Source organism: Scyliorhinus canicula, chromosome 19 (genome assembly GCF_902713615.1).
Source record: "Scyliorhinus canicula chromosome 19, sScyCan1.1, whole genome shotgun sequence".
Taxonomy (NCBI): domain Eukaryota; kingdom Metazoa; phylum Chordata; class Chondrichthyes; order Carcharhiniformes; family Scyliorhinidae; genus Scyliorhinus; species Scyliorhinus canicula.
Genome location: NC_052164.1, coordinates 3995981 through 4284338, shown reverse-complemented (window position 1 = coordinate 4284338; position 288358 = coordinate 3995981). Strand labels below are relative to the sequence as shown.

At 47.9% G+C, this 288358-nt stretch overlaps 4 protein-coding genes across 7 annotated transcripts; 2 read left to right on the top strand and 2 right to left on the bottom strand.

The window, feature by feature from the left end:
- Positions 1-67969: 67969 nt before the first annotated feature.
- Positions 67970-197226, bottom strand: LOC119954333 (sorting nexin-11-like). 2 transcript variants are annotated; one of them, XM_038779472.1, is made up of 9 exons: positions 197181-197226; positions 187971-188093; positions 176691-176883; positions 174803-174857; positions 167982-168068; positions 164695-164795; positions 163588-163686; positions 73828-74028; positions 67970-69646 (listed from the first exon to the last, which is right to left on the bottom strand). In XM_038779472.1, the coding sequence occupies exons 4-9, from the start codon at positions 174824-174826 to the stop codon at positions 69556-69558; spliced, it is 603 nt and encodes a 200-aa protein (XP_038635400.1). In that variant the 5' UTR covers positions 174827-174857; positions 176691-176883; positions 187971-188093; positions 197181-197226; the 3' UTR covers positions 67970-69555. The 2 variants fall into 2 exon arrangements, with proteins under 2 accessions (XP_038635400.1, XP_038635402.1); XM_038779474.1 differs by lacking the exons at positions 67970-69646; positions 73828-74028 and adding exons at positions 149342-149447; positions 149609-149701.
- On the top strand, positions 87830-134250 carry LOC119954332. Its single transcript, XM_038779471.1, has 9 exons — positions 87830-87889; positions 99974-100437; positions 116257-116427; positions 118400-118606; positions 124695-124826; positions 126296-126463; positions 127588-127773; positions 128821-129000; positions 132217-134250. Exons 2-9 carry the CDS (start codon positions 99981-99983, stop codon positions 134019-134021), a joined length of 3306 nt encoding a protein of 1101 aa, XP_038635399.1. The 5' UTR covers positions 87830-87889; positions 99974-99980; the 3' UTR covers positions 134022-134250.
- cbx1b (chromobox homolog 1b (HP1 beta homolog Drosophila)) lies at positions 197225-217053 on the top strand. Of its 2 annotated transcripts, none has more exons than XM_038779476.1 (5): positions 197225-197343; positions 212254-212428; positions 213147-213321; positions 214019-214110; positions 214621-217053. In XM_038779476.1, exons 1-5 carry the CDS (start codon positions 197340-197342, stop codon positions 214760-214762), a joined length of 588 nt encoding a protein of 195 aa, XP_038635404.1. In that variant the 5' UTR covers positions 197225-197339; the 3' UTR covers positions 214763-217053. The 2 variants fall into 2 exon arrangements, with proteins under 2 accessions (XP_038635404.1, XP_038635403.1); XM_038779475.1 differs by having other exon boundaries at positions 214016-214110.
- Positions 217054-219737: 2684 nt separating this feature from the next.
- On the bottom strand, positions 219738-272137 carry nfe2l1b (nuclear factor, erythroid 2-like 1b). 2 transcript variants are annotated; one of them, XM_038779663.1, is made up of 5 exons: positions 271574-272137; positions 238073-238282; positions 228283-228372; positions 226774-226950; positions 219738-225960 (listed from the first exon to the last, which is right to left on the bottom strand). In XM_038779663.1, exons 1-5 carry the CDS (start codon positions 272090-272092, stop codon positions 224635-224637), a joined length of 2322 nt encoding a protein of 773 aa, XP_038635591.1. In that variant the 5' UTR covers positions 272093-272137; the 3' UTR covers positions 219738-224634. The 2 variants fall into 2 exon arrangements, with proteins under 2 accessions (XP_038635591.1, XP_038635592.1); XM_038779664.1 differs by lacking the exon at positions 226774-226950.
- Between the last annotated feature and the right edge of the window lie 16221 nt (positions 272138-288358).

The following is a 288358-nucleotide window of genomic DNA, read 5'->3' as shown; positions in this document are numbered from 1 at the left end:
CTGGAGCTGTGAGGCAGCAGTGCTATCTACTGTGCCGCCTTGCCACGCATCTGTGGATGAATTCTCACCTGCATTATTGTGATAAATAAGCACTTGTTGTATCTATCTCTGGTTCTCTCTCTTTCTGTATCTTGCATTCTCACAGGCTGTCTATGAGGTTTGGGGGTATTTTAAGAAAACAACATGCAACCCGATCCTACAATGCCTCCCCCTCTCAAAGCCCATCTCCATGGCAACACGAATCACGTAGGATTTGTATTCAGGTAGAAATTCTAATTAGCTGTCCGTTAATCTCCCAATTTCAGTCCACCTTTAAAGGAAATAGCCTGTTTAAAGTATAACCATTTATAAAACTTGAAAGTGACCTTGCTGAGAGTTTGGAGACTAACAGAGTGGGATTCTCCACAACGCAGTGCCGAAATCGTGATCGGCGATCGGGCAGCGAATGGGTTCCGACGTCGGTATCTGGGCAGGCGCGGTTTGATGCCGGTCCGCCATGCTCAGCCCCCTCCAAACCGTTGCAATGCCATTGACGCGTCATTGGCGAGCCCACCTGTGGTGCTCCGCCCCCATAGGGCCGGGTTCCCGACGGCAAGGTCCACGTGTGGTCCCAGAGGTCGGGAACCCAGCGTTCCGGCTGCGGACAGTGTCCAGCGCCGCCCCACTGGTCCGGGATCCGTGCTGCTGGCCAGGGGGAGGGGGCTTCTGCTAGGGCTGGGGGGAATGGTGGGGGCTGGCCAGGGGGTGGGGGCTTCTGCTAGGGCTGGGGGGAATGGTGGGGGCTGGCCAGGGGGTGGGGGCTTCTGCTAGGGCTGGGGGGACTGGTGGGGGCTGGCCAGGGGGTGGGGGCTTCTGCTAGGGCTGGGGGGAATGGTGGGGGCTGGCCAGGGGGTGGGATGTGGGTCACGGTTGGTAGGTCAGGGTTCCAGTATGGCCGCTGCCATGTTTTCCGGTGCAACTGTTCAAAAATGGTGCTTCTGACGTGTCTGCTTTTTTCCTTCACTGAGGTCCCCCCCCCTTCCCCCCCCCCCCCCCCCCCCCCCCCCCCCCCAGCCTGTGGTTAACTGGACATTCAACCCATTTCCCTAATATCTGGCCTCACCCCAACCCCTCCCTCCCAGAACCAAGTTAGGGTCTTCCATCCCCTCCTCCCCCCCCCCCCCCCCTCCCCCCTCTGACATTTCAACTTACCCCAGCACCACGCTTCCATGAAACACATCTTCCCCTCATCCCCATCAGCGTTCTGCTGGGAGTGCTGGGAATCTAATCGAGGGGTTCGGGGTGGCTTATATATAAAATAACAAATACCCGGGATTGAGTTACAGACTGGAATCTAATCGAGGGGTTCGGGGTGGTTTATATATAGAATAACAGATACCCAGGAGTGAGATACAGACTGGAATCTAATCGAAGGGTTCAGGATGGTTTATATATAGAATAACAGATACCCGGGAGTGAGTTACAGACTGGAATCTAATCGAGGGGTTCGGGGTGGTTTATATATAGAATAACAGATACCCCGGAGTGAGTTACAGACTGGAATCTAATCGAAGGGTTCGGGGATGGTTTATATATAGAATAACAGATACCCGGGAGTGAGTTACAGACTGGAATCTAATCGAGGGGTTCGGGGTGGTTTATATATAGAATAACAGATACCCGGGAGTGAGTTACAGACTGGAATCTAATCGAGGGGTTCGGGGTGGTTTATATATAGAATAACAGATACCCGGGAGTGAGTTACAGACTGGAATCTAATCGAGGGGTTCGGGGTGGTTTATATATAGAATTACAGATACCCGGGAGTGAGTTACAGACTGGAATCTAATCGAGGGGTTCGGGGTGGTTTATATATAGAATAACAGATACCCGGGAGTGAGTTACAGACTGGAATCTAATCGAAGGGTTCGGGGATGGTTTATATATAGAATAACAGATACCCGGGAGTGAGTTACAGACTGGAATCTAATCGGGGGGTTCGGGGTGGTTTATATATAGAATAACAGATACCCGGGAGTGAGTTACAGACTGGAATCTAATCGAAGGGTTCGGGGATGGTTTATATATAGAATAACAGATACCCGGGAGTGAGTTACAGACTGGAATCTAATCGAGGGGTTCGGGGTGGTTTATATATAGAATAACAGATACCCGGGAGTGAGTTACAGACTGGAATCTAATCGAGGGGTTCGGGGTGGTTTATATATAGAGTAACAGATACCCCGGAGTGAGTTACACACTGGAATCTAATCGAGGGGTTTGGGGTGGTTTATATATAGAATAACAGATACCCGGGAGTGAGTTACAGACTGGAATCTAATCGAGGGGTTCGGGGTGGTTTATATATAGAATAACAGATACCCGGGAGTGAGTTACAGACTGGAATCTAATCGAGGGGTTCGGGGTGGTTTATATATAGAATAACAGATACCCGGGAGTGAGTTACAGACTGGAATCTAATCGAGGGGTTCGGGGTGGTTTATATATAGAATAACAGATACCCGGGAGTGAGTTACAGACTGGAATCTAATCGAGAGGTTCAGGGTGGTTTATATATAGAATAACAGATACCCGGGAGTGAGTTACAGACTGGAATCTAATCGAGGGGTTCGGGGTGGTTTATATATAGAATAACAGATACACGGGAGTGGGTTACAGACTGGAATCTAATCGAGGGGCTCGGGGTGGTTTATATATAGAATAACAGATACCCGGGTGTGAGTTACAGACTGGAATCTAATCGGGGGGTTCGGGGTGGTTTATATATAGAATAACAGATACCCGGGAGTGAGTTACAGACTGGAATCTAATCGAGGGGTTCGGGGTGGTTTATATATAGAATAGTAAGAAGTCTATTCAGGCTGCCGCCGTGCGCATGCGCAGACTCCCGACCAGAAGTGCAGGACCCTGAATCCGCAGCCAGAGCTACAAGGAGCACTCCAGGGCCCTGCCAGCCCCCTGCAGATGGGAGAATCACTCAGGACTTCCTTAAGGAAAGTCCAGAGCGAAAGAACATAGCCCCATTATTGGAGAATCCAGCTCCGCATCTCTGAGAATCGTTTCCAACAATTTCAGTCACTGACGTCAAGCTCACTCACCTATAATTACCTGGATTATCCTTACAACCCTTGTTAAATAATGGTACAACATTGGCTATCCTCCAATCCTCTGGGATTTCACCTGTGGCCAACGAGGAAACAAAGATTTCTGTCAGAGGCCCAGAAGTTTCATCTCTTGTCTCCCTCAGTAATCTGGGATAGATGCCAGCTAGCCCTGGGGATTTGTCTACCTTAATGCTTTTTAACACACCTAACAGTTCCTTCCTCATAATAACGACCTGTTCCAAAATGTTTACACATCCCTCTGAGGCACCACCAATCAACGTATCCATCTCCTTTGTGAATACCGATGCAAAATACTCATTAAGGACACCACCTACTTCCTCTGGTTCTGCACATAATTTCCCTCCTTTGTCTTTAAGTGGACCAACTCTTTCTTGAACTCCCCTCTTGTTCCTAATATACGTATAAAATGCCTTGGGATTCTCCTTAATCCTGTCTGCTGGGGAAGCACGGTGGCACAGTGGTTAGCATTGCTGCCTACGGCGCTGAGGTCCCAGGTTTGAATCCTGGCCCTGGGTCACTGTCCATGTGGAGTTTGCATCTTCTCCCCGTGTCTGCGTGGGTTTTGCCCCCCACAACCCAAAGATGTGCAGGTTAGGTGGATTGGCCATGCTACATTGCCCCTTAATTGGAAGAAATAATTGGGTACTCTGAATTTATTATTTTTAAAAATCCTGTCTGCCAAGGATATTCCGTGACCCCTTTTTGCCTTCCTAACTCCCTGCTTGAGCTCTTGTCTACTTTCCTTGTATTCCTCAAGTGCTTCATCTGTTTCTAGTTACCTGTACCTCACGTATGCATCTTTTTTCTTTTTGACAAGATTCTCAATTTCCCTGGTCATCCATGGTTCCAAAATCTTACCTTTTCTGTCCTTCCTGTTTACCGGCACATGCCCTGCACTCCCATCAACTGCTCCTTCAAAGACTCCCACATGCCAAATGTGGATTTACCCTCAAACAACCTCTCCCAAACAACAGTCTCCAAATCCTGCCTAATCTGGTTGTAGTTAGCTTTCCCCCAATTTAGCACCTTAACCCCAGGACAACACTCGTCCTTTTCCATGAGTGTTCGAAAGCTTATGGAATCATTAATAGTATTTTCCTCAATCTTTACTTGTGACAGTGAATACCACATTGTAACCGCTCTCTAATTAAAGGTGTTTGTCCTGAATTGTCTGTTGGGTTTATTAGTGACAATCTTTTATTCATGACCCTGGTTTTGGATTCTATTTTTTATTCTCCAATGAAGGAGCAATTTAGCGTGGCCAATCCACCTACCCTGCACATCTTTGGGTCGCGGGGGTGAAACCCACGCAGACATGGGGAGAATGTGCAAACTCCACACGGACAGTGACTCAGGGCCGGGATTCGAACCCGGGTCCTCAGCACAGCAGTCCCAGTGCTAACCACTGTGCCACATTCCGCCCTCCAATCAAACCTTTTAAAGATCTCCATCAGGCCCACCTCAGACTTCTGTCTTCTAGTGAAATGGATGGAGGTGGTCAAAGGAACAGGTTTCATAAATTTGTTGGCCCTTCAGACAGTTCTTGTGAACATTAATATTCACTTGTTACCATTTTAAGGTTTTATTATCCCTGATACCGCACAACAAGGGCTTAGAAGACCTAGGAGGGGGCATGAGAAATCCTTGGCGGGTAGGATCAAGGAAAACCCCAAGGCTTTTTACACTTACGTGAGGAATAAAAGAATGACCAAGGTGAAGTTAGGGCCGGTCAAGGACAGTAGTGGAAACGTCTGCATGGAGTCTGAAGATATAGGAGAGGCCTGAAATTAATACTTTTCTTCAGTGTTCACAAAGGAGAGGGGCCATGTTGTTGAGGAGGAGAGTGCGATACAGGCTGGTAGGCTGGAGGAGGTAGATATTCGGAAGGAAGATGTTTTAGAAATTTTGAGAAGCTTGAGCATAGATAAGTCCCCTGGGCCTGATGGGATATATCCTAGGATTATTTGGGAGGTGAGGGATGAGATTGCAGAGCCTTTGGCTTTGATCTTTATGTCCTCACTGTCTACAGGAATAGTGCCAGAAGACTGAGAGAGGCGAATGTTGCCCCCTTGTTCAAGAAAGGGAATAGATATAACCCTGGGAATTATAGGCCGGTTAGTCTCACTTTGGTCATCGGTAAATTATTGGAAAGGGTCCTGAGGGATAGGATTTATGATCATCTGGAAAGATACAGCTTAATCCAGGACAATCAGCACGGATTTGTGAGGGGTAAGTCATGCCTCACAAGTTTGATTGTATTCTTTGAGGAGGAAACTAAGTACATAGATGAAGGTAGAGCAGTTGATGTCGTATACATGGATTTTAGTAAGGCGTTTGATAAGGTTCCCTATGGTCGGCTCATGCAGAAAGTAAGGAGGCACGGCATAGCGGGAAATTTGGCCGATTGAATCAGTAACTGGCTATCACATAGAAGACAGAGGGTGGTGGTAGATGGTAAATTTTCATCCTGGAGCCTAGTCACCAGCGGTGTACCATAGGGATCAGTGCTGGGTCCTCTGCTATTTGTGATTTTTATCAATGACTTGGATGATGGAGTTGAAGGTTGGGTCAGTAAATTTGCTGATGACACCAAGATTGGTGGAATAGTGGATGAGGTGGAGGGCTGTTGTAGGCTGCAAAGAGACATTGATAGGATGCAGAGCTGGGCTGAAAAGTGGCAGATGGAGTTTAACCCTGATAAGTGTGAGGTGATTCATTTTGGTAGGACAAATTTGAATGTGGATTACAGGGTTAACGGCAGGGTTCTGAAGAATGTGGAGGAGCACAGAGATCTCGAAGTTCATGTCCATAGATCTCTGAAAGTTGCCACCCAAGTGGATAGAGCCGTGAAGAAAGCCTATCATGTGTTAGCATTTATTAACAGGGGGATTGAGTTTGAGAGCCGTGAAGTTATACTGCAACTGTACAAGACCTTGGTTAGACCACATTTGGGGTATTGTGTGCAGTTCTGGTCACCTCATTATAGGAATGATGTGGAAGCATTGGAAAGGGTGCAAAGGAGATTTACCAGGATGCTGCCTGGATTGGAGGGTAGGTCTTATGAGGAAAGGTTGAGGGAGCTAGGGCTTTTCTCATTGGAGTGAAGGAGGATGAGAGGTGACTTAATTGAGGTGTATAAGATGATGAGAGGGATAGATAGAGTGGACGTTCAGCGACTTTTTCCTCAGGTGGATGTAGCTGTTACAAGGGGGCATAACTATAAGGTTCATGGTGGAAGATATAGGAGGGATGTCAGAGGTAGGTTCTTTACTCAGAGAGTGGTTGGGGCGTGGAACGCACTCCCAACTATGGTAGTGGAGTCGGACACTTTAGGAACTTTCAAGCGGTTATTGGATAGGCATATGGAGTGCACTAGAATGATTGGGAGTAGGTTGATTTGATCTTAGTTTCAGACTAGTTCGGCACAACATCGTGGGCCGAAGGACCTGTACTGTGCTGTACAGTTCTATGTTCTATGTTTTAACACCTGGGGTATTTTAATTTTATCGTGGTCGATCTTATTTCAAAGTGAATATATGATACATCTGTGACAAAAATGTTGTAATTAAACTTTTAACAATCCAGGTTTATTTTTTCCGTTTTCAGACATTAACAGGCATCTGGGTGGATACTTTTTACACGATTCATTTAATAAATAAGGACCACTGGGGACTAAAACAAAGCACCACATCTGGAACCCGGGAGTGTGGAAAGGCAGGGGAAGGGAATGGTGGACTGGCAGAGGGTTGGGGGAGGGGAGCAGAGGGGAGGGGGAGGATAATAGGGGTGGAGAAGTGAGGAGGCAGAGAGAGAAGGAAATTGGTAGGAAGGAAAGAGGGGAGGATTTTGGAGAGGGAAAGTTGGAGGAGAGAAGTGGGAGAGTTGGGAAAAGAGGGGAGGGGAAGTGGGGAAGGGAAGAGGAGGGGAGGTGGATGAGGGGTGTGAGAGGAGCAGAGGGGAAGGAGAGGGGAAGGATGGGAGATTGAAGGTGTCTGGAGGGAGGGATGGAGACAGGTTTTGGATGGGAAGGGGGGGAGTCAATCTGTGTGAAGCAATAAGCAATTTCCTCTTTCATTCTGGTCATGTTTCCTGGACAATGGGTAGCTGGAGAATTTAGAGGTCTCTCTCCCTCTCTCTCTCTCGCTTCTATCCCACTCATGGATAACTGTCCAAAGATCACGGGATTTAAACCCCACCCATAAGATTTGTGCACCTAACCTAGACTGATGCTCCCAGTGCAGGACTGAGCGAGTGTCACACTGTCATAGGTGCTGATTTCACATTAGATGTAAAATTCAGGCCCTTGTCAGGTCGGAGATTCCTGAGTAATATTTGAAGGAGAGTTATCCCTGGTGTCAGGGGCAAATATTTATCCTTCAACCAATGTTAATAAAATCAATAACTTAGCCCATTATCAGATTGCTGCTTGTGAGAGCTTGCCTCACACAAATGGGCTACCTCTATGCTGCAGTTCGAAAGGTGCTTTCTTGGCTGCAAAAGGATTTGGGATGAGGTTGTGAAAGGCACTAGAGAAATGCAGATCTCTGTTGTCTTCCATTCTTTTACTACTCTCAAGTTGCTATTGAGTCTGTTTCCGTTGCCATTTCAGCCCGTACGTCTGGTACAGACACATTGGGCCAAATGGCCACCTCTATTGTGACATTCTGGGCACGATCTAATGGTCGTCACGTCCTACTCGGTGACGTGATGAGGCCGTTAAATCTCACAAGAGGACTCTCGCGGGATTTGCGACGCTAAGAGCGCCTCGCGAGATCTGACGATTAAATCCCCTTATGCTCTCTGACGAGAACAACAGCACAGTAGCACAGTGGTTAGCTCTGTGGCTTCAGAGCGCCGGGGACCAGGGTTCGATTCCCGCTCGGGTCACTGTGTGTGTGGAGTCTGCACGTTCTCCCCGAGTCTGCGTGGGTTTCCTCCGGGTGCTCCGGTTTCCTCCCACAAGTCCCGAATGACGTGCTGTTAGTTGAATTGAACATTCTGAATTCCCCCTCCGTGTACCCGAACAGGCGCCGGAATGTGGCGACTAGGGGGTTTTCACAGTAACTTCACTGCAGTGTTAATGTAAGCCTACTTGTGACAGTAATAAAAGATTAAAGATTATCCAGTCTCGTCACATAACTGCAATGCCAAATCACCGGGATCAAGTTGGTAAATCTTCCCTTTGCCCTCTGCCCTCTCCAACGCCTCGAACATCTTCTGAAAGTGTGGAGGACACCACGCTCACAGCTGCGGCATAGACCGTGATTTATAACTTCCCTGCTTTTGGACTCCATGCTTCTATTTATAAAGTCCAGGATCATGTATGTTTTTTCTTTAAATAACCAAATTTTTATTCTGCCACCTTCAAGGATTTATGTACATACACACGCAGGTCCCTCTGTTCCTGCATTAACAGATTGACCCTTCAAAATGTACAGTTATGAAGAGAACACATAGAAATGAGGGGTCTTCATGCAGCTTGATGGATGTTTGACTCTGAGTTCCAAGCTTTCTCGGTGAACTCTTTGAGAACTGGCTCCTAAATCTGCATCTCTGTCTGTTCTCATGGTTACACCTCCTAGAGCCTCTGACACTCCCTGAGCTGAACTCATGTCCAAAGTATATTTATGAGTGAGAGAGAGAGATCAAGCTCGTCTTTACAAGAACTCTCTCCTTTTATTCTGCTCCTCACCCCCCACCATTCTCCATATGTCCTGTGAAAATACAACTAACCCCAAGTTGAACTGTGACTGCCGAGTGTCTGAGCCCGAGGGTGTTACTGCGAGGTCACAATTTTAACTCCTTCCAGATCAGCAGCATAATTTCCCCATCTCAGATGTCTCTCTGAGTCAGGCGCAACATGAACGTCCAACGGACTTTTATCCAGGGACCCGTGAGATGTGGAATTTTTGATGATTCCACAAGTATTGTGTCAGCGTGTGCGGAACGTTCCAAAGTGCGAGTCAGTGGGCTGGATTCTCGGATTTGGAGACTGTCCTGACGCCGGAGTGGGAAGAGTGGCGTTTTCTGACCGAAAAATCGGTGCTCCGTCTGGTGGGGAGGTAGCAGGCACTCAGCATTGAGCAGCCGGCTCTAGCTGCCGATATGCCTGGAGAACTGCCGAGTCCATGGCCACGCGTGCACACGGCAGCGGCAGCACGCGGACCAGGCCTCCCAAATACCGCCCCCTTTGGCTAGGCACGCAACGCCTGGACCACAGCCCACCAGTGCTCCCAGCCCACGTCAAAGGCCCCCTGCCCGCGAATCCACTTCCCACAGCCCCCCCCCCCCACCCCCCCCACCCCCCCCCCCCCCCACCCCCCCCCCCCCCCCCCCCCCCCCCCCCCCCGATTGTGGCGGCGCTGGATTCAGTCTGCAGACGCCACTCCGAGTTCCCAGAACAACATAGTATGAGTGACCCGCTCCGTCGGCAACTCGGCCAGTCGGGGGCGGAGCAGCCGTGGTGGGGGGGTGGGGGGGTGGGTCAGGGAATATCCTGAGGCCATCCATATGGCGTGCAGTGTACTCCGAGAGCTCGCCGTTTTAGAGGGGGTGGAGGATCGCAAAAGCGACGCCGCCCCCGATTTTGCCGCCTACGTGGATTCTCCAGCTGATCGGCAAACACGGTTTTGGCGACGGAGACCAGAGAATTCTGGCCAGTGTGTGTGGAACTGTATCCCAGTGAGAGTCAGTGTGTGTGGAACTGTATCCCAGTGAGAGTCAGTGTGTGTGGAACTGTATCCCAGTGAGAGTCAGTGTGTGTGGGACCCGTACCCCAGTGAGAGTCAGTGTGTGTGGAACTGTACCCCAGTGAGAGTCAGTGTGTGTGGAACTGTAACCCAGTGAGAGTCAGTGTGTGGAACTGTATCTCAGTGAGAGTCAGTGTGTGTGGAACTGTATCCCAGTGAGAGTCAGTGTGTGTGGAACTGTATCCCAGTGAGAGTCAGTGTGTGTGGAACTGTATCCCAGTGAGAGTCAGTGTGTGTGGAACTGTATCCCAGTGAGAGTCAGTGTGTGTGGAACTGTATCCCAGTGAGAGTCAGTGTGTGTGGAACTGTATCCCAGTGAGAGTCAGTGTGTGTGGAACTGTATCCCAGTGAGAGTCAGTGTGTGTGGAACTGTACCCCAGTGAGAGTCAGTGTGTGTGGAACTGTACCCCAGTGAGAGTCAGTGTGTGTGGAACTGTATCCCAGTGAGAGTCAGTGTGTGTGGAACTGTATCCCAGTGAGAGTCAGTGTGTGTGGAACTGTATCCCAGTGAGAGTCAGTGTGTGTGGAACTGTATCCCAGTGAGAGTCAGTGTGTGTGGAACTGTATCCCAGTGAGAGTCAGTGTGTGTGGAACTGTATCCCAGTGAGAGTCAGTGTGTGTGGAACTGTATCCCAGTGAGAGTCAGTGTGTGTGGAACTGTATCCCAGTGAGAGTCAGTGGGTGTGGGACCCGTACCCCAGTGAGAGTCAGTGTGTGTGGAACTGTACCCCAGTGAGAGTCAGTGTGTGTGGAACTGTATCCCAGTGAGAGTCAGTGTGTGGAACTGTATCTCAGTGAGAGTCAGTGTGTGTGGAACTGTATCCCAGTGAGAGTCAGTGTGTGTGGAACTGTATCCCAGTGAGAGTCAGTGTGTGTGGAACTGTATCCCAGTGAGAGTCAGTGTGTGTGGAACTGTACCCCAGTGAGAGTCAATGTGTGTGGAACTGTACCCCAGTGAGAGTCAGTGTGTGTGGAACTGTATCCCAGTGAGAGTCAGTGTGTGTGGAACTGTATCCCAGTGAGAGTCAGTGTGTGTGGAACTGTATCCCAGTGAGAGTCAGTGTGTGTGGAACTGTATCCCAGTGAGAGTCAGTGTGTGTGGAACTGTATCCCAGTGAGAGTCAGTGTGTGTGGAACTGTATCCCAGTGAGAGTCAGTGTGTGTGGAACTGTATCCCAGTGAGAGTCAGTGTGTGTGGAACTGTATCCCAGTGAGAGTCAGTGTGTGTGGAACTGTATCCCAGTGAGAGTCAGTGTGTGTGGAACTGTATCCCAGTGAGAGTCAGTGTGTGTGGAACTGTATCCCAGTGAGAGTCAGTGTGTGTGGAACTGTATCCCAGTGAGAGTCAGTGTGTGTGGAACTGTATCCCAGTGAGAGTCAGTGTGTGTGGGACCCGTACCCCAGTGAGAGTCAGTGTGTGTGGAACTGTACCCCAGTGAGAGTCAGTGTGTGTGGAACTGTATCCCAGTGAGAGTCAGTGTGTGGAACTGTATCTCAGTGAGAGTCAGTGTGTGTGGAACTGTATCCCAGTGAGAGTCAGTGTGTGTGGAACTGTATCCCAGTGAGAGTCAGTGTGTGTGGAACTGTATCCCAGTGAGAGTCAGTGTGTGTGGAACTGTATCCCAGTGAGAGTCAGTGTGTGTGGAACTGTATCCCAGAGAGAGTCAGTGTGTGTGGAACTGTATCCCAGTGAGAGTCAGTGTGTATGGAACTGTATCCCAGTGAGAGTCAGTGTGTGTGGAACTGTATCCCAGTGAGAGTCAGTGTGTGTGGAACTGTATCCCAGTGAGAGTCAGTGTGTGTGGAACTGTACCCCAGTGAGAGTCAGTGTGTGTGGAACTGTACCCCAGTGAGAGTCAGTGTGTGTGGAACTGTATCCCAGTGAGAGTCAGTGTGTGTGGAACTGTATCCCAGTGAGAGTCAGTGTGTGTGGAACTGTATCCCAGTGAGAGTCAGTGTGTGTGGAACTGTATCCCAGTGAGAGTCAGTGTGTGTGGAACTGTATCCCAGTGAGAGTCAGTGTGTGTGGAACTGTATCCCAGTGAGAGTCAGTGTGTGTGGGACTGTATCCCAGTGAGAGTCAGTGTGTGTGGAACTGTATCCCAGTGAGAGTCAGTGTGTGTGGAACTGTACCCCAGTGAGAGTCAATGTGTGTGGAACTGTACCCCAGTGAGAGTCAGTGTGTGTGGAACTGTATCCCAGTGAGAGTCAATGTGTGTGGAACTGTATCCCAGTGAGAGTCAGTGTGTGTGGAACTGTATCCCAGTGAGAGTCAGTGTGTGTGGAACTGTATCCCAGTGAGAGTCAGTGTGTGTGGAACTGTATCCCAGTGAGAGTCAGTGTGTGTGGAACTGTATCCCAGTGAGAGTCAGTGTGTGTGGAACTGTATCCCAGTGAGAGTCAGTGTGTGTGGAACTGTATCCCAGTGAGAGTCAGTGTGTGTGGAACTGTATCCCAGTGAGAGTCAGTGTGTGTGGAACTGTATCCCTGTGAGAGTCAGTGTGTGTGGAACTGTATCCCAGTGAGAGTCAGTGTGTGTGGAACTGTATCCCAGTGAGAGTCAGTGTGTGTGGGACCCGTACCCCAGTGAGAGTCAGTGTGTGTGGAACTGTACCCCAGTGAGAGTCAGTGTGTGTGGAACTGTATCCCAGTGAGAGTCAGTGTGTGGAACTGTATCTCAGTGAGAGTCAGTGTGTGTGGAACTGTATCCCAGTGAGAGTCAGTGTGTGTGGAACTGTATCCCAGTGAGAGTCAGTGTGTGTGGAACTGTATCCCAGTGAGAGTCAGTGTGTGTGGAACTGTATCCCAGTGAGAGTCAGTGTGTGTGGAACTGTATCCCAGTGAGAGTCAGTGTGTGTGGAACTGTATCCCAGTGAGAGTCAGTGTGTGTGGAACTGTATCCCAGTGAGAGTCAGTGTGTGTGGAACTGTATCCCAGTGAGAGTCAGTGTGTGTGGAACTGTATCCCAGTGAGAGTCAGTGTGTGTGGAACTGTATCCCCAGTGAGAGTCAGTGTGTGTGGAACTGTACCCCAGTGAGAGTCAGTGTGTGTGGAACTGTATCCCAGTGAGAGTCAGTGTGTGTGGAACTGTATCCCAGTGAGAGTCAGTGTGTGTGGAACTGTATCCCAGTGAGAGTCAGTGTGTGTGGAACTGTATCCCAGTGAGAGTCAGTGTGTGTGGAACTGTATCCCAGTGAGAGTCAGTGTGTGTGGAACTGTATCCCAGTGAGAGTCAGTGTGTGTGGAACTGTATCCCAGTGAGAGTCAGTGTGTGTGGAACTGTATCCCAGTGAGAGTCAGTGTGTGTGGAACTGTATCCCAGTGAGAGTCAGTGTGTGTGGAACTGTATCCCAGTGAGAGTCAGTGTGTGTGGAACTGTATCCCAGTGAGAGTCAGTGTGTGTGGAACTGTATCTCAGTGAGAGTCAGTGTGTGTGGAACTGTATCCCAGTGAGAGTCAGTGTGTGTGGAACTGTATTCCAGTGAGAGTCAGTGTGTGTGGAACTGTATCCCAGTGAGAGTCAGTGTGTGTGGAACTGTATCCCAGTGAGAGTCAGTGTGTGTGGAACTGTATCCCAGTGAGAGTCAGTGTGTGTGGAACTGTATCCCAGTGAGAGTCAGTGTGTATGGAACTGTATCCCAGTGAGAGTCAGTGTGTGTGGAACTGTATCCCAGTGAGAGTCAGTGTGTGTGGAACTGTATCACAGTGAGAGTCAGTGTGTGTGGAACTGTACCCCAGTGAGAGTCAGTGTGTGTGGAACTGTACCCCAGTGAGAGTCAGTGTGTGTGGAACTGTATCCCAGTGAGAGTCAGTGTGTGTGGAACTGTATCCCAGTGAGAGTCAGTGTGTGTGGAACTGTATCCCAGTGAGAGTCAGTGTGTGTGGAACTGTATCCCAGTGAGAGTCAGTGTGTGTGGAACTGTATCCCAGTGAGAGTCAGTGTGTGTGGAACTGTATCCCAGTGAGAGTCAGTGTGTGTGGAACTGTATCCCAGTGAGAGTCAGTGTGTGTGGAACTGTATCCCAGTGAGAGTCAGTGTGTGTGGAACTGTACCCCAGTGAGAGTCAGTGTGTGTGGAACTGTACCCCAGTGAGAGTCAGTGTGTGTGGAACTGTATCCCAGTGAGAGTCAGTGTGTGTGGAACTGTATCCCAGTGAGAGTCAGTGTGTGTGGAACTGTATCCCAGTGAGAGTCAGTGTGTGTGGAACTGTATCCCAGTGAGAGTCAGTGTGTGTGGAACTGTATCCCAGTGAGAGTCAGTGTGTGTGGAACTGTATCCCAGTGAGAGTCAGTGTGTGTGGAACTGTATCCCAGTGAGAGTCAGTGTGTGGAACTGTATCCCAGTGAGAGTCAGTGTGTGTGGAACTGTATCCCAGTGAGAGTCAGTGTGTGTGGAACTGTACCCCAGTGAGAGTCAGTGTGTGTGGAACTGTACCCCAGTGAGAGTCAGTGTGTGTGGAACTGTATCCCAGTGAGAGTCAGTGTGCGTGGAACTGTATCCCAGTGAGAGTCAGTGTTTGTGGAACTGTATCCCAGTGAGAGTCAGTGTGTGTGGAACTGTATCTCAGTGAGAGTCAGTGTGTGTGGGACTGTATCCCAGTGAGAGTCAGTGTGTGTGGGACTGTATCCCAGTGAGAGTCAGTGTGTGTGGGACTGTATCCCAGTGAGAGTCAGTGTGTGTGGAACTGTATCCCAGTGAGAGTCAGTGTGTGTGGAACTGTATCCCAGTGAGAGTCAGTGTGTGTGGAACTGTATCTCAGTGAGAGTCAGTGTGTGTGGGACTGTATCCCAGTGAGAGTCAGTGTGTGTGGGACTGTATCCCAGTGAGAGTCAGTGTGTGTGGGACTGTATCCCAGTGAGAGTCAGTGTGTGTGGAACTGTATCCCAGTGAGAGTCAGTGTGTGTGGAACTGTATCCCAGTGAGAGTCAGTGTGTGTGGAACTGTATCCCAGTGAGAGTCAGTGTGTGTGGAACTGTACCCCAGTGAGAGTCAGTGTGTGTGGAATGTATCCCAGTGAGAGTCAGTGTGTGTGGAACTGTATCCCAGTGAGAGTCAGTGTGTGTGGAATGTATCCCAGTGAGAGTCAGTGTGTGTGGAACTGTATCCCAGTGAGAGTCAGTGTGTGTGGAACTGTATCCCAGTGAGAGTCAGTGTGTGTGGAACTGTATCCCAGTGAGAGTCAGTGTGTGTGGAATGTATCCCAGTGAGAGTCAGTGTGTTGCACTTTCTCCTCTCAGTCAGAAGCCAGAGACATGCGTTTTCACGAGAACGGATTACGTAGTGATTGCAGTTATCACATTGTGGTTTGTGTCGATCTTGCTTTGCAGAAATTGACTGCCACATTTCCAGTACTACAACATTGTCTATACTTCACAATTCACTTCATCAGCGGTAAAACACTTTGGGACACGCTGAGGTTGTGAAGTTTGCTGTCAAGTGTGTCAGTTAAATATTGGCCATGACACCAGAGAGAATTTCCTTGTTCCTCTGGGCAGCTCGTAGCACAAGTGGGTAGCACTCTGGCTTCACAGTGCCAGGGTCCCAGGTTCAATTCCACGCTGGGTCACTGTCTGTGCGGAGTCTGCATGGTCTCTGCGTGGGTTTGCTCTGGTTTCCTCCCACGGTCCAAAGACGTGCAGGTTAGGTGGATTGGCCGTGACAAATTGCCCTTAGTGACCAAAAAGGGTGGGAGGGGTTATGGGGATAGGGTGGAATTGAGGGCTTAATTGGGTTGGTGCAGACTCGATGGGCCGAATGGCCTCCTTCTGCACTGTAGGTTTTATGTTCTCTGCCTGAGAGTGGAAACGGGTTTAACGCCTTGTCTGAAAGAAGACACCTCTGATAGTGCAGCACTCCTTCACTGCCTGTGTTTAGCCAGTGATAGTGCAGAGAAGGCAAGTCAGGGAAATACCACTGAGATGTGCAAGAATGCCAGCGTGTGAGAGTGAGATCAGACACTAAGAAACACGGGCGAGATTCTCCGTTCCCCGACGCCGATTTCGGAATCGGTGATGGGGCGGTGAAACCCCTTCAAAACGGCATCATCGAGGAGCACACGACACGGCGTTGGGACAGCCTCAGCACGTTACCCAAACACCCCCAATGCTCCGCCCCTGATGGGCCGAGTTCCCGACTGTGCGGGTAACGTGTGGTCTCAGCGCTCGGGAATCCACCTGGACTGTGTCCAACGCCACCAACGTTCGGGCGGGAGCCGTGCTGCTGGCCGGGGGGTGGGGGGGGGACTGGCGGGGGGGTGGCCAGGGGTGTTCAGGGTGGGCACCATCTGGCAGGTCAGGTCCGCGAACGGCCGGCGTCATGTTGTAAGGCGGCTGGATTCTCTGCTCTGCAACGCTGGCAACCAGATTACAATCAGGCAGAGAATTGGGTGTCACCCCAAAGAAGCCACAGCGCAGTCCAGATAGGGGAAGTGAAAAAAACTACTGTGGCAACATTCACCTGGGCAACACAGCTGTTGGCTCAGACAGAGGAATCACCAAGTGTCCATTCCTGGAAAAAGAAAAGGAGTTACCTGTGTTTAAACCCCTCACATCATTTAGCTGCAAGCCATTCATTCATTAGTCGGCTGTCAATTAGATTGGCATCTTCCACAAACGTGTTAACCTTATTTCGTTCATCTTCCTTCATGGATGAGTTAGTCTAAGTGCTGTAACCACAACGTTTACAAACATCAACCACATCAAAGAGAGCTAAGTGCATTCTAATCAACCCACTTCACGGTTCAATGATTTTGAAGTGCTGAGCTAGAAATTGACAGCTATTGGCCTTATTCAGGTGGTCTCTGTGGGGGGGGGGGGGGGGTTCCTTTAGTTAGGCGTCTCTGGGGGAGTCCCAATTTTAGGGGGCCTCTGAGGGGTTCCCCTATTCAGGGGACCTTGGGGATCCCCTTTTTTAGGGGGTTTCTAGGAGCAGGTTGGTCTGGTCACCCCCATACTTGGCAGAAGGGGGAGACCCAGAAAATCTGGGGGTGGGGGGTGAACTTTGATGCGAGGAGGGGTGGTGGGGGCTGCTTTGCGATGCAGAGGGTGTCCAGTCACGGGACCTCGCTTTCGGGCTTCCCATTCAAAATGGCGGCCCTACAGTGGGATCCCCTTGGGAATCACTCGTATTCCTCGCCATCCATAAATTTCCACGGCAAGGGATACGGAATTGTTCCTCTGGGAGCGCAAATTAGTTCCAATTCACCTCTGGCAGGAAAACAGTCTGCCAAATGGAGAATCCCGGTCAGGGTCTTCTTGAATGTGTCACATGCCTGCTGGCTCCCATCTGTCCCACACATGCCATTCATTGGTCGATATGTTCATCCTCTTCCCGACAACCAATCAGACAACGAAGAGCTCTTCATTTCCCAGTTGGGTGCTTTTTAACTGTCAGTCAATCATCCTTTTATTTTGCCACCTCCAATTTTGATGTATAGATGCCGGTGTTGGACTGGGGTGAGCACAGTAAGAAGTCTTACTTACAACACCAGGTTAAAGTTCAACAGGTTTGTTTCAAATCACTAGCTTTGGGAGCACTGCTCCTTCCTCAGGTGAATGAACCTGGGGCAAGACCAAAACATGTGCGTGTGACTCACCTGCCGCCCTACAGCACCACTCACACCAATCCCCCCCTACCCCCCAGAAGAGCCCAATCATACACGCCCTGCTCAGGTGGGCCCTGCGCACCACCTTGAACTGGATCAGGCTGAACCTCGCACATGAGGAGGTGAAGTTACCCCTGTGAAGAGCCTCACTCCACACTCCCCCGCCCTCAAAGACCAAACTCAGCTCATCCTCCCACTTCCTCTTTACCTCCTCCAACAATGCGTGCTCCGTCGCCTCACATCTGTCCATAGACACCCAAATTCTTACCCTGCCCAAACTCGGCCATGGACAGGACCCTGTCCAAGAGCGAAGACGACGGTACCAGGGGAAATGAAGGAAGCTCCTTATGTAGAAAATCACACATCTAAAACCACCTGAATATGTTCCCTCTCAGGAGCTGGAACTTCTCCAACAACTTGTCTAGGCCGGCGACCCTACCCTCCAGAAGCATGTCCCTAAACCTCCCCAACCCCTCCCTCTCCCACGCCCTGAACAATGAATCTAAACCAGACGCCACAAACCTACGGTTCCTGCAGATTGGAGCCAGCAGTGACATGGAGCCCAGATTAAAATCCTGCCTAAACTGATTCCAAATCCTCAAAGTGGCTATCACCACCAGGCTCGAGGAGAATCTAGCAGGGGAAACCAGGAGTGGTGCAGTAACCCGGGCCCTCAGACTCAGCCCTATGCCCAAACCTCCTCCATTCCCCCCCCCCCCATATAGAGTCTTGGTCCTCGAAACACACCCGCACCTCATCAATATTTGCCGAGTAGAAGTAACATAATAGATTAGGTAGCACCAACACCCCCCAACTGCCTATCCCTTTGCAAAAATTTCCTGTGAACCCGAGGATCCTTACCAGCCCAAACAAAAGTAGATACCAATTTATTAACCCTGCAAAAAAAATCCTTGGGAAGACAGACTGGGAGACACTGGAACAAAACCAAAAACCTCGGGACAATATTCATCTTCACCGTCTGTACCCTTCCCCGTAAGGTCAAGAGAAAGGGCTTTCAAATCTGCCCTCACCCCATCCACCAGACTAGAAAAGAAGTTTACAGAGCGAGACCGAGTCATGGGCCTCCCAGATTCCCAGATACCGGGCGTTAGTCTTGGCCGGAGGAAACGGCAGGCTCCCCAGATCAACACCTCTTCCCGGGGGATTCACCAGGACACATTCGCTCTTGCCCAGATTCAGCTTGTACCCCAAAAAGGAGCCAAACTTCCTGAGTAACTCCATTATCCTCCCCACATTGGAGACTGGGTCCATGATATATCGTAACAAATTGTCCGCGTATAAGGAATATACCCTCCCCGCACGCTCTCTCCCCCTCCCTCTGTTAGACGACCTCAACGCAGTTGGCCAGCGGCTCGATTGCTAAGGCAAACAAAAGGGGAGACAACGGATACCCCTACCTTGTGCCCCTGTTCAGTTGGAAATAAGCCGAGCTCAGGGAATTAGAACGCACACTCGCTCTTCCTGAAGAGACGCAGCGGAGGCATCATTAGCCACACACGTGGTTCACAGTGGGGGGGGGGGAAGGGGGTGTGGAGGGAGGGTTGGGGTGGGGGGGGGGGGGGTTGGTGTCTGCTCACTCGTGCTGCCCGGTGTAGGTCATTGACCTTTTTCCCGGCCTGGAGACCAGTCCTCCTGGTCAGGCTCCTCGAGCTGACTGCTGCGGCCACCTCACCCAGGCACTGACTGCCCGATAGCTCACCCTCCGGGACCCTCAGAGGAACAGGACATTCCGCCTGATCTCCACATCGTTCAGGAGTCCCTCCAGGTCAGCGACACGGAATCTTGGGGCCTATTTCCTGGGAGCCATTGCTGTGAGCAGGGTGGGGTTGGCTGGGCAAGTACAGCTTCAGCACTGCTCGGCCTTGTTAGCGAGGGGCTGGTGACCGCGGTGACGGCGAATCAGCTGCTAAGCCGTCATTAACTGGACCAGTTAACATTGAATTGCATTGCTGGTTTCGCTGAGGCGAGCACCGAGAAGGTCGTGGCAATTCCCGCTCGCTACCACACTGAGAATTGTTTCTGAGAATCGCGTCCACAAATTCATGTTACAAAATACCGTGGGCTGGATTCACCGTTTTATGAGACTAAGTGTTGACGCCAGCGGGGTAATTGTGGCATTTTCCGGCAGAAAAATCGGCACCTTCCCCTCACCGATCCTGCGACCAGGGAGGAGCTCGGAGCTGAGCAACATTCCCGGCTCCGATATAAACGCCTGGAGAATGGCCAGATCCGTGGCCGCATATTTGCACGGTGACAACCTGCAGTGGTCGCGCAGTAAAACATGGTGCCGGCCACGTGAAGACCCGGCCTGGCAGATAGTGCCCCCCCCGGGGCCATCACCTGGGCAACCCTTACCAGTCCCCCCAGCACTCGCGGAAGCCCCCCTGGCCAGCAGCACGGCTCACACCTGACTGTGGCGGCTCTGACCGCTGAGACCACACATCCCCGCACAGCCGGGAACCCGGCCCATCGGGGGCGGAGCATTGGGGAGGGCCGTCAGATGATGCGCTCACGCTGTTGCATCGGGGTGTGGTATGCGCCGCGATGACGCCATTTCGAAGGGGGCAGAAGATACAAAACCTGCATTAAACAGGGGCTGTCCACGATTTCGGCATCAGGAGGGATTCTCTGCCTGATCGCCAATTACAAACTCGGTGCCAGGGAACGGTGAACCCAGCCCCACGTGTTGCTGTCAGGCTTCTGGCTGCTCACACTGCTGAATGCTACCTGTGCCTTTTAAATGCTCAGACAGCCTCTGGTCAGCGAGGAGCCCACCCAGGCCACCCCTCTGGACACTCTCAAAACCCAGCTGTTTTATCAAGGGGATGGGTGTGGCCAAACTCAATCAGGGGCCCACCAGGTGTTGGCGCTCCTCAGAAGCGCTGCCCCACTGCAGAGGAGGCTGGGGATCAGCAGAGCTCACCCCAACCTGAGGACGCCTGCACCCAGGGCCTGTGGAACAACCCCCCCCCCCCTCCCTCCGGCACTCTGCTCCTCTCAGGGCAGAGGAACCATCAGTGACCCCCACCCTTCAGGATCACCAACCGTCTCCTCCTGGTGAGGTTGGCAGCACTGACTGCCTCTGCCACTTCCTCCCAGGCAGTGTTCGGGAGGGTGGGATTGAGTCTACGACCTACCCTGGGGAAGAGGGTGTCCCTCCTCTCCTCACTGGAATGGAGCTGTGGGTCCATCGCAGACACCCGGCCTCGGGGGATCTATAAGCAATCTCCGTGGCTGCAGTGAGTGTGGTGAGTGGAGTGCCTAAAAACAGCTCCAGGTGCCAGGCTCTTCGACCTAACTCGGGCCCAATGGTTCCAATGCCCACTGGGCCAGGAATTCTTCAGAATTCGCGCCTGCAGAGGGCTGGTCCTGACCCGCTTACCAAATAACCCCCCAATGGGAACGCGAACCACACGCTATTCAGTCCCGGCGGGAATACTCTCCCAAATGGAGAATTCCGACCATCGTCATGGGCTCTGGCTCCAGCACTGACACTGGCAGTGAAAGCAGCACTACCTCCAGCCCAGCACTGGCACTGGCAGTGAAAGCAGCACTACCTCCAGCCCAGCACTGACACTGGAACTGTTCAGCCTGGTTCTGATCCCCTGAACAAGGAAATAGTATCAGAAATAGAAAGAGAAACAGACAAAAGGATGACAGCACGGTAGCATTGTGGATAGCACAATCGCTTCACAGCTCCAGGGTCCCAGGTTCAATTCCGGATTGGGTCACTGTCTGTGCGGAGTCTGCACATCCTCCCCGTGTGTGCGTGGGTTTCCTCCGGGTGCTCCGGTTTCCTCCCACAGTCCAAAGATGTGCAGGTTAGGTGGATTGGCCATGATAAATTGCCCTTAGTGTCCTAAATTGCCCTTAGTGTTGGGTGGGGTTACTAGGTTATGGGGATAGGGTTAACCTTGGGTAGGGTGCTCTTTCCAAGAGCCGGTGCAGACTCGATGGGCCAAATGGCCTCCTTCTGCACTGTAAATGCTATGTAAATTCTATGACATAACCGAGGCAGAGAGAGAGGTTGTGGGGAAGATCATTGAATTTCAGTGCCTCTGAGTAAGAGAAGCAAATAAACCTGGGGAAGGTTCCAATACTTTTTGGCCTATCTTTGCTCATTACCAGTTTTAAGATTCATTGTTTCACAGTCTCACACAATCCCCGGCCTGACCGTTGATTCTACACAGGAGTGATGTTACAGCAGATAAATTTATAATGCATGTGTATTTGGATCCTGCAGCCTGTAATACAGAAGCTTAAAGATCAGCTAGGGACACTGTGTACAAATGACAGCTGTAGCATAAACACAAGATACTGGCCATTTCATTAACATTCAGATGAAAGGCACCTCGGATGGTTTGCTGTTCCTCCCTGCCTGGGGACTGATGGCCAGGGTTTTACTTTAACGTTGTTCAATATTTATTTACAAGAGGCACGAGAATCTGCGGCAAGTGAGCATACTTTTTTGAAAGCGAATGGGTTAGCCACTCTGCGGCCTTGCAATGAAAATGCTGCTAATAGCGAGCTAAAAAAAATGAGATTAAAACAATGATTTCATTGTCCCTAAAAACAGAATCTATCAAACCATGCCTGTGGGAACATTGCACAGACCAGGGATGATGGACTGTGGAGAGAGTGTTTGAGTTACAGAACTGAGAGAGTGAGGATTCTCGGATCAAACTGAAGTGGTAAATTCTCAACACTGACCTTCCTCCCTCTGCATAGCAGACAGAGCTGTGCTGAGATAATAATGTCACTGGACTAATAACCCCAGAGAATCTGTTCACTCTTTCCTAATAATCACAAACTCTCAATTCTGATATTAGACTGCAGGCTGGGTGGCAGAAAAGAACATTATCGTGTCAGCTCTAACTGGTGATATTTATTGTTTAATTTCATTAACAGATTCATTTTGCCGTTGGGAACAGAGACTTGAGGTATTGCTAATCCTGTTGTGGTTCTGAAACAGGATTCATAAGAGAGTTCAAATCACACCTTTGGAAGTTGCAGTATTTGAATTCAGATTTTTAAACTCTGGAATTAAATCTGATTCAGTAAAAGTGATCATGAAGCTGTCAAATCCTCACGGAAACCCAAATCTGCCGTCCTTACCCGATTGGGCCTACATGTAACTCCAGAGGCACTGCAATGTGGTTGATTCTGGAATGATCCAGCAGTCACTCAGGTGTCAAACCAGCTCAGGTTGCAATGGTTCAAGAAGGAGCCACACCACTACCTTTTCAAGGAAATTTGAGATGGGTAATAAATACCAGCGAATCTCACAGCCCAAAAATAAATATACTAAATTCTTCAGGCTGAAAAAAAACAGCAAAACATCCCACTGGGTAGAGGGTGGGAAACAGTGAGAAGGGTCAACAGAAACTGGGAGACAGAGAGTAAGGAGCAGAGATAATTCAAATCGACCCATTCCTGTCATAGGAGAAGCTTGAAGCTTTTCCCTCTGGCATCAAAAGTCACGCGTCCAGCGTTGGTCCAAAACCGTGTTGAGGACCAGCGAGCAGATGACCAATGCCGGAAGAGAGGGAGAGACAGAGGTGGACAAAGAGAGAGAGAACGAGAAATAGAGACAGAGAGGCATAGAGAAAGACAGACAGAGAGAATGACAGAAAGACAGACAGAGAGAGAGAGGGCAAGTCTGATGCAGATCAAGAGAGACAGGCAGAAAGAGAAAGAGACAGCAAGAGAGAGAGAGCGCGAGTGAGTGAGAAAGAGACGGAGAGAACAAGAGCGTTTTGACACCAGCAGACATGACAGGGGCACAGCTGCTTTCTCAGTCAAATTGGAACCGAGGGAGTTGTGACTCACTTGAGGGTGTGAACTCCCTCTGCTGATTGTGGAACAATCAGTAACACAAGGTTTTAATCAACTCCACCAGATGGTAGACCTGCTACTGAAATCTTTCACTGGGTCCATAAACAGGCAGAGACCAGAACCTGCCTCCTGTGCTGTTTGTGAGGGTTTTAAAATTCCCATCCTGGTTTTCATATCCCTCCATTGTCCCTCGTTCTCTCTGTAACTTCCTTCACCCCACCAAGCTCCTTACTCCTCCAGTTCTGGCCTTTTGCACATTCCCAATTTTATTGCTCCACCGTGGGTGACCTTTAGCTGCCTGTCCCCCTGAGCTTCCTAAACCTCTCGCGTTTACCTTCTTCCTGTAACACGCTCCCTAAAGCCCGACTCTCTGACCAAGCTTTTCGCCATCTCACCTAATATCACCTCACGTGACTCAGTGCCAATTTCTGTTTTGATGATGCTCCTGTGAATTAAGCATCGTGGGACATTTTACTGTGTCAAAGGCACTACACAAATGCAAGTTGTTGTTGTTGACGTTGCAGATATTCTTTCTCTGTCCCAGGAGGTACAATTACCAGGGGACTGCACCGAACCAGGGGAGCCCTATGCATTCTGGTACAAACCATGAACAATGTGGAAACCAGAACCCCATTTGGAGTCAGAAAAGAAAAATAATTTCTATTTCTATAGCGTCGTTCACAGCCATAGCTTTTTACAGCCAGTAAGGTGTTTTTTTTTAATGCAGTAACTGTTTGAATGTAGGAAACAGCAGCGGCAAATTTCCACAATCAGCAAATGCTAATGATCAGATTATCTGTTTTAATGATGTTAATCAACAGATAAATATCAGTCCCGCAAACCAGGGGGAACTCCCCTCACTTTCCTGCATGGGATCTTTTACATTTGGCTGAGAGGGCAGACAGCAGGGTCTTTGTTTAACACCTTGTCAAACAGGCCACGTCTGATGGTGAAACACTCCCTCAGACCTGTGCTGACACTCGCGGCTGGAGTTTGTGTTCCCTGAGTAATCTACGCTTCACCTTAGTCAGAGGCTCATCCACTCACAGTCAACGCTAGACCAATGACCAAAGCACTTTCCGGATTTCTTATTGCTCATCTTCTTTTCCCAATTTCAGGAGCAATTCAACTTGGCCAATCCACCTAACCTGCGCATCTTTGGGTTGTGAGGGTGAGACCCACGCAGGCACGGGAAGAATGTGTAAACCCCACGCGGGCAGTGACCCAGAGCCGGGATCGAACCCGGGACATAGAACATACAGTGCAGAAGGAGGCCATTCGGCCCATCGAGTCTGCACCGGCCCACGCTATGGAAGTGAGGCCACGCTATGCGACCTCGGCGCTGTGAGGCTGCAGTGGTAACCACTGTGCCACCCTCCTACATAAACATAAATTCAAAGTCATGGGAGCCTCTGCCTTTGTCACAAACCACACCTAAACATCCTGGCTTTGCAAAATGGAAATGTAGCCAACCTTCCTCGTGGACAACCTTCCTCTGGATAGGAAGGGGCATTAGCCATAGAATTTACAGTGTAGAAGGAGGCCATTTGGCCCATCAAGTACACACCAGACAGACCAACCCACCTAAGCCGCACACCTCTACCCCATCCCCACAATCCAGTAACCCCACCCAACCTTTTTGGACACTAAAGCCAATTTAGCATGGCCAATCCACCTAACCTGCGCATCTTTGGACTGTGAGAGGAAACCGGAGCACCCGGAGGAAACCCACGCAGACACGGGGAGAACATGCAGACTCCGCACAGACAGTGACCCAAGCCAGGAATTGAACCTGGGACCATGGTGCTGTGAAGCAACAGTGCTAACCACTGTGCTACCGTGCTGCCCTGGAGATAATCCCTCTCTTAGGGCTTCTTTAAAAAGTACCTGGTTATCAGACTGCTGCTCTAACTATGATGACGTGGAGATGCCGGTGTTGGACTGGGGTGAGCACAGTAAGAAGTCTTACAACACCAGGTTAAACTCCAACAGGATTTTTTCATACACTAGCTTTCGGAGCACAGCTCCTTCCTCAGGTGAATGAAGAGGTATGTTCCAGAAACATATATATAGACAAAGTCAAAGATGCAAGACGATACTTTGAATGCGCGAATTTGCAGGTAATTAACTCTTTACAGATCCAGAGAGCGGGGTAACCCCAGGTTAAAGAGGTGTGAATTGTCTCAAGCCCGAACAGTTGGTAGGATTTCGCAAGCCCAGGCCAGATGGTGGGGGGGTGAATGTAATGCTACATGAATCCCAGGTCCCGGTTGAGGCCGCACTCATGTGTGCGGAACTTGGCTATAAGTTTCTGCTCGGCGATTCTGCGTTGCCGCGCGCCTTGTAGAATGCTTACCCGGAGATCAGAGGCTGAATGCCCTTGACTGCTGAAGTGTTCCCCGACTGGAAGGGAACATTCCTGCCTGGTGATTGTCATGCAATGTCCGTTCATTCGTTGTCGCAGCATCTGCATGGTCTCGCTAATGTGACACCGCTTCGGGACATCCTGCAGCGTATGAGGTCGACAACGTTGGCCGAGTCGCACGAGTATGTACCGCATACCTGGTGGGTGGTGTTCTCACGTGTAATGGTGGTATCCATATCGACGATCTGGCATGTCTTGCAGAGATTGCCCTGGCAGGGTTGTGTGGTGTCGTGGTCGCTGTTCTGAAGGCTGGGTAGTTTGCTGCAAACAATGGTTTGTTTGAGGTTGCGCGGTTGTTTGAAGGCCAGTAGTGGGGGTGTGGGGATGGCCTTGGCAAGGTGTTCATCTTCATCGATGATGTGTTGAAGGCTGCGAAGAAGATGTTGTAGTTTCTCCGCTCCAGGAAAGTACTGGACTACGAAGGGTACTCTGTCAGTGGTGTCCTGTGTTTGTCTTCTGAAGAGGTCGGTGCGGTTTTTTGCTGTGGCGCGTTGGAACTGTCGATCGATGAGTCGAGCGCCATATCCCGTTCGTACAAGGGCATCTTTCAGCATCTGTAGGTGTCTGTTACGCTCCTCCTCATCTGAGCAGATCCTGTGTATACGGAGGGCTTGTCCATAGTGGATGACTTCTTTAATGTGTTTAGTGTGAAAGCTGGAGAAGTGGAGCATCGTGAGGTTGTCTGTGGGCTTGCGGTAAAGCGAAGTGCTGAGGTGACCGTCCTTGATGGAGATGAGTGTGTCCAAGAATGCAACAGAATTTGGAGAATAGTCCATGGTGAGTCTGATGGTGGGATGGAATTTATTGATGTAATCGTGTAGTCGTTTCAGTGATTCTTCGCCGTGGGTCCAAAGGAAAAAAATGTCATCGATGTATCTGGTGTATAACGTCAGTTGAAGGTCCTGTGCGGTGAGGAAGTCTTGTTCAAACTTGTGCATGAAGATGTTGGCATATTGAGGTGTGAATTTGGTCCCCATGGCTGTTCCGTGCGTCTGGATGAAGAATTTGTTGTCGAAGGTGAAGACATTGTGATCCAGAATGAAGCGGATGAGTTGCAGAATTGCGTCTGGAGATTGGCAGTTGTCAGTGTTGAGGACTGAGGCTGTTGCAGCAATGCCGCTGTCATGGGGGATGCTGGTGTAGAGTACTGAGACTTCCATTGTGACGAGGAATATATGCATATGCATTATACCCCGTGTGCTTGCATATATACATGAGCATTATACCCAGTGTGTCTGCATATATACACGTGCATTATACTCCGTGTGCCTGCAAATATACATGTGCATAGTACCCCATGTCATATATACATGTGCATTGTATACCATGTGCCTGAATATATACATGTGCATTATACCACATGGGCCTGCAATGTACATATGCATTGTACCCCGTGTGTCTGCCTATATACATGTGCATTATACCGCGTGTGCTTGCATATATACATGTGCATTGTAACGCCATGTGCCTGCAGAAATACATATGTATTATACCCCATGTGTCTGCATGTGTACATGTGCATTGTATCCCGTGTGCCTGAATATGTACATGTGTATATGTGTACCTGCTTGGATAGATATGCACACACACTGCAGATGTGTGTGTGTTAATCTACTGTGTGGAGGGGTCCAGAGTTGGAGTAGTTGAAGCTGCGATGTGTTTCTCAGCTGGAACAGTGTCGATCCCCTGACTATCTATTCGAACAGTCAGCCTGATCCTGTTCTGAAATGAGCTGAGGTCTGTGCCGTGGGACTGACTGGTGACAGGAAGAGTGACATCTTTGGCAGGGGGCCAGTGAGGGGGCAGCTGTTGCCCTCCCTAAGGGTCACCTCTAGCGGGACTGCTCAAAGCTGCAACTACCTATAGGCTGCATGAGTCTGGGGTGTTGTGTGTAGCTGGGGGGAGGGTGTGGGGGGGGGGGGGGGGGGGGGGGGGGGTTCAGTGCGAGGAACAATCAATGTCTGATTTCCTCACTGCAATACTCTGATCCCCATAACGCACCACCATGTATCGTGAATCAATCCAGGCATCATAAACAGAACAAAGCAACAATACAGGTTTTAAACCTACCTCCCAGAGGCAGCTTGTTTTACAGAGAAGCCAGAACCACAGTCTTCTTTATCAGACTTTACACGGAGATCTGCAATGTAAATTCATTTTTAATAGAACAGAACAGAATATGATTTCCAGGTCAGAAACAGGCCATTTTCCCCAGCCGGTCTGCGGTGGTATTTATGCTCCGCACCAGCCTGGAGACCACAATCTGGCCCACCACGTCTCTCCATCGGCCCTGCAGACGCAACGTTCAAAATACAGGTGAGTGGAGGTGACAGATCTGTAAAGAGCTGCTCCTCCAATCACAGACTGCGTCTCCCCTGTATTTGCTGCAGGTGCAGGGAAGAGTCTGCGATTGGAGGAGTAGAGAACGGCACCTTTGACTACACTCCCTCTCCCCACAGGTGCTGACTTCCTAAAGGAATACAGGGGTCAAAGTGGCAGACTGGACTGGGAAGGCCATGAAGGGAGGCTGCGGCCTAGTCTGTCTCTCTAGCTCTGCTTCTTTTTTTAAATTTTCTTTTTTTTTTATTTAGAGTACCCAATTCATTTTTTTCCAATTAAGGGGCAATTTAGTGTGGCCAATCCACCTACCCTGCACATCTTTGGGTTGTGGGGGTGAAACCTATGCAGACACGGGGAGAATGTGCAAACTCCACACGGACAGTGGCCCAGAGCCGGGATCGAACCTGGGACCTCAGCGCCATGAGACCGCAGTGTTAACCACTGCGCCACCGTGCTGCCCCTCTAGCTCTGCTCCTTAAGCAATAAGGCAAAAAGTGTTTCATTAGTTAGCCCTGCTGCTTGGCAATTTTTATGGTTATTTTTATTAATTACTTTTCTAAATTATAATTTTATTGCTTTGACATTGTTTCTTTTAAATTTGTGTTCAATGGTGCGCCAAACCAATTTGCTTGTTGGCCTTTTGAGCGAGAAATAAAGAGGAAATGCGGCCCTTAGCGGGAAAAGGCTGGACAACTTTGTTCCTCATGAACCTTATCCCAGTTTCCTTCATCTCATCCTGTCACCAAATCCTTCTATTCCTTTCTCCGCCATGTGTTTATCCAATTTCCCATTGAGGGTATCAATACGATTCACCTCGGTCGCTCCCGGTGAATTCTATTGAACCCTGTGAAAATTTGAAAGTCCTCCATCAGTTCACCCTCAGGATTTCTTTTCTAGATCTGTGAGCTGGCCTGTTCAGTCTTTTATTTTATTCATTGATGGGATGTGGGCATTGCTGCCTGGCCCAGTACCTATGGTCCATCATTAGACTTTTAATTCTGATTTTTAAAAAAAAATATTTTGAATTTCACTGTCTGTCGAGGTCGGATTCGAACCCGAGTCCACAGAGCATGACTCTGAGGTCTGTGGATCACTAGTCCAGTGACTAGACACCACTACCTTCCTAATAGTTAGAACTTCTCAATTCTCAAACTCTCCTTGGAAATCTACTTTGCATCTTCTCCAGTCACTGGAGAAAAAACACATTTCTCTAATCTCTTCCTCCAACCTCAGAACATCTCAAAGCATTTTACAGCCTTTCACACAAATCTGAGTGCAATCACTGTTTTAATGCAAGAAAATGCAGCAGCTAATTGGTAAGTAGAAAATTCCCACAAGTGACAATCCGACAAATGACCGGATTATTTCTTTTTAGTGATGATGATTGTGAGATAACAGTGCAGCATTCCCTCAGTATAGCTTCTCCGACAGTGCGGCATTCCCTCTGTATAGCTTCTACGTCAGTGCAGCACCTCCGACAGTGTGGCATTCCCTCAGTATAGCTTCTCCGACAGTGCGGCATTCCCTCTGTATAGCTTCTCCGACAGTGCAGCACCTCCGACAGTGTGGCATTCCCTCAGTATAGCTTCTACGTCAGTGCGGCATTCCCTCTGTATAGCTTCTACGTCAGTGCAGCACCTCCGACAGTGGCATTCCCTCAGTATAGCTTCTCCGACAGTGCGGCATTCCCTCTGTATAGCTTCTCCGACAGTGCAGCACCTCCGACAGTGCGGCATTCCCTCAGTATAGCTTCTCCGACAGTGCGGCATTCCCTCTGTATAGCTTCTCCGACAGTGCGGTATTCCCTCAGTATAGCATCTCCGACAGTGTGGCATTCCCTCAGTATAGCTTCTCCGACAGTGTGGCATTCCCTCAGTATAGCTTCTCCGACAGTGCGGCATTCCCTCAGTATAGCTTCTCCGACAGTGCGGCATTCCCTCAGTATAGCTTCTCCGACAGTGCAGCATTCCCTCAGTATAGCTTCTCCGACAGTGCGGCATTCCCTCAGTATAGCTTCTCCGACAGTGTGGCATTCCCTCAGTATAGCTTCTCCGACAGTGCAGCATTCCCTCAGTATAGCTTCTCCGACAGTGCGGCATTCCCTCAGTATAGCTTCTCCGACAGTGTGGCATTCCCTCAGTATAGCTTCTCCGACAGTGCGGCATTCCCTCAGTATAGCTTCTCCGACAGTGCGGCATTCCCTCAATATAGCTTCTCCGACAGTGCAGCATTCCCTCAGTATAGCTTCTCCGACAGTGCGGCATTCCCTCAGTATAGCTTCTCCGACAGTGCGGTATTCCCTCAGTATAGCTTCTCCGACAGTGCGGTATTCCCTCAGTACAGCATCTCCGACAGTGCGGCATTCCCTCAGTATAGCTTCTCCGACAGTGTGGCATTCCCTCAGTATAGCTTCTCCGACAGTGTGGCATTCCCTCAGTATAGCATCTCCGACAGTTCGGCATTCCCTCAGTATAGCTTCTCCGACAGTGCGGCATTCCCTCAGTATAGCTTCTCCGACAGTGTGGCATTCCCTCAGTATATCTTCTCCGACAGTGTGGCATTCCCTCAGTATAGCTTCTCCGACAGTGCGGCATTCCCTCTGTATAGCTTCTCCGACAGTGCGGCATTCCCTCAGTATAGCATCTCCGACAGTGCGGCATTCCCTCAGTATAGCTTCTCCGACAGTGCGGCATTCCCTCAGTATAGCATCTCCGACAGTGCGGCATTCCCTCAGTATAGCATCTCCGACAGTGCGGCATTCCCTCAGTATAGCTTCTCCGACAGTGCGGTATTCCCTCAGTATAGCATCTCCGACAGTGCGGCATTCCCTCAGTATAGCTTCTCCTACAGTGCGGCATTCCCTCAGTATAGCTTCTCCGACAGTGCGGCATTCCCTCAGTACCGCATCTCTGACAGTGCGGCATTCCCTCAGTATAGCTTCTCCGACAGTGCGGCATTCCCTCTGTATAGCATCTCTGACAGTGCGGCATTCCCTCAGTATAGGATCTCTGACAGTGCGGCATTCCCTCAGTACAGCATCTCTGACAGTGCGGCATTCCCTCTGTATAGCTTCTCCGACAGTGCGGCATTCCCTCTGTATAGCTTTTCCGACAGTGCAGCTTTCTGTAAATCCCAACAGTTCAGCAGTACAATGTTTCCTCAGTCCTGACCCTCCGGCAGGACAACATTCGCTCAGTGTAGGGAAGACAGTGGTGTCGTGGTACAGTAGTGTCACTGGACTAGTAATCCAGACACCCAGGCTAATGTGGAGGGGACACGGGTTCAATTCCTGCCACGGCAGCTGGGGGAATTTAAATTCAATTAATAATATCTGGAATATAAAAGCAATGACAACAATGATTGTCATAAAAGCCCACCTGGTTTGCTGAATCTGTTGTCCTGCCCTTACCCACAGCAACCCGTGGTTGGCTCTTTACTGCTTTCTGAAAAGGCCAAGCAAGCCACTCAGTTCAAGGGTAGTTAGGGACGGGCAACAAATGTTGGCTTTGCCACATCCCGTGAAATAATAAAATAAAATACAGCCTCTCTGACACTCCCTGATGGGGGAGCTACCCTCTGAGTGACAGCCTGGAGACTCTGCCAAGCAGCCCTGATTCTATTAATCAATGTTCTCTCGTTCAACTCATCACACAGAGAAAAAAAGAGTTTGCCTCATTTGAATGAATGAAGTCTGTGAAGGAAACGTGTCACACTCGCGGATCATGGTGAAGATTAGACATCTTTAAGATTTTGTTGTCCGCTGAATCTTTTAGTAACTCTTATGTTCACTCTCTGTACATCCGAAGGTTTGTCAGAATCTGATTAGAAATTCTGATCATCTGCGGAACAGGGGGAGTATTCCCCGTGCAACTCTGTCCCACTGAGAGGTAATGGGGAAGATCTGACTTTGCTACGTGCTATTTTCAGCAAGGCAGAGGAGCCCGACTGTTTTAATTAAAGCCACCGTTTTATTACTGAGCAACAACACAGGATGTGGAGCACATTTACGCCCACTGTTAATACCAGTTATCTTCCCCAACATCCATCTGGGCTGCCATTCTACTCTTATCTCCCACAATGCATCATCTACTCTTCGAGTGTCAGTGACTTGAGGCTGATTATTCAACATCTTCATTTTAAAATTCACATCCTTGTTTCCAGATTCCCCCATGACCACCCCACCCCCCCTCACTCTATAATCTCCTCCAGCCCCACACCCTCTGTGATCTTCGCCCGCCTCGAATTCTCACCGAATTCTCACCAACCCATCTCGCCTAATATCTTGGTTGATTACGATTCTGAGAAGTGTCTTGGAATGTTTTATAACATTAAAGGTGCTTTAATAACCTTTATTATTGTCACAAGTGGGCTTACCTTAACACTGCAATGAAGTTACTGTGAAAAGCCCCTAGTCGCCACATTCCGGCGCCTGTTCGGGTACACAGAGGGAGAATTCAGAATGTCCAATTCACCTAACAGCACATCTTTAGGGACTTTGTGGGAGGAAACCGGAGCACCCGGAAGAAACCCACGCAGACACGGGGAGAAAGTGCAGACTCTGCACAGATAGTGACCCAAGCTGGGAATCGAACCCGGGTCCCATAAGGGTGGCACAGTGACACAGCGGTTAGCACTGCTGCCTCACAGCTCCAGAGTCCCAGGTTCGATTCCCGGCTTGGGTCACTGTCTGTGTGGAGTCTGCACGTTCTCCCCGTGTCTCCGTGGGTTTCCTCCGGGTGCTTCGGTTTCCTCCCACAAGTCCCGAAAGATGTGCAGGTTTGGTGGATTGACCGTGCTAAATTGCTCCTTTGTGTCCAGGGATGCGCAGGTTTGGATGGGGGAATGGATCTCGGTAGGGTGCTCTTTTGGAGGGTCGGTGCAGACTCAGGGGCTGAATGGCCTCTTGCTGCACTGTCGGGATTCTATGATTCTACCCGCACACATGGGAGGGCAGCAAGGCCTCAGGAACAGGAGCTCTGCTTGATACACATCCTGAGAACTGCATTTCTAACCCAAAATAATGGGGGGGGGGGGGGGGGGGACGGGACTGATTGTGTTTTTATGGGAAGATGGGAATTTTAAATCTAGTTCCTATGCAGAATCCTGAGGAATAAATTCTCCGTTCCGCCAGCTGCGTTTTCCCGGGAAGCAGCCGGACTCTCCCTTCCCAATTTCCCATTGTGGGCCCCGCACACCGTCGGGAAATCCCCGGGCGAGGGTGCGCTGCCGGCACATTGGAAAATCCCGCCAGCGGAGAATCCCGCTGGAAACATCTTTAGAAAACTTCAACTACACCTGAACCAGTTAAACTGAGGAAAACACCTCAAAAAGGTGATGTTAGCTGTAGACCTGAAACACAGCAAGAGACCATTCAGCCCATCATGTGTGTGCCAGCCCTTTAAAAGGAGTATCTAATTCGATGCAGTCCCCCTTGCCCTTTCCCAATAATTTTAACTTTTCACATAATTCGCCAATTCTAATTTTGAAAGTTACTATTGAAACTGCTTCCGCCGCCCATTCAGACAGTGCGTTTGAGATCACAACAACTCGCTGAGTAAAACTATTCTCCTCAGCTCCTGCTGGTTCTGGAGACAATGATGGTGCAGGAAATACTCACCATTTTATTACTACAAAAGAAGTTAATTCCCATTAGACCCACCATTTGTTTACCTGTGTGTGACATGCATTTCTGAGTCGCGGTTTGTGTACATGTGTCTGTGTATTTGTGTGTATGTGTGTGTGCGTGTGTGATTGATTTAAACTCCTCCATGTACGAGACAGAGACAGTGTGGTATAATTGCCTGTTTGAAAAATTAATGACACTTGCAAGAAGGCATCGAGCCTTCAGCTGGAGGGAGTTGATGGTATGAGAGAGCAGTTCCAGCCCAGCATCCAGCTCGGTAGCTAACACAATACGTATTGCTGTCTGTGTGATTATTTACGTATGCGCAAGAGAAGTTGGTTCCAGATAATTATTTCTTTTGATCAAATTTAAATCTTTTCAGGGCAGCACGGTGGCGCAGTGGGTTAGCCCTGCTGCCTCACAGCGTCAAGGTCCCAGGTTCGATCCCGGCTCTGGGTCTGTCCATGTGGAGTTTGCACATTCTCCCCGTGTTTGCGTGGGTTTCGCCCCCACATCCCAAAGATGTGCAGGGTAGGTGGATTGACCACGCTAAATTGCCCCTTAATTGGAAAAATGAATTGGGTACTCTAAATTTATTTTTAAAAATTAAAATCTTTTCTCTCCATTTCTTTATCGCTAATTTTCTCTAGTCTCTTCCTGAGAGCACTATGTTCTAATTGGTGTACAGTTTAAAGGATTATCCTCCATTACCTCATCCACATGACCATTCCACCATCTCTGCACATAGAAAACTGATTGTGCAAATGCAGGGCCGTCATAGTCAGGTCCAGTCTTGTCTTCCCTGACAATCGTACGCCTGCGTTTCCAGCTTGCATTGTTGCAGTCACGTGTGGGACCACCCTCACCTCTGTATTATTGGGCCAGTAGGTTCTAGCCCCCCTCGATGAGACCAGTCCATTATTCAGGCTGATTTACCCAGTGTGGTGCTGAGGGAGTGCTGCACTGTCGGTGGGGCAGTCTTTCAGACGAGATATTCAACTGAGGTCACATCTTCCCTCAGGGTTGGAACGTAAAAAAGAGCCCATTGCATTATCTGAAGGAGAACAGGGACGCTACACCTGATGTCCGGGGCAATCTTTATCCCTCAAACAACTCAACTAAAATAGATTATCTGGTGATTATGATATTGCTGTGTGTGGGATCTTGCTGTGTACAAATTGGCTGCCCTGTTGCCTACATTACAACAGTGACTAGACTTCAAAAAGTACTTTATTGGCTGTCAAGCACCATAAGGATCCTGTGGTTGTGAAAGGCGCTATCGAAATGTACGTCTGCTAACTGGAGGCAACATATTTTCAGCGTTGATGTGGAATATGTACTTTGCCATTTGATGATTATTGCCGATCCGCCTATATTCCTGATATCGCTTCACAACAGGATTACTCCTGTTAATGACAACTCTCACCAGCATTTGTTTCTGATCCATCTTCCCCTCGAACTCCCTGCTTCTCCCCATGAGCCTGTTCCACACGGGGAGCTGGGACTGATAATGAAAAGGAATTGGACTGAGCTGCAATAACAGAGCCAGCTGTTTGGGCTGTGTTTGGATGAGGAGCCAGGTTGCGGCGAGGTAATTAGGGAAGGTCACTGTCCACTGGAGCACACTGCGGTGAGTAATGGGGTGATTAGGCAGCCTGAGGAGGAATGGCTACTGATGACTAGCGTTCTATCATCCGCAGGCACAGTTTATCTTTGGACTGTTTCCCTCAGCCTTGCTTCAGTCTCCAACCTGCCAGCCTGACGGCCTTGCATTAACCGGCTGGACTGCAGGCTGCTCTTTTCTTTTCATTTTGTTGTCCATTTTCTCCTCCCTTCCCTCGAAGGTGCTCACGACCAGAAAACATCCCAAAATCCTTGACAGCCAATGAAATACCCTCAATCTCCAGGTGCTGGAGCACTGAGTGGAATGCGGAAGTCAATTTGTGCGCAGCAAGCTCCCACAGATAGCAAAGCGATAGTGACCAGATCGCCCATTTTACTGATGATGGTTGAGGGATAATGAATATTACCTTCCCTTGCTTTAGTTCAAAATGCTGCAGATGGGACCGTTCATATCCAACTGATTGGACAAATAGAGCCTCATTTTATAATAATAATAATCTTTATTGTCACAAGTCGGCTTAAATTAACACTGCAATGAAGTTACTGTGAAAATCCCCTAGTCGCCACATTCCGGCACCTGTTCGGGTACACAGAGGGAGAATTCAGAATGTCCAATTCACCTAACAGCACGTCTTTCGGGACTTGTGGGAGGAAACCGGAGCACCCGGAGGAAACCCACGCAGACACGGGGAGAACGTGCAGACTCCGCACAGACAGGGACCCAAGCCAGGAATTGAACCCGGGTCCCTGGCGCTCTGGAGCAACAGTGCTAACCACTGTGCTACCGTGCCACCCACAACACCTCCCAAAGACAGCACCTCGACTGAGAGGGCGAACTGTGCGGCACTCTCTCTCTCTCAGTACCGCACTGGAGTGGGAAGTTTGATTTTTCTGCTCAAGTTGAAAATGAAATGAAAATGAAAATGAAAATCGCTTATTGTCACGAGTAGGCTTCAATGAAGTTACTGTGAAAAGCCCCTAGTCGCCACATTCTGGCATCTGTTCGGGGAGGCTGGTACGGGGATTGAACCGTGCTGTTGGCCTGCCTTGGTCTGCTTTAAAAGCCAGCGATTTAGCCCAGTGTGCTAAACCAGCCCCGGTTCTGGATTGGGATATGAAATACTCCCACCCGAGTTGCATAATTTCTAGATTCAAGACCCACTTAAGACGCTTGAGCTCAAAGTTCAGGCTGACTCTCCCAGTGCCGTATGGAGGGAGCATTGCGACGTTGGGACGTGGCCTCTTTAAACTGAGACACCATCCAGCCTCTCCAGATGGGTTTTAAAGTTCCCATTGCAGTATTTTGAAGAAGAGTAGGTGAATTAACCCTGGTGTCCTGGCCAGTATTTTATTTATCCTTCTCCCAACATCACTAAAACACATTATCTGGTCATTATCCCATTGCTGCATTTGGGATCTTGCTATGCACAGATTTGGTGCTGTGTTTTCCAACATTACAACAGTGGCAACACTTCAAAAATACTTCATTGGCCGTAAACTGGGGCATCTTGAGGTTGTGAAGGGTGCTATAGAAATGCAGATGATTTCTTCTTTCTGCCGCCTACAGCATAACACCAGGGATGGTGGCAGGGTGGTAGTTTCACTCCACTAGTAATCCAGAAACTCCAGTTAATCTGGGACACAGGTTCGAATCCCACCATGGCAACTGGTGAAACTTAAATTCAATTAATAATATCGAATCAAAATGCTGGTCTTAGTGGGCAGCACGGTGGCCTAGTGGTTAGCACAACCGCCTCACGGCGCTGAGGTCCCAGGTTCGATCCCGGCTCTGGGTCACTGTCCGTGTGGAGTTTGCACATTCTCCCCGTGGCTGCGTGGGTTTCGCCCCCACAACCCAAAAATGCGCAGAGTAGGTGGATTGGCCACGCTAAACTGTCCCTTAATTGGAAAAAATAATTGGGTAATCTAAATTAAAAAAAAAAAAATGCTGGTCTTAAATGGTGACCATGAAATGATTGTTGTAAAAACCCATCTGGTTCACTAATGTCCTTTAGGGAAGGAAATCTGCCGACCGTACCCGGTCTGACCTACACGTGACTCCAGACCCACAGCAATGTGGCTGACGATAAAACAACCGAACAAGTTATTCAGCTAGACCAGCCCAGCAACCCTCACATCCTGTGAAAGGATCAAATAAAAACTTTAAGCTGCTTGTACTCTTGCTCAACTGTAAATTTACCTGTCAGCTGGCAGCACTAATTAGAGACAAAGCCATGTCTGCCCTAAAAAGTGAAAATCTATTTTCAGCCTCAGTGTCTAATCTAACGACTTGTTAAAAAGTGAGATCATGAGGGAGGCGGAAATCAGCAGGCAAGATCCCTCGCTCGGAATGATTCAGAGGGAGGGATCGGATGGGAGAATTTCTGTTCGTAATACTGGGCTATCATTTACGTTGCAAATACATTTTAAATTGACTACTATCCCCCTGACACCTTTCTCTCTTCACAAGAGGGTGACTGAAGTTGGTCAAGTTCCAAATCAGCTGAGACCCAGTGGGAAGCTCCAAGTCCCAATATCCTGGTCTCAAGCCGCACTTTAAAAAAAATTTAGAGTATCCAATTATTTTTTTCCAATTAAGAGGCAATTTAGCGTGGCCAATCCACCTACCCTGCACATCTTTGGGTTGTGGGGGCCAGACCCACACAGACACGGTGAGAATGTGCAAACTCCACACGGACAGTGACCCGGGGCCGGGATCGAACCCGGGTCCTCGGCGCCATGAGGCAGCAGTGCTAACCCACTGCGCCGCTGTGCCACCCCCGTACACCAGAGACATGAACACATGATTCAGGCTGGAGATGCCGGTGGTCCCAGTGGAGTACTGAGGGAGTGCTGCACTGTCTGGGGTGCAACGTTAAACCAAGGCCCCACTTTCCCTTTCATGGAGGTGAATGTGAAAGACTCCATGGCACTAGAAATGAAAATGAAATGAAAATCGCTTATTGTCACGAGTAGGCTTCAAATGAAGTTACTGTGAAAAGCCCCTAGTCGCCACATTCCGGCGCCTGTTCGGGGAGGCTGGTACGGGAATTTTGAAGAACAGCAGAGTTCCCCTCTGGCCAGAGTTTATCCCTCACCTAACATCACTATAAAGCAGATCATTATCACATCGCTGATCTTTGGAGAGAGCTGTATGCAAATTGCTCTGGATTTCCTGAATTACAAAAGCGATTATGCTTATCAAAGTATTTCATTGTGTGTGAAGCACTTTGGAACATCCTGGAGGTCTGATCGCTGTAAAAACCCTTTATTTATTCTCTCAAGTCTCCTCCACGGCTGGAATACGCACTAAATTAAGTCAATGCTTCGAGGAAGGGAGAAGGTGTGAACCCTCCCCCTACCCCCAAACACAAAAAAAAATCTCACTCCAAGAAAACATTCAGTGTTTACCAGTGGTACATTTTAATTTAAATATTGAGGAGGCTTCGACCATATTTGGTCAGAATTTGAGTCACCCAAGATCCAATTGTTTGCTTTAGAATGCTGTTGGGATTCCTAATTTTCTATAAATATTCCCTGTCTTGCAGGAGCAGTAAGGCCAAAAGTGTGAGCCAGCCATCAATGTGGGGCTCCCTCCCCCCTGCCCACTAATGGAGCTGCCAGAGGCCGCTGTGTAATTTCAAACTGTTACAAGCCATAAGCAGAACAATTCATTGTTGCCAGGGCTAATACCAGAACTGTCAGCACTCAAATGAATGAGTTCAAAAACGAATGTGCACTCCTGCGTGACGATCAGTGTCTACGACTGGCCAATTAATTACACACACAAAAAAATCAATTCATAAGGCATTTCAGACTTGGTGATGTTTTTCATTACAATCTGACAAGAGGTCTCCTCTACATGCCCTCACACTTCATATTGCATAGCCATTTATACTTAGTCTTCCAATTTAGTGGGGCTTTGTATCCGTATCTGTGCAGTTTATTTTGCAGCTGCCCACTGCGTTATTGCTCTCTGTATTTTATTTTTCTCTCTCTCTCTGCATGAACCAGAGGCACAAAGCTGAAGGCAGCTCAATCCACGCTCAAACTCACTGCTGACATTATGTCGAGTGACATGCTTCATCCAACCTCCTCCTGTGTAAACAAATAAGAAAACAACAGGCTCACAGACCACTGCGAAGGAACCTAATGTTCTGGGTTAGAGGTTTTTAAAAAAAATCTCTTTTCTCCCTTTTGCCGCACAGCTCCCTCTCCTCCTCTCTGGATACTGACTCCCAATATCTTGTCCACCTGGGAGGTAACAGTCAACGCCCAGATATTCACCCTCTCCAGCAACATAATGGCTACCCTGATCAAGGAGCAGGAACCCTGGCTAATTCCGCACCCCATCTACTGAGCTCCTGATTTTAATGCCCAACAGATACACCAGGAGGGAAGATTTTTTAAAATATAAATTGAAAGTGCCCAATTTTTTTCCATATAAGGGGCAATTTAGTGTGGCCAATCCACCTACCCTGCACATCTTTTTGGGTTGTCGGGGTGAGACCCATGCAGAGATGGGGAGAATGTGCAAACTCCACACGGACAGTGACCCGGGGCCGGGATCGAGCCCAGGTCCTTGGCGCTGTGAGGCAGCAGTGCCCGCCAAAGGTCTTTATGCGGCCCACCAAGTCTGGTATAGGGTGGATACGTTGACTTGAGTAGGGTGATCATTGCTCGGCACAACGTCGAGGGCCGAAGGGCCTGTTCTGTGCTGTACTGTTCTATGTTCTATATGAGGCGCCCAGAATCATAACCGGGTGAAGTAATTATTTTACTTAATATACTATGCGGCCCTTTAAAATTGTGAATTTCTGAATGTGGCCCTTGCACGGAAAAGTTTGCCCACCCCTGATCTATGGCATTCTCTCGAACATTGTTGTTCAAACCTCTCTTCCAGCGACAAAATGGCCGACACTCATGGCAGGCGAACGTTCACAATGGATTTTCCATGGTTACTTTCCAAAATGTCACATTCATTGTTGGCACTTATGTATTATTTTTTGAAAAATATTTTTTGCACTTATTATTATTAAATGTTAAAATTGTAAATAGAATCCCTACAGTGCAGAAGGAGGCTATGTTGCCCATCGAGTCTGCACTGGCTCTTCAAATGATCAATCCACCCATGTCTACGCACCCTCCCCCACCCTATTCCTGCAACCCCATAACCTAAACTGCACATCCCTGGACACTAAGGGACAATTTTGCCAATCCACCTACGCCGTACATCTTTGGACTGTGGGAGGAAACCGGAGCACCCGGAGGAAACCCACGCAGACACGGGGAGAACGTGCAGACTCCGCACAGACTGTCACCCGAGGTCGGAATTGAACCTGTGACCCTGGAGATGTGAGGCAGCAGTGCTAACCACTGTGCCACCATGCCGCCCATAAAAATAAAAATCTATTTTCTATCTATTGTTATTTGGAGATCTAAATTTTTTTTTTGTTAAAAATCTCTGAACAGATGCATTTCCCCCTGACTGGGGTGGATGAAGTTCCCAAACCCACACCCGTCAACCCAGGGTCGAGTTCAGAACAGGACAAACAGGAATCAGCGTCATAACAATGGACCAATTGAAATGCGGGAGATCCCCACAGGAATTATCTGCTGAATCCTGTATCTGGGTATCTGAACTGGGATACTTATGGAATCATATTCCAGTCAATAGTCATGCCAATATCGTAACCGGCGATCGGGTGGAAAATCCCTTCCGACGCCCAAATCGTGGACGGTGGCGGTTTGACGGGAGCCGTGTTGCTGGCCACGGAGGGGGGAGCTTCTGCTAGGGCTGGGGGGACTGGTGGGCCAGGGGTTCTCCTGTGGGGCAGTATTTGGCAGTTGGGTCCACGCACGGCCGGTGCCATATTGTACGCCACGGCCGCCGCAGGTTTCCGCTATGCACATGCCCAGCCACAGACCCAACCATTCGCTGGCCGTCCTTGGCGCGGGAGCCGCCACTGCTAGCCCCTCACCCGTCCCAGGATCGGTGAGGGTTTGGCGCCGGATTTGGCGTCGTAAAACGCCACAGTTCCCACTCCAGCGTCTGCACTTAGCCGCAAAAATCGGAGTATCTTCAGGAAAGAAATTTAAAGAGAATTGAATTTTCTTTTAAACTCTTCATTTGCAGGTGCAGGTGCTGACTATCCCGGCTGATCGGCTGCAGCAGAAATGGGAGTGGCTGCTGGGGGCTGTGGCGGTGCGGGGGGGCGGGGGGGAGGGGGTGGGGGTGGGGGGTGACTGTAACAGTGACCCAGGGAGGCAGGACGTCCACGGCAACGGCCTCTACAGCAGCCTCATGTGGCCACACACTGTACTGCAGCCAGAATTCCCCCAGGGAGAAAACGGGGAAAATGGTCAGGTGATCATTGGGGAGCATTTCTGGCCACCCATTTTTCACAATCCCGCCACCCACCCATGGGTCGCAACCCCTACTTTGAAAAGCTGAGAGATCTGTGGCTGTTCGGTCAGAGTATATTCAGACTCAGATTGATAGATTTTAGGGAAATTTGGGAGATAATACAGGAACGTGGAGTTGAGGGAGATGTTCCCCCATGATTTGATCGAATGGTTAAGCAGGCTAAATGGGCCGAATGGTCTACACATGTCCTGCTTCTTCTCCATTTTGCAGCTTCTCCTGACGCTGTTCCTTAACCAGCCACTAGAGGGACATAACAGCCGTACAATATCTGACTGCTCCCCTTATGCAGAAGGCATTAGTCCCAACACAGAATCTTCCTCAAATAATTCTCCCCTCCTCCATTCCCCAACGTGGACTGTTTGCATAATTCTGGACACACAGGCAGCATCTCTGCTCCTTCCTCACAGCGGCCAATCTATCGATGCTCAGTTAGCCGTCCTACCATGTTAATTCTTTTTTTGTTTTGTAAAATGGGCGGTAAGGCGGCACAGTGGTTAGCACTGCTGCCTCACAGCACCAAGGACCTGCGTTCAATTGTGACCGTGTGTGGAGTTTGCACGTTCTCCCCGTGTCTGCGTGGGTTTCCTCCGGGTGCACTGGTTTCCCCCCGCAGTCCGAAGATGTGCAATTCGGTGGATTGACCATGCTGGATACCCACAGTGTCCAGGAATGTGCAGGTTAGGTGGGTTACAGGAAAAGGGCAGGGGAGTGGGCATGGATAGGGTGCTCTTTCAGAGGATCGGTACAGACGCGATGGGCTGAATAGCCACCTTCTGCCCTGTAGGGATTCTAGGTTCATGGCTAAATACTGTTGCTGTTCTAACCCAATGTTCAGAGGCACACTCTGCACGAGTGTTTGCCTTCTGCACTAGTGTCTGCTCTCTACACTATGTCTGCTCTCTACACTAGTGTCTGCACTCTATACTAGTGTCTGCACTCTGCACTCGTGTCTGCACTCTATACTAGTGTCTGCCTTCTTCACTAGTGTCTGCACTATGCACTAGTACCTGCACACTGCACTAGTGTATGCACTCTGCACTAGTGTCTGCACTCTACACTAGTGTCTACACTCTACACTAGTGCCTGCACTCTACACTAGTGCCTGCACTCTGCACTGGTGTCTGCCTTCTGCACTAGTGCCTGCACTCTGCACTCGTGTCTGCCTTCTGCACTAGTGTCTGCACTCTACACTAGTGTCTGGACATTCCAAGTGTCTGTACTCTGCACTAGTGTCTGGACTCTGCACCAGTGCTTGCACTCTGCACTAGTGTCTGCACTCTACACTAGTGTCGGCCTTCTGCACTAGTGTATGCACTGTGCACTAGTGCCTGCACTCTATACTAGTGTCTGGACTCTGCACTAGTGCCTGCCTTCTGCACTAGTGTCTGCACTCTGCACTAGTGTCTGCACTGTGCACTAGTGCCTGCACTCTATACTAGTGTCTGCACACTATACTAGTGCCTGCACTCTGCAGACACTTGTAACAGCCTCCCCGAACAGGCGCCGGAATGTGGCAACTAGGGGCTTTTCACAGTAACTTCATTGAAGCCTACTCGTGACAATAAGCAATTTTCATTTTCATTTCATTTCATAGTGTCTGCACTCTACACTAGTGCCTGGACACTCCTATTGTCTGTACTCTGCACTAGTGTCTGCACTCTACACTAGTGTCTGGACACTCCTATTGTCTGTACTCTGCACTAGTGTCTGCACTCTACACTAGTGCTTGCACTCTGCACTAGTGTCTGCACTCTACACTAGTGTCTGGACACTCCTATTGTCTGTACTCTGCACTAGTGTCTGGACTCTGCACTAGTGCTTGCACTCTGCACTAGTGTCTGCACTCTACACTAGTGTCTGGACACTCCTATTGTCGGTACTCTGCACTAGTGTCTGGACACTCCTATTGTCGGTACTCTGCACTAGTGTCTGCACTCTGCACTAGTGCCTGCCTTCTGCACTAGTTTCTGCATTCTGCACTAGTGTCTGCTCTCTACACTAGTGTCTGCCTTCTGCACTAGTGTCTGCACTGTGCACTAGTGCTTGCACTCTATACTAGTGTCTGCACACTATACTAGTGCCTGCACTCTACAGACACTTGTAACAGCCTCCCCGAACAGGCGCCGGAATGTGGCGACTAGGGGCTTTTCACAGTAACTTCATTGAAGCCTACTCGTGACAATAAGCGATTTTCATTTCATTTCATAGTGTCTGCACTAGTGTCTGCACTCTACACTAGTGTCTGCACTCTGCACTAGTGTCTGCACTCTACAATAGTGCCTGCACTCTGCACTCGTGTCTGCCTTCTGCAATAGTGTCTGCACTCTACACTAGTGTCTGGACACTCCTAGTGTCTGTACTCTGCACTAGTGTCTGGACTCTGCACTAGTGCCTGCACTCTATACTAGTGTCTGCACACTATACTAGTGCCTGCACACTGCACTAGTGTATGCACTCTGCACTAATGTCTACACTCTACACTAGTGCCTGCACTCTGTACTGGTGTCTGCTCTCTGACCCGGTGTCCGCTCTCTGTACCGGTGTCTGCTCTCTGTACCGGTGTCTGCTCTCCGTACCGGTGTCTGCACTCTGTACCGGTGTCTGCTCTCTGTCCCGGTGTCTGCTCTCCGTACCGGTGTCTGCTCTCTGTACCGGTGTCTGCTCTCTGTACCGGTGTCTGCTCTCTGTACCGGTGTCTGCACTCTGACCCGGTGTCAGCTCTCCGTACCGATGTCTGCTCTCTGTACCGGTGTCTGCTCTCTGTACCGGTGTCTGCACTCTGTACCGGTGTCTGCACTCTGTACCGGTGTCTGCTCTCCGTACCGGTGTCTGCACTCTGTACCGGTGTCTGCTCTCTGTACCGGTGTCTGCACTCTATATCGGTGTTTGCTCTCCGTACCGCTGTCTGCACTCTGTACCGGTGTCTGCTCTCTGTACCGGTGTCTGCTCTCTGTACCGGTGTCTGCACTCTGACCCGGTGTCTGCACTCTGTACCGGTGTCTGCTCTCCGTACCGGTGTCTGCTCTCTGTACCGGTGTCTGCTCTCTGTACCGGTATCTGCTCTCTGTACCGGTGTTGCTCTCTGCACTAGTGTCTGCTCTCCCTACTGCTGTCTGCTCTCTGTACCGGTGTCTGCTCTCTGTACCGGTGTCTGCTCTCTGTACCGGTGTCTGCTCTCTGTACCGGTGTCTGCACTCTGACCCGGTGTCTGCACTCTGTACCGGTGTCTGCTCTCTGTACCGGTGTCTGCTCTCTGTACCGGTGTCTGCTCTCTGTACCGGTGTCTGCTCTCTGTACCGGTATCTGCACTCTGTACCGGTGTCTGCACTCTGTACCGGTGTCTGCTCTCTGTACCGGTGTCTGCTCTCTGTACCGGTGTCTGCTCTCTGTACCGGTGTCTGCTCTCTGTACCGGTGTCTGCTCTCTGTACCGGTGTCTGCTCTCTGTACCAGTGTCTGCTCTCTGTACCGGTGTCTGCACTCTGTACTGGTGTCTGCACTGTGTACCGGTGTCTGCTCTCTGTACCGGTGTCTGCTCTCTGTACCAGTGTCTGCTCTCTGTACCGGTGTCTGCTCTCTGTACCGGTGTCTGCACTCTGTAACGGTGTCTGCTCTCTGACCCGGTGTCTACTCTCTGTACCGGTGTCTGCTCTCTGTACCGGTGTCTGCTCTCCGTACCGGTGTCTGCACTGTGTACCGGTGTCTGCTCTCTGTACCGATGTCTGCTCTCTGTACCGGTGTCTGCACTCTGACCCGGTGTCTGCTCTCTGTACCGGTGTCTGCTCTCTGTACCAGTGTCTGCTCTCCGTACCAGTGTCTGCTCTCTGTACCGGTGTCTGCTCTCTGTACCGGTATCTGCTCTCTGTACCGGTGTTGCTCTCTGCACTAGTGTCTGCTCTCCCTACTGCTGTCTGCTCTCTGTAACGCTGTCTGCTCTCTGTACCGGTGTCTGCTCTCTGACCCGGTGTCTGCTCTCTGTACCGGTGTCTGCTCTCTGCACCGGTGTCTGCACTCTGTACCGGTGTCTGCTCTCTGTACCGGTGTCTGCTCTCTGACCCGGTGTCTGCTCTCTGTACCGGTGTCTGCTTTCTGTACCGGTGTCTGCTCTCTGCACCGGTGTCTGCTTTCTGTACCGGTGTCTGCTCTCTGTACCGGTGTCTGCTCTCTGTACCGGTGTCTGCACTCTGTACCGGTGTCTGCTCTCTGTACCGGTGTCTGCACTCTGTACCGGTGTCTGCTCTCTGTACCGGTGTCTGCTCTCTGTACCGGTGTCTGCTCTCTGTACCGGTGTCTGCTCTCTGTACCGGTGTCTGCTCTCTGACCCGGTGTCTGCTCTCTGTACCGGTGTCTACTCTCTGTACCGGTGTCTGCTCTCCGTACCGGTGTCTGCTCTCTGTACCGGTGTCTGCTCTCTGTACCGGTGTCTGCTCTCTGTACCAGTGTCTGCTCTCTGTACCGGTGTCTGCTCTCTGTACCGGTGTCTGCTCTCTGTACCGGTGTCTGCTCTCTGTACCGGTGTCTGCTCTCCGTACCGGTGTCTGCTCTCTGTAACGGAGTCTGCTCTCTGTACTGGTGCCTGCTCTCTGTACTGGTGCCTGCTCTCTGTACCGGTGTCTGCTCTCCGTACCGGTGTCTGCTCTCTGTACCGGTTTGTGCTCTCTGCACCGGTGTCTGCTCTCTGTACCGGTGTCTGCACTCTGTACCGGTGTCTGCACTCTGTACCGGTGTTTGCTCTCTGTACTGGTGTCTGCACTCTGCACCGGTGTCTTCACTCTGTACCGGTGTCTGCACTCTGTACCGGTGTCTGCTCTCCGTACCGGTGTCTGCTCTCTGTACCGGTTTGTGCTCTCTGCACCGGTGTCTGCTCTCTGTACCGGTGTCTGCTCTCTGTACTGGTGTCTGCACTCTGCACCGGTGTCTTCACTCTGTACCGGTGTCTGCACTCTGTACCGGTGTCTGCTCTCCGTACCGGTGTCTGCTCTCTGTACCGGTTTGTGCTCTCTGCACCGGTGTCTGCTCTCTGTACCGGTGTCTGCTCTCTGTACTGGTGTCTGCACTCTGCACCGGTGTCTTCACTCTGTACCGGTGTCTGCACTCTGTACCGGTGTCTGCTCTCTGTACCGGTGTCTGCTCTCTGTACCGGTGTCTGCTCTCTGTACCGGTGTCTGCACTCTGTACCGGTGTCTGCTCTCTGTACCGGTGTCTGCTCTCTGTACCGATGTCTGCTCTCTGTACCGGTGTCTGCACTCTGACCCGGTGTCTGCTCTCTGTACCGGTGTCTGCTCTCTGTACCAGTGTCTGCTCTCCGTACCAGTGTCTGCTCTCTGTACCGGTGTCTGCTCTCTGTACCGGTATCTGCTCTCTGTACCGGTGTTGCTCTCTGCACTAGTGTCTGCTCTCCCTACTGCTGTCTGCTCTCTGTAACGCTGTCTGCTCTCTGTACCGGTGTCTGCTCTCTGACCCGGTTTCTGCTCTCTGTACCGGTGTCTGCTCTCTGCACCGGTGTCTGCACTCTGTACCGGTGTCTGCTCTCTGTACCGGTGTCTGCTCTCTGACCCGGTGTCTGCTCTCTGTACCGGTGTCTGCTTTCTGTACCGGTGTCTGCTCTCTGCACCGGTGTCTGCTTTCTGTACCGGTGTCTGCTCTCTGTACCGGTGTCTGCTCTCTGTACCGGTGTCTGCACTCTGTACCGGTGTCTGCTCTCTGTACCGGTGTCTGCACTCTGTACCGGTGTCTGCTCTCTGTACCGGTGTCTGCTCTCTGTACCGGTGTCTGCTCTCTGTACCGGTGTCTGCTCTCTGTACCGGTGTCTGCTCTCTGACCCGGTGTCTGCTCTCTGTACCGGTGTCTACTCTCTGTACCGGTGTCTGCTCTCCATACCGGTGTCTGCTCTCCGTACCGGTGTCTGCTCTCTGTACCGGTGTCTGCTCTCTGTACCAGTGTCTGCTCTCTGTACCGGTGTCTGCTCTCTGTACCGGTGTCTGCTCTCCGTACCGGTGTCTGCTCTCTGTAACGGAGTCTGCTCTCTGTACTGGTGCCTGCTCTCTGTACCGGTGTCTGCTCTCTGTACCGGTGTCTGCTCTCTGTACCGGTTTGTGCTCTCTGCACCGGTGTCTGCTCTCTGTACCGGTGTCTGCTCTCTGTACCGGTGTCTGCTCTCTGTACCGGTGTCTGCACTCTGTACCGGTGTCTGCTCTCTGTACCGGTTTGTGCTCTCTGCACCGGTGTCTGCTCTCTGTACCGGTGTCTGCTCTCTGTACCGGTGTCTGCTCTCTGTACCGGTGTCTGCTCTCTGTACCAGTGTCTGCTCTCTGTACCGGTGTCTGCTCTCTGTACCGGTGTCTGCTCTCTGTACCGGTGTCTGCACTCTGTACCGGTGTCTGCTCTCTGTACCGGTGTCTGCTCTCTGTACCGGTGTCTGCTCTCTGTACCGGTGTCTGCACTCTGTACCGGTGTCTGCTCTCTGTACCGGTGTCTGCTCTCTGTACCGGTGTCTGCACTCTGTAACGGTGTCTGCTCTCTGACCCGGTGTCTGCTCTCTGTACCGGTGTCTGCTCTCCGTACCGGTGTCTGCACTGTGTACCGGTGTCTGCTCTCTGTACCGATGTCTGCTCTCTGTACCGGTGTCTGCTCTCTGTACCAGTGTCTGCTCTTTGTACCAGTGTCTGCTCTCTGTACCGGTGTCTGCTCTCTGTACCGGTGTCTGCTCTCTGTACCAGTGTCTGCTCTCTGTATCGGTGTTTGCTCTCCGTACCGGTGTCTGCACTCTGACCCGGTGTCTGCTCTCTGTACCGGTGTCTGCTCTCTGTACCAGTGTCTGCTCTTTGTACCAGTGTCTGCTCTCTGTACCGGTGTCTGCTCTCTGTACCGGTGTCTGCTCTCTGTACCAGTGTCTGCTCTCTGTACCGGTGTCTGCTTTCTGTACCGGTGCCTGCTCTCTGTACCGGTGTCTGCACTCTGTACCGGTGTCTGCTCTCCGTACTGGTGTCTGCTCTCTGTACCGGTGTTTGCTCTCTCGGTGTCTGCTCTCTGTACCGGTGTCTGCTCTCCGCACCGGTGTCTGCTCTCTGTACCGGTGTCTGCTCTCTGTACCGGTGTCTGCTCTCTGTACCGGTGTCTGCTCTCTGTACCGGTGTCTGCTCTCCGTACTGGTGTCTGCTCTCTGTACCGGTGTCTGCTCTCCGTACTGGTATCTGCTCTCTGTACCGGTGTTGCTCTCTGCACTAGTGTCTGCTCTCTGTACCGGTGTCTGCACTCTGTACCGGTGTCTGCACTCTGACCCGGTGTCTGCTCTCCGCACCGGTGTCTGCTCTCTGTACTGGTGTCTGCTCTCTGTACCGGTGTCTGCTCTCTGTACCGGTGTCTGCTCTCTGTACCGGTGTCTGCTCTCTGTACCGGTGTCTGCTCTCTGTACCGGTGTCTGCTCTCCGTACCGGTGTCTGCTCTCCGTACCGGTGTCTGCACTCTGCCCGGTGTCTGCTCTCCGTACCGGTGTCTGCACTCTGCCCGGTGTCTGCACTCTGTACCGGTGTCTGCTCTCCGTACCGGTGTCTGCTCTCCGTACCGGTGTCTGCACTCTGACCCGGTGTCTGCTCTCCGTACCGGTGTCTGCTCTCTGTACCGGTGTCTGCTCTCTGTACCGGTGTCTGCTCTCTGTACCGGTGTCTGCTCTCTGTACCGGTGTCTGCTCTCTGTACCGGTGTCTGCTCTCTGACCCGGTGTCTGCACTCTGACCCGGTGTCTGCTCTCCGTACCGGTGTCTGCTCTCTGTACCGGTGTCTGCACTCTGTACCGGTGTCTGCTCTCTGTACCGGTGTCTGCTCTCTGTACCGGTGTCTGCACTCTGTACCGGTGTCTGCACTCTGTACCGGTGTTTGCTCTCTGTACCGGTGTCTGCACTCTGTACCGGTGTCTGCACTCTGTACCAGTGTCTGGTCTCTGTACTGGTGTCTGCACTCTGCACCGGTGTCTTCACTCTGTACCGGTGTCTGCACTCTGTACCGGTGTCTGCTCTCTGTACCGGTGTCTGCTCTCTGTACCGGTGTCTGCACTCTGTACCGGTGTCTGCTCTCTGTACCGGTGTCTGCTCTCTGTACCGGTGTCTGCTCTCTGTAACGGTGTCTGCTCTCTGACCCGGTGTCTGCTCTCTGTACCGGTGTCTGCTCTCTGTACCGGTGTCTGCTCTCCGTACCGGTGTCTGCACTGTGTACCGGTGTCTGCTCTCTGTACCGATGTCTGCTCTCTGTACCGGTGTCTGCACTCTGACCCGGTGTCTGCTCTCTGTACCGGTGGGTGCTCTCTGTACCAGTGTCTGCTCTCTGTACCAGTGTCTGCTCTCTGTACCGGTGTCTGCTCTCTGTACCGGTGTCTGCTCTCTGTACCAGTGTCTGCTCTCTGTACCAGTGTCTGCTCTCTGTACCGGTGTCTGCTTTCTGTACCGGTGCCTGCTCTCTGTACCGGTGTCTGCACTCTGTACCGGTGTCTGCTCTCCGTACTAGTGTCTTCTCTCTGACCCGGTATCTGCCCTCTGTACCGGCGTTGCTCTCTGCACTAGTGTCTGCTCTCTGTACTGGTGTCTGCTCTCTGTACCGGTGTCTGCTCTCTGTACCGGTGTCTGCTCTCTGTACCGGTGTCTGCTCTCCGTACTGGTGTCTGCTCTCTGTACCGGTGTCTGCTCTCCGTACTGGTATCTGCTCTCTGTACCGGTGTTGCTCTCTGCACTAGTGTCTGCTCTCTGTACCGGTGTCTGCACTCTGTACCGGTGTCTGCTCTCTGTACCGGTGTCTGCTCTCTGTACCGGTGTCTGCACTCTGTAACGGTGTCTGCTCTCTGACCCGGTGTCTGCTCTCTGTACCGGTGTCTGCTCTCCGTACCGGTGTCTGCACTGTGTACCGGTGTCTGCTCTCTGTACCGATGTCTGCTCTCTGTACCGGTGTCTGCTCTCTGTACCAGTGTCTGCTCTTTGTACCAGTGTCTGCTCTCTGTACCGGTGTCTGCTCTCTGTGCCGGTGTCTGCTCTCTGTACCAGTGTCTGCTCTCTGTATCGGTGTTTGCTCTCCGTACCGGTGTCTGCACTCTGACCCGGTGTCTGCTCTCTGTACCGGTGTCTGCTCTCTGTACCAGTGTCTGCTCTTTGTACCAGTGTCTGCTCTCTGTACCGGTGTCTGCTCTCTGTACCGGTGTCTGCTCTCTGTACCAGTGTCTGCTCTCTGTACCGGTGTCTGCTTTCTGTACCGGTGCCTGCTCTCTGTACCGGTGTCTGCACTCTGTACCGGTGTCTGCTCTCCGTACTGGTGTCTGCTCTCTGTACCGGTGTTTGCTCTCTCGGTGTCTGCTCTCTGTACCGGTGTCTGCTCTCCGCACCGGTGTCTGCTCTCTGTACCGGTGTCTGCTCTCTGTACCGGTGTCTGCTCTCTGTACCGGTGTCTGCTCTCTGTACCGGTGTCTGCTCTCCGTACTGGTGTCTGCTCTCTGTACCGGTGTCTGCTCTCCGTACTGGTATCTGCTCTCTGTACCGGTGTTGCTCTCTGCACTAGTGTCTGCTCTCTGTACCGGTGTCTGCTCTCTGTACCGGTGTCTGCTCTCTGTACCGGTGTCTGCACACTGACCCGGTGTCTGCTCTCCGCACCGGTGTCTGCTCTCTGTACTGGTGTCTGCTCTCTGTACCGGTGTCTGCTCTCTGTACCGGTGTCTGCTCTCTGTACCGGTGTCTGCTCTCTGTACCGGTGTCTGCTCTCTGTACCGGTGTCTGCTCTCCGTACCGGTGTCTGCTCTCCGTACCGGTGTCTGCACTCTGCCCGGTGTCTGCTCTCCGTACCGGTGTCTGCACTCTGCCCGGTGTCTGCACTCTGTACCGGTGTCTGCTCTCCGTACCGGTGTCTGCTCTCCGTACCGGTGTCTGCACTCTGACCCGGTGTCTGCTCTCCGTACCGGTGTCTGCTCTCTGTACCGGTGTCTGCTCTCTGTACCGGTGTCTGCTCTCTGTACCGGTGTCTGCTCTCTGTACCGGTGTCTGCTCTCTGTACCGGTGTCTGCTCTCTGACCCGGTGTCTGCACTCTGACCCGGTGTCTGCTCTCCGTACCGGTGTCTGCTCTCTGTACCGGTGTCTGCACTCTGTACCGGTGTCTGCTCTCTGTACCGGTGTCTGCTCTCTGTACCGGTGTCTGCACTCTGTACCGGTGTCTGCACTCTGTACCGGTGTTTGCTCTCTGTACCGGTGTCTGCACTCTGTACCGGTGTCTGCACTCTGTACCAGTGTCTGGTCTCTGTACTGGTGTCTGCACTCTGCACCGGTGTCTTCACTCTGTACCGGTGTCTGCACTCTGTACCGGTGTCTGCTCTCTGTACCGGTGTCTGCTCTCTGTACCGGTGTCTGCACTCTGTACCGGTGTCTGCTCTCTGTACCGGTGTCTGCTCTCTGTACCGGTGTCTGCTCTCTGTAACGGTGTCTGCTCTCTGACCCGGTGTCTGCTCTCTGTACCGGTGTCTGCTCTCTGTACCGGTGTCTGCTCTCTGTACCGATGTCTGCTCTCTGTACCGGTGTCTGCACTCTGACCCGGTGTCTGCTCTCTGTACCGGTGTCTGCTCTCTGTACCAGTGTCTGCTCTCTGTACCAGTGTCTGCTCTCTGTACCGGTGTCTGCTCTCTGTACCGGTGTCTGCTCTCTGTACCAGTGTCTGCTCTCTGTACCAGTGTCTGCTCTCTGTACCGGTGTCTGCTTTCTGTACCGGTGCCTGCTCTCTGTACCGGTGTCTGCACTCTGTACCGGTGTCTGCTCTCCGTACTAGTGTCTTCTCTCTGACCCGGTATCTGCTCTCTGTACCTGCGTTGCTCTCTGCACTAGTGTCTGCTCTCCGTACTGGTGTCTGCTCTCTGTACCGGTGTTTGCTCTCTGTACCGGTGTCTGCTCTCCGTACTGGTGTCTGCTCTCTGTACCGGTGTCTGCTCTCTGTACCGGTGTCTGCTCTCCGTACTGGTATCTGCTCTCTGTACCGGTGTTGCTCTCTGCACTAGTGTCTGCTCTCTGTACCGGTGTCTGCACTCTGTACCGGTGTCTGCTCTCTGTACCGGTGTCTGCTCTCTGTACCGGTGTCTGCTCTCTGTACCGGTGTCTGCTCTCCGTACCGGTGTCTGCACTCTGCCCGGTGTCTGCTCTCCGTACCGGTGTCTGCTCTCCGTACCGGTGTCTGCACTCTGCCCGGTGTCTGCACTCTGTACCGGTGTCTGCTCTCCGTACCGGTGTCTGCTCTCCGTACCGGTGTCTGCACTCTGACCCGGTGTCTGCTCTCCGTACCGGTGTCTGCTCTCTGTACCGGTGTCTGCTCTCTGTACCGGTGTCTGCTCTCTGTACCGGTGTCTGCTCTCTGTACCGGTGTCTGCTCTCTGACCCGGTGTCTGCACTCTGACCCGGTGTCTGCTCTCCGTACCGGTGTCTGCTCTCTGTACCGGTGTCTGCACTCTGTACCGGTGTCTGCTCTCTGTACCGGTGTCTGCTCTCTGTACCGGTGTCTGCACTCTGTACCGGTGTCTGCACTCTGTACCGGTGTTTGCTCTCTGTACCGGTGTCTGCACTCTGTACCGGTGTCTGCACTCTGTACCAGTGTCTGGTCTCTGTACTGGTGTCTGCACTCTGCACCGGTGTCTTCACTCTGTACCGGTGTCTGCTCTCTGTACCGGTGTCTGCTCTCTGTACCGGTGTCTGCACTCTGTACCGGTGTCTGCTCTCTGTACCGGTGTCTGCTCTCTGTACCGGTGTCTGCACTCTGTACCGGTGTCTGCTCTCTGTACCGGTGTCTGCTCTCTGTACCGGTGTCTGCTCTCTGTAACGGTGTCTGCTCTCTGACCCGGTGTCTGCTCTCTGTACCGGTGTCTGCTCTCTGTACCAGTGTCTGCTCTCTGTACCAGTGTCTGCTCTCTGTACCGGTGTCTGCTTTCTGTACCGGTGTTTGCTCTCTCGGTGTCTGCACTCTGTACCGGTGTCTGCTCTCTGTACCGGTGTCTGCACTCTGTACCGGTGTCTGCTCTCCGCACCGGTGTCTGCTCTCCGCACCGGTGTCTGCTCTCTGTACCGGTGTCTGCTCTCTGTACCGGTGTCTGCACTCTGTACCGGTGTCTGCTCTCCGTACTGGTGTCTGCTCTCTGTACCGGTGTCTGCTCTCCGTACCGGTGTTGCTCTCTGCACTAGTGTCTGCTCTCTGTACCGGTGTCTGCTCTCTCGGTGTCTGCACTCCGCACCGGTGTCTGCTCTCTGTACCGGTGTCTGCTCTCTGTACCGGTGTCTGCTTTCTGTACCTGTGTCTGCTCTCTGTACCGGTGTCTGCTCTCTGTACCGGTGTCTGCTCTCTGTACCGGTGTCTGCTCTCTGTACCGGTGTCTGCTCTCTGTACCGGTGTCTGCTCTCCGTACCGGTGTCTGCACTCTGCCCGGTGTCTGCTCTCTGTACCGGTGTCTGGTCTCCGTACCGGTGTCTGCTCTCCGTACCGGTGTCTGCTCTCTGCACCGGTGTCTGCTCTCCGTACCGGTGTCTGCTCTCTGTAACGCTGTCTGCTCTCCGTACCGGTGTCTGCACTCTGACCCGGTGTCTGCTCTCCGTACCGGTGTCTGCTCTCTGTACCGGTGTCTGCACTCTGCCCGGTGTCTGCACTCTGACCTGGTGTCTGCTCTCCGTACCGGTGTCTGCACTCTGCCCGGTGTCTGCACTCTGTACCGGTGTCTGCTCTCCGTACCGGTGTCTGCTCTCCGTACCGGTGTCTGCACTCTGACCCGGTGTCTGCTCTCCGTACCGGTGTCTGCTCTCTGTACCGGTGTCTGCTCTCTGTACCGGTGTCTGCTCTCTGTACTGGTGTCTGCTCTCTGTACCGGTGTCTGCTCTCTGTACCGGTGTCTGCTCTCTGACCCGGTGTCTGCACTCTGACCCGGTGTCTGCTCTCTGTACCGGTGTCTGCTCTCTGTACCGGTGTCTGCTCTCTGCACCGGTGTCTGCTCTCTGCACCGGTGTCTGCTCTCCGTACCGGTGTCTGCTCTCCGTCCCGGTGTCTGCTCTCTGTACCGGTGTCTGCTCTCTGCACCGGTGTCTGCTCTCCGTACCGGTGTCTGCTCTCCGTACCGGTGTCTGCACTCTGACCCGGTGTCTGCTCTCCGTACCGGTGTCTGCTCTCTGTACCGGTGTCTGCTCTCTGTACCGGTGTTTGCTCTCTCGGTGTCTGCACTCTGTACCGGTGTCTGCTCTCTGTATCGGTGTCTGCTCTCTGTACCGGTGTTTGCTCTCTCGGTGTCTGCACTCTGTACCGGTGTCTGCTCTCTGTATCGGTGTCTGCTCTCTGTACCGGTGTCTGCACTCTGTACCGGTGTCTGCTCTCCGTACCGGTGTCTGCTCTCTGTATCGGTGTCTGCTCTCTGTACCGGTGTTTGCTCTCTCGGTGTCTGCACTCCGCACCGGTGTCTGCTCTCTGTACCGGTGTCTGCTCTCTGTACCGGTGTCTGCTCTCCATACCGGTGTCTGCTCTCTGTACCGGTGTCTGCTCTCCGTACCGGTGTCTGCTCTCTGTACCGGTGTCTGCTCTCTGTACCGGTGTCTGCTCTCTGTACCGGTGTCTGCTCTCTGTAGCGATGTCTTCTCTCCGTACCGGTGTCTGCTCTCCGCACCGGTGTCTTCTCTCTGACCCGGTGTCTGCTCTCTGTACTGGTGTCTGCTCTCTGTACCGGTGTCTGCTCTCTGTACCGGTGTCTGCTCTCTGTACGATTGTCTGCTCTCTGTACCGGTGTCTGCTCTCTGTACCGGTGTCTGCTCTCCGCACCGGTGTCTTCTCTCTGACCCGGTGTCTGCTCTCTGTACTGGTGTCTGCTCTCTGTACCGGTGTCTGCTCTCTGTACCGGTGTCTGCTCTCTGTACTGGTGTCTTCTCTCTGACCCGGTGTCTGCTCTCTGTACTGGTGTCTGCTCTCTGTACCGGTGTCTGCTCTCTGTACCGGTGTCTGCACTCTGTACCGGTGTCTGCTCTCTGTACCGGTGTCTGCTCTCTGTACCGGTGTCTGCTCTCTGTACCGGTGTCTGCACTCTCTACCGGTGTCTGCTCTCTGTACCGGTGTCTGCTCTCTGTACCGGTGTCTGCACTCTGTACCGGTGTCTGCTCTCTGTACCGGTGTCTGCTCTCTGTACCGGTGTCTGCTCTCTGTACCGGTGTCCGCACTAGTGTCTGCACGAGGTCTTTGACTAATTCTTCACTTCATTACTATGTTGCAATCAAGTGAAGGTCCATTAAAATATCCCTCCTCCTGTCCTCAGTGAACCCTTTGCTCACTGACTTCAGTTCCCTCTCTGACAATGCCTCGATTTGGACATTTTCCTTCTTGTTTTTCAGATTCCCCCTCCACATCCTTGCCCCTCCCAATCTCTGTGAGCTCCCTCAGCCCCACAGACGTGCAAAATCTCTGGGTGACTCTCCTCCAATCCTGGCCTCTAGTGAATCCCCAATTTCCATCACTTCACCATTGGTGGCCGTGTATTCAGCTGCCTGAGCCCCGAGCTCTGCAATTCACTCCTGAAACCTCTGCTTCTTTATTCTTCTTTAAGATGCTGCTCTAAGCCTAACTCATCTGTCCAGACGTCCCTTGGTGTCAAGTTTCCTTTGAAGTGTTTGGAACCTTTGATTATATTAAAGGCACTATCTGAATGAAGGTTGCTTTCCACGGGCTGGGATCGGCTAATTGAGCATTGATCAGCGATTAGCATTAGGGTTTCTGATGTAGCTGCCTCCTTCCTCAATTGTGTATCTAACTGAGTTGTACAAGGAAACACTAGACAATCAGTCTGAAACCAGAAATTTGTGGCACATTTAGGGACATGCCAAGTGTTAACTTGATCCCAGGAAGTAAAGAGCAACCTTTAATTACCCTTCCTCTATCTCTGTCCTGTTCACAAACACAGAATTAAGAGGTTTGAAACGTGAAATATACAAAAAGTTAAGTTAAGTTTTGTATTATATGAGATGTTGGCATCACTGGCTGGGACAGAATTTATTGCCCATCCCTCATTGCCCTTGAGAAGGTGGTGGTCAGCTGCTTTCTTGTACAGCTGCAGTCCATGTGGTGTAGGTACACCCACAGTGCTGTTAGAGATGGAGTTCCAGGATTTTGATCCAGGAATGGCAATATATTTCAAAGTCAGGATGTTCTGTAACTTGGAGGGGAACTTGCAGGTAGTGGTGTTCCCATGGGTCTGCTGCCCTGCGTGGTGATCAAGCTTTGTTTACCGGACATATTGAAGGGTTCTGATTTGTTCAAAACTTCCATGTTGCTCCCAGTGCTTTCTTGCAGATTCTGAGATGTGTAGCAGTGCGATGATTTTTCTTTCTTCTTTTCTTCTTGCTTCCTCTTTAGGAACATACTTCCTGGTACCATGTGGTGAGGTGCCTTAGAATTTTAGGGTTTCCACTCCTGGTATCATGTGGTCATCTTTGTGAGATTGACTTCAGGTTGGAAGGTTTAGTGATTACAAAAACACTTGAAGCTCTTTTGATGAACTAAACTAACTTTATTTACACTATTTGATTTAGTGTTCAACACTTATTCCTATGGTAAACAAATAGATTATTAAACTACACTAACAATATCTTGATATTCTAACTGTAACTACATTCTATCTTCTCTCGCTCTACAATGCACTCTACTCCAGTATCTTCTACCTCTGCTCCACTCTCTGCAGCTCTCCCAGAAGCTTAACAATCAGTGCCTTTTATAGTAAAAGGTACCAGCCTCCCCGAACAGGCGCAGGAATGTGGCGACTAGGGGGTTTTCACAGTAACTTCATTTGAAGACGACTTGTGGCAATAAGCGATATTCATTCATTTCATTTGAATACCCCTTAGCTCCATCTAGTGGCTAGTTTTGACATAACATTAACTCTTCACATGCTGTACATTTGTATGATGTCACACCATTGTCCATCTAGCTGGCAGATGTTGAGATTGGAAGGTGCTGTCAAATGAGAATTGGTGAGTTGCTGCAGTGCATCTTGTACACGGTACACACGCTGTCACTACGCTGGGACTGAATATGTTGGTAGATGGGTGGCGATCAACCGGGGCTGCTTTGTTCTGGATGGTGCCGAGCTTCTTGTGTGTTATTGGAGCTGAACTCAACCAGGCAAGTGGAGAATTTTCCATCACTCCTGACTGGAGCCCTGTTGATGGTGGACAGACATTGGGGAATCAGGTGGAGAGTTACTTACCATGGAATTCCCAGCTCTTGTAGCCACAGTATTTACAACAGGTCCAGCAGTTAATTTCAATGGTGACCTTCGATGGACCTTCAATGGTGAACAGTACAGCACAGTCTAAGGTGCGAGGGGCAAGGTTTAGAGGAGATGTACGAGGTAGTTTTTTACACAGAGGGTAGCGGGTGCCTAGAACTCGCTGCCGGAGGAGGTGGAGGAAGCAGGGACGAAAGTGATGTTTAAGGGGCATCTTGACAAATACATGAATAGGATGGGAATAGAGGGATGCGGACCCAGGAAGTGTAGAAGCTTTTAGTTTAGACGGGCAGCATGGTCGGCACGGGCTTGGAGGGCCGAAGGGCCTGTTCCTATGCTGTACTTTTCTTTGTTCTTTGTTTTTTTCCCCCAGTACAGGCCCTTCAGCCCACGATGTTGTGCCGACCATTTATCCTAATCTAAGATGGTTATGAACAGAAATATTGCCAAATGTGATATTAATCCTTGCAGTCCAGAGAGACCAGGTTTAAAACTCAGCTTTAAATATCAGACAATATAAAATTAATTATCTGTACATCAAATAACCACTGCATAATTTTCGTAGAATGCTATCATTTAAGAAAAGTCCTGAGCACCTCTGTAGTTTGTTGTGTTTCCTGCTTCTATTTCTATTGATGGTGTAAGAGCAACTGAACACTTTGATCTGCCAGCCTTATTACCTTGGCTGTAATTGCGACACCATATCCCAGCCAGGGATGATCAAGTAATTTCCCGTCAACCATGCCCAGGGACCACAGTGCTGCAGTGACTGGGATTAATGGTTGGAGCAGATCCTGTGTGTGAAGATCCTTGTTCCATTGCTGGAGAAATCACTCTGCTTTAATCAGGAGAAGTTGCTGTAGTTTTGGTGATGAGTTCAGCTTGCTGTAATCTGTATAAACCCAACTAGACACTGTTTGCTGTAACATAGATGCTTTTTTTCTGTAAAGTGGGTATCGTTTGGTGTAAATACCACCCCACCTCCAACTCATTGTCAATATTCGCTTCATAAAGGGGCAGCACGGTGGCACAGTGGTTAGCACTGCTGCCACACGGCATCGAGGTCCCAGGTTCGATCCCGGCTCTGGGTGGAGTTTGTACATTCTCCCCGTGTTTGCGTAGGTTTCGCCCCCACAACCCAAAGATGTGCAGGTTAGGTGGATTGGCCATGCTAAATTGTCCCTTAATTGGAAAAAATGAATTGGGTACTCTAAATTTATTTTTAAAAAATATTCGCTTTCAAATTTTTTCTACCAAAATGAATCACCTCGCACTTATCAGGGTTAAACTCCATCTGCCATTTTTCGGCCCAGCTCTGCATCCTATCAATGTCTCTTTGCAGCCTACAACAGCCCTCCACCTCATCCACTACTCCACCAATCTTGGTGTCATCAGCAAATTTACTGACCCATCCTTCAGCTCCCATCCTCCAAGTCATTGATAAAAATCACAAACAGCAGAGGGCCCACCCAAGATAGATTTACTCAGGGACATTGGCAGGCTCAACTGCTTTCGTAACTCCGGACGGGTCATACCAGTGTCAAATCATGCCATTTGGTCTCAGAAATGCCACTGCCACCTTTCAAAGGCTGATGAACCAGGAAATGGCAGGCTTATCCAATTGCGTAGTGTGCCGAGATGACCTCCCAGTGTACACTAACACCTGGGAAACTCACTGAGATTACCTGGACATCTTCCAGAAATTACGGTCAGCTGACCTTGTGGTCAATCCTCGGGGATGATATACTTTCCACAGAGGGCGTGCAAATAAGGTTCACCGATCCTGAGGATGGTGGGATTTTCCTATGAGGAGAGATTGTGGAAACTTTTGAATTTAGAAAAACAAGGCGATCTCATAGAAACATAGAAAATTATTACTGGGCTCGACAGGGTAGATGCAGGAAGGATGTTTTCCCTGTCTGGGGGCATCTAGAACCAGGGACACAGTCTCAGAATAAGGGGCAAACCATTTAGGATTGAGATCAGGAATTCTGTCAATCAGAGGCTGGTGAATCTTTGGAATTCTCTACCTCAGAGGTCTGTGGTTTTCAGTATTGAGTATATTCACAGCAGAGATCAATAGATTTTTAGGTATTAAAGATACCAAGGAATTTGGGAGATCATGGAGGAAAATGGAGTTGAGGTAGAAAATCAGCCATGATCTTCTCGAGAAGGCTCGAAGGGTGAAAGGTCGACATCTACTAGTATCCTAAATTCCACAGGATGGCTGTGACATCATTTGGAGATGCACATTGCTGAGATTCAAACTCCATTGTGTCAGTGCTCCTGTCATCAGGGACCTTTTATGTGGACAATTGGAACACTGAGTCACCTGACAGGTATCAGCTTGTATAAAGAAACAATTATTAATACATTTTTAGAGAGCAGCTCAATTGTGAGTCCTTCTGGGATACAAGGAGACCGCAGAGTGAAGAGATCCTGCCCAGCAAAAGGATGAACCCTGCGTACAATTCACTAAGAGGCAAAGTGGGACTAGCCATTTACTTACCGATTTGAAGAACCAAGCCAGATCTTCATTACTCGGGCTTAACTGCACCTCAGATGGAGCAAAGCTAGAAATATGTTGCTACAGGTAGTAAGCCATTGCAAATTCATCATCAGAAACTTCCAACCTCCATTTCTTCAGTGAACAAAAAAAGAATCAGACCTGCAATGTCTCCAGCTTCCATCTTGAAACACTGGAGAAATTGTAATGATTTGGACTTTTAAAGAACACTTAAGTGCACGCTACCACTTTTGTAATCATTTTTTCTTGTGTGTGTGAGTGGGTGCGATTGCGATTACATTCAGATGTTAAGAAATAAACATTTATTCCCTTTCTTAAACTTAAGAGAAAACCTGTCTTGTGTCTGCACTTGAGAGTCACAGCATTCAAGGAGTTAAAGCACCCTCTCCCCTGTCTGCAAAACTTTCAAAAGGGAATTGGATGAAAATTTGAAAAAGATGCAGGCTGTGAGGAAAGAATCGGGAAATTGAGCAAATTGGCTTGCTCTTTTCAAAGAGGTGCAATGGGCTGAATGGCCTTCTTCTGTACTGTATGGTTTTATGATAGAAGTAATTATTGTGATAGCATCAGTACTGAGCAACACTGTGACAAATTTCACAAGGGAGCATAGTATCAGGATTAATGGATACCAGGGAGTGATTGCAACACAGTAACCTAATCTTCAGGATCTTAAAATTAGATTACTGGGTGGAAATCTCTCCCTGCTATCATTTATAACATACTGGAGAACCATTTATTTTGTTTTTTGAGTGTATATCTCATGTTGGCTGTGTCAATCGATGGAAAGTGTCAGTGTGTTTCAATCTTGCTGATGTGCAATAATGTTCACAGTTGATGGATAAATGACTGTGACATTGTCACTCTAGGTCTAATTGGGAAATAATTTGCCGTTACTAGGAAAATTATCCAGCCAATTGATGATGTACAGCTTTATTCTACAGCTGTACATCCCACAGAGCATATATCACAAGCAAATTCACGACTTTCACAAGCAATAATTTCCAGGTTTTATATTTTTTCCCACTTCTAAAATGTCAAAACATTAAAAGGCATATATTATTATATTATTGGAGGAACTGTACTTCATTATAGTAAACTTGAAAGAACAGAGATCTCGTAAGATCTGTAACGAAGGAAGGACCTGAAAAGGTAGTTGTATCAGATTCCATAGAAAGTTTAATGAGCTGTTTGTGTAGTGTTTGCACATTCTCCCCATGCCTGCGTGGGTCTCACCCCCACAATCCAAAGATGTTCAGGGTAGGTGGATTGCTCACGCTAAAATTGCACCTTAATTGGGAAAATTTTAAAAAAAAAGAAAGTTTAATGAGTCAATTGGGTGCACCTGAAAATAACTAATTTAGAGTTTTAGGGAAAAGCCGAAGAGACTAAATTGGAAAACTCTTTCAAAGGGCCGGCACAGACAAGATGGGCTCAATGGTTTAATTCTGTGATGGAAGATTCTATGACTCCCCCATCTCTCTGCTTCTGTTGTCATTGCAGATCCCATGACAATATTTGAAGGGAGGCAGGGAGTTCTCCAGGTGAACATCTGTCTCTGATTCAGAGGCAGATGAAGTTGTCAAACGTATTCCTTTTACCTGACGCCCTGTGAGCTGTTGCTGGGATATGTAATGAGGTTCTGTGTAAATCTACATCTGTCTTTTAGAAAAGTTATTCCACTCGAATAAGAGTATGACATAGGAGGAGGCAGGGCTGAAGGCATCCGGGTCTTAACAGCACCCTGGTTTGTTTATTTCTTTTGCATTTCAGAGATATTCGGAATTCATAGAATCAATTAATCATAGAATCCCTACATTGCAGAAGGAGGCCATTTGGCCCATCAAGTCTGAACCAACACTCCGAACGAGGCCCATTCCCCCGCCCTATCCCTGTAACCCCACCTATCCTTTGGACACTTAGGGGCAATTATCATCGTCAATCCATTTAACCTGCATATCTTTGGACTGTGGGAATAAACCAGAGGAAACCCAAGCAAACACCGGGAGAAAGTGCAAACTCCACAGACAGGTCACCCAAGGCCAGAATTGAACCCGGACCTCTGGCACTGTGAGGTAGCAGTGCTAACCACTGTGCCACCATCATTCTATGGAAGAAAATGGCCGATTAAATCAGGAACATGAAGCTGGCCTCCTGCTGCACGGTAGGGATTCTATTTTAGGGTGTAAGTGCGCACTGTGGGAAAATGAGAACTAGAGTAAAAGAATCTACACATTGTGGGCAGGGAGGGATGCTTGTATTGCTGCTTGTATGAGTAAAAAACACAAAATATCGATTACCATTCTGCATTTTTTCCAGTTCTCTTTTTTTAAAATGACAGTATTGGTTCTCTGGATACGGTGTCACTGGCACGGCCAGCGTTTATTACCCATCTGAGGCAGTGGTGAGCCGTCTTCTTGAACTGCTGCAGATTGTGTAGTATACACACACCATAGGATTTTGACGCAGTAGCAATGAATGAAGGGCCAGTATATTTCCAGGTCAGGATGGTGTGTGATTTGGAGGAGAACTCACAGGTGGTGATGTTGTCCTGTACCTGCTGCCTTTGTCCTTCTCGGTGGTGGAGGTAATCTCGGTGACCAGTTTGGAAGATGCTATTGAAGGAACCGTGACAGGTTGCTGCAGTGTATCTTGTAGGTGGTACACACAGCTGCCACTGTGCGCTGGCGGTGGAGTGAGTGATTGGGCACACAGCTGCCACTGTGCGCTAGCGGTGGAGTGAGTGATTGGGCACACAGCTGCCACTGTGCGCTGGAGGGAGTGATTGGGCACACAGCTGCCACTGTGCGCTGGAGGGAGTGATTGGGCACACAGCTGCCACTGTGCGCTGGCGGTGGAGTGAGTGATTGGGCACACAGCTGCCACTGTGCGCTAGCGGTGGAGTGAGTGATTGGGCACACAGCTGCCACTGTGCGCTGGAGGGAGTGATTGGGCACACAGCTGCCACTGTGCGCTGGCAGTGGAGTGAGTGATTGGGCACACAGCTGCCACTGTGCGCTGGTGGTGGAGGGAGTGATTGGGCACACAGCTGCCACTGTGCGCTGGAGGGAGTGATTGGGCACACAGCTGCCACTGTGCGCTGGCGGTGGAGGGAGTGATTGGGCACACAGCTGCCACTGTGCGCTGGAGGGAGTGATTGGGCACACAGCTGCCACTGTGCGCTAGCGGTGGAGGGAGTGATTGGGCACACAGCTGCCACTGTGCGCTGGAGGGAGTGATTGGGCACACAGCTGCCACTGTGCTCTGGTGGTGGAGGGAGTGATTGGGCACACAGCTGCCACTGTGCGCTGGAGGGAGTGATTGGGCACACAGCTGCCACTGTGCGCTGGAGGGAGTGATTGGGCACACAGCTGCCACTGTGCGCTGGCAGTGGAGGGAGTGATTGGGCACACAGCTGCCACTGTGCGCTGGAGGGAGTGATTGGGCACACAGCTGCCACTGTGCGCTGGAGGGAGTGATTGGGCACACAGCTGCCACTGTGCGCTGGAGGGAGTGATTGGGCACACAGCTGCCACTGTGCGCTGGAGGGAGTGATTGGGCACACAGCTGCCACTGTGGGCTGGCGGTGGAGGGAGTGATTGGGCACACAGCTGCCACTGTGGGCTGGCGGTGGAGGGAGTGATTGGGCACACAGCTGCCACTGTGGGCTGGCGGTGGAGGGAGTGATTGGGCACACAGCTGCCACTGTGCGCTGGCGGCGGAGTGAGTGATTGGGCACACAGCTGCCACTGTGCGCTGGCGGTGGAGTGAGTGATTGGGCACACAGCTGCCACTGTGCGCTGGAGGGAGTGATTGGGCACACAGCTGCCACTGTGCGCTGGGGGGAGTGATTGGGCACACAGCTGCCACTGTGCGCTGGCGGTGGAGGGAGTGATTGGGCACACAGCTGCCACTGTGGGCTGGCGGTGGAGGGAGTGATTGGGCACACAGCTGCCACTGTGCGCTGGAGGGAGTGATTGGGCACACAGCTGCCACTGTGCGCTGGAGGGAGTGATTGGGCACACAGCTGCCACTGTGGGCTGGCGGTGGAGGGAGTGATTGGGCACACAGCTGCCACTGTGGGCTGGCGGTGGAGGGAGTGATTGGGCACACAGCTGCCACTGTGGGCTGGCGGTGGAGGGAGTGATTGGGCACACAGCTGCCACTGTGGGCTGGCGGTGGAGGGAGTGATTGGGCACACAGCTGCCACTGTGCGCTGGCGGCGGAGTGAGTGATTGGGCACACAGCTGCCACTGTGCGCTGGCGGTGGAGTGAGTGATTGGGCACACAGCTGCCACTGTGCGCTGGAGGGAGTGATTGGGCACACAGCTGCCACTGTGCGCTGGGGGGAGTGATTGGGCACACAGCTGCCACTGTGCGCTGGCGGTGGAGGGAGTGATTGGGCACACAGCTGCCACTGTGCGCTGGAGGGAGTGATTGGGCACACAGCTGCCACTGTGCGCTGGAGGGAGTGATTGGGCACACAGCTGCCACTGTGCGCTGGGGGGAGTGATTGGGCACACAGCTGCCACTGTGCGCTGGCGGTGGAGGGAGTGATTGGGCACACAGCTGCCACTGTGCGCTGGGGGGAGTGATTGGGCACACAGCTGCCACTGTGCGCTGGCGGTGGAGGGAGTGATTGGGCACACAGCTGCCACTGTGCGCTGGCGGTGGAGTGAGTGATTGGGCACACAGCTGCCACTGTGGGCTGGCGGTGGAGGGAGTGATTGGGCACACAGCTGCCACTGTGCGCTGGAGGGAGTGATTGGGCACACAGCTGCCACTGTGCGCTGGAGGGAGTGATTGGGCACACAGCTGCCACTGTGCGCTGGCGGTGGAGGGAGTGATTGGGCACACAGCTGCCACTGTGCGCTGGCGGTGGGGGGGAGTGAATGTTTAAGGTGGTAAATGAGACCTCAATCGAGCAGGCAACTTTCTCCTGTATTAAATAATTGTGTTCATACTCTTTATTTAATCAGCAGCCAGGTTATCAATCTCTAAAACAAAATACACAAACAGCATTTACCTAATTTGTTCTTTCTAGAGACCTGGTTGCAGCTGAACTACCCTGGTTACACCCTGCCAGTGAAAGCTGTGCCCTTTCGTGGGGCTTCTGCATAATTTCTCATTTGCTACAGATTGTGTTGCAACCAGCTGGTCATTTCAAACCAAAAATCAGAATTAAAACTGGGTCTCCATTTCTGATCTCTGTCTGTTTACATAATAATAATCTTTATTAGTGTCACAAGTAGGCTGACATTAACACAGCAATGAAGTTACTGTGAAAATCGCCTAGTTGCCACATTCCGGCGCCTGTTCGGGTACACAGAGGGAGAATTCAGAATGTCCAATTCACCTAACAGCACGTCTTTCAGGACTTGGAGGAAACTGGAACACCCGGAGGAAACCCACGCAGACTCAGGGAGAACACAGACTCTGCACATTCTCCAGCTATCTTCACTTTTTTACAAAATCAAAGTGGGGAGGGAAGGCGAATGTAGCTAGCTCTTTCAGAAACCCTACCACAGCCACTTTACAGAACGTCACAATTTACCAGCACTGGTTCGGTGGGTTGCACCCTCACTTCTGATTCAGACGATTGTTGTGGGTCCAAATTCCACTCCATGGGTTTGAGCACAAAATGCAAGCTGACACTCCCAATTGAAGTGTTGGCTAGTGTAGACTTGAGAGATGAACAGACACTTCCAACACTGATGAAGGTTCAACTCAATTTTATTAACTACTTCTAACTAACTAACACACGATGACTGTGGGTCTAAATGATGCTAACTTAAACAAGAGACCTAAACCTTGTCCGAACCAGTTGATTCTCTCAGCATGTGGTGTGAGTCTGTGCTGGGCTGGATAAGTTCTTGTTACACTGAGAGGCAGCACCCAGAATGAGCGGGAACCGTGGTGCCCTCTGCCTTTATAGTGTGTGTATTCTAACTGGTGGTTGGCTGCGGTGTTTGTACATGTTGATTGGTCCCTGTGTGTGTCCATCAGTGTGTGTCTGCACCATGATATACTGGTGTATATTATGACACCAATGTCAGTACTGAGGGAGTGCCGCACTGTCAAGAGGGTCAATACTGAGGGACTGCTGCCCTGTCAGAGGGTCAATACTGAAGGAGTGCCGCACTGTCAAGAGGGTCAATACTGAGGGAGCGCTGTACTGTCAGAGGGTCAGTACTGAGAGAGTGCTGCACTGTCAGAGGGTCAGTACTAAGGGAGTGCCGCACTGTCAGATGGTCAGTACTGAGGGAGTGCCGCACTGTCAGAGGGTCAGTACTGAGGGAGTGCTACCCTGTCAGAGGGTCAATACTGAAGGAGTGCCGCACTGTCAAGAGGGTCAATACTGAGGGAGCGCTGCACTGTCAGATGGTCAGTACTGAGGGAGCGCTGCACTGTCAGAGGGTCAGTACTGAGGGAGTGCCGCACTGTCAGAGGGTCAGTACTGAGGGAGTGCTGCACTGAATTGAACCCGTGCTGCTGGCTCTGTTGTGCATCACAAACCAGGGCCGGGATTCTCCCCTACCCGGCGGGGCGGGGGTCCCGGCCTGTTGGAGAGGCGTGAACCACTTCGGCGTTGGGCCACCCCAAAGGTGCGGACATCTCCGCACCTTTAGGAGCCAAGCCCTCACATTGAGGTCGGCGTAAGTCATGCACCGGAGCGTCAGCGACTGCTGACGTCATACCGGCGCATGCGCAGGGGAGGGGGTCTCTTTCCGCCTCGGTGAAGACCATGGCGTAGGCGGAAGAAAAAGAATGCCCCCCACGGCACAGGCCCGCCCGCCGATCGGTGGGCCCCGATTGCGGGCCAGGCCACCGTGCCCCCTCCCCTCCCCCCTCAGGACCCCGGCGCCCGCCTGCGCCGCCAATCAGGTAGGTGGTTTAATCCACGCCGGCGGGAGAGGCCTGTCAGCGGCGGGTCTTCGGCCCATCGCGAGCTTGAGAATCGCTGCGGGGGGCCCGCCGACCAGCACGGCGCGATTCCCGCCCCCGCTGAATCTCGGGGGGCGGAGAATTCGGGACACGGCGGGGGTGGGATTGACACCGGCCCCGGGCGATTCTCTGACCCGGCGGGGGGGGGGGGTCGGTGAATCCCGCCCCAGCTGTCTAGCCCAGGGACTGGTTTAGCACAGGGCTAAAATAGTTGGCTTTTAAAGCAGACTAAGGCAAGCCAGCAGCACGGTTCAATTCCCGTACCAGCCTCCCGGAACAGGTGCCGGAATGTGGCGACTAGGGGCTTTTTACAGTAACTTCATTTGAAGCCTACTTGTGACAATAAGCGATTATCATTTCATTTAATTTAGCTGAACCAGCCCCTTATTAAAACTGATAATGATCAGGTTGCTGCGTGTGGGATGATGCTGTGCGCAAGTTGGCTCCAGTTTCCTACATTCAAACAGTGAGTACTCTTCATTGGCTTTTTGAGAATAAGTCTTTAATTTTTCATATGCTGGCCTGGTTTCTGGCTGCAGTGTGTGCGTCCACTGTGTGAAGCACATCATCCTTTGATGCCATTTTGTTCTTCTGCAGCACGGTACCCCACAATCTCAGGGCTCTTGCAGTCAGCAGGGCCACTTCTGCGCACAGCCATAATGTGATTTACAAAGCAGAAAAACCACCTCCCCTGGCATCACCCTTCAGCTGTGGAGATTTAATGACACCTGTGGGGATGAGGGTGGGTCGTTTGTTCATAAACTCCCCTCTGTTGTGTCTCCCAATCCACAGTTCCATCAATCCTAATGAGCAAGAACGGAAGCATTAATTGAGCTGAAGGTTACAAAAGCTGATTCATGCATAAATATTGCCTTGCTCCACGCACACCCACACAGAAGGTGACTCAGCCATTTAACAGGATTTAAGCACTCTGCATAGATACATGCACAATGTAGCTTCTCTGTACAGCAACCACTTGCATTTATATCGCACCTTAATGTTGTAAAGCGTCCCAAGGTGCTTCAATGGACTGTCATCAGAATACAGTTTGACAACGAGCCACATATGGAGATATTAGGCCAAGTGACTAAAATCTTGGTGAAAGAGGTAGGTTTAAAAAAAAAATTTAGAATACCCAATTCTTTTTATTTCCAATTAAGGGGCAATTTAGCATGGCCAATCCACCTACCCTGCACATCTTTGGGCTGTGGGGGCGAAACCCACGCAGACACGGGGAGAATGTGCAAACTCCACACAGACAGTGACCCAGAGCCGGGATGGAACCTGGGACCTCGGCGCTGTGAGGCAGCAGTGCTAACCACTGCGCCACCCTGCTGCCCTAGAGAGGTAGGTTTTATGGAGTGTCTCGGAGGAAGAGTGAGAGGTAGAGAGGTGGCAGTGGTTTAGGGAGGGAATTCCAGACGTCAAGGCCCAGGCGGCTGAAGCATGGCTGCCAATAGTGAATTGATGAAAACTGGTGGTTGGATAAGAGGCCAAATTGCAGAGATATTGAAGGTTTGGAGATAGGGAGAGGTGATGCCAAGGAGGGGTTTGAAAACAAGAATTTTAAAATCTAAGTGTAGCTAGACCAGGAGTCAATGCAGGCCATCAAGCACAGAGCGTGACACGTGAACAGTACTTTCTATAAATTAGGACACAGGCAGCAGAGATTTGGAATGAGTTGATGTGAGAGGCGGAAGGTTGGAGATTGACCAGAAATCATTGGAATAGTTGGGTTTGGAGGTAACAGAAGCATAACATCTGACTCATAGGACGATGAGGCATCCAGCTCACATCACAGTCCACAAATGTCCCGTATTAAAAGGCATTATTGAATTTGCTAGGAATTCTTTCACTTGTTTGGCTTTGTTACTCTATTATTGAAATAAGCAGTAAATGTCAATCGATTCAAAGTTGCTTCACCGGGCAGCTGTCCAATATTTGTGTGTCATATAGCCCAGAGTCACAGCTACATATCAGCCTGAGAGTATCTGACAGGAATCATTGCAGGCCAAGGACCTGGGTAATTTCACAATAATGCAGAATATATCATTCCAACTTGGTCCTCATATTCCGTCTGAGGCAGCTGGCTCTTCCTGTGCTGCAGGGACGTTGGCGCTAGTTTCGATGTCACTCGCCAGAATGTGAGAGGGTGAGCTGGTTACAAACAGAAAGTATGCGAGTCAGTTCCTGAGGCATCATTTAGATTTGAATCACAACCTAGCTGCTATCCTGTCAGAATGCACCAATCAGGGGTCACTGGGCATGCATTGTGAAGGAATGTGAATCGGTGCTGTAATCCTTTACCCAAATCGTCCTACTATCCCAAAATGAGAATGGCGCTTCCCTTATGTAGAGATAAATTCAGTCAAGCAGCTGCTCACCTGTGTCAACCTGTGACTGATGTAGCAAGGCTGAGGAGCAGATGCCATCTGCTGCTCACCTGGGCACGATCCTTGGCAGCGCAGTAACTGCAGCACAGTCGTGTAACGATGATATTACCAGATCAGCAGAGACCATGAGCCAATCATCGTGAGGATACAAACTCAAATCTGGGAATTTAAATTCTGTTTTTACAAAAGTGCAAAGTTAAATCCTAGCTCCGGTGTCATAGAAAACTCCGGGTCACTTTCGTGAACCCACCATCCCTTATCCCGATCTGACCTTTATGGGACTCCAGAATCAACTCTTAACTGCCTTCTGAAGTGATCTAACAAGTCATGCCATGACCAGCAAGTCATGCCCGAGAATTAATATTTTTTTTAATTACAAAGAAATGAAAAATTACAGAAGAAAAGAGCCTTGCTGAAGAAGTCTCCTCCATATTTTAGATAGAAAGGTTATTGCTTTAGCATTTCCTTTCATCTAGTCGAGAAGCAGACTGATCATTCTGTGCCAGTGTGAGGCAGCATCACATCACACCACAAATCGCATTCTCATCTGATTTCTTGTCAAATTAATAATTTCCTACAGGACACCTATTTTTCTGTCCAGTTTTTCCTCTCTTTTATCGAGGCCCATTAACGCACGTTCACGTTCTGACTCTGAAGTTTGTGATTTCAAGTCCCTTCTAGAGATATATTTCAGTGCAACTCTGAAATAAAATGAAATGAAATGAAAATCGCTTATTGTCACAAGTAGGCTTCAAATGAAGTTACTGTGAAAAGCCCCTAGTCGCCACATTCTGGCGCCTGTTCGGGGAGGCTGGTACGGGAATTGAACCGTGCTGCTGGCCTGCCTTGGTCTGCTTTCAAAGCCAGCGATTTAGCCCTGTGCTAAACCAGCCCCTAACTCTGAGGGCGCTCTGCACTGTCAGAGGTGCCATCTTTAAGATGAGATACTAAAGAGACCTGTCTGTTCTCTCTGGTGGATGTAAAATATCCCATGCCATTGTTTTGAAGCTGTGCAGTGGAATTCTCCCTGGTGTTCAGGCCTCTATTTAGCCGTCAATCAACACCTCAAAACAGTCGATCTGATTATTATCACATTGCTGTTTCTGGGAGTTTGCTTGGAGCAAATTGGCTGCTTCGTTTCCGACATCACAACAGTGACTACACTTCAAAAGAAATACTACGTTGCCTGTAAGACTTTGTGATGTTGTGAGATTATGTAAGGTGCTTTATAAATGTTTACGTCTGTCCTAATCGGATATCTACACACATGCATTTCCCAACAGCAGAGCCTCTGGTCAGTGAACCCGGGCTGATTTTGCCATTTGGCCGTTAATTGCTGCCCAGGGGAGAACACGCTGCCGGAGAACAGGCCAACCATCATCATGCCTTAGTTCAGCAGTGGCTCTCAGAAAGAGCTTCAGAGAGTCTGCCAAAGACAGGGTTGAGGAAAAGGAATTTGCTAACAGAGACAGACAGAGAAGCAACAAGCTTACTGCTGATGAGAAATCACTGAAAGCTACTGGAGATTGCAACACAACGGTCCCTTTAAGTCACAGAATTGATTGGGCTCTAATTGGACTTTGGCAGGGATGTAAAACAGACTGTCCATCTCACTGACTAGCGTCAGTGGGAGTAAATATCGAGGTGTGGGGTTGGAATGTGGGTCTGAACTGGTCACAGATGTGACACCAGGGGTTTTGCATATTCACAGTCATTCCTTATATCATGAAGTCTTACAGCTTAGGAGGAGGCCATTCAGCCAATCATTCCTGTGCTGCTTCTTTTTTTTAATATAGATTTACAGTACCCTATTCTTTTTCCAATGAAGGGGCAATTTAGCGTGTCCAGTTCACCTACCCTGCACATCTTTGGGTTGTGGGGGTGAGACCCACGCAGACACGGGGAGAATGAGCTAACTCCACACGGACCAATTCCATTTATTAAGAAGTTACTACTGAACCTTGTCTCACTGTTATTTAAGGTGGTGTATTCCAGTAAAAGAAGTCACAGGAAACACAGGAGATAGGAACAGGAGGAGGACATTGATCTCTTCACGCCTGCTCCGCCATTCAACAAGATCATGGCAGGTCTGGCTGTGGTCTCAATACTGCTCTGCAGTCAGTTCTACAGAACCCATGGCTCCCTTGTCTATCAAAAATCTAACTGACTAAACTCAATATCCCAGTCTTCCCTTTCTGGGGAAGAGAATTTCACAGACTAATGACTCTTTGGAAAATTCTCCATATCCCAGTCTCAAATGATTGGCCTCTTATTCTTACACTGTGCCCCTAGTTCTTCGTCTCTTCTGCGGGTAGAGACATCCTCGCAATATTTGCCCTATCAAATTCCTTCGGGATCTGACACACTTCAATAAGATCACTTCTCATTCTTCTGAACTCCAATGGGCATACGCCCAACCTGTTCGACCTTTCTCACCCCAGGAATCAGGCGAGTGAACCTTCTCTGTTTTGCTTTTAAGGCTATTATATCAAATAATTACATCAAAACTGTACACAGTATTTCAGATGTGGTCTCACAGTTGCAGTAAAATTTCTCTACTTTTATATTCCATTCCTCTTGCAATAAATTCCAATATTCCAATTTGCCTTCTTAATCATTTGCTGTACCTGCATACTAACCTTTTTGTGCTTCTTGTAGCAGGATAATCAGATACCTCTGTACCAGGTATCGGCTTCTGCAATCACTCTCTATTTAAACAGCATTTCTATTCTTCCGACCATAGTGGACAGATTCATATTTTCCCTCATTATGCTCCAAATGTTTGCCCAATGGCTTAACTTGGCGCTATCCCTTTACAAACTCTCTGCCTCCTCTTGACAACTTCCTTTCCTACCTACCTTCGTGTCATCAGCAATTTTCCGATACATTCCCAAAGCTCCCATACATTCGATCCCTTCATCCAAATTATTGATGCGGATTGTAAATAGTTGAGGGGTCAGCACCGATGGTATCCCGTTTGTTAGATCTTACCAACCCAAAAAAGATCCATTTATGCCTACTCTCTGCTTCTCCTTAGCTTTTTTTTTAAATTTAGAGTAGCCAATTCTTTTTTTTCTAATTAAGGGGCAATTTAGCGCGACCAATCCATCTAGCCTGCACATTTTTGGATTGTAGGGGCGATACTCATGAAAGCATGGGGAGAATGTGAAAACTCCACATGGACAGTGACCCAGAGCCGGGATTAAACCTGGGACTTGGGCGCCGTGAGACAACAGTGTTAACCACTGCGCCACTGTGCTGCCCCTGCTTCCTCTGAGCTAACCAATCATTTATTCATGCCATTGATACCTCCTACACCATGTAACCTTATCTTGTGGAGTAATCTTTGATGTGGCATGTACCTTCTGCAAACTCAGGTACACTACATGTACAGCTTTCCCTTTATCCACCTTTCTTAATACTTCATTAAGATGCTCTAATAAATTAGTTAAAAACAATTTCCCTTTCACAAACCCATGTTGACTGTGCCTTATCAAATTATGATGTTCTGAGTATCCTGCTATACTCCCTCTTTAATGATGGATTCTGGGGGCAGCACAGTGGCACAGTGGTTAGCCCTGCTGCCTCATGGCGCCAGGGGTCCTGGGTTCGATTCCGGCTCTGGGTCACTGTCCGTGTGGAGTTTGCACATTACAACCGTGTCTGCGTGGGTTTCGCCCCCACAACCCAAAGATGTGTAGGGTAGGTGGATTGGCCACACTAAATTGACCCTTAATTGGAAAAAAATGAATTGGGTACTCTAAATTTTTTTACATTTTAAATAAATAAAAGGATGGATTCTAGCGATTTCCCTATAATTATTTCCCACTGGCTGTTTTGCCAGTTGGTGTTCGGTTTCTTTCACGTCTGCGAGGTGGTGTAAAGTTAACATGCAGTTTGGTAACCACCTTTCCCGCCTCTTAATGCTCACAAGCCACCGATTACCTTTCACACTCGTAGCCGACAGCCCCAGCATCCTCTCTGGGCAGAACGCTCTTCCTGCACATGGCGTGTTCCAGGATGGCTTCATTGACAGAGAAGGGAGTATGGCCCTGAACACAAGACTCAATCTGCGCCGGGGACAGCTGCGTCTGCAGGAAGAGGTGCAGCTGACTGTCAGACAGAAAGACCGTCGTGTGGAGAACCCTAAAAGAGAAATAGGACTGCATTTATATAGTGCCTTTCACAACCTTGGGACATCTCAAAGCGTTTAATTGTTGATACACGTTCAAAGTATAGTCACATTTTTAACAGAGAAACACAGCAGTCAAAAACGTTCCCATGAACAGTAATGGAATACACAGATCAACTTTTTTTTTCAGTGATGTTAAATGTTGGCCTTGAGGACAGGGGAATCGCCCATGTTCTTCTTCAAATAGTGCAATGGGAATGTGAGACACTGGGCCAAACCTCGGCTTTAATGTCTCATCCAAAAGAGAGCTCCTCTAACGAATCAGCATTCCCCCACTGAGGCACCCAGAGGGGCTGGTTTAGCACTGGGCTAAATCGCTGGCTTTTAAAGCAGAACAAGGCAGGCCAGCCGCACGGTTCAATTCCCGTACCAGCCTCCCTGAACAGGCGTCGGAATGTGGTGACTAGGGGCTTTTCACAGTAACTTCATTCGAAGCCTACTTGTGACAATAAGCGATTTTCATTTCTCAGAGTGCTTTTTGAGTTAATCGAGATTTTTGAGTTCGAGTCTCTGGAGGGGGATTTGATTCCACAGCCTTCTGACTGAAAGTTGAGAGTGTGCCTCACTCAGCCACGACTGAAAGACCAAGAAGTGGGAAAGGAAATATCCAGTCACCAATAGGGAATTTAGAAGCAAGGCCTTCACCCAGTGGTAAAAGTGCGGAAGCCACTACTGCAGGGTGTGGTTGAAGCAAATAATAGATGCATTTAGCGGGAAGCTAGACAAGCACATGGGGGAGAAGGGAGTAGAGTAGAGTAGAGAAGGGAGTAGAGTGTTACAATGGTAGATTTAAAGGAGATAAAATGGGTGAAAGCTCGCGTGGCGCATTCGTACCAGCATCACCTGGTTGGGCCGAATGGTCTGGTTCTGTGTTGTATATTCTATGTGGGTAATCCTTTTTTTTAAATTTAGTGTACCCAGTTATTTTTTTCCCAATTAAGGGGCAATTTAGAGTGGCCAATGCACCTACCTTGCACATCTTTGGGTTGTGGGGGAGACCCACGCAGACTCGAGGAGAATGTGTAAACTCCACACAGTCCCGGGGCCCGGATGCTAACCACTGCGCCGCCGTGCTGCCCCATTGTATGTAATCCTGTATATGAAATGTGTAGTACGACAAATGAGGGCAGGTTCCCTCTCTCTCCATTTCTGACTCCAATGTCTGGATGGTAGCCACTCTTTCTGAGGCCGTTCTATGTGCACCAGCTGTGATACCAAGTGACCATCCTCCATATTTCTGAAACGAGTTGTTACAATCCGGAATGCACTGAGTATAGGGCGGTGATAGCAGATTCAATGATAACTTATAAAAGGGGAATTGGATAAATATTCGAAAAGGAACTAGGTGCTGGGCTTTGGGAAGAAGAGTAGGGATGTGGAACTAACTGAATAGCTTTTTCCACGAGACGGAACAATGGGCCCAATGGCCTCCTTTGTGTGGTATGATTCTACCTAATTTCATACACAGATAGTAATGGGAAGTCATCAAAGCTAAGCTCAATCCTGTCCTTACTTGTTATATCTATAAACACACACACACACAGGGGGAAACAGTCACACACCACACACACTGACAGGTACACACACACACCACAGGCATTCACGCACTGCACTTACAGGTACTCGCACACTCACACCATACACACTGACAAATACACACACACTCAGAGGTACACACACAACACACACTCAGAGGTACACACACACTCAGAGGTACACACACAGCACACACTCAGAGGTACACACACACTCAGAGGTACACACACAGCACACACTCAGAGGTACACACACACTCAGAGGTACACACACAGCACACACTCAGAGGTACACACACACTCAGAGGTCACATACACTCAGAGGTACACACACACTCACAGGTACACACACACTCACAGGTACACACACACTCACAGGTACACACACACTCAGAGGTCACACACACTCACAGGTACACACACACTCACAGGTACACACACACTCAGAGGTACACACACACTCACAGGTACACACACACTCACAGGTACACACACACTCAGAGGTCACACACACTCAGGTACACACACACTCACAGGTACACACACACTCAGAGGTACACACACACTCACAGGTACACACACAGCACACACTCACAGGTACACACACACACTCACAGGTACACACACACACTCACAGGTACACACACACTCACAGGTACACACACACTCAGAGGTCACACACACTCACAGGTACACACACACACTCACAGGTACACACACACTCACAGGTACACACACTCACAGGTACACACACACACTTACAGGTACACACACACACTCACAGGTACACACACTTACAGGTACACACACACTCACTCACACACACACAGCAGCAGAGGTCATGGGACAGTTATGAAGAGTAAATAGCCTGACCACAGCTGGCACACTGCACTTGCCTCAGTATCGCGCTGGAATAGCAGAGGTGCCTGAACTGGGCATCTTGTTCCTGATTGTTGTCATATGGGGGATACCTGTGATACCTGATGTAACTATCTGTGTGCAGAACCAAGTGCGAGTGATATATTGTTCATCAGGCCCTCACAGGTTGAAAATCCGGCCGGATTCATCAAAAGCCCAGAGATAAAGAATGGTCAGTCACGGCTCAGTGGTTAGCACTGCTGACTCACAGCGCCAAGGACCTGGGTTCAATTCCATCCCTGCGTGACTGTGTGGAGTTTGCATGTTCTCTCCGTGTCTGCGTGGGTTTCCTCCGGGTGCTCCGGTTTCCTCCCACAATGCAAAAATGTGCATGTTTAGTGGATTAGCCATGATAAATCGCCCTTTGGTGTCCAAAGATGTGCAGGTTAACTGGTCTTGCGGGGATAGGATGAGGTAGTGAGCCTTGATAAAGTGCTCTTTCAGAGGGTTGGTGCAGACTCAATGGGCTGAATGGCCTCCTTTTGCACTGTAGGGATTCTAAGGTGAAAGGGCCCCAAATAGCTTTGCTCCACAATGTGCAGCAGCTTCAGCAGAGAAACAGAAAACACTGAATTTACAACCAGATACACAAACATTTAGATTTTTACGTATAAATGTGATTCACAGGAAAGGACCATCATCAAGCCTTTGTTTCTGATTGTTTTTTCAGAGAGGAACACACGTCAAAAATGCAAACTGTCTTGTCCTTCTGAATAGTGATCTGCAGAGGACTGATTTAATCAGGCTCACAGTACGTCCGTGTCTGCTGATTTCCTGCGTGAGGATTGCTGTGACATTCAAACTGTCTGTGAGTGCTTCTCTGATTTAGAACAGCAGACAGACATTGATAAGATCGTTTCCCATTGGCTCAAATGAACCATAACACACTTAGCAACACTGGAGCACACCGGTAACCAGGAGTGAGGGAGCCTGATCACAGATTTATCCGATTGACATCCTGATTCACACAGCCAGCTTGGCAAACTACAATTGAAGCAACCTGCTTGCTCTGTCAGGGAAATCAGACAAGAATGCTTTGCCAAGATTGTAATTCCCATTTGCTGAACCATTTCAGTACAAGTGGGTTTCCACAGAGTGCAAGAAATGGGTTTAGCTTAATTTCCAGTCTTCTCTATTCTTCTTCCGAAGCTGCTGATTCATTGAGGATGACCATCCAACAAACCATTCCACATGTCTAAGTATTGACAGCAAGATATTCAAACAGGGGGCACTGTATCTTATATTTCCAACTCTGGTTGAGGCATTCCTGGAGGTTTCAGCATAAATCCCACCTGCCCTGCCCAGTCGATCTCCGCCATCTCCAATATGTTTTAGAATTAGTAAAAAGTACTCAAAAAATAAGAAGTCGCCACATTCCGGCGCCTGTTCGGGTGCACAGAGGGAGAATTCAGAATTTCCAATTCAGCACGTCTTTCAGGACTTGTGGGAGGAAACCGGAGCACCCGGAGGAAATCCACGCAGGCGCTGGGAGAACGTGCAGACTCCGCACAGACAGTGACCCAAACCGGGAATCGAACCTGGATTATGATCTGAAACAATCAACATGTACACTCCTCAGCAAAGATCACCAGACATACCTAAACCAGGAACCAGGGCTGATTACCTCCATCTCGTCCAGGGTGGCAACATCATTAAGGTGTCAGCCATAGCTTAGCTAGTTAGCACATTCAGAAGGTTGCAGTTTCAAGTCTCACTTCAGAGGCTGGAGTACATGATCTAGGTTGACATCCTTGTGCAGCACTAATGCTGCATCGTCAGAGGTGCCACCTTTTGTGTGAGATGCTAAACTAAGGCCCCATTTCCCCTCCCAAGTGGGCATAAAAGATCTCCAGGCACCATTTTGAAGAGAGCAGGGATGTGGTTCTGACCAATCCTTCAACCAACAACCAGGTTGACACTGGATGTATTCCTGAGGGTATGCTGCATTGTTGGAGGGGTCTTCTTTCAGATGGGATTCCCTGTGACTATTTCAAAAGGAAACAGGGACAATCCCCCAGTGTCCAGGCCTTTATTCACCTTTCCACTCAAATCACTAAAAACTTGCTGTTAACAAACTGGCTGCCACTTTCTCTAAATTACAACAGTGACTAAACTTCAAGTAGTACTTCATTAACTGTAAATAATGAAATCTATCCTGTTCACCTAGTTCAGCACCAGCAGCAAACACAAATGACAAATCTTGCTGATAATTTCTTCAAACTAGTCTGTCAGTAGGTGGAGCACATCCATCTGAAACTTGCTTTTACTGTGTAGCATAGATCAAATGATAAAAATGAATTAGTGTCAGGAAACAGGCATGGGAGAAGTGTCCTGGGCATTACACATAAGTTATTTGGAGCCATGGGGTAATTGTATTAAGTATACAGTTTCAGTCCATGTTGCATTATGCAGGTTAAAGCAGAAGATTTAATATTTCCTTCAGATTCACTTTTCTAAATATTAATCTTCTGATGGGGAACTAATTACTCAGAAAACCAACTCTCGCGTGAGCCCTGACACTCAGCATCTCAACATTTCAGATCATTAAGCCCTGGAAATTCCAGGACTCCGCCTGTAACCAAACAAATATTTTCCCTTATTCTCCCGTCCTCTGAAGACAATGGGCAGGATTCTCCGTTGCCCAACGCCGACATCGTAACCGGCAACCGGGTGGAGGTTCCCTTCCGACGCCCAAATCGGGGGCGTCGCTGGTTTGATGCCGGTTTTCAAGTCGCCGCCTCCTCTGAAATGGCGTCACCATTGGAACGGCATTGGCGTGTCTTCAGAAGGCCCCCCTCGAATGCTCCGCCCCGATGGGCCGAGTTCCCCACTGCGTGGGGGGGGGGGGGGGGGGCGTGCGGTCTGAGTGGTCAGGACCCCGGTGTGGCGGCTGCGGACTGTGCTGCTGGCTGGAGGGGCTTCCGCGAGGGCTGGGGGGGCTTCCGTGAGGGCTGGGGGGGCTTCCGTGAGGGCTGGGGGGGCTTCCGCGATGGCTGGGGGGGCTTCCGCGAGGGCTGGAGGGGCTTCCGCGAGGGCTGGGGGGGCTTCCGCGAGGGGTGGGGGGGGCTTCCGCGATGGCTGGGGGGGATTCCGCGAGGGCTGGAGGGGCTTCCGCGAGGGCTGGGGGGGCTTCCGCGAGGGGTGGGGGGGGCTTCCGCGATGGCTGGGGGGGCTTCCGCGAGGGTTGGAGGGGCTTCCACGAGGGCTGGGGAAGGACTGGTGGGGGTGGCCTGTGGGGCAGTATTTGGCAGATCGGTCCGCGCACGGCCGGCGCCATGTTGTATGGCACGACCGCTGCAGGTCATCGCCGTGTGCCTGCGCAGCCATGAACTGGCCATTCTCAGGCCGTTTTGGTCGTGGGAGCTGGGAGTTTTACCCAGCGCTGCTGCTAGCCCCTCACCAGTCTCAGGATCGGTGAAGGTTCAGCGCCGATTTTGACGCCGTAAAACGCCACATTTCCCACGCCAGTGGTGGGATTTAGCCACAAAACCGGAGAATCCAGCCCACTGACTCTCGTTGGGTACATCTCCACCGACTCTGGTAATCCTCTTGCCCTTCCCTATGTGGCTATTCTTCACATGTGAGGTCAGACAGGAATGTCAGTGTGTTATTTCACCATGTGAGCAACAAATAAACATGCCCACCAGAGGCTGGTGTATCTCAAATGAAAATGTAAACTCTGGGTTTTCCCTTTCAGACCCAAATGTAGCGATCCTGTTGTTAATCCAGTTGAGAGAGAGGCTACTAACATGGGGAGTTACCAGTCACAGTCACTACCTGGGGGCACACATGAGGACCATCAAGATGGACCTGGTACAAGAATGTGCTGAGCCCCATTGCACAGGTCCCCTGAAACAATCACAAGATTCAAGGCAATAATAATGCAAAGAATAAGGTGAATAAATTCAGTAACCTAACAGAATATCTCCAGTGACACAGAGGTCCCATATTCAGTCCTGGTCTATTTTTATATTATCTGGGTTTTTTGGGGGTTGTTTGAATGTATGTTAACTTTGGTCTGGTTGGAAATGGGTGGTCTCAGAGGTCAGGCGAGAGCAGTCAACACTCACAGACTCAAATATTACCTCCCTCACTTGCTGTATTGGTGGGAGTAGGGTTGAACAACAGCTTCAGATTTGGGCCGGGTGGATTCCCAACATGGTGAAGCCAGCTCCTATCTGCATGTTTCCACTGCGAGCTGCTTGAAGGACAGACCCCCTTCAGGCAATGAACTCCTTTTAATTTGCAAACTGGAGTTCTACAACATAAACGGGATCCTCGGCTGCATTTTTAGGTAAGAGTTGTGTTACTTCTGCAGACCCCACCAAATATAGTCCAGGTGCCCCAGGACCCCCCATCCTCGATTATTACTGAAGCCTTTGTCAATTTGCAATGTTGGCGACAACCAAGTTTCAACTTGATGAGCTGCCTGTCTTCCTGCGGCTCACTTGCCATATCGAAATGATGCTGGGGATTGAGGTTCACAGGACAGCCTCTCTATTAGCACCCTCTAAGGATCAGAACTGGCCCCATATTGTTGGCTCATATCGGACAAATGGCCATCGGACAAGGTGCAATGAAATAGAGCTGAAACTGTACACCAGCCAGCAGACAACACCTTCAGGAGAGATGGGGTAAAACAACCAGAATTACACCAGGATTTAGGCTGTGAGATCTATCACAAAATTCTTTCATCTGAGAAAAAAATCAAATCTCTTTATTCATTCTTTTACTTGTGATCTTTTTTCTATAAATTTAGAGTCCCCAATTCATTTCTTCCAATTAAGGGGCAATTTAGCATGGTCAATCTACCTACTCTGCACATCTTTGTGGGGGTGAAACCCACGCAAACACAGGGAGAATGTGCAAACTCCACACGGACAGTGACCCAGAGCCGGGATCGAACCTGGGACCTCAGTGCCGTGAGGCAGCAGGGCTAACCCACTGCGCCACGTGCTTCCCCTTTACTTGTGATCTTAAACTTATGTTCTCTGGTTACCCACTCACTAATTTGGGCCAATTTAACTTTAAAAAAATAAATTTAGCGTACCCAATTAATTTTTTCCAATTAAGGAGCAATTTAGTGTGGCCAATCCACCTACCCTGCTCATATTTGGGTTGTGGGGTGAGACCCACGCAGACACGGGGAGAATGTGCAAACTCCACACAGTGATCCACAGCCGGGATCGAACCTGGGACCTCGGCGCTATGAGGCAGCAGTGCTAACCACTGTGCCACCATGCTGCCCGAAGGCCAATTTAACTCGATGGCTTCAGTTATTAAGAGAAATAAGGAGCTTTTCCTTAAATAACTGAATGATTTTACATGACATGGACTCATTAAGATATGAAGAGTTTTAATGATTCATTAATAAAGTGAACACCAGAATCTAAGATATGACCACACCCTGTCGCTGGATTTGGTAAGGGAGGCAAAGCAGTTGTGTCAACTGAAATGTTGCACAATCACTAAACGTACAGAGGGCTGGTGGTACTTGTACATTTATCAGCGTCTCTCGAGGCACTTTAATGCCTCCTTAAAGAGACTGTACCTGGGCAGCACGGTGGCGCAGTGGTTAGCTTTGCTGCCTCACAGCGCCGAGGTCCCGTGTTCGATCCCGGCTCTGGGTCACGGTCTGTGGGGAGTTTGCACATTCTCCCCGTGTGCTTCACCCCCACAACCCAAAGATGTGCCGGGTAGGTGGATTGGCCACGCTAAATTGCCCCTTAATTGGGAGAAAAAAAATTGGATGCTCTAAATTTAAAGATGAGATTGTTCCTTTTGCTGCTGTCCCTATAACCATTTACGTTGAGTGCTGTGTTTTGGGTTCCAAAGTGCGGTACTTCCTACACTTCCCAGCAACATAAAGGATTCCCACAATAGCACATTCACATTCATGGCAGCAGTGGCTTGGTCGGTAACACTTTCACTTCTGAATCAGAAGATTGCGGATTCAAGTCCCACTCCAGAGACTTGAGCACAGAATTTGCTCTGATTCTCCAGCGCAGTACTGAGGGAGTGCTGCACTGTCAGAGATACTGCAACATTAAACCCAGGCCACTTTCCCCCCTCAGGTCGGCAATTACAACAACTTATATTTATATAGCATCTTTAATATAATAAAATATCCCAAGTCACTTCACAGGAGCATTATAAAACAAAACATGTCACTGAGACACATCAGGAGATATTAAATTAAATGACTAAAGGTTTGATTAACAAAGTAAGTTTTAAGGAGTGCCTAAAAGGAGGAAAGCGAGGTAGAGAGTTTCGGGAGGGGCCCAAGCAACTGAAGAAAATAAAGTTAAGGGTTAAAGAAACCAGAATTAGATAAAGACATAGATCTTGGAGGTCAGAGAGATAGGGAGGAGTGAGGATATGTTTGAAAATAAAAGGACATGAAACATTTCATGGGAGTAGGTGTTTCTTCCTGCTCTCTAGGCCAATAGTTACCCTTTAACCACCATCAATGGAACAGATTATCGGATCATTAGAGTGGCACGGTAGCACAGTAGTTAGCACAGTTGCTTCACAGCTCCAGGGTTACTGGTTCAATTCCGGCCTTGGATGATTGCCTGTGTGGAGTCTGCAGGTTCTACCGTCATCCTAGGTTAGGAGGGAGAATCTATTTCTACTAGTTGGGGAGTCTAAGAGAACTGGGTATACCCTAAAAATTAGAGTCCGCTCTTTCGGAAATTTTAGGAAATATCTCTACATACAAAGAATGGTAGAAATTTGGAACAATTCCACAAATGGACATTGATGTTAGATTAATTGTTAATTTAAAACCTGAGGTAGATAGATTTGGGATAAAGGCGGATACATGTAGTTAGGTCACAGGTCAGCAATGATTCCATTGAATGGCTAAACAAACTTGAGGGGTAAAATTGCCTCTTACTGTTTATGAAAGTTAGGACAAAGGGCAGCACGGTGGCGCAGTGGTTAGCATTGCTGTCTCATGGCGCTGAGGTCCCAGGTTCGATCCGGCTTTGGGTCACTGTCCGTGTGGAATTTGCACATTCTCCCTGTGTGTGCTCCTACAGCCCAAAAATGTGCAGGGCAGGTGGATTGATCATGCTAAATTGTCCTGTAATTGGAAAAAATAAATTGGGTACTCTAAATTTATAATTTAAAAAAATGAAAGTCAGGACAAAATAAAAAGAGAGAGGAGAATAATCCAAAGATTAGTGGGTCATGTTTTAATGTGGAAAACGCAGTGGCCAATTTGTGCACAGCAAACTCCTCCAAATGCATAGAATCCCTACAGTGCAGAAGGAGGCCATTCGACCCATAAAGTCTGCACCGATCCTCTGAAAGAGCACCCTACCTATCCCATGCCCCTGCCCTATGCCCGTTACCTCACTTAACCGTTTGGTTACTAAGGGTCAATTTAGCATGGCCAATCCACTTAATCTGCACATCTTTGGACTGTGGGAGGAAACCGGAGCACCCGGAGGAAACCCATGCAGACACGGGGAGAACGTGCAGACTCCGCACACACAGTGACCCAAGCCGGGAATCGAACCTGGGACCCTGGCGCTGTGAAGCAACAGTGCTAACCACAGTGCTACCGTGCTGCCCACGGAGAAGAAAGAGGTAGAAGATGGAAAGACTTGGGGTGTTTAGGGTCTCGCCCGCTGCAGGCATGGCTTCCAACAATGGGGAGCTTAAAATTGGGGATGTACAAGAGGTCAGAATTAGAGGATAGCAAAATCTTGAAGAGTTGTGGGTCTGGAAGTTACAGGATCGGGAAAAGGTGAGGCTAAGGAAGGACACTGAGACTAATTGTGGTTCCCCTGCGATTGCCTGACTCAGCACAGGCCACACAATGAGCCTGCACGCTGACTGCTACACTCCTCTCTGTGTTGTGGTTTTCATTTTCTTTCCCTTTAGCTCTTTTAACAGACAGCACTTTTACTGGAAACATATCTTGTTAGAAAGATTGTCATGAAAGATTTCCGGACAGTGCCTTACTTGTTAATGCTCCTGTTCCTAACAGGCTACCTATTCATTGATACATACACCCAGCGGCTGCTCCCATTTCCAGTCTCTGCCTGGTTTAGAAGGTGTGTAGGAGGAAGCAGATTACAGGCATGATTGGATTTTAATCCAATCCTATAAAAAAAGGAGATATTGCAAAGTATAAAATAATTAACAGAATGCATTCAAGGGAGGGTAACTCTACAGTACAGGATGGCTTTTTAAGGGCAGTTGAAAGGCTAACTCTCCTAACAGCATTTGCCGCACACTTTACACAGATTGATTGTACTGTTTATGTACAGGAGTTGACACTGAGATACATGTGAAACTACAGTACCAGCCAAAAATGAAAATGAAATGAAATGAAAATCGCTTTTTGTCACGAGTAGGCTTCAAATGAAGTTACTGTGAAAAGCCCCTAGTCACCACATTCCGGCGCCAGTTCGGGGAGGCTGTTACAGGAATTGAACCGTGCTGCTGGCCTGCCTTGGTCTGCTTTCAAAGCCAGCGATTTAGCCCAGTGTGCTGTTCCCAGAAAATGTTCAAAGACTCTGCTTCAGCCACCTTTTGAGGAAGAGAATGCAAAGTCATATAATCAACAGTGCAGAAGGAGGCCATTCGGCTCAGCGAATCTGCACCGGCTCTTGGACAGAGCACCCTACTTAACCCCACATCTCCACCCCATCCCCGTAACCCTGCAACCCCATCTAACCTAAGGGCAATTTAACATGGCCAATCCACCTAACCTGCACATCTTTGGACTGTGGGAGGAAACCGGAGCACCCGGAGGAAACCAACGCAGACAGTGACCCAAGCGGGAATCGATCCTGGGTCCCTGGCGCTGTGAAGCCATAGTGCTAACCACTATGCTACCGTGCTGCCCCTCACAACCCTCAGAAATAAAATATTTTTTCCTCATCTCTGTATTAATTGGACGACCCCGTATTTTTAAACAGTGGTCCCTAATTCTCGATTCTCCCACAAGAGGAAACATCATTTCCAAATCCAGCTTGTCAAGTCCCCTCAGGATTTTATATGATTCAAACAGGTCACCTCTTACTCTTCTAAACTCCAGCAGGTACAAACCTACCCTGAACAACCTTTCCTCATTAGACAACCTGTCCATTCTAGGTTTTAATAGAGAAAACCTTCTCTGAACTGTTTCCAATGCATTTACACCCTTCCCGAAAGGAATGCGCAAACCTCCCAAAAGGGAAAAGAGTCCCCAAGCGAGCTCATTTAACCACGTGTTTCCCCGGCGACTCGCGTTGAATAAGGGGCCTGAACGGGGAATGCAAGGCCACACATAGCCCCATAGCAGCACAGTGGGTAGCACTGTTACTTCACAGCACCACGGTCCCAGGTTCGATTCCCGGCTTGGGTCACTCTCTGTGCGGACTCTGCATGTTCTCCCTGTGTCTGCGTGGGTTTCCTCCGGGTGCTCCGGTTTCCTCCCACAAGTCCCAAAAGATGTGCTGTTAGGTGAATTGGACATTCTGAATTCTCCCTCTGTGTACCCGAACAGGCGCCGGAATGTGGCAACTAGGGGCTTTTCACAGTAACTTCATTGCAGTGTTAATGTAAGCCTACTTGTGACAATAAAGATTCTTCTTATTATTATTTTGTACAGTGGGGAGCTCCATGCACGGGAACTCCCAGTATAGTGAGCTCTGAGGCCTCCAAAATGATCCCCGACCTCACTCCCAGCCCAAACTCACTTCGGGATGTACCCCAGCCCACCCTGCACCCACCCAACACCCACGCCGGGCACCCGCAGCCGAATCACGCGTGGGCAGAAAATGCCAGCACGGCACCTTGGCTTAGTCAACCTGTCATTGCCCATGCTAGCCAGCAGTGCCACCCAAGGCACCTTGGCAGTGCCAGACTAGCACCCATGCCGGTTGTCCCGCCGCTTCCTCGCCACTCTCACTCTTCTTGCTGCTCCTTCGCGTCTTTCCGTGGGCCCTGTGTTGCCTGGCCTCGTCCAGGTCAGGTCCCCGGTTGTCCTGCCACACCCTCAGCGCTCCCACGCCTCTCGCTGCTCCTTCTGGGCCTTTTGTGGGCCTCCAAGTTGCCTGGCCTCGCCAAGGCCGGGGCCCCGGAGCTCCCACTGCTCTCTTAACATCCCCGCTGCTCCTTCTGGGCCTTTTGTGGGCCCCATGTTGCCTGGTCTCGCCCAGGTCTGGTCCCCAGTGCCGCTGTCCGCTCCCTCGGCGCTCCTGCTCGTCTTGTGGTTTGTTCTTGGCCTTTTGAGGGCCTCATATTGCCTTACCTTGCCCAGCATGGGTCCCTGATGATCTTGCTGCTCTTCTGGCATTCCTGCACCTCTCACTCTTCCTTCTGGGCCTTTTGTAGGCCCCATGCTATTTAAACGGATCTCAGTGCTCCCGTTCTGACTGCTTCACTGAAATGCTGACTGCAGGACACCGTTCCCAGACTGCAATAACCTTTGACGAAGCACCTTATCAAATGCCTTCTGAAAATGTAAGTATAGTATATCCTGCAGTTCCCCTTTATTCACAGCACCTGTTACTTCTTTAATGAACCCCAATAAATTGGTTAAACAAAATTTGCCTTTCACAAAACCATGTTGACTCTGCCTGATTACCTTGAATTTATTGGTGCCTTGTTATAATATCTTTAATAATGGCTTCTAGCATTTTCCCTATGACAGGTGTTAAACTAACTGACTTATATATTCCTGCTACTCCCCTTTTTTGAATTAAAAAGTCACTTTAGCTAATTTCCAATCTAATGGAAACTTCCTCGTATCCGGTGAATTTTGGAAAATTCGACCATTTGATAAATAGAGCATTGGCTTGTCTCACTGAATCTCTTTCCTCGTCAGAAAGCTTCCTCCCTAAATCTTGCCTTTTTGGCTGTGTTTGGATATTCCCCCACTAACTGTCCTGTAGCGGCTCATCATTCCTTGTCCGATGTGAAGTCTCAGCCTGTTAACGACACTAGGTGATAGCGGCTGAGTTTAACTTGCGAAGGGTGACCATGTAGATGCCTATAGGCTCTTGTGAATCTGTATTTCAGCAAAGCCCAGCAGTTTATGTGCTGTAATTCAAGAGGGAGTAAAAAAAAATAAACATTTCACCTTTCAGGGAAAAGAAATTCCTGCGTAAGGCGTTGGACAGGCTTCTTTTATTAAAACAATCTTGAAAAACCGCTCCTGGCTTTGTTCAACTTCACACTGAATTAGGCTGTGCGTTGCTGTGTTTCGGTTTTATCCTCCCCCTGGCAGGAAGTTTAAGATTAATTCTGTCTGCTCTAATTCCAGACAGGATGTGATCTAAACAGATAAAACAGACTCCACATTATTAACTGTGTGCGAGTCTCTTGCAGTCGGTGTAGGAGCATCAGATGCATTACCGAGGTGAGTCAAACAGGCTTTCCAATGTTCCTGAGAAGCAGCACAGGCAGGATGGGGGATTGGGGTGTTCCACAACAATGTGTCTGCAAAAGCAGTCAAGCTAAGGTTTCACTCTGGTGGAGGAGAAAGGGGGTAAACAAAAGAGCAAAACTCAAATGGGTAACCAGACACCTTTCTGCAGTTACGTGAAAGCCTGGGCACCGAATGGACTTTAGGAAGAGGGCAAATCAAGGCATCTATTTTCAGCTAACAAAATGTTTTAGTCATGGCTCTCGCCTCAAAGTCAAGGAATCATGGGTTCAAGTCCCACTGAGCACATTAATCTCGATGGTACTCCAGGAAGGTTGGAGATATTGGCTTTTGAGTAAACCAAGACATCGTCTGCCCTCTCAGGTAGATGTGAAAGATCCCATGTCACTATTCAGGGAAGAGCAGCAAGATTCTCCCCAGTGTCCTGGCCAATAATTGTCCTTCAACCAATACTGTAAGCAGACCTGCTCATTATCGGTTTGAGGCAGCTTGTTGTGTTAAACTGGCTGCCATATTTTCCTGCACTCAATAGTGACTACATTTCAAATGTACTTAATCGACTGCAAAGCAATTTGTAAAGCTGTAAAGTGTCGTGAAGTGATTAAAATCGATATGTGTGGAAGAAGGCCAGCCATCCCATCGTTCCTATGCTGGTTCCTTGAAGGGGATATCTACTTGGACCTGTTCCACTGGCCTAGCCCCATAATCATACAAAATTTCCCCCTTTCAGAATGACTGAATTTGCTTCCATCATCCTTTCTGGGAATGTCTTCACGTCACAAGTTGTGTACCATAAATTGTGATCTCACCTGTTTCTTTTGCAAATCTCTTTAAATCTGACTGAGTTCTCCACAACATGACCCTTCCCCCACAGGAAACGGAATCTCTTTAGTTATTCTATCAAAACCCATCATGGTTTTGAACACTTCCACCAAATCTCTTCACCTTCCTTGTTCTAAGGAGAACAACCCCAGTCTCGCCAATCTCTCCACATAACATAATTCCTTCTTTCTGCTTTTATCGAGTAGGGATGCCTAGGCTCCTCTCCACGGCTTTGGGGCAGCATTGTTTGGTGCTGATGAAGATGCTCCACATTCCGAAGCATTGAATATCTTCATCATTTTCTTCAATCTAACCTTCGCCTCACCACTCCTGTTTTGCAGGCTCCACCACACACTACCTCCTGCATTCTTCTTTTTTTTTAAATTTAGAGTACCCATATATTTTTTTCCCCAATTAAGTGCCAATTTAGTGTGGCCAGTCCACCTACCCTGCACATCTTTGGGTTGTGGGGGTGAAACCCACGCAGACACTGGGAGAATGTGCAAACTCCACATAGACCGTGACCCAGGGCCGGGATTCGAACCCGGGTCCTCACTCCAAGTAATTGGATTAGCACAGTGGGCTAAACAGCTGGCTTGTAATGCAGTACAAGGCTAGCAGCGCAGGTTCAATTCCCGTACCGGCCTCCCCGAACAGGCGCCGGAATGCGGCGACTAGGGGCTTTTCACAGTAACTTCACTGAAGCCTACTTGTGACAATAAGCGATTTTCATTTCAGCACTGCAGTCCTAGTGCTAACCACTGCGCCACATGCCGCTCTCCTCCTGCACTCTTCTGACCTCCAATCTTTTCCCTCTTTGCCCCACCATGGGATAGCATTCAACTGTCTCAGTCCTACTCTCCCCTTTCCCTATTACAACAGTGACTACACTTCGAAAGCATTTCATTGGCTCTGTTACATCTTGAAGTCATGATAGGCACTGTACAAATGCACTCCTTCCTTCTTTTCTCTTCAAGCCCCAATCTTCTCAACCTCCATTGTTTCAGCCAAGCTCTGATCAACTCCTCCTCCATGACTTGCTTCCCTCCTCGTGACCCACTTCCATTTGTGAAGAGCCTTGGGATATTTTTGTGGCGTTAAATTGGATTTATGAATGGGAAATCATGTTTGAGGAACCTGTTGGGGTTTTTTTCTGAGGATGTTACGAACAGGACAGATAAAGGGGAGTTGGTGGATGCAGTGTACTTGGAATTTCAGAAGGCTTTTGAAAAAGTCCCCCACAGGAGTTTTGAGAGCAAAATTAAAGCGCATGGGATAGAAGGTAATATACTGGCATGGACTGAGGATTGGTTAACAGGCAGAAAAGAGAGAATATGAATAAACAAGTCATTCTCGCATTGGCAGATTGTGACTAGTCGGGTACTACAGGGATCAGTACACGGGCACCAGCTGTTGACATTATATATCAATGATTTGGATCTGAGGACCAAATGAAATATTTCCAAGTTCGCGGAATACACAAAGCTAGGTGGGAGTATGTGCTGTGAGAAAGATGCAAAGCAGCTTCAAGGGGATTTGGACAGATTTAATGAGTGGGCAAGAACATAGCAGATTAAATCTAATGTAGAAAAATGTGAGGCTATCCACTTTGGTCAGAGGAACAGAGATGCGCAAATTATTTCTTAAATGGTTAGAGATTAGAAAATGTAGATGTACAGAGGGACCTGGGTGTCCTCGTCAATAAGGCACTGAAATCTAACATGCAGGTGCAGCAAGCAATTAGGATGGTTAATGGTTAGTCTTTATCGCAAGATCTGAGTACAGGGGTAGCAAAATCTTGCTTCAATTGTAGAGTCTTGGTTAGACCACACCTGCAGTACTGTGTGCAGCTGTGGTCCCATTACTTTAGGAGGGATCAGTAAGAAGGCTTACAACACTGGGTTAAAGTTCAACAGGTTTGTTTCGAATCACTAGCTTTCGGAGCACAGCTCCTTCATTATTGGAATAGAGGAGTGTAACCAAGGTTCACCAGACTTGATCCCGGGATGGCTGCACTATCCTATAAAGAGAGATTGGGGAAACTGGGCCTGTACTCTCTACAGTTTCAAAGAATGAAAGATAATCTAATTGAAACTAACAAAATCTTTAAAGGGGATAGATGCAGGTAAGATGTTTCCCCTTGTTGGGAACTTGTTGGGTGGGGAGGATGGGAGTGTGAGTGGCCAGGAGGATGGGAGTGTGTGGCGAGGAGGATGGGAGTGTGAGTGGCGAGGAGGATGGGAGTGAGTGGGGAGGATGGGAGTGTGAGTAGCGAGGATGGGAGTGAGTGGGGAGGATGGGGGTGTGAGTGGCGAGGAGGATGGGAGTATGAGTGGGGAGGAGGATGGGAGTGAGTGGGGAGGAGGATGGAAGTGTGAGTGGGGAGGAGGATGGGAGTGTGAGTGGTGAGGAGGATGGGAGTATGAGTGGCGAGGAGGATGGAGGAGTGAGTAGCGAGGAGGATGGGAGTATGAGTGGGGAAGGGGATGGGAGTGTGAGTGGCGAGGAGGATGGGAGTGTGACTGGCGAGGAGGATGGGGATGCGAGTAGCGAGGAGGATGGGAGTATGAGTGGGGAGGAGGATGGGAGTGAGTGGGGAGGAGGATGGGAGTGTGAGTGGGGAGGAGGATGGGAGTGTGAGTGGCGAGGAGGATGGGAGTGTGAGTGGGGAGGAGGATGGGAGTATGAGTGGGGAGGAGGATGGGAGTGTGAGTAGCGAGGAGGATGGGAGTGTGAGTGGCGAGGAGGATGGGAGTGAGTGGGGAGGAGGATGGGAGTGTGAGTGGCGAGGAGGATGGGAGTGTGAGTGGGGAAGAGGATGGGAGTGTGAGTGGCGAGGAGGATGGGAGTATGAGTGGGGAGGAGGATGGGAGTGTGAATGGCGAGGAGGATGGGAGTGTGAGTGGCGAGGAGGATGGGAGTGTGAGTGGCGAAGAGGATGGGAGTGTGAGTGGGGAGGAGGATGGGAGTGTGAGTGGGGAGGAGGATGGGAGTGTGAGTGAGGAGGAGGATGGGAGTGTGAGTGGGGAGGAGGATGGGAGTGTGAGTGGCGAGGAGGATGGGAGTGAGTGGTGAGGAGGATGGGAGTGTGAGTGGCGAGGAGGATGGGAATGTGAGTGACGAGGAGGATGGGAATGTGAGTGGCGAGGAGGATGGGAATGTGAGTGACGAGGAGGATGGGAGTGTGAGTGACGAGGAGGATGGGAGTGTGAGTGGCGAGGAGGATGGGAGTGTGAGTGACGAGGAGGATGGGAGTGTGAGTGGCGAGGAGGATGGGGGCGTGAGGGGCGAGGAGGATGGGGGTGTGAGTGGCGAGGAGAATGGGAGTGTGAGTTGCGAGGAGGATAGCGGTGTGAGTGGCGAGGAGGATGGGATTGTGAGTGGCAAGGAGGATGTTAGAAGGCTTCAAGGTGATTTAGACAAGTTGAGTGAGTGGGCAAATACGTGACAGATACAGTATAATGTGGATAAATGTGAAGTTATCCACTTTGGATGGAGAAATAGAATGGCACAGTATTATTTAAATATTGATAAATTGGGAAATGTTGACATACAAAGGGACCTGGGTGTCCCAGTACAGCAGTCACTGAGAGCAAGCATGAGGGTGCAGCAAACAGTTAGAAATGTAAATGGTATGTTGGCTTTCACTACAAGAAGAGTTGAGTACAAGAGGAAGGATACCTTACCGCGACTGTACAGGGCCTTGGTGAAAGCACACATGGAATATTGTGTGCAGTTTTGGTCACCTTATCAAAGAAAGGTTATACTTGCCATCGAGAAAGTGCAGCGAAGGTTCACCAGTTTGATTCCTGGGATGGCAGGTTTGTCGTACGAAGAAAGATTGGGTTGACTGCGCTTGTGTTCACTGGAATGTAGAAGAATGAGAGGGGATCTCATTGAAACATTCAAAATTCGGACAGGGCTGTAAGGACTGGCTGCAGGGGCGTTGAGTCCTCTGGGGGGGGGGGGGGGTCTATAACAGGGGTCACAGTCACAGGTTACGGGGTCCGCTATTTAGGACTGAGATGAGGAGACATTTCTTTACCTAGAGTGGTGAACCTGTGGAATTCTCAACCACAGAATGCTATGGAGTCAAAGTCACTGAATATATTTAAGAAGGAAATAGATAGATTTCTAGACTCGAAAAGTGTCAAGGGCTGGAGTCTGGCATTGAGGTGGAGCTTATTGAATTGCCCACTCCTTCTCCTATTTTCTCTGCTTCTATGTCTATCTATGCGGCTCGATATACATTTTTGATTCTGTCTGATTACGCTCTTGTGTAGCTCTTGGGCCGTTTAAATAACTATATAACTGCAAGTTGTTGTTTAATGGATCCGTATTCAGCCCAAAGAACTCTCAACCTTGTGAATCCCTGGTTCAAATTCCTCGGGCGAGATTCTCCCAAAACGGGAGAAATCGTAAAACTGCCGTAAAACCCGGGCGGGTTTTACGGCAGCGCGCCCCTTCCCGACGGGGGACCGATTCTGGTCCCCCGTCGGGGCTAGCAGCCCGACGTCGGAGGCTCCGACAAGTCGGGCTTAACGAAAATCGTTAAGCCCGCTTGCCGGAGTTACCGCCGGCTGACGCGTCATATGACGTCAGCCGCGCATGCGCAGGTGGGAAGACTCCACCCGCGCATGCGCGGGTGACGTCATCGCGTTTTTGCGCGAAACCCGCGCATGCGCGGGCCGGGTTGCCCCTCAGCCGCCCCGCGTATTGATACTGCGGGGCGGCGGAAGGACAAATAGTGCGCGGGCATCGGGCCCGCTGCCCGCGATCGGTGGGCACCGATCGCGGGCCCATGGCACCCTTGGCACGGCCGTGGTACTGCCGTGCCAATCGGTGCCATGGTTATTTTTTGCGAGTTTGTCACGACGTTTTTACGAACGGCAGGACCAGGTGTGTTTGCCGTTCGTAAAAAGGTCGTAAAGGGCTGGGACTTCGGCCCTTCTAACAGCTGAGAATCGCTGCCGGCCGTAAAAAAACGGCGGCAGCGATTCGTGTCGGGATTTCGGCGGGGGGGGGGGAGAATAGCGGGAGGGCGTCAAAAAAGTCGGGAAGGCCCTCCCTCTATTCTCCCACCCGTCGTGGGGGGCGGAGAATTTCGCCCCTCGTTTTATGCCCACTGACGTTTTTGCAATGTTCCCAGCTTCAAGGTGCTCTCGTGTTAGCAAGAGCTGAATCTGAACCATAGAACAAATATAAATATCTAAGTTCACAGCTTTAACAAAATGTAATTACACCGCAAAATAATTTGCCCTTCATCAGACCTGTGCAACATGAGCCATAAGCAAATGGGCTGTTTAAGTAGGCTTTATCTCAGAGTAAATACCTTCTATCCTGTCGACCAACCTCCATTTCCTCTGGCTAGTTTAGGTTAAAGAACATATTGCTGTTTACAACAACAATTAGGACACAAAATCACAGAGGTAACAGAATTCAAACGAGCTGTAAGTGCATTTACTATGGATTACAAACTTGAAACAATTCCAGTTACTGAGTGAGCCCAGAAATTAGCAGGTCATGACACAAAGGAGGATTAACAGAGTAGAGCGGAGAGAGAGGATTCAGATCAGGTGCATTTAATATTCTGTTTTCAAATGCTTTTCAGTTCACCTCAGGAGAGGAGTTGCTGTTGGAAGCTTCTAGTCTCAGTGTCAGTGCACTCCCGCTGCAGGTTTCCCGGTGCTGAGGGGTGCACGCAACGGGAAACCCCGGGCGCGATTTAACAGAAATATTTCAAAGTGTCATTCTGGGTGCGATTGGCGGAATGTTTCTCGATGGCTGCATTGGCGACATCGCAGCCCGTATTTAACGGTACTTATAATAATAATAACCTTTATTGTCACAAGTAGGCTTACGTTAACACTGCAATGAAGTTACTGTGAAAAGCCCCTAGTCGCCACATTCCGAAGCCTGTTCGGGTACACGGAGGGAGAATTCAGAATGTCCAATTCACCTAACAGCACGTCTTTCGGGACTTGTGGGAGGAAACCGGAGCACCCCCAGCCCCGACTAATGTCCCCCCCTGCCCGAGGATAGGCCTTCCCTCGACTGTGGCGGCGCTGGACTGAGTCCGCAGCTGCCATGTCCGGTTCCCGATGGGTGAGACCAGGAGAGACCCAGGCCATCAGGAACTCGGCTGATCGGGGGTGGAGCATCGGGGGGGGGGGGGGGGGGGGGGGGGGGGGGGGGGGCTCAGGCAATGTCCTGAGGCCGTCGATACGTGGCGCGGCGTACTCTTAGAGTATGCCGCTTTGGAGGGGGCGGAGCATTGTGAAACCTGATTTGGTCGAAAACTTGGATTCTCCAGCCAATCACCGAACCCAATTTTGGCGTCGCCGACCGGAGAATCCAGCCCTCTATCTCCATTCTCAGAAAACCTCCAACCAAAGGTGCGATACAGTTGACCACCTTCCAACTGCATAACTGACCATCCTCTGAAGGACTGAATCAAGTCCAAGTGCAATGCCCAATTGGTCAGTCAATCGTGCCACAGGCGCACTGTGTTCTCTGCGCATGGAGGCTACCTCTACTTGTACACATAAACAGTGGAGCATAGTGCAATCAGATCACTCTGCTATGTCTTGGACCGTAATGTGAAAAATGTGTCTGGGGCAGTGCTGCACTGTCAGGGGTGTTGTCTTTCAGAACCAAAGACCCCACCCACTCTCTCGGGTAGTTGTTAAAATATCCCATCCTATTTTAAATAGAGCAGGGGACTTTTCCCCAGTGCCCTGGTCAATATTTGTCCCTCACCCAACATCACTAAAACAGATTAACTGGTCATTAACTCATAGGGGTTTTTGGGAACTTGGTGATTGCTGTGCTTCCTACATTAAGACAGTAATTACCCGTCAAAAAGTACCTTACTGGCTTTGAGATGTCGTGTAGTTGTGAACGGTGCTACAGAAATACAAGTCTTCCTTTCATCTGCTGATAACCCAAAGGTAGAGTAATGGTTATTTGTGGCTAAATCAGAGTGCGCTTTAAAAGTCAAACTATATTGTCTAGCAGCCACAAAGCCTGGTTAAGTAGTGCTTTTTTGCCTCCTTAACATTTTCTACGTCTTGCTTAGTCATCGCTTTTGATTCCAGTTGACTAACAAGAGACAGAATATCAATTTTGTGTGGTGTAACTGATAAGTTATCCCAGTAAGAACTGTACTTTCATCTTAAAGAAGCCTTAACCTAATCTTGCAACAATGATATTTAGACCTAAAGGACTTTACAGCTTTTCAAAAGCTGGAATCTGCTTACAGATTGAGTTGAAAACTCCACTCAATGGTCAAATGGAATTGACTTAACATATTTTAATCTTTCTTAAAAAATACTATATATTGTACAGTGGTGACCATTCTATAATAATAATAATGTAAAGGGAGAAAATGGTTAGAACGTCAGATGTGATTAAGCATTTGTTTTATTGGTGAATACTTTTGCGTGATCGTCTTTTAGTTTTGGATAGTTGTAGGAGTCCCACAGGTCCTATGTTGATGGTATCCCCCCCCCCCCCCCCTCCCCCCACCACCATGGTAACTAAAAGTGGCACTGCCTTCATAACTCCTCCTCAGCATAAACCTATATGTAGATTTAAACAAAATACCTCTAGCAGATGTTATTTACTTCTAGAATTATACAATAGAATCATTGAATTGTTTCAGTACAGAAGGAGGCCATTCGGCCCACGCTGCCAGTGCTGGCACTCATAGGAGGAACAACTCAGTTAGTCTCATCACTCCCACACTTGCCCCATAGACCTGCAATTTTTGCCCTTTTCTCCTGGACTTGTTTTTCTGCTGGGGTGGGAATTGGGGTAGGAGAGTGAGCCTCAGTATGTCTGAACTGGGGAGGGAAAGAGGGAGAGAGAAACAAGGAAAATCAGCCAGGCTTCACAAAAACCGGAGCAAAGTTAAAGACGGAAACAGTGTTTGGTCTGTTTAAGGCCATCTTTCAACTTTATTTGTACACAGTGGAGCGGAGTGCAATCAGGTAAAAAGAAATCAGACAAAAAAAAAATTGCGTCACATTTCAAAATAGAGCAGGGGAGCAGCCGAGTGAAGGGGGCAAAAACGTGTCAAAGTTCCTCCCTCATTTATCCTTCGACCACAATCACTAAAACAGGTTACCTCAATGTTATCACATTGGTGTTTGTGGGCCCTTGCTATGTGGAAACAGGCATGTGACGCCATACAACAGTAATTGGCTGTAAAGTACATTCTGTCATCCTGAGGATGGGGAGTGATAGAAATTCAAGTTACTTTCTTTCTTAGGGCAGCACGGTGGCACAGTGGGTTAGCACTGCGGCCTCATGGCGCCGAGGTCCCAGGTTCGATCCTGGCTCTGGGTCACTGTCCGTGTGGAGTTTGCACATTCTCCCCGTGTTTGCGTGGGTTTCGCCCCCACAACCCAAAGATGTGCAGGGTAGATGGATTGGCCACGCTAAATTGCCCCTTAATTAGAAAAAACTAATTGGGTACTCTACATTTATTTTAAAAAATTTACTTTCTTTCCTAGCACCCTAGTTGGCCTATATTCCCTTCAAGCTGTATCTGGAACGTTGCTAATGCATCTGCCTCCAACTCAGCAAAGATGATTATTTGTAACATTTCTCAAAAGCTGTATTGATGCCATCTTTGTCCTATTCCCCTTGCTTACTTTGAAGCAATACTCTTGCTTAATTTATCGGAAACCATTTTACTGAGTGTGGTCCTGATATCGAAAGCATGCTTGTGTCAGGCAGACAGGATTGGGCTTGACTGTTGTGTCTCTGCCTCACACTCTGGATTCGTGCATAAACAGCTGCTACTGGGGCAAAGTACTGATGAGTTTCTGTCATCTGTGGAATGGAGAGGTGGGGCCCAGAGCCTTCGAGAGGACAGAGAAGATGTTTCCACTTATGGAGGAGTCCAAAATTAGAGGCCATCATCAGTGATAAATCCTATAAGGAATTCAGGACTGGCATCTTTAAGTAGGACATGGTTAGAATGTGGAACTGGCAACCACAGTAGGTGGTTGAGGCAAACAACATAAATACACATTGGAAGAAGGTGATACACACAAATGAAAAAGTAATTGAAGGACACACTGATAGGGTGAGGTGAGGTAGGGTAGGAGGAGGCTCATGTGGAGGGGTAGTATGGACCAGTTGGAGTAAAATGACCTCTTTCTGTGCTGCACATTTAATGTAATTGTACGAGAGAGAAAATTGGACGAGAGAAACGTTTTTTTGAAAAGGGTGTTCACCTTATCATAGAATTTACAGTGCAGAAGGCGGCCATTTGGCCCACTGAGTCTGGAAAGAGCACCCTACTTAAGCCCATGCCTCCACCTTATCCCCGTAACCCACCTAACCGTTTTGGACACGAAGGGCAATTTATCATGGCCAATCCATCTAACCTGCACATCTTTGGACTGTGGGTGGAAACCGGAGCACCCGGAGGAAACCCACGCAGACAGGGGGAGAAAGTGCAGACTCGCAGTGATCCAAGCCGGGAATCGAACCTGGGACAAGGAGCGTGGGTTGAACCTACGTCTTGCTGAAGCATACCACCATATGCATCAGCATCAAACAAGCAGGAAAATGGCAGTGGGCAAAGATCACATCAGCCTAGGGCCCTGACAAAGCGTCATCTAGACTCACAATGTTAGCTCCGTTCTCTCTCCACAGATGCTGCCAGACCTGCTGAGATTTTCCAGCATTTTCTGTTTTTAGTTCAGGTTGCATCATCCGCGGCAATTAGCTTTTAGCTTCGATCGCGCTGATTGATGGAACAGGTTTAAGGAGCCTTAGGGCCTGCTCGAGCTCCTGTTTCTTATATACCGTCAGCAAGGCTGCTGATTGCAGTGTTAAGGATTACAGTAAATCTAACATCGACCATTTGGACTGAATGGCCTGTTGCTGGGTGTATACATTCAACAAACTTCTTGTATATGATTCTTTAGTTATTACTCTGTTGAATGAATATCGCCAACTGAAATGTCTCCACAACCTTTACCTCTTTTGTTACACTTTAAACGAAGGTGTGCTGTAAAACCTGTTTTTTCATACGCAGCTGCAGTGGAAACCTGTGTTTGAAGGGCTAAAACCACATCCTGTTCAGGATTAACTGTTTTAAGGCAGTCCAGTTTATTTATATTAACCATCCGTGATTGAAACTTTTTGGGGGCTTTTTTTTCTCACTTTGCGGAAACTCAACGACATACAAATCTCCCCCTCAGTGTACTTCTCTTGAACTTCTTTGGCGCCTCTGTCTGTTTCTGTACACTTGTGCCTTTCACTGGCTTTGTCTCTCTCTCTCTCTCTCTCTCTCTCGTGTCTGTGTTTCTATGCATGTCTCTGTTTTCTCTATACCTGTTTCTGAGTCTGTATGTAATTATCTTTCTCTTCTCTTTCTGTGTCCGTCTATATTTATGTTTCTGTGTCTCTTTCCTGTGCGCATATCTCTTTGTTTACTACAGTGTGTGTGTTTGTTTCCCGGTTTTCTGTGTGCGCCGCCCCCTCTCTGTGTTTCACATTTTGAAACGCTATTCCTTATTATAATTTATTTACTTTTCAATATTCAGTTGAGTCATTAATATAGTTGCCTTTTTAATTCTTTGTTTTTAATTAATATTTCATTCGGTACTCTTATAGTTAAGGCCTATTTAATATATTCCTCCTGTTCCCTGACTGCTAATACACTGAGAGCCTGGTGAAGATAAGCTGCTGCATAGGATCAACTTAAGTGTGTGTTTATCCCCTCTCTCTTTTTATTTTTTTGAGGCGAAACCACAATCTGTTTCCCTAATGTGCTGCTGGTGTCGGATAAGATCAATGTCTGCCGAGGATCATAAGTGCACATCAGCAAATTGCAGATGATCTTATCAGGGCTGGGTTGTGGTGTCGAATTTCAGATGAGATCACTTATTTTACATCACAAAGCACATCCCTAAAGCCTGCTCAGCATCAACTTCACGTTTCACAGACCTCTTTGTTCCTGGTCTGTGCAGCAAAGGCTGAGGAGCTCATTCCTTCTCCACATTCTGTGAGCAGCCACATTGGAGCCTGTTAGCTTCCATAATGCCTGTGCTGTAAATGCTGCCTGACTCCTTCCTCACACAACAAAAAAGATCCAGTATACAACTGCGCTGCCTGTCAGGCATTTAAAAAAAAAAGTGGATTATGGTTAGGAGTTTAGAGACTCTCTTTGTATAAACACCCTATTGTACTCTGCTGTTTCCTGTGCTGTTGCAGAGGTGGAATGGAGAACCCGATCAAAATCAAAAGGACCGCCATCACGCTGGCTCAGAAAGTCCAGATCATCTTGAAGCTGAATGACCCCTCCTTCAAACAGAAGGAGATTGCCCGGGAATATGGGCTGACCGCCTCTGCCATCTCCAAAATCGTCAAGAAGAAAGAGGAGATTCTGGAGGAGTGGCTGCGTGGGGGAAACCTGGAGCGCAAGCGAAAGCGCGAGGGGAAGAACCAGACCATCGACGATGCCTTGCTCAGCTGGTTCTGGACCGCCAGCAAGGAGAAAGGCCCGATTTCGGGGCCGGTGCTGATGGCCAAAGCCAAGGCCCTTGCCGAGGAAATGGGGATCGAGTTCAAGCCCACCAACGGGTGGCTGTGCCGTTGGAAAAACCGCAACAACCTGGCCTACAAGCGCGCGCCGAAGGATAAGAGCGAATTCAGAGGGACAGGCGACCAGTGGACTGGTACGATATTTAATTTTGCTGATCACCCCCAATGTTTGTGAAAGGTTGTCACTACTCCATTCACACACCTTCACATTGCTCTTTCCTCGCACATGGATCAATAACAATGACCAAGGTGGAAAACTCTGGTTCGCTGCACAGCTTTTAGGTCATGTTAACCTGAGTCACTGCTCGATAGGATATCATGTTTTCATGTTCACCTCTAAATATCAGATTACAAATTTGTAGGGCAAGAAGTCGAAACGAAGGCAGGTGGGTTTGGTTTACTACATTGCGATGGAACTGCAAAATCTAACCTCCGATTCCTTTCTGCAGCCACATGATACAGCAATGTGTTTAGTACATTTAGGAACCTCCACTTTTTCATTAATACAGTTCCCTTCATCCCATCTATTCCTCCAACATGTGTTTATTTAACTTCAACTTCAATAAATCTGCAATTTTATTCCACCACTCCATATTGTACCAAGTTCTACAAACTCACTACTCTCTGAGAAAAGGAGTTTCTCTTAAATTCGCTAATGTATTTACTGGTGACTATCTGAGATATATGGGGCGGGATTCTCCTGCAGGGGCAGCCCGTACCGTCGCTGAGAGCGGCGCAAACCACTCCGGCGTCGGGCTGCCCGGAAGTTGCGGAATCCACCGCACTTCCAGGGGCTAGGCCGGCTGGAGGGATTGGGGCCCGCCAACCGGCGCTGAAGGACTGCCGGCGTGTTCTGGCGCATGCACAGAACTGCCGGCGTGTTTCCTGCACAGACGCAGGACCACCAGCGTGTTTCCTGCGCATGCGCATGGGGTTTCTTCTCTGCACTGCCGATGGCAGAGCCTTACAAAGGCCAGCGCGAAGGCAAAGACTACCCCCATGGCACAGGCCCACCCGCAGATCGGTGGGCCCCAAACTTGGGCCAGGCCACCGTGGGGACTCCCCCCCCCCCCCCCCCCCCACTCAGGGCCGGATGCTCCTGTGCCCTTCCGAGGATTCCGCTAGCCGCCCTCCAAGCCAGGTCCCGCCGGGATGGACCATGTCTATTTCACGCCGGACAGTGACCCAGAGCCGAGATCAAACCCAGGTCTATAGTGCCAACGTGTTGCCCTGATGGGATGTTTTAACGTGTCTCATTAATGAGCTGTTTGATACCCATTCATTGATTAAATGCGGGTTGCACAGGTCTCCTGCACCCTTGGAAGGCTGCCCAGAAAAACCTGTCGGGTTTGCCAGCGGCCTCCCTGAGGAGAAGGGGTTATCCCTGTTATCAGGTAATCTGCCTCTGATTGAGCTGGCCAGTATCAGACAGAGAGGTGGCTGCTGGAAGCCAATCCTCCCCCCTCCTGGTCTTGCCTCTGACCCTGACCCCGACCCCCCCCCCGCTCCCCTTCTCCCAATCCCAACTCACAGCTCTCACCCCAAAACCTGCATCATGCTTTTATTCACCTGTGGTTTGGGATCTATCCACTATCCCAGGCCTCGAGTGTGTGCAGTTCCGCCAGCTGCCACTGCTCGCTCAGGCATTGACGGCATGAAGATCTGCAGACCCCTGATAGGCCAACAGCTCTCGGGGGGGGGGGGCGGGAGATCGGTGGACTTCACAGGGAAAGCCTGATGGCAGCCAATCTGCTGCATGAAGGGCACTTGATTCCGTTAGGCCTCCCTGACAGAACTGATGGGTTCCACCGGTTCTCCTATCAGTGGGTGACACCCCCATCGGCCTAACAAATTCCCAGCCCTTGTTCTTGTCCACAGATCCCGACACTGACTCTCTGCACTATACAATTATTGTACAGTATTACAAGATTGCATTATGTCTACATCATCTTGCACAGGGTTTATTTGCAGTTTCAAACACTCGCTGCGTTGGAGGCCAGAGATATGCTTCAGCAGCAATTTCTTTCTCTTCCAATTTTTACCTGCCTTTGTGAATGTGTTAACTTTGCTGAGACAGGTTTTCAGGTGTGCTGGCATCTCACCCAACTGCCCATTCTTCATCATCAGTGAGTGTGGGTGGTGAACATCAGCCAGCTATTCACCATCAGTGAGTGTGGGTGGTCAACATCAGCCAGCTATTCTCTCACATAGGGCTGCACCGCCGAATCCAACCCTGCCACCCACATACATGTCACCGGTGGGTTGCCAACGAGTGATCAGTAGTGGCACTCCCCAGCTAGCACTCCCCAGCTAACTTTCCCCTTCCTTCCAGAAGGGGAATTGCATTGTCCTGTCAACCCAGCTAACTCATCCAAACTAGGGATGAAAGTTTGAATGTTGCTGGCTCTGTACAGCTTACTTACATGATCAGTTCAGTTGGCAGCTCAGCCACTTTGAAGCATAACATTTTTATAGGGAGAGAATGGACGGAGGGTACTTCCCACACGGTAAACCCTACCAATCCGATCGGGCAGACCAGTACAATTATCAATAACGCTTGCCGAATGATAATGATCACTTACACCTTTATTTGATATGTGCGATTGACACTGAAATATCAAAGGGCAGCATGGTAGCACAGTGGTTGGCACAGTTGCTTCATAGCGCCAAGGTCCCAGGTTCGATTCCCAGCTTGGGTCACTGTTTGTGCGGAGTCTGCACGTTCTCCCCGTGCTATATACATTATTCCTGCAGTGTGGGGGGTGTGTCACAAGACAACAATCATGGTTATGTTTCTCCTCTAGGTTAGAGGTAGGAACATTAGCACCCTACAAACTGCACACATTCCAGAGGAAAACAGCTGAGAATCCTGGGATGGGAAGGTCGCCGCAGGATGAGAGATTGAGTAGAATGTTTATGTTCTCTGGCGTTTAGGAGAAATGACAGATTATCTAACTGAAATGTATAAATGCTGAAAGGCTGTTTCCCCTGGTTGATGAGTCAAGAACTAACGGTCAGGAAAAGAGGTTTACCACTTAGAGCGGAGAAATCTCTTCACTCAAAGCATCGTGAATCTTTGTAATTCTCCACCCAGAGAGCTGTGGAGCTCAGTCAATGAGTATATTCAAGACTGAGATCAATGGATCTTTGGAGACCAAGGACATTCAGGCATATGGCAATAAGGCAGGAAAGTGGAGTTGAGGTAGAAGATCAGCCATGGATTTATTGAATGGCTGGCCGGCTCTAAGAGCTGGTTGTATGATTTATTTGCGCTCTACTTCTTAAGTTCTTAACAGTAGATAAAAATTTACTTAGGGATTTTTATGAGAAATATTCACCGGGTCCATTTCTTTTTGGAGTACACATCAGGGACTGACTGAATGAGTTTAAATGTGCTACACAAGTCAACCCAATTCAGGCTTACATTTGCCTTTGTCAGTGAATTGCCAACTAAAGCGTTTGTTCCTTTTTAATGAAAACCGCCTTTTACTTAGAGCAAAAAATAATCCCACATTTTTGTAGCGCATTCAGGCTTTCTCACAAACAAAGAATAAAAGAAATAGAACCAAGTCTTTTGAGTTATTAAAAATGAGCCGTGATCCCAATGTCATATTTATGGCTGACATTGAATTAGATACTCTGCAACTGGAAGTCAAAAGATTGCAAGTGTATACCTAGTTATAGAGAGCAACCTTTAAGGATGTCTCTGTGCTGAAATAAAACCTTGAAAATGGACAAGGCAGTCATATCTACAGCTAACCAGATACAGAAAAACATCTTTTTACGACACAAAGAGCAAAAGGCAATCGGCAGGATTTACCGGCTATCCCACGCGGCGCACTGGTTTCCCGGCGACGAGAGGTGCTGTCACCAGGAAATCCCCCAGTAGCTCCCGCTGGCGGGCTGCCTCCACTACTGAAAGACACGCGGCAGGATGATGTATAAATCCCGCTCAACAAACATGCAAATTTTCAGCTGTGATTTGTACTTTGCAACACTGGCTACAACTCAAAAGTACTTCACCGGCTCTAAAACACGTCGAGACATCCTGAGGTTGTGAAACGGTACCGTATAAATAAGGATTATTTCCCTTTTAAAACAATAATCAGATTTGGGGATGCATTACAACCTAATCTTAACACTAGGACTGCGGTGCTGAGGACCCGGATTCGAAACCCGGCCCTTGGTCACTGTCCGTGTAGAGTTTGCATATTCTCCCTGGGCGGGATTCTGCCCCCCCCCCCCGCCCCCCCTCCCCCGCCGTGTGGGAGAATCGCCGGGCACCGCGTGAATCGCGTCATGCTGCCCGGGACGTTCCCTGGAGGGCCTCCGATGGGGTCTGGCCAGCGATCGGGGCTCACCGATCAGCGGGCCGGCCTCTCCCGCCTCGGGCCTACTTCCTTGTGCGACCGGCCCCAGAACCCCGGCGCCACGTTGGTGAGGGGCCAGAGCACTCCGCGAGGTTACCGCGCATGCGTCGGTTGGCACTGGCGCCACTGAGCATGCACTAGTTGGCGGCGGCCCAACTGCGCATGCGTGGGACCCAAGGCGCCGTGTCTTTTACGCGGCACCGGGTCTCTGACGCCAAGCCAAGGCCCCACCCCCAGAAATCTCACGACGCCCCTGCTAGCCCCATGGAGGACGGAGAATAGGGGTCTGGGAACGGGCGCCGAATCTGGAGTAAAACACTCCGGTTTTTACTCCGGCTTCGGCACTTAGACTCCTGTTGGGAGAATCCCGCCCCCTGTGTCTGTGTGGGGTTTCACCCCAAAAGATGTGCAGGTTACGTGGATTGGCCACGCTAAAGTGCCCCTAAAATTGGAAAAGCAATAATTGGGTACTCTAAATTAAAAAACAACACTGCGGAGGCTAATTATTCCTCCAAAGCCAGTATGGGTGAATGGTCTGGTCAATTTCATTCTTGTATTTAACTCCCTGAGTAACCTCATCTCTTCACCTTTACAACCTCTCCAGCCCATCAAACCTCAGAGATGTCTGCATTACTCCAACCCTGGCCTCTTGCTCATTCTTGATTCCCTCACCCCACCATTGTTGGCCATGCCTTTAGATGCCTGGACTCTATCCTCTGCAATTCCTTCTTTGAACCTCAGTTTACCTCAAGCCGCTGAGGACCCCGGCCCCATGTCACTGTCCGTGTGGAGTTTGCACATTCTCCCCTTGTTTATGTCGGTCTCACCCCCACAACCCAAAGATGTGCCGAGAAGGTGGATTGGCCACACTAAATCGCCCCTTAATTGGGAAAAAAAAGAATTACTCTCAATTTATTTTTAAAAAAACCTTAGTTTAGCTCAGTTGGCTGGGCGACTGGTTTGTGATGCGGAGCAAGGCCTACAGCGCAGGTTCAATTCCCCGTACCGGCAGACGTTATTCATGAAGGCCCCGCCTTCTCAACCTTGCCCTCTGCCTGAGGTGTGGAGATCCTCAGATTAGGTCAGCTCTCCCTTTCAAAGGGCCACCTGGGACTATGGCGACTTTACTTACTTTACGCACAAAAGAGATGAAGCCAGTGATTGCACGCTAATAAAACCTATGATACAGCCTGGCTGATTTTCACACCTCAAGGAAAAGATACAGGATTCTCTCTGGAAGACTGCGATCTCTACCGCTTTCTGTTAACATGTTTCAATGGTTATGGCATTCAGTTTGTATCTATTGACTCACAGGGAGTCCAGGCATGGTTCAACAGCACTGTATGTGTTTAAGTACTGCACATCTGTCTGTGTTTAAGTACTGCACATCTGTCTGTGTTTAAGTACTGCACATCAGGATCAATGTAATGTAATGATAAATGATGCAGTTTATTTAAACATTTCAGCACATTTGCAAAATATTTTTGTATCTATGGGTAGTCTCTGAGTCATGGACTTGAGCACAAAATTAAGGTTGCTATTCCCAAAATCGAAGGAGAGCTGCACTGTTGGAGGTGTCATCTTTCAAATGAATGTCAAAGATTATACTGACAGATTTATGTAGGGTAGGGATTTTAAGGGTCATGACAGATCAGGATGGAAAGGCTGAATAACTTTCTCCTGTTCTATGTTCCAATCTTCAGTGTTATCATCATTTGTCTTCCTGGTTAACAACAACTCTACCCCTACCCCCAATTCCATGAAATTAATGATCACAGCAAATTTATCAAGCAATATCAAATCTTAAATTAAGAAACTTTGAGAAATGGAAAGTAGCTATGGGGCACAAGCCACCAAAATTAAAATGAGAGGAATTAACTAAGTCAAGAGTGTTAAATTCCCCAAAGTTCCATTCTGTTGGTGAAAGTACATAAAAGTACAAACAAGTGTTGTCCAAACATGGATGCAGTCCATTCATCTCATCCAGACCGTGTTGTTTACCCTCCACTCTTACAAACAGTCCCAATAACATCTGTCCACCCTGTCCCCATATCCTTTCATCCTCTTCTCCTTCATCCAACCTTGCATGTTGCCATACCGTGCCTCAACCACTCCGTCTCTATGTGAATTCCACAAACTCTTAATTTTCTGTGCTAAGAGATTTTCCCTCTTCTCTGTTTTAAATCTAACGTGTCATCTTCCATCAGCGGCCCTTCATTCAATGCCCCGTGTCCACTGGCCAGATCTCCTCTGTCCTGTTTCTTCATTATTTTAAACATTTCTATCAGATAATTTCATGGAATTCCTACAGTGCAGAAGGAGGCCACCCGGCCCATTGAGTCTGCACCGACCCTCCGAAACAACACCCCAGCCAGGCCCAATCCCCCGCCCCATTCCCCGTAACCCCACCCAACGTTGGACACTAAGGGACAATTTACCACAGCCAATCCACCTAGTCTGCACACCTTTGGACTGTGGAGGAAACTAGAGCACCCGGAGGAACCCCATGCAGACACGGGGAGTGTGTGCAAACTCCACACAGCCACCTGAGGTCAGAATCAAAGCTAGGTCCTTGGCACAGACAGGCAGCTTGATGGTGGCATCATTAACCGTACGCATACCGCATCTCGGTACTCGTGCATCATTTGACACGTCCTAATGAAGAAAGCTCAATTTCTCAAGTCTTTCTTTGTATTTATACATTCTGTGAATCTTTGCGAACCCTGTAAAGCTCCTTCCAACAGTATGGAGTCATAAACTGCAAACAGTGCTTTTAAAATATTGAAATAAATATTTTACAACATAGTAATAACACTGCAGCATTCCAGTTCATGATTTCACCAAATAAACTGAATACTGAACTAAGTGTGACTGATCATGAAATTTGACAGTTTTTGATTTAAAAACCAACACAGGATTCATAACGTTAAGTTCAGTCTCTATAAATGTTTTATGAGGTTACAAAATCAGCAATTTCACATCAAGGCATACAAATGTCTCCAATTATTCTGCAAATTTGAATCCTCCAAAGACTGTGGCTATGTTATGAAAGCAATTTTGGTTTTGGAAAATCAGTATTTTCAGAAGATTTTAATTCACGAGATGCCGCACATTAAGGAAGAGAACAATAACTTGCTTTTATATGGCACCTTTAATGCACAGTCCTCCAATTCTGCCCTCCTGTACTTCTCTAATTTGGATCTCTGCCATTGGCACCTGTGCCTTGTTTTCAGATGCATGGGCTCCAAACTTTGCAATTCCCTCCCAAAACCTCTCAACTTCTCTCTTCTTCTCTGAGAACTTCCTTAAAAACGATCTCTTTGCAAAGCGTTTGGCCGCCCGTCCTAGTATCTCCTTATGTGGCATGTGTCGAATTTTGTTTGATAATCACTCATTAGCAACTTTGAATAATAAAGGGGCAAGTTGGTGTTGTTTGGGAGAGTGGGGGGAAAGTGAGGGTGAGAGCTGTGCCCGTGGTAGAATCCAGGGCAGTGCATTTGACACTCGCAGCTTGTTCCAACTTCGAACACATAACATGCCCAAAGCAATGCGGTACTCGTAAGGTTAATGATGCCGCCAACGTAGGCAAACAAAAGAGGATTTTTGTACAAATTATCTATATTAAAAATCACACCCTGTTGTTTTTTACTTCAGTAGTCCCAAGGCCGATAAAGAAAAACCCCCCACATTCTTAACAGATACAATCAAGTCCTGTTTAAGGTCACACCGAACATCAGTGAAATGGAAGTTGATCTTATCAGGGGATGAGGCAGTGGTTGGTACATTGGAGTGCAACCACAATGAGAATTCAATGTTAAATTGCTGCACACCACCAATGATCTTATCACAATTCAATAGTACCGGGAATTGTACCGCTTTCCATCGCCTTTCTTTGCAAAAGACTAGAATCTTTCGTGGCATTTCTCTTGTGCCGAGCAGAGCTGCTCTGTTCTTGATGTTGGGTAACTGAGAATGCCTGAGCGATTAGAAATCGGTAATATGATCAAGCCAGCACAAGAGCTTCATTCAATCGTCTCCACTCAGACCACCCACTGTCTCCTCTCCCTCAATATAATGTTTTAATCCTTGTAGGTTCTCATGTTTTGGGAATAATAAAATTAAATTCCACGTTTGTCCTCTCAATAAGAGGGTGGCATTGTGACTGCGATTTACTAAACTGCACGAACATCAGTGAAATAGTTGAGAATTAAAATTATATTCACAGGCTGGAGCAGGAGAACAATAATGTGCTTAACCCTCGCAGCACAACACGTTTTATATAAGATAGAATCAGAGAATGAAACAGCAGAGAAGGTGGGCAGTTGGCCCATGGTGCCTGTTTTGGCTCTTTGACAGAGCTGTCTAATTAGTCCTTCATACTGCTCTTTTGCCGTTACCCTGTATATTTTTTTCCTTTCAAATAATAACTAAATTCCCTTTTGAAAGTTATTACTGAATCTGTTTCCATGGCATTTTCATAACAACCTGCTGCATAAAACAATGTTTCCTCATGTTGCCTCTGGTTCTTTTGCCAATCGCTTAAATTGAGTTCTCCAGCTTTTGACCTTTCTGCCGTTGTATTTCTCCTCATTTGCTCAATAAATCCATACATGATTTTGAACACCTCTATCAAATCACCGCGGCACGGTAGCACAGTGGTTATCACTGTTGCTTCACAGCGCCAGGGTCCTAGGTTTGATTCCCGGCTTGGGGATTCCTGTCTGTGCGGAGTCTGCATGTTCTCCCCATGTGTGCGTGGGTTTCCTCCGGGTGCTCAGGTTTCCTCCCGCAAGTCCCGAAAGACGTGCTGTTCGGAAATCTGGACATTCTGAATTGTCCCTCTGTGTACCCGAACAGGCGCCGGAATGTGGCGACTAGGGGATTTTCACAGTAACTTCGTTGCAGTGTTAATGTAAGCCTACTTGTGACAATAAAGATTATTTAAAAAAAGAACAATTCCTGTATTTCCAATCCTTCAGGCCTGATGCTAATGAATTTCTTCTGCACCCCTCTTCAGGGCCTTGAAATCCTTCCTAAAATTGAATACAATACTTCAGAAGTCTGGGGATTAATAATCATCCGGCCGTGCTAATATTTCCCCCCCCCCCTCCTTCTGTAGAAAATGATGAATCATGCTCGGCCACAATTCCACAGGTAACAGCTGCCCTCTGTCAGCTGCCCAACCAGCCATTCTTCCTGACAGAATCTGGATCATATGTGAGTGTTTGGGGAAACTATTTACTCATGTATTACACAAAGCCAATCTTGTCCTTGTCCAATTCCTAGAGACAGAGGGCGGGATTCTCCGTTGCCCGACGTCGATATCGTAATCCCCGATCGGGCGGAGATTCCACTCTGACGCCCAAATCGGGGCTGCTGCCTATTTGATGCCAGTCAGCTATGCTCCGTCCTCTCCGAAATGGCATAATCGTGTCGTGCACCGTTGCAACGACATTGGGGAATCATCGGCAGGCCCTCCCGCGATTCTCTGCCCCCGATGGGCTGAGTTCCCGACTGCACGGGTCACGTGTGGTCTCAGCGGTCGGGATCCCGGCGTTGCGGCTGTGGACTGTGTCCAGCGCAGCCACGCTCGCCCGGGATCTGTGCCGTTGGCTGGGGCGGCTTCCGCGAGGGCTGGGGGAACTGGTGGGTGGCGGGGGGGGGGGGGGGAGGGTGGCCTGTGGGGTCGCGGATGGCGGGCCAGGTCCGCACATGGCCACGCCATGTTGTACGATACAACCGTTGCAGGCTGTCACTGTGCACATGCGCGGCCAGTGAACCGGCCACTGCTAGCCCCTCACCGGTATAAAGAATTGATGAAGGGTTGGCACCAATTTCTGCATCGTAGAACTCCCGCGATTTCTCCGTTCCATCACTGTTGATAACAGCACTCCAAACATATTTTATGTGCCATTTTGTCTGGTAAACCTTTTATTCTCTCCAGACTCCTCACTGGATTCAATTTGAAACATCCCCTACCTACTTCATTCAGCCAAATGAACAGTGAGAGCTTCAACAATGAATGTCAGCAGGAAATTTGACCACAGAAGCATCACAGCCAACACAGTTAAGGTGGCAGGGGTGAAGTCCCCCTTAAAATAATCACCAAAGTATTCTGAAAAGGCGGTTGGCCAAGTAGCCTTTCTGTGCTTCTGTTCCAAACATTGTTCACTGTTACTGTTTGATTTATTCTTCGCCCTATAAAATAATGTCCTGAAAATACAGAGAAACACGAACGACTGCAGATGTAAAGAGTTATGAAGAAAGATTTGAACAAAAAGCTCGGTCGCCATAGTCAAAAGAGAGGATGGTTGAGGGGAAACATTGAAGTATTAAATGGCTTAGATAAGGGAAATCCTAAATATCGCTTTACAATACGGCAGGATGATAGAAGCAAAGGTCAAATTTGTAACTAGGGAAAAATAAATTTAGGCAAGATTGCAGAAGGATTGGGACTGATAAATGGCTGGAATAATCAGCCAGGCTGTGCAGTAAAGGCAGGCGCACAAATCATGACTGAATGCTGAGGGGGCGGAGTAGAGGGAAGAATAATACCTTGGGCTTTAACAATGACAAGACTCCGTTTTTAAAGGAAGCCTGTTAAAATTTCACCTTTAGTGTTTTGGCTCGTAGTCTGATTTGACTGCTTGAATTATTAATCCCCATCAATGTCTTAGTTACATTCAGCCTCCATATTCAAATGCTTTCTTGTTGACTTCCCACCTTGCACCCTTGAGTTCATTCTATTTGAAACTCTGCTGACTGTATCCTAACTTGCACCAAGTCAAGGTCATCCCTTACCCCTGTGTTTGCCGACCTATACGGACTCCCAGATTGTCAGTCTTGATTTTAAAATTCTTATCCTTATTTTCAAATCTCTCCTTGATTTCATCCCTTGCTATCTCTGTCAATCCCAACCCACAGCCTTCCCGAGACCTCTGCGCTCCTCCAATTTTGGTTTATGCAGGGTCTCATTTTCTTTGTTCACCCACGCCTCAGCTGCCAGGGTCCTAAATTTTAGAAATCCCTCCTTAAATTTCTCCATCTCTCCTCTCCTTTAAAGTCTCTTATTAAAAGCAAGCTTTTGGCCGTCCCAAATATTTCTATATGTGTCTTGCTGTCAAATTATGTTTAAAGTTCCTGTCAAGTGCCTTGCATTATTTTACTACAGTAAAGATCCAGTGGTATGGTGGTATTGTCACTGGACGAGTAATCCAGAGACCCAGGGAAATGCTCTGGGGACCAAGCTTCGAATCCCACCACGGAGTATGGTGAAATTTGAATTCAATGAAATCTGGAATTAAAAGTTTAATGGTGACCATGAAACCTATTGTCGATTGTCATAAAAACCCACCTGGTTCACTAATGTCCTTTAGGGAAGGAAATCTGCCGTCCTTACCTGGTCTGACCTACACGTGACTCCAGACCCACAGCAGTGTGGTTGAATCTTAAATGCCCTCAGGGATGGGCAATAAATGCCGGCCCAGCCAGCGACGCCCACATCCGATGAACAAATCATTAAAAAAATGCAAGATGTTGTTGTGGTGATAAGCAAGGTGATTTACAGAAAATGTGGTGATTGCCATTATCTATGTGAGCAATCATTCCAAAGGAACAGCAACATAACATGTTAACTGGAATCAGGAGCCAGCGATGGGGCAAGTGGGGTTGTTGTTGGAACAGGGGTTATCATAGTTGAGCCCAATTCTATCCCCCACATTACAGAGCAACATGTGAAAGTGCATGAACCAATCAGGAGCTAGGACCTGCCGGTGTTATCCCTTCCAGCAAATGTCCTGCCCAAAATGAGCCCATTCTGAACATTTTGAACCAGGGCCGCACTGGATCCACACCGCTCAGCTGTATACTGTACTTTGTGAAGTAATTAGGCTAGATGGGAGGGAAGTTAACACATGGGCTGGATTCTCCGTAGCCCGGCGTCAAAATCGTGAGAATGAATTCCGACGCCAGAATCTGGGCCGACGCCGGTTTGACGCCATGCGCGTCATGCTCCACCCCCTCCAAACCAGCATCACCATGACGTGCGCCACGTGCCGTTGGTGGGTAATTGGCCGGCCCACCCGTGATGCTCCGCTCCCAATGGGCCGAGTTCCCAATGGCGTGGGCCACGTGTGGTCCCAGCGGTTGGGAATCCGGCATGCCGGCTGCGGACAGTGTCCAGCGCCGCCACACCCGTCCGGGATCCGTGCTTCTGGCCGGGGGCTTCCGCTGGGGCCGTGGGGATGAAGGGGTTGGCCAGGGGGCGGGCTGCCGTTGGAATGTTTTACGGTATGACCGGTGCAGGTCATCAGCCCTGCGCATTGGCGGCCCGGGACCCGTCCATTCCCCGGCCGTTTTTGGCACAATCCACGGGGGTTTCACATGGCGTTGACGCTCGCCCCTCCTCGGTACCAGAATCGGTGAGGGGTTCGCGCCAACATTCCTGTCATGAACCTCCCGTGGATTCCCTGTTCGCACCAGCACCTAGCCTCAGAAACGGAGAATCTAGCCCATGATATTTTTTCCATTGCTGAAAATTACAACAGGTTATTCCTGACCACACATCTCTCATTAGGCTCTGCTTGTATTCTTTAAATGCAAGTTTGTAAGCTTCACCATATTTTAACTGAAACATACAGATCAAACGATTCAGGGGCGGGATTCTCCCCTACCTGGGGGGGGCAGGGGGACCCAGCGCGAGGAGTGGCGTGAACCACGCCGGCATAAGGCCACCCCAAAGGTGCGGAAGGGCCGTTTCAATGCATTTCAACGTGGCACCATGTGCTTCAACGGTTTTGCTCATTTTCTCCAGCTTTAAATTGACATGCGCCAGAACTTTGTCAACTGATTTACAAAAGTCTATCGCCTGACTTTGGCGCTGTTTTTCTAATTCCATCGCCATTATGCGGCCGATGTCGTCAGCCGTCAGCGTTGTGGTTGGTAGGGCAGAAGGAGAGTTTGCCCCGCCATCTTACTTTGCATCGTGTCCTGCGATGCCTTGGAGTCTGAAGACTGGTAACACCCTGAATCCTTCCCGCTTTTTGCATTCCTGGGCATCATTACAAGGTACATGTCTTCTTATCCAGAGTTAGAACATAGAACAGTACAGCACAGAACAGGCCCTTCGGCCCTCAATGTTGTGCCAAGCCATGATCACCCTACTCAAACCCACGTATCCACCCTATACCCGTAACCCAACAACCCCCCCTTAACCTTACTTTTATTAGGACACTACGGGCAATTTATCATGGCCAATCCACCTAACCCGCACATCTTTGGACTGTGGGAGGAAACCGGAGCAACCGGAGGAAACCCACGCACACAGGGGGAGGACGTGCAGACTCCGCACAGACAGTGACCCAGCCGGGAATCGAACCTGGGACCCTGGAGCTGTGAAGCATTTATGCTAACCACCATGCTACCCTGCTGCCCCTAAGTTATTAGGTTTTTAAGTTGATCCAACTGTACGTTGCGTTAAAAATAAGTGATTTGTAATAGAGAGCCTCCACATGCGCGCTACGCCCCCTACATGCGACACTGGAAGTCTCCCAATGCCTTAAACATAACTGAAGCATAACTTTCCTATTTTTGTATTCAATTCCCCTCACAATAAGTGATAACGTTTTATCACTTTCCTAATTATTTGCTGTACCCGAAGATCAGCCTTTTGCGATTCATGCACTAGGACATCTTTGCAACTAAGATCTCTGCGTCAATGTTTAACGATGAAATAGGTCGATACGACCAACATTCTATGGATCCTTGTCCAGTAACAAGATTGGCAGGAGTCACGAGACATTGAGGTGCGAATGACCATATCAGAAATATCGTTAACCAGCCATCAGTTGGGCTATACAAATGATAACTTCTAAAGGCAAGGAATTTGAGCGTGGTTAACAGCAGAATCCACAGAGGGAAATATCAAAGAGTCCAATCAGTATAGCACCCTCATTGGGGAAGCAGGTTAGTTCTTCAACCAATAGCCAGTTCCACCGGTGATCCAAGCCATTGAAGTCTGGTCCATCTAACATTTAAAGCCAAGGCAGATTGCAGACATTCTCCTCTAAAATACACAGTTTGTGCCTTTGCTGAACCAGGCAGAGACATTATTCCAGACTTGGTTACCTAAGCAGTATTGTGTGGTAACTATTGACTGGATTTGACCTATAGAGTTACTAAAATTGGATGTTGCTTGGGAAAAGGGGTGTCTCATATGAGTTCAGGAAACGTGGACATATTTCAGATAAAACAGTTATTTAGTTATTCATATACTTAGCTGTCATAGTGTATATTAATCTTTTGTCATGTGTTTTTTTTCTTTTACTTTAATAAATATCCTTTATTAATTGTCGACACAACGACTGGACTGGTTGTACATGGTTCCTCATATTATTTCAAACAAAAATGCACCACTATTAACCAAGTGTTCAAGTTATCCTTCAGGAGGGGCGGCACGGTGGGGCAATGGTTAGCACTGCTGCCGATGGCACTGAGGACCCGGGTTCAAATCCCGGCCCTGGGTCACTGTCCGTGAGGAGTTTGCACATTCTCCCCGTGTCTGCGTGGGTTCACCCCCACAACCCAAAGATGTGTAGGGTAGGTGTTTTGGCCATGCTAAATTTCTCCTTAATTGGAAAAAAATAATTGGGTACTCTAAATTTATTTTTAAAAAGTTATCCTTCAGGGTTTTCAGACACTCGCGCAGGTTACATCAGCAGGGTTCTAATTAAGCACTTCCACATACTCGCTAAACAGCTAACTCCTTCCCATGTAGTAGAGGAAGGGCCAATTCCTGTAGGGTGGAAAAAGTTAGAAAAATCAAAGGAAAGATGCACTTTGTCATCAAACTCCCCCAAACTCCCAGCTATGTACTCAGTTGCCAAGCTGCACTTATTTGCAAGGCTCCACTAAAAACCTCTGAATTTATAGTGAACTGAACAAGAGCTGGAACAGCCAGCTCAACGATTTAGCTAATTAACTACTCAGCTCTCTCAGCAGTGTTTATCCCACCCAAAGCTGGAAAAAAGAAACTGACTCAACTTACAAAGTACTTTTCAGTTACTGCTAATTATAGACAACTAGATTTTTCAAGAAAAAGATTAACACTTTATTCTCCTCCATTCATCAAACTCCCTGGTCCCTGGAGAGGGAGCATGCGCTGTCCACAGGCACCATCAAGGCCTTCCATGCCCAATGGGCACCGCAGGGTTTGAAGTACTTTACTGACCCCCTTAACTGCACTCTGATTGATGTTTGACAAGTTTCCGTTGCTCTTCGTTTTGTTTGGGCAGTGCCCATATCAGGAGCAGCCCCTTTTCATTTGTCCATGAGTTTGTTTCTTTTAGTCTTTTAGGCTGATGGGCTCAAATTGGTTAACACTGTCAGGTTTGCACACAGTTCAGAAGCTGCACTTGTTTGAAGATTTGCAATAGATTTACAAAACCATAGAAAATTCCCATTGAGTTACCAAATTGCACACAGAGAGCTGTTTTCAGCACAAGTCATCGCTATCAGACTGGAGAACTATTTGGAATGGGAAGTGAAAACACAAATATTACGGTGTATATGTACTGGCCGTTTCAGGTTTCCCTGCCTCTGTGCCTCCATTACTCTACCTGCAAGGTGGGCAGTTTGTCCCAGATTACTACGTAGAGGGAACAGCAATACAACCACTGGATGAAGCAGAGGAAGATTCCCATGACCAGTCTGCAGAGGGAGCTGAGCAGGAGGAGCATGACCCACAGTTTTATACAGGTGAGTCTTATTGCACCCAAACAAGGTTGGGTGGATCACTCCAACCCACGACAACACCCAGCACCAAAATGATAAGTCTTTAAAGTTTCAAAATGAAAATTGTTAACTCAGTAGCTGTCGGACTGGATTCTCCATTTCAGGGACTATGACCCCCACACCGGCGTGAAAACTGTGGTCTTTTACGCCATAAAAACTGGCGTCAATAGGCCACAGATTCAAAGCCTAGCAGGGGCCCAGGAGGCAGCTCTAGATATAGCCCCTCGCATTTCCAGGTCAGAGGCCACGCCGTGCTCCACTGCGGACCTGGACTGCGGAAATAGTGCCCCCGATCGGCCACTCGCCTGACCCAGACCGCCCGCACAATAAAAGCCCAGTCCCGAATGAGGCCCCCCCTGCCCTCCGATCTGCCCTCCCCTGACTGTGGCGGCCGCGGACTGAGTCACGGTGGGACCACATTAGAAATTAGCCGTTGGGGCTTCAGGCGGTCGGGGGCGGAGAATAGTGGGGCGAGCCTCAAGCAATGGCCGCAGGTGATGGATACGTGGCGCGGTGTACTCCCCCAGTGCACCGCTTTTCAGGGGTGGTGAATCACGGAACCGGCACCGGTACCAATTCCATGCGTGAAGCTGGACTCTCTGCCCCGGCGAAGAACGCGATTTCGGAATTGGGTGCGGAAAATCCAGCCCGTTATTGTTGGGATAAGTGTGCATTTAATTGCAGTAACATAAAATAATGTTTGCATGAAAGAGAAATTCGGCATGTTACAGAAAAAGAGGGAGTTGGAATACTAACGGATATGTGGGTGAATGCTCAACATGGCACTGAGGCATAACAGCACAGGGGGATCTTATATTCAATCTCGTTCTATATTGAACAGAGCTAAACGGTCCATGGAAATCCCAAATTCACTCTGTAGTGAGTTGTGAGCTACTTGGCTTTAGTGCGTCTCAATGACTCCTGTTGAGTGTTGAACATTTGTGATGCCTCCCCTCACTGGCTTTACAATGAGGAACAGCCAGGGGAAAGAGCTTTCCTATTCCTACCTGGGGAAATCTCACAGCAAAGGGATTTTCCAGCAGGTATAATTTTTAATAACAAGAGTCTTTTCAGCCCCTCAAGACCCATTCCCAAATCTAGCCCAGGGATTCTTGAGGCCTCCTATAGCAGCCCAGTTGTTGCCCTGGCTGAGACTAGGTAACCGGGAATGGAGAGTTATGTGGATTGGAGCATGTTCGAGCATAGCATAAATTCCAACACAAATTGCTTGGCCGAATGGCCTGCTTCAGTGTTGTATATGTTTTGTTAATTTAGAGTGCCCAATTCATTTTTCCAATTAAGGGGCAATTTAGCGTGGCCAATCCACTTAGCCTGCACATCTTTGGGTTGTGGGGGCGAAACCCACGCAAACACGGGGAGAATGTGCAAACTCCACACGGACAGTGACCCAGAGCCGAGATCGAACCTGGGACCTTGGCACCGTGAGGCAGCAGTGCTAACCACTGCGCCACCGTGCTGCCCTCAGTGTTGCATATTTGATAGGCCTGTACACATACTGTTCACAATGGGTAGGAACACAGGAAGAGGAAAAGGCCATGCAGCCCTTCTAAGCTATTTCGCCATTCAATTGGAATATGGTTTATCTTTATCTTAACTCTATCTGTACACCTTGCTTCTGCAACCTTTAATTCTGTTTGGAGATTTTCAGTTGAGCCCCAGCCTCCACAGCTTTTCGGAAGAGTGGGTTCCAGATTTTCACAACACTTTGTGTGAAACAGTGCCTCCTGACATCAACCCTGAAAGGCCTGGCTCAAATTATTTTGGTGATTCGTGATTGTCTGGGGCCAAGAGGAACCTCCCTCCGTTTACCTTCTGCTTTATTTGGCTGTGGTTTGACCACTGATCTACCAGTGGGCAGATTTAAATCCTGTTGCACCTTACAGTACGACTGCTAACAGACCCTTTCTCGTTCCAGGAGCTACTGTGTTTCCACCAGTGCCCAATGGTCAGTGTGGGCCATGGCAGGCAATGGGGGTTGGGTCTACTGACAGCTCCTCTGACGAGTTGCCTGCAGCACACCCCTTGGTCCAGCAAGATGTAGTCGCTCAGCATAAACCCAAACGAATTAAGCAAGAGGAGGCCTCCATGCAACAACCAGGCCACAACTGCCAGTTTTATACAGGTGAGTGCTGCTGAAGGAAAGATTGCTGAAAGCAGCTAGAGCACAAGACTGAGCTGTCATCGTCTCCTTTGCTGATAATAAAGAAATTGTCTGGAATTTACGGGGCAGAAAGAGACCACTTAGCCCAATTTTATTAATATTTATTTATTTATTTTTACAAATTTAGTGTACCCAATTTGTTTTTTCCCAATTAAGGAGCAATTTGACGTGGCCAATCCCTCTAACCTGCCCATCTTTGGGTTGTGGGGGTGAAACCCACGCAGACACGGGGAGAATGTGCAAACTCCACACGGACAGTGACCTGGGGCTGGGATCGAACCCGGGTCGTCAGTGCCGCGAGGCAGCAGTGCTAACCACTGCACCATCCTGCCCCCCCCCCCCCCCCCCCCACGTCAGTTAGCCCAATTAGTTTGTGAGTTGTTAATTTTAAATCTGAGATCGGTAATTTTTTGTTAAGTAAGGTATTAAGGAATATGGGCAACGGGAGGTATGTTGAGTTAGGTCACAGACCAGCCATGGTCTCATTGAATGGTGGCACAGGCTCTAGGGGCTGAATGGCCTCCTCCTGTTCCTATGTTCCTAGAATGAGCAAGAATATGCAATAGTGAGAATGACTGAATGAGTGGAAGTATGAACGTGTGTGTGTGAGAGAAGAGAGGGCGGTTGAGCGAGCGTACGTGCAGCAGGACACTCACACCATGATTAAATAATCAACCTTTACTTTTGATTCCACAAGTGATTGCTAACATATACCCAGAGCAAGCAAAATACTAAAACCCCCAGCCCCTCCAATATCTGCATTAGGCTTTAGTAAATTGAATTTTGTTCTGTGGACCTCACTATTTTGATTTTTGCAGCAAGGGACAAGGTGGAGGAACAGCAGCAGACAATAAACAAATTTAATTTGCTTCTAATTCCAATAAATGCCTCTTATTTGCAGCACTCCTTCCATCTCCTGTAAATACAGTGGATACATTTTATGCAACATCACTGACACCCGTCTCTTCCTCAGTCACTCCATCATCAGACATTGTGCAAGACACAAAGAGATAAATTTCCCAACTGGGCTGTGCGATCAGTACACCGGCCTTTTAAATGGAGAAAAATAGGTACTCAGGAGTGTTTATAAGGCATTAATCTAATCGGGGCTTGGGGGTGTCAAAAGACATCTCGAAACAGCAGAGCAAAGCAAGACCAGTTTATAACAGTTATCTGAACTCTCAGATTAGATTAGATGGCTTGTAATCGCTCTGAAATCGGCTACTGTTTTTGAATATATTGTTTCAATTCTATTTGAGGTGAGGGAAATGGCTCGGTTCTAAGTCAGTTTCTGTGCCAGTGAATCCTTTTTGTTAAAGCAGAATGATATTGGCAATAAATCATTAACGATTGCAGTGTTATCACTGCAAATTTAATCAAGAAATAATGCAACAATTTTTCACCTAAATCTCCCCCCCCCCCCCCCCCCCCCCCCCCGGCCCCACACATACATTTACATCGCCAGTAAAGCAATATCTGAATCACACAGGGTAGAAAGGTTCTAGATTCAATTCCTGGCCTGTACTAAGTTAGTTATTCATTGGCAGCAGCAAAGTGTTACAATTGTTTTAAGACCATAAGACATAGGAGCGGAAGTAAGGCCATTCGGCCCATCGAGTCCACTCCACCATTCAATCATGGTTGATTTCAACTCCATTTACCCGCTCTCTCCCCATAGCCTTTAATTCCTCGAGAAATCAAGAATTTATCAATTTCTGTCTTAAAGACACTCAATGTCCCGGCCTCCACCGCCCTCTGTGGCAATGAATTCCACAGACCTACCACTCTCTGGCTGAAGAAATTTCTCCTCATCTCTGTTCTAAAGTGACTCCCTTTTATTCTAAGGCTGTGCCCCCGCGTCCTAGTCTCCCCTGCTAATGGAAACAACTTCCCTACGTCCATCCTATCCAAGCCATTCATTATCTTGTAAGTTTCTATTAGATCTCCCCTCAACCTCCTAAACTCCAATGAATATAATCCCACGATCCTCAGACGTTCATCGTATGTTAGGCCTACCATTCCTGGGATCATCCGTGTGAATCTCCGCTGGACCCGCTCCAGTGCCAGTATGTCCTTCCTGAGGTGTGGGGCCCAAAATTGCTCACAGTATTCTAAATAGGACCTAACTAGTGCTTTATAAAGCCTCAGAAGTACATCCCTGCTTTTATATTCCAAGCCTCTTGAGATAAATGACAACATTACATTTGCTTTCTTAATTACGGACTCAACCTGCAAGTTTACCTTTAGAGAATCCTGGACTAGGACTCCCAAGTCCCTTTGCACTTTAGCATTATGAATTTTGTCACCGTTTAGAAAATAGTCCATGCCTCTATTCTTTTTTCCAAAGTACAAGACCTCGCACTTGCCCACGTTGAATTTCATCAGCCACTTCTTGGACCATTCTCCTAAACTGTCTAAATCTTTCTGCAGCCTCCCCACCTCCTCAATACTACCTGCCCCTCCACCTATCTTTGTATCATCGGCAAACTTGGCCAGAATGCCCCCAGTCCCGTCATCTAGATCGTTAATATATAAAGAGAACAGCTGTGGCCCCAACACTGAACCCTGCGGGACACCACTTGTCACCGGTTGCCATTCCGAAAAAGAACCTTTTATCCCAACTCTCTGCCTTCTGTCTGACAGCCAATCGTCAATCCATGTTAGTACCTTGCCTCGAATACCATGGGCCCTTATTTTACTCAGCAGTCTCCCGTGAGGCACCTTGTCAAAGGCCTTTTGGAAGTCAAGATAGATAACATCCATTGGCTCTCCTTGGTCTAACCTATTTGTTATCTCTTCAAAGAACTCTAACAGGTTTGTCAGGCACGACCTCCCCTTACTAAATCCATGCTGACTTGTCCTAATCCGACCCTGCACTTCCAAGAATTTAGAAATCTCATCCTTAACGATGGATTCTAGAATTTTGCCAACAACCGAGGTTAGGCTAATTGGCCTATAATTTTCCATCTTTTTTCTTGTTCCCTTCTTGAACAGGGGGGTTACAACAGCGATTTTCCAATCCTCTGGGACTTTCCCTGATTCCAGTGACTTTTGAAAGATCATAACTAACGCCTCCACTATTTCTTCAGCTATCTCCTTTAGAACTCTAGGATGTAGCCCATCTGGGCCCGGAGATTTATCAATTTTCAGACCTTTTAGTTTCTCTAGCACCTTCTCCTTTGTGATGGCAACCATATTCAACTCTGCCCCCTGACTTTCCTGAATTGTTGGGATATTACTCATGTCTTCTACTGTGAAGACTGACGCAAAGTACTTATTAAGTTCCTCAGCTATTTCCTTCTCTCCCATCACTAGATTACCAGCGTCATTTTGGAGCGGCCCAATGTCTACTTTTGCCTCCCGTTTGTTTTTAATGTATTTAAAGAAACTTTTACTATCATTCCTAATGTTACTGGCTAGCCTACCTTCATATTTGATCCTCTCCTTCCTTATTTCTCTTTGTTATCCTCTGTTTGTTTTTGTAGCCTTCCCAATCTTCTGACTTCCCGCTACTCTTTGCCACATTATAGGCTCTCTCTTTTGCCTTGATGCATTCCCTGACTTCCTTTGTCAGCCATGGCTGCCTAATCCTCCCTCTGATAACCTTTCTTTTCTTTGGGATGAACCTCTGCACTGTGTCCTCAATTACTCCCAGAAACTCCTGCCATTGCTGTTCTACTGTCTTTCCCACTAGGCTCTGCTTCCAGTCGATTTTCATCAGTTCCTCCCTCATGCGCCTGTAATTACCTTTATTTAACTGTAAAACCTTTACATCTGATTCTACCTTCCTTCTTTCAAATTGCAGACTGAATTCTACCATATTATGATCACTGCTTCCTAAGTGTTCCCTTACTTTAAGATCTTTTATCAATTCTGGCTCATTACATAACACTAAGTCCAGAATAGCCTGTTCCCTCGTGGGCTCCATCACAAGCTGTTCCAAAAAGCAGAATAGCCTGTAAACATTCAATGAATTCCCTTTCTTTGGGTCCACTGGCAACATTATTTACCCAGTCCACCTGCATATTGAAGTCCCCCATGATCACTGTGACCTTGCCTTTCTGACATGCCCGTTCTATTTCGTGGTGCATTTTGTGCCCCTGGTCCTGACCACTGTCAGGAGGCCTGTACATAACTCCCATTATGGTTTTTTTGCCTTTGTGGTTCCTCAACTCTACCCACACAGACTCCACATCGTCTGACCCTATGTCGTTTAGTGCTATTGATTTAATTTCATTTCTAGTTAACAAGGCAACCCCGCCCCCTCTACCCACCTCTCTGTCTTTTCGATAGGTTGTAAATCCCTGGATGTTTTAACTGCCAGTCCTGAACCCTCTGCAACCATGTCTCTGTGATGCCTACCACATCATACCTGCCAGTCACAATCTGGGCCACAAGCTCATCTACCTTGTTCCGTACACTGCGGGCATTTAAATATAGCACCTTTAATTCCCTATTGACTGTCCCTTTTTGTTTTCTTAGTGTGGTGGACCTTGGTTTACTGAGCCTTTCCATATACTGTGTCATATTTTGTGAGATGGGGACTATCGTAACCTCTCCTGAGCTCTGTCTTTTCGTGTTTTCAATCGTCCTGGGTTAGTGGGGAGAAAATTGACCAGGGTGCATGCTGCTGATTACGATCTGACAATCACGGCTGTGTGAACATCAGGGAGCACCATGATTCAGTTTATCTGTGACCTGTGATGCTCTTGCAGTTGAATAGCCTACCCACACTTTCTAGGTTGGGCTCTGAAGAATAGCCAATATGAACCAATACTGTGAGCATGTATAGGTGAAGAGACAGAGGGACATAGGAACAGGAGGAGGCCATTCAGCCCGCCATTCAATACAATCATGGTTGGTCAGACATTTCAATGCCTTTTACACCCACCATCCCCATGCCAATTGAAAGGGGGGTAAAAGTATTGTGTACCATTAGCTATACAGAACAGGATCATCCCAAGTTTACTCTTTCCTCTGGGCCCTCAATAACATGTTAGTCATTTAAGAAAATTCTAGAGATATTTCACGTTTATTTCAAAATATGCCCCTGAAGGATCAAGATTGGATGAGAAGAAAATGAACAGGAAGGAAGGAAATAGAAGGGCTTAGGAGGGAGGGAGAAGATAAGGAAGAGAGGAATCAAGGGAAAGGAGGAAGGAATTCAAAAAAAGAAAAGGATGGGTGAAAAAGAAGAGACAAAAGAGAAGAAGAGGAAGAGACGGATGAAAGGAAGAGAGGGATGAAAAGAAAAGGAAGATGGGACACGGAGAGAGTCTGGAGGGAAGGAAAGTGAGAAAGGGAAGAAAAGGTAGGAGGAATCAACAGGACAGAAGGAGGAAAAGAAAAGGAAGGAAAGAGAAGAAGGGAAGAACTAATGAAGATATTCCCGATTTGTATCGCCCTATTACTGGTGATCCTGTCTTCAGCTGCCGAGCCCCAAAGCTCTGGAATTTCCTTCCTAAACCTTCCTACCTCCTTCAACAGTCCTTAAAATGTACCCCTTTGATCAAGTATTTGGTCACCTGTCCTAACCTCTCCTTATGTAGCTCAGTGTCAAAACACATAGGGGGTTAGACAGGGGAATGTTGGGAGGATGTTTGCAGTCATGGGAGAGTGTAGGACCAGTAGGCATAGTCGCAGACTAAGGAGTTGCTCATTTAAGTCAAGATTTGAGTAGAAATTTCTTCTCTCAAAGAGTGAAGAATCTTTGGAATTCTTCACCCAGGAATCTGTGGAAGGTTGAGTCCTTGAACATTATCCCTGAAATTAATCAGTCAGGGAATGTCGGGTTACAGAAATAAGGCAGGAAAGTAGATTCAGTGAGTGTTAGATCAGCCATTATCTTATTAAATGGCAGAGCAGGATTAAAGGGCTGAATGGCCTATTCCTGTTCCTATTTCTTATGGTCTTATTTGGTAATCTTTCTGTTAAGTGCTTTGGGACATGTTATTGTGTTAAAGGTGTCATATAAATGCCAGTTATTGTTGATGCAACATCACTACATGCAAATGCTTATATTTATTCCTTTTGACCTTCATTTTCCCAGCACCATTAGATCTGAGAAGTCAACGAGAGATACCTGGTACCTCAAACGAAACTCCAGCAGCAGGGAACCAGAGCAAGGGAGAGCGAGATCAGACAGAGAATTCTTGCAGCCATGCCTATCAGCTTTACAAAGGTAAGAGTTTCCTCTTTAACAAGAAAATAATTGGCAGGTGAGACTTTGGCCTTTGTCTACAATACGTGGCACAAGTGATATCAGGTGTTTAAAAACTCCACTGGTCCCCAGCCTTATAGGACTTGGATCAGGATGAGCAGTAATTACTGCTCAGTGACGTGTCGCACACAGGCTAAAGGAGGGGTCGGACATTTCAGCCAGAATCTTCCTGGCCCTTTAGAGACAGATTTGGAGCACGAAGGTGGTGCTGGGAAAGGACTGGAAAACCCCGTTGGGATAGCATCCCAACGCTGTCCCACCTCAAAGTGAGTTTCCTAGGGCTGGATATTTAACTTCCTTTTTTCATTAATTCGTACCGGAGATCAAAAGTAAAAGTTAACCGAAAATGCCTCCCTTCATGGCTCACAAGTCATAGGGTGGTGAGGTGTGATATAGGCCCATTCCTTCCTCAGAATGGCAATCACTGATGGATTGCCACTCTGGAGGGACTTACCCTCGTTGAAAGGGGTGGTTGAGGGGTAAAAAAAAATAAAAGGATAAGGGTCTTTTATTCAGATGGATATCTTCCAGTTAGTTTCTTTCCCAAGGTTATTCCTTCAGTTGGGTTTTTTCTTCTCCTCCAGCTAGTAATGATCTTCATTGCGGACTCAGAGAGACAGCAAGCAACCGGCAGCAGAGAGAGGGAGAAAACACGACGTTTCCTTTTTGAGGGTCTAGAGGCTTTAGCAGGTTCTGAAGATTCACTCAGCACTGACGGGTCTGGCCTCTCCTCTCCAAACATAAAACGCTGGGAACACAACGTCCCGACAAGCTGGCTGTTTCAGCTTGGCTCTTCTGCTTCCATGCACATTCCGATTATGGCTCCACGGACCAAAAATAATAAAAATGAAATAAAAGAAATGGGAACAAAGGAAATAAACAGGAAGGACTCTTACAGCACACCAAAAAGGAATCAATGTGCACGAACAAACTCCTTACTTTCAGGGAGTTAGTTCACGATCAGGGAGATTTACTACATGTTTGGTGGTTTTATAAATTGCGCTGCCAAACTGCTTCCGCTGAAGTGAGTTGACAGTGCAGGCGTATTGTTTATGATGCGGTCATCTATTGAGGCAATTTAGCAGCACAAGAGGATCAAATTTTAAAAGTGAAAGGAATCTTCAGGCCAAGCTCAGTATCGGGCATGGTGCAGATTAGTAACCCTATTCCCAAACTGTTCCATCTCATATCCCATAAACACTCGTTCGATCATGGGACTGTGTCTCACTTTTGCATTGTTAACATGCTTGGAGATGAACTATAGCACAACCTTGGGTCTTATACACTCTCGGGAGAAATTCAATTTGACAGCTTACCTGTTCTTAGCCTCCCCATAAGCCAAACTTATTTTTGGAGTATTTATTATTGGTTCATTGAACTTTCAAAAGTTTGTAGCAATCACCCAATTTTTTTTTTGTTTCTACCAAAAGTTCCTTCAGATCAACAGTTTACCTCAGACTCATCAGACACCTCATCTGATGAAGGCACTTTGACACAGTCCACGATTCATCGGGTATCAAGCACCCATCACTCTATAAAACGAGTCAAGGAAGAGGAGAGTCCTCAACAGACGGGCCACAGTTACTCATTCTGCAGAGGTGAGACCTATCTTCTCTCCCTGTAATCAGAGAAGCCCAGCGTAGCCCTAACGCACCATAATCATAAGCTCAAAATATGATTTTCATGAATTTGGTTCAGCCCATTTCAGTAATTGAGGAGTGACAACCTAGTTGGAGGAATTCAAACAAAGAATGGGGAATAGATGGCCTCTGATCCGGGAGGTGACAAGGAAAGAAGAGACTGTGGGTTTGAAAGGGAGTGGGAACCATTCACAATTCTAGCTAACTTGCAGATCCAGGAGTTTAATGAGAATGAGGTGAAGAGACCAAATGCCAGTCTTGTGGATGAGATTGGAGAGGAAAAAAATTGGAGTCAAATGGGAAGAGGTTTGGTTTGTGATCAAGAAGATGGAAAGCAGCAGAGGCAACGGAGTGATTTGTCTCTTATCATGTTGACAATGAAATTCATACGGTTTTGGAACTTGTTAGATGTGAGGTCCAGTAGGGGATTGAAGGAGATAGATGGAACCTTGATTATCTTTGCTATATCATAGTGTATGCCTATCTGAGACAATGCCTGGGGTTTAATGCCTCATACAAAAAGGGGCACCTCCAACAATTTAACATTCCATCAATAGTCCATTGAAGTATCAGCTTAGATATTGTGCTCAAGTCTCTGGACTGGAGTTCCACATGCTTTTGACTCAGAAGCAAGACTGCCCTCCCTAAACCAAAGCTTAGATAGCTAAATAGAGGGATTGATAAATATATAGTAGGGATTGCAACACACAAAGTTTCACAATGTTAAGTTTATGGAAAGCAAAACTGAGCCCAGATCCCTACTCATGCTTTCCAATGACCTCTAGCAAAACCTGTGGGTTTCCGGATGTCTTGGGATTTGGCTGAAATTGACAACACTCATTGTCCAAAATGAAGAGTTGGTAATTTGGACAGGGTAGCAAAGGGCTGCTGATGCCTGTGAAACTGGGCCTCAGAAAGAGTTTGGAGAGGAGACGCAAAGAGAAGAAACAAGGAAAGGTAAATTTTCAGTTAATATTTACTGTTAGTCACCGCTGTTGAAGGAAAAATATTGGTAAGAAGGGCAGCATTTCATTTGTCTGTAGACAATTACAATTCAAAAGCAATTGTGTTCCATCTGACAGGGCCGGGAGAGTTGCCAGATCACAGGCACAAACCATGCCCCTCAGACAATCCCTCGGATGAGATCATGAGGATCAAGACCCCAATTTATCGCACAATTGCTGGGCGCAACAGGCATGAGTGGATGTTGCAAGAGGAAAGGTCCCTGCCCAAAGCGTATCAGAGCAAAAGCATTCCTTCTTACAAAGGTACAGTCACTGTACAGATCCACTTATTGTCAACCGGAATCGTTCTCTGGGGCTCAGTTGTAGCATTCTTGCTTCTGAATCAACTTTGTGGGTTCAAGTTCGCCCTGGATACCTAGGCAGCCTGCAGGGTAGGTTGCGAAAGACGCATGATAAATCCGAATCTTTCTTTTCTTTCTAAAGCCATACCCAAGTGACCAGTATCCTGGAGCCTAATATTTTCCTTTCTGTGGTTTACAAAATACAACAAACTGAATGATATTTAAGCATTAGCTTGACTCAGTTGGTAGCACTGCCTGTGTGTCAGTAGCCTTCCTCCAAGCAAATAATCAAAAATGGAGCAAGTATTCTGGATTGATGTTCCAATGTGGTATATTGGGGCAGTACCACAGTTCGGTGTGAGGGGGTGGGGGCTGTAGCTAATAATAGGGAAGAAGAGGCTCAAATTATCTTTGCTTTTTAGGATGGTCCTGTAGTAGACATTCGTTATAAAGGATTTATGGGATGAATTGCCACCCGTGCTGAAAGATATATTTTATTATTGTTGATATCCAAAGGAAAGAAAGAAAACTTGCATGTTTCACAGGTTGGAGATGTGCCACAAGGCTTTACAGCCAGTGAAGTACTTTTAAAGTGTTGTAATACAGGAAATGAGGCAGTCAATTTGTGCACAGTAAGCTCAAACAGGAAGTTGACAATGATTGGAAAACATTTAATGTTGATTGGATAAATATTGGCCAGAGAAACTCCTTTGCACTTCTTCAAAATAGTGGAATCTTTTGCAACCACCTTAGAGAGAAATTGGGGCTTTAGGTTAACATCGAGTCTTTAGAGTGGGTCTTGAGCCTACAACCTTCCGACTGAGACACAAAGGTGCTACTCATTTAGCCATGGGTAACACAGGTTCACTGGCAAAGACTGGCCTCATTGATCAGATTGTAGCCACAGCCTACATCCAAGGAACTGTGCCTAGGCATTAATCGGCAGCACTGAGTCAGGAGTGGAGAAGAGAAAAATAAAACCTGTTTCTTGCATTATTCTTTCTCTCAGGAAAGCAGACTCTGGCACAAGTGCTTCAGCAGTTGGGAGCTCAGCTTCCCTCACGAGGTTCATACAGTGAGTTCCCAGGGTCACACTCTTTCGATCCAGGGGCAGACCTTTCTCACAACCAATATGGAGGGCAAGCGAGGGATGACTCCATGTCCAAGAAGAGAAGTCAGTTTCACAAAGGTACATTCATGTGGCAAGAGTTTCAATGAACCACAAAGTTCTCACTCCCTCAATGAGTGACAGAATTTCCAGCCAGCATCAGTCACATATACACCCATAACAAATCCACCCCGTTCACCCATCACCCACTGTGCTCTCTGATCTGGCAAAGCCTCAACTTGAACATTTTCATCCTTATATCAACATTTCTACCCTCCTATTTCTGTAACTTTCTCAACCCTCTGTGCTCCTCCAATTTTGGACCCTTGCACCATATAAATACTGTGCCTGGAAGAGCAGGTCAGAGGCTGAGAGGCTTGCGGCATCTAATTCGCTCCCTGGCTCTGCAAAGCCTGTCCACCATCTACAAGGCACAAGTCAGGAATGGGATGGAAACTCTCCACTTGTCTGGATGAGTGGAGCTCCAACAACACTCAAAGACGTTCGAGACCATACAGGTCAAAGCAGCCCCACTTAATTCGCACCCCATCCACAAGCATTCATTCCCTCCACCACCAAGGAACAGTGGCAGCCGTGTGTACCATCTACAAAATGCACTTCAGGAATTCACCAAGGTTCCTTAGGCAGCACCTTCCAAACCCAGGACCACTACCATCTAGAAGGACAAGGGCAGCAGACACATGGGAAGACCATAACCTGGAAGTTCCCCTCCAAGTCACTCCCCACTCTGACTTGGAAATATATTGCCGTTCCTTCACTGTCACTGGGTATCTCGAAACACCCTCCCTAACAGCACTGTGGGTACACCTACAGCACATGGACTGTGGCGGTTTAAGAAGACGTCTCACCACCACCTTCTCAAGGGCAATAAATGCTAATCTAGCCAACAATCCTCCACCTCCCATGAATGAATAAAAAAAAAGTTCCAATTCACAATACTCTATGAATGGTGGCCATGCCCTAAGCTCTGGATATTCCTGCCGAACCCCTTCACTTCTTTACCTTGCTGTTCAAAACCTCACGCTTTGTTCAAGCTTTGGTTACCTTTCCAAATATTTCTTTATGTAGTTCAGTGTCAGATTTTGTTTGCTAACGGCCCTGTGAAGCACCTTATGATGTTTTACTTTGTTAAACGTGCTATATAAATGCAAGTTGTTGTTGTGTCATTTTAACTCAGGCATCAAATGTATTATTCGTGCGCATGAAGCATCGTACAAGCACAGTGCTGACTGGACACAGTGGTACAGACCCAAATGGCCCAATCTGGATCACCAGTGGGCAAGAACCAGAAAAACTGCTGGGCCGTCATAAAAGCCCAACAGATTCATTAATGTCCTTCAGGGAAGTAACCTGCCACCCCTACCTAGTCTTGCTTGGACACGACTCCACTCCATGTTGCATGGCTGATTTTCTCTGCCTGGAGTGGGTAGGAAATGTGGCTTTGTCAGAATCACCCAAATTCTGAAAACAAATAATCCATGTTCAATTTGTAGTCAGTGCTGAGTTAGCTTATGACATAATCAAAAAGGCTAATAGCCTTTATGTCGAGGGTGCTGGAATAACAAGTGGAGAAGCTGTGCTAAAGTTGTAGAAACCTTGGTCAGACCCTATCTGGAGATCTGAATTCAGTTTTGAGCACTGCCTCTCAGGACAGATACAGGGGCTGGTTTAGCACACTGGGCTAAATAGCTGGCTTTGAAAGCAGGCCAGCAGCACGGTTCAATTCCCGTACCAGCCTCCCTGAACAGGCGCCGGAATGTGGCGACTAGGGGCTTTTCACAGTAACTTCATTTGAAGCCTACTTGTGACAATAAGCGATTTTCATTTCATTTTCATTTCATGCCTTCATTGGTGGGATATAGGGCAGATTCAACAGAATTATATTGGGATTTAAAGAGTTATGAGGATGGTTACATAAACTTGGATTGTATTCACTTGAATTTGAAACGTTGACGAGTGATCTAATTGAACTTTTTAAATTAAGAAAAGGATATGATAGGATGGATACAGATAAACTATTTCCTCTGGTGTGGAAATCCAGAACAAGGGCACATAACCTTAAAGTTAGAACCAAACCATTGAGGAGTGATGTCAGGAAGCATTTCTTCACACAAAGGGTCGGGAATTCGGGAATTCTATCCCCCAAAAGACTGTGGATGTTGACGGTCAACACTGAGAGCAACAGATTTTTGCTAGGTAAGAGTATTAAGGGTATTAACTCCTTTGAGCCAGAGTTGAACCTAGAATCATAGAAATTACAGTGCAGAAGCAGGCTACTTGGCCCATCGAGTCGCCACTGGCCCTTGGAAAGAGCACCCTACCTATCCCCACACCTCCACCCTATCCCCATAACCCCACCTAAACTTTTTTGGACACTAAGGGGCAATTTAGCATAGTCAATCCACCTAACCTGCACATCTTTGGACTGTGGGAGGAAACCAGAGCACCCGGAGGAAACCCACGCACACACGGGGAGAACATGCAGACTCCGCACAGACAGTGACTGAAGCCAGGAATCAAACCTGGGACCCTGGAGCTGTGAAGCAACTCTTTCCGGTTTGCACAGAGGTCACCCAGTTTAAGAATAGGTAGTCCAGTGTAGTCTCCTGAATCAAATTTGATCACATGGGCAGTGGCAGGAGATGGGTGGGGGAAGCTGGAGAGACATTTTCCAGATTATTTTTTTTCCTTTTAATGGTTTTGAGTTTTTCATCTTTGGAGGATTATACAGTGGCTGGGGAGTGTCTACATGGGGCATCACACCTGTATGGAACAGGCTTGATGGATCAATAGGTTTTTTCATATGCATGTTCCTATCTTAACCTATTTAAAATAAATGGGTTACCATCAGTGTTAATAAAGCTACAATCACAGAAAACTAAGCTTAATGGTCCAGGCTCAAAGATAAAGAATGGTATAAGCACAGTGACACAGTGGTTAGCACTGCTGCCTCACAGTGCCAGGGACCCGGGTTCGATTCTGGCTTTGGGTGACTGTTCATGCGGTGTTTGTACATTCTCCCCGTGCTTGTGTGGGTTTCCTTCGGGTGCTCCGTTTCCTCCCATAGGTCAAAGATGTGCAGATTAGGTGGATTGGCCATGATCAATGTATGAGGATAGGGTGGGGTAGAGGGCCTAGATAAAGTGCCTTTCAGAGGGTCAGTGCAGACTCGATGGGCCAGATGGCCCATGTCCTTCTGCATTGCCCAAAAAAATGGAGACAAGGCACACTGTATGTTTAACTGTATGTATGTTTCATTCTGTTTCAACACTTCAGGTGAGAATAGCAACACTGGAGGCCTGCACGCTGCCAAAAAAGGTACAGCTGAAACTGAGGTGCAACAGGAATGCTATAAAAAAGCTGAGCTAGCTGCAACGTGTGCTCTTCGCAATGTGTATTTTGCAGCCAAAGAGATGATCCCCAATTCCTCAACAGAAGCTCTGAATGAGTTGTGCATGATTCAAGGTCTCACTGACCTCTCTGGACTTCACTCAGACAAGCTCATCTCCTGCAATGAGTCAGCTGAGGAATTTCAGCAGGCCATTGCTGAAGTGACAGATGAAGGAATCCTGAAGAGGGCACAGTCCAGTAACTGTTTCAGCATCTTGATCGATGAGTCCGAAGACTGTTTCACAGAGCCATGTTTGTTCCTGTACCTTCGAATCATTGAGCACGTTTCAGGAGGGTATGAACCCAAAACATACTTCTTGGCAATCAAAAAACTACGGGAGGAGGTCACGGCAGATAAGATCACAGCAGAGTTGGTCAACGTGCTCAAAGAGAAAGATCTAGACATGAAACAGATGTGTGGATTTGCAATTGATGGCTCTGCTGTCACAGCTGAATGCAAGAACAGTGTAGTCACACTGTTAAAGACACAGGCACCTGGGCTCCTATCCATTCATTGTATTTCTCATCGATTAGCGCTCAGCAGTGTGTCTGCTGCAGATACTGTCCCTTACCTGGTGAAGTACCAACAAACTCTCGACTCTGTTTATAAACACTTTGTCAAATTGTCCAACAACAGGGATGGTCTTGAGGCGATGCAGAAAATTCTGAGAGACACGCACAAACAGAGCAGCCCTTTCAAGGATATCTTTCCATCCAGGTGGCTTACAGTAAGAGCATCGGTTGAAGCTGTAATCCGCAACTTTGGCAACCTGGTTTCGGCACTCCAGAACAGTCAGTCGGCCAGAGGTGTTGGCCTGGCAAAGACCATGTGCACCTACAAATTTTTGCACTGTAGTCACTTTTTGGCTGACATTCTCCATCAACTGTTCATTCTGTGTAAAAGTTACCAGACCTCCAACATTGACTTCTCAATTGTACACCCGCTGCTGAAATCGACAGTCACCACGATTAATAAGTTGAGTGCCGAAAGAACCGGCGAGATGCTCAAGAACCTCCTCGCTGCACTGCCACCCAACATATGGGACGACAGCCTCTCTGACTGTTCCTTTATGTTTCAGAATCACCGGATAAAAGGAGGCGAGCATCAGAGGACAGAAGCAGAAAGCACCTGTCATACTTTCCTCGCAAATCTCACACGAGACCTTCAGGCCAGATTTTCGGAATCCAAAGATGCAATCACCATGACAGCGATGACTGCCATATTCGACCCTGCACATGCCTCTGACTCCAAGAATAGGCACATTCAAACCGTGACTGATTATCTCTCCTCACTGTCTGATGAGAGCGATAAAGACGATTTTGAGATGAGCTGCAAACAGGAGCTGGTCAGCTTCATGAACTTTGTAGAGTCACAGCCTGGTGTTCAGGCGCTCACCAGCACCATGGACGTGTGCAAGCTTGCACTCAAGCAGAAACTGATGTTTCCCATGGTCAGTTCACTGGCGGAACGGTACCTGGCTTTGCCAATTCCCACTGCAGATCTGCTGGGCGCGTTCAGCAGACAACACATGTTGAGGACCAAACTTGGAAACTCACTGACCAGCAAGTCGCTGGAGAACCTGATCAAAATCTCAATCCAAGGTCCTCCAATCAAGGAGTTCAACTTTACGGCTGCCTATTCCAAGTGGGCATCTAGCAGGGTCAACAGGTCACAGCAGCAAAAGAGTTAAAGATTTGCAGAGACTGTAATTGCGCTGGTTCTTGTTTTTTTAACTGTTTGTTATCAGCAAGAAAGAAAAGATGGTTAGCCTATCTGCAGGCAAAACCTTAGAATAAAACAAATACAACTTTTCACTGAAATGAGAACTTCCTCAGAGTCAGAATGTATAGAAAATGCTGGATAAACCCAACAGATCAGGCAGCATCTGTGGAGAGAGAAACTGAGCTAACGCTTTGAGTCCAGACTCGAAACGTTAACTCTGTCCCTCCCTCCAGACGCTGCCAGACCTGCCGAGTTTATCCAGCATTTTCTGTATTTCTTTCAGATTTCCACCATCTGCAGTATTTTGTTTTTAAATTTAGAGTACCCAATGTTTTTTTCAATTAAGGGGCAATTTAGCGTGGCCAATCCACCTACCCTGCCCATCTTTGGGTTGTGGGGGTGAAACCCACGCGGACACGGGGAGAATGTGCAAACTCGACACGGACAGTGACCCAGAGTCGGGATTCAAACCCGGGTCCTCAGCGCCGCAGTCCCAGTGCTAACCATTGCGTTGCATGCCGACACCCATCTGCGGTATTTTGCTTTTCTTTATAGAAACTCTGGATTCGGATTCTCCGGTCCCCCGTGTGTCTTGGCGGTGCGCCATTCGCTGGTGGTGGAATTCTATACTCCCGCTGCTTGTCAATGGGATTTCCCATTGTAGCCACCATTCGTCGCTGTGAAACCCATGGGTGGGGGTGAACTGCAGGAGGGAAAAGTGAATTGCTGCAGCTGGGGAATTCTGGCTTCCAGCCCTGTAGTCTGACCAAAAACATTTCCTCTCCTTTTCTTTTTGTTTCTGAAAGTCGATACTATTGACAATGAACTGTATAGATTTCCCATTTCTGACAATATTGTTCCCTCTCAGCCCCCATGCCCATTCCTGGAGCAGCAACAGAGTGACACCTACAACAAGTTCTCTTTAAAGAAAGAAAATGAGGTGCAGTGGTTAGCACTGCTGCCTCACGGCGCCAAGGTCCCAGGTTCGAACCCGGCTCTGGGTCACTGTCCGTGTGGAGTTTGCACATTCTCCCCGTGTTTGCGTGGGTGTGGAAGTGAATTTCATTTATTTGTTTTAAACCTTGCTGTCTGTATGTAATATTAAGGGTCTGAAATATATCTGTGATCCTCAAGTTAAAAAATGTTAAAGCGTTGAGGGAGTGAGATGAGAGTAGAATTCTGTATCTGATAATGCAGGGACAGCAAAGATGAGTATGTGAAACCTTGTCGACTGAGACAAGGGATATTGGAATGCGAAAGAGCTGACTCGAGCTGACTCAGGAGCATGAGAGGGAAGGAGATAAGGAAGTTGGGACGTTGGAATGTGAAAGAGCTGACTCAGGAGCACGAGAGAGAAGGAGATAAGGAAGTTGAACCTGAGGGACAGATCGGATAAGAAAAACCGTTAGCAGCAGCAAGTTGCATCATAGTCACCAGCCTTTCTTAGGATAATAATTTCATATAAGCACATGTTCTGGATCCTTGCCAAATCATTGGTGTATCTAGAAATTTAAGGGGGGCACCTCTAAGCTGTGTTTGTATAAAGAGACAGTCCAGATTTTGGACTTTGGCACTTCTCGAAGGTGGTTCCCCGACTACTTAGAGATTTGTCCCGGCCGTGAATAAACGAATATTCGTTACTGACGTGTTCGAGTGTTTTACTTCTGGACTGACGGACGGCTATGTGAAAGCGCAATTCACATGGGTTTCATCCCCACAACCCAAAGATGTGCAGGCTAGGTGGACTGGCCACGCTAAAATTGCCCCTTAATTAAAAAAATAAATTGGGTACTCTAAATTTATATTTTAAAAATAAAATAAAAGAAAGAAAATGCTTGCTGTTATAAGCCGGCCGTTACAAATTTCTCAGAAACACCACACTTTGTCTCATAAACAACAAACTGCTCTGTAGTGCAATGCCTGCTCTTATGGTGTGTGTAACTATTTTGCAGACAGAGAGATCACCCAAACAGGAATGAATCTTTATTGTTCGTCAAGTTAGAAAAGCTCCCCAGGAAAATAGATTTGAGTAATTTAATGGCAATATTTATTTTTGCAAAAAGTTCCTGGTTTCTAATTTTATTAGCCCTTTTCTTTGTTAGGCCTCCTTGCATTACACACGTGACTCCTCCCTCAGATGCGATAAGGAAGAAGACAGAGAGACAGCTAACATACAGATGAAAAAGGCCTGGATCAGCAGGGTTGCCGCCTCTGGGTCGTGTACTCCTGGAGATGTCAATGCATGGCCTCCTGGCCCCATCCCGGAATTCCCCCATTGGTCATCCAACATGCCCAACAGCAAGTTGAAAAACAAACTCTTCATTACCCATTTTGAAGCTGCCTGCCAATCAAACAAGCCTCTCTTCCCCCATCAATAATACTTTTCTAATTCTTAACATGCAATAAGAGATTGCAGAAGAGATTTACCAGGATGTTCCCTGGTATGGAGGGCATTAGCTATGAGGAGATGTTGAATAAACTTGGTTTGTTCTCACTGGAACGAAGGAGGTTGAGGGGCGACCTGATAGAGGTCTACATAATTATGAGGGGCATAGACAGAGTGGATAGAGACTTTTTCCCAGGGTAGAGGGGTCAATTACTAGGGGGCATAGGTTTAAGGTGCGAGGGGCAAGATTTAGAGGAGATGTACGATGCAAGTTTTTTTATACAGAGGGTAGTGGGTGCCTGGAATTCGCTCACCAGAGGAGGTGGTGGAAGCAGGGACGATAGTGACATTTAAGGGGCATCTTGACAAATACATGAATAGGATGAGAATAGAGGGATACGGACCCTGGAAATGTAGAAGATTTTAGTTTTGACGGGCAGCATGGTCGGCGGAGGCTTGGAGGGCTGAAGGACCTGTTCCTGTGCTATACTTTTCTTTGTTCTTTGTTAAATAAATCATTTTTAAAGGAAATTACTATTTTAAAATCCCCTTTGATTTTTGTCCTTGGATCATGCTCAGCAAAGTTGATTAGTATTCAAAGTTCCTGGAAAGTGGGCTACCCTAGTCAACACTCACAGACTGCAGTTGGCAGAATTTCCTATATTCCACGGTTACCTGTCACATCTTCCAGTTGTGACACGGAGGGGCGGGGCTGTGCTAAGAGAGACAACAGTGTCCCTCAAAGTGCTGTGGCAATGCACAGTTGACTGGTCACTGTGCAGGTTGAAGGACGAATGGTAAGGAGCTGTTTATTCAGGTCGAGGGAGACAACATTTCCTGACATACGCTTCTAGCAGGGGTCACTGCACAGCGATTCTGATAAGGGAGCCCTGGCTAATACTTCCCCTTTCCACCTTAGCCCAAGGTGGCAGAGGCCAAGTGTAACTATCTAGCTGCTGCCACAACCAAGAAATGTTAAACTACAACAACACCCTTGTTCACCTTTAAATATTAATGTTCAACAGCATCTTTCATGACCTCAGGATATTCCAAAGTGCTTTACAGCCAATAAAGTCACTGCTGTAATGTAGGAATGCAACAGACAATTTGTGCACAGCAAGCTCTCACAAACATTAATGTTATCCTTAATCTTCAAATAAAAGAAGATAATCTGTTTTCGTGAAGTTAGTTGAGGATAAGTATTGGCCAAGATAATTGAATCATAGAATTTACAGTGAAGGAGGCCATTCGGCCCATCGAGTCTGCACCGGCCCCTGGAAAGAGCATCCTACCCAAGCTCACATCTCCACCCTATCCACCTAACCCAGTAACCCCACCCAACCATTTTACACACTAAGGGGCAATTTAGCATGGCCACCCACCCTAACCTGCACATCTTTTCACTGTGGGAGGAAACCGGAGCACCCGGAGGAAACCCACGCAGACACGGGGAGAACGTTCAGACCAAGCTGGGAATCGAACCAGGGACCCTGGAGCTGCGAAGCAACTGTGCTAACCACTGTACAGTGGAAGAATTCCCCTGCTCTTGTTCAAAACAGTGCTGTGAGTTCCTTTATGTTCACCGAAGAGAGCAGAGGCGGCCTTGGCTTATCTCATCCACTGTACCTCCACCAGTGTAGCGTTCCCTCAGTCTTACACGTGAGGATCAGTCTAAATTATCGATTCAAGTCTCTGGAATCTTTCGCACTCTTTTCTGTATGATTAATTTGAACAAATCAAATGTTCTGCTGAGTCTGAAGTATTTATTCAAATTGCGAATTCTAATCAAATACACCTCATTATTGCTAGTGTTTTAAATAATCCAGGAAAAATATCTTTAATCTGTTACCTAATTTATATACTAGTATTTCACAAGTTACAAGTTCACAGGTGGGCAGCACGGTAGCACAAGTGGAAAGCACAGTGGCTTCACAGCTCCAGGGTCCCAGGTTCGATTCCCCGCTGGGTCACTGTCGGTGCGGGGTCTGCACGTTCTCCCTGTGTCTGCATGGGTTTCCTCCGGATGCTCTGGTTTCCTCCCACAGTCCAAAGACGTGCAGGTTAGGTGGATTGGCCATGCTAAATTGCCCTTAGTGTCAAAAAAGGTTAGGAGGGGTTATTGGGTTACGGGGATAGGGTGGAAATGAGGGCGTAAGTGGACCGGTGCAGACTCGATAGGCTGAATGGCCTCCTTCTGCACTGTATGTTCTATGTCTATGTTGTACAAGTATACTAAAGGGTTTTGAGGGAAATAGAATGCTGTATTAAGTTGGACAACTACCGTTTTATAGTCTGGACTGTATCAAACTCACAGGGCGCATCCTGACGGAAAAGTTTCAAGTGTCATTTGTAGCAGGTTTTGTTGGGAGTTTCACCCTGGTTCTGCCAGCGGTTCCCAGGCCATGACTTAATGGCCGCGTTGCACTTAAGCAAGAGCGCGACAAGGCCGTTAGATTAGGCCAGTCTTAGTCAAGATGGGCCACCATTGGTTTGGGGGGCCGGGGGTTTGCGGAGCAGAGGGGTGGCTGCCCTTGGCCTCGGCTGGGGGGGGGGGGGGGGGGGGGGGGGTGATGGGTGTCTCAGGTCTCCGCGGGGCCACCATGCCACCCTCTAGATCATGTGTTCCAGTTCCTGGGGCAATCCTAGCCCGCTAGCCCCACCGACCACGCATAACTCAAACTGACCACGCAGGCCTCTGGGCACGTGGCTGAAGGCTATTGCTGATTCGGAATTGGCAACCATAGTTAAGTGAGCACTTCACACCTCCCAGGGCAGCACGGTAGCATGGTGGTTAGCATAAATGCTTCACAGCTCCAGGGTCCCAGGTTCGATTCCCGGCTGGGTCACTGTCTGTGCGGAGTCTGCACGTCCTCCCCGTGTGTGCGTGGGTTTCCTCCGGGTGCTCCGGTTTCCTCCCACAGTCCAAAGATGTGCGGGTTAGGTGGATTGGCCATGCTAAATTGCCCGTAGTGTCCTAAAATGTAAAGTTAAGGGGGGGTTGTTGGGTTACGGGTATAGGGTGGATACGTGGGTTTGAGTAGGGTGATCATTGCTCGGCACAACATCGAGGGCCGAAGGGCCTGTTCTGTGCTGTACTGTTTTATGTTCTATGTCTATGTCCCAAGTGGACTCCTGTGGGTGGTCGCAGCATGCAGCATGTGGGAGTTGTTGCCTCGCATCCCAATCAGACTGTGATTCCTGGACACTGCGGGAGGCAACACGACGGACGCAGCAGCCAACATCCAGGGGCTGGGCCCCAGCACCGGGGACATTTCGGCGACCAGAGGCATGTGCAGGTTTGGGTAATGTTACATGCAGCTGCCTGGGCTACAGGGTGTGGGGTCTGGTATGCAAGGCCCCCTGCTGGGGCGGAGGGAGTGTGCGCCACGATTGTCGGATGACAGAGTATGTGGGAGGGGGAGGGAGCAATGGGGAAATGGGAGGGGAGCAATGGCAGAATGGGGGGAAAAGGCTGGGGGTGCAGGGGAGGTGGGGGAGTGGAGGCTTTCAGGACCTCCATGTCAGGCGTGATGGGGCATGGAAATGGTGCTCGGTCCCAATTCATTGAATCCCTATAGTACAGAAGGCCATTTGGCCCACCAAGTCTCCACTGACCCATCGAAAGACCACCCCACCACGGCCCAATCCCCTGCCATATTCCATTGTGAAAGAAAATGCCAGACGCGTCATATTGGTCGAGGTCAACGATTTTTTATAATTTACACGCGTCCCCAACTGCCCCAATCCCCTGATGGTGCCGGCCCACTCTCCTCACCCCTCCAAGATCCTCCCCACACCCTCGCAACACATCCACTCAGCGATGCCCACAGGGGACTGGGAGACCTTCCCTAGTGACCGCGACGAGCTCTGGAGGGCCTCCTGAGACTGGGACATTCTGCTCAGCACCTCATCAAGGTACACCTGGTACTGGACATGCTGTTGAGGTACTCAGCCATGGCCGTCACCCACTGAGCCATGCTTTGGTCACTTTCACTCATGCTGCCGATGTCCTTCACCAGGTTCTACACTGCGGTCGCCACCCTATCAGTGTTGGCGTCAGTGTCACGCATTGCCGGGGCCATCTCCTGCACCCGTAGCCTCTGGGGCTCCTCCAATCGGCTCCGGGCCTGCTGGGGGGTGGCTGACATCCCCCTCTGAATCTCACGGCCTCACCCTCGCATCTGCATCAGCTCCGGGTAAAGCTGGTCCAGAGGCTCAGCATCTGACTGGGACCCATCTGGGATCCAGCAGACCTCTGACTGCTGTCGTGTGGGTGTTCCTGCCTCCACCTAATGTGCACCAGTAACTGTGTGGTGCTCACCAGAATGTGCCCCAGAAGCATATCCAGTACCGTTGCTCTCCGAGGTGTTTGTCTCTGCGCTGGTGTGGGGTGGAGATAAAAGCTGTGACACATTGATGGTGGGCATCCTCGGAGCTCGCCTCCAAGGTATTCTCATTGGGGGGGGGGAGAGAGAGAGAGAGAGAGAACCACCACCCCGGATGTGCCGGCACCGTCGCTGCGATTCCTGCGACGGAATGAACCTGTGGTCAATGGGAGGGATGGATCAGTCTGTATGGCCATTAACAACTCACATGTGACAGTTCATCTGGGTGGGGCCCTGTGCATGCTCACCTCTGCTTCCGATTTTCATTTTCCCTGATGCAGTCCACTCCACAGAGTTAATGGCCGGGGTATGATCCAACGCCAGGTCTCTCCCACTGCCTGGCAAATGGGTTGTAGTGGATCTGACTGACTTTCTACAGAAGACACTGCAATAATTTTGATTAGCAGCATTGCAGAGTGAAATTGAGAACTCGCGACTCAGTATTAATGTTACTGGGAGAGTTCCAGAAATCTATCAGTCTGAAGACCAGGTGCATGAGGTGTAGATAGGCCCTGCCAACAACCTGATTTTTTTGTGAAATTATTATTTATCTTTGATTTTGCCTTGTGCTGAAGATTGACATAAACAGCAAACTGCAGTCAGCTCCCCCTGATGGCTCAATAGGGAAATGCCTCAACATGACATGGGACTGAGTCAGCCCTAATCAAAAGCCCAAGATTGTAACCCTGCTAAAGAAAGGATTTGCCCCAAAAGATTGAGAATTCCACTAAGAGGAAAATATAAAAACCACATCAAAAGGCATCATTACTCCCGGTGCTCTCCATGTTATCAGAAGCTAGGAATAGGCAAAGGATGGGGTAACCACAGTCATTCCTATATAACCAGACTGGAAGACTACAAAGTAATGCTGTGAGAGATCTATCCAGGATTGGCTTGTGAGGACAACTTTATATTTAAATGTAGCACATATCTCTAATCACTGTGTTTCAGAACCTCCAAAGAAGGCGACACAGGTAAGGGTTCCGATTTCTTGATTTGGAGAGGCCTCTCTCACATAGAGATACATTCCCCCTACTGCTAAACTACAGACAGAAGTTACCATTGGGTCCAGTTTAGTGACAAGCTGGGGTTCTACTGGAGATCAACCAGCTAAACAAGTGGTGGTCTAACAACATAAAACATAAAATGTTAACATGATGCAGCATAGAAAACTATTCAGCCCTTCATTTTTGTGCTAGCCCTTTGACAGCATAATCCAATTAATCCCACTCCTTGGCTCTTTCCCATAACCCCGTGAGTTTTTCTAAATTCAAGGATTGCTCCAATTCTCTTTTCACAGTAACTCCATTGCAGTTTTAATGTAAGCCTACTTGTGACACTAATAAAGATTATTGTTATGATTATTGACTCTGCTGCCACCACCCTTTCCAGCAACACATTCCAGATCACAACAACTCACTACATTAAAAAAATCCCCCCTCATCATCTGTGATTCTTTTGCCAATCACCTTAAATTGGTGTTCTCTGTTGGGCAGCAAGGTGGTTAGCACCAGTGGGTTAGCACTGCTGCCTCATGGCGCCGAGGTCCCAGGTTCGATCCCAGCTCTGGGTCACTGTCCATGTGGAGTTTGCACATTCTCCCAGTGTTTACATGAGTTTCGCTCCCACAACCCAAACATGTGCAAGATAGGTGGATTGGCCACGCTAAATTGCTCCTTAATTGGAAAAAATGAATTGGATATTCTAAATTTAGAAAAAAAAATTGGAGTTCTCTGTAAGCGACCTTTCTACTCGAGGAAACAGCTACTCCTTATTTACCCTATCAAAATCCTTCATAATCGCTATTAAAAAGAAACGCTTAACCTTCTCTGGTCTAAGCAGAAAACCTCAGGCCATTAGCTTCTACACTTATCTGGAGTCCTGCAACTCCAAAGCATTAATAGATACCCTACAGCTTGACCACCTAGGGACCATCTGATCTGTTATAACATGTCCATCTGGATCTGAGTAAAAAGAATTCCATCCACCAGTGTAGTCCAGGTATCATTAATGACTCAGACAGGTAATCAATTGGAAAACATGCCCTGGAGTACTTTAGTCTGCTTCGAAGATTATTATAGCACAGAAGGAGGCCATTCAGCCCATCGCATCTGTGCCAGCTCTTTGGCAGAATTATCAAATTAGGCCCACCCTTCTGTTATTTCCTGCAACCTTGTAAACTTCTCCAAAATACTTGCTCGGCTCAAAGTACCAAGATTACGGAGTCTACCACTTGCTACCTGCCGGGTCACAGTGCAGCCAACTCACCCCCAAAGCAGTATGTTTACCTTCCCACCCCACCCACTGCAAACTGGGGACAGTCACTAGTTGGTCGTGGTGGAACTCATTTAACAAGCAGTTGAACAAAAATGCTAAAGGATCATCTTTTCAGCGGTATACATTTCCACTCTACCCATTTCCCATATCTAGGGTCAACTGATGGAATAGAATCCACACCATTAGGTTTAATCTGCGCCTTTCATGCCCTTAGGGTGGCTTCACTGCTAATTAAGCACTTTTAAAAAATAAATTTAGAGTACCCAATTCATTTTTCCAATTAAGGGACAATTCAGCGTGGCCAATCCACCTACCCTGCACATCTTTGGGTTGTGGAGATGAAATCCTCGCAAACACGGGGAGAATGTGCAAACTCCACACGGACAGTGACCCGGGGCTGGGATCGAACCTGGGACCTCGACGTAATTAAACACTTTTGAGGGGCGGTCATAATTGTGGTCATTTAGGGGCAGTACGGTGGTGCAGTGGTTAGCACTGCTGCCTCACAACACCGCGGACCCGGGTTCGATCCCGGCCCCGGGTCACTGTCCGTGTGGAGTTTGCACATTCTCCTGATGTCTGGGTGGGTCTCACCCCCACAACCCAAAGATGTGCAGGGTAGGTGGATTGGCCACGCCAAATTGCCCCAAATTGGAAAAAACCCACTGTGGTAATTGAGGAAATGCTGCAGCCAATTTGTGCAGAACAGGACCCCGCAAACAACAATGTGACTATCACCAGATAATTTTTTTTTTGAAGGATAAATAATGGTCTGGTCATGGGAGAGTTCCCCTGCTCTACTCTGAAATAGTGCAAATTGATATTTAACATCCACCGGAGAGGGCAAATGGGGTCTCGGTTTAATGGATCATCCAAAGGCTGGTGCCTTCGATTTGCTCATCATTGCAGTGAAATAACAGCCTCTTGGGTAAAGCAGCGACCATAACTTTGGCATTGTACCTCAGGAAGGATCAGAAGGAAGAGGGATGAAATAAAAAATGAAAAGACAGGTGCTTCAAAGCCATAGACGTGTTAGTTGCAGATCAGCGGTGCAGGTCCTCACAGAGTATCTGCCATCTCGATTAACGTTATTGTGAGCACAGGTCACCCTGCACAGAAGCTGGCATTTTCTCACAGTAATTGGAAAAGTTTCACAGGATCCTTAAAAAATGGAAGATGCTTAAAGTCTTGTTGTTGAGTTGCTGTCTGGAATGGAAAAGCTGTTTTAAAAGAAAGCTGATGGTCTCCGCGAGGCAGGGAAGCTGCAGCTGGGATTCATTTCAGACAGTCTGGCTTTCAAGTGGGTTGTCTGGAAAGTCCAATTGTAAACTGCTCACTGAAGGTTCAGTCCTTAATTAAGAGATTTTTCCTCTTTCTCTACTTACTTCCAGACTGTATTATGTGGAGGGATGAACTATGAGACACTTCAGTTTCATGGAACGACTAGAGAAACTGCGATTGTTCTCCTTAAAGCAACAGAATTTAAAGAAAGATTTAAAAGAGGTGTTCAAAATTATGAGTGGCTTTGACAAGAGTAAATGACAAGAAACTGGTTCTACTGACAGGAGGGGCAGTAACAAGAGAATAAACATTTCATAAATATTGCTGAAAAAACCAGAGGAGAGTTGAGGAAGACGTTTTTAAATGTAGTAAATTATAATGATCTGGAATTCACTGCCTGAAAGGGTGGTGGAATAGCGTCTTTCAAGAAAGGGAACTGGATATAAACTTAACAAGGAAACAAATTGCAGAGCTGTGGTGAAGGAGCAGGGGCTGAGTCGATTTGAATAGCTCTTTAAAACACAACTAAATGGTCTCCTGTGTTGTGCAATTCTGTGATTCAGTTAGGATTAATGAAAACCTGAAGGCCGGGTGACTCACGACACGCCCCCCTGGCACCCCTCGCGATTCTCCCAGCCCCCCGCTCGGAAGAATTGCCGCTCGCAGTTTTTCATGGCGACCGACGATTCTCCGACCCGGATGGGCCGAGCGGCCTGACGTTCCTGACCGGTTCACGACGGCGGCAACCACACCTGGTCGCTGCCGTCGTGAACATGGCGCCAAAAGCTGGTTTGAAGCTTGTGGGGAGCGGAGAGGGGAGTGAGAACCACGGCCGTGCTCGGGAGGGGACTGGCCTGCGATCGGTGCCAACCGATCGTCGGGCCAGCGTCTCAAAGAGACGCACTCTTTTCCATCCGCCGCCCCGCAAGATCAAGCCGCCACATCTTGCGGGGCAGCGGAGCGGAAGACGGCAACCGCGCATGCGCGGGTTGGAGCCGTCAGCCGTCGTGGCAACAGCCGCACATGCGCGGGTTGGAGCCGGCCAACCTGCGCATGCGCGGCTGACGTCACTTAGGCGCGTCGGCCACGTCATTCTCGGCGCGCCGCCTTGACGCAAGCGTCAAGGCCCGGCGGCCGAGAGTTACGGAGGGCCGCTCCTAGCCCCCCGGGTGGGGGTGAATAAGGTGAGAGGAGCGGCCTCCGAGGCCATCGTGAAACTCGGCCGGGTTCACGACGGCCTTCCCAATTTTACGCGGGAGCGGAGAATTCCGCCCATGGTCTCACCAACGTCCTGTACAACTGAAGTATGCCATGGTTAACAAATTTGAGTTCTTTGAAGGAGTAACGAGTACTGTGGATAAAGGGAAACCTGTAGACATGGGCAGGATTCTCTAGTCTCCGACGCAAAAATCGCATTCTGCGATCGGCTGGAGAATTTCCATTTGCGACAAAAGCAGGGGCAGCGCCGCTTTTGCGATGCTCCCCCTTTCAAAGCGGCGTACTCCGCCGTATCGACGGCCTCAGGACGTTACCTGAGGTCTTCCCCCAATGCCCCGCCCCCGACCGACCGAATTCCCGACGGTGTGGGTCTCTCATGCTATTTTTTGTCAGGAACATGGCATGGTGACTGTGGACTCTGTCCAGCACCGCCAGTCGGGTGAGAGCCGATCCGAGGGCACGGGGTGCTTTGGCAGCGGGCACTGTTGAGGGGTGGTCCAGGGGTCATGAGCCTGGCCAAAACGGGGACACTATTTTGCGGGTCAGGTCCGTGCGCGGCCGGGGCCATGTTGCACAGCGCGGCCGCTGCTGGCGGCCGCCGTGCGCATGTGGGCCCATGGACCCGGCAATGCTCCAGGTGTATCGGCAGCTAGAGCCGGGTGCTGTATGCTACGTGCCTGCTGACCCCCCACCGTTCCCAAGCTGGCATCTGGACATAACCTGAATATCAGAGAATCCAGCCAAATGTACTTGTATTTCCGGAAAATAAAAGCTCATGGTACAAAGGATAACATATTAACATGGACGGAAGATTGGCTGGCTGTCAGTAAATGGACAGTATGCATAAATGAGTCACAAAGGGGCAGCACGGTGGCCTCGTGGTTAGCGCAGCTGCCTCACGGCGCCGAGGTCCCAGGTTCGATCCCGGCTCTGGGTCACTGTCCGTGTGGAGTTTGCACATTCTCCCCGTGTCTGTGTGGGTTTCGCCCCCACAACCCAAAAATGTGCAGAGTCGGTGGATTGGCCGCACTAAATTGCCCCTTAATTGGAAAAATAATTGGGTAATCTAAATTTATTTTTTTTAGAAATGAGTCACAAAGGGGCAGCACGGTGGCACAGTGGGTTAGCTCTGCTGCCTCACTGCCCGAGGTCCCAGGTTCGAATCCCGGCCCCGGGTCACTGTCCTTGTGGAGTTTGCACATTCTCCCCGTGTTTGCGTGGGTATCACCCCCACAACCCAAAGATGTGCAGGGTAGGTGGATTGGCCTCGCTAAATTGCCCCTTAATTGGAAAAAATGAATTAGGTACTCTAAATTTGAAAAAAACACAACGCAAATGAGTCACAAAAACAGACTCGAAACGTTAGCTCCCTTTTCTCTCCACAGATGCTGTCAGACCTACTGAGATTGCCCAGTATTTTCTGATGTTGTTTCAGATTCCAGCATCTGCAGTAATTTGCTTTAATCTTACATGCATAAATGGATCCTTGTGATTGACAGGATGTGAGGAGTGTAATCCCCCAAGGGTCTGTGCTGGAGACTCTGCTTTTTACAAATCACATCAATGACTTAGATGAGGGGAGTGAAGGCATGGGAGCTAAATTTGCAGCTGACACAAAGATAGGTAGCAAAGTATGGCGTGAAGACATCAACTTTGCAGGTGAATATGGATAGGTTGAGTGGACAAAATTCCAAATTCCTCCTGTGATGAAGTCTGGCATTTGATTGGCCCTCTTGATTCTGTGCTGTACCTGCATATTAACTTTATGTGACTCATGCATGAGAACACCTCGGAATTCTGCAGTCGTTATCCATTTAAGTAAAGCTTATTCTTCCTGCCAAAATGAACAACTTCACATTTTTCTCACCTTATACTCCCATCTGCCAGAACTTTGCAATACATAAATGCAAATATTTATTTTTCACACCCCTTCTGGTTGCTAGTTACAGATGAGTAATTAGCTGACATTCACCTAGGGAAACTGAACTCTAGGAGAAAAGTGGGAAAATAGTTTATTGCTTTGGATTTAACAACTGAACTCATGGGGCAGGTATTCCAGAGGTCAGGGATAGTATGAAATCATCAAACCCCTACACAAGGTGGCTATTCGGCCCATCGAGTCTGCACTGCATCTCTGAAAGAGCACCCTAACCTAGGCCCAATCGGTCACCCTATCCCCGTAATCCCACCTATCCTTTGGATATGAAGGGGCAATATATCATGGCCAATCCACCTCACCTGCCCATCTTTGGACTGTGAGAGGAAACCGGAGCACCCGGAAGAAACCCACAGGGAGAAAGTGCATAGTCCACACAGACAGTCACCTAAGGTCGGAATTGAACATGGGTCCCTTGCTCTGTGAGGCAGCAGTCCTAACCACTGTGCCACTGTGCAGAGGGTAAAATATCCAGTTGGAAAATGTACAGCTGTGGGATACTAATGCCAAAGTACCTTTATATAGAAAAGATACATTTGGATTCCTTGGTCTGAAAGGCTTTTAATCAGGGTCACTGATTTACAGGAATGGGATAAATTCAAATTTGTACTTCAATTACACAGGATTCTAGGATTTTTAAATTGGTATTCTGGGGCAAGCATTTCATTATTCCATGAACATTTAAAACCAACGATTTTGCTTCTAAAATAGATTCTGATGAAAGGCTTTCACCCAAATCGTTAACCTGTTTTTTGTCTTTCAGATCTGACGTGCATTTCCTGAATTATTTTGTTATTTCTGATTTCTAGCATTTGCAGTTCGGTTACACTTGATTTCCTTGCTCCTAGTTATCGAACCGTAAATCTTTTATTGCAGTTATTTTTGCGCCTGTTACAAATTTCTCTCAAAATGGTAGATGCTCGGGGGTTCTTCTTCCCCCCCCCACCGTGAATTTTAAAATAAATGATTTCAGATTGTGGCTGAACGTTGTAGATTTACGCTGTGTATCCTGTGGTTGCATCTTTACAATTTCCCGCCTGCCCATTCCATTCTAAAAATCGGACTGCTTTGTCTTACCGTTTTATTTTGTATAATCGCACATGAACCGCAGCCCCCACGACCACCACTTGCCCATCCCCCCTCCCAATCCTTGGGCAAAAAGCCAGAAATCCTAATCTCCATGGCAACTGTGTCAAGTACAGAGTACACAGCAAAAGGAATTCACCTACTGTGAAACATCACTGCCAGTTTGACATCTGAAGCCGCTTCCTGTCGACTGTGCGCTGCAGGGAGAAAGTATCGGTGGCACTGCACACATATGTTCTGTAAATGTGAATTAAAATCAGAGGTAAGCCCCAATTCTACCCTCTTAATAGCTTGTATGAGGAAACTGGGCTCCAGGGATGAGAAGACACACGTGTACTATGTTTGTCACCAAGTCATTGCTTGTCGCAGCCATTCTCTTGTTGATAGCAGCCTTCTTCCTGAGTCAGAATATTGTGTGTTCAATCCCCAATCCAAGACTTGAGAGCACAAATCTCAGACAGTTAGTCCAGCGCAGTATTGAGAGAATGCTGCATTGTTAGTGGTAAACCCGAAGCCTGGTCAGGTGGATGTTAAGTGTCCTTCGCACAATTCAAAAAAAGGTACAGACCTCTCCACTGTCCATTCTCACCAAAACACAAAATATATCGCCCTTCACGTAACTGCTGAATGTGAGATCTTGCTGTGCACAAAATGGCTGACGAGTGTCTACATAACAGGTGGTTAGCACTGTTGCTTCACAGTGGCAGGGTCCCAGGTTCGATTCCTGTCTTTGGTCACTGTGTGCGGAGTCTGCACGTTCCCCCCGTGTCCGAGTGGGTTTCCTCCGGGTGCTCCGGTTTCCTCCCACAAGTCCCGAAAGACGTGCTGTTAGGTGAATTGGACATTCTGAATTCTCCCTCTGTGTACCCGAACAGGTGCTGGAATGTGGCGACTAGGGGCTTTTCACAGTAACTTCATTGCAGTGTTAATGTGAGCCTACTTGTGACAATAAAGATTATTATTATATTTAAAATAATTAATTGTACCTGAAGTGCTGACAACATTCCAAAGAGCAGCAGTCACAGGTTTCAGAGGTAGCATGGCTACGAGTTGCCAACTCGCCAGGTTTGCCCTGGAGTCTACAGAAATTAAAAGCTGGACGGTAAGTTAAGTGAACAAGGAGAAAATGTATTTGGATATTAAAATACAAATTATGTTTTTTTTTAACATTTTCTTTGAACATTTTAGTGTTCATTGGTTACAAAATATTGGAAATGGGGCAAAGAAAAAGGCAGTTTTACTGACAAGGGAGCCTAGTTTCAAAAAAATTATTTCACAGAATGTAAAACCCCCCCCCCCCCAACCGCGACGAACAGCTCCTCAAACACGGTCACAAATATCCCCCACCTTTTCTCAAACTCCCCTACTGAGCCCCTTAACTCATACTTTATCTTCTCTAACCGCAGGAAATCGTACAGGTCACCCAGCCAAGCTGCTACCCCCGGTGGCGATGCCGGCCGCCACTCCAGCAAAATTCACCGCCATGCAGTCAGAGAGGCGAAGGCCAAGACATCGGCCTTCCTCCTCTCCATGAGCTCCGGCTTCTCTGAAACCCCAAATATCGCCACCAAAGGGTCCGGGTCCACACCCTCCCGCACTATCCTGGCTAAAACCGCGAACACTCTCGCCCAGAATCTTCCCAATTTTTCACAACCCCAAGACATGTGCGCATGTTTCGCTGGCCCCCGCCCACACCTCTCACACTCATCTGCTACCCCCTGAAAGAACCCACTCCAGTACCAGCCTCCTCGAACAGGCACCGAAATGTGGCGACTTGGGGCTTTTCACAGTAACTTCATTTGAAGCCTACTTGTGACAATAAGCAAGTTTTATTTCATTTTGTTTCACTCATTCTTGCCCAAGTCATATGCACCCTGTGCACCATCTTCAACTGTATCCGGCTCATCCTTGCACAAGGAGAGCTCCCGTTTACCCTCCGCAGTGCCTCACTCCATACTCCTCAATTGATCTCCATTCCCAACTCCACTTCCCATTTCTCCTTGATCTTCACCACCTGCTCGCCTCCCTGCTCCCCAGCCACTTATATATATCCCCAATTCTTCCCTCCCCTTCCACATCCGGAAGCAGCAGTCGCTCCGGCGGGGTGTATCCCCGCAATCTAGGGAACCCCTTCCAGACCTTTAGTGCAAAGTTCCTATCCTGTAGATACCTGAACTCACTACCCCTCGGCAGCTCTACCCTCTCCCTTAGCTCCTCCAGACTGGAGGACCCTTTCTCCAAATACAAATCCCTCACCTTGACCAGCCCCACTTCCCTCCACCTCCTGTATACACTATCCATCCCCCCCCTGCCCCGGCTCAAACCCATGATTCTCGCACAGCGGTATTAGCACCGACATCCCTTCCACCCTAAAATGCCTCCTCAGCTGATTCCATATCTTCACCGTGGACTGCACCACTGGGCTCCGAATACCTACTTGGAGCCATTGGCAATGCTGCCGTCACCATAGCCCTCAAACTAGACCCCTTACAAGATTCCTCCTCCACCCTAACCCACTCTACCCCTTCTCCTTCCCACCACCGCAGCACCTTGTCCACATTGGCCGCCCAATAATAATGAAGCAAGTTTGGCAACGCCAACCCCCCCCCCCTCCCTGCTGCCTCTGCCTCTGCCTCTGATAGGAACTTTGCACCTTCCCGCCCATACAAAGTCAGAGATGATTGTGTCCACTTTCCGAAAAAAGGCCTTTGGTATAAAGATCGGGAGAGCCTGAAATATAAAGAACCTCGGCAGAAGGACTTCCGGTGACGGCGGGCGGGAGGCAGGCGCACAATGGAGGGCTCCCGTTCGGGAACAGCATTTTCGGGGCTTTAAGCCCGGTCCCAGGGTCCACGGAGGTGGCAAAAGCAGGGAGAAGGCACAGAGGAGGCATAGTGAAGGCACAGTAGAGGAAAATGTCGAGGGTGAGTAAAAAAACGGCCGTATAAAAAAACAGCTGATGGTCCGTCAGGAGTGGAAAGGTCACCGCGGGGTCACCAAGGAAAATGGAGGCTGGAGCACCAGGGGAGGCCGCATTGCTTACGGCTGAAGAAATGACTACGGTAATGGCTACAGAATTCGAAAGGCAGTTTACAAAATGCATGGAGACAATGAGGAAGGAGATGAGGGAGGGTTTGAGTGTGCTGGTGGAGGAGGCGATTTCCCCGGTGACGACGGCGGTGACGAGCGCAGTGGCGGAGGTGCGGGAGCAAGGGGAGGCGCTGAAGGAAGTGGAGGAGACATTATTGCAGCACAGTGATCAACTTACCTCGATGGGGAAGGAGATGCGGAAGGTGATGGAGATTAACAAGGATCTACAAGGGAAAATGGAAGGCCTGGAAAACAGATCGAGGCGACAGAATTTGAGGATTGTGGGGCTGCCTAAAGGAGTTGAAGGGCCGAGGCTAACTGAGTATTTTGCCACGATGCTGGTGAAACTATTGGGGGAGGGGGAGGATCCCTCCCGATATGAACTGGATCGGGCTCATCGGTCGTGGAGGCCTGTACCAAAGGCGAGTGAGCCGCCAAGGGTAGTGACTCTGTGCTTCCGTAGGTACAGTGTGAAGGAGAAGGTCCTGTGCTGGGCCAAGCAGAAGCGGGTGGTGCAGTGGGCTGGAGCTGGTATACGTGTATACCAGGACTTTACGGTAGAGCTGGCGAGGAGGCGGGCTGCGTTCAAGCGGGTGAAGAGGGCACTGTACATTAGCACGGTGCAGTGCGGCATTGTATATCCAGCGAAGCTGAGGGTGACTTACAAGCTCAAGGACTTTTATTTTGGAACGGCGGAAGCAGCGGAGGAGTTTGCGAAGGCAGAAGGACTGTGGCAGAACTGAGAAATTGCCATGTGCCGATGTAATCTCATGACTGTATTTTTTTCTTTTTTGTTTCACTGCGTGCGGGTGTATGGGCTAAAGGAACCAATGTTGTATATATTTGGACAAGGGAAGTGATGGGACTTTCACTCGAAATGAGGGCTCTTTGGGGTGTTGGTGGATATGCGGGGCGTGTGTGCTAAAAGGGGATTACTGGGCTTTCCTACGGCTGGGCAAGGGGGAAAGGGACCCGGGCGGGGGCCTCCACGCTAGCCGGTTTAAGCCGGCCAGTGAATGGGAGTGAGGTGGGGGGAGGGGCTGCGGCCATCGGAGACTGGCAGAACAGGGTCCGAGGGGTCTAGCCGGGGTGGAAAGTTGGGGGGAAGGAACCAAGGTTGGGGGAAGGGGTTTTACAAGAGGCAGTGAAGGGGAGGAGTTGGAGAGGGGTGGGGGGGGGTCTTTACAACTCTTGGGTATCATGTACAGTACTCTTTCAGAGGTTGGATGGCATTGAGTCTTGGGGGGGGACGGGGGGGGGGGGGGGGGAGACGGGGGGGGGGGGGGGGAGGGAGTTGACTCTAGACGGTTTCGGACTCCTTTTGCTTTTTCTCCTTTGTTTTTTGTTTCCCCCGTGGGCGGGTTTGTTTTATTGGATGCAGATATTGGCAGGTGGGCCGTTGTTTGGGGTGGTGGGAGGATGGGATTGTTCTTATTGTTAAGGGGACTGATTTTGTATTTGTTACCGTTTACTGTCTGTGGGTGGGGTGTAAATTTTGAAGGAAAATGTGAAAATGGAGAATAAAAACATTTTAAAAAAAAGAACCTTGGCAGAAATTCATTTTCACTACTTGGACCCTCCCCGCCAATGGTAAGTGCAGTGTATCCCACCTCTTAAGATCCTCCCTGGCCTCCTCCACCAGCTTCGTTAAGTTCCACTTATGGAACCCTGTCCATTCTCTCACTACCTGAATCCCCAAGTATTTAAACCTATCCCTCGCTACTGTAAATGGCATCCCCCCTAAATCAGCCCGCTGTGCCAGCTCATTCACCTGGAATACCTCGCTTTTCCCGGCATTCAGCTTGTATCCATAGAACCCTCCAAACCTCCCCAACAGGCCCATAATCCTTCCCATACTCTCCAACGGATCTGAAACATACAGCAAGAGGTCATCAGCATAGAGCGACACCCGATGCTCCCTCTGTCCCATCATTATCTCCCTCCACTCTGCCGACCCCCTGAGAGCCATCGCCAATGGCTCTATGGCCAGCGCAAACAGCAGCGGCGACAGCGGGCACCCCTGCCTCGTACCCTTGTGAAAGTCAAAGCTTCGTGAGCTCATATCATTCGTCCTCACCCTCGCTCTTGGCGCCACATACAGCAACTGCACCCATGCCACAAATCTCAGTCCAAACCCAAACCTTCTCAAAACTTCGAACACGTACTGCCACTCCACCCAATCAAATGCTTTCTCCACGTCCATAGACACCACCACAACCATAGCTCTTGACAGATTCATCACCACATTCAACAGCCGTCTTATATTGCTCCCGAGCTGCCTGCCCTTCATAAAGCCTGTTTGATCTTCTGCAACCACCCCCGGGACATAATCCTCCATCCTCCCTGCCAACAACTTAGCCAATACTTTCACATCCGTGTTCAATAGTGATATGGGTCTGTACGACCCACATTCCACCGGATCCTTCCCTTTTTTTGGGATTAGTGTGATTACTGCCTGCTTCATCGTCTCCGGCAACTCCCCCTTCTCCAGTGCTTCATTAAACGCCCCCAACAGATGTGGTGCCAGGTCCGCCGTAAATTCCTGATAAAATTCTACCTGGTACCCATCCGGCCCAGGGGCCTTCCCCAACTTCATACCCCTGATACTATCCAGCACCTCCCTCAGCCCCAGGGGCTCCTCCAACACCTGCCTCTTTGCTTCCTCCACCTGGGGAAATTCCAGCTCGTCCAGAAACCACCCCATGTCCCCCTCCTCTCCCCCTGGATCTGCCTCATAAAGTCCCTGGTAATACTCTCTAAATGCCTCATTTATCTTCCCTGGCTCTGACACCACATCCCCAGCTCCAGTCCGGATCTTCCATATTTCCCTGGACGCAGCCTGCCTCCGCAGCTGGTGCGCCAGCATGCGGCTCGCCTTCTCCCCATACTCGTATTGCACCCCTCTTGCCCTACGCAGTTGCCCTACTGTCCTCCCCGTTGTTAGCCTGTCACATTGCCCCTTGAAACTTTCTCCTCCTCGCCAATCCCTCCACGGTGGGAACCCTTGAATATTCCCTGTCCACCTCCACTATCTCGCTCACTAGATGGCCATGTTCCGCCCTCCTTTCCTTATTCGCATGAACCGTAAATGAGATAATTTCTCCCCGGACCACTGCCTTCAGTGCTTCCCAAAAAATGCCCGCCGACACCTCCCCATTCTGATTGAACTCCACATAATCCCTAATCCCCAACCGCACCTTATCACAAAAACCTCTCTCACCCCGTCGCAGAAACCACCCCCCCCACGCAGACACCGGGAGAATGTGCGAACTCCACACGGACAGTGACCTGGGGTCAGGATCGAACCCGGGTCCTCAGCGCCATAGGCAGCAGTGCTAACCACTGTGCCACCGCGCTGCACCTTCAGTGATGTCTTGGGACTGAAATGATTGACATCCAACAACCATCTTCCTCTGTGCTGGGTATGACTCCAATCAGTGGTGAGTTTTGTCCCTTATTCCCATTGACTCCAGTTTAGCTCGGGTTCCTTGATGCTACACTTGGTCAAATGCTGCCTTAAGGTCAAGGGCAGTCACTCTCATCACATCTTTTAAGTTCAGCTCATATTTGGGCCAAGGGAGTAATGAAGTCAGGATTGAGTGACTTTAGCTGAACCCAATCTGAACGTCAGTGAATATGTTGTTTCTGAGTAAGTGCTATAATGACCCCTTCCATCATTTTGCTGATGTTCAGTAGACTGATGGGGGATGTAATTGGCTGGATTTGATTTGTCCTGTTTTTTGTGAACGGGATATGCCTGATCAATTTGAATCACTTATTGTCACAAGTAGGCTTCAAATGAAGTTACTGTGAAAAGCCCCTAGTCGCCACATTCCGGTGCCTGTTTGGGGAGGCTGGTATGGGAATTGAACCGTGCTGCTGGCCTGCTTGGTCTGCTTTCAAAGCCAGCGATTTAGCCCAGTGTGCTAAACCAGCCCCAATTTTCCACATTGCCGGGTAGTTGCCAGTGTTGTAGCTGTACTGGAACGGCTCAGCTAGGGGTGCGGCCAGTTCTGGAGCACCATTCTTCAGCACCACTCCTGGAATATTGTCAAGACCCATAGCCTTTTCGGTGACCAGTGTCTTTAACAGCTTTTTGATAGCATTTGGGGTGAATCAAATTGGCTAAAGACTCACATCTGTGATGCTGGGGACTTCCGGAGGAGACCGAGATGGATCATCCACTCGGCACTTCTGGCTGAAGATTGTTGCGAATGCTTCAGCCTTGCCTTTTGCACTGGTATGCTGGGCTCCCCCGTCATTGCGAAGATGGTGATACTTGTGAAGCCTTCTCCCCCTGTTAGCTGGTTAATTGTCCATCACCATTCACAGCTGGATGTGGCAGGACTGCAGGGCTTAGATCTGATCCATTGGTTGTGGAATCGCTGAGCTCTGTTTATCACTTGTTGCTTATGTTGTTTGACACACAAGTAGTCCTGTGTTGTAGCTTCACCAGGTTGACACCTCATTTTTAGGTATGTCTGTTGCTGCTCCTGGCAAGTCTCCTGCACTCTTTCTTAAACCAGGCTCATCCCCAGCTTCATGGTAATGGCAGAGAGGCCATGAGGCTACAGTTTGAATACAATTCTGCTACTGTTGATAGCCCAAAGTGAATTATGGATTCCCAGTTTTGAGCTGCTAGATTTGATTGAAATCTATCCCATTCAGCACAATGATGGTGCCACACAATTCATTGGAGGGTATCCTCAATGTGAAGGTGGGACTTTGCTTCCACAAAGACTGTGCAGTGGTCACTCCTGCGATCAAGGACAGATGCATCTGTGACAGGTAGATTTGTGAGGAGGTCAACAAAGGTTTTTTCTCTTGCACGTCCCCCACCATCTGCCGCAGAGCCAGTCTTGCAGCTATGCTCTTGAGAACTTGGCCACCTCGGTCAGTCGTGGTGCAACCGAGCCACTTTTGCAGAGTATACCTATGTCAGGTTAGTCTGTGGGACACCTCTTCCAATTTTGCCACAAGCCCCAGCTGTTAGTAAGGAAGACTTTGCAGGGTCGACAGGGCTGGGTTTGTCGTGTTATTACCAGTGCCTGGGTCAATGCCTGGCACCCCGTCCAGTTTCATTATTTTTAGACATTTTAGTGGTTTGATACAACTGAGTGGCTTCTCAGGTCATTTCAGTGGGCAGTTAAGAGTCAACCACATAGCTGTGGATCACATTGCTGTGGATCACATTGCTGTGGATCACATTGCTGTGGATCACATTGCTGTGGATCACATAAAAGACAAACCAGGTCGGGATATTTGTCTAGTTTCGTAAACTTTCTCTCAACTGCTTCCAACACAGTTGCATCTTTCCTTAAACAAGGAGACCGATACTGTCCACAATATTCCAGCTGTGGTCTCACCAATGCCCTGTTCAACTGAAACATAGCCTCCCTAAATTTGTAACCAATTCCCCTCACAATAAACAAGAACATTCTATTAGTTTTCCTGATTACTGTACACCAGCCTTTCATGATTCACGCACAAGGACCCCCAGATCCCTCTGCACCTCAGAACTCTGCAATCTATCACCATTGAGACAAAAAGCTTGTTTTTTATTCTTCCGGCCAAAATAGATAATTTCACATTTACACGCATTTTACTCCATTTGCCATATCTTTGCCCACTCACGAAACCTATCTCTGAGGCCTCCTTACACCCTCTTCCCAATTTACTTTCCTACCTTTGTGTCATCAGCTGCAGTTCATGATGCCAGACCACTAGCATCTTCTCAAGGGCAATTAGGAATAGGCATTAAATGCTTGGCTTTGCCAGTAACTGCCACATTCAGCGAATGAATAAAGAGACGATAGGTACCTGCTTGATCACCTGTGCATCAACTCTGCACTCAGATTAATAACTTGATTAAAGACAAACAGAAATGTTAAACTGTTGCTCAAAGTTTCAAACAGAATGTTGTTTTTTTTAAACACACAACTATCCTTAGCAACCTGCAATGGTTTAAAACAGCAAAGAAACAACCTTTAGGGGAGCTGTTGCTGTGAGCATCAGGCAGTGATGCCAGAGTCCGCCACAAGGTGGTGCCCCAAACAGCAAATAAAATTATTGGAAACTTCATTCACATCAGTTTAACTTTAACTTGAAATTATTTTTTATAAACGCGAGCGTAATGAAAATAGGTTTGAGAGGTCATACAGCAATACACCCTCCTGCGGCTGAATTAGTAACAGTGCAATTAAAGAGGATGGTTACATTCTGAAATGTAGCAGTGGCGCTGTAACGGAAGCAGAGGAGCTGATCCCTGAAAGGGGGGGGGGGAGGTGGCGGTGTAGGCTGGGGGGGTGGTGGTTGAGGGGGTAGGACAGGGGGATGAGGGGGTAGGAGAGCAGAGGTGAGGGGGTAGGACAGGGGGGTGAGGGGGTAGGACGGGGGGGTGAGGGGGTAGGACAGGGGGGGTGAGGAGGTGGGGGGGTGGGGGGGTGAGGGGGTAGGAGAGGTGGGTGAGGGGGTAGGACAGGGGGGTGAGGGGGTAGGAGGGGGGTGAGGGGGTAGGAGGGGGGGTGAGGGGGTAGGACGGGGGGGATGAGGGGGTAGGAGACGGGAGGGGGGGTGAGGGGGTAGGAGGGGGGTGAGGGGGTAGATGGGGGGTGAGGGGGGAGGAGGGGGGTGAGGGGGGTTGAGGGGGTAGGAGGGGGATGAGGAGGTAGGAGGGGGGTGAGGGGGGTAGGAGGGGGATGAGGAGGTAGGAGGGGGGTGAGGGGGTAGGAGGGGGGGTGAGGGGATAGGGGGGTGAGGGGGTAGGAGGGGGATGAGGAGGTAGGAGGGGGGTGAGGGGGTAGGAGGGGGGTGAGGGGGGTAGGAGGGGGGTGAGGGGTTAGGAGGGGGGTGAGGGGATGGGGGGGTGAGGGGGTAGGAGGGGGGGAGGGGGTAGGAGGGGGGGGTGAGGGGGTAGGAGGGGGGGTGAGTGGGTAGGAGGGGATAGGAGGGGGGTGAGGGGGTGGGGGGGTGAGGGGGTAGGAGAGGGGGTGAGGGGGGTAGGAGGGGGGGTGAGGGGGTAGGAGGGGGGGGTGAGGGGGTAGGAGGGGGGAGGGGGGGGGGGGGGGTGAGGGGGTAGGAGGGGGGGGTGAGGAGGTAGGAGAGGGGGTGAGGGGGTAGGAGAGGGTAGGAGACGGGAGGGGGTGAGGGGGGGTGAGGAGGTAGGAGAGGGGGATGAGGGGGTAGGAGAGGGGGATGAGGGGGATGGAAAGGGGGGGGTGAGGGTAGGAGAGGGGGGTGAGGGGGTAGGAGAGGGGGGGGTGAGGGTAGGAGAGGGGGGGGTGAGGGTAGGAGAGGGGGGGTGAGGAGGTAGGAGGGGGGAGGAGAAGTGGTGAAGGGAGTGTAAGGGTTGGTAGTCCCCCAGGAAGGGAGCAGTAATCTGGGTCAGTACCCAGCTGTAACAAAGCAGCACCATTCAGTATCAGCAGAGTTTTGAATGGTTGTGATGGTCTATTAGCCCATTACATAGCGCCTCCCAATGTTCCTGCACCCCAGTGGAGCAGAGAACCAGGGGAACGCCCCAACTAGTAGCGGGTCGGCACTATTCAGACTAATACCCACTTCCCTGGGGATCTGGGACAGAATCAACATCAAGCAAATGCCCGAAGGAAGTTCAGAGCCCAAACAATTCAGTCTCCAAATAAAATATTCAGCCATGTGTTCACTTCAAATGAAGGTAATCTGACCAGGATATACCTATTTAAAGTAACTGTCATCAGTCAGCGCACCCACCTTCTCTCCCTCAGGTTTATTTGAAAACCTCTGCGAGTGCTTCGGCATGTTTTACCACATCCAATTATGAGGTTAAATTATGAGAGCAGGACAAAGCAGCTCAGCTTCAAACAGTTATGGCAATATTAGGGCCGCTAGAGGAGGCTTTCCTTCACACAAAGAGTCATCAACACATGGGATAAACTTCAACAAGATAGAATGAGGAACAAATCCAGGGTTTATTTAAGGAATGATTGTTGCAAAAATGGGCAATATAGGGGGAGCGCATTAATGGAAAGGTTTTGAAGTGTGGTAGCGAGCGGGAACTGCCGGCAGCTTCCCGAAGCTCGGATCAGCAAGGCCATCGCCACTATAAAATGTTAATTGTTCCACTTAATGAGGCCCTATGTCGTTTGCTGCAAATGATGGTCCTGTCGGCTGATTCGCTGGGACCGCTCTCGTCACCCCCCCATTAAAAAGGGAGAGCAGCTGTTAAACTGCTCTTGTGCGGTCAACCCCACTCAGCTCGCAGGCAAACGTCCGGGAACACCAGCCCCACAACGCTGGCGGCTCATGATGCCTCCCCACCCCCTCTCTGTGACCCTGCAGGAGAAGTTGGTTCACAATAGACGGCAGAGGGCCCAGACGGGCAGTGGGGTGCCGGACATCAGAGTCCTCACCCCCTATGAGGAACGGGCCCTGGAGGTCATAAGGACAGAGCTGTAACCAACGTAGAGGATGGCGTATGACACAGAGGTGAGGATCCATCGAATCCCACCCAGATGACCTGTCACACATGATTGTTAATGCCAGACAGACTGGACCCCATCCCTCCCAGTAACCACATGTCTCATTCTCCCGTGGTCTCCATCCGACCCCGTGGACCATCCAAGGTGGCTCCTGGCTCCCCCCCCCCCCCCCCCCCCACCCCCCCCCCCCCCCCCCCCCCCCCCACCCACCACACACACACACCACACACAACCCACAAGAACATCTCAGAGGAGAGCTCCGTGGTTGCCACCGTCAATGCGTCAAGCTATCATCCCCACCCTCCACCAGGCAGACACACACAAATCATTGGGCAACGCTAGTGGATAGGCATCTGGGGCACATTCTGATGAGCAGCACACAGTTACTGTGCACATCAGGTGGAGGCAGGAACGCCCGGGTGAGTCGCAGTCGGAGGTCGGCTGGATCCCAGTCAGACGCTGAGCCTGTGGACCAGGTTTACCCGGAGCTGATACAGACGCTAGGATGCAGCTGTGAGATTCAGAGGGGAATGTTAGTGACCATCCAGCAGGTCCATAGCCGATTGGAGCTCAGAGGCTACGGGCACAGGAGATGGTCCCGGCACTGCTAGGGTGGTGACCGCAGTGGAGAGCCTGATGCAGGACGTCGGCAGCATGAGTGGAGGTGTCCAAGGCGTGGCTCAGTCGGTGACGGCCATGGCTGAGCACCTCAAAGAGCCCGCCCGGGGGGCATCACCCACTACCAGGTGCACTGAGCTGAAGCGCTGCAGGACATGTCCAACTCTCAGATGGGCATAGCTGAAGCACCACAGCATGTTCCGGTCGCTAGGGGACGTGTCCCAGTCACAGGTGGGCATTGCCAGGGTGCTCCACAGCATGGCCCAGTCACTGAGCAGCATCGCCGAGGGCTTCAACACCATGCCTCCCCAAGACCCAGCTCGCTGCCAACGCCGCGTCTCAAAGTCAGCACTTGGAACAGGCCGGCACGGCGAGACATGTGCCGCCGGCAAGTCGCAGGGGCCCTCCGGCCCCAGAGAACACCCGCCAGGGGCATTGAAGGCAATCGGACGGGGTAGGCAGCAGACTCCCTCGACCTCTGATGTGCATCCTGTGAACAGAGCATGGATCGAGGATCACGGGGGGGAAATCGTTGCCCTCGAGCAATGTGACGCCTCTGGTACTTTCTTCTGCAATGCGGGCCGAGTACCAATCCCTCGCCACTTATCTGCCCATTTGACCATCCCGTCTACATCTTCCTGTAACCCAAGACACTCAACCTCACTGTTAACCAGCCAGCGACCTTTGTGTCATCTGCAAACTTACTGATCCTACCCCCCACATAGTCTTCTGTCTTGTTTATATAAGTGACGAATAATAAGGGACCCAGCACAGCTCCCTGTGGTACCCCACTGGTCACTGGCTTCCAGTCACTAAAACAGCCGTCTGTCATTATCCTGTCTCCCACAAAGAAGCCAATTTTGAATCCACCTTATCAAATTACCCTGTAACCCATGTGCATTTGCCTTCTTTATAAGTCTCCCGCGTAGGACCTTATCATATAAAATCCATATAAACTGCATCGACTACACCACCCTCATCCACACACCTGGTCACCTCCTCAAAACAATTCAATCAAATTTGTTGGGCATGACCTCCCTCTGACAAAGCCATGCTGACTATTCCCGATCAAACCTTGACTCTCCAAGTGGAGATAGATTCTCTCCTTCAGAACATTCTCCAAGTTTCCCTACCACTGACGTGAGACTCACTGGTCTGTAGTTTCCCTGGCTTATCTCTACAGCCTTTCTTAAATATATTCTTTATAAGTTGTAACCCAACTTTATAATATGTCTCATCAAACCATGACTCTCCTGCAATGGTGGTGTCATACCTGCTCGTGTGAAACTTTGGTGCTTCATTAGCACTTGAATTCTGAGATGGCACCGGAGTACGGCGACTCTCTACGAGCTCTCCCATACAGATCCTCTTCTTATAACCTTTATAACTGGTATTTATAGAATGCTCAAAGTATTCATGTATGGAGCAATCTGCCTGGACTGTACGCAGAATAATACATTTCACTGTACCTCGGTACATGTGACAATAAATAAATCAATCAATCAATAAATAGTGAAACCACATTAACTGTTCTCCAATCCTTTGGCACCTCTCCCATGGCTAGGGAGGAATTAAAAATTGTGTCAGAGCCCCTGCAATCTCCTCCCTCATCTCCCACAACAGCCTGGGAAACAATTTATCCGGACCTGGAGATTTGTCCACTTTTAAGACTGCAACACCTCCAATGCCTTGTCACTCCCTATGGCAGTTTGCTGAAGAACCTTACAGTCTCTCTCTCTGAGTTCCAGACCTACATCCTCATTCTCTTGGGTGAAGACAGATGTGAAGTATCCGTTCAACACCCTACCAATGTCCTCTGGCTCCACCCACAGATTGCCCCCCTTTCCCTGGTTATCCTCTTCCCGTTGATATACTTGGCATTTTCCCTACTTTTACCAGCCAAAGCTTTCCCATATCCCCTCTTTGCTCTCCTAATTGCTTTCTTAAGCTCCATTCTGCACTTTCGGTACTCCACTAATTTCTCCACTGATTTGCTCCCCTCGTACTTGCTAAAAGCCTTTTGTTTCCTTCTCATCATAACCTGAATATCTCTGGTCATCCATGGTTCTCTGGGCTTGTTACTCCTTCCTATTACCCAGGAGGGAACACGTTGGGCCTGTACCCTCCCCATTTCATCTTTGAACGCCCCCCCCCGACTGCTCTTCTGCAAGTTCCCCCACAAGTAACTCTTCTCAGTCTACCTTGGCCAGATCCTGCCTTATTTTATTGAAATCCGCTCTTCCCAATCCAAAACTTCTTTATGCATAATGTCTATTGCTTTGTCCATAACAATCTTAAATTGTACCATGTTGTGGTCGCTATTACTAAAATGCTCCCCAACCTTCACCTCAACCACCTGCCCGGCTTCATTCCCCAGAATTAGGTCTGGCACTGCACCATCCCTTGTTGGACCCTCTACATGTTGACATTAAAAAGTTTTCCTGTATACATTTTAAGAACGCCACTTCATCTAAGCCCTAACTGTTGGTATCATTATTGGTATCCACAAATCCCTGATGTGCATGTCGGGAGCAGGGGGGGAGACAGGTTTGGACTGAGCAATGACCCCCCCCCCCCCCCCCCCCCGTGATTCACTTGCCTGCCCTCACTCTGTCTCACCTCATGCAAGAAGAAGAATTAAATAATTGAAATACTGGAAATCTGTTTATTTGCAGTGAATTAAATTCTGTCACAGAGGGGAGGAACTGGGAATAAAAGCAAGGGCCAAAGTGTTAACCAAGATTTCTCAGCAACGCCACTTAAATCAAATGTCATTACACTCCTCATCCTGCACTTACTTTTCCAGAAACTGCTGCAAACCCTGTCGTCTCCTCTCTATACCTTCACTGTCGTTAACTTGGAAAAATGGTTTCTTGCCTGGAAGCTCTGGGAGAGGTCTGCGAAAATAAAAGCAACAGGGAATTCTGAACATTTTGGCAAAGGGGAACGCAGCAATCAGTAATATAAGAATGACCTTCCCAAACAATCAGGCAATAAATGACTGGGGCGAGAGGTGGAGTCACCAAAAGTGCAATTCGGAAAGGATGTTTGAATTCTAAAACGAAAAAAGGTTTAACAGAAGCAGGCGAGCTGGACTAAAAAATGAGCCAGGTTTGGGGGAGGGAGGCAAAAGGAAGTTGCAATTTGGGTCAGCGCCAAGTCTAGCAAAGTAGAAGAATCGACAGGGTTTTCATAGACTGTGAACACCAATGCAGAGTGCCGCCTGGTAAGTGCAAATCATGAATGGAGTTGGAATTGTGGGTTCAAATATTACAGCAGAGACTTGAACACATGTTACAAAACAAGCAGTGCCAGTATTGAGGGAGTGCCGCACTGTCAGAAGTATTGGCTTTTGGGTGAGACGTTAAGCCGAGACACCATTTGCCCTCTCAGGTGGATGGACAATATTTTGCAGCCCTGCTAAATGAGCCACAGTTGGCTCCATGAGGTATTAAATGAGTTGTCCTCTCACCTTCAGCTCAAATTTCAGTGGGGGAGGGGCTGCACTGTGGCACAGTGGTTAGCACTGCAGCCTCACGGCGCCGAGGTCCCAGGTTCGATCCCGGCTCTGGGTCACTGTCCATGTGGAGTTTGCACATTCTCCCCGTGTTGCCGTGGGTTTTGCCCCCACAACCCAAAGATGTGCAGGGTAGGTGGATTGGCCATGCTAAATTGCCCCTTAATTGGAAAAATGAATTGTGTACTCTAAATCTATATTTAAAAAACTCCAGTGGGGTCAGTAGTGCTGAGCAGGTCTAATGCCAAAATTATTCACTGGACAGCATGCCATGTCTTTTTAGGGGACCCAGTTTCCAAATCATCCATCATTCTATGTGTTGCTCAGTGCTCTTAATTCTAGTGCTCTGTGCATCGTGGTTAGGAGTTGCATTCGGATCAGTACTTACACCAATCCAGCATTCTTCTGGAGCCTGCGCCTCAGCCACACAAACTCACGATATCGTCTCCGCACACAGGAGGTCTTTACAGTAAAAGCCTTGCTATTTGTCTGAAAGAGAACAGCAAATGGCCTTTCAGTAATCTGCACTCCCTCCCCCATAGAATCAGAAAATAATATACATGGAAACAGAAAGAGGAGGAGGCCATTCGGCCCTTCGAGCCTACTCCGCCATTCATTATGATCATGGCTCATCATCAAGTTCAATACCCTCATCTCGCCTTCTCCCCAGTGGTCTAGCTCTGCTGCCTCACGGCCCGAGGACCTGGGTTCGATCCCGGCTCTGGGTCACTGTCCATGTGGAGTTTGCACATTCTCCCCAAGTCTGCATGGGTCTCACCCCCACAACCCAAAAAGACGTGCAGGGTAGGTGAATTGGCCCTTAATTGGAAAAAAAAGAACTGGGTACTCTAAATTTATATTTTTATAAAAGCAATCTGCTGTGTGAGACCTTGTCGAAAACCTTCTGAAAGTCTAAATAAACCACATCTACCGGTTCTCCCTGGTCAACTCCACTAGTTATATCTATAGTGAGGAAGAGGTTATTTGTCCATTCAGCATGTGCTAACCCTATTAAAAAGTTAACCAATTAAATCCACTCCCCTGTTCTTGCCATATAACCCTGCAAATCTTTCCCCTTCAAGCATTTATTCAATTATTTTACCCTTTAAGTTGGAGATGAGGATTTTTTTTTTCTCAGATGGTTGTGTACCTATGGAATTCTCGGCCTCCAAGAGCTGTGGAGGCTACGTCATTGAATCTATTCAAAGCTGAGAAAGACTGATCCTTGAACTATATTGGAGTCAAGAGTTATGTAAAACAGGGAGGAAAGTGCAGGTGAGGCCATGGTGTTACTGAATGACAGAACAGGCCAAGGGAGCCATATAGCTGGCTTCTGCTCTGTTTTCTTATGTCCTTATGCTTAATTCCCTTTTGAAAGTTATTATTGAACCTGCTTCCACCATCCTTTCAGGCAGTGTGTACCAGATCACAACAACCTGGTTTTACACAGCATAAAAATTCCCCTCAAGTCGCCTCTCGTTCTTTTGACAATTACAGTGTGGCACTAAGCACCCTTACAGAGACAGATAGCTTCATATTCAATCCTGAGTCTGTACTGATTCATCTGAACTAAACTAGGGCAGGACTGGGGCACAACAATAGCCACTACACCACTAGCCTTTGGGGCAAGGAAAACCAGCCATGGCGCCTGCTCCTGATCGCCGTCTAATGACTCCTGTTTGGATGTGCGCATGTGTGGAAATGACAGGATCGGACTACATGTGCCGCTCCTACACTACGGACAAAAATCCGATGAACGCTCATTGCCCCGTGTGGCAAACTGCTACTCAGCTAAAGTGCTGGTGCGACTTACCAATTATGGCAATGTGCCACAGCAAGTCAGCACATTCACAGAGGGTAATGGGGAGACCAGGAGGTTGAGTCGTGGAGTCGAGACAAACAATTTCAGTCCCAGTTTTTAAAATAAATTTAGAGTACCCAAATTCATTTTTTCCAATTAAGGGGCAGTTTAGCATGGCCAATCCACCTACCTTGCACATCTTTGGGTTGTGGGGGTGAAACCCACGCAGACACGGGGAGAATGTGCAAACTCCACACGGACAGTGACCCAGAGCCGGGATCGAAGCTGGGACCTCGGCGCCTTGAGGCTGCAGTGCTAACCACTGTGCCACCGTGCTGCCCCAGTCCCAGTTTTACTGAGCCTTTGTATGCAAAGATCAGAGTAAGGTTACTGCGAATTATGCCAATTGGACATAGAAACACTCATGGTGTAGAGAAGCAGGATATTGCTGAGAAGAGTTCCCATCAGAGGCCCAGAGGAGAAAGAATACCAAAGTGTCTCATCTCTGCACTGCATTTGTTTGCCTCCCTGTGGCAGCATGGTTGCAGCAATTTGCACCTCGGGCCAGCCTGTTAACATGCAAGTGTGATTGATGAAAGGCTAGGATTGGTGTGAGAGGATTGCAGGGAAATGGAAACCGAAGCTGTCCAAGCCCTTTAGTTTATTCATAGAATTAGATCATAGAATTTAGAGTGCAGAAGGAGGCCATTCGGCCCATCGAGTCTGCACCGGCTTTTGGAAAGAGCAGCCTACCCAAGGTCAACACCTCCACCCTATCCCCATAACTCAGTAACCCCATCCAACACTAAAGGCAATTTTGGACACGAAGGGCAATTTATCATGGCCAATCCACCTAACCCGCACATCTTTGGACTGTGGGAGGAAACCCAAGCACCCGGAGGAAACCCACGCACACACGGGGAGAACGTGCAGACTCCGCACAGACAAGCCGGGAATCGAACCTGGGACCCTGGAGCTGTGAAGCAATTGTGCTAACCACTATGCTACTGTTCTGCCCTTCAATCAGATCATCAGGAGCAGTACTCAACTCCACTTCCCCAACTTTGCTCCATATTCTTTGATATCTTCAGCTACTTGAAATACATCAATCTCAGCCTTAAAATTTCAATTGACAACAACATTCACAGACTTTTTTCTGCAGGGAGGCGGGTGGGGAGGATTCCCACCACTGTGTGTGTGGAACAACTCCTTCCTGGTTTCATCCCTAAATAGCCCAGCTCGAACTTTAAGACTGTGCCCCCTTGCTCTTGATTCTCGGACTAGAGGATAAAGCTTCTCTTAAGTTTGGATTGTGGCCCTGTTGGGAGCAGTTACCTCTGAGTCAGAAGGTTTCTGGTTCAAGTCTCACTCCAGGACTTGAACATAACAAGGTAGGCTGATAGTCCAGCGCAATACTGAGGGATTGCTGCACTGCTGGTATCGTCATCTTTAGGGCGAGACAGTGGCACAGTTAGAGTGTCACTGGACTAGTAATCTAAAGGCCCAATGCCCTGGGAACAATAGTTCAATTCTGACTGGAGCAGCGAGTGGCATTTGAATTCAGTTATTAAAAGCTAATTCCAGTACTGCTGACCATGAAACTATGATTGACTGTCGTAAACAACCATCAGGTTCACTAATGCCCTTTGGGAAAGGAAATCTGCTGTCCTTACCTGGTCTGGTCTACATGTGACTCCAGATCCACAGAAATGTGGTCGACTCTTAACTGCCCTCGGAAATGGCCTAGGAAGCCAATCAATTCAAGGGCAATTAGGTATGGGTAAAAATAAATTTAAAAAATCTACCATATCAGGTCCCTTTAGCATTTTAAGCACTTGAATCACATCCAAGCAAATAACACACACCATACTTACGTAAAGGAATATATTATAATCCACGTAAGAACTCCAGGAACTCTGGTCTTGTATTCTTGGATCCTGCACTCGCACAGTGATGAATTCCTACCAAAAACATTACAGTCTTAAACACATCACAAACTGAATGACTTTGTAAACTAACCCCTCCCCCTTCTATAACATCACCCATTTCCACTCCTGCCTCAGTTCATCTGCTGCTGAAACCCTCCTCCATGCTTTTGTTAGTTTTAAACTCAACTATTCCAATGCCCCTCTGGCAGGTGTGACGCCTCCTTTAAACTTGAACTCATTTAAAACTCTGCTGCCTGTATCCTCACTCGCACCATCTCATTAGTCCATGAATAATGAAAATGAAAATCACTTATTGTCACAAGTAGGCTTCAAATGAAGTCACTGTGTAAAGCCTCTCGTCGCCACATTCCGGCGCCTACTTGGGGAGGCCGGTACGGGAATTGAACCCGCGCTGCTGGCTTTGTTCTGATTTACAACCCAACTGTTTAGCCCACTGTGCTAAACCAGCCCCACACTACTTGTGTGCCCATCATACCTGTGCTCACTAACCGACACGGGCTCAAAATCTGGCAACACCTCAATTTTTAAATTCTCACCGTTGTTTTCAGATGGCTCCTTGGCCATGACCTCACCCTATCTCTTTAACCTCCTCCAGCTCCCAGAACCACAATCCTCCAACAACTCTGTGCCCCACCATTTCTGCCTTCTTTTGTATTCTTGCTTTCTTTCACTCCACTACAGCTTGCCATTCCGTCAGCTGTCTGGGCCTAAGTTCTGTAATTCAGTTCCTATACCCCTCTGCCTCTCTCTCTCTTCCTCTAAGACACTCTTTAAAACCTATCCCATTGACCACTGTCCTGAAATGAGGCCAGCCCCTCTTTCACTATTTCCCATGTGCTTGTGAGTTATATGCAAAGTGAAACAACAATCAGGATATTTGTTGAAACAAACTATTTGAAAAAAAAAATTACAATTAAAACAAAGAAAGCAGAAATTTGCAAATAAAATGTAACTAAAATGTGGACACCAAGAAAGTAAACTTTTTTTTGAAGATAACAGATAGAATCAGACTGACCTTGAGGTACCGATAAGCCCAAAACTGCCAACTACTTCCAGGACTGAAGTGGCATTACCATCAGTCTCATTTGCATAAAAAACATTTACTCAAGAGAATCTAAATCACAAATTAGGAGGCATTCTGATTTCACATGCGGCTTGTGCTAAATCTTTCTGCTGGATTGCTGGAGCTAGGGTTTGGCAGGGTTGGCAGCTTCAGGGGTGGTAGAGATCGGAAAAATATAAAATTAGAGTGGATCTTGAATGTAACCCTGCGTAAATTAAACATCTACCAACAAGTAAGTTTTATTGTGGGTGTTTCAATGCATCTATGCTATTCAGCTCAACTGGTTTAGGGCTGGCTTTTAAAGCAGATCAAGGCAGGCCAGCAGCACGGTTCAATTCCCGTACCAGCCTCCCCGAACAGGCGCCGGAATGTGGCGACTAGGGGCTTTTCACAGTAACTTCATTGAAGTCCACTCGTGACAATAAGCGATTTTCATTTTCAACTACTCCGTGGTAGCAAGCTCCACAATCTGAACAAACTCTGGGTACCTTAATGGATTTTTTTTTTAAAAACGCATTTTATTCAAACTTGTATCAAAGTAGGTTACAGCAAATAAACACCCCAGGAAACATTCTTCCAAACAATCAACTATACAGTTTGTACAGATTTTTCTCCTTTTTCACCCCACCTCCCCATCACCCATCCCCCCGCCCCCACCCCCTTGCGACGAACAGCTCCTCAAACACGGTCACAAACATCCCCCACCTTTTCTCAAACACCCCTGCTGAGCCCCTTAACTCATACTTTATCTTCTCTAACAGCAGGAAGTCGTACAGGTCACCCAGCCAAGCTGCTACCCCTGGTGGCGATGCCGACCGCCACTCCAGTAAAAGTCGTCGCTGTGCAATCAGAGAGGCAAAGGCCAAGACATCAGCCTTCCTCCTCTCCATGAGCTCCGGCTTCTCTGACACCCCAAATATCGCCACCAAAGGGTCCGGGTCCACCTCCTCCTCCACTATCCTGGCTAAAACCGTGAACGCTCCGCCCAGAATCTTCCCAATTTTTCACAACCCTGAAACATGTGCACATGATTCGCTGGCCCCACCCACACCTCTCACACTCATCTGCTACCCCCTGAAAGAACCCACTCATTCTCGCCCGGGTCATATGCACTCTGTGCACCACCTTAAACTGTATCAGGCTCATCCTTGCACAAGAGGAGATCCCGTTTACCCTACGCAATGCCTCACTCTATACTCCCCAATTGATCTCCATTCCCAACTCCGCTTCCCATTTCTCCTTGATCTTCACCACCTGCTCGCCTCCCTGCTCCCCTAGCCACTTATATATATATCCCCAATTCTTCCCTCCCCTTCCACATCCGGAAGCAGCAGTCGCTCCAGCAGGGTGTATCCCGGCAATCTAGGAACCCTTTCCTGGCCTTTCGTGCAAAGTCCCTATCCTGTAGATACCTGAACTCACTACCCCTCGGCAGCTGTACCCTTTCCCTTAGCTCCTCCAGACTGGCGAACCCTTCCTCCAAATACAAATCCCTCACCTTGACCAGCCCCACTTCCCTCCACCTCCTCGAAACACTATCCATCTCCCCCAGCTCAAACCCATGATTCTCGCACAGCGGCGTTAGCACCGACATCCCTTCCACCCTAAAATGCCTCCTCAGCTGATTCCATATCTTCACCATGGACTGTACCACTGGGCTCCGAATACCTACTCGGAGCCATTGGCAATGCTGCCGTCACCATAGCCCTCAAACTAGACCCCTTACAAGATTCCTCCTCCACCCTAACCCACTCTACCCCTTCTCCTTCCCACCACCACCGCACCTTGTCCACATTGGCTGCCCAATAATAATGAAGCATGTTTGGCAACGCCAACCCCCTCTGCTGCCTCTGCCTCTGTAACAGGGTCCTCCCCACCTTCGGCACCTTCCCCGCCCATACAAAGTCAGAGATGATTGTGTCCACTTTCCGAAAAAAGGCCTTTGGTATAAAGATCGGGAGAGCCTGAAAGATAAACAAGAACCTCGGCAGAATATTCATTTTCACTACTTGGACCCTCCCCGCCAATGTTAAGTGCCGTGTATCCCACCTCTTAAGATCCTCCCTGGCCTCCTCCACCAGCTTCGTTAAGTTCCACTTATGGCGGCCCATCCATTCCATCGCTATCTGAATCCCCAAGTACCTAAACCTATCCCTCGCTACCGTAAATGGCATCACCCCTAAATTAGCCCGCTGTGCCAGCTCATTCACCGGGAATACCTCGCTTTTCCATAGATTCAGCTTGTATCATGAGAACCCTCCAAATCTCCCTAACAGGCCCATAATCCTTCCCATACTCTCCAACGGATCTGAAACATACAGCAAGAGGTCATCGACATAGAGCGACACCCGATGCTCCCTCTGTCCCCTCATTATCCCCTGCCACTCTGCCTACCGCCTGAGAGCCATCGCCAATGGCTCTATGGCCAGCGCAAACAGTAGTGGCGACAGTGGGCACCCCTGCCTCGTACCCCTGTGTAAGTCAAAGCTTTGTGAGCTCATATCATTCATCATCACCCTCGCTTTTGGCACCACATACAGCAAATGCACCCATGCCACAAATCTCGGCCAAAACCCAAACCTTCCCTAAACTTCGAACAAGTACCGCCACTCCACCCGATCAAATGCTTTCTCCGCGTCCATGGACACCACCACCTCCGGTACCAGAGCTCTCGATGGATTCATCACCACATTCAACAGCCGTCTTATATTACTCGCGAGCTGCCTGCCCTTCACAAAGCCTGTTTGATCTTCTGCATCCACCCCCAGGACATAATCCTCCATCCTCCCCGCCAACAACTTAGCCAATACTTTCACATCCGTATTCAATAGTGAATAAAAAATCCCTTTTTTTTGGGATTAGTGTGATTACTGCCTGCTTCATCGTCTCCGGCAGCTCCCCCTTCTCCAGTGCTTCATTAAACACCCCCAACAGATGTGGTGCCTGTTTCGCCGCAAATTCCTGATACGGCCTTCCCCGACTTCATACCCCTGATACTATCCAGCACCTTCCCCGACTTCATACCCCTGATACTATCCAGCACCTTCCCCGACTTCATACCCCTGATACTATCCAGCACCTCCCTCAGCCCCAGGAGCTCCTCCAACACCTGCCTCTTTGCTTCCTCCCCCTGGGGAAATTCCAGCTTGCCCAGAAACCACCCCATGTCCCCCTCCTCTGCTCCTGGGTCTGCCTCATAAAGTCCCTGTAATACTCTCTAAATGCCTCATTTATCTTCCCTGGCTCTGACACCACATCCCCAGTCCGGATTTTCAATATTTCCCTGGACGCAGCCTGCCTCCGCAGCTGGTGCGCCAGCATGCGGCTCGCCTTCTCCCCATACTCGTATTGCATCCCTCTTGCCCTACGCAGTTGCCCTACTGCCCTCCCCGTTGTCAGCCTGTCACATTGCCCCTTGAAACTTTCTCCTCCTCGCCAATCCCTCCACGGTGGGAACCCTTGAATATTCCCTGTCCACCTCCACTATCTCGCTCACTAGACGGTCATGTTCCGCCCTCCTTTCCTTATTCGCATGAACCGTAAATGAGATAATTTCTCCCTGGACCACTGCCTTCAGTGCTTCCCAAAAAATGCCCGCCGACACCTCCCCATTCTGATTGAACTCCACATAATCCCTAATCGCCAACAGCACCTTATCTCAAAAACCTCCATCAGCCAACAACCCCAAGTCAAACCTCCACCCCAGCATCTGCTCTCATCCTGTACTGAACCGAATATCCAGCCAGTGGAGTGCATGGTCCGAGATAACTATCTCCGCATACTCTGCCCCCTCCACCCCAACCAAAATCTCACCACTCACTACAAAGTAATCAATCCTCGAATATACCTTATAGACGTGTGAAAAGGAATACTCCCTTCCCCCTGGGTTCTGAAAGCGCCATGGATCCACAATACCCAACCTCTCCATAAACCCCCAGCTCCCTTGCCATTCGTACCCTGCCCATCGACCTGGGGCTCGATCTATCCACCCTCGGCTCCAGGACACAGTTAAAATCTCCTCCAATGATCAACTGGTGTGTGGCCAAATCCAGGATTGCTGCCAGCAACCCCCTCATAAAACCTACATCATCCCAATTTGGGGCATACACATTTACCAACACTACCGGTGCCCCTTCCAATACCCCACTCACAATCACTATCTCCCACCTGGATCCCTCACCTCCTTCGCACTCACAAATCCAATTTTTTTGCTCATTAAAATCGCCACACCCCTCAATTTCAAATCAAACCCAGAGTGAAAAACCTGCCCGACCCACCCCTTCCTTAACCTAACCTGGTCCTTCACACAGAGGTGTGTCTCCTGCAAAAAGACAGCCCCTGCTTCCAAACTCCTGAGGTGCGCGAACACCCGCGACCTGTTAACCGGCCCATTCAGTCCCCGGACGTTCCATGTTACCAACCTTACCGGAGGCTTGTGCCTCCAATCCCCTCTACCGTCTGTCATCTTCCCCACTTAACTACTGCCCCTTTAATTCCAATCTGTACCCAGCCCATCCCAGATGGCCCCTTTCTTCGCACTTGACCAAGTTATCTCTCACCCCCACCCCCCACTTTCCCCCTTCCCCTTCTTCCACCCGCACTTCCCCTTTCCCCCCTCCCCCTGGCCACCCCTCTTGGCGTTCCCACCCGCCACCTCACTTCCGTTCACCAGCATAACCTGACCTTACTGGATTTATTGGTTACCATCTTATATTCACTATCCCTAATTCTAGACTCCCCAACCGGTGGAAACAGGGGTGGCACGGCGGCACAGTGGTTAGCACTGCTGCCTCACAGCGCCAGAGACCCGGGTTCAATTCCGGCCTTGGGTGACTGTCTGTGTGGAGTTTGCACTCTCTCCCCGTGTCTGTGTGTGTTCCCTCCGGGAGCTCCGGTTTCCTCCCCCAGTCCAAAGAAGTGCAGGTTAGGTGGATTGGACATGATAAATTGCCCCTTAGTGTCCAAAAAATGTGTAGGTTAGGTGGGGTTACGGAGATGTGGGGTTACGGGGATATGGGTGGTGGTGTGGGCCTGGGGAGTATACTCTTTCAGAGGGGCGGTGTAGACTCGATGGGCTGAATGGCCTCCTTTTGCACTGTATTCTATGGAAATGTCTTTTTTATGTCTACCCGATCAAATCCTTTCAAAGGGTGAAGGTAGGTCACCCTCAACCTTTTCTTTTCTAAAAGCCCCAGGCTGTTAGTGTTTTTTTTACTGTTAAATAGCTTTCTGACACTCACTATCTGGGCTTACTAAGAACATAGAATATACAGTGCAGAAGGAGGCCATTTGGCCCATCGAGTCTCACCAACCCATTTAAGCCCTCACTTCCACCCTATCCCCGTAACCCAATAACCCCTCCTAACCTTTTTGGTCACTAAGGGCAATTTATCATGGCCAATCCACCTAACCTGCACGTCTTTGGACTGTGGGAGGAAACCGGAGCACCCGGAGGAAACCCACACAGACACGGGGAGAACGTGCAGACTCTGCACAGACAGTGACATAGAACATAGAACATAGAACATAGAACAGTACAGCACAGAACAGGCCCTTCGGCCCTCGATGTTGTGCCGAGCAATGATCACCCTAATCTGTGGGAAATCGAACCTGGGACCCTGGAGCTCACACTCAGGTGTGGTACTGGAGAACAGACAGCAGGAATTTCAGGAATTATTCCTACCTCTTCTTCCTGCTCTTCCATCATTTTGTTTTCAGTTGAAGAATTCCAGCACCATCTGTCAGGGCACAGACTCACAAATTAAACAAAGACAATTTTTACATCGACATTCTAAGCTTTTAGAGTTCTCGACAATTTTAGAATAATGCTTAGCAAAACACAATTAAAATGCACTCAGTTGAAATAAATCTATCACTGAAACCAGCTTTGTAAATCACCAACCCCCATCTCAAACAGGCGCTTCATTACAAAGATCGACAGAACTCACCATTGTATCGCTGAGTTGGAGTATTTTGGTTGACTGGAGTCTGTGTTTGGTTAGTTACTCTCAGCCCAGTCAGCAGTTGAGTGGCGACAATTAGCTTTAACTCCCTCAGGCTAAGGTAAGGGGATGTTGAGGATTCAGATGTGGTTTCTGAACCTGAAGTTTTGAGTTGTGCAGGAAAGGGTAACCGCTTGAGGAGACTTATGACAAACACCCCCACTCCTCCCTAAAACATGTGCAGCGAATGCCCTGCTTACATTTGATGAATGATGAATGCCTGAGTTTCATAGATTTCATAGAATCTACAGTGCAGAAGGAGGCCATTCGGCCCATCGGGTCTGCACCGGCTCTTGGAAAGAGCACCCTATCCAAGGTTAACACCTCCACCCTATCCCCATAACTCAGTAACCCCACCCAACACAAACAGCAATTTTGGACACTAAGGTACAATTTAGCATGGCCAATCCACCTAACCTGCATGTCTTTGGACTGTGAGAGGAAACCGGAGCACCCGGAGGAAACCCACGCAGACACAGGGAGAACGTGCAGACTCCGCACACACAGTGACCCTGTGGGGAATCGAACCTGGGACCCTGGAGCTGTGAAGCAATTGTGCTAACCACTATGCTACCGTGCTGCCCAGTTGGGTGAGGCACTGGTGCGTATATAGAACCTGTGTTGGAATCAAAGTCCAGACCTCCAGAAGGTAAAGAGGAGAAAAATAGAGCAATTCCCCCTATTTGAAAGAGAGATTCAGATTCCCAATATTCTTTGTGTGGAATATATGCCCCTGATTTTGTTTCTGAATGGCTTTTAAGGTCATCTTAATTCTAATTTTAAGGGTATGCCCCCTTGCTGTTAATTTCCCCACCCGAGGTAACAGTTTGTCTGCATCTACCGTATCAAATAATAACATTGTAAGCACCTCGATCAGATCACCCCTTAAACTTCTAAAAAAGCGAATACAAGACAGGGTTATGCAACTTGTCCTCAACGTTTAATCCTTTCAACCACGGGTTCCCCAATTGTGGGTTGCGGAGTGGGGTCGCAGGGTGAGCAATTGGGGCTGCGATTTGCAGTGCGGCATTGATGGCTGTGGAGCGGAAACTTAGATTTGACAGTCCTGCGATCAGCTGTGACAAAATGTGTGGGTTTTTAGACCTATGGGCATAGCCCAATCCATAAGTTTTGAAGCCCGGTCGCTGACACCAACGGAGCTTGCAAAATGGTGAGTGTCTTAGTTGTTGTTTGTGCTTGTATCTCTGCTGTGTGAATCACCACACCCCATCCCACACATTCCTCCTCTCTCCCCAAACCCCCATCCCACGCATTCCTCCTCTCTCCCCCCCATCCTGCCACACCATCCATGGCCCCCTCCCACCACCTCCCATTTTTCCCTCTGGGGTTGCACCAAATCGGAAGTATTAAAATAGGGTTTCAGCAGAAAAAGCATTTGAGAAGCACTGCCGGAAACTCCAGTATCATTCTGCTGAAAACCAGTTCTAACTGCACAAGACCCGCAGAAGTAATGTCAGGTCACAGATAAAAGTACAAATCTGAAAAAGAAACCATGAGGATATTTTTCATTCTCTACATTCCTTCAGCTTAAACTAATGATAATCTTACTTTGTGCAACACCAACCAGTAACGATGACTTAGGTACATGAAGAAGCCATTATATCTCAGTGTCCAATTTAATGTTTCGCCAACTAGCAGTTTTGCAGATGGTATTCCAGTCACTAGGTTGCGACCCAGAGTTGTAGCAGCTGAGCTCTCACTTCATCTGAGTGACACTGACAGGCAGCAGCAAGTACAAGCCCTGCATAAAAACAGCACAAAGTTCAGGTTTGCTTCCTTCTAACGTGTTATCTCACAACCTGCAGTCTGGATATAGAAGTGGAGGCCATGCACAACAGACTGATAAAGCGTAAACCTGCTTCCCACACATTGCAGTTGATAAAGATTCATCATTCTCAGAAAATATCCTGGCCCATTAGATTATTTGACTAGACTTCTGTAAACATGTTACAGCTGGCCTCGGCACATCAGAGTTCAGGCAAAATGGTGGAATGTGGATGGGCAGGATTATCAAGGATTGTTGCTTCAACAAAAGCTGCGTTTTTTGAGAGCGCGGCTACTGGGCGGGATTCTCTAATCCCTCGGCACAGTGTCCACGTCATCGTAAACGCCGTTGCGTTTTACGACGGCGTGAACGGGCTGAACCGAGGACTCATTCTGGCCTCAAAAGGGGGCCAGTACGGTAGTGAAGCAGTTCCCACCGCTCCAGCTCCGATCGCGGCGCGAATTGGGCGCCGCGGGATCCGCGCATGCGCAGTGGCCTCCTTCAATGCAACATCGCGCGGGGCTACAGGGGCCGACGCATAGGAAAGGAGGCCCCCAGCCAGAGAGGCCGGCCCGCCAATCGGTGGGCCCCGATCACGGCCAGGCCACATCGGAGCCCTCCCCCGGGGTAGGACCCCCCCCCACAGGCCACCCCGGACCCTTCAACGGCGAGTTCCCGCCAGCTGAGAGGAGGTGTGGACGGCGCTGGCGGGACTCGGCATTTTTACGACGGCCGCTCGGCCCAACACTGGCCGAGAATCGGCGGACCGGCCGCGTAGAGCGGCCCACGACTAGCGCCGCACCAACCATGGCGGCGCCAATGGCGCCGATTCTCTGCTCTGCGGAGAACCACGTGCCAGCATCGAGAGGGGCGTGGCACGATTCACGCGGTCGCGCGGATTCTCCGGCCAGGCCCAGGGCTGAGAGAATCCCACCCACTGTGTGTGGGGGGAGGAAGTGACACTGTGTGAAAACAATAATAATCTTTAATAATCTTTATTGCCACAAGCAGGCTTACATTAACACTGCAATGAAGTTACTGTGAAAATCCCCTCGTCGCCATATTCCGGTGCCTGTTTGGGTACACAGAGGGAGTATTCAGAATGTTCAATTCACTTAAAAAACACATCTTTCGAGACTTGTGGGAGGAAACCGGAGCACCCGTAGGAACCCACGCAGACACGGGGAGAACGCGCAGACTCCGCACAGACAATCACCCAAAGAACAAATCGAATCCGGGACCCTGGAACGGTGAAGTAACAGTGCCAACCCACTGTGCTACCATCAAAACTGAATACACCCAATTTTAGTCGTCTTGGCTCCCTGCCTGGCAATGCTTCCATTTTAAAATTCACATCTTTCCAAATCCCATCATAGCCTCACTTATCTGCATCTCTCTATCCTCCTCAGCGTCACAATCCTCCAGCATCTCTGCATTCCTCCAAGTCTAGCCTTTTGAGCATCCTTGATTTCCTTCAACTTTCCATTGACGGCTGTGCCTTCAGATATCTGGGCTCTAAGTTCCAGAATTTGTGGCCCAAACATCTCCGCCTCTCCCCCTTTGCAATGGTCATTAAAACCTACTTCTTTCACCGACCATTTGATCACCTGTCCCAGTATCTCCGTATGTGGCCCAGTGTCAGATTTTGTTTGATAACGTGAAGCATCTTGGGATGTTTTACATTAAAGACACAATAATGCAAGTTGCTCTTCGTTTTGTTCACAGCCCATTTTATATCTCTCCTGGTTTTTAATTTGAAACTAAAACTGCAGGATGATGCAGAACAGAGTTGATTCTGCATCACACATTTTACATGATCACACAAAGTCGAGATGTATCTCTAGCTGAGGACAGGTTCTCACTCAGTTGGGGAATCTTCCACAGCCTGTCAACATCGTCCAGGTTGACACAGAAAGATCACTTGGTCAACGTACCAGAAGATTGATGATACCCAGAAAATCATAATCAAACTAGAGCCAGCAACATCAGGAGAGACTGGGAAAACATCACAAATCAGCAAAAAAGCAAATGCAAGCCCACGCCCGTAAACCTTCCGGTGGAGCTGCTGGTGGCAACCAATGCAGGTGGAGCACAGGGCGGTGACGAAGTTTGGAATAATTGGGAGGAGAGTGCAAACAAATTTGTCACAATTCCCTGCACAATAAGAATAAGAGAATGCAAATTTAGCGTGCTGTATCGCACCCCACACTGTCTCCCAGTCTCACTCCCCTCACAGTCTCCCACTCTCACACCCCTCAGTCTCCCACTCTCACTCCCCTCACTGTCTTCCACTCCCCTCACTGTCTCCCACTCCCCTCACTGTCTCCCACTCTCACTCCCCTCACTGTCTCCCACTCTCACTCCCCTCACTGTCTCCCTCTCCCCTCACTGTCTCCCACTCCCCTCACTGTCTCCCACTCCCCTCACTGTCTCCCAGTCTCACTCCCCTCACTGTCTCCCACTCCCCTCACTGTCTCCCAGTCTCACTCCCCTCACTGTCTCCCACTCCCCTCACAGTCTCCCACTCTCACACCCCTCACAGTCTCCCACTCTCACACCCCTCAGTCTCCCACTCTCACACCCCTCACTGTCTCCCACTCCCCTCACTGTCTCCCACTCTCACTCCCCTCACTGTCTCCCACTCTCACTCCCTTCACTGTCTCCCACTCTCACTCCCCTCACTGTCTCCCACTCTCACTCCCTTCACTGTCTCCCACTCTCACTCCCCTCACTGTCTCCCACTCTCACTCCCCTCACTGTCTCCCACTCCCCTCACTGTCTCCCACTCCCCTCACAGTCTCCCACTCTCACACCCCTCACAGTCTCCCACTCTCACTCCCCTCACTGTCTCCCACTCACTCCCCTCACTGTCTCCCACTCCCCTCACTGTCTCCCCCTCTCACTCCCCTCACTGTCTCCCACTCTCACTCCCCTCCCTATCTCCCCCTCTCACTCCCCTCACAGTCTCCCACACCCACACCCCTCACTGTCTCCCACTCCCCTCACTGTCTCCCCCTCTCACTCCCCTCACTATCTCCCCCCTCACTCCCCTCACTGTTTCCCACTCCCCTCACTGTCTCCCCCTCTCACCCCTCACTGTCTCCCCCTCACTCCCCTCACTGTCTCCCACTCCCCTCACTGTCTCCCCCTCTCACTCCCCTCACTGTCTCCCACTCTGACTCCCCTCACTATCTCCCCCTCTCACTCCCCTCACAGTCTCCCACTCTCACACCCCTCACTGTCTCCCACTCCCCTCACTGTCTCCCCCTCTCACTCCCCTCACTATCTCCCCCTCTCACTCCCCTCACAGTCTCCCACTCTTACACCCCTCACTGTCTCCCACTCCCCTCACTGTCTCCCACTCTCACTCCCCTCACTGTCTCCCCCTCTCACTCCCCTCACTGTCTCCCCCTCTCACTCCCCTCACTGTCTCCCACTCCCCTCACTGTCTCCCACTCTCACTCCCCTCACTGTCTCTGCACAGGGACTACGACCTGGTGAGCATTGCATGGTGATGCAAAGAGCGACATAAAGAAAAACTCACATTGAAATAATGTTTTTCAGGACATGCCAAAGCTCTTTGGTCAATTCAGTATTTTCAAGGTGCAGTTACTGCCGCAATGCACAAAAGTCAGTAGTCAATTTGCATGCAGCAAGTCCTCATGAACAGCAATGCGAGAGTGACCAGATAGCCTGTTTCTCAATTAATTTAGTTGACTGACAAATATTGGTCAGTGCTCCAGGGAGAACTCACCTGCACTTCTTAAAAATAGCGCCTTGGGATCTTTTATGTCAGTTTGAGAAGGTGGAGGAGGCCTCAGTTTGTTTTCTGATCCATAAGGTGGCCACTCGGACAGCGTGGCATGTCCCCATTACTGCACTGAGGGTTCCAGACTAGATTCTGTGCTGATCACATGACCATTTTACTCACAGTTAATAGCAACAATAGAAATGTCAGATTGTAAGTGTCCTTCCTGTTCATTCCCTTATTTCCCTTTTCTTTTATTTTGCCGTTATCATTTTTGATCCATGGATGGTTAATGGACTGGATCTTTACGTCAAGCAGCCCAGAGAGTGAGGAATTCCGAAGTTACAGGAGAGGACCCTCTGCTAATCTGAACAGGAGCTTCAGACTTTTCAGCAGAGGTGGGGTGAGACTCAGTTTGATTGACGGGCCAATGAATTGGGCAAATGGTCGTACTCTGCCCAGTAACAGATGTTGATTGGATCCTATCCCAGTGGGATGGTTCTCAGAGACCTGAGGGGGCAGTTGAGTCCTAGAGACAGAAACACAAGGACCTGCTTTCTCTCCCTCTCCAGAAAGGATGTGAATTCTGTATTCCTGAAGCTGCAGAGAACCTGAATGAATTAATCTACAGGAAAACCAATACAGACGGCAAACAATGACCAGGATCCTCTTTCTCTCTCCAGAAAGGCTGTGAGTGCTGCATTTCTGGAACTAGAGAGACCTGAATGAATCTATGGTGAAAGCCTCGAATTGAAAGCAAGGTTTGAAGAGGAGCAAGGTGCTAAAAACCACCACCTGAAACAAAGACTCTTTTCTGTTCACTTAAGACTTTTTACCTCTTTCTTCCCCTCTGTGTTTGCCTGTCTTGTGTGTGTGTGTATAGAGGGTGGGGGCACTTCAAGTGGGGAATTGGAAATTAGATAACAGTTAACCAGTATTTTCTGCATATTTCATTACAGTTCTTGTTATAAATAAAAAGTAATTGTGTTTACATTTACAAACCTGGTGACTAATTATTGGGCAGCCAAGTGCAAAAGAATTTGGGTATTTTTCTAAGAATTATTGATTAATTCACTTGTGTTGCGACTCTGGAATTGACCGCGCACTAGCCCAGGGTGTGGTAACAAGATACATAGTGGCCTCTCCACAGTGCTACAGAGACAGAGCGAGCAAATAGTTCAGTAAGAGTGTGGAGAACAGATTGAAAATATCCAGACTGGGGGGAGAAGAAAGTGAATATTGTCCTGCCATTTAATCTTTCACTGGTTTGCATTAGGGGCAGGATTCTCCATCTGGGAGACAGTGTGTTGCCACTGGGACTGAATTGCATGCGGTTCGCGTTCCTGTTGGGATCGCTATTTGGGAAGCGAGTCAGGACATGCATATGGGCCAGCACTCTGCCCAGGTGAATCTCAAGCAATTCCCATTCCTGCTGGGGTCTGACTCACTGGGGACGGAATTGGCGCTCGAGAGCCTGGCAAGCCAGAGCTGCTGATAAGCTCACCATTCCCCACACACTCTCATTCCAGCTCAGCAGATGGCTCCACGAACACTAGTGCCGAGATTCAGAGAGTCAGAGCTCGATTGAATGCTGGACACGGTGGAGGAGAGGAGGGAGACTCTCTTCCCCAGGGCGGGCAGGATATTCAAGCTCGCCATCCTAAACAGGGCCTGGAATGAGGTGGCAGAGACAGTCAGTGCTGCCAGAGTCACCAGGTGGACTGGCACCCAGTGCAGGAAGAAGAGAAACCACCCCCTTAGTAATTACCCATTATCCTCACTCTCGGTCATGGGTGCAGCACATAGGTGATAGTTAAGGGTCAGGGCGCAACAAAGTATATAGGCAACTTGAAACACTTTATCACCAACATTGCGACCAGCTTTAATCCTCTGCCTGAAGGGCATTAGGGATGGGCAGTGGCTGGTTGGAGGGGGTGTGCTGGGTGGGGATGTGGGAGGGTGGGGGGTTTTGCAGGGTGGGGTGTTAGGAGGATGGCGTGGGGTAGGGCCTCCAAATACACTTAAATGTCCCACCAGGGAACACCCTCAGAGAGAGGTGGCAGGGAACGGGACCAGAAGTATGAGGATGCCTTGTATGACAGCTTACCCAGTGAGTGACCCATCGCCGCTCATCATCTCCATAACTGCCCCCAAAGGATATATGGGCCCGTGAGATGGATTAGCCAGCACACATGCAGGGAACCCCCAGATGGACAGTGGAAGGTGATCCTAAAGTCAGATTCGGTCAAGCGATGAGGAGCATCACAGTTCATCTCACAGCGAGTTGTCATCATCCTGCATCCCTTGGACAAGACCCTCTGATACTACCAATCCAAGGCCAACACCTTGTACTGATGCTGGTAGGAAGCTCGGAGGGGGGAGCCTGACGTATCCCCCAGCCCCGGGCATCAAGTCTTTTGAAGAGCTGGTGACCTTGGTAGAACAGCATTATAACCCCAGGCCATGCGACATTGTGCAGAAATACTGTTTTAACCCGGCTGAGAGGACCCCAGAAGAGTCCGTGACAGAATTCCTAACACGGTTGCGAAAACTAGCCGGGTTTTGTGCATATGGCAGTTCACTCTCTGAAATGCTACGGGACCGACTGGTCTGTGGCGTTAATAATATGGCAACTCAAAAGAAAGCTGTTGGCTAAACCATCTTTAGACGCTCAACAAGCCCTGCAGATTTCGCTCTGGAGAGAATGCGCCGAAAAGGGAGTGCAGGAATAGAGGTGCACACTGTAGGACACGTCCCCTCCCGGCGAGCAACGCCCCCCCAGAATGGAAACCCCACCCTGGACTGAATACCGTAGAGGCCCGGTACATTGGTCTGGGACCAAGGCAGCCAGACATGGCACCTCCCCCGAGTCAGTAGAAGAGGAGCCTGGGCAATGTGGGACATGCGGACATAGAAACCGCAGGGAACGCAAATCCCAGCATAGCCAACAACCCCACCGCTCCAACAGAAGCAGGCGCCTGCCCAGAGCCCATACTTTCCACATCGACCAACAGAATGAGGAATGCATGCAATTAAATTGGTCGTGGTACCCAGAGTGGTCCCCCATTAGGATCACTGTACAAGTCAACGGTCACCCTTTACAGATGAAACTGGACATGGCAGCTGCAGTTTCGGTCATTGGAAAGTTAAAACTGGGAGACAACAACTGAATCTGCAGGACACAGAGACGAGGTTAGCAACATACACGGGTGAACCACTCGACATTGCGAGGACCATAACTCCAGTGATTTACAGTCGGTAAGACTCCCACTGATTGCAGCAAAAGGACACAGCCCCAATCTATTGAGCCGCGACTGGTTGCAGCGCCTCCACTTGAATTGGCAACAAACTTTGCAGATGGGGACTGGAGGCCTCTACGGGATGTTGGGGAAATACCCCGAGGTTTTCCAGTCAGGATTAGGAAAAATTAAGGGGACCATGCGAAGATACAGGTGGATCCAGACACACAGCCAAAATATTATAGGGTCCGCCCAGTTCCTTATGCGCTGTTGGCAAAAGTCTAAGTTGAACTGAGTCGGCAGAAGGATTATCAGGCCGGTGCAGCTCGCTGATTGGGCAGCACCAGTGGATCCCATACTTAAACCGGATTCTGTGGCGACTATGAGCTGTCAGTAAATTGGGCTTCCAGGCTGGACAGGTATCCGATGCCATGCATCAAAGAATTATATGCAAAACTGGCAGTCAGTTATTCAACACAAAATGAGCCATAGTGCTCGAGCTGGACCTTACATCGCGGCGATATGTCACCATCAATACCCACAGGAGGCTTTATGAATGTACTAGGCTGCATTTACAGTATCATCAGCTTGGGCAATTTTCCAGAGGGTAATGGAGAATATATATATATATATAAATATATAGTTTTATATTTTTATGCGCCAACTTCAGCATTTTCACCATACAAAGAAAGAAAACAAAGACAGAACAACCCCAACAATATAACTCCTAAAACATAGACTTGTAGAACAAAAACAAAAAGAGACCCCCCCCTCCCCCCAGCATTCAATAGCAACCAGCTCCCCAAAGTGCATAATAAACAAACCCCCAAGATTGTCGAACTCCTCCTTCGCCCTCCCTCAGCTGAAACTTCACCTTCTCCAGGGTCAGAAACCCCAGCAGGTCCCCCCGACCATTCCGAGGCACAGGGCGGAGAGACTGATCTCCACCCCAACAAGACCCGCCTAAAAAATCAGTGAGGCGAAGGCTAAAACGTCTGCCCCCGTTACCGCCTGCAACTCCGGCCAGTCCGACATCCCAAAAATGGCTTCCAGGGGACCAGGCTCCACATCCATGTGCAAAACCCCGCTAGATAGTGCTAAATAACTCCTGCCAATACCTTTCCAGCTTCGGGCAGGGCCAAAAATTATGACCTTGGTTTGTAGGGCCCCTCCCACATCACTCACAAACATCCACCATCCCCTCAAACGGCTGGCTCATCTTTGATTTTGTGAGGGGCGCCCTGTACACAATCTTCAATTGCATCAGCCCCAACCTCGCACGTGAGGTTGAGACATTTACCCTCTGCAGCAGCTCACACCACAGTCCCTCTTCCAGCGCCACCCCCCCAGCTCTCCCTCCCACTTCATCTTAACCCCCCACACCTTACTTTCCTCCACGATCCTCCCATAAATCACCGATACAGCCTGCTTCTCCCCCCCCCCCCCCCCCCCCCCCCCCCCCCCCCCAAAGGGAGCAGCAAGGAGGCCGCCGTTATCAGGAAGATCAGGAAAACCTTCCTTACAAAGTTTTGAATGTGCAACTACCTAAACCCTTCCCCTGCACCAACCCGTATTTCTCTCCCAGCTCCTCCAAGCTCGCAAATTGTTCCCCAAGAAACAGATCCTTCATTTCATTAATCCCCTCTCGTCCCAGACTTGAAACCAGCTGGGATATGAAGAGTATCGTACATATTATTACTTTGCAATAAAACTTGTTTCTCTTTATCCATTCGCCTCGGACCCGTCTGTGGTCACTAAATCACCATTGCTTCTTTTGCCCATTTTTCCCATCACCTTAAATCAGTGTCCTCTGATTCTCGATCCTTCCAGGTACAGTAAGTTTCTCTTTATCTACTCCGTCCATTCCCCTCTCAATTTTGAACACCTCTATCAAATCCCTTCAAATAAGAGCAGACGTGGCCAGACAGTCCCTCAAGTCTGTACCACCGTTCAATACGATCATGCTCATCTGATCTTGGCCTTAACTGCACATCACTGTTTGTTTCCCATAAATCATGAAGTAGTAATTAGTAACACCAAGCTTGTGAGTTTTCAAAGCCTGCAGTTTGTTGGGAGATTGTTAGGATAAGAGTTGGCAGAATTCCATGTTTGTGATTATACAGACAATTACAGATCAGCCCTTTAAACAACGAATTTTTGTTAAAAATCCAAAAGAAAGTGGTTTCATAGAATCATAGAATTATAGAATTTACAGTGCAGAAGGAGGCCATTCAGCCCATTGAGTCTGCACCGGCCCTTGGAAAGAGCACCCTACTCAAGCACACACCTCCTCCACCCCATCCCCTTAACCCAGTGTAGCCATCTGAGATTGGCCACCTACAAAGGACCATTGGAATTATGGCCATTATGGCCAACCCAGGACTCAGACAGATACAGAGCTTCTGTGTATTTACAACCCAGGTAGCTAAACCTGATCGAAACCCCCACTCGTTTGCATTCTAATGGCCCATCTCCCCAGAACATAAGAACAGGGCAGCACGGTGGCACAGTGGTTAGCATTGCTGCCTATGGCGCTGAGGACCCGGGTTCGAATCCCGGCTCTGGGTCACTGTCCGTGAGGAGTTTGCACGTTCTCCCCGTGTCTGCGTGGGTTTCACCCCCACAACCCAAAAGATGTGCAGGATAGGTGGATTGGCCATGCTAAATTGCCCCTTAATTGGAAAAAATAATTGGGCTCTCTAAATTTTTTTTTAAAAACATAAGAACATAAGAACTAGGAGCAGGAGTAGGCCATCTGGCCCCTCGAGCCTGCTCCACCATTCAATTAGATCATGGCTGATCTTTTGTGGACTCAGCTCCACTTTCCTGCCCGGCCACCATAACCCTTAATCCCTTTATTCTTCAAATAGAATAGGACTGCACGCAAGAAACCGATACAGCCACAGACTGATCGGCGCCACTCCCTTTACTCAGAAGGGTTGCCAAGGTCAATGACCGCTATGGACCTGCCCAGCCACCAAGGCACCCGCCCCTTTACTGGCCGAAATCGAAGGCAGTGATCGAAGCCCTGTCGAACTATTGGGTCCAAGATTAAGGACCGCTCAAAAGAGCACAAAACCATTGAGGGATAAAAGGGGACACAGCCGTGTGTTCAGTCTCCTTTGAATCCGGCCTGTGCCAGCCTCCTTTGAATCCGGCCTGTGCCAGCCTCCTTTGAATCCGGCCTGTGCCAGCCTCCTTTGAATCCGGCCTGTGCCAGCCTCCTTTGAATCCGGCCTGTGCCAGCCCGACTGCAGCATAACGACCAGACAGCCAAGTTCAAGACCAACGATCGCTACCTGACGGATGAGCCCAGCAGAGACAGAGCCACTCCTTCAAACCAGCCACGTGATCAAGATAAAGGCCTTATCCACTTGTACAGTGCCGGTCGCCTGAAGTTAAGTATAGGTTATTGTAGTTGATAGGTGTAGTTTAACTTGTAGTATATTGTGCTTGCATGTCGAAGTAACCCTTGTGTGTAAATAAACCATCTTTGAACTTGAACTGACTAACTGGCTGTGTGGCCATTTGACCGATATACAGGAAAGCCTTGTGGTTCAGTAAGAGAAACAGAAACACCCACATTATTGGGGATGCTGTTGGGACATAACATCATATCATAAAAAGAGCCTCAGTATCATATTGCCGACTCTAAAGAGCAACAGTATTACAGTATTTCATTAAATTGGCAACACCAGTAACCCCAATTAACCTTTTTGGACACTAAGGGCAATTTAGCATACCCAATCCACCTAACCCGCACATCTTTGGACTGTGGGAGGAAACCGGAGCACACGGAGGAACCCCTCCCGCACACAGGGAGAATGTGCAGTCTCCGCCCAGCCAGTGACCCAAGCCGGGAATCGAACCTGGGACCCTGGAGCTGTGAAGCAACTGTGCTAACCACTGATTTCACACTGATAGTGCCAGGAGACCAGTCTAGATAGCTGATACGTCAAGATTACCGAAGCAGCCTGGGTTAATATTGTACGGTTAATTCCACAATATCCTACTCCCAGCGAGCAAGCCCTTCGCAAGGAGCTGTAGATCTGAAACATTAAAATTAACTTTCCAACCTGCATTTTCTGTGAGCATGCTTTCTGCTGCAAACCTGCAGGATCAGCTCTTTTGTAAATCTGCTCCTTCAGTTGTTGGGCTCAGCTACTTCTCCCAGTCAGCTCGCTTGGCACTGACATTTGCTATATAAACAGGTTTTAAAAAATGACACTATTAGCTTACCATTTTCAAATGTTTTTGTTTAAACTGCAAAAACAAGCAGCCATTAATATTGTATCTACATGCTTGAGCCTGTTTTTTTAAACCATCAGCATCACCTGATAGCTTCTGGTACAGAAATACTGACATTACTGAAAAGTCAACAACTCTTTTCTCATGGGCATCAGGTCACAGGGAGGCCATTTCCACAATCCTCGGAACTGTATAAATTACAGATAGTCACCCATTAAAGGGATAGACACCAACTAAAAATCAGTTGTTGCCCACCCAGTGACTCAGCAAGTGGATTCAGTGAATAGAGAGCTGGAAACTCCCAGGTGTGACGCAAATCCATTCCTGAGCTCACTGATCTCAGGTGGAGCATCTGTGCAAGTTGGGATCAGCTAAGATGCACCCCACTCCAGTGTGGTTAAACAGCCACTGTCGTGATCTTACAAGAGGATTAGCTGCTTAGAGGAAGGAATTATGTCACAGCAGAAGGTGAAATCTTTCACACGAGGATTTTTTTTTAAAAATCAGCTATGGGATTGAGTAGTTGAGGTTCAAATACCACCTTTCAACTGTGGGATTTCAGTTCACATCAAATTTTCTCTGTTAACTGACTGAAGAATCAATGGTCAATCTCAATCCACTGACCAATTGACCTAACTGCAAAACAGGCTTTTGATTTAGTTGTAATAAGGGTGCACCCAACTCCAGCTCCTCGAGAACCGCGTTAGGGACCTGGAGCTGGAGCTGGATGAACTTCGGATCATTCGGGAGGCGGAGGGGGTTATTGAGAGGAGTTATAGGGAGGTAGTCACACCTCAGGTAAAAGAAGAAGGTAGATGGGTTACCGTCAGGGGAACGAGAGGGAACCGGCAGGCAGTGCAGGGATCCCCTGTGGTCGTTCTCCTCAATAACAAGTATACCGTTTTGGATACTGTTGGGAGGGACGACTTACCAGGGGCAAGCAATGGGGCACAGGTCTCTGGCACAGAGTCTGTCCCTGTTGCTCAGAAGGGAAGGGAGAAGAGGAACAGAGCACTTGTCATTGGGTACTCCATAGTTAGAGAAACAGACAGGAGGTTCTGTGGGAACGAAAGAGACTCACGGTTGGTGTGTTGCCTCCCAGGTGCCAGGGTTCGTGATGTCTCTGATCGTGTTTTTGGGATCCTTAAGGGGGAGGGGGAGCAGCCCCAAGTCGTGGTTCACATAGATACCAACGACATAGGTAGGAAGAGAAATGGGGATCTGAGACAGAAATTCAGGGAGCTAGGGTGGAAGCTGAGAGCTAGAACAAACAGAGTTGTTATCTCTGGGTTGTTACCTGTGCCATGTGCTAGCGAAGTGAGAAATAAGGAGAGAGAGGAGTTGAACACGTGGCTATAGGGATGCTGGTTTGAAGTGTGTCTACTTCAACGCCAGGAGCATCCGGAATAAGGTGGGCTTGCAGCATGGGTTGGTACCTGGGATCTCGATGTTGTGGCGATTTTGGAGACATGGGTAGAGCAGGGACAGGAATGGTTGTTGCAGGTTCCAGGATGTAGATGTTTCTGTAAGAACAGAGAAGATGGTAAAAGAGGGGGGGGGTGTGGCATTGTTAATCAAGGAAAGTATTACGGCGGCAGAAAGGACGTTTGAAGACTCGTTTACTGAGGTAGCATGGGCCGAGGTTAGGAACAGGAGAGGAGAGGTCACCCTATTGGGAGTTGTCTATAGACCTCCGAATAGTTCCAGAGATGTAGAGGAAAGGATTGCAAAGATGATTCTCGACAGGAGCGAGAGTAACAGGGTAGTTGTTATGGGGGACTTTAACTTTCCAAATATTGACTGGAAATACTATAGTTCGAGTACTATAGACGGGTCAGTTTTTGTGCAGTGTGTTCAGGAGGGTTTTCTGACACAGTATGTAGATAGGCCAACAAGGGGCGATGCCACATTGGATTTGGTACTGGGTAATGAACCCGATCAGGTGTTAGATTTAGATGTAGGTGAGCACTTTGGTGATACTGTAGTGATCACAATTCGGTTATGTTTACTTTAGCGATGGGCAGGGATAGGTATATACCGCAAGGCAAGAATTATAGCTGGGGGAAAGGCAATTATGATGCTATTCGGCAAGATTTAGGATGTATAGGATGGGGAAGGAAACTGCAGGGGATGGGTACAATCGAAATGTGGAGCTTTTTCAAGGAACAGCTACTGCGTGTCCTTGATAAGTATGTGCCTGTCAGGCAGGGAGGAAGTTGTTGAGCAAGGGAACCGTGGTTTACTAAGGAAGTTGAAGCACTTGTCAAGAGGAAGAAGAAGGCTTATGTTAGGATGAGACATGAAGGCTCAGTTAGGGCAGTTGAGAGTTACAAGTTAGCCAGGAAGGACCTAAAGGGAGAGTTAAGAATAGCGAGGAGAGGACACGAAAAGTCGTTGGCGGATAGGATCAAGGAAAACCCTAAGGCTTTCTATAGGTATATCAGGAACAAAAGAATGACTAGAGTAAGATTAGGGCCAATCAAGGAAAGTTGTGTGTGGAATCAGAGGAGATAGGGGAAGCGTTAAATGGATATTTTTCGTCAGTGTTTACACTGGAGAAAGACAATGTTGTCGAGGAGAATATTCAGGTACAGTCGACCAGGCTAGATGGGATTGAGGTTCACAAGGAGGAGGTGTTAGCAATTTTGGAAAGTGTAAAAATAGATAAGTCCCCTGGGCCAGATGGGATTTATCCTAGGATTCTCTGGGAAGCCAGGGAGGAGATTGCAGAGCCTTTGTCCTTGATTTTTATGTTGTCTTTGTCAACAGGAATAGTGCCGGAAGACTGGAGGATAGCAAATGTTGTCCACTTGTTCAAGAAGGGGAGTAGAGACAACCCTGATAATTATAGACCTGTGAGCCTTACTTCGGTTGTGGGTAAAATGTTGGAAAAGGTTATAAGAGATAGGGTTTATAATCATCTTGAAAAGAACAAGTTGATTAGCGATACTCAACACGGTTTTGTGAAGGGTAGGTCATGCCTCACAAACCTTATTGAGTTTTTTGAGAAGGTGACCAAACAGGTGGATGAGGGTAAAGCGGTTGATGTGGTGTATATGGATTTCAGTAAGGCGTTTGATAAGGTTCCCCACGGTAGGCTATTGCAGAAAATACGGAAGTATGGGATTGGCGGTGATTTAGCGGTTTGGATCAGTAATTGGCTAGCTGAAAGAAGACAGAGGGTGGTGGTTGATGGCAAATGTTCATCCTGGAGTTCAGTTACTAGTGGTGTACCGCAAGGATCTGTTTTGGGGCCACTGCTGTTTTTCATTTTTATAAATGACCTGGAAGAGGGTGTAGAAGGAAGGGTTAGTAAATTTGCAGATGACACGAAGGTCGGTGGAGTTGTGGATAGTGCTGAAGGATTTTATAGGTTATAGAGGGACATAGATAAGCTGCAGAGCTGGGCTGAGAGGTGGCAGATGGAGTTTAATGCGGAAAAGTGTGAGGTGGTTCACTTTGGAAGGAGTAACAGGAATGCAGAGTACTGGGCTAATGGCAAGATTCTTGGTAGTGTAGATGAACAGAGAGATCTCGGCATCCAGGTACATAAATCCCTGAAAGTTGCCACCCAGGTTAATAGGGCTGTTAAGAAGGCATATGGTGTGCTAGCCTTTATCAGTAAGGGGATTAAGTTTCAGAGCCACGAGGTCATGCTGCAGCTGTACAAAACTCTGGTGCGGCCGCACCTGGAGTACTGCGTGCAGTTCTGGTCATCACATTATAGGAAGGATGTGGAAGCTTTGGAAAGAGTTCAGAGGAGATTTACTAGGATGTTGCCTGGTATGGAGGTAAGGTCTTACGAGGAAAGGCTCAGGGACTTGAGGTTGTTTTCGTTAGAGAGGAGAAGGCTGAGAGGTGACTTAATAGAGACATATAAGATAGTCAGAGGGTTAGATAGGGTGGACAGTGAGAGTCTTTTTCCTCGGATGGTGATGACCAACACGAGGGGACATAGCTTTAAATTGAGGGGTGGTAGATATAGGACAGATGTCAGAGGCAGTTTCTTTACTCAGAGAGTAGTAGGGGTGTGGAACGCCCTGCCTGCAACAGTAGTAGACTCACCAAATTTAAGGGCATTTAAGTGGTCACTGGATAGACATATGGATGAAAATGGAATAGTGTAGGTCAGATAGGGTTCAGATGGTTTCACGGGTCGGCGCAACATCGAGGGCCGAAGGGCCCATACTGCGCTGTAATGTTCTATGTTCTATAAGAAATAGGAGCAGGAGTCAGTCATTTAAAGGGATTAAGGGTTATGGTGTTCGGGCGGGAAAGTGGAGCTGAGTCCACAAAAGATCAGCCATGATCTAATTGAATGGCGGAGCAGGGTCGAAGGGCCATATGGCCGACTCCTGCTCCTAATTCTTATGTTCTTATTTAGTGGCAATGGTATCCTGGGCCATCCTCCTGCTCAAAGTGGCATCTATTTTTGGTTGGCAAATGAGGTTGACATTAGATTACACCAGATCTTACTGATTCACAGAGTGCAGAAGGAGGCTATTTGGCCCATTGAAGATTCTGCCTAATCCCACTCCCCTGCCAGATCCCACGACCTTGTACATTCTTTATTTTCAGATAGCAATCCAATTCCATTTTGAATACCTCGATCAAACCTACCTCCACCACTCTCTCAGGAAGTTTATTCAAGTCTCCAACCACCCACTGGGTGAAAACTAATTTCCTCACATCACTTCCACTCCTTTGCCAATTATTCTGAATCTGTGCGCTCTAGCTCTTGGTGTTCTCTTGAGTGGGAACCGTCTCCTCTCAGCCTTCTTTTCTCCAAGGAAACCAGTCCCTACCTGTCAATCTGTCCTCATAGCTCCAGCTTTTTAGCCCTGGAATCGTTCTTGTGAATCTCCTTTTGGTTTTTCCAATGCCTTCACATTCTTCCTCAGGGATGTTGCCCAGAACTTGACAAAGTCTGCAGATGCAGCCTAACTATTGTTTTATACAAGTTCAATTTGATCTCCTTACTCTTGTACCCAATATCCCTATTAACAAAGCCTAAGATACCATATGCCAAATTAACTGCTCTCAACATCCACTGCCATCTTCAATTACTTATGTACTATACACCAAGGTTCCTCTGCTCCTACACCTCCTTTAGAGATTTTCCGTTTATTTAATGTGGTCTCTCCATATTCTTCCTGCCAAAATGAATCACCTCACACTTCTCTGCACTAAACTTCATCTGCCACTTGTCTGCCCAATCCACCAATGTATCTATGTCCTTTTGAAGTCCAAGGCTATCCTCATCACGGTTGACAATGCCTCCAATCCGTGTATCATTTGCAACTTTTGAAATCATGTGCTGAACACCACAGTCCAGGTCATTATTATGTATCAATAAGAGCAAGGCTCCGAACAATGATCCCAGGGGAACACCGCTACAAACTCTCCTCCAATCCTGAATAACACCCATTTATCACTGCTATCTGTTTCCTGTCACTCAGTCAATTTCTTGTCCAAGTGCCGACTTTTCCTTTTATTCCATGGGCTAGAATTTTGCTCACAAGTCTATTGTGTGGTACCAGTATCAAATAGCTTATTACAATCCATATACACCACATCAACAGTATTGCCTTTTTCAACCTTCTGTTACCTCCTCAAAAAGCACCAGTAAATCAGTTAAACATGTTTTTCCTTGCTGAATCAATGCTGTCTTTCCTTAATTATCCTGCACTTGTCTAAGTGACTTTTAATTTTGTCCGAAATATAGTTTCCAGATGTTTCCCTACCACCAAAGTCAAATTGACAGGTCTGTAGTTGCTGACATTATCCTTGCACCCTTTTTTGAAGAAGGGTGTAACATTCACAATTCTCCAGTCCTCCAGTGCCAACCCTGTGTCTGAAGAAGATTATCACCAGTGCCTCTAAAATTTCTACTCTCACTTCCCTCAGTACCCTTGGGTGCATCTCATCTGGTCCTGGTACTGTTATACCCCCATGAAGGCCACGGGGTGTGGACTATTTGGTTCCCCGTAACCTTCCCGTTTCCTACTGATGTCATTGGTCCCAATATGGACCATGATTTCTGGCTGTTAACCTTCCCAAAATAATGTCTTGGAGCTGCTCAGTGACAATCTTGGCCCTGGCACCAGAGAGGCAACATACTATCTTGGATTTATGTCTACGGCCACAAAAACACTTGTCTGCTACCCTAACTATGGAATTCCCACCACTACTGCACTCTCACTTTTCCTCCTCCCCCCCCCCCCCCCTTCTGCAGCTGAGTCACTCATGGTGCCACAAACTTGGTTCTTGCTATAGTCCTGTGAGGAACCACCTTGCTCACAAGTATCCAAAATGGAAAAGCGGTTAGAGAGAGAGGTTGGCCTCAGCAGATTCCTGCACCACATGCCTGTTCTTCTCACTCAGGCAATCACCCATTCCCTCTCGGCCTGTAAAGCTGCCTCTTAAATGTACTCTCCATGTAAACCTTAGCCTTGTGGATGCCCCACAGTGACTCCAGCTGTTGCTTCAATTTCCTGCATGACTTCCCACGTCCCGCAGGATGCACGTTCCACATGGCCGAGCTGCATCCTTAAACTTTGTAAGATATAATAACACACGGTCACTCATCAATTGTCTCCTCTGTGCCTAGTCCGGAAAGGTTTGTACTTGCAAACCAATCAACTTTCATGGTTCCTCTGATGTAATTTTTAGATTTATCTCCTTTTTAAACTGAAGTCTCCGCCACTCTCTGTGCCTTGGTGATCTCAACAAGCAAGCATCATTTGAGGGGAGTGGGAGGGGTTCCCACCAATAAAGAACATGAGAGACCCATCTAAAAGTGAAATCATTCAGAAGTGAATTCTAAAGTGAAATACTGAGCAAGCCCATAAGGAGTCCACCAATACCATTGCATTTTGGTTGGTTTAGCACAGTGGGCTAAACAGCTGGCTTGCAATGCAGAACAATGCCAGCAGCGTGGCTTCAATTCCCGTACCAGCCTCCCCGAACAGGCGCCGGAATGTGACGACTAGGGGCTTTTCACAGTAACTTCACTGAAGCCTACTTGTGACAATAAGTGATTATTATTATCATTTATCAAAAATTGATCCCAAATTCATACTCCAACTCCCTGATTTAAATTGACTCCATCTGATTAACAGCTTTATTGCCAGGGAAGCATGAATCCACTCCCTATAAAAGTAGTGTATGTGCTCATCTACTTGTGGCTTTCCATGACCAGCGGGCATTGCAAGGCATTTGGGAGACAAGTGACAACATTATTAAGTTGCCTTTTATTATTTGATTATTTTTTTCTTTTAATTGTGTCCCTCTAAAAAGGGGACAGTTTTGTTGATGACTCTAAGGCAACCCAGTGCCTCCTCCATTGATTTATTCAAAAAGGTCAAATGGACTGCAGCGGTTCAAGAAGGCAGCTCTTCAAGGACTATTCGGGAAGGACAACAAATCTTGTCCTTGCTAGTGACACCCACATCCCATGAATGAATAACATTTGTCTGGAGCTGACCAGATGATACAATCGGCTGTGTTTCACCTTCACAAAGAGTGTGAGGGGTTTGGGCTGCATTATCCCTCTTCTGCGATTAAAAGGGGTTGATCCTCATGTTGCTGATCTTTGGTCACCCAGTGTGGATGGAAGAGTGTGCAGGAAGGTCAGAGAAATGTCTTGCAGTGTGCTCCTAGGCCTGGCAGTTGCGACCTGTTCGTTCTGCCTTCATTGGCTATCTTCCGCAGCCATATCGCGGGGGAGCATGGTGTCTACTGATATACTTAAGCTTTCTAAGACCAGTGGGTACTGCAGTGTCTGTATAGCATCATGAAGACATCAAACTACATTATAAATTGCTATCATTCATGCTAGTTCTTTTATTATTTCAAAGGATTTAGGCATCACAAACATTTATTGCCTATCCCTAATTTGAAACTTACTGCTTGGCACCCTTTAAAATTAGAAACCTTACAAAGGTTGCATTTATAACACCTTTAACATAGTTAAAATATCTCAAGATGTTTCACAAGACCATAAAGTCGACACACTTGATCACTAGACACACAGGGACAGGCAGCCAAAAGCTCATTCAAAGACATATGTTTTAGGAAAAGTGTTAAAGAGACAGAGGTGGAGCGTTCTAGGGAGGGAGTTCCAGAACTTGGGCTCAGTTAGCTGAAGACACAGCTGAATGGTGGAGCAATTAAAACCGGTGATGCTCAAGGGGCCACAAGTCCCGAAAGACGTGTCGTTAGGTAATTTGGACATTCTGAATTCTCACTCTGTGTACCCGAACAGGTGCTGGAGCGTGGCGACTCTGGGATTTTCACAGTAACTTCATTGCAGTGTTAATGTAAGCCTACTTGTGACAATAATGAAGATTATTATTATTAAGAGAAATCTTGAAGGGCTTTGGGTGATTACAGAGATAGCGAGGGGTGAAGCCATGGAGGGATTTGAAAAGAAGCATAAGTATTTTAAAATCCAGGTGCTGCTAGATGATGAAGGGGGCAGCACAGTTGCTTCACAGCTCCAGGATCCTAGGTTCGATTGCCGGCTTGGGTCACCGTCTGTGCGGAGTCTGCACGTTCTCCCCATGGGTTTCCCCCCACCGTCCAAAGATGTGCTGGTTAGGTGGATTGGCCATGATAAATTGCCCTTAGTGACCAAAATAGGTAAGGTAAGGCGGGGTTGCTGGGGAGGTCTTGGCTTAGGTAAGATGCTCTTTCCAAGGGCTGGTGCAGACCCGATGGGCCGAATGGCCTCCTGGTGCACTGCACATTCTATGAGGGGAGGTGGGCAAGGGCAGATAGGCTCATGTTCAGTTTTTAAAATAACGGTGAAATAGTCGGCGGTTTGATGGATTCATCTTATGTTATGATCCTAATTGATAGAAGCCAACCACCTGCAGTCACTCAACCCCCCCCCCCCCCAACCCCAACTAAATAATGTTTCTGCCGCCATAAATAAGAGGGAGCCCGGGGGTGGGGTGCAGAAGCCAGTGGAAGCTGGGTAGTGGGGCCCCGGTTTGTTTTTGCAGCAGGCCCGCTGCTGGAGCGGGAGGATTTACCTGAGGCCGGTGGTTCCGGAGGTGCAGCGGCGGCAGCGTTCCCCCCCCCCCCCCCCCGGTTCCCCGGGTCCGCCTCCTCCCCGCTCCGGCTGCTCCCCGCACTCCCGCACCTCCGTTCCCGCTCCCCTTCCCCCGGCAGCCACCATCTTCAGCGGCAACATGGGTAAAGCCTTTCCGCTCTCTCTCTCTCTCAATCCATGTTAGATAGATTTCCCGCCCTCGGGGTTGTTTGTGTGTGTTTTGCTTTGGAAGCGGGCGGTGGAGGTTGTTGGGAGGGGGGAGTGTGTGTGTGTGAGGAGGGAGCAGGCCGGCTTCGGGCTTTATTGTGTGTCGGGGTTTTTGTGCCGAGCCCTGGGCCTAGGCCGCAGCCTCACTCGGGTATCACTGAGCCCCGGTAGCGGTGGTGATGGGGACCCGCGGCGGAGACCCGGGTTTCTCACCCCCCCCCCCCCATTCGCATTTTTAATAAATGTTTATTTTATTTATAAACTTGCTTTGGTCGGCGCGCGTGCGCGTTGGCCGTGCAGCCAGGATAAAGGCGGAATGCTCGGCCGCGGTGTGACTTATGCAGCTGCTTTCCCATGCATTTGCAAGCCCGGTGCATTGCCATTCCTTTGCAATGCTTTCATTTTCCAAACCCGGGGTTTTTTTTTTGTCCTTTCGGTTCCAGATTTTTCAAATTGGTTTCTGCCGCGCGCGCGATTTGTAGTCGCGGCGGCGCCTCACTGCGCATGGGCGGCCGCTTAAATCAGTCTTATTTTCCCGAGCTGGTCGACCGATCGGCGGGATGGCGACGGGCGGGGAGGGGAATCTGGGGGAAGCCCGCGCGGGTTAGTTTCGGGCTCTTGAGGGCCGCTGTTGGGAGCCAGTGCCGAGCGGCGGGGACTACAACTCCCGGCGCCCCCCGCGGCCGCCGCCATGTTGGAATGTCTCGCGCCTGCGCGCTAGCCGCGCTCGGTCACCGTGGCGGGCTGTGAACAAGCCTTTTGTTTGTGTACATTTCTTTTAAATTTTACCAAACAAATTCAATATTTTTTTTTGCAAGATTTATTTTCTAACTCATTATAATCGTGGGATTTGAAGACGGTTTAAAATACAATTTTCGCTCCTTTTTGTTAAAGGTACGGGTTTGCATTTCAAACCTTTAAAAGTTGCAAACACCACCTGCAGCTTAACGGGTACATTGAACTAGAAAAATATATATCCACTTCACTGATTCCCCCTTCATCCCCCGCACAGTTTAAGGCGTCAGTCAGTTGTGTCTCAGTGGGTGGCATTCTGGCCTCTGAAGTCAGGAGGTTGTGGGTTCAAGCCCCACTCCAGGGAATTGGATACAGAATGGTGGGCGACCCTCTAATATAGGAATACTGCACTGTCTGAGGTGTGATCCTTTCAATGAGATATTAAACGGAGACCCTGTCTGTTCTCGGGATTGGATTTTAAGGATCCTTTGCAGGGCAGTATTCCTCCACCAATATCTCCGAAAGCAAAGTAATGGAAATCTAAGTGGACAGTTAATCTGTGAAAGCAAGAACCACAGATATTTGAAATGTCAGAAATATGTACATGATCTGGTGGAGGGAGAAACGGTTAGGTAAACTATCACTTTGTTGTGGTGAGGTCTGCACCATTATTTTTTCATAAATAGATTGGACTTTTTTTTTTCCAATTAAGGGGCAATTTAGCGTGGCCAATCCACCTTACTTGCACATCTTTGGGTTGTGGGGGTGAAACCCACGTAGACATGGGGAGAATGTGCAAACTCCACACGGACAGTGACCCAGGGCCGGGATTCAAACCCGGGTCCTTAGCGCCACAGTCCCAGTGGGTCAGCACCATTAATTGTATAATATGCTGTGCTGTGAATCATGTGTTTTTTTTTAGTGCGTGACCTGACCCACAACACAACACATGGAAGGCAGAGAGCTCCTTCGGTGCACCCTTGTTGCCCTCGAGGCTTGGCAACAGGTTCCATTCAACCGGTGCCAAAATATACTGCACCTTTCACAAACTCATAATTGCAAAGCACTTTCCAGCCAATTAAGTAGTTTTCAAAGTCTAGTCACTGTTGTAATTTAGAAAATGCAGCAACTAATTTGAATTTAAGTGCCCCCTAACAACAATATGAGAATGGTAAGATAATCTTCATTGATATTTGTTGAAGAATAAATATTGGTCAGAAGACCAGGAGGATCTCAATTGCGTTTCGAAATTGTCCCTCTGAGAGGGCTGGCGGCACCTCAGTTATATATCTCATCCAAAAGGCGTCATGTCCAACAGTACAGCACTCCCTTGGCATAGCCTTGAAGTGTCAGCCTGGATGAGCGGGATTTCAATCCATGATCTTTTGATAAGATGAGAATTCTGCCAGTTGAGACACAGTTGGCCCTTTAATCAAAGCTTTTGGTAACTAATCCGCAATAGAGTAACCTGCTTTTGATCTTCTCAGTGAGATGATGCACCCAAGTTGCTCTGCTTTCATGTTGTTTAAGTAGAATACTCGGTGAACATGTTGCCAGGATACAGTGGAATGTACCATGTTATTTATGTGAGTGCTCTGAAACGTGCTCTGATGCAGCACAGCATCAAATCAAAATCACTATTTTGGTTGGTACTGTCTATCACATTAACTGGAGTTCAGCTGCGAAGAATGAACCTGAAACTAAAATAACCTCCACAAAGACTAAATTTGCAAAAAGAAAATGATCCCTTTAAGGAGAGTGAGAGATCATTTTTAATGAGACATCTTGCTGCAGAGCAAGTGGGGCTCTGGTCAAAGTAAAGCTGCTTTTTATACTAGTGCTGTTTTAATTCGGATTCCAGGAGATCTGAATTTGTGACGCTGATTTCCAAGGGTTGGCAAAATACCTGATTCATTTTATCCTGATACCAGACTCATGAGTCTATGATCAGTAGATCGGAGTGCGAAGGTTTAGAGCAATGTTTAGTAGTGTAAATGTAGACTCGTGACACAGACCTCCCAGACAACTTATAATGGAGACTGAAACAAAGATTTAATAAAGCCTGCATCAAAATAAATCTGTGCGCGTGTGTCTTAGGTAGGTTACATCCCTGGGTTATTCATGAAGCCCTGGGTTATTCATGAAGGCCTGCGTTCTCGATGTTGCTCCTTGCCTAAGGTGTGGTGATCCTCGGGTTAAATTGCACCCACCCCCTGCCTCCCAAAGACAATGCAGCCTATGGTCATCTAGGAGAGACAATGGCGACTTATGCCTAGGAGCTGGTTCCAGTTGACTGATTCAAGCTGTTTATAAGAACTTATTTTCCTTGTGTCACCAGATTGCATTTCACAAGGTTCGCCTCACGGTTGGGGGGCAGGGGTTGATTCCAGACCTGCACTTGTACCCCAGCAGCTGCAAATTATGAATAGTTAAAATTGTCTACAGAAGTACATTCCTGCCAGCTAGCCTGAGGCTAAGCTATATTGCAGGTTTTGCATGACAACACATTAGATGTGTGAGTGTCAGGTTTGCAATCTTTCCTGGGACAGTGAGACCACTTTCCTCTTGTATTGCCTTAGCTGCTGCAATTTCTCCCTGCTTCAGCATCTCCATGTGTCTGCACTGACTTTCTAGAATCGTCCGTCTCAAGCTAAACGGACAACCTTAAAATGAAATGAAAATCGCTTTGTGTCACAAGTAGCGTTCAAATGAAGTTACTGTGAAAAGCCCCTAGTCGCCACATTCCGGCACCTATTCGGGGAGGCTGGTCAGTTTTTTTTTAAACTGGCCTACGGTGTGGTGATCCTCTGGTTAAATCACACCCTAATAGAGGAAAGTGGTCTCACTGTCCCAGGAAAGATTGCAAACCTGACACTCACGTCCAATGTGTTGTCATGCAAAACCTGCAATATAGCTTAGCCTCAGGCTAGCTGGCAGGAATTTACAGTCTGTAGTCCATTTTAACTATTCATAATTTGCAGCTGCTGCAAATTAGGGACAGCATGGTAGCATAGTGGATAGCACTGTGGCTTCACAGCACCGGGGTCCCAGGTTTGATTCCCCGCTGGGTCACTGCGGAGTCTGCACGTTCTCCTCGTGTCTGTGTGGGTTTTCTCCGGGTGCTCCAGTTTCCTCCCACAGCCAAAAGAAATTGCCCTCAGTGTCCAAAATTGCCCTTAGTGTTGGGTTGTGGGCTTAGGGTGGAGGTGTGGGCTTGGGTAGGGTGCTCTTTCCAAGAGCCGGTGCAGACTCGACGAGCCGAATGGCCTCCTTCTGTATTGTTAATTCTATGATCTAAGCAAACCATTAGCTAACCAGACTGTTGAACACTTGTGCTGGGACCCTGGGGCACTTGTGAGACTATTCATGTACCAATGCAAGAAACTCGTCTTTCTTGGGAGGGCTTTGCAGTATAAAAAAACTGAGCGTGAAGTTTGTTGCTGGCTGGAATTAGGAGAGATTGGAGGTCCTATGAGATGATTCTGAAACCTCCTGAATTAGTAATGGCTGTGAGTAATCTTTAGCTCCTTAGCTGAAATCTTCACCATATTCTTGTGATTCTTCTGCTGTTTGCTTTCAATGTTCCGTGTTGGTTTGTTACTGTAGTTCCCTTCCCGAGGAGATATCTAGCCACATTCAACAAAAATTATTAAAATATATTCTTGGATTGAGATTTTATTTCCTATAATTTCAACAGTAATTGCCTGTAAAGTCGCCCTTGGACATCCTGAGGTTGTGAAAGGTGCTATCCATAAAATGATGGTTGCTGCTACAATAGGTGGCACGGTAGCACAGTTGCTTCATAGCGGCAGGGACCCGGGTTCAATTCCCGCTTGGGTCACTGTCTGTATGGAGTCCGCACATTCTCCCTGAGTGTGCATGGGTTTCCTCCAGGTGCTCCAGTTTCCTCCCACAAAAGACGTGCTGTTGGGTGAATTGGACATTCTGAATTCTCCCTCAGTGAACCCGAACAGGCGCCATGGTAAGGCGACTAGGGGATTTTCACAGAAACGTCATTGTAGTGTTAATGTAAGTCTACTTGTGACACTAATAAAGATTATTATTATAAATAACTGTCCTCTCTTAGCCAGCTTGGGAGCAGAAGTAGGCCATTCAGCCCTTCGAGCTCCTAACTACTGTGAAATCTGCAGTCTATGTTTCTTCTCTGACAATGAATATTGATCCAGGAATACATTTACTGTTCATGGAACCCATCTTCATCTCCATTAGATACAAGTTTACTGGTCAAAAGCTTGGTTGACTGTCTTGAGTGTGTAGGGGGCAGAGGAATGAGTTATCTTTTCTGTGACATTGAGAATGGAGCAAGCAATTGTTCTTTCCTTGATTCATTCTTAGGCCTCCTTTTGCACTGTAAATTCTATTATTCTATGTGGCGATAGATGGCAGTGGTGAATTCCACATCCTACTCTCCAATAAGCAGTTTGATGCAGTTGAAAGAGGTTTTATTTGTACATAACCTTTCATGACCTCTGGATGTCCAACGGCAAGGTGGCACAGTGGCTAGCACTGCTGCATCACAGCACCAGGGAACCGAGTTCAATTCCAGCCTCGAGTGATTGTTTGGAGTTTGCACGTTCTCCCCATGGCTGCATGGGTTTCCTCCCACAGTGCAAAGATGTGCAGATAAGATGAATTGGCTATCTAAATTGCCCCTTAGTTTCCAGGGATAGGTTGGGGTGGATGGGCGAGATGTGGACCGGGGTAGAGAGCTCTTTCAGAGAGTCTGTGCAAACTCGATGGGCCAGATGGTCTCCTTCTGCACCATAGGGAATGTATGATAAACTGCAACACGCCAGCCAATTAAGTCACAATGTAGGAAACGGGTAGCTCACAGTAAGGTCCCATAAACAAAAATAGAACAAAGAACAAAGAAAATTACAGCACAGGAACAGGCCCTTCGGCCCTCCCAGCCTGCGCCGATCCAGATCCTTTATCTAAACCTGTCTCCTATTTTCCAAGGTCTACTTCCCTCTGTTCCCCGCCCATTCATATACCTGTCTAGATGCTTCTTAAATGATGCTATCGTGCCCGCCTCTACCACCTCTGCTGGTAAAGCGTTCCAGGCACCCACCACCCTCTGCGTAAACAACTTTCCATGCACATCTCCCTTAAACTTTCCCCCTCTCACTTTGAAATCGTGACCCCTTGTAATTGACACCCCCATTCTTGGGAAAAGCTTGTTGCTGTCCACCCTGTCCATACCTCTCATAATTTTGTAGACCTCAATCAGGTCCCCCCTCAACCTCCGTCTTGCCAACGAAAACAATCCTAATCTACTCAACCTTTCTTCATAGCTAGCACCCTCCATACCAGGCAACATCCTGGTGAACCTCCTCTGCACCCTCTCCAAGGCATCCACATCCTTCTGGTAATGTGGCGACCAGAACTGCACGCAGTATTCCAAATGTGGCCGAACCAAAGTCCTATACAACTGTAACATGACCTGCCGACTCTTGTACTCAATACCCCGTCCGATGAAGGCAAGCATGCTGTATGCCTTCTTGACCACTCTATCAACCTGCGTTGCCACCTTCAGGGTACAATGGACCTGAACTCCCAGATCTCTCTGCACATCAATTTTCTCCAAGACCCTTCCATTGACCATATAGTCCGATCAGGTGAGTCTCTTTTAGTGATATTGATTGAGAGATAAATATTAGCAAAAACTCATCCACTTTTTAAAACATTGCCATGGGACCCTTTGTGCCCATCTGAAAGGCAACTTAAAGCAAATTACTGCTGATGCTGGAATCTGAAACAAAACCAGGAAATACTGGACAATCTCAGCAGGTCTGACGGTCTCTGTGGAGAGAGAAGTGACTGAACGTTTCAAATCTCGATAACTTGCTTCTGTCCTCAACATCTTCATCTATCTCCACCGGTCACTGGCCTCCTATCCTGCTGCACCCCCCCCCCCCCCCTCACTCTAGCCCTGACAAAACTCCAGCCCCATCACACAACTCTACATCAACGACTGTTTGGTGCCACTTCATGTTCCCATTTGGACCTGGAAAAATGTATTCATTTCACTTCCAATTTCCATCCCTCTTATCACCTTCACATGGTCCATCTCCGATACTTCCCTTTCCTTGCTTCACCCTTCTATTTCAATTTCTGGGTATAGACTGTCCACGCGTATCCATTACAAAGCCACCGACTCCCACAGCTACCTCGACTACGGCTCTTCTCACCCCACATCCTGTAAGGACTCCATCCCATTCTCTCAGTTCCTTCACTTCCTTTGCATCTGTTCTGATGATGCCACTTTCCAAATTGGTGCTGCTGACATGTCTTCATTCTTCATTAATCATGCTTCTCACCCACTGTTGTCAACAAGGCTCTCAACAGAGTCCGACCCAACTCCCGCACCTCTGCCCTCGCTCCCTCTCCTCCCTCCAAGAACCAAGTCAGGGTCGTCACCCCCCCCCCCGTCATCACTTTTCACCTCACCAGCCTCCACATTCAAAGAATCATCCTCCACCAGTTCTGCCAACTCCAGCATGATGCCACCAACAAACACATCTTCCCCTCACTCCCCCTAACAGTATTTCACAGGGACTGTTCCCTCCAGGATACCCTGGAACACTCCTCCATCACCCTCTTCCCACTGCACCTTCCCATGCAGTTGGAGAAGGTGTAACACCTGCTCACCATCTCGGGCCCTAAACACACTTTTTTCAAGTGAGGCAGTGCTTCACGTGCACATCCTTCAATCTGGTCTATTGAATTCACTGATCCCAATGCGATTGACTACATTGGAGAGACTAAACACAGACTGGGTGACCGCTTTGCAGACTGCCTCAGGTCCATCCACAAGCAGGACCCAGACATTCCTGTCGTTTGTCATTTCAACTCGCCGTCCTGCTCTCGTGTCCACATGTCCATCCTTGGTCTGCTGCCAAAATAGAAAATGCTGGAAAATCTCAGCAGGTCTGGCAGCATCTGTAAGGAGAGCAAAGAGCTAACATTTTGAGTCCAGGTGACACTTTGTCAAAACTAAAAGGCATTGAAAGTGGCCTGCTGCAATGATTTAATGATCTTTGTTAGTGTCACAGTAGGCTTACATTAACACTGCAATGAAGCCACCGTGAAAGTCCCCTAGCTGCCACACTCTATTTGGGTACACAGAGGGAGAATTCAAAATGTCCAATTCTTTCAGGACTTGTGGGAGGAAACCGGAGCACCCAGAGGAAACCCACGCAGACACGGGAAGAACGTGCAGACTCCACACAGACAGTGACCCAAGTTGGGAATTGAACCTGGGACCCGTGCTGTGAAGCAACAGTGCTAACCACTGTACTACCGTGTTCCAACTGAGCCCAGCACAAACTGGAGGAACATCACTTCATCTTCCAATTAGGCACAAAACAGCCTTCATTGAGTTCAACAACTTCAGACTGTTCTCTCGCCACCACCTTTATCACATTTTTAATTCTATCAGTTCATTTTCATTTCTTCCATTGATCTGTTTTCATTTCATCATTGTCCCCCCAGCCCCCACTCCATTTGGGCCAACTGTTCCTAGTTGCCCTCTGACACGGCTCATCTTTGTTCTGCCATTCACACATTCTAATCTGAAATGTGCCACCATCAGCCGCTTCTTAGCCTTAATTATCCCCATTTCCATTCCTTTTATCTTCTGTCCTCAACATCTTTGTCTACCTCCACCTATCGCTGGTCCCCTATCCATCCCCTCCACAACAGTATAAATGTGACCCCATTTCCAATTCTCTCCAGTCTAGACAAAGAGTCACCCAGACTCAAAACGTTGGCTCCCTTTTCTCTCCACAGACACTGTCAGACCTGCTGAGATTGTCCAGTATTTTCTGTTTTTGTAACTGAAACAGTACTCTCAGTAATGCAGTGAAGCAGTAGCATGGATTATTGGCTCAAGTCTTCAGAGTCCGACCTGTACCCACGGATTTCTAATGATTAGATATTTGGACCAATGATGACCCTGTCTGTCTTCTCCGCCCACCGGGTTCCATCAGTGACACGGGGTCAGCACCGGAAGTCTGCGACAGTTTCTCCATGGAACGATTCCTGTGTTGCAAACATAAACCTGGGCAAAGATTTAAACAATTGAACTTTCAGTATAACGCTTGAAAACCACATCAGTCTAAATGATGATGTGAAAACACCCAGTAAACGCACCAGAATAAATCAAAATGGCAACTGAAAACTAAAATGGGCAGACAGAAGACGAGATGTAATTCCCCTCCACACCAACACTGGGCAGGATCACAGTGCAACGTGGAAGGTGGCTCGTGAGCTCCATGCTAATGGTACTGACAATTGTCAAGTCTTTTTTTAAAATAGTTTTAGGAAAAAATTGCTTTAACACTTTCATGTAAACTTGCTGCATAATATTAAAGCAACTTTGAAACCACAAAATGTGCCAAATGACATCTTCTAACCAGACCAGCAATTTAAATACTGACCATTTACAACAGGTTAAACCTCTCCGGAACAGCTGTGAGAAAGTTTAAGCAGAAGGTCGTTGGCACCTTCTGAAAGGTCAGACCAGGAACAGAGGGGAGTAGGGAAAACTCAGTAGGCAGGTACAGAAAACAGAACAGTAAATGGAATGTTGTCTTTTGGGGTTAGGAAAGTGCAAATAATGCTTCAGCTGTACAGATTCTTGGTTAGACCCTGTGTGGACTGCTGTTCATCAACAACACAGTAAGGAGGTATGGAATAAGCAGAATACCGTGGATGATAGAATCTGAAACAAGAACAGGATGCTGGAAAATCACAGTGGGTCTGACGGCATCTATTAGGAGAGAAAGAGTTAAAGTTTTGAGCCCTTTGACACTCGGTCAGAATTGAAGGGAGCGAGAATGTTTTTTGAGCTGTAGAATCTTCAACAAAAGTAACAAAGTACAAAAGACATCTGGCCTGGTGCGAGGGGGTGGGTGTTGCTTTGATTTGATTTATTATTGTCACATGTATTAGTATACAGTGAAAAGTATTGTTTCTTGCATGCTGTACAAACAATGCGTACCATACATAGGGAAGGAAGGAGAGACGGCAGAATATTATGTTAGTTATAGCAAGGTGTAGAGAAAAGATCAACTTAATACGAGGGTAGGTCCATTCAAAAATCTGATGGCAGTAGGGAAGAAGCTGTTCTTGAGTCGGTTGGTACGTGACCTCAAACTTTGGTAGCTTTTTCCTGACAGAAGAAGGTGGAAGAGAGTATGTATGGGGTGCATGGGGTCCTTAATTATGCTGGCTGCCTTTCCGAGGCAGCTGGAATTATAGATAGAGTCAATGGATGGGAGGCTGGTTTGCGTGATGGACTGGGCTGCATTCACAACCTTTTGTAGTTTCCTGCGGTCTTGGGCAGAGCAGGCTCCATACCAAGCTGTGATACAACCAGAAAGAATGCTTTCTATGGTGCATCTGTAGAAGCTGGTGAGGGTCGTAGCTGACATGCCAAATTTCCTCAGTCTTCTGAGAAAGTAGAGTCATTGGTGAGCTTTCTTAACTATAGTGTCAGCATGGGGGGGACCAGGACAGGCTGTTGGTGATCTGTACACCTAAAAACTCTCGACCCTTTCTACTTTGTTCCCATTGATGTAGACAGGGGCATGTTCTCCACTACGCTTTCTGAAGTCGATGACAATCTCCTTCATTTTGTTGACACTGAGGGAGAGATTATTGTCATCGCACCAGGTTCACTATCTCATTCCTGTACGCTGTCTCGTCATTGTTTGAAATCCGACCCACTACAGTGCTGTCATCAGCAAATTTGAAAATCGAGTTGGAGGGGAATTTGGCCACACAGTCATAGGTGTATAAGGAGTATAGTAGGGGACTGAGGACACAGCCGTGTGGGGCACCGGTGTTGAGGATGATCGTGGAGAAGGTGTTGTTGCCTATCCTCACTGATTGTGGCCTGTGGGTTAGAAAGTCCAGGATCCAGTCGCAGTCAATAAATAGGAGTCTGACATAGATGTATTTGTTATCTAGGTGTTCCAGGGTTGAGTGCAGGGCCATGGATATGGCGTCTGCTGTGGACCTGTTGCAGCGGTAGGCGAACTGTAGTGGATCAAGGCAATCCGGGAGGCTGGAGTTGATTCGTGCCATGACTAACCTTTTGAAGCACTTCATAATGATGGATGTCAGATCCACTGGACGATAGTCATTAAGGCACGCTGCTTGGCTTTTTTTTTGGTATAGGGATGATGTAAAGAGAGGTTAAAGATGTCTGCGAATACCCCTGCCAGCTGATTCGCGCAAGACCTGAGTGCTCGTCCGGGTCCCCCATCCGGGCCAGTGGCTTTCCGTGGGTTGACCTTCGAGAAGGCTGCTCTGACGTCTGCAGTGGTGATCTCAGATACAACTTAATCCAAGGCTTCTGGGGTGGAGGGCTCGCTCTCGCTGACCTCTTGCTCAAAGCAGGCATAGACTGCATTGAGCTCACCAGGGAGGGGTGCATTGGAGCCGGCGATTTTGCATGCCTTCATCTTGTAGCCTGTTATGTCTTGCAGACCTTGCCATAGACGTGTGGCTAGCCTTGGACTCGAGCTTGGTCCGGTACTGTCTTTTGGCATCTCTGATGGATTTCTTTAGATCATATCTGGCTTTCTTGTATAGGTCAGGGTCGCCTGATTTGAACGGCTCAGACCTGGACTTCAGCAAGCAGTGGATATCCCTGTTCATCCAGGGTTTCCGGTTTGGAAACATGCGGATTTGCTTCTTTGACACACAGAATTTCTTTGAGACAATATATTTATGGTGTGTATTTATAAAGGGGTTTAAGATGGAGGAGAAAGGTGCCGATTCTCTGAGGGATGCAACGGGCCCAACCAGAAGATCTCGTGCTGCTCCTCCAGCTCGCAGTGGACTTCGCTGCAGTTTTGCAGCAGGCCAAGGACTGACATGTGGGAATGAGAGCAAGGTGTTGAGTTAAAATGGCAATCTACAAGAAGGTTTGGGTCATGCGTGTGGACTGGGACTAGGGTGGCACGGTGGCGCAGTGGTTAGCACTGCTGCCTCACGACGCTGTGGACCCGGGTTTGATCCCGGCCCCGGGTCACTGTCCGTGTGGAGTTTGCACATTCTCCGCGTGTCTGCGTGGGTCTCACCCCCACAATCCAAAGATGTGCACGGTAGGTGCATTGGCCACGCTAAATTGCCCCTTAATTGGAAAACAATAATCTGGTACTCTAAAAAAAAAATTTTTTTAAATGTTTGCAGACTGAGCGAAGGTGTTCTACAAAGCAGTCACCCAGTCTGTGTTTAGTCTCCTCAGCGTAGAGGAGACGGCTCTGGGAGCAGCGAAAGTGAAATGCTGCTTAACCTGAAGGGAGTGTTTGGGGCCTTGAATGATGAGGTAAAGGGACAGGTGTTGCGCCTTCTGTGATTGCAAGGGAAAATGCCGTAGGAAGGGGATCGGGAGTTGAGCATGTTGGAGTGGACGAGGATGTGGCGGAGGGAGCCGCTCCCAGTGGAATGCTGACAAGGGTGAGGGGAAGATGTGTTTCATGGTAGCATTCTGCTGGGGTTGGTGGAAATGACAGAGGATGAACCCTGTCAATGCAGGGTGGGGGGGGGGGGGGGGGGGGGCTGTGAAGATGACAGGACCCTAACCTCTGGGTCTGGGAGGGAGAGGGGGGTGGAAGGGTTGAGGGCAGAGGTGCAGGAAACGGGTCTCACCAGTTTGAATGCCCAGTTAACCACAGGTGGGAAAACCTTGGTTAAGGAAAAAAGCAGACATGTCAGAAGCACCATTTTCGATGGTGACGTAATCAGAACACATGTAACGGAGGTGGAGAAACTGGGAGAATGGGATGGGGTCTCCAGGGAGCAGGGTGTGAAGAGCTGCAGTCAAGGTAGCTGTGGGAGTCGGTGGGTTGAGATATTTCCCTTGGGGATGCAGTACTGATTCACCTATGATAGAGAATCAGAGGGTTAAATAATAAGACCATAATATCTTGGAGCAGAATTAGGCCATTCAGCCCATCAAGTCTGTTCTGCCATTCGATCATGGCTGATAATGTTTCTCATCCCCATTCTCCTGCCTACTCCCCATATCCCCTTATTAATCAAGAACCTATATACCTCTGTCTTAAAGACACTCAGTGACTTGGTCTCCACAGCCTTCAGTGGCAATGAGTTCCAGATTCACCACCCCGTCCCTGGCTGAAGAAATTCCTCCTGATCTGTTTTAAAGAACCCTTCAGTCTGAGGCTGTGCCCTTGCGTTCTCGTGTCTCCTACTAGTGGAAACATCTTCTCCACGTCCACTCGATCCAGGCCTCTCAGTATCTGCAAGTTTCAATGAGATATCCTATCATCCTTCTAAACACCATCAAGTACAGACCCAGATCCTCAACCGCTCCTATGACCAGCTCTTTATTCCTGGAATCGTTCTTATGAACCACCTCTGGACCCCCTGCAAGGCCAACCATAGCCGTCCTTTGACCCATCAAAGAGGATATCCAAGATGTTTCCTTGTGGTTGATGTGTAGGTATAAAGATGACCTTTTTCCAGCTTTTTAAAAAATAACTTGATATTGGTTGAATTTTTAGAAGTCACAGCTACCAGTGCTCTGTCACAATCTTAAGTAACAGTGGTTACAATGTCATCACTTACTCTGCAAGATCAGCATTGGCTGTTCTGCACACAAGCTCACTGATTTAGCTCACTATTTTGTTACTAACCTGACTGTATCTAACTGCTCTACATTCCAGCAAATTGCTGTTTAAATGGAATGCAGTCTTGACTAGGAATGCAAATAACACGGCATTTTAGCAGATTCCAGCTAATGTGGATTCTACAAGGAGTTGAGTATGTCAGCCAATACATGGACTTGGGAGCAACAGGAGTCTCTTGATTTAAAAGCAGGGACAGCTACATAATACACATTGATCCCAATCTCTCACAGAAATGTATCTACAGCTGTGAGACTGGGGAATTCCCTGATAATCTCCATTCTACATGGGATTTGAAGTTTCCCTATTTGTGGCTCAAAAAAATCTGCAATTTGTCTTTATTCTGTAAATTATCTTTTTGACACCTCGACTTTGTTTCCTCTGAAATTTAAGCAGATTTTACTAATGTTTTACTACAAAAGAAATTAAGATTGCTTTAGAGTGCAACTGTGAAGCTGATGGATGGGGAGGATGAATAGGACTCTCTACTCTGAATCGATTTTAGGGTTTGGCGTCGGATGCTGGAAGGTTCCAGTGACTGGCTGAAAGTAAAGGTGACCGGTAAATCTGGAACTTCCTATTTTGTTTTTGGCATCGTTGACTGTGCCTGGTCTGTACGCAAACTGGGCTGTTAGACCAGCACAGTTTCATTCATTTACTGTAACTCTGACTGATGTTGAGATTCTCTTTCACCGAACTCCTGGAGCTTGTCAAAGTCCTTTGTTTCAGAATTGGGGCTGTAAAAACGAGGGGCAATTGATTTTTGTTCTAAGTTGCGCTGTTAAGTGAGGCACAGTCCAGATGTTGAGGGAAAGCTCTTTCTGCATTGTCCTGACAATGCTCCTTTAACTCTCGACACTGTCACACACTAGTACATATGTACAGTGCTTGCATTTATATAGCATCTTTAATGCATTAAGACACCTCAAGAAGTTTCACAGGAAAACATTTGCAACCAAATCATGTACGGAGACACTAGGATAGAGTACCGAACATTTGGTTGAGGAATTGGGTTTTAAGAAGCATGTTAAAGGAAGAGAGAAGGGCAGAGAATCAAGAGGTTTGGGGGGGGAAAATCCTTGGGATAGCTGCCAATGGCGGAGCAATGAAATTCGGGATATGAAAGAGGTCCAAAGTGGATGAACACAGAGATTCCAGAGTTATAGAGCTGGAAGAAATGAATATATAAGGAGAGATGAGGCCATGGATGTGTTTACATATCCTGAGGTTATTGTTGGTACTCAGGTTATTGAGAATTCGTACAACTGTTTCATACTCGCAGTTTGGAGGATTCTCTCCTTGTTTTTTAAAAAATACCTTAAAGGGAGGGGGTTCAGGTGGTGCATTCTGATTGCCAGGAGTCTTCATTTGCATTGTTTGTCCAAATTCAAATCTAATTATTATTTTTTGTTTGTAAAAAAAAAACAGCCTCCGCCTCCCTTCTCAATTTAAGACTGGACACAATGGGGAAAAAACAAAACAAGAAAAAAGTGGAGGAGGTTCTCGAGGAGGAGGAGGAAGAGTACGTCGTGGAAAAAGTACTGGACAGGCGTATCGTAAAAGGAAAAGTGGAATATCTGCTGAAGTGGAAAGGATTTTCGGAGTGAGTGATTAACACATTTTGTGCTGCCATCAGTCGTGATCTGTGGCCTGGCCGTGGAAAGAGGGCAGTACAGATTCACAGACTATTACCAGGGTGCCCAGGGTTAGCTAAAGTAAATTACATCCCGGCAGTTGGGATAGGAATGAACGGCCATATCTCCAAGATAGGTTTCTCCCATTCCACTTTCTCTCCAACCCACCTCTCTCTTTCCCCGCCCCCAATTCCTCTTGGCTGCCCCACCCTCCATTCCTCTCTGCTCCCACCCCCCACCCCGCAAATACATTGGAGCGTTGGTGCACTGATTTGCTCGTGATTTCCCTGGTTGTGGGTGTAACGTCAGGAGAGTGGAGGCTAAATTCTTGGGATAATGGTGAGTCATGCTGAAGTAGGGGTAGAGAGACTTGCTCTATTCATCGTCTTCTGTGTTTCAGCTGCACCACTTGCAGTGTAGGATGCTACACAGTAACTAACCACAGCCTGGCTTGTTTTGTTGGTATCTCACTACTGTGTTAAAGTATGCATTTGATTTGCAGTCTGATATGTTCTGTGCTGTGCTGAGGGAAGCTAGATGTAAAATGTAATATAGTCCCAATATTTATTTACCCAAAGCACTATATGAAATTTATCCCCTGCCATCTAACCAGTGTTTGTAAATCGGGTTAATCAGTGTTTCAAGTTGCTGGTGTCCTGTGGTCTGTAAACCTGAATTATTTCCCAGTGACGACAACACATGGGAGCCTGAGGAGAACCTTGACTGTCCTGATCTCATCGCAGAGTTCTTACAGTCCCAGAAAATAGCACATGACGACATAGATAAAACAGAGGGGCCCAAACGGAAAGCGGAGTCTGATACTGAAACTGAGGAAAATAAAAACAAGAAGAGGAGAGAGGAGGTCAGTGAATGTACTTCTTGCCTTCAATATTACCTGCTTTTCCATGTCCAACACAGATCTGAGCCTTGAACTGAGAATGCATGGTGTTTATTGAAGAGTAAGGGCCTGGGAAAATCTTTAATTTTGCAAGGGATAAATAACCCTTTGCTTTTGCTGTGATCTGAGGTTTTCTAAGTTTCCCTGGTGAGGAGATATCCGCCCATTCCCTCCAGTGGGTAGAATTATGAATCCATTCACTCCTCCATGCATGCCCCAGGGTTCCTGTCAAGCCAACATGCATGGCTTGGAATCAGACAGAAAAGTCTGAATTGTGTACCAAGAGAATAAACAAATTGTGGAGACACAGCTACTTAGAACTGTCCCTTAGTGAGAAGCTAACTCATAACTTCAGGGGAGAGGAGGAGTAACCACACTCTGTCTTGGTTGAGATGCTCAGTAATAACTCTTGGCGATGAAAGATTGAATCCTCTGGCGACCAGATCCTGACTGTTTTGGAGTATTCAGGTCACCGTTTATTGGCCCAGTCAATAAGCTCTGGGATTCACCAGATAACTCTTGTGGGCTGTGGTTATCCTTGCCCCCCTTGTATTAGGCAAACCTGACTGGGGATTTCTTTGTTTGCCACAGTGATAATATGTCATATCTCCACCTCTCACTCAGCCCCTGTTTGAGGTCTAATGTGTTTCTCTTGCAGCAGGAGAAACCAAGGGGTTTTGCCAGAGCACTGGAACCAGAGCGTATTATTGGGGCAACAGACTCGAGTGGAGAGCTCATGTTCCTCATGAAGTGGTAAGTTCCAGCTTTTGATTTATTTTAAAACATTTTTTGCAACCTCACTGAACAAAGTTACTGTGCCAAGAGGCTAAAAAAATCTTATTCTATGGGTAGGGATGGGATGGGTCTATAAAACTGCACCTAACGAGCACTAAATTAGCAACACAAGAACCAAAGTCAGGATAGAAATCCAAATGGAATCATACAACATAGAAGGCTGTTCAGCCTGTAGTGCCTGCGCTGACTCTTGAAGAGCTAGTCCCACTTTTCTGCTCTTTCTATAGTCCTGCAGCTTTTTCCTCCTTGGGAAGATGACTGAAGGGAGATCACCCTTCATCACCTGGGCCATTACTGCTTGTGACCTGGAACGAGCACAAAGCAGTAACTAAATAAGTCATCTAGATGTGAGAAGTCGATGTGAATTTAATTGATCTTGTCGGGTGAGTTGTGTAACTGCAGACGCCAGACCAAGTTTAATAAAATTTGTTTCTAACAAACTTTGTTTGGTTTACTTTCTCCATCCAGGAAAAATTCTGATGAAGCTGATTTGGTTCCAGCAAAAGAAGCTAATGTCAAATGCCCCCAGGTGGTTATTTCATTTTATGAGGAGCGTCTGACATGGCATTCATACCCATCTGAAGAGGAAGAAAAGAAGGAAGAAAAGTAACCGAGGGAGAGGAGCCCACGCACCTCCCGTTTACAACTTTACAAGACGAGAAAATAACCCCGACTTTTCCGAAAGTGGTTTTCAGTTGTACAGGTGTATAGTTCTCCGGGTGTACCTTTTCTCAATCCTTTCAGACCCATATCATTGTCAGCGTTTGTGAGGGGATGGGACAGGTTGTGTTTTTAAATGCAGCATGATTTTTTTTTTCCTCCCGGTTTTGGATAACAACGGATTGTAGAAGCCAGTGAATTGTAGATTAGTTACCTTGGCTTGTAGCGTAGGGTTCGAGTCTTTGAAGGGGAAAGGAGTCCGTAGGAGCTGATGTGCCATTAAATAGTAGCCTCTTTTAATATGACAGACGGCAGTTTTGTTTGAAATTCATTTCCCCTCACCCCACCCTACCCTTTTCCTTTGTTCCAGATCTGAAGGTCAGCTTGGGTAGAATTTATCTGACTGGTGTCTTGGGTGGTATGGCAACCATTTTACAACGCCCAAATGGCATTGCAACTTGGTTGGGGTGGATTCAGTGGCTCCTGATCGTGAGTATCCTGCCATTAGGAGCCTCCTTTGCTGCCAGCTCCCCCCCCCCCCCCCCCCCCCCCCCCCCCCTTCACATAGAAGCACCAAGACCTCTGAAGAGAAGCGGATGACAAGGGGGCGATGTGATACTAAGCTAACCAGTGGGAGGTGCAGTCATTTACACAGCCTGCCTCCCCAGGACTTTTGTCTTTATTAGGTAATGTTTCAGTTGTAGTAAGACTCTCCTCTTGTTGGGCCAGTGCAGGCTGCTTTACAATGAAATGATAAACCTCACAGTTAGTGGGACAGGCATTCTTAAAGGGTCAAATTCTTGAGATCGCTGATTGCCTAAGATGGGGTCTTTTGCACAGAGCAGCTCACTGTTCTTGCATCCAAGTGGCATTAATTTTTTATTTGATTTTTGTATAAATACCTGCTCATCCTTGTAACTTCCACTGCCTAGTGATGGAATCAGGGGCCTGCCGAAGACAGGAATGCAGGCATGGAGCACAGACAAGATTGCAGAAGGACATGGCAGTTTTGGGACAAAGAGGCAAGTCTGTTTTTTTGGGTGTGGGGCTTTTTTGTGGTCAGGTAGAGATTTACACCTGAAGCATTACCTCATGTGCCTTTCAGCATTTCCTGCTCATTACACGTGGGTCATGATGATGCAAGTTGAGATTCCAACAAAGACCCCACAGTGCAGCAACATATTCCTCAACATCCCTGGACCAATGGCTTTTGAAGATGTGCATTCCTGTGCTGATAATTCTATCTCGATTTAGACAGTTGCACATGGTCGTGTGTGGCCAGAGGTTATCCAGTCCATTGGCTAGCAGGGAGCACAGGAGTACGTACTAGAAAAGGCAATGCTCACTCTGAAAATGTTGGCCAACACCCCATGGACCTTTCAGCTTATTTGTACCATTTTCATTATCAACTCTGTTGCTCTGTTGCTTCCGATTGGTGAAACCTCAACCAGTATTTGATCTGTTCAACCTTTCTGGATAGAGGAGGGGGAACCTGTGAAGTAGATATGTGAGCACAGCATTGGGTCACAGGTTTACATCTGCTCCCTTTCCTGAGATATTGATATTGGGGTCATCACAGTCATTGGATTGGGGGGTGGGAATTTGGGCTTACCTGTGCAAGTCAGTAGCAATGTCACAAATCAAACCAAAAAACACACGGCTGCCTATTTTCCCCTGCAAGATTGTGATTCTTATTTGAAAACTAACCATGTTTTGTTGTTTAAGGGTTGGGGAAGGGGAGAAAGGCTTTTGACTAATATAATCCATGTACTGTAGGCCTGGAACAGGAATATGGCTGCTTTTCCCCATGATGGCCCCTCCCACCTGGCTTGAACGTCAGCAATCCAACACTGTCCTGATGCAGAGAAAGTATTGTTTCAACAAAGTGTTCTTGTGTTACTGAAGTAAGACTGATTATGTTTTCATTTGTAATCTTTTTTAAATGTGATTTGTGGGGGGTGATGCGGGTATGTTTGTCTGAAGTATTTGTGGAAGGAAATATATAAGCATGGAAACTAAAGTATTAGTGCCACTTTCCTAATTTTCATACATTGCAGCTCGTTGTCAGATTCACAACTTAATCATCAATGTCTTTTAGAGGGGAGAACTGATTTTAGCTGGTTTTAAAGGATCTGTTTTTTGTAGAATTCCTATTAAGTATTGTGATAACCGCTCCTGCAACACCAGTGTTGTTTAACAGGCACGCAAATATTGTGTAATAAAACAGGAAAAACACTAGCATCACTTGAATGTTGTTTTTTTGTAACTGGCAAGTGAGAGGATGTTGCAAATACTTGGGTCAAACAGCATTGGTGGAGAAACTGTTAACATAATCAGGTCAGCGATTCCTTTCACACAACTGCCCTATTGAGTGTTTTGAGGCCATTTTAGTTTCACATTTCAGTATTTTGCTTTGTTTAAAAAATTTTTTTAGACTACCCACTTAACTTTTTCCAATTAAGGGGCAATTTTAGCGTGGCCAATCCACCTACCCTGCACATCTTCGGGTTGTGGGGGCGAAACCAACGCAGAGAAAATGTGCAAACTCCACACAGTGATCCGGAGCCGGGATCGAATCTGGAACCTCGGCGTCGTGAAGCAGCAGTGCTAACTACTGCGCCACTGTGCTGCCCTGGATTTTGCTTTGTTGGGATTGTTTTAATTATTAGTGGGGGAGAAAGAAATTAAGACGTCACCGAGGAGTTCAATATGTGGCCACTATCTCTGGGTAGTGTTAAAACAGGCATGAACTCCCCCTACTGGTCATTATGCAATAGGTTTTAGAAGTGGATATTGAGGACTGGACCAGATTCATGTGTGGAAAGATAAAAATGGAAGAAAATGTCTGCAGTGATTCCCATGTAGTGCAGTTTGGATGCTATAAAATCTGATGCGAAAGGAAACTATTCCAGCTGTTGATTCTGTTCCGAATCCCATCGACAAGGATTATAAGACCATAAGAAATAGGAGCAAAATTAAGCCACTCAGCCCATCGAGTCTGCTCCACCATTTAATCATGGCTGATATTTTTCTCATCCCCATTCCCCCTGATTGATCAAGTACCTATCTATCTCTGTCTGACATTCAAGTGATTTGGCCTCCACAGCCTTCTGCAGCAAAGTGTTCCACAGATTCACCAACCTCTGGCTGAAGAAATTCCACCTCATCTGTTTTAAAGGATCGTCCCTTTAGTCTGAGATTGTGTTCTCTGCTTCTTGTTTCTCCTAGAAATTGAAACATCCTCTCCACGCCCACTCTCAATCCAGGCCTCACAGAATCCTGCAAGTTTCAATAAGATCCCCCCTCATCCTTTTAAACTTAAAGTACAGACCCAGAGTCCTCAACCGTTCCTCAAATGACAAGTTCTTCATTCCAGGGATCACTCTTGGGAACCTCCTCTGGACCCTTTCAAATGCCAGCACATCCTTCCTTAGATACGGGGCCCAAAACTGCTCACAATACTCCAAATGGGGTCTGACCAGAGCCTTGTATAGTCTCAGTACATCCCTGCTCTTGTATTCTAGGCCTCTTGACATGAATGCTAACATTGCATTTGCCTTCTTAACTGCCAACTGAACCTGCACGTTAACTGAACCTGCACGTTAACCTTAAGAGAATCGTGAACAAGGACTCCCAAGTCCCTTTGTGCTTCTGATTTCTGAAGCATTTACCCATTTAGAAAAGTCTATGCCTAAATTCCTCCATCCAAAGTGCATAACCTCACACTTTTCCACATTGTATTTAATTTGCCACTTCATTGCCCACTCTCCTAGCCTGTCCAAATTCTTCTGCAGCCCCCTTACTTACTCAATACTACCTGTCCCCCTACAGATCTTTGTATCATCTGCAACTTAGCAACAGAGCCTTCAGTTCCTTCTTCCAAATGTATATTGTGAAAAGTTATGGTCCCAGCACTGACCCCTGAGGCACACTTAGTCATCGGCTGCCATCCTGATTCTGGGTTATCAGTATTCTGGCTATAGTTTATTTATCCCTTCAAACAACACAATAGCACTGCTGCCTCAGTGCCAGGGATCCAGGTTCAATTCTGACCGTGGGCAACTGTCGAGTTTGCATATCCTCCCCATGCCTGCATGGGTTGCCTCCGAGTGCTGTGGTTTCCTCTCACAGTCCAAAGATGTGCAGGATAGGTGTTTGGCCACACTAAATTGTCCCTTTGTGTCCAAAGGTTGGGTGGGGGAAGTGGGCCTAGGTAGGGTGCTCTTTCAGAGGATTGTTAAATACTTGATGGGCTGAATGGCCTCCTGCTGCACTCTACGATTACACCTTGTCAAGTTACTTCATTGTTGTTTATGGGAACAAACAGCACTCGGGGCCAAAAAAATACTGGTGTAAGATGGAAATGTTCTGACTCAGTCACAAGAGGCTATAGACACCTGTCTCTTTGTTAGATTAGTTGCATTCCAGCACATGTCATTGTGAATTCTGTTCTGAATGATCCATCTCTTACGTTTACTGTTACCACTCGCTGTACAGCGTAAAGAGCATTCAACCCACCGTCTGTACAGCATAGATGGCGTTCAGCCCATCCAAGTCCTGGCCAGCTTTCTGCAGAGCAATGCAAGCAGTCCTCTCTGGTGAGACAGGACATACCCAGGGACGGTAACAGGTGTCTCTGAGATGCCATGTATGATTTGGTGAGAATAGTGATGACATTCTGTTGCTCAAATAGTATGTAGGACTGCTCTCCCCTCCCAATTTTGTAACAGGAATGATCACTTCATTTCCCAATATGCACATGTCTGATTTTGATCATGTCCAGGTGTACAAACTCCCAACATCACCCAGCCAGGGTTTACATTGTTCTACACCAAGGCAGAGGTGAACATTAATTCTCTTCCCCTCTTGCCCTGAACATAAACAGCAACATCCAGTAAAAGGAAATAATTAGCCTGGAAAACGTGTGGAAAATAGAACTAATTTATTGAATTTCCCTCCCCCAAACAATCCTGGTTTGCTGCAAGTTTCCACATAAAGAAAAATATACAGATTTGAGAGCAAGATTCCCTGCCAAGCCAAGAAAAAAACTCAAGACATTTGTTACAGGCAACGTTAGATATCTGCACAAATCTGACAGGAAACTAAAACAATAAAATAGGAAAGACTCCATCATCCATAACTTCAAGTACAAAAAGATGACAGGTGATATTACTGGTTATTCTGCAGCGGCCTGTAGAAGTATTCATAGGTGAAGGAAACAATCTCACACAGCTGGGAGAACAAGGCTCTTCAGTAACCTCTTTGGAGAAAATGTTATTGAGCAAGTGCCATTAGAACTAACCAGAAACGCAGAGTGAGGAGTCAGCTTTAACCATGATTTCAGTTTCTGCAACCAGCCTGCCCCTCGGCAATCAACACCTGGGAACACTAGTGGACCAATGTTGTTCCTGAGCATGGAACCGTGCAATTGTATGATGAGCGAATATCCTAATCCAACAGACAGTCTTGCACGCACCTGACAGATTAGGAGCTCACAGCATACAATTTGGTGTTCAGAACCTTGATTGTTTCATTTTGAAGTGAGGTGAGTCAGAATATGTCTAAAGAGTTTGAAATCTGCTCCTGGTACAGGGACAATAAAGGTTGGCACACAGGCCAGTAGGCAGGAAGATCGAATGCAGTAACATGGTTGTCGGCTTGTCGCCATCTCCCCCGGTACTGGACCTGTTCACTCTTACAATTATGAGCCTTGTGAAGCCTTTTTCTGTTTGTAGGATTCGCTGAAGATTTGCCTGCCCACCACCTATACTGTTCCACTAGAAAGAGCTAGAAACAGTTAACTCAATGCAAACTTTGTTGTCCCAAAATAAACTCACCCACCTCAACACTGAACAGCCACAAACCCAAGGAAGTCTTATTTAAAAAAAAACATATCTTCATTTAAGTTTTTATTAAAGTTCATGAGTTTTGTGACTTGTCTTTCCAACAAGATGCCTTTAAGGGGAAGCTAGATAAACACAAAGGAGGATTGAAGGATATGACATTGCAACATGAAACAGTGCATAAAACACTGGCATGAACCAGTTTCTATGCTGCATGTTCTATGTAAGTCCATAAATTGCAGCAGGGATTTTAACCTGTGCTCCTCATTCGTGTCTTACACCAGCCTAGTAGCAGTGAATGTTGTGCAATGCATCAGGCAGGTGGATTTGGGAAAGCAGAATTCCAGCCGAGGATTGCATTGCCAATTTCCACTTGACATGGTCCAGCTCAGTGATTAGATCAGCCCAGTCAGGGAAATTGATTCTGACTGTCTGGGAGAACCAAATAGGTACCCTCAATTAGTTTGCTGACTGCAAACATAAATTTGCCTTCGGGCGAGCAAAAATGCAGTTGCGTCAAATTTAAAATAGCAGCAGCAGAGGGAGCCCAAGTTTGATTAAAAAGGTCCCTGCAATGGACTGTTCAGCTGCTTTCTTTAAACTGCAACACAGTATTTACATTTGCACACTAGAAGCAGCTCAGGATTATCACACTATTCTAGCCCTGGCTTGAATCGCATTCTGACCACCAGGATCAGAAGTGGGAGCTGAAAGACTGCGGTACAAGCATCTTCGTCAACAATGCAAGAGCTCACTTGAAATTAGCTGCACAATTAAAAATGCAAATTTACACAAGTGAGACATTTCCCTTTAGATAAATCAATAATGTTGGTTAGGACTTCAAATCTATTCACTTGGTATCTTTGTACACAGACACACTAATGAAGGGAAAGTTAAGCATCTTGGAAATGCTACACACTTAACATGGAATAAGATAACACAAGACAATGGAAAACTGCAGCGACACCTGACCCAAGCCTAGCTGTTATTTCTTGACATCCACTGGAAACTGATAAAAGGAGAATCAACTGGAGGCTGATGACATTTCTGTTAATTTGTCTGTTCCAAGTCTCTTCTTACTAGTTACCTGTTAGTCTTGGCAAAGTGGGAGGAGCTGAACTTTACATCCAGAACCTCAGATACCTGAAAATGGCAGAGTGTCTCGGATGATTATTGCATCACAACCGAATGTGCCATGCAGTAGTGGCAAGGCCAGTGAGACTATATAATGGCTCGGAGTCAATACTGGAGCGTGGGTGCATCAATAGCCAGTGTACACGGAGCTGTAGCCTCTTTATCTGGAGTATGAATAACATGAGCAGCAGCCAAAAGCCAGTTCTTAAAAATCTCCATACTATCCAGTCGATCAGAACGGTCACAGAATGCAGGGTTCATTCAACATCAACACCAGAACAGGTCAACTTCAGAGGTGTGGGGTGGGAGGATTCAGCTCTGCCATGCAACTAGAACCAGAGAACATCCCACCGAACCCTTGCACAATTGTACACATCATGCCAGACACATCAACCTTTCATTCTAAATTAGCCTCTTCTCCATACTACCTCCTTTGTTTTCCCAATCAAGAAACCGTGGAGATTACCAACAGGGAACATTTCAATTTGGAAACCAAGCTTTTGTTTTGTGCATTCTCTAGATCACCATCATGTTACTGCCCTGAGCTAGTTAGTTTAATATCACACAGTTTATGATCAAAAGTATAAAAAGGTTTTCATTCTGAAAAGCAACAATTCTTGCATTATTTGAGTAATAACTGTGGACTGAACTGCATTCAGATTGCTTGATCTGTGATGAGCCTGGAAGTTGTCTGGACACTTACTTCTGTTTGTACAGGGTGCCTCCTCCATTAGAGATATTAAACCGTTTACTTTGTTCTCCGTTAAAATAACTGAGTTTTCCAACCTGAATGGGTTAGTATTCAGACAGATCAGGCTCCAACTGCCAGGATATAAAATCAGGAAGGACAAATAAAACTGACCAAGCATTCATTGCTATCGATTTTCCTTTGCAAGTTTGTAAAATGTGAAGAAACTGATTGCTGCACTAGAGCTAATTAGTCTAGAAATCCCACACCCCACTCTAAACCCAGTATAGCACATTTCAAAGGCAATCCTTATCTTAAAGAATGAATGGGGCAAGGAATCTGAGGCTGCTTCACACTTGATCCCCATGCGGTGACAACCTGGCTGCAGCAGAGGCAAGGAACCATGCCAAGGATGCAGATGAACCAAGCATACACGGAAATCTGGCAAAGCCAGGATTTACAAACGCACAACAAACAGTGGCCTGACAGCATATTAACTGCTGCACTTCGAATCTATAAAAGGGAGAGGTGTACTGAAGGTCAATAACGTCAACACATTTGGTGCACAAAAATTGGGATCTCAAGATAGCTACTACCTCCCCACTAAATCACAGCACACTGAGTAAAGGAGAGAGGGAACAATACAGGCTCCCTCAACGCAAACATCTCCAGATTTCAGCTGCATCCAGCTGGGGAAAGTGAAGGACAGCCCATAATGCTCCTTGCCATCACCTATTTATAGTGTCATTGAGAAAAGCCTTGGAACAGGCTCTCTTCCCCCCACCCACCCTCCGCTAACACTCTTCCTTCCCCCTTTCCGCACAACACCCTTCACCACCAGAAAATAACAGGTGTTGGGAAGAACACTAAAGGAGGAAGGTGACAACAAATCAAATCATCTTTCTTAATACATCACACATTGTAATTCCAGTGGCCACATGGTCTTCTATTCACAGTATTCCTGTCTTGTTCTTTGATAAGTTAAATAACCTGTACCTTAGCAACACCATGCATTAGCAAGCATTCAGCAGTTTAGGTCTCAAGTTTCAATGGTTAGTTATCCTGTCTCAGACAGGGTAAACTGAGGGGTCGTGGAAGGGGAGCCTAGCTGATGGAGCAAGTATGGTAACAATCATCAAGGCCCCCACCTCAATTAGAGTTCTGAAACAGCCTCTTGACTAAGTGAAAGGTGTTGAACAGGCATTTCTGCTCAGCTGCCCCAGCGTTTGTGGGGAGTGCAAGGCAATGATTGAAAATTAAAGCACACCTTCGTCCCAAAATGAACAGGCTGTATAACAGAAATAAAACTAAACGTGCAAGGCTTGACGTTTGCACTTAATAAATAGTGCCATTGCGGCAAGGACTCAAAATGGATCACCTCTTCAAACCATGCTAGAGATATAGCACTGGCAAAAATTAATCCCTGTGGAGCAAGGTCATACTCAGAATGGCAGGCCCGATATTCTCATAGCAGCACAGTGCCTACAATACAACTGTATTTGATCCAAATCATCTCTATCAATAACTTTTACCATTTAGATTTCAGCATATGCAGCTACTTTATTTAGAAGTTAAAACTTTTAAATAAAAAAATTACCTGTGAACAAAACACCCTTAGTTCACACATCAAGTCCTTAGATTAAAAAGGGAAATATTCAAGTAACAACTGGACGCATAGCGTCAGGTTTGTGTCTGTAAACTGTGGAGCAGTGGGAATTATTTTTAATCCTCATTTATTTTGCTGAGTAGTTACCCACAGCCGAGGTGTCTCAATCAGAGAGAGAGAACAAACTTCTCAGCTGCTAAATCCCAAGTTCTTCAACCTCTCCCTCCAAGCAGACACACACAAGCGGCACGCACCTATTCTTCCCAAGGGACACAACAGGGGTGCAAAGTCACTTGTTGATTCTCAGGCTGCGGTCAAAAGCAAATTACCAACTCAATACATAAAGCTCTGTCACCGACCCTCCTGGGATACTCTTCCATCCTAACTGACCTGCAGCTGTCAGATTTGCGAGATATTTTCAAATACGAGAAGGTGCGAATTGTCAGTTAACTATTTGTAAAAGTCAGTGGCAGCCTTCTGAGGCACTGCCTCTCGCTGAGTTCCTTTCTCTAGTTCAGTTCAAAGCCATACACCAGGGCTGACCGTGGATTTCACTTCTTCTTATTGTTCTTCTTCTTATCAGATTTTCCTTGCTGAGAGATTAAAGCCCGAGGCATGACCAGTACACTGCCATCGTTTGTGTACTGGAGAGAGTATTGGCTCGGGCAGTAAGGCCTTCCCTCCTCGTCCCTCAGACGGTCAAAGACCTGTTGGTAAAGCTCCTGCAGTTTCTGCTTCATCTGGCGCAAGGACTTGACAAACTCCACTTTCTCCTTTAGCAACCTGGCCTTCTGTTTCTTCAGGTGATCCACATCTTGATCCAGGTTCAGTATAGTGTCTAGCTTCCTCTTACGACAGTTCTGGGCCGCCAGTTTGTTCTTCCCACGCCGCCTAATGTCACGGACGAGGGTCAGCTGGGCATCAGTGAGCTGATACTTGGACAAGAGCTCGTTAAACTCGTCGACAGGCGAGTTAATGATCTTGTCATTGGAAAGTGGGATCTTAAGTGCCCTGGCCCTGCGCTCATCACGGCCCAGATGTATATCCATGCGACTGGAATGGGTTTCCTTTATTACTGCTTTCTTTCCAGGACCGGGGTAGTACTGGTGATTGGAGACAGAAGCACCAGGGGGCAGGTTATAAGTGTGGTTGTGGTTGACTTGATCCAAGTAAGGCAGCGAGTGGAAATAACTAGGATTCTGGTAACTCATTCGACAGAACTTGCTGTACTCTGGCTGATAGCCTCCCACTGCACCCTCTCTCTCAGGCTCTTCAGAGTCCGCAGTTTCCGAATCAGTGCTATAGCCAACTGCCCCTTCCTGGTAGAACGAGGAGGAGGAGGAGGAGGAGGAGGAGGATTCAGAGCTGCTCGGAGAAACAGGACTGTGGCTTGAATCAAGAGAAAGGCCAGAATCAGAGTCCAGCTCTTCTTCAATCTGGGAGGCCACCATTGGACCAAAACCTTCTTCCATAGCCAGATCCATCAAGCTAATCTCGTCAAACATTGCCTCATCCAGCAGGCTAGATAGAGGGTCAGGCAAGCTGGAGCCAGAAGTCTCATTGCTGGTTCCGTTAATCTGAGGAGGGAAAAGCATCCCTGTAAAGTTGGTGGAGCCAAAAGTGGCATCAAAATTGGTGGAATTGGTGGATGCCAGTCTTTGGAGTCTGGGACAGCTCTCCACAGAAGGGTTCTCCAAGTTTGGATTAAAGAAGGATGGGAAGTCCGGACCACATAGAGGCAAGGTAGCGTCATGGAGACTTACATCTTGATTGATGGCTGTGGCTGGAGTTTGGTTGTAGTTTGTGGGCACGTCGGGGCTGCCATTCCCAGAGTCATTATTGTATGATGACGTTACACTGTTGGTGACTTCCATATCCTGAAAATGATCAAAATATAATTTAAAAGTTGGCTACAATTATTTCTACTGCTTACACTGCTGAGGAGCACAACCATGGGAATCTGTTATCATGCCCATCCATGCTCAATAGCTAATAGGCTACTGCGAAACAGTTGGTACAAGCTAGAGAACAGGAGAAGAATGAACCTTGACACTTCTTTCAGTTTGCTTCCCTCAATCCTTGAGGAAGAAGCATTCAATTTTAGCCCAGCATCTCCCCCAATGAACAGGTCCCACCAAACCAGATTGCATTGGGTGCAAAGGTAGACCCAATGCAAGTTTAACTAGCCTCTCCATTCCTGAAGGTATTGACTCACGTTTTGCATGGTTCCATAAGAATTTGGGTGCCCACTGTTACCTTGTCAAATGACCATCCCCTCTGTACACATTGAGACAGTAAATGTTGACAGGCTATTTGACTCATCTTTAGGTCCAGCCTTGCCTCACTTGACACACACCACGCCCACATACTCACTATATCCAGATATTTATCAGCAGCAGAAACTCCCAAGTCCGAGGAGCACAGAGAGCAGTATGGCTAATGCATTAGCCATTCAGACATTTCAATCAGACATTCCTGGCTATGCTTCACTCAGCAGCACATTTTATCCACAAAGTCATGGACAGTTCATGGCAAACACTGATTTAGGGTTGAATTATAACTCAAGGTTTTTGCATCAAACGGGAATGTTAATTGTGAAAACCCCTCCTCAACACCAACCAAAGCACCTGTACCTGCACACATTGACGCAGAGCAAAAGAAACCATGCGCACAGTTCAGAACATGCTCACCTGTAGCTCCATGAGGGACAGGAGGTCCTGCCACTGTTGTTCTAAGTCTAAAGAAGTCTCTGGCCTCAAGAGAGGAGGAAGAAGGGTCATCTGTGAGCCTGCAGTCAGACTGTCGCTGGTGCTGGGCAGAGCACTGTCAGAAGCCTCATTCAGCACTGAGGATATTGCTGTTGGAAACTGATAACAGAAGACATGAAATTCAGTCTTTTGCCTTGCCCCATCAACATATCTCAGGTTGTTCCTATACAACAAGTGTGCACAGAGTGTGACGCTTGCCTCAATGGAGGTGCTGGATTGCTAACTGATTTGCTACATTCAGCATAGCAGCGAGTGGCTGCACCTCACAACTGAGATTTACAGTCACAGTCAGGTTAGTATTGGGTTACATTGCACAGACACCTATCTTTAGCTGGGCGACCACAGAGTATAATGTAACGATTAAAGCTATGTCCTAATAAAATTTACATGATTATACAATGATTACTCTCAGTGATAACTCAGCTGAGAGAAGCACAGTCACAGTGCCCAATTAGATGAAGCACGTCATGGGCGGCACGGTGGCAAAGTGGTTAGCACTGCTACCTCACAGGTTGAGGACCCTGGGGCGGGCCCCAGGTCTCTGTCTGTGTGGAGGTGGCACATTTTCTCCTTGTCCGCATGGGACTCACCCCCACAACACAAAGATGTGCAAGGTAGGTGGATTGGCCACGCTAAATTATCCCTTAATTGGAATTTGTTTTTTAAAAGATGAAGTACGTCAATGGACCCAGCTAAAATTTGTGAACACACACACACTGGAATATTATATATATTGTGATAGAGCTACAAGGCTAATCTGCAGAATCCAGTCAAATAGTTGATAGGCACTTGCTAACATTGAACAAGGATGACCTGAGCTATTCCAAACTTTGATCATTTAAACAATTCCAGGGCATTTTGCCTCAAGTATCTTGACTGGACATTGGCTATGAGTTCATCACACTGACAATCTTCCTGATGCAAGTCCTTATACCCACTTCCTCGTCCCTTCTATTTTAACCCGTGACTCTGACCCTATTGTCCACACCCACACCTCCCAATCCCAGAATTCACCCAGACTGACCACAATGGTTTAGTTCAAAGCAGTATTCTGGATTTAACTTTCCCTTACTGTTTACAGGGACCTGCGACCCCACCCGGGACCTGCGACCCCACCCGCCACCTAGTGTCGATGAATAAGCCAAGGTTTTCATCAAATTTTCCTCATGAATCAACCCTTTGATGCCTAGCCCCAGTTTCTGGCTCTTGCCTGCAAGCTCTAATTCCTGGTCTCCATCACAGACATCTCCTTCCAAAACCATATACCACCTACACGAGGCAAACACGATCCAAAGATGGCGGCTTTATACTTACTGCCAGGAATCAACATAAAAATTCACATCTAACTTGGGTGGAGTGTTTGTGTATAATTGCCCAAGGTTCTAGGTTAAAACCAGACATAACATTGCCATGATTCACTGACTCACTTACCTCAGAATCCTGGCCAAAAGAAAACGTTTCATCCAGAAGCCTCAAGCATTCCTCGAAGGAAGGTGCAGTCTGCTCCACTAGCTCCGGCACCTGGCAAAACAACATCAGATCTGATTAACATCAGCCAACAGAGGAGTCAAAACTGCCTTGCAATAGGAAACATGAGCAAACAGAAACCACAAGTAGAAAGGGTCTGGGAGACAATCATAAAACCATACAGCAGTCAAACCATCAGCAGCAAGCTTAACTTAAAAGGTTTAATTTTAAGAAATAAAGCTATACAAATAAGGAAATGTCCATGTCAACATGGACCGCGAGAAAACTTTACTTAAAGCTCCACATAATTATTGGCAAAAACAAAAGGCGTAAGGACGACTTTCTGTTGACGTTAAATTAGTGTGTAATGTAGTTAGGAACAGCAAGGCACATTAAGAAATTAACTGAGTAGGCAAAACTATGGCAGATGAAAAGTTTGAATTAAACATGTATGAATATGGTGAAGACGTTAGATGACGGGCAAGAGAAGATGTGTTTGGGGCATAAATGTCAGCATATACTTTGGGGGCAGAATGGCCAATTACGGTGCTGTAAATGTTACACTAGTGTGAGATCATCCACAAAGGACTGTTGAAAAATAAATTGGAGAATTTCATAAATGGTGAGAAGCTCAGAACTGTGGAAGAAACTGCTTTAAAAACACGTACTCATCCCTTCGCAGTGTGTATTTTCTAAATGTTTACACTGGATCTGACATTCAGGGGTAGTGCAAACTCAAAGGCTCACTCAAACAAATAAAGTTTTGATCAATCTCTTTTTTCTTGAGCTGATGAATGACCTTTTTCTGCTGTGTGCAAAATGGCTGCCACATTTGCATTTCAACACAATGGGGAGGCAGTGGCATAGTAGTATAATAATAATCTTTATTGTCACAAATAGGCTTACATTAACACTACAATGAAGTTACTGTGAAAAGCCCCTAGTCGCCACATTCCGGTGCCTGTTCAGGTACACTGAGGGAGAACTCAATGCCCAAAGTATCTAACAGCACGTCTTTCGGGACTTGTGAGAGGGAACCGAAGCACCCGGAGGAAACCCACGCAGACACGGGGAGAGCATGCAGACTCCCCACAGACAGTGACCCAAGCCGGGAATCGAACCTGGGGCCCTGGAGCTGTGAAGCGACAGTGCTAACCACTGTGCTACCGCGCCACCCATTATCACTGTACTAATAATCCAGAGACTCAGAGTCATGCTCTGGGGACCCGGGTTCAAATCCCCCCATGGCAGATGTCATCAAAAACCCATCTGGTTCACTAATTTTCTTCACCATCCTCACCTGGTCTGGCCTACATGTGACTCCAGACCCACAGTAATGTGGTTGACTCTTAACTGCCCTCAGGGATGGGTAATAAATGTTGGCCCAGCCAGCGACACCCACATCCCATAAACAAAAGAAAACACAGGTTTGCCAGAAGAGAGAAAATATTATATCAATGCTACATCATTGTATGTTAGGAAAGGGTCAACACGAGTAGATAACCAACATTAAAGGCTAGAATGCAGGCACCATGGGTTTTGTGCATTTATGCAACTTTTAAAAAGCACAGTTGCTAATCATTTTTATATATCTTGTGATTTTTTTAATAAACATTTTATTGAGGTATTTATGGTTTTACAACAAAAAAATAAACAATGTACATGAATTTATAAACATAGTGCAAAAGCCGACTTCCTCCCTTACAGATCCCACCTTTACTTAACCCCCTACTCTAAACTAATCTAACCCCCAGCACCCCCCCCCCCCCCCCCTTTCTGCTGACGGTTAATTTTCCACAAAGAAGTTGACGAACGGCTGCCACCTCCGGGCGAACCCTAACACTGACCCTCTCAAGGCGAACTTGATTTTCTCCAAACCGAGAAAGCTAGCCATGTCTGATAGCCAGGTCTCCGACTTCGGGGGCTTTGAGTCCCTCCAAGCTAATAGTATCCGTCTCCATGCTACCAGGGAAACAAATGCCAGAATGTCTGCCTCTTTCTCCTCCTGGATTCCCGGGTCTTCCGAAACCCCAAAAATCACCACCTTTGGACTCGGTGCCACCCTTGTTTTTAACACCGTGGACATGACATCTGCAAACCCCTGCCAGAATCCCCTAAGCTTCGGGCATGCCCACAACTTATGGACATGGTTCGCTGACCCTTGCGCACCTATCTTCTACCCCAAAGAACCTGCTCATCCAGGCAGCTGTCATTTGGGCCCGGTGAATGACCTTAAATTGTATCAGGCTGAGCCTGGCACATGTTGTGGATGGGTTGACTCTACTCAACACATCATTCCTCTATCTCTCTTCCTAACTCCTCTTCCCACTTGCGTTTCAACTCCTCGGTCTGCGTCTCCTCTGACCATGAGTTCCTTGTAAATGTCACAAACCCTCCCTTCCCGTAACAGCCTCCCCGAACAGGCGCCGGAATGTGGCGACTAGGTGCTTTTCACAGTAACTTCATTTGAAGCCTACTTGTGACAGTAAGTGATTTTCATTTCATTTCTCCCACCCACACTCTAGAAACTACCCTGTCCTGTATCCCCCTTGGTGGTAGGAGCGGGAAGATTGAGACCTGCCTGTGTAGGAAGTCCCGCACCTGCAGGTATCTAAATTCATTTCCCCATGCCAATCCAAATTTCTCCTCCAGATTCCTCATGCTAGAAAAGCTCCCCTCTATAAACAGATCCCCCATCCTCTCAATCCCTGCTCTCTGACATCTCCGAAACCCTCCATCCATCCTTCCCGGGGCGAACCGGTGATTATTACAGATTGGAGACCACACAGATGGTCCCCTCCGCCCCCACATGCCTCCTCCATCGCTCCCAGACCCTCAGGGCCGCCATGGGGCTGTGGAGTACCGTTCGATGCCCCCAAACTGGTGCCCTTGCACGAAGATGCCTCAACACGCACCCATACCGAACCTCCCCCCACCACCCACTTCCCGATTGTGGCTATAATCGCCACCCAATAATAATTACTAAAGTTTGGCAGCGCCAGCCTGCCCCCCCCCCCCCCCCCCAGGCTGCGCTCCAGCATCCCATTTTTAACTCGCAGGGTCTTACCCATACAAAGCCAGCAATTACCTTATTGACCCGTTTAAAAAATGGGGAGGCACTGAAACACAAACAGGAATCTCGGGAGGACGGGGAGCCAATGGATGTGGTATATCTGGATTCCCAGAAAGCCTTTGACAAGGTGCCACACAAAAGGTTGCTGCATAAGATAAAGATGTATGGCATTAAGGGTAAAGTAGTAGCATGGATAGAGGATTGGTTAATTAATAGAAAGCAAAGAGTGGGGATTAATGGATGTTTCTCTGGTTGACAATCAGTAGCTAGTGGTGTCCCTCAGGGATCCGTGTTGGGCCCACAATTGTTCACAATTTACATAGATGATTTGGAGTTGGGACCAAGTGCAATGTGTCCAAGTTTGCAGATGACACTAAGATGAGTGGTAAAGCGAAAAGTGCAGAGGATACTGGAAGTCTGCAGAGGGATTTGGATAGGTTAAGTGAATGGGCTAGGATGGAATACAATGTTGACAAACGTGAGGTTATCCATTTTGGTAGGAATAACAGCAAACGGGATTATTATTTAAACGATAAAATATTAAAGCATGCTGCTGTGCAGAGACGCCTGGGTGTGCTAGTGCATGAGTCACAGAAAGTTGGTTTACAGGTGATTAAGAAGGCAAATGGAATTTTGTCCTTCATTGCTAGAGGGATGGAGTTTAAGACTAGGGAGGTTATGCTGCAATTGTATAAGGTGTTAGTGAGGCCACATCTGGAGTATTGTGTTCAGTTTTGGTCTCCTTACTTGAGAAAGGACATACTGGCACTGGAGGGTGTGCAGAGGAGATTCACTAGGTTAATCCTAGAGCTGAAGGGGTTGGATTATGAGGAGAGGTTGAGTAGACTGGGACTGTACTTGTAGGAATTTAGAAGGATGAGGGGGGGATCTTACAGAAACATTAAAAATTATGAAGGGAATAGATAGGATAGATGCGGGCAGGTTGTTTCCACTGGTGGGTGAAAGCAGAACTAGGGGACATGCCTCAAAATAAGGGGAAGTAGATTTAGGACTGAGTTTAGGAGGAACTTCTTCACCCAAAGGGTTGTGAATCTATGGAATTCCTTGCCCAGTGAAGCAGTTGAGGCTCCTTCATTAAATGTTTTTAAGGTAAAGATAGATAATTTTTTGAAGAATAAAAGGATTAAGGGTTATGGTGTTCGGGCGGGAAAGTGGAGCTGAGTCCACAAAAGATCAGCCATGATCTCATTGAATGGTGGAGCAGGCTTGAGGGGCCAGATAGCCTACTCCTGCTCCTAGTTCTTATGTCATTTTCACCAAATGCACCGTCCCAGCTAGTGGCAACAGGAGCGCGTCCCACCTCCGAAAATTGTCCTTCATTTGGTTACTAATCGGGCCAAATTTAACTTCTGCAGCCATTCCCATGCCACCTGGATGCCTAGGTACCGAAAGCTTCCCCCTACCACCCTAAACGGCAGTTCCCCCAATCGCCTCTTCTGCCCCCTTGCCTGGACCACGAACATCTCACTTTTAGGACTGAGTTTAGGAGGAACTTCTTCACCCAAAGGGTTGTGAATCTATGGAATTCCTTGCCCAGTGAAGCAGTTGAGGCTCCTTCATTACATGTTTTTAAGGTAAAGATAGATAGTTTTTTGAAGAATAAAGGGATTAAGGGTTATGGTGTTCGGGCCGGAAAGTGGAGCTGAGTCCACAAAAGATCAGCCATGATCTAATTGAATGGCGGAGCAGGCTCGAGGGGCCAGATGGCCTACTCCTGCTCCTAGTTCTTATGTTCTTATGTTCTTCCCCATATTTAGTTTATACTCAAAAAACCAGCCAAATTCCCCCAGAATCCTCATAATTTCTTCCATCCCCTCCAGTGGATCCGATATATACAGGAGCACGTAAAGCAAGACTCTGTGTTTCAATCTCCCCCCCCCGGATCAGCCCCTTCCAGCTCTCAGTACAATTGCCAGCGGCTCTATGGCTAACGCGAACAACAGTGGGGAGAGGGGGCACCCCTGTCTCGTCCCCGATGCAGCCTAAAATATTCCGATGTTGTCCTATTCGTCTGTACGCTCGCCACAGGAGCCCGATACAACAACCTGACCCAGTCAATAAAGCCCCGCCCAAATCCGAACCATCCCAGTACCACTCTCAGATATTCCCATTCCACCCGATCAAAAGCCTTCTCTGCGTCCATCTCCACATCCCTACCTTCTGGGGGCATCATGATCACATTTAACAACCTTCTGACATTGGCCACCAACTGCCTACCCTTAACGAACCCCATCTGGTCCTCCTCAATCACGTCCGGAACACCGTCTTCAATCCTAGAGGACAAGATTTTGGCCAGCAGCTTGGCGTCCACATTCAATAGGGATATTGGCCTGTAGGACCCACATAGCTCCGGGTCCTTGTCCCGCTTCAGGATCAATGAGATTGTGGCCTGTGACATTATCGGGAGAAGCACCCCACGCTACCTCGCCTCATTGAATGTCTTCATCAATAGCAGCCCTAATATCCCAGAGAACTTTTTATAAAACTCCACTGGGTACCCGTCCAGTCCCAAGGTTTTACACAACTGCATGACCTTCAGACCTTTGCTACCTCTTCCAACCCGATCGGGCCCCCCAGCCCTTCTACCAACCTTCGGGAAATTTAGCCCCCCGAAAACGTGCCTCATCCCCTCCGGCCCAGGTGGGGGTTCCGATTCATACTGCCGACTGTAAAACTCCTTTAACGCCTTATTCACCCCTGCTGAGTCTCCAACCAGGTTCCCGACCCCGTTCTTTACTTTCCCAATCTCCCTGGCTCCCTCCCTCTTTCTAAGCTGCTGCGCGAGCATTCTGCTGGCCTTCTCCCCATGCTCATAGATCGCCCCCTCGCCTTCCTCAGCTGCTCTACCGCCTTCCTTGTAGTTAACAAGCCAAACTCCGCCAGTAGCCTCTGTCGTTCCCTTAAAAGCCCTGCCTCTGGGGTCTCCGCATACCTCCTGTCGACCTGCAATATCTCCTTCATCAATCGGTGTGTCTCTGCTCTGTCTGCCTTCTCCCTATGGCCCTGTATTGAGATCAGCTCCTCTCTAACCACCGCCTTCAATGCCTCCCAGACCACCGCCGCCGAAACTTCACCCGTGTTGTTGACTTCCAGGTAGTTATTAATATTTTTCCTCAGCCGCCCGCACACCTCTTCGTCAGCTAAAAGTCCCACGTCCAGCCTCCAGTGCGGGTGCTGGCTACTCTCTCTGCTAACCTGTAGGTCAACCCAGTGCAGGGCATGATCCGAGATTGTGATCACCGAATACCCCGTGTCCACTATCTCCGTCAGTAGAGCCCTGTTCAAAATAAAAAAGTCAATCCGGGAGAACACTTTATGTACGTGTGAGTAGAAGGAGAACTCCTTCACCCTCGGCCGCCCAAATCTCCATGGATCGTCATCACCACCACCATCTCTCCTCTCCTCTCCTCTCCCCCTCCCCCCCCCTCTTTCCCCCCCCCCCTCTTTCTCCCCCCCCCCCCTCTTTCTCCCCCCCCCTCTTTCCCCCCCCCCCCCTTCCCCCCCCCTCTTTCTCCCCCCCCCTCCCTCTTTCTCCCCCCCCTCCCTCTTTCTCCCCCCCCCCCTCTTTCTCCCCCCCCTCCCTCTTTCTCCCCCCCCCTCCCTCTTTCTCCCCCCCCCTCCCTCTTTCTCCCCCCCCCTCCCTCTTTCTCCCCCCCCCTCCCTCTTTCTCCCCCCCCCTCCCTCTTTCTTCCCCCCCCCCCTCTTTCCCCCCCCTCTCCTCCCCCCCCCTCCCCCCCCCCCCCTCCTCCCCCCCCCTCCCCCCTCCCCCCCCTCCCCCCTCCCCCTCCCCCCCCCCCCCCTCCTCCCCCCTCCCCCCCAATCTGCTCCATGAACCCCTTTAGCTCCTTTGCCATTGCTGGCACCCCCTGTCTGTCCTTGAGCTCGACCGGTCAAACCCAGGGTCAATAACTGTGTTAAAGTCCCCTCCCATGACCAACTTATGCGAATCTAGGCCCAGGATCTTCCCCAGCATTCGCTTTATAAACTCCACATTGTCCCAATTTGGCGCGTTCACATTTACTAGTACCACCTGCAGCGCCTCCAGTTTCTCACTGACCATAACGTACCAGCCTGCCACATAAGACCATAAGACATAGGAGTGGAAGTAAGGCCATTCGGCCCATCGAGTCCACTCCGCCATTCAATCATGGCTGATGGGCATTTCAACTCCACCTACCAGCATTCTCCCCGTAGCCCTACATCCGCAACTATTCTTCCCGCCTCAAATACCATCTCTTCCTTAATCTGATCTGATCAGTTACTCTAAGGTGCGGAGCCTGTAGCATTACCACATCCGCCTTCAGTCCTCTCAAATGCGCGAACATGCATGCCGTCTTAACCGGCCCATTTAGCCCTCTTACGTCCCAGGCGATCAGCCTAGTTGGGGGGCTCATCCCCCCCTCGCCAATCAGCCATCACCTTTCTTGGGCCAGTCACCAGCCCACCCCATACGGCCTCCGGCCCCGACCTCCTTTCTGTCTCACAGCAAAAATCCCTCCCCCATCAGCAGAACATTCCTCCTCCTTCCCCACCCACCCCCCCCCAAGTAACAGCACTATGCAAACCGACCCCTTCGACAAGCAAATTCCACAGCCTCACCACTCTCTGATGAAGGAATTTCTCATCTCTGTCCTAAATGGTCTATGCCATATCTTAAAGTCATGAAACTAGAAATGTTGGAGAAGGATGTTCTGGTTCCTATACTCCTACCTCAACAGCTACAGATGTACCCCAGTCTGTCATCCTCAAGCATCTTAAAAGTGCCATTGTCATTAGGTATAAAAACCGTTCTTGAGATACACTGGGTTAGAACGACCTGACCATTCAGTCCTTCACACCCATTACTGCCTAGCAGAATAGTATTGCATTTGCTTCAAATGATTCAACAATGGGATGGGTTATAACGTTTTCTGGTACAATGAAATTAGCCAGTATGGTGGAAGAAGTTGTTAAATCTTTGATTTAAAAATAAATGGTCTTTCATCACCTTAGGACATCCCAAAGTGCTTGACATTTTGAAGTATTGGAGAAAACACAGCAACCAATTTGCACAAAGCGGGGTCCCAAAAACAAGGTGGTGACCAGATTTTAGCTGTTGATTGTGGAGACTGGTGAGAATTTGCCTATTATTCTTCAAAGTAGTGTCAGGGGATCTTTTACTTGACAAAAATTGGTTTAATGTCTCATTCGAAAGATGCACCTCCAATATTTCAGCACTCCCTAGATTTGTACTTTAATCTCCAGAGTGGGAGTTGTTAAGCTCACAACCTTCTGATTTAGAGGCGGGAATGCTGCCTATTGAGCAAGCTATCATTCTTTACATAGAACCACTGATCACAGCATTCACCACAGCAATAGCATGTTCGCATAGGCAGAGGAACTGGCAGAGGGAAAAAACATTAATTTTCTATCAGTTATAACTACCATCTATAATCAAGCTTTTAGACTGTAACAGTAAAACATGTGCACAGCAAGATTGTTTGGCTCAGTGACTATACGATCAGGTAATCTAACATTCCATTTTTTTTGCAGGGCGGGGGTAAGAGGGAGAGAGAGAGAAGAGAGAATCTGGAATGAAAAGCCTAATCGACCATTGTCGATTGTCGGAAAAACCCACCTGATTCACTAATGTCCTTTAGGGGAGGAAATCTGTCATCCTTACCTGGTCTGGCCTACTTGACTCCAGATCCAGAGCAATGTGGTTGAGTCTTAAATGCCCTCAGGGATGGGCACATCCCATGAACGAATACAAAAAAACTATTGAATCAAGACCCTTCCATTCCTTAAGTGCATGAAGGACAAACATGGATGGAATTTCCGTTTGCAGCTTTTGTACCTTGCCACGTAGCCTCTTTGAAGCTCCCTTTTTTATTTAGCATTGTGGAGAAAAGCCAAGTGCAATTAAACTTAGTGCAAACAGTCCTAGACATGTTCTGAACATTCCATTTTAATGCCTCCCAGTGGTCCAGCCACTGGGAGTGTTAGCATGCAGATTAAAAGGAAGCTTTCAATATATACGCTTTACTTAATTAAGCAAAAATATTGGGATTGGATGATTGAGAAAACATGTTACTAGATGTCTACAGCTGGCCAGTCACACTGCCTTGCAATGCTGTCTAGACGAAGACGCTGTATGGCAAAGCTTAAGGCTTATAACTGAGCAGTACAGCTCAAAACCGCTCAGGAAACACCCAAATCACAGAAAAGACAAATTTTGGTAGTGGATGCAGGACTTGAGTTATATGGAAAGACTGGAGAAGTTGGGATCACTCTCCTTAGGGGGGACATATGATGGGTGTTACTGGCAGGAGAGTCTGGAAGAAAGTTGCAGATTTAAGTTAATTGGTCAGGGAACCTCAAAGGGAATGAACACCATTTTTAAAACTCAGTGAGTTATGATGATTTACAATGTGCTGTCTGAAAAGGCAGTGAAAGCAGCAACAGTAGAAAGTTTCAAAAAAGGAAGTGGGAAGTGGATAAATGCTTGATCAGGGAAAATATTCCAGGGCTGTGGGGAAAGGTGCACAGGAGTGAGGCTAATTCAATAACTCTTTCAAAAAGCTGGCACAGGCAATGGGCTGAACCTCTGTGCTGTGATTCCATCACCATCCAGAATTAGATAGCAGGTTAAACTACCTGTCCTGAGCCATGAAGCAGTACCTGATTGGGAACGCTTTCTCCCGTCTCCCCATCCACTTGAACAGGACCCTGCAGCAATCCACCCCTCTCATTTCCATCTTTCTCTTCATTCTTCTCGCTCGGCTCCTCCTCTTGCTCGTTCTCCTTCTGTCTGTAATTGTAGTCGAAAACCTCTCTCCCAGCTCCCAGATCTATGTCCTGTCTCCACAGGATATCAATTAGGTCAATGTCCTAGAACCAAAGAATTCAAATAACTCCATCTGTATCAAACATTTATTTCAGCAAGAAAGAAAGATACTTTCATTGTCAATTGTAAAACAACATCTCAAAGTGAAACAGCAGCATTTCTAATAACCTCACCCTCCCCTGACAGGAGCAAGGAGGCAATGGTTCAATTTCCACCGGTGGGCACTAAAACACTGAACATAGGAACAAGAGGAAGCCATTCAGCCCCTCAGACCGGTTCCAGCATTCAATTCGATCATGGCTCTTCTATATCTTCATCTATATTCCCCACTGGTTCTGTAACCCATAATACCCTGTTTTAAACTCAGTTTTGGAATTTTCTATTCAAACCAAAACAGACACTGCACCTGAAGAATGGCAACAGATGCTGGAACCTTTGGAGTGCGCATGACTCTTCTTCAGACATCTTTCCACACAGCTAGTTTCAGTAAAACACCCCTTTTGCCAGAGAACGCATGGTAGCCCAGAAGGTTTGGTACTGGACTAGCATCCTGGCATATTGCAAAATGGAGTTCAATAAATTTGAGAATTTGATCACGAAATCTACCATTATTTAAATTAAAGAAACAGCTACTTGATGGATGCCTTTCATGGATGGGAAATGGCTATCCCAATTCAGTCTGATTCTAGCTGCAAACTACTTGCTTGATTCTTAAAGCACTTTGGTTACCAAGGATGAATAAGTAGAGTATTGGCAGAACTGAAGCAAAATACTGAGGATGCTGAGGATCAAACAAAAAGAGAAAATGCTGGAAATGCTCAGCAGGCAGAAGTGTGGAGAGAAACACTGTTAATGTTTCAGGTCAGTGACCCTCTAACGGAGGATAAGACCTGTAAAAAGGTTAGGACCTCTTATTTATTTCCCTGTGGATACTGCCTGACCAGAGAATGACCAGAATTTTCCGTTTTACTGACCTGTCAATGCTGCTAATATCTCAGGAACAAAGCAACATTTTTTTAAGAAGGCTATGTGCCCAGCTGTCAGTAGAAATCATAGAATCAAGAGTGCAGAAGGAGCCATTCGGCCCATCGAGTCTGTACTGGCTCTTGGAAAGAGCACCGTACTTAAGCCCACACCTCCACCCTTTCCCCATAATCCCACCTAATCGAAGGGCAATGTATCATGGCCAATCCACCTAACCTGCAAATCTTTGGACTGTGGGAGGAAACCGGAACACTCGGAGGAAGCTCACGCAGAGACCGGGAGAAAGTGCAGAGTCTGCAGACAGTGACCCAAGCCGAGAATTGAACCTAGGACCCTGGAGTTGTGAAGCAACTGTGCTAACCATTGTGCAACCATGCTGCCCAGCTGTGTGGAAAGGATCTGAAGTTTACAAAACTACCTTGAAAGAGCATTAATGGGAAAGGAAGAGAGGCAGATGGATGGAAAAAAGGAGATTTTTTTATTAAGAATATTCTCCCACTGCCTTGAAGGGAAAAAAAATCTAATTTGATATTTTACCAACAACTTCCTTCCCTGATATTGAATATCTCTGGATCAGTCACAAACTCACTGAATAAGATTAGCTGGGTAGAGGAAAAGAGAAAAAAAGGTAGGTCTAAAAGGACAGCTCTCCTAAGAACTCCAATTTTCCTACCATTCACACGTCAGAGTAGCCTGAACCAATTCTAATGATTTTTCTCCCCATTTTACACTACCATATTTGTGTGTGTTTAAAATCAATTATTCTGCTTCTGTATTTCAAATTCCAGACAGCAGTTTTGAGAAGGGCATAAATCTGAGATTAGTTATAGCAGCTCCAGTCAGACACTGCCTGGCAATGTTTGATTTACTGCCACTTCCCTCTCTCTCCTGCCCACATCATATAGTGGTACCAACACTGATTGACATATGGGGGCAATGAGCTGCAGCAAAGACACAGAGAGAGACACAGACAGAGGGACAGAGAGAGAGAGAGAGAGAGACACACACACACACAAAGAGAGAGTGTGGGAGGGATGGAGGGGAGGAGAGAGGGAGGGAGAGAGACAGACAAAAAGGGGAGACGGGGATTGGGGGGGGGGGGGGGAAGAGAGACAGGGATGGGGGGGGAGAGACGGGGATGGGGGATGAGGGGGGGGGAAGGAGAGACGGGGATGGGGGGGAGAGAGAGACGGAGGGGGAGAGGGACGCACAGAGAGGGACAGGCGGACAGAGAGGGACAGGCGGACAGAGAGGGACAGACGGACAGAGAGGGACAGACGGACAGAGAGCGACAGACGGACAGAGAGCGACAGACGGACAGAGAGCGACAGACGGACAGAGAGCGACAGACGGACAGAGGGCGACAGACGGACAGAGGGCGACAGACGGACAGAGGGCGACAGACGGACAGAGGGGGACAGACGGACAGAGGGGGACAGACGGACAGAGGGGGACAGACGGACAGAGGGGGACAGACGGACAGAGGGGGACAGACGGACAGAGGGGGACAGACGGACAGAGGGGGACAGACGGACAGAGGGGGACAGACGGACAGAGGGGACAGACGGACAGAGAGGGACAGACGGACAGAGAGGGACAGACGGACAGAGAGGGACAGACGGACAGAGAGGGACAGACGGACAGAGAGGGACAGACGGACAGAGAGGGACAGACGGACAGAGAGGGACAGACGGGGACAGAGAGGGACAGACGGGGACAGAGAGGGACAGACGGGGACAGAGAGGGACAGACGGGGACAGAGAGGGACAGACGGGGACAGAGAGGGACAGACGGGGACAGAGAGGGACAGACGGACAGAGAGGGACAGACGGACAGAGAGGGACAGACGGACAGAGAGGGACAGACGGACAGAGAGGGACAGACGGACAGAGAGGGACAGACGGACAGAGAGGGACAGACGGACAGAGAGGGACAGACGGACAGAGAGGGACAGACGGACAGAGAGGGACAGACGGACAGAGAGGGACAGACGGACAGAGAGGGACAGACGGACAGACAGAGAGGGAGACAGACGGACAGACAGAGAGGGAGACAGACGGACAGACAGAGAGGGAGACAGACGGACAGACAGAGAGGGAGACAGACGGACAGACAGAGAGGGAGACAGACGGACAGACAGAGAGGGAGAGAGACAGACAGACAGAGAGGGAGACAGACAGAGAGGGAGACATACAGAGAGACAGAGAGGGAGCCATACAGACAGACAGAGAGGGAGCCATACAGACAGACAGAGAGGGAGCCATACAGACAGACAGAGAGGGAGACAGACAGACAGAGAGGGAGACAGACAGACAGACAGAGAGGGAGACAGACAGACAGAGAGGGAGACAGACGGACAGAGAGGGAGACAGACGGACAGAGAGGGAGACAGACGGACAGAGAGGGAGACAGACGGACAGAGAGGGAGACAGACGGACAGAGAGGGAGACAGACGGACAGAGAGGGAGACAGACGGACAGAGAGGGAGACAGACGGACAGAGGGGGAGAGAGACGGACAGAGAGGGAGGGAGACGGACAGAGAGGGAGACAGACGGACAGAGAGGGAGACAGACGGACAGAGAGGGAGACAGACGGACAGAGAGGGAGACAGACGGACAGAGAGGGAGACAGACGGACAGAGAGGGAGACAGACGGACAGAGAGGGAGACAGACGGACAGAGAGGGAGACAGACGGACAGAGAGGGAGACAGACGGACAGAGAGGGAGACAGACGGACAGAGAGGGAGACAGACGGACAGAGAGGGAGACAGACGGACAGAGAGGGAGACAGACGGACAGAGAGGGAGACAGACGGACAGAGGGGGAGACAGACGGACAGAGGGGGAGACAGACGGACAGAGAGGGAGACAGACAGACAGAGAGGGAGACAAAGACAGACAGAGAGGGAGACAAAGACAGAGAGGGAGGGAGACAAAGACAGAGAGGGAGGGAGACAAAGACAGAGAGGGAGACAGACAGATGGGGGAGTGAGAGCTGGTGGGGGAGAGAGAGTTGAAATGAAATGAAAATCACTTATTGTCACAAGTAGGCTTCAAATGAAGTTACTGTGAAAAGCCCCTAGTCGCCACATTCCAGCACCTGTTCGGGGAGGCTGGTACGAGTTTTTTGGGGGGGGGGCAGAGAGAGAGAGAGAGAGAGATGGGGGAGAGAGAGAGAGAGAGAGAGAGAAAGATGGGGGAAGAGAGAGTGTGTTGGGGGGAGAGAGAGTGTGTTGGGGGGAGAGCGAGAGGGATTGGGGGGGGGGGGGGGAGAGAGAGAAAGAAAGAGAGAAAGGGAGGGAGAGGAAGGAAGCTCTGAATATCAATTGTGCAGTATCAAATTTAGCCTGTTAATTCTCCAGTGAAGTGTCTTGTGTTGTTTTATCATGGAATCCTTACAGTGGAGGAGGCGGCTATTCAGCCCATAATGTCTGCACTGGCCCTCTGAAAGAGCAGCCTACCTAGGCCCAATCCCCCACCCTATTCTCATAGCCCCACCTAAGGGCACTTTAACATAGCTAATGGTTCTTAGTCCAGATCAGAAGAAATCAGGATTCAATAACAGTTTCTGCCTGTTAAAAAAGTTTTATTTTCTCAAAACAGGTTTTCCTGGGACATCGAGCACCAAATGCACTGGAAAATGCCAGTTTTCTCTACCCAGTCACAATCAAACACAGTCACAACTCTGGTAGACGCCACTGAATTCAGTGACGGTGACTCAGTTTATGATTAAATATTAGGCCTTGAAACCAACTTGAAAGTGGAACAAGAAAGGGTGACTGCTTTTAGCATAGTCCCATGTCAGCCTATTGGTCTCAATCACAGCTTGGCTGATCAGAGGCCTCAGCCCAGTCTGGATGTGGACAGCTGACACATTTAATTAAACTTAGAAGCGTGGTCAATTCAGAGAAAAATGGCTGCTTAAAACAGCAGGCTGTTTAGATCAAGGTGACCTCTGAAGAAAATCAGCGCCGACTTTACAGAGTCAATACTTGAACTTTAAAAGCTGCAATGCACTCATCACCTGTTTTAAATATGAAGTTGTTTTAAAAACTGTGCAGTAAAATTTAAATAATCCAGCTCACAGAAACAGCTCGAGATGATTCCTTCTGCCTCGTACGAAGGAATGGCAAAAAGATTTGAATTTTTCAGTACCCGTTTCATCTTCAGCACCTCCTCCTGTCCTCACGGATAACGGGTCATAGCTATTTTTGACTTTACATAAGCTCTGTTATTCTGGCAGTCAGCCGGTTCTAGAATGCTGCAATGGGTTAGGCAGCTGGTAATCCCTTTGCACTCACAGGAGAAAGGAGCAGGGGGAGCAGTCTGTCTGGACTGGCTCAATTGTGGAACTGTAGCAGGGAGTCTATTAGTAATTGGACATAATCCACATTTATCTACTTTTATCCATCTTGGTTCTGTCATCCAACTTAAATCACTGTCCACATTAGAGCTTTGCAAAGTCCCACACCCACTTCTCAAAGGTTGAGAATTTGTGCTTGATTTCTAGAGAGGGAATTTTATTGAGTTAAAAGGAGCAACGTGACCCGCTTTTATTCTCCTCCCGCCTCCACTCCCCAACCATTTCCCCTTTAAATTAAACATGAAATCTGCACTAATCATATCAACTTTCTAACAACTCCTCTTGGTGAGAGTTATCACACTGTACCAAACTCCCATTAACCAAAGTAACATTTCCATTTTAAGAGCTGGATCAACTGAGCTACTCAATCAATTGCACCTCAAACTGCTCCAAGTATGAAAGTGTAACAAAATGGACATGAATATTCAACCCATCACTAACAGCACAATCTACCACTCACCAGCCAGGGCAGGAACCAAGTCTCTTCTGTGGAGAGAAACTTTTCATCGTCAACCTTAACATTAATGCTGTTTCTCTCCACAGATGCTGCCTGACCAGCTGAGTGACTCCAGCACTTTTCATGTTAATTTCAGATTTCTAGCATCCAGTCTTTTGCTTTTAACTAAGTTCCTTCTATTCCCACTAGTGAGGTTGTGCAATTCCATCCGGATGCCGAGAAACCTAAGCCAGGAAGCAGCAGAGAAGGATCTCAGGTTCAATCTGTGTGAAGCTAGTCAATCGCAACCAGGATGCTGGTTCAGGAGCAATGGACACGAGGGGGCATAATTGGTCTCCGCTGCAGTCAAGTCTGCTGTCACACCTTTAGTACTTGGGATGAATTAACTTTTGCTTGTGTCTTGGCCTTTTGGCTAAGATCAAATGTAGTATCAGCTGTGCCTTTTGGCTCAGATTTGGTATGTCTCTTGTGGGGACCATGAATTGGACTCAATTTGAATTTGAATTGGTTTTTGGGGCAGGCAAGGAGCTGAATTAGGGGTTCGCCCCTGTCCACACTCTGAGCCCTGGCTTTGTAACTCAGAAAAAGTAAAAAAAAACTTTTGCTTGTGGAAGTAGCAACAGGTGAGAAGTGTTTCACCGACCCATATCACAGGCCAAAGGCAGTTTGGGTGAAAATAATTGGCCAGATCGATGGGGGAAAAAATTCAAGCTGTGAGTGGCACGATGGCACAGTGGTTAGCTCTGCTTTAATAAGTTAATTAATTTAACTGCTGCCTACAGCGCTGAGGACCCGGGTTCGATCCCGGCCCCGGGTCTCTGTCCGTGTGGAGTTTGCACATTCTCCCCGTGTCTCACCCCCACAAGCCAAAAGATGTGCAGGTTAGGTGGATTGGCCCCGCTAAATTGCCCCTTAATTGAAATAAAATAATTGGGTACTGTAAAAAAAAAATTTTTTAAAGAAAAATGCAAGTTGTAATTACTACTGCAATCATTCAACATGAGAGAAGAATGCAAATCAGAAATGTGCTTATAAGAAACTATGGGACATTAGTCCAATCAGAGACAAAGTAAATTAGTTACCACTCGACAAAACTACTGCCTAAAATTACAGATACAACCCATATCTATGGAACAGAAAATCCACAAATATGTTATAGGGTAGAATCACCAGAACCCAACAACTATCACAGTCCTACCATGAATTAAAGCCAAGCAGCAATCCCGCTGGTTATCTCATTGTTTGAACCTCAACATTTTAATCTGGTGGCCCACCCAATGATCTGTGCAGAGCCTTGGATGTAGCATTACGATTCCAGAGTGCTCAAATTGAAGAGGCACTTCAGTTCCAGCTCTTGACCACATCTGGCAGATCCTGCTGGGCAATGTGTATGCAGGGACATGGCCTACATACAAATTAGGAGCAGGGGTAGGTCACTCAGCCATTCAGGCCTGCTCCACTATTCAAGATGATCATGGCTAATCTGATTTTAACTTCAATTCACATTCCTGCCCACCCCCGATACTTTCACCCCTTGCTTAACTAGAATCTATCTACTTCTGCCTTTAAAATATTCAAAGACTCTGCCTCCACCACATTTTGAGGAAGTTGTTCCAAAGAATCATGATCCGCATAAAAAGAATTTCCTTTTCTTGTAAATGAGCAACCCCATATTTTTAAACAATGACCCCCTAGTTCCAGGTTCTCCCACAAAAGGATACATCCTCTCCACATCCACCCCGTCAAGTCCCCTCAGGATTTTATGTTTCAATCAAGTCACCTCTTACTCTTCTAAACACCAGCAAATACAAGCCTAGCCTGTTCAACCTTTCATCATAAGATAACCTACCTGTATCAAATATTAATCTAGTAAACCTTCTCTGAGCTGCTTGCAGTGCATTTACATCTTTTCTTTAAAAAGGTGACCAATACAGTGTCCAGTACTCCAGCTGTGGTCTCTCCAATGCCCTGTACAATCGAAGCATAACCTCCCTACTTTTGTATTCAATTCCTATCACAATAAACAATAAGAAGTCTTACAACACCAGGTTAAAGTCCAACATGTTTGTTTCAAACACTAGCGATTTCAGAGCACTGCTCCTTCCGAAAGCTAGTGTTTGAAACAAACCTGTTGGACTTTAACCTGGCGTTGTAAGACTTGTTACTGTGCTCACCCCAGTCCAACTCCGGCATCGCCACATCAATAAACAATAACATTCTATTATATTTGCGAATTACTTGCTATATCCGTATGTAATCTTTTGCGTTTCATGCATTAGGACAGTCAGATCCCTCAGCAATCTCTCACTATTTAGATAACATGCTTATTTTTTTATACTTCCTGTCAAAATAGACAATTTCACTTTTTCTCACATTATACTCCATTTGCCGGACCTTTCCCCACTCACCTAACCTACCTATAACCTTTCGTAACCTCCTTATGTCCTTTACACAACTTACAGTCCTGCCTATCTTTAGATCATCAACAAATTTCGTGGTCTCTTCATCCATATCATTTATATAATGATCTCACCCTACATGCTTGAACTCTGACAGTCTGAGCTCAGGCATATACAACGGTCACCTCCAATGAAGTATCAGGAGTTCAGTATTATATCCCAATATGAGGGAAGGAGGAGAATGGCCATAAACGTCAAGTTTCCATACATTATTCTGCCTAGAGCATGTACAAAGCAATAACAAAACATTGGATTTAGATGCTGATGAAATGAAATGCCAACAAAGTTCATTTTGTCACAAGTCAGATTAAGTTCAAAGTTAAACAAATATTCCATGAACACATTTTAAGTGACTATTGCCGGACTATCCTCTACTCTCCAATTAACCAAATCCACTCATTTCCAAATTGAGATATCAGCATAAAAGAAAAGAGTGGATGTGGCAAGATGCTTCCCCTTGAGGGAGAATCTAAAACTAGAGATCACTATTAAAAACAGCCCTGTTGAGAATGCAGCACTGCAGGCCCACATGACTGGGTCGAGGATGAGCAGGTTTTTCGGGGGCGAGGACAGGTGTGCTAGGTGCTCGGGGAGCCCAGCGAACCACGCCCATATGTTTTGGGCGTGCCCAGCGTTGGGGGAGTTTTGGAAGGGGGTAGCAAGGACTGTGTCGAGGGTGGTGGGATCCAGGGTCGAGCCAGGCTGGGGACTCGCAATTTTTGGGGTTGCAGTGGAGCCGGGAGTGCAGGAGGCAATAGAGGCCGGTGTTCTGGCCTTTGCGTCCCTAGTAGCCCGGCGGAGGATCTTGCTCCAATGGAAGGGTGCGAGGCCCCCAAGCATGGAGGCCTGGATCTCTGATATGGCGGGGTTCATTAAATTGGAGAGGGTGAAATTTGCCCTGAGGGGATCAGTACAAGGGTTTTTCAGGCGGTGGCAGCCTTTTCTGGACTTCCTGGCGGAAAGGTAGGGAATTAGGCCGATAGCAGCAGCAGCCCGGGGGCGGCGGGGGGAAGGATTGGGGGGAGGGAGAACTGAGCACATGGGTTTGTGGAGGGTGCTATCTCTCTCTTTTTTTGTTTTTTTTTCTGTTTTATTTTTTTTTGTTTTTGTTCTTTCCTTTTGTTTGAAGTTGCTCTTGAAGCTCGGGGGGTATTGTTCATGGGTTGTTACCGCGGTTGTATGTTAATAGAGTTAAGATGTTTATATTTTGTAAAAATTTCAATAAAAATTATTTAAAAAAAAAGATTTTTTAAAAAAGAGAATGCAGCACTGCGGGCAGCATGGTGGCGCAGTGGGTTAGCCCTGTTGCCTCACGGCGCCAAGGTCCCAGGTTCCATCCCGGCCCTGGGTCACTGTCTGTGTGGAGTTTGCACATTCTCCCAGTGTTGCGTGGGTTTCGCCCCCACAACCCAAAGATGTGCAGGCTAGGTGGATTGGCCATGCTAAATTGCCCCTTAATTGGAAAAAATTAATTGGGTACACTAAATTTATATTAAAAAAAAGAGAATGCAGCACTGTTCCACTGGTATCATGTCCTAATTAAACAGGCATTGATTAAGCTAATTGAATAAGTGGATTCCACACCATAAAATAATTGGGAATATTACAGATCACCGCAGTACACTCATTTGTTGGGTATTTATTGAAAACCCAACAAGCTATACTACAACATCAACCCAATTAAGTTAATACTCTATTTACTCGTGATCATTTTGGAGTGGTGCAACCTAGCCAATTCAGACACCAGGGATAGTCGCCTGGCCTAACATAACGGAAACTGCTGGTTTGACAATGGACAACACTTTTCTGGGGGGGGGAAATGGAGGAAAAAAGGATAAATAAATGTTCCCTCAAAATATAGATATAAAATAATCTCCTGCAAGGTCAGAGATATTGATATTATTTTTTTCCTTTTACGCCCTCCTCTGTTGTGAACACACTTGTGTTCATGGTGCTGGAGTCTCCTGGGCTGAGTACATGTGCCAGGTCTGTTAACACAATGAAAACCCCCAAAAAACAGTGCAACATGTCCTGGCCAGTATTTATCACACAGAAAACACCCAAAACTTTGGCCTGTAACTTCCTCAGAGTAGCAATCAAGCGGCAGATTACCACTCCATACGGACTTATGCTTGAATTCCAAAACGCCTGTCTCACCGATCACCGACTCAGGCTGGATGAGACTGAAGCAGCAACGGTCAATAGCTCCAGCAGCAAAGGGCAAAAGGAGTGGAACAAAGGAGGATAGATGCTCTTTTTATAGCACTAGCTGAGTGGTGTCGGGTCAGAGGGAGTTTGGGGTGTGTTGGGAGAGGATTCGGCTCAAGTCGGGGGTGGGTAGCCCCCAAATCCTACGCCGGGGAGCAAGAAAGCTATGGCTCATGACGATCTGTAACTTATGGAATTGCTGTTTTTGGGAGCTGACTGTGAACAAATTGACTGCCACACTTCCCACATTACTTTTCACTTCAAAAGTACTTCATTGGCTGTAAAGCATTCAGATGGCATCCAGAGTTCAGGATGAAATGTTAAATAAATCAACGCCTTTCTTTTCATTTAAACAGTTTGTGGACCATAAAGGCTGGCTTTATAGAAATCACTGCAGTAGGCTCATTCAGGATCTTCTTGTCATGAGGTCATACAGGTCATCCTGCAGTGCCAATGAATGTAGATGGCTTTGAGCACCAGCTGGGCTGTCCTTTGCTAGGGGCCACCCAGGACTCGACAAGATTGCAGAAGACACCACCAGAATGATATACCCCATCACCACCCTACCCACAAGATTCCACACATCTTAGATCTTTTTGTGGCAATTAATTATCCCAGATATGCAAGTTTGAGCAATGGGTTGAGAGTGAGTTACAGCTCATTCTTCAAAGATATTCCCTAAAATATTCAGCCCATGGTCCAATTCCTGCAACAAAACTAAAGTTATTTCAATGCCAAAATACAAAGTATTCACTAGAATGGTTTATGCAGTTGCAAGAAACAAACCACTTTCACTCTGGCACACGTGGGCTCATGAGATGCAATACAATTCAGAATCCGTGTCAAATGTGGTGGAGTTCTGACTAATTTTCGTATCAAAGTCTGGAAGTGCTTAGGTCTTAATGCTCTTTATTTTGGGGGTGACCTGCAAGGTTATTTAAATGTTCAGTCAACAGAGCTTTTAACTAGCCCCTCCCTTCCTACATCTCAATCAGTTCATGTAGGGGTTAATAGACTGCTGTAGACTCCTCTGGCGGGTGTCACAACACCAGTCAGGAAGGGTAAGGAAGTGGAGAGAAAACGGAGACAACAGCAGAATACCAATAATTAACTTCCTGTGTTACACATCTGCTTGAACCCCCTCAACACTCAGCTGAATGATAAAGATTAAAGATTAAGCCCAACAGTTCTCGGTCCATGAAAATTCTGGCTTTTAGTTGACGTAAGGATTATTTAGCAGTCAATCACATGGTCAGTTGGCAGCTCATTTGTTTTATATAATTAATGTACAAGGCATGATTTTCAGTAATAGTTTATTTATAGGACAAACAAATACACAGACTCAGGCTCCTGTATTTTATTGTACCGAGATAATCAGAACTCAAACTGAACAAGCAGTGCCTTCACCGCCAGTTTGTAATCATCCCCATACAGACCCATCAAACTGGATGCCATACACAGACCCTCCAGAGAGAGGCAGAGCAGAATATTGTTGGATGAAGGAGGGGACAAAGAAGGAAAATAGAGGATGAAAATACATATGCTTGACAAGCGTACCTTGTAAAATGCCATGGACTGTTTTATTATGTTAAGGACATTATATAAATATCAGTTGTTGTTGTAACGGTTGATTTAAAAGAAAAAAAACTTGCATTTATATAGCGTTTTTCACGTTCTGGATGATTTAAATTGCTTTGCAGCTAGTAAAAGTACTTTTGAAATGCAGTTGTAGTCATGATGCGATGAAATAGGATCAGTAGTACCAGCCTGCTGTGGTAAGTTATAAACAGCAATGAAGCCCAGATTGGAGTGTCGAGAGAGATAAAACTATGTTACAAACGGAGGGGCAGATGCTCTCAGGTTTAGGTTAAAGTCCCCTCTATTAGAGGCAAGCGGTAAAATTAGGCAGGAGTGTGACACTTGTGGAGGGAAAGTGAGAAAGAAGAATGGAGGAGCAAGAAACAAAATGGAGAAAGTCTTCCAACAGAGTAGCAACAATCTCATAGTGCTTTGTAATGACTCGACAACGCACAATCCCTAATGACGCGACAACGCACAATCCCTAATTTAACCCATATAGCAGTCATGACGGGCCATGTTTGTCAGACTTTCAATATATCCAACAATCCATACCCGAATTAGAACACACATTTATACAATGTCTTTAATATAATAAAATGTCCCACGGTGCTTAACAGGACAAAATTTGACACTGAGACACAAAGAGATTAGGACAAATGACTAAAACTTTATCAAAGTGGTAGGTTTTAAAGAATGTCTTAAAAAAATAGAGGAAAGAGGAGAAGAAAGGCAGAGAGGTGTAGAGAGGGTATTTTCAAGTAACATTTGTGTAACACAAGTGCCGGGCAATAACCTTCTTTAACATGAGAGAATCTAACCAACTCCTTTTGACATTAGCATCACTGGATCTCCCACTATCAACATCCTCGAGGTTGCCAAGGCAGCACGGTAGTACAGTGGTTAGCACTGTTGCTTCACAGCACCAGCGTCCCAGGTTCAATTCCCACTTTGGTCACTGTCTGTGCGGAGTCTGTACGTTCTCCCTGTTTCTGCTTGGGTTTCCTCCGGTTTCCTCCCACAAGTCCGGAAGGACATGCTATTAGGTGAATTGGACATTCTGAATTCTCCCTCTGTGTACCCGAACAGACGCCGGAATGTGGTGACTAGGGGCTTTTCACAGTAACTTCATTGCAGTATTAAGGTAAGCCTACTTGCGACAATAACAAAGATTATTGACTTCCCCAGAAACTAAACCAGTCATATAAATATTGTAGCTACAAGAGCAGGTCAGAGGCTGGGAATTCTGCGGTAACTTGCTTCATACTCCCCAAAGCCTGTCCACCACCTACAAGGCACAAATCAGGTGTGTGATGGAATACTCTCCACTTGCCTGTGTGCAGTTCCTTTTTAAAAAATAAATTTAGAGTACCCAATTAATTTTTTTCCAATTAAGGGGCAATTTTAGTGTGACCAATCCACCTACCCTACACATCTTTGTGTTGTGGGGGCGAATCCCATGCAGACATGGGGAGAATGTGCAAATTTCACATGGACAGTGACCCAGAGCCAGGATCGAACCTGGGACCTCGGCGCTGTGAGGCCGCAGTGCTAACCCACTGCGTCACCGTGCTGCCCTCCTCTGTGCAGTTCCAATAAAACTCAAGTTCAATATCACCCAGGCCAAAACAGCCCTTCTGATTGGCACCCCACCCACCATTTTAAACATTCACTCTCTCCACCAGCAATGCAGAAGTGTGTATCAGTTAGAAGACGCACTGCAGTAACTTACTAAGCGGTCTTCAATAGTACCTTCCAAGAAAAGGCGTCTACCACCTAGAAGGACAAGGGCAGCAGATGTACAAGAATACCAGACCTGCAAGTTCCCTCCAAGCCACATACAATCCTGATTTGGAACAATATTGCCGTTCCTTCAATATTGCTCGGTCAAAAGCCTGGAATTCCCTGCCTAACAGCATTCTGGGTGTACCTACAACACATGGTCTGCAACAGTCCAAGAGGCAGCTCACCACCACCTTACGGGCAATGTGCAATGGGTGGAAAAGCTATCCTAGCCAGCAACGCCCACATCCTGTAAACAAATAAACATTTCAGAGCTGAAGGTGTGGCCATTAAAATCAGGAATCCACTGAAATCAGAATCAGCAGAGTCGAGATCTTGATGGTTGCAGGCCAAAGATTTGAGGTAGCGAGACGAGGCCAGGGAGAGATTTGTAAAAAAAAATGACAATTTAAAATTGAGCTTTGCTTGATCAAGGGCTGATGTAGATTGAAGAGCAAAGGAAAAGATTGGTGAGCAGATTTGGTGCACGTTAGGACACAAGCAGCAAGGTTTTGAATGACCTGAAGTTTGCAAAGATGTAGAATAGAAAGGAGACAAAAGCTAGCAGGAAATGATAACCTTGAATTGTGCTACAAGTCAATGCAGATATAAAGACTGAGTACACGCTTGATACCACTGGTTTATAGGAAACAAGTCAATACACTGCCTCAGGGCTCACTGCTAAGACTGCGCGTGACGCAATTTTCAGCAAAGCACCCAGTCATCTTGTGCCCCCTATACAAGTCGATAAAAGATGCAGCCTCAACGTTAATGCTGCTGTTCAAGAGTGGAGTGTGTGAATTGAAGACATGGGAGACTCCCGGATTCCCACCCCAAAAAAAATAAGTCTGCAGAATCCATGTATGTTAAAGCGGATAACTGGTCATTTAATTATTAACCCATGCATTACACTCAATCTGAACATAAAGCTTAAAAGCACCCTAGGAGTCCTTCCCATGGGCACGCAAAGCAGTCGGCAAAGGTAAAAAATTATCCCAGAAATATTGGATTGAATGTTTATTGTCACATGTACCGAGGTGCAGTGAAAAGTATTTTTCTGCATGCAGCTCAAACAGATCATTTGTACATGAAAAGAAAATACGTAATAGGGAAAGGTTAGTGATAGTGGTAGAATTAAGTTGCAAGAGATTAGTACGGTTATAGGAGATGTAAAAAGAGGATCTGTGTGAGAGTTCGCAGAGAGTCACCACGCTCTGGGCTATCTTGGTATATATATTACCAGAGCAGCAGTAAAAAGGACATTGATGCTACCCTTGCATCATTTTACTGGCTCACGGTCTACAGTAACCACGTGTCATAAAATGTACATTGGCTGTAAAAGTGTTTTGGAAAAGAGCTATATAAATGCTAGTCTTCCTTTACTGAACAAACTTGAGATAACTTTCAGCTTCTCCTAGCTTCGGACTGGGTGCTTGAACCATATTGTACTGTTGTATCTATTGGCTGTCATATACAAGCCTAGTTCAGAGTAGAATTAGAAGCAATGTTTGGTCCATCAATGTGCAAAGGATGTTGGCAAAAAGGAAATTCCAGGTCTTAGGAAATTATTTTAAATGCAATGTTTACAAATATGCTTCATGAATAATCATCAACTCCTTCTCCATCTTAACAATGCAATATATCAGTGGACCCTACAGTCTGATGAGGCGACAACACTCGCCGTGGTCCCAGTATTCAGGTTTAAGTCCTGGAGTTTCTAAAGTTGAGGTTACACTACAGCTCACCCCAGCGCTAAAATTGAAATTAAAATCCCAAACCAAACAGATTGATATAAAGGGTAACTAATTAGAACAGCATCTGTAACAACAGATATATTGACTCATGGCCTCCACGAGTGTGGTTCTGAGATTTTCAGACCTGTAAACAGCTGACCAAGTACACAAACCTGCCCAACAACAAAGTCACAACAAGACTGGACATTGGTCTTTGCACAGCACAGCAATCAACAAACTCCAGTATGCCTCCCATGTCCAGTTATGAGCAGCAGATAAGAACAGTAGATGTGTGTGGAAATCCCCTAGAAATCCTGATGACAGAAATAGGCCTGCTCCAGATGGAGTTACTGACATGCATGGGTGAACTTCCATCACACGATATTGGAACGAACATTTATTTTTAATCAGTCCAGAAACAAAATGTTGTTGATGATATGGAGTCTTTCTTTCTGAAAAGCACATGACTGGCAGCTGCTTGACCTCAACTATTTAAAAACAGATGAACAGGGGGAAAAACCATGACCAGCCTCATTAAAGTCACCACAGAAACAAAAAGCCAGTTTGCAGGATTTTCATTCCAACCCCCGCTTCAGTCCATAACAGGAAAGTGAAACAAACATTTTTCCCCTCCAACACTGACCACATGTCCATAGGGGTTGGTTTAGCACACTGGGATAAATCACTGGCTTTTATAGCAGACCAAGGCAGGCCAGCAGCACAGTTCAATTCCCGTACCAGCCTCCCGAACAGGCGCTGGAATGTGGAGACTAGGGGCTTTTCACAGTAACTTAATTGAAGCCTACTCGTGACAATAAGCAATTTTTATTTCATTTTTTTTCCCATTTTAATTCTCCAGCTGACGGTGCCTGCCCATCCCAGGTGCCCCCCCCCCCCCCCCCCCCCCCGAGGAGATCACCTCGGAGGAGAGCTCCAAGGATGCAACCGTTATAGTCGTGGCACAGTTGCCACTCCCACCCTGCACCAATGCAGATACACGCACCTCGGTGGGAAATGTTAATGGACAGGCTTCTCATTTTCACAAGGATGTGGAAGCTTTGGAAAAGTTGCAAAGGATATTTACCAGGATGTTGCCTGGAATGGAGAGTAGGTTTTATGAGGAAAGGTTGAGGGTGCTAGGCCTTTTCTCATTAGAACGGAGAAGGATGAGGGGCGACTTGATAGAGGTTTATAAGATGATCAGGGGAATAGATAAGAGTAGACAGTCAGAGACTTTTTCCCCGGGTGGAACAAACCATTACAAGGGGACATAAATTTAAGGTGAATGGTGGAAGATATAGCAGGGATGTCAGAGGTAGGTTCTGTACCCAGAGAGTAGTGGGGGCATAGAATGCACTGCCTGTGGAAGTAGTTGAGTCGGAAACATTAGGGACCTTCAAGCAGCTATTGGATAGGTACATGGATTACGGTAGAATGATGGGGTGTAGATCAATTTGTTCTTAATCTAGGACAAATGTTCAGCACAACATCGTGGGCCGAAGGGCCTGTTCTGTGCTGTATTTTTCTATGTTCTAACTCTTTCCAATTTCCTCCCTTATCCAAGATGTTGGGTTCTTACTGGGGTAAAATCCCAGACGTACCACCAGCCCCGAGATCTATAACCAAAATCTGGCATATTAATCTGACACAATTTTGAAGATCAGTTCTCCCTGGTACCCTGATTAATATTTAACCCTCAGTCATTAATTTAAGCCCACATTATCTGGTCTCATTGCTGCTTTGGGAACTTGCTGTGCACAAATTAGGTGCCACATTTCCTTTACAACACTAAGTTATAATTGGCTGCAAATCACTTTGGGACATCCCAATATAGTCAAAGGCACTAGAAATGCATTTTGTTTTTAACTGATGCATAAACCCATAAAGCATCAATTTGGGAGGGGCTATCAGAGGTGTGCTCAATACCCACAATCACAGGCAGCATTCAGGAGCGGGAATTCGAGCTGATTTTGCTCTCCCTAATCAAGTTCAATATGACCATGGTTTACATCACTTCAAAGGGATCAGGAATAGAATCTGGGCCAACATCCACAGTTTTGGCAAAATATTCTCTCTACAGTGGAGGCACTATGCAGCAGACTGGCCCAGCCCAGCCCTGACCACCACGCTTCATTAATCCAGACTCACTGACAGTGTGGCACTGCATTAGTGAGGCAGCCACTGACCAACACCCAACTTCAGAGAAACAGAAAGGCAACTGTAAAGACGAATAGTATTAGTATTTTAATACTATTAAAGACATTGTATAAATAGAAGTAATAGTTGTTCAGATGCTGGGCTCGTGTACAACCTCAGCTTTTTGATCAGTGTCTTACAACGGGTAGATGGTTTTTTGAGAGAGAATAAATGCTAAGCAGACGAGGCCCAAACGTACTCTCACACAATTATACTAGCTTTACACTTACGAAAAACATGGGAACCAACCAAATGTTACGGGAAAACGGGATAAAAACCAAAATAAATGCTGACCCCAGATGAGCTGGGGAAGGGGGTGGATCGGGAATATTTACAGGTGGTTGGCGGAGAAGGAGAAGGTGCAAGTGGAGGGTATAAAGCAAAAATGGGAGGAGGAACTGGGGATTGGGTAGGGGGGCCTGGAGTGAAATAATTCAACCTCTTCCTCAACTAGGATGAGCCTGATACAGTTCAAGGTGGTACGTGGGGCTAATTGGACTCGGACCTATATGAATGGGCTTTTCCTGGAAGTGGAGGATGTGTCCGAGATGTGGGAGGGGCCAGTGGACCACATTCATCTGTTCTGGGGATGCACAAAGTTGGGGAATTTCTGGGCTGCAGTTTTAGAGACCATGTCGGAGGTAGTGGGGGTGAGGATGTCACGGTGTCCTCTGGTGAAGTTTTTGGGGTTTCGGATTTGGTGGAGGGGAAGGGGGCCGATGTTGTGCCTTCACCTCTCTGATTGCCCGGCACCAAATATTACTGAGTTGGAGATCGGCAATGTTACCAGGAGCATCAGTGTGGTTGGGAATCTGCCTGAATTCTTAAGGCTGGAGAAGATAAAGTTCATTCTTCTGGAGTCAGAGGAAGGGTTTTATGCTCGATAGAGGCATTTTCTGTCCTTATTTGAAGATCTATTTGCCCAGTGGGGGGGGGGGGGGGGGAGAGAGAGAGAGAGAGAGAGAGAGAGAGAGAGAGATGTTGGGGTAGTTTAGTGGGAAAATTGACAAACTGAATCAAGTGTATGTTGGCCTGTTGTTTGTATAGGAATGGGGTTTGGAATAAAATGCCGATTTTTAAAATAAATTTTAAAATTGCAGCATTAAAATCCTGGAACTCCCTTCCTAACAGCACTGTGGATTTTCCTGTATCACGTACCACAGTGGTTCGAGGTGGCAGTCCACCATCACCCTCTCAAGACAGTTAGAGATTTGATTTATCGTCACGTGTGCCGAGGTACAGTGCAAAGTATTGTTCTACTTACAGTCCAGGCAGATTGTTCCATACATGAAAACATAGAACATACTATAAATAACGGTGTAAAAGATGTAGAAAGAGAATCTGTAGGGGAGAGCTCAGATAGAGTCATCACACTCCAGCATCATCTTGGAATGTTTTTTTAAAATTTAAATTAAGCTGCAGTCTACATCCCCCCCCCCCCCCTTTATTTTGATCTTAGTCCTGCATCATTGCCTTTGGCTTCCTTTCTCTTGGTTCTCCTCCTCTGCTCCTCCAGCCGCATCTTAGACCTCTCCAGCGGTTCTCTCCCTGTTCCTAGCCCCTGCACTGTCGCTCCTCCAGCTCCCAGGCCTGCTGCTGCTAGGGGAAGCTGGGCTGCTTCCCTGGTGAGTGAAGGTGTTACATGCAGCTTCACTGCCCCTGGCTGCTGTGTTTCGCTTCCTACCATCGTATCCGGGCCTGGTTTTGCCAACCCTACCCCTGCCCGGCTGGACTGTCTCCCCACTGGCAGCAACATCAGCAGCCTCATTGTCGTGGGTCTGTTGTTGCCTTTCCTAGAGCGTCCACCACGAATCCTGCTCTCTCCGAGCTGTTTCTTTTACAGCCTCCCTTGCTGACCAGAATATCTGCATCGCCGGTTCGGCTTCATTAGCCTCTCGCCGTCTCCAGCAGATCCTACAGTCCGTTGGCCAGGTCTCCAGCCCCACTCTGGCCGTGGTTCAGTCCCTCACTCACTCTCTCTAGCCGCCATGAAGGTGGAAAATGTATTCCATGTGCAATTCACCCACATCCCATGAATGAATAAAAAGAAATCCACAAATGCCAAATTCACTGGAACGACGGAGGTTGAAGGGCGACCTGATAGAAGTCGACAAGATGAGAGGCATGGACAGAGTGGATAGTCAGAAGCTTTTCCCCAGGGTGGAAGAGTCAATTACTTGGGGCGGGGGCGGGCATAGGCTTAAGATGCGAGGGGCAAGGTTTAAAGGAGATGTACGAGCAAGCTTTTTTACAGAGGGTGGTGGCAGCCTAGAACTCGCTGTCGGGGAGGTATTGGAAGCAGATATGTTAGTGACAAATACATAGGACGGTAATAGAGGGAGATGGTCCCCGGAAGGGTAGGGGTTTTTATTTCAGACGGGCAGCATGGTCACTGCAGACTTGGAGGACCGAAGAGCCTGGTCCTATGCTGTAATTTTCTTTGTACCTGTAATGAGAAGATGGAGGGGAAAATCCCCAGGACTAGATGATTTCCATCCAGGGTTTTAAAATGAAATAGGTGAGGACACTAAACATTCTCTATAATTAGAATATTCCAAAGTTCTCTAGATTTGAGAACTGTTTCTTTCGATTGGAAAACTGCACGTTACATGCTTTTTTAGAAAATGCAGGGAACAATATTAAAGACCAGTTTGTCTAACATCTGTTCTGGGGAAATTACTGGAGTCTGTAATTAGGGTAATTTAACACCTTCCAAATTTTTAGTTAATCAGAGCGGGCCAGCATGGATTTGTAAAGGGTAGATCATGCCTGACAAATCTGATGCCTTTATATCTAGAGAACTGAAATACAAGAGGATAGAAATCATGCTTTAGCTATACAATGCGCTGGTTAGAACACACCTAGAATACTGTTACCAGTTCTAGGCACCTCACCATAGAAAAGTTATTCTGGCCTTGGAGGGAGTACAGCATATTTATTGGAGTGATACCAGGTCTTTGTGGAGAAGACTACACAAATTTGATTGTATTCCCTGGCATGCAGATGGTTAAGGAGCAGTTTGATCAAAGTTTTCAAGATAAAAGGGCAACAAATAGGACAGATAGAAACCATTTCCAGTGCTTTCAGAGTAAGCCTGGAAGAAAGTTTGAGTCAAACCTTTCAGGAATGTAATTAGGAAATGTTTCTTCTGGTAAAGGGTAGCAGGAATTTGCAACACTTCCACAAGCAGCAACTGATGCCAAATAATTTGCAAATTTTAAATCTCAGTTTGATAAACTTTTGTTAACCCAAAGGTATGACGAGATGGAGTTGGGCCTTGGTCTCACTGAAACGTGGAACAGGCTTGAGAGGCTGTAAATAAAACGTGGAAGTCTATGATGACACTTTAAATATCCACAAATCCTTCTTGTGTATCTGATTTAATTCATAAATCCACAGCGAAGACTACAACTGGAACAACTGGCATTTTTCACAGAACCCTGTGGCTATCTGGCTGGTACAGCAACAGGTACAAGTCTTCATGACAGGTTATAACTAGGTTAAACATTGAAACAGCTCACCTCCAGAAACAATCCCACACAGCAATCGGTGCACTTTCCCATTCCTGGATGGGGAGGATGTCCTCAGTCAGTGTTACATGAATCACAGCATGATTGTATCAGTAAAACAACAGAGCATCTTGTATTTATGTAGTAAGACACCCCTCAAAAACTTCACACGTGCATTTTCAGACAAAATTTAACACAGCCACAACAAAATGCAAGAAAAGATGACCCCAAAAACGTGGGCAATTAAGTAGATTGTAACGGTCGTCTTAAAGTAAGAAAAAGGGATAGAGGGGTTGAGGGGCGGAATTCCAGACTTTACAGTCTCTGCAGCTGCAAGCATGACTGCCGATGATGGGATAATGAAAGTCTGGATGTGTAAGTGTCAGAATTGAAGGAACGCGGGCAGCATGGTGGCGCAATGGTAGCACTGCAGTCTCACGGCGCCGAGGTCCCAGGTTCGATCCCGCTCTGGGTCACTGTCCGTGTGGACTTTGCACATTCTCCCCGTGTTTGCATGGGTTTCGCCCCCACAACCCAAAGATGTGCAGGGTGGATTGGCCATGCTAAATTGCCCCTTAATTGGAAAAAATTAATTGGATACTCTAAATTTAAAAGAAAAAAAAATTGAAGGTACGCAGCAATCAGAGTGAGTTACAAAGTCTGGAGGCTACAGAGATAGAAAGGGGCCATGGCCAGAGGAAGGATCTAGAAACAATAAGCATTGTCTGATATAAAAGCAACTTGGGAGAGACACCATAGGGTGATCAGCACTGCTGAACTGCACCCGAGCATAAATCAGTGCTTTGAGGACAAGTGGGGAAGACAATGTGAAAGAGAACGTGCTTCAGATGCAGTCAAACAGAAATTCTGGGTCATCCACTTTATTTTAATATATATATTATCTCCTGTTGGTTATCCAAATAAAAGAAAGGTGCTGTAATAGGTGCAGACTTCCTGGAACCATTATAATCTATGAGCAAATTTACAAGATTTCGCAAAGACTCCGAGACAGAAACAGATTAAGGGTTAGGGAACTCTCACGCACTGTCTGACTTCATTTTTTTTTTATTTCATGGGATGTGGGCATTGCTGTCATATGTAGGCCAGGCCAGGTATGGACAGCAGATTTCCTTCCCTGAAGGACATTAATGAATCAGGTGGGTTATGGCAATCAACAACAGTTTCATAGTCAACGTAAAACTTTCAATTCCAATGGTGAGATTCGAACCTTGGTCCCCAAGAATCTAAACTCTCAGTAACCCAATAATTTATCCATGTAGCAGACACCGAATGAAAACTGTTCCTTCCTTCAGTGGCCAGAGGCCAAATACATGCCTGGTGCACAGCCAGTTCTTGATTTCTGCAATAAAAGATTGAAGGTTTGGGGTGGGTAGGGGCAGGAAGTCAGCTGTTGTGCAACTCAAGCACCTGGTTACAAAATAGCACTGGGCAGAGTTCCACAGCTCTGATAATGCGTTGTTGTGCATGTGACGACAGGCAACAAGAGAACTCTTTTGGTTATCTAACCAACTATTCCAGTTTGAGCTTTGAAATCAGTGCCAGATTAACAGTAAAAGGTGGAACAAAGCGTTCATGGCTAATGAAATACAAAAGAAAGAAACACAAGTTATACTACAATTATACAGGATAAAACTCCAGTTGGACCACGCCTTTGGAAGGATATATTGGCCTTGGAGAGGGTGGGTCCAGGTTTAGCAGATTATACCCAGCATAGAGTTAAATTATGAGAACAGGTTGGAAAGGCTAGGCTTGTATTTGCTCAAGATGAAGGTTAACATTCCATTATCCTTGAATATATAATTACCTTAAGCATTTCAATTAAAGGATTCAATGGGGTGGATACAGAGAAATAACTTCTGTGGAGAGTCCAACACAAGGAGCAAAACCTTAAATTAGAGTTAGTCTGTTCAGGAAAACATCTCTTCACACAAAATGATAGTCTAAATCTGGAAACTGCTCCAAAAACACTGCTCAGGCTGGGGTAAATTAAATTGAAAGAAATTGAAATAGATATTTTGTTAGGCAAGGATATTACGGTGGAAAGGTAGAACAAAGAAAATTACAGCACAGGAACAGGCCCTTCGACCCTCCCAGCCTGCGCTGATCCAGATCCTTTATCTAATCCTGTTGCCTATTTTCCAAGGTCTACTTCTCTCTGTTCCCCACCCGTTCATATATCTGTACAGATGCATCTTAAATGATGCTATCGTGCCCGCCTCTACCACCTCCGCTGGCAAAGCATTCCAGGCACCCACCACCCTCTGCATAAAAAACTTTCCACGCACATCTCCCTTAAACTTTCCCCCTCTCACCTTGAAATCGTGACCCCTTGTAATTGACACCCCCACTCTTGGAAAAAGCTTGTTGCTATCCACCCTGTCCATACCTCTCATAATTTTGTAGACCTCAAATCAGGTCTCCCCTCAACCTCCGTCTTTCCAATGAAAACAATCCTAATCTACTCCTAAAGGCAAGGTACTCCTTATCTAATCCTAAAGTATTTACGATGCAGTCCAGATCGGCCAAAACTAATTGAGCAGAACAGGCTCGGGGATGATTAGCCTACTCATGTTCCTGGGTGGAACCTGTGGACCTGACACTCTGACTTGAGGTGACTTGTTTTTTAATTTAGAGTTACCAATTTTTTTTTTCCAAATCAGGGGCAATTTAGCGTGGCCAATCCACCCACCCCGCACATCTTTTGGATTGTGGGGGTGAAACCCACGCAGACATGGGAGAATGTGCAAACTCCACACGGACAGTGACCCAGGGCCAGAATTCGAATGTGGGTCCTCAGCGCCACAGTCCCAGTGCTAACCACTGCACCACATGCCACCCCCAAGGTGACTTATTTAAGTGTATTACACCGAATTGAAAGGAAAGTGGTGTTGTGTGTTAAACTAGCACAAGTGTGTGATACAGACTCATAAATACAACAATACGGCTTAGATTTCACCTCCAGTACCAGGCTATCAGAGCACTACTTCTGAAAACTGGCCTGGTGGTACGGTACATAGATGCTCCGACACAGAGGGGTTGATTAAAATCCACACCATTACCCAACAGCCAGAGGAACGCAGCACTCTCACCTCAGTCAGAGGGTCCTCAGACCAAGTCCCACTCAAGAGACCAGGACATTTAATCCATTGTTAGAGTCCTTCCATTTGATTTCCCTTTTCCCCCATTTATTTTGCATTATTTTACTATTCTTATTTCTTGGGACTCATAATTTGAATGTGCCTTTTGCAGTGGAGTCAAGCTAAGGCAGCCTGCTCGTCAGGACAGTATGTTCCAGGATTTGCTTTTTCGGAGTGAAAATACAGACTCGTTGGCACCAAGGGAATCTTAAGAATCAGCTTTGGAACAAGTTGATTTGATCGGCTGGCTGGCAACTTGTGGGTTGGCCAGGGACAGTGTTCTGGCTGACAACAGTCAGTGATTGGGTCCTGCGTGATGCTTACGTGAGAGCTGGGCAGAGGTGATGAGACCTTCATTGAAGGACTCGCTCTCTCTGCTGATGTAAAGAACAGCCTTTTTGTTCTAAAACCAATGAGTGCCTGACACATCTTTACTATATTGTTGAAATTATCTTCAATCTTCAGAGAAAGTAGACAGCCTTGCCAGAGAAAACCCTCACAAGCCGAGAAGGGAGAAGCATCAAAGCAAAATCTTGAACTGAAAGACTTTAACTGAAAATCATCATAGTGCATTAGAGATCTTTTATCCTTTTTATTTTATAATTACTTTTCTTCCCTTACCCTCTATGTTGTCGGTGTGTGCGTGGGAGAGAGTTGGAATAGAGGGGTTGGGTGTGGGTATTAGGTAGTCAGTTCCATTTTTGTCAGTTTAATTATGCTACTGTTAAATAATAAAAGGTTATTTCTGTTAAATTTACAAACCTTGTGACTGCAGTTTACTGGGCTCAGCCAAGGTCATAGAAACCAATCGGACCTTCGAGCCTGCACCATCATTCATTATGATCATGGCTGATCATCCAACTCAATAGCCTAATCCCACTTCCCCCCCATATTCTTTGATCCCCCTTCACCCCAAGTGTTATATCTAAGTGCTTCTTGAAAACTTTTTTTTTTCATTTAAAGTGCCCAAGTCTTTTTTTTCCCCCCAATTAAGGGGCAATTTAATGTGACCAATCCACCTACCTGCATATCTTTGGGATGCGAGGGCGAAACCAATGCAGACACAGGGATAATGTTGCTTCTTGAAAACATACAATATTTTGGCCTCAACTACATCCTATGGTAACAAGTTCCACAGGTCCACCACACTCCCTAGGTGAAGAAATTTCTCATCTCTGTACTAAATGGTCTACCCCGTATCCTCAGACTGTGACCCCTGGTTCTGAACACGCCCGCCATCGAGAACATCCTTCCGGCATCTACCCTGTCCAGTCCTGTTAGAATTTTATAGGTTTACATAGAATTTACAGTGCAGAAGGAGGCCATTCAGCCCATCGAGTCTGCACCGGCTCCTGGAAAGAGCACCCTCCCCAAGGTTAACACCTCCAACCTATCCCCATAACCCAGTAACCCCACCCAACACTAAGGGCAATTTTGGACACTAAGGGCAATTTATCATGGCCAATCCACCTAACCTGCACATCTTTGGACTGTGGGAGGAAACCGGAGCACCCGGAGGAAACCCACGCACACACGGGGAGGATGTGCAAACTCTGCACAGACAGTGACCCAAGCCGGAATCGAACCTAGGACTTTGGAGCTGTAAAGCGATTGTGCTATCCACAATTCTACCGTGCTGCCCAATGTTTCTATGAGACCGCCCCCCCATTCTTCTGAACTGCAGCCAATACAATCCTTACCGATTCAATTTCGCCTCGTACACAGGAGGCCACCCCAGGAAAGAGTCTGGTAAACCTTTCCCTGCACTCCCTCTAGAGCAAGAACATCCATCCTCAGATAAGCCCAAAACTGCACAAAGTATCCCTGTTCCTGCATTCAAATCCTCTCGCAGTGAAGGTCAACATACCATTTGCCTTCTTTACCGCCTGCTCCACCTGCATGCTTACCTTCAGTGACTGGTGTACGAGGACACCCAGGCCTCACTGCGCATTCCCATAATAGTCTGCCTTCTTGTTTTTGCTACCAAAGTGGATAACCTCACATTTTCCAATTATACAGCATCTGCCATTCATTTGCCCACCCACTCACTCAACTTGTCCAAATCACACTGAAGGACACAGTTCACCCTCCCACCCAACTTGGTGTCATCTGCAAATTTGGAGATATTACATTGAGATCCCTCATATAAATCATTAATATATATTGTGAATAGCTGGGATCCCAGCATCGATTCCCGTGGTACCCCACTAGTCACTGCCTGCCAATTTGAAAAAGACCCATTAATTCCTACTCTTCCTGTCTACTAGCCAGTTTTCTATCCATCTCAATACACTACCCCAAATCCCATGCGGGCTAATTTTATACGCTAATCTCCTATGTGAAACTTTGTCAAAAGTCCCTGAAAGTCCAAATATATCACATCCACTGGCTCTCCCTCATCAATTCTACCAGTTGCATCCTCGAAGAATTCCAGTAGATTTGTCATGCATGATTTCCCCTTGATAAATCCATGCTGATTCTGTCCGATCCTGACACTATTTTCTAAGTGCTCTGCTATAAAACCTTTGACAATGGATTCCAGCATTTTCCCCACTACCAACGTCAGGATTACTGGTCTATAATTTCCTGTTTTCTTTCTACATCCATTTTTAAGTAATGTTACATTAGCTACCGTCCAATCTGCAGGAACTGTTCCAGAGTCCACAGAATTCTGGAAGATTATCACCAATTCATCCACTATATCTAGAGCCACTTCCTTAAGTACTCCAGGATATAGAATATCAGGTCCTGAGGATTTATCAGCTTTCAATCCACCAATTTCCACACCATTTCTCTACTAATATCTCCTTCAGTTCCTCCCTCTCACTAAACCCTGCATTCCCCAATATTTCTGATATCTTATTTGTGTCCACATTTGTGAAGACAGAACCAAAGTATGTGTCTAGTTGCTTAGCCAGTTATTTGTCTCCTATTGTACATTCCCCAGTTGTCTTCACCAATCTTTTTCTCTTCACGTACCTAAAGAAACTTCCCTGCAAGTTTACTCTCGTACTCTATTTTCCTCTTCTTAATCAATCCCTTGCTCCTTCTTTGCTGACTTGTAAACTGCTCCCAATCCTCAGATCTGTTTTTTAGGGGGCAAATTTCTCCCTTGGATTGAATACTATCTCTAATTTCCCTTGTAAGCCATGGATTGGCCACCTTTCCTGTTTAAAATTTGTGTCAGACATGAATAAACAATTGTTGCAGTTCCCCATGAACTCCTGAATGTTTGCTATGCCTATCTGCTATCATCCCTTTAAATAAAGTTCCCCAATCAATCATAGCCAACTCACACCTCATATCATTGCAGTTTCCTTTCTTAATATTCAGGACCCTGGTCTCAGAATCAACTACCTCACTCTCCATCTTGATGAAAAATTCTATCCTATTATGGACCTCAGATATTTAAAAATAACATCTAATTTCACTGGTGTTGTGACACCTTGTCAAGTGGGGCTGGAAATGACCACACACTAGTTATGAGGGGGTCGTGACACCAGGCAATGTAGCACTGAGGGAGAAGAGAGGCGTGGTTTCCAATTGATACATTAAACTAAGATCCTATCTGCCCTCTCAGTTGGGCACAAAATGATCCCATGGCACTATTTTGAAGAATGTTCCTTCCTTTCCTGGCTAATATTTATCCCTCAATCGACATTGCTGATAAAATCTAATCTGGAATTTATCAGTTTCCTCTAATCCAGCAATAACTTGCATTTACACAGCACCATTAATGTAACAAAGTGCCCCTATTGTCAAATACGTATCCAACACAAACAAATAGGGAAATATTGCGACAGACGATTAAACTTTTGGTCAAATTGATGGGATTTAAGAAATGTCTTACAGGAAGAGAGGGGTAGAGAGACAGGGAGGTTTAGGGAGATAATTCAAAATCTCAGGAGTTGAAGGACCACAGAGATCTAAGGACTGTATGTGGTTACAGTAATAGGGAGGGCAAGACTCTGGAAAGATTTGAACACTAGGATGAGAATTTTAAAATTGAGACAGGACTCAATAGAAGTCATAATTCCTGCCTGACCATCTCCCCTTCACCCGTGATCTTCAGTAAAGCTGCTGGCTTCTATTCATGACCTGCTCAGCAGCTGTGGGAAGTAGGATGGAATTCAGTGTTTGTCATGTTCCTTCGTGGTGTCCAGTTTAGAAACAACTTGTGTTTATAGATATATATATATATATATATATATATATAGAACTTGTAACCTCATAATATCCCACAGTACTTGAGGCAAGGTAAACAAACAGACAGGAAAGGTGACCAAAGTTGTAGATCTCCAGCTAACTTTACAGTGGGAAAGAGGGGGACAAGGTCAGAGATAAGTGAGGCAAAATGACTGGAGAATCTGCAATAGCTTATGGTAAAATAGAATGGGTGGAGTGGGGCAGCAGAAAAAGAGTGGGGATGAAGACAGAAACGACACTGGCCAGAATCAAGAGGAATCATCATTTCACAACATTGGGAAGAGGGTCCTACAAAGATAGGGTGGAAATAAAAATTTGGATAACCAAGAGCAAATTGGGGCTGGCAAGGAGGATGAAGGAGCAGCCCAGAAGAGGAATGCATTTTGCATATATAGACAGGCAAGGAGTGCAGAAAGAATAGTGCGGCAGATTTTTAAGACGTTCATTCACAGGATGTGGGCATTGCCAGCTAGGCCAGCATTTATTGCCCATTCCCAACTGCCCTTGAGATGGAGGAGCCGAGCTGTCTTAAGGTCATAAGAACTAGGAGCAGGAGTAGGCCATCTGGTCCCTCGAGACTGCTCCACCATTCAATGAGATCATGGCTGATCTTTTGTGGACTCAGCTCCACTTTCCGGCCCGAACACCATAACCCTTAATTCTTCAAAAATCTATCTTTGTCTTAAAAACATTTAATGAAGGAGCCTCTACTGCTTCACTGGGCAAGGAATTCCATAGATTCACAACCCTTTGGGTGAAGAAGTTCATCCTAAACTCAGTCCTAAATCTACTTCGCCTTATTTTGAGGCTATGCTCTTGTCTTTCTAGATGGTAGTGGATTTGAAAGGTGCTGCCTAAGGAACCTTAATGAGTTGCTGCAGTGCATCCTGTACATGGTAGATACTGCTACTGCCGTGAAGGGAGTGAATGTTTGTGGATGGGGTACCAATCAAGCTGCCTGCTTTATGTTGGATGATGCCACACTTTCTTTTTATATAAAGTACCCAATTCAGTTTTTCTAATTAAGGAGCAATTTAGTGTGGCCAATCCACCTACCCTGCACATCTTTTGGGTTGTGGGGGCGAAACCCACGCAAACACAGGGAGAATGTGCAAACTCCACACAGACAGTGAATCCGGGCCGGGATTGAACATGGGGCCTCAGCGCTAACCACTGCGCCACAGTGCTGCCCCTGTGCCAAGCTCCTTGAGCGCTGTTGAAGCTGCACTCATCTAGACAAGTGAAATCAGTCCATCACTCTCCTGACTTGTACTTGCTGGCTGGTGGACAGGATTTGGAACCAAGAGGCACGTTACTCTCTGCAGAATTCCCAGCCTCTGACCTGCTCTTGTACCCAACAGTATTTATATGTCCAATACACTTTCTGATCAATGGTAACTGCCAGGATGTCAATAGTGCAGGATTCAGTGATGCCAATGCCATTGAATGTCATGGGGCAATGGTCAGATTCACTCGTGTTGGAGACGGTCATTGCGAGCACTTGTGGCGCACAAATGTTATTTGCCACTTGTCAGCCCAACTGAGCCGGATTGTCCAGGTCTTGTTCCATATTGGCACAGACAAATGGTAAACATTGTGCAATCATCAGCAAACATCCCTATTTCAGACTTTATGAAGAAAGAAAGAGCATTGATGAAGCTGCTGAAGATGGTTGGCAGAAGGACAGTGCCCTGAGGAATCCCTGCAGTGATGTCCTCGAGCTGACACGAGTGATCTCCCAAGAACCACAACCATCTTCCTTTGTGCCAAGTAGGACTCGAACCAGTGGAGTTTCTCAGCCCCCGATTCCCATTGACCCAGTTTTGCTTGGGCACCTTGATGCCACACTCAAATGCTACCGTGATGTCAAGGATAGTCATCCTCACCTCAGGTGTTCAGGTCTTTAGTCCATGTTTGAACCAAGGATGTAATGAGGTCAGGAGCTAAATGAACTGGCAGAACCCAAATTGAATGCTAGTGGGCAGGTTATTCCTAAGCAAGTGTCACTTGATAGCACTGTTGATGACACCTTCCATCACTTTACTGATAATCGGGAGTAGACTGATATGAGTGGCAATTGTCTGGGTTGGATTTTCCCCATTTTTGCGTGAAGACGACAAAAACTGTGCAAATTTCTACATTGCCTGATAAAGGGAACAGCTTGGCTATGGCACAGCAAGTTCTGAAGCACAAGTCTTCAGTGCTATTGCCAGCTTTTGCAGTGTGGAATGAATCAAATTGGCAAAAGTCTGGCATCTGATGCTGGGGACCTTTGGAGGAGGTCGAGATGGATCATCTGCACTTCTGGCTGAAGATTGTTGCAAATGCTTCAGATGCTTGATGTGTAAACTCCTCTCATCATTGAAGATGCAGGTCAAGGTTTCAGTGGCAGTAGGGAAGAATTAAATTGCAACGGTAAAAAGCTGTCACTGGGTAGAACTCTTCCAAGTCGGAAGGTTGCGGATTTGAGTCCCACTCCAAGTTGGGTGTACAAAATTCAAGGCTGCCTGTGCAGTAGAGAGGACACTGCAATGTTAGAGATGCCATCTTTTGGCTAAGTCATTAAATGGAGGCTCAGATCTGTCCTCTGTTAGATCTAAAAGATCACAGGAGGTTTGATTCCCGGCTTGGGTCAGTGTGTGTGTGTGTGTGTGTGTGTGTGTGTGTGTGTGTGTGGAGTCTGCACGTTCTCCCAGTGTGCGCGTAGGTTTCCTCCCACAGTCCAAAGATGTGCAGGTTAGGTGGATTGGCTATGCTAAATTGCCCTTAGTGTTAGGTGGGGTTACTGGGTTATGGGGATAGGGTGGAGGTATGTGCTTGGGTAGGGTGCTCTTTCCAAGAGCCAGTGCAGACTCAATGGGCTGAATGGCCTCCTTCTGCACTGTAAATTCTATGAAATTATTCCCAGTATCCTTGCCAATACATATCCTCTCATCCAACATAAGGACAGACCACTTGCTCATTATTTGTTGCTTGTGGGAGCTAGCTGTGCAAATTTGTTGCCATATTTCTTAAATTTCAACAATGGCTAAACTTCAAGGTAGTACTTCATTGGACGTAAAGCACAGTGTCCAGTGGTTATGAAAAGTGCCATATAAATGCAAGTCTTATTTTAAAATGTGGCATTGGTTTATTTTTATTAATTTACAGGATGTAGGCATTGCTGCCCATTGATGTTGAAGTAAAAATGAAATTAGTGAAAGTCGTCACAGCCCCAGAGGACCATACTTTTGAGAGAGAGAACTGACTGTTGGTGATTTAACCTGATGATCACCACACCTCAGGCGAGGCAAGGTTGTGAAGGTGAGGCCTTCATGGATAACCTCAAACAGTACAGGAATTGAATCCACGCTGCTGGTGTCTCTCTGCATCACGAACTAGTCGTCAAGCCAACTGAGCTAACTGACCCCAGGAAAGTAAGGAACATTGATGAGAATGAACTATTCCAATATTCATTAAGTGAAAGGGCTTCTTAAAGAGAAAGGACTGATAATGAAACAGTCCTGCAGCTTCAGTTTCTACCTTCTCCCATTTACTTTCCCTTTCTTGCAGGGAAGTAAATGCCCTCCACTTGGTAAAGGTTCACGACAGAACTGAAACCAGAAGATCATAGTGAACCAGGTTAAAGTTGCCAAAGCAACTTTAGGATGTTTACTCAATACTGGCAGCAAATCAGAGTTCTAACACTAAAAACAGTGGTGCTCTTTTACAGTGGCATACACAAAAAACATTTTCAACCAGGACTCCTTCTCTTCTTCACCCCCTCTCTACATTCAGCACATACAAATTTAAGATTGCATAATCAATAAATTGCATACACCCACGACTACCAAATAGAGCCCTCCCTATTCTTGAAGCTTTGGCCCCTTCCAATGGTTCCGTTCCACTGAGACAACTGATTTGGTACATCATTCAAATGGCCATGATCCAAAAACCACCCAACCAGGGAGCGCCGGCAAGACGTGCAATCTAAAAGCATAATCACCGGTTTCAATCCTGGGACAGACCTACCGGATATTCATGAACAGCAACATTGCTGGTTGATTTACCCCAATAGTCTAATTAACCCATCATACCCTGTACTTGCCGACCTACATTGGCTTATGGTCCCACAATGACAATTTTTAAAATTTGAGACAAATTTCAAATCAATCAATGGCCTCATTCCACCCAATCTCTGTACCCTTCTCAAGTGACAGCCTTTCAGATCTGTCTCTTGCCCCACTATTGACAACCGTGCCCCGAGCTGTTTAAGTTGCAGAATGATAATATCTACATGTGCTGCATTTTTTTATTCTGAGGTTGGGTTATCTGTCAGTCTGCAGATACAAGTTCCTGAGCAGCCATTTTAATGAAGCCCTGCCCAGTAACCCAGCTTCAGAAGCTCGCCACCGTGAGGTTTACTTCCTTTAATTAGCAATGTTGTGAAACCATCACAAACTTAAGGTGGCGCATATTATTTTGCTAAATTTGAGATTACATGTCAAACATCAGCAAGTTGCGATCTGATCGTGGGAAGAGGGTGGTCGAGTGATTCTGGCTTTCATAAAGAAAGCACGTGTTGGTTACCGTTCCACTTACAAGGGTGGAATTTCAATTTTGCTTTTTCCGCAGGAGTCACAACTGAAAGTTCTCTTTTTCTAGTTATGTGGTTAGGCTCAGCCACCGAGTTAAAAGGAGATATGCATTAGGTTTAAAATACCTCCTTTGTCAACTCGCTGCTCATTGGCAATCCTACAGCCCCCAGGTTCTCCTCGACCTGCTCGGAGGAACCATCGCTCCTGTTGTTGGTCTCCGGATCCGTCACCTCGTTCACCCCACTCGGGTTGTCCAAGGGCAGGTTGGGCTGCGAGGAGGCCACCGAGCTGTCTGCTTCCCTGCTGCCGCCGCCGCTGTTGCTGCTGTGAACCAGCCAGGTACTCAGCTCGGTCGTGGGCACCAGCAGCCTGTCCAGGCCCCTCACGTCGTTCAGCAGCCTCCTGGCTGTGAAGTAATAGTCCAAGTCCACGCTCTTGGGGTGAAGGTCGTAGCCGTCCAGCGTGTTCCTCCAGTTGTGGAACTGAGTCTGGGTGTAGGCCGAGCTCTGGCCCAGGATAATCTCGCGGAACGGGGGGAGCTGAGCATTGAGATAGGAGTCAATGTCCACCCGGACCCCCATCAGGCTCAGAAGGATGGTGAACTGGATCAGACCCTCTGTGAAATACTTCTTCAGGGGGAGCATCTTCCCTCCCAAAATCAGTCAAGTGGTTGGGGGGGGGGGGGGGGGGGGGGGGGGTAATTCCCCGGTTAATGGCCGGGGGGGGTTATTCCCCGGTTAACGGCCGGGGGGGGGGTTATTCCCCGGTTAACGGCCTCTCCTCTCACCCCGACTTTCAAAGAGACAAAAGGCACAAAGGGAGAGAAACTTCTGCTAAGTCCCAGCCCCCAGCCGAGTTCCTCAGCGGGGGAATCACTTCCTCTTTCCTGCCGCTACCCCGCCTGCTGCTCTTGTTGTTCGCTGCCCTGCCCCTGGGCCCAGTCCAAACGTGCCGATGGCAAAGTTGCTCCGCGAGCGGGTTGACTGCGGCACTAGGCTGCCAGCCTGACTAAGCCACGGAGACGCTGTCCTGCCGGTAAGGCGGTGGCGAGGGGGGTTGGTGGTGTTGTGGTGTCGCCGCCCGCCGCTTGGTTTGTTGTGACTCCCGCTGCCGGCTCCACACACGCGAAACTTCAACTGGTGACCAGAGGGAGCGGCAGAAGGCACGCATGCGCCGCCACTCCTCACCCCTACCCCTGATTGACGCGCCGCCCGACCAATCGCGCGCCAACACGTCAAATCATTCGGCGCCGCCCCATCCCAGCGGACCAATGGGCGGCCGGGGCCGCGGTGAGGACGGTGCCACGGTGGGGGCGGGGCCTGTTACTATGCGGCAAGACGGTTTAGGCCCAGGCGCCGGCTGGCAGTAAGCGGGCGCTCGCTCCTTGCTTCACTATCTCTCCTTTTGTTTTAGAGGAGCTGGGGAAGGCTCGGCTGCGCTCGAAGCGCCTGTTTAAGCGATGAACGTTCTGTGGGCCGCGGGAGACTCCGTTATCAGGGGCTGTGCTCGGTTTAGCGGCCGCTCCTTCCTCGTCCCCCCTCCCTTAGCCTGCAGGCACCGCCATGACTTGCAAATTCCGGGGGGGCGGGGGCTGCGGCGCGTGCGCACTGTGGCTCCGCGAAGCTGGGGACCCAGCCGCTGCCATGTGACGTGAAGGAAGGCGGCCATTTTAGAGAGGGGAATTCCGCCTTCCACCCCATTGCGGTGCCAACACTCACAAGTAGTTGGCCTGGACTCCAAAGGATTGAAAGCTTAATCTCCAGGACACTACTCTGGACAGGAACTCTGCTTCTTAAAGCAGAGATGGAAATTCTGAAGTGTTTTGTTGATAGAGTAAATAACAAAATAAATAGTAGTAATCCATATGGTCCTTCAAGACAGCTCCATTCAATAAGATCATGGCTAATCTATCTCAACTACACTTTCCCCATATCTTCATTTTCCTGTGGTTCTACTCTGGGATGGTTGGCGTAGTGTTCACAAATACCTCAACTAGCTTTTGAACAAAGCTAAAGATTTATTTACACTACTTAATTGGCTTTGACACTCCTATATAATGCACAGTAAGAAGTCTTATAACACCAGGTTAAAGTCCAACAGGTTTGTTTCAAACATGAGCTTTCGGAGCACTGCTCCTTCCTCAGGAGTGCTCCGAAAGCTCGTGTTTGAAACAAACCTGTTGGACTTTAACCTGGTGTTGTAAGACTTCTTACTGTGCTCACCCCAGTCCAACGCCGGCATCTCCACATCATCCTATATAATGAACAGTTGAACATGCATCTACACTAATACAATAACTATGATCTGCTCTCACTCACACTATCGTTTCTACAGTCTGTCTTCTAGCCTTCTCAACCTCACCAAGAAGGCTTATTTATATAGTTCGGCATCTAGCTCCCTCTAGTGGCTGATTTGGACATAGCATTAACCCTTACAGTTCTGTATCATATTTCCTTGGTATCAGAAAATTCTATCAATTTCTGTCTTGAATGTATTCAACAACTGAGCCTACCAAAGCTCTCTGGAAAAATAAGATAGGCACTAACAGTTGGGCTGGGAACATAAGTTTGAGTTGATAGTTTGGCATAGTAGTAAAATTATTGGATTAATCCAAAGACCTGGACCAATGATCCAGAGACATGAGTTGAAATCAAACTGCAGAAATTAAATTTAGTTAATTAAATGGTTCATTAATGTCCTTCAGGAAAGGAAATCTACCTCTTCACCCAGTGCAGTTGCCCTCTGAAAAAAAACTAGTAAGACACTCAGTATTGTCAAGAGGGGTGCAATACGAGTATGGGGAGAAGGCGAGCCGCATGCTGGCGCACCAGCTGCAGAGGCAGGCTGCGTCCAGGGAAATATTGAAGATCCAGGCTGGGGATGTGGTGTCAGAGCCAGGGAAGATAAATGAAGCATTTAGAGAGTATTACCAGGGACTTTATGAGGCAGACCCAGGAGGAGACAAGGGGGACATGGGGTGGTTTCTGGATGAGCTGGAATTTCCCCAGGTGGAGGAAGCAAAGAGGCAGGTGTTGGGGGAGCCCCTGGGGCTGAGGGAGGTGCTGGATAGGATCAGGGGTATGAAGTTGGGGAAGGCCCCTGGGCTGGATGGGTACCCGACAGAATGTTATAAGGAATTTGCGGCGGACCTGGCACCACATCTGTTGGGGTGTTTAATGAACCACTGGAGAAGGGGGAGTTGCCGGAGACGATGAAGCAGGCAGTAATCACACTAATCCCAAAAAAAGGGAAGGATCTGGTGGAATGTGTGTCGTATAGACTCATATCACTATTGAACACGGATTTGAAAGTATTGGCTAAGTTGTTGGCGGGGAGGATGGAGGATTGTGTCCCGCGGGTGGTTGCAGAAGATCAAATGGGCTTCGTGAAGGGCAGGCAGCTCGTGGGTAATATAAGACGGCTGTTGAATGTGGTGATGAATCTGTTGAGAGCTATGGTCCCAGAGGTGGTGGTGTCCATGGATGCAGAGAAAGCATTTGATCCGGTGGAGTGACGGTACTTGTTCGACGTTTTGGGAAGGTTTGGGTTTGGCCGAGATTTGTGGCATGGGTGCAGTTGCTGTATGTGGCGCCAAGAGCGAGGGTGAGGATGAATGATGTGAGCTCACGAAGCTTTGACTTACACAAGGGTACGAGGCAGGGGTGCCCGCTGTCATTGCTGCTTTGCGCTGGCCATAGAGTCGTTAGCGATGGCTCTCAGGGGTCGACAGAGTGGCAGGGGCTAATGATGGGACAGAGGGAGCATCGGGTGTCGCTCTATGCCGATGACCTCTTGCTGTATGTTTCGGATCTGTTGGAGAGTATGGGAAGGATTATGAGTCTGTTGGGGAGGTTTGGAGGGTTCTATGGATACAAACTGAATGTAGGGAAAAGTGAGGTATTCCCGGTGAATGAGCTGGCACAGCGGGCTAATTTAGGGGTGATGCCATTTGCGGTAGCGAGGGATAGGTTTAGGTACTTAGGGATTCAGGTAGTGAGGGAATGGACAGGACTCCCTAAGTGGAACTTAACGAAGCTGGTGGACGAGGCCAGGGAGGATCTTAAGAGGTGGGATACACTGCACTTAGCGTTGCCGGGGAGGGTCCAAGTGGTGAAAATGAATATTCTGCCGAGGTTCTTGTTTATCTTTCAGGCTCTCCCGATCTTTATACCAAAGTCCTTTTTTCGGAAAGTGGACACAATCATATCTGACTTTGTATGGGCGGGGAAGGTGCCGAGGGTGGGGAGGACCCTGCTACAGAGGCAGAGGCAGCAGGGGGGGTTGGCGTTGCCAAACATGCTTCATTATTATTGGGCGGACAATATGGACAAGGTGCAGCAGTTGTGTGAAGGAGAAGGGATAGAGTGGGTTAGGATTGAGGAGGAATCTTGGAAGGAGTCTAGTTTGAGGGCTATGGTGACGGCAGCATTGCCAATGGCTCTGAGTAGGTATTCAGGGATCCCAGTGGTGCAGTCCACGGTGAAGATATGGAATCAGCTGAGGAGACATTTTAGGGTAGAAGGGATGTCGGTGCTAACGCCGCTGTGCGAGAATCATGGGTTTGAGCCGGGGGGGGGGGGGGGGGGGGGGGGGGATAGTGTATACAGGAGGTGGAGGGAAGTGGGGCTGGTCAAGGTGAGGGATTTGTATTTGGAGGAAGGGTTCGCATGCCTGGAGGAGCTAAGGGAGAGGGCAGAGCTGCCGAGGGGTAGTGAGTTCAGGTATCTACAGGTTAGGGACTTTGCACGAAAAGTCTAGAAGGGGTTCCCTAGATTGCGGGGATACACCCCGCCGGAGCGACTGCTGCTTCCGGATGTGGAAGGGGAGGGAAGAATTGGGGATATATATATATAAGTGGCTAGGGGAGGAGGGAGGTGAGCGGATGGTGAAGATCAAGGAGAAATGGGAAGCGGAGTTGGGAATGGAGATCAATTGGGGAGTATGGAGTGAGGCACTGTGAAGGGTAAACGGGATCTCCTCTTGTGCAAGGATGAGCCTGATACAGTTTAAGGTGGTGCACAGGGTGCATATGACTCGGGCGAGAATGAGTGGGTTCTTTCAGGGGGTAGCAGATGAGTGTGAGAGGTGTGGGCGGGGGCCAGCGAAACATGCGCACATGTTTTGGGGTTGTGAAACATTGGGATGATTCTGGGCGGGAGTGTTCATGGTCTTAGCCAGGATAGTGGAGGAGGGAGTGGACCCGGACCCTTTGGTGGCGATATTTGGGGTTTCAGAGAAGCCGGAGCTCATGGAGAGGAGGAAGGCCGATGTCTTGGCCTTTGCCTCTCTGATTGCACAGCGACAAATTTTGCTGGAGTGGCGGCCGGCATCGCCACCGGGGGTAGCAGCATGGTTGGGTGACCTGTACGACTTCCTGCGGATAGAGAAGATAAAATATGAGTTAAGGGGCTCAGCAGGGGAGTTTGAGAAAAGGTGGGGGATGTTTGTGACCGTGTTTGAGGAGCTGTTCGTCGCAGGTGGTGTGGGGGTGGGTGATGGGGAGGGGGTTGGAAAAGGAGAAAAATCTGTACAAACTGTATAGTTGATTGTTGGGAAGAATGTTTCCCGGGGTGTTTATTTGCTGTAACCTACTTTGATACATGTTTGAATAAAATGCGTTTAAAAAAAAGACACTGAGTTTTGTTCAAGGAGGTGGCAGTGAGGCATTGCCAGAAATGTCCAATCCTAAAAATGAACAAAATCAATGAAATGTGATTGACCATTCCAGACACAACAAAAGGAAACTTAATGAAGAAGGTTATTGTGGCCTAGAGATCCGTATTTATAGATTGGTTAAAATGTCATAGGCAGGTAGACCAAAACGAAACGGCTGATGAAATGCTGCCCGTTTATATTTGGAGGACGAGCATACAAGAAGGTGGAGTTCTTTGACAAGGTAACATGCTATGGATAAAGGGGAACTGGTGGATAGACTGTGTTTAGATTTTGTTGATAAGGTGTCACGTCAAAGGTTATTGCGAAAAATAAAAGTTCAAGGTGTGGATAGAAGATTAGCGAGCTAACAGGAAACAGTTGGCAGAAATGGGTCTTTTGCTAGTTGGTAGGATATAAAGAGTGGTGTGCCACAGAGATCAATACTGGGGCCTCAACTCTTTACAATTTATGTAGGAAAGTAAATTGTGAAGAGGACATATGAAGGCTAAATAAAGGGATATAGATAGGTGAATGGGAAAAGATCTGGCAAATGGGGTATAAAGTGAGCAAACGTGAAACTGTCCATTTTGACAAGAATAAACAAGATGCCTGGTATATAAATGATGAGAAATTGCAGAGTTCTGTGATTCAGAGGGACCTGGGTGTCCTAGTGCATGAAACATCAAGGGTTAGTCTGCAAGTAGAGTAAGTAAGTTGGAAAGCTAATAGAATGTTATCGTTTATTGTGAGGGGGATTGATTACAAAAGTAGGGAGGTTATTCTTCAGTTGTACAGGACATATAGAGGAATGTGTACCGATATAAATGTGTGAGAAGCAGTTCAGAGAAGGTTTACTAGATTAATACCTGGAATGAACGGGTTGTTTTATAAGGAAAGGGTGGACTGGCAAGGCTTGTATTCACTGGATTTAGATGAGTGGTTGCAACATAGAATCCAGAGGGATCTTGACCGGGTGGATGTGGTGAGGATGTTTCCCATTGTGAGAGAATCTGGAATTCATGGTCATTGTTTTAAAAAAAGGATGTCACACATTTAAGACAGAGATTAGGAGAATTTATCTCTCTAAGAAAGGCGTGAGTCCTTGGAACTCTCTTCCTCAAAAGGCAGTGAAAGCAGAGTCTTTGAATGATTTTAAGGCAGAACTAGGTAGATTCTTGATTAACAAGAGGGGGGGGGGGTTCAAAGTTTATCGGGATACACAGGAATGAGTGTTTGAGGTTACAATCAGATGAGCCATGGATGGCGGAATAGGCTCGAAGAGTCGAGTGGCGACTCCTGCTTCTAATTTGTGTGCCTGTATGTAAAAAGGTATAAGGCATATTATGCAAAGACTTGGTTGAACAACATCTGGAGTAGTGTGAGCAGTTCGAAGCGCCGCACCTTAGGAAGAATATATTGACATTGGAAGGAGTACAGTGTAGATGTACCAGATTGTTCGATGGACTCCAAGAGTTAGAGTAAGAGGAGGGTTTGTACACACTAGGGTTGTATTCCCCACAATTTAGAAGGTGCAGGTGGAATTCAACATACTAAGGGGAGCTGATAGGGTAACTAGAGGGAAACTATTTTCACTGGTTGAGAAGTCTAGGATTGTAGGACTAGGCTTTATAGTATTCTGGCAGAACCCAAACTGAGCATAAATGAGCAGGTTATTGTGAAGCAAGTGCAGCTTGATAGTACTGTTGATGATCCCTTCCATCACTTCATTGATGATTGAGAGTAGATTGATGGGGCAGTAATTGGCAGAGTTAAATTTCTTCCATTTTGTTTAGTAGAGAACTTGCGTATGTAAATTTTCACATTGCCTGGCAGCGGCCAATAGTGTATCTGCACTGGAACAGCTTGGATAGGGGGTTCGCAAGTTCTGGAGCACGTGCCTAGTAGTATTGTTGGAATATCGTCAGTGCCCAGAGTGCCTCCAGCCTTTTCTGGATATCTTACAGAGTGAATCGAATTAGCTGAAGACAGGCTGATGCTGAGGACCTCCAGAGGAGGCAGAGAAGGGTCATACACTTGGCAGTTCTGGGTGAGGACTGTTGCAAATGTGTTAACCTTATCTTTTTACACTGATGATCGGTGTTCTCAATGAGGATGGGAATATTTGTGGAGCCTTCTCCTCCAGAGAGTTGCTTAATTGTCCACCACCATTCATGAACGGATGTGGCATGGCTGCAGAGCTTTGTTCTGGTCTGTTGGCCGTGGAATCGCTGAGCTCTGTCTGTCGCATACTGTTTGGCATGCAAATAGTCCTGTGTTGTAGCTTTACCAGGTTGACACCTCATTTTTAGGTATGACTGGTACTTCTCTTGGAATGCCCTCCTGCACTCTTCATTTTGAGTTAACTCACAGATCAACCTTGATCCGAATGGACCACAGAACATGTTTGAGTGGCTAAATACGCTACTCCTGTTGCTATCTGGAATGCACTGTCCGAGAGGACAATGGAATCAGATCCCATAGGCGGGATTCTCTGCCCCGCCATGCCACATTTCTGACTCAACCCACCGACGGGATTCTCCATTACTTCAGCCGGTCCATGAGGTTTCCCATTGTGGGGCAGCCCCACCCCGGGCTATCGGCAAAACGGAGCATCCCGACGGGGGACAATCCCACCCCATATATACAAAAAACTATTGGATAAATAATTGCAAGGAAATAAAAAAATGACAGAGCTATGGGGAAAGAGCACGGGAGTGGGATGAATTGGATAGCTCTTTCAAAGGACCCCACAGGCATAATGGGCTGAATGTCCTCCTTCTGCGTTGTCTCACACTAAGACACTATTAAAAAATTGGATGACAACTTTTTCCCCATTTTTTATTAATAGAAATATAGGAGATGGGAAAGCTCTTGATTAACAATTGGGGTAACAATTAATCTTTTTGCATTCTAATTGGCCACAAATAGCAAGAATGGACAATTGTGAGGCACCAAATGAGAGTTGGCACCAGAGGAGCTACGCCCAATATGAAGTCAGCGGCAGACAAAATTAGAAGGAACAAAAGTCTTGATTAAAAATGGATCCTTTTAATTGAGTTACAAGTCTGGGATCCATTGAGTTCCAAGAATGTACTTGAGTAAAATTATACACCCCAGCCAGAAAAAAAGTTGGAATATTACTCATTAAAATAATTTGTATCAATGAAGCTGACTCTGCAGAATGTAAAAGAAAGAACTTTCATTTATACAGAATCTTTCATAACCCGTGGACATCCCACGTGTGCATAACAGGCAGTGAAGTACTTTCTGAAGTGTAATCACTGTTGTAAGAAACATAGCAGACAATTCACACTCAGCAATATGATAAATGATCAAACAATCTGTTTTAGTGATGTTGGCTGAGGGATAAATATTGACGAGGACACCGAGAGAATGTTCCTGCTCTTTAAATAGTGTAATGGAACTTTGGAGGACAGATAGGATTTTGTTTCACTGTCTTATCCTTTCAGACAACAATCTGACAACAATCAGACAACAATCATTTCTTCAAAGGAGCCATATAATAAAGACTGAAAATTTGCCTTTTTATATTTCCTTAATGTTACAAACAATCACAACCTACACGTTCCAATTGGCTGATGCGAAGCTGTGAAATTATTTAGTGCATCCTCCACAGTAAGTGATTTTAAATGATAACTGAATCAAACTGAGACACAAATCTTTCTTACTTTTTTCTATATCCCATTTCTGATTTACATATGGCTTGAAGCAGTGAAAAGACAGAAGAACTTTCTTTTACAGTACATAAAATTAGATTTCTTACATGATATCCTTTTGTAAATCATTACCTTCCTGTCAGGCAACCTCACCCATGTGAAGTACAAGGAACGATCATGGGATTCCAACAGTGTGCCAGGGAACTGCACCTTGAACTATTAAGGCCATTTTAGAAAGCACGGGATACCTGAGCAATATTTTATTCTTGGCCCTGAATATTTGGTGAAGTATTACTGCAAAACCAATTGTCTACAAAGAATACGACATGTTGGCACAGCGGTTAGCACTGCTGCCTCACAGCACCAGGGACCCGGGTTCAATTCTGGCCTTGGGTGACTGTGCGAAGTTTGCACTTTCTCCCCGTGTTGGCGTGGGTTTCCTCCGGCTGCTCCGGTTTCCTCCGGTTCAAAGATGTGCAGGTTAGGTGGACTGGCCATTCTAAATTGTCCTAAAGATTAGCTGGGGTTACGGGGATAAGGTGGGGACTGGGACCCAGATAGGGTGCTTTGCAGAGGGTGGATGAAGGCTCGATGGGCCGAATGGCCTCCTTCTCCACTGTATGGATTCGAATGATTCTATGAATGAAGTTTAGTTCATTGCAATTCTTTTTTTTTTTAAAGAGTACCCAATTCATTTTTTTCCAATTAAGGGGCAATTTAGTGTGGCCAATCCACCTACCCTGCACATCTTTGGGTTGTGGGGGTGAAACCCACGCAAACACGGGGAGAATCTGCAAACTCCACACAGACAGTGACCCAGAGCCGAGATCGATCCTGGGAACCTTAGCGCGTGAGGCTGCAGTGCTAACCACTGCGCCATCGTGCTGCCCTTGTTCACTGCAATTCTGTACAGGAGTGAAGAAGAGCGGTTTGATCCATTGAGATTCTTTATAATGGGAGTGGGTTCAGTCCATTCGGATTCTGTACAGAATTGGACTCTGTAACTCCCTCACATTATCGGTAAAACCCTTTCACGATTGATCATTGTAACTCTCATACAATTGGTTTCAGCAGCTCCCCAGATATGTTTAGAGCATTCACTGCTCCGATTGAATTCAAGACTTGTAGGATCTTAGTCCCTTAATTTTAGCACTTGAAATGCAATATAGTGAAAAACAAATGCTGATGTTTGCTGCTAAATGCACATCTGGTAATAAAACCCCCACCCACCCTGTTGCCATTACTGCTAAGGCCAGATTGGAAGTTGTGTCCCAGACTGGAGAATGTGCCATTAGGTAAATCCTTTTCACAATGGCAAAACCCAGCAACTTCCCAATGGCAGCAAGTTCCCCAAGAGCTCATTGGCCATTCGTTAGATCTGAAGGTGTGCATATGTGCTCCCAACACTAGACTTTAACGACAGGGAGTGCAGTTAGGTTAACTGCTGGCCTCATCACTGGTAATCCATGGAGTGTGTGCCCATAATTGCCCACTTTGTAATGCCAGGGGTGGAAGGCTCCAATTGAGGAGCAGTATACATTCATAAAATCTGTGAATTAGTCAAACCTGGAAAATGAAAGGTGAATACATAGAACATAAAACATAGAACAATACAGCACAGAACAGGCCCTTCGGCCCTCGATGTTGTGCCGAGCATTGTCCAAAACCAAGATCAAGCTATCCCACTCCCTGTCATTCTGGTGTGCTCCATGTGCCTATCCAAAAACCGCTTGAAAGTTCCTAAAGTGTCCGACTCCACTATCACAGCAGGCAGTCCATTCCACACTCTAACCACTCTCGGAGTAAAGAACCTACCTCGGATATCCCTCTGATATCTCCCACCCTGAACCTTATAGTTATGCCCCCTTGTAACAGCTACATCCACCCGAGGAAATAGTCTCTGAACGTCCACTCTATCTATCCCCTCATCATCTTATAAACCTCTATTAAGTCGCCTCTCATCCTCCTGCGCTCCAAAGAGAAAAGCCCTAGCTCCCACAACCTTTCCTCATAAGACCTATCCTGCAAACCAGGCAGCATCCTGGTAAATCTTCTTTGCACCCTTTCCAATGCTTCCACACCCTTCCTATAATGAGGTGACCAGAACTGCACACAATACTCCAAATGTGGTCTCACCAGAGTCATGTATAGTTGCAGCATAATCCCGCGGCTCTTAAACTCAAGCCCCCTGTTAATAAACACTAACACACTATAAACTTTCTTCACGGCTCTATCCACTTGAGTGGCAACCTTCAGGGATCTGTGGACATGAGCCCCAAGATCTCTCTGTTCCTCCACATTCCTCAGAACCCCGCCGTTGACCCTGTAATCTGCATTCAAATTTTTCTACCAAAATTAATCACCACGCACTTATCAGGGTTAAACTCCATCTGCCATTTCTCGGCCCAGCTCTGCATCCCATCAATGTCTCTTTGCAGCCTACAACAGCCCTCCACCTCATCCACTACTCCACCAATCTTGGTGTCATCAGCAAATTTACTGACCCACCCTTCAGCCCCCTCCTCCAAGTCATTGATAAAAATCACAAATAGCAGAGGACCCAACACTGATCCCTGTGGTACACCACTGGTAACTGGTCTCCAGTCTGAAAATTCTCCATCCATCACCACCCTCTGTCTTCTATGTGATAGCCAGTTACTTATCCAATTGGTCAAATTTCCCTCTATCCCACACCTCCTTACTTTCTTCATGAGCCGACCATGGGGAACCTTATCAAACGCCTCACTAAAATCCATGTACACGACATCAACTGCTCTACCTTCATCTACACACTTAGTTACCTCCTCAAAGAATTCAATCAAATTTGTGAGGCAAAACTTACCCTTCACAAATCCGTGTTGATTATTCCGGATTAATCTGCATCTTTCCAAATGGTCATAAATCCTATCCTTCAGGACCTTTTCCATTAACTTACCAACCACCGAAGTAAGACTAACGACCTATAATTACCAGGGTCATTCCTATTCCCTTTCTTGAACAGAGGAACAACATTCGCCACTCTCCAGTCCTCTGGCACTACCCCTGTGGACAGTGAGGACCCAAAGATCAAAGCCAAAGGCTCTGCAATCTCATCCCTTGCCTCCCAAAGAATCCTTGGATATATACCATCTGGCCCAGGGGACTTGTCGATCCTAAGGTTTTTCAAAATTGCTAATACATCCTTCCTCAGAACATCTACCTCCTCTAGCCTACCCACCTGTATCACACTCTCATTCTCAAAAACATGGCCCCTCTTCTTGGTGAACACTGAAGAAAAGTATTCATTCAATGCCTCTCCTATTTCTTCTGACTCCATGCACAAGTTCCCACTACTGTCCTTGACCGGCCCTAACCTCACCCTGGTCATTCTTTTATTTCTCACATAGGAGTAAAAAACCTTGGGGTTTTCCTTGATCCGATCCACCAAGGACTTCTCATGCCCCCTCCTAGCTCTCTTAAGCCCTTTTTTAAAGCTCATTCCTTGCTAACTTGTAACCCTCAAGCGACCCAACTGAACCTTGTTTTCTCATCCTTACAGACTCTTCCTTTTTCCTCTTGACAAGACATTCAACTTCTTTTGTGAACCATGGTTCCCTCGCACGGCCATTTCCTCCCTGCCTGACAGGAACATACCTATCAAGGACACAGTATTTGTTCCTTGAACAAGCTCCACTTTTCATTTGTGCCTAACCCTGACAGTTTCTGTTCCCATCTTATCCTCCCTAATTCTTCCCTAATTGCATCATAATTACCCCTCCCCCAATTATAAACCTTGCCCTGCCGTATGGCCCTATCCCTCTCCATTGCAATAGTGAAAGACACCGAATTGTGGTCACTATCTCCAAAGTGCTCTCCCACAAACAAATCTAACACTTGGCCCAGTTCATTACCCAGTACCAAATCCAATGTAGCCCCACCTCTTGTCGGCCTATCCACATATTGTGTCAGGAAACCCTCCTGCACACACTGTACAAAAACTGCCCCATCCGAACTGTTCGACCTATAGAGGTTCCAATCAATATTTGGAAACTTAAAGTCACCCATGACAACTAACCTGAGACCTCCACACCTATCCATAATCTATCAAACCAAGCCAGAGTCACAGACAGACTGTCGGCAGTTGTGGCAAGGACTAAACAACATAGCGCACTACAAAGCGAAGCCGAGCAGTATCTCTGGCAGCAGCGCACCCCTCCCCGAGCAGGTAACCAACAATCCGCTGTCGAGTGCCCCAGCAGCCCATAATTCACCCATACCCACCATCTCAGCTTCCGAAGTCAGATCGGCCTTCCTGAAAGTGAAACCTCGGAAGGCGACGGGCCCGGACGGGATCCCTGGTCGTGCACTCAGAGCCTGCGCAAACCAGCTGGCAGAGGTATTCACAGACATCGTTAACCTGTCCCTACTCCACTCCAAGGTCCCCACCTGCTTCAAGAAGACCACCATCATGCCGGTACCAAAGAAGAACCAGGCAACGGGCCTCAATGACTACCCTCCGGTGGCCCTGACTTCAGTCGTAATGAAGTGCTTTGAGAGGTTGATCATGAAGCGCATCACCTCCATACTCCCAGAACACCCTAATCCACTGCAATTCACATACCGTTGCAACCAGTCCACATCAGACGCCATTTCCCTGGCCCTGCATGCATTCCGAGAACATCTTGAAAACAAGGACTCCTACATCAGACTCCTGTTTATTGACTACAGCTCCGTCTTCAACACCATAATCCCAGCCAAGCTCATATCAAAGCTCCAAAACCTAGGACTTGGCTCTCCACTCTGCAACTGGATCCTCGATTTTCTGACCAACAGACCACAATCAGTAAGAATAAACACCAACACCTCCTCCACAATAGTCCTCAGTACCAGGGCCCTGCAAGGCTGCGTACTGAGCCCCTACTCTACTCCCTGTACACACACGACTGCGTGGCAAAACTTGGTTCCAACTCCAACGACAAGTTTGCTGACAATATGACCACAGTGGGCCGGATCTCGAATAACGACAAGTCAGAATACAGGAGGACGATAGAGAATCTAGTGGAGTGGTGTAGCGACAACAATCTCTCCCTCAATGCAAAACTAAAGAGCTGGTCATTGACTTCAGGAAGCAAAGTACTGTGCACACCCCTGTCAGCATCAACGGGGCCGAGTTGGAGATGGTTAACAGTTTCAAATTCCTAGGGGTGCACATCTCCAAAAATCTGTCCTGGTCCACCCACGTCGACGCTACCACCAAGAAAGCACAACAGCGCCTATACTTCCTCAGGAAACTAAGGAAATTCGGCATGTCCATATTAACCCTTACCAATTTTTACAGATGCACCATAGAAAGCATCCTATTGGGCTGCATCACAGCCTGGTATGGCAACTGCACGGCCCAGGACCGTCAGGGCCGCAAGAAACTTCAGAGAGTCGTAAACACCGCCCAGTCCATCACACGAACCTGCCTCCCATCCATTGACTCCATCTACACCTCCCGCTGCCTGGGGAAAGCGAGCAGCATAATCAAGGATCCCTCCCACCCGGCTTACTCACTCTTCCAACTTCTTCCATCGGGCAGGAGATACAGAAGTCTGAGAACACGAACGAACAGACTCAAAAACAGCTTCTTCCCCGCTGTCACCAGACTCCTAAATGACCCTCTTATGGACTGACCTCATTAACACTACACCCTGTATGCTTCATCCGATGCCAATGCTTATGTAGTTACACTGTATATCAGGGATGGGCAAACTACGGCCCCAAAGGTCTTTATGCGGCCCACCAAGATCAAGTCATTAAAAAAAAAAATTTGGGGGGGGGGGGGGCTGTTGGGTTACTGGTATAGGGTGGCTACGTTGACTTGAGTAGGGTGATCATTGCTCGGCACAACATGTGTTTCATGTGAAGTTTCTACTTTAAAATATTAATTAATAAAAATTAATTGCTTTTTTTTCTTTAAAAACCTTTTATTTTGGCTATTTTAAATATTAATTATTTTACTTAATATACTATGCGGCCCTTTAAAATTGTGAATTTCTGAATGTGGCCCTTGCATGAAAAAGTTTGCCCACCCCTGCTGTATATCTTGTGTTACCCTATTACGTATTTTCTTTTATTCCCTTTTCTTCCCCTGTACTTAATGATCTGTTGAGCTGCTCGCAGAAAAATATTTTTCACTGTACCTCGGTACACGTGACAATAAACAAATCCAATCCAAACCAATCTGTTTTGCAATTTATTCCTCTACATCTCTATTACTATTTGGGGGCCTATAGAAAACTCCTAACAGCGTGACCACTCCTTTCCTATTTCTAACTTCGGCTCATATTACCTCAGTAGGCAGATCCCCTACGAACTGCCTTTCTGCAGCCGTTAAACTATCCTTGATTAACAATGCTACTCCTCCACCTCTTTTACCACCGTCCCTACTCTTACTGAAACATCTATACCCCGGAACGTCCAACAACCATTCCTGCCCCTGTTCTAATCATGTCTCTGTAATGCCTGCCCCCCCCCCCGAAGAGCTGTAGCAATTTTCCCTCCCAGGATATTGGTGCCCCTCTGGTTCAGGTGCAAACCATCCTGTCTGTACAGGACCCACCTTCCCAGAATATGATCCAATTATCCACGTAACTGAAACCCTCCCTCCCACAACATCCCTGCAGCCACGTGTTTATCTGCACTCTCTCCCTGTTCCTCACCTCGCTAGCATGTGGCACCGGCAACAAACCAGAGATAACACCATGGTTTGTCCTGACTCTAAACTTCCACCCTAGCTCCCTAAATTCCTGTTTTAAATCCCCGTCACTTCTCTTACCTATGTCATTGGTACCAATGTGTACCACGATTTGTGACTGTTCCCCCTCCGCCTTAAGGATTCTGAAAACACGGTCCAAGACGTCACGGACCCTGGCACCCGGGAGGCAACATACCATCCGTGAGTCTCTTTTGTTGCCACAGAACCGTCTATCTGAACCTCTAACTATTGAGTCCCCAATAACTATTGCTCTCCTGCTCTCCCTCCTTCCCTTCTGAGCCACAGGGATGGACTCAGTGCTGGAGATCCGTTCACCATGGCTTACCCCTGGTAGGTCGTCCCCCTCAACAGTATTCAAAGCGGTATATTTGTTACTGAGGGGTACAACCACAGATGATCCCTGTACTGACTGCTTCCTCCCAGCCCCTCACACCGTCACCCATCTATCTTGATTCTTTGGAGTAACTACATCTCTGAAGCTTCTATCTATGATCACCTCTGCCTCCCGAATTATCCAAAGTTCATCCAGCTCCAGCTCCAGTTCCCTAATGAGGTTTTTGAGGAGCTGGAGTTGGGTGCACTTCCCACAGGTGAAATCAGCAGGGACACTGACGGCGTCCCTCACCTCAAACATTCTGCAGGAGGAACATTGCACTGCCTTCCCTGCCATCCCCTCCAGATAAAACAAGAAAAAGAAAGAAAGAGCTTACCTGTTATTCACTCTACCCCTTAGCTTAGAGGAGGGGGGGCAGCACGGTGGCCTAGTGGTTAGCACAACCGCCTCACGGCGCTGAGGTCCCAGGTTCGATCCCGGCTCTGGGTCACTGTCCGTGTGGAGT

Coding starts and splice junctions, on each gene's coding strand:
- nfe2l1b (XM_038779663.1), bottom strand. CDS start 272,092: ATGCTCCCCCTGAAGAAGTATTTCACAGAGGGTCTGATCCAGTTCACC. Junction 228,373..238,072: donor GAGAAAGCGTTCCCAATCAG/GTACTGCTTCAT, acceptor TTGTTTTGCCAG/GTGCCGGAGCTAGTGGAGCA. Junction 225,961..226,773: donor TGTCCCTCATGGAGCTACAG/GTGAGCATGTTC, acceptor GATCATTTTCAG/GATATGGAAGTCACCAACAG.
- LOC119954332 (XM_038779471.1), top strand. CDS start 99,981: ATGGAGAACCCGATCAAAATCAAAAGGACCGCCATCACGCTGGCTCAG. Junction 126,464..127,587: donor CAGTTACTCATTCTGCAGAG/GTGAGACCTATC, acceptor TCCATCTGACAG/GGCCGGGAGAGTTGCCAGAT. Junction 129,001..132,216: donor GAGAAGTCAGTTTCACAAAG/GTACATTCATGT, acceptor TCAACACTTCAG/GTGAGAATAGCAACACTGGA.
- cbx1b (XM_038779475.1), top strand. Junction 212,429..213,146: donor AAGTGGAAAGGATTTTCGGA/GTGAGTGATTAA, acceptor ATTATTTCCCAG/TGACGACAACACATGGGAGC. Junction 213,322..214,015: donor ACAAGAAGAGGAGAGAGGAG/GTCAGTGAATGT, acceptor TTTCTCTTGCAG/CAGGAGAAACCAAGGGGTTT.
- LOC119954333 (XM_038779472.1), bottom strand. CDS start 174,826: ATGATGGAAGAGCAGGAAGAAGAG. Junction 168,069..174,802: donor TGGAAGAGCAGGAAGAAGAG/GTAGGAATAATT, acceptor TGTTTTTGGTAG/GAATTCATCACTGTGCGAGT. Junction 164,796..167,981: donor ATTATAATATATTCCTTTAC/GTAAGTATGGTG, acceptor GTTCTCTTTCAG/ACAAATAGCAAGGCTTTTAC.